The 287,244-nt window shown below is 44.8% G+C and overlaps 14 protein-coding genes across 38 annotated transcripts in view; 6 read left to right on the forward strand and 8 right to left on the reverse strand.

Annotated features, from left to right (window-relative positions):
- Positions 1-5,498: 5,498 nt before the first annotated feature.
- plppr2a (phospholipid phosphatase related 2a) lies at positions 5,499-149,275 on the reverse strand. 8 transcript variants are annotated; one of them, XM_035614040.2, is made up of 12 exons: positions 149,114-149,274; positions 77,607-77,742; positions 60,557-60,624; positions 58,461-58,559; positions 53,783-53,951; positions 49,147-49,268; positions 31,381-31,569; positions 13,353-13,473; positions 12,549-12,799; positions 10,775-10,951; positions 9,908-10,035; positions 5,499-8,860 (listed from the first exon to the last, which is right to left on the reverse strand). In XM_035614040.2, the coding sequence occupies exons 6-12, from the start codon at positions 49,213-49,215 to the stop codon at positions 8,752-8,754; spliced, it is 1,044 nt and encodes a 347-aa protein (XP_035469933.1). In that variant the 5' UTR covers positions 49,216-49,268; positions 53,783-53,951; positions 58,461-58,559; positions 60,557-60,624; positions 77,607-77,742; positions 149,114-149,274; the 3' UTR covers positions 5,499-8,751. The 8 variants fall into 8 exon arrangements, 7 of the variants coding, with proteins under 7 accessions (XP_035469933.1, XP_035469934.1, XP_035469935.1 ...); XM_035614041.2 differs by lacking the exon at positions 53,783-53,951 and having other exon boundaries at positions 149,114-149,275; XM_035614042.2 differs by lacking the exons at positions 53,783-53,951; positions 60,557-60,624 and having other exon boundaries at positions 149,114-149,275.
- LOC118288210 lies at positions 15,487-18,847 on the forward strand. 2 transcript variants are annotated; one of them, XM_047327890.1, is made up of 3 exons: positions 15,487-15,657; positions 15,764-16,184; positions 16,596-18,847. In XM_047327890.1, exons 2-3 carry the CDS (start codon positions 15,858-15,860, stop codon positions 16,980-16,982), a joined length of 714 nt encoding a protein of 237 aa, XP_047183846.1. In that variant the 5' UTR covers positions 15,487-15,657; positions 15,764-15,857; the 3' UTR covers positions 16,983-18,847. The 2 variants fall into 2 exon arrangements, with proteins under 2 accessions (XP_047183846.1, XP_035469941.2); XM_035614048.2 differs by having other exon boundaries at positions 15,487-16,184.
- Positions 77,094-86,155, forward strand: LOC118288207 (paralemmin-2-like). 3 transcript variants are annotated; one of them, XM_047327887.1, is made up of 8 exons: positions 77,094-77,300; positions 77,686-77,790; positions 79,933-80,037; positions 80,657-80,772; positions 81,229-81,370; positions 82,301-82,325; positions 83,488-83,568; positions 84,238-86,155. In XM_047327887.1, the coding sequence occupies exons 3-8, from the start codon at positions 80,023-80,025 to the stop codon at positions 85,095-85,097; spliced, it is 1,239 nt and encodes a 412-aa protein (XP_047183843.1). In that variant the 5' UTR covers positions 77,094-77,300; positions 77,686-77,790; positions 79,933-80,022; the 3' UTR covers positions 85,098-86,155. The 3 variants fall into 3 exon arrangements, with proteins under 3 accessions (XP_047183843.1, XP_047183844.1, XP_047183845.1); XM_047327888.1 differs by having other exon boundaries at positions 77,710-77,790; XM_047327889.1 differs by lacking the exons at positions 77,094-77,300; positions 79,933-80,037 and having other exon boundaries at positions 77,676-77,790.
- LOC118288211 lies at positions 87,113-94,768 on the forward strand. Its single transcript, XM_035614050.2, has 3 exons — positions 87,113-90,707; positions 92,943-93,028; positions 93,663-94,768. Exons 1-3 carry the CDS (start codon positions 88,262-88,264, stop codon positions 93,762-93,764), a joined length of 2,634 nt encoding a protein of 877 aa, XP_035469943.2. The 5' UTR covers positions 87,113-88,261; the 3' UTR covers positions 93,765-94,768.
- Positions 109,661-112,994, forward strand: nfil3-6 (nuclear factor, interleukin 3 regulated, member 6). Its single transcript, XM_035614038.2, has 2 exons — positions 109,661-109,978; positions 110,863-112,994. Exon 2 carries the CDS (start codon positions 110,982-110,984, stop codon positions 112,167-112,169), a length of 1,188 nt encoding a protein of 395 aa, XP_035469931.2. The 5' UTR covers positions 109,661-109,978; positions 110,863-110,981; the 3' UTR covers positions 112,170-112,994.
- LOC118288206 (nuclear factor interleukin-3-regulated protein-like) lies at positions 117,390-127,592 on the forward strand. 3 transcript variants are annotated; one of them, XM_035614030.2, is made up of 2 exons: positions 117,390-117,630; positions 123,357-127,592. In XM_035614030.2, exon 2 carries the CDS (start codon positions 123,573-123,575, stop codon positions 125,466-125,468), a length of 1,896 nt encoding a protein of 631 aa, XP_035469923.2. In that variant the 5' UTR covers positions 117,390-117,630; positions 123,357-123,572; the 3' UTR covers positions 125,469-127,592. The 3 variants fall into 3 exon arrangements, with proteins under 3 accessions (XP_035469923.2, XP_035469925.2, XP_035469924.2); XM_035614032.2 differs by lacking the exon at positions 117,390-117,630 and adding an exon at positions 118,175-118,733; XM_035614031.2 differs by lacking the exon at positions 117,390-117,630 and adding an exon at positions 118,175-118,728.
- Positions 149,276-151,378: 2,103 nt separating the features above from the next.
- LOC118289034 (ral guanine nucleotide dissociation stimulator-like 1) lies at positions 151,379-166,424 on the reverse strand. Its single transcript, XM_035615676.2, has 17 exons — positions 165,932-166,424; positions 162,557-162,846; positions 161,786-161,830; positions 161,442-161,641; positions 161,138-161,295; positions 160,799-161,047; positions 160,506-160,609; positions 160,090-160,174; positions 158,641-158,712; positions 158,007-158,093; positions 157,163-157,195; positions 156,670-156,791; positions 155,726-155,815; positions 155,293-155,422; positions 154,407-154,733; positions 153,333-153,447; positions 151,379-153,233 (listed from the first exon to the last, which is right to left on the reverse strand). The coding sequence occupies exons 1-17, from the start codon at positions 165,953-165,955 to the stop codon at positions 153,094-153,096; spliced, it is 2,271 nt and encodes a 756-aa protein (XP_035471569.2). The 5' UTR covers positions 165,956-166,424; the 3' UTR covers positions 151,379-153,093.
- A 5,070-nt stretch (positions 166,425-171,494) lies between these two features.
- LOC118289257 (choline transporter-like protein 2) lies at positions 171,495-191,989 on the reverse strand. Of its 6 annotated transcripts, none has more exons than XM_035616105.2 (23): positions 191,786-191,989; positions 183,002-183,050; positions 182,819-182,892; positions 182,636-182,720; positions 182,299-182,383; positions 181,644-181,757; positions 181,468-181,528; positions 181,225-181,348; positions 180,967-181,050; positions 180,699-180,811; positions 178,358-178,489; positions 178,158-178,257; positions 177,965-178,057; positions 176,904-176,988; positions 176,524-176,786; positions 176,339-176,433; positions 176,030-176,133; positions 175,820-175,893; positions 175,656-175,726; positions 175,325-175,413; positions 175,121-175,205; positions 174,186-174,370; positions 171,495-172,301 (listed from the first exon to the last, which is right to left on the reverse strand). In XM_035616105.2, the coding sequence occupies exons 1-22, from the start codon at positions 191,850-191,852 to the stop codon at positions 174,195-174,197; spliced, it is 2,223 nt and encodes a 740-aa protein (XP_035471998.2). In that variant the 5' UTR covers positions 191,853-191,989; the 3' UTR covers positions 171,495-172,301; positions 174,186-174,194. The 6 variants fall into 6 exon arrangements, with proteins under 6 accessions (XP_035471998.2, XP_035472000.2, XP_035471999.2 ...); XM_035616107.2 differs by lacking the exon at positions 191,786-191,989 and adding an exon at positions 189,094-189,279; XM_035616106.2 differs by lacking the exon at positions 191,786-191,989 and adding an exon at positions 184,709-185,038.
- A 67-nt stretch (positions 191,990-192,056) lies between these two features.
- On the forward strand, positions 192,057-198,171 carry gcdhb (glutaryl-CoA dehydrogenase b). Of its 2 annotated transcripts, none has more exons than XM_035616112.2 (12): positions 192,057-192,196; positions 192,485-192,601; positions 193,390-193,422; positions 193,533-193,673; positions 193,809-193,871; positions 194,114-194,284; positions 194,435-194,564; positions 195,599-195,815; positions 196,264-196,367; positions 196,604-196,729; positions 197,154-197,314; positions 197,488-198,171. In XM_035616112.2, exons 2-12 carry the CDS (start codon positions 192,499-192,501, stop codon positions 197,559-197,561), a joined length of 1,323 nt encoding a protein of 440 aa, XP_035472005.1. In that variant the 5' UTR covers positions 192,057-192,196; positions 192,485-192,498; the 3' UTR covers positions 197,562-198,171. The 2 variants fall into 2 exon arrangements, with proteins under 2 accessions (XP_035472005.1, XP_035472006.1); XM_035616113.2 differs by lacking the exon at positions 192,057-192,196 and adding an exon at positions 192,225-192,394.
- A 5,752-nt stretch (positions 198,172-203,923) lies between these two features.
- farsa (phenylalanyl-tRNA synthetase subunit alpha) lies at positions 203,924-210,872 on the reverse strand. The gene is made up of 13 exons (XM_035616111.2): positions 210,686-210,872; positions 210,319-210,456; positions 208,934-209,032; positions 208,717-208,835; positions 207,487-207,579; positions 206,573-206,701; positions 206,378-206,493; positions 206,212-206,296; positions 206,036-206,135; positions 205,627-205,795; positions 205,383-205,460; positions 204,948-205,062; positions 203,924-204,313 (listed from the first exon to the last, which is right to left on the reverse strand). Exons 1-13 carry the CDS (start codon positions 210,830-210,832, stop codon positions 204,208-204,210), a joined length of 1,494 nt encoding a protein of 497 aa, XP_035472004.2. The 5' UTR covers positions 210,833-210,872; the 3' UTR covers positions 203,924-204,207.
- Positions 210,873-211,401: 529 nt separating this feature from the next.
- ilf3b (interleukin enhancer binding factor 3b) lies at positions 211,402-224,905 on the reverse strand. 3 transcript variants are annotated; one of them, XM_035616102.2, is made up of 18 exons: positions 224,755-224,905; positions 223,011-223,087; positions 221,689-221,912; positions 221,381-221,555; positions 220,432-220,579; positions 218,945-219,036; positions 217,690-217,785; positions 217,296-217,407; positions 217,103-217,200; positions 216,793-216,904; positions 216,552-216,665; positions 216,130-216,335; positions 215,847-216,020; positions 215,467-215,748; positions 214,625-214,754; positions 214,469-214,516; positions 212,544-212,963; positions 211,402-212,215 (listed from the first exon to the last, which is right to left on the reverse strand). In XM_035616102.2, the coding sequence occupies exons 2-18, from the start codon at positions 223,011-223,013 to the stop codon at positions 212,061-212,063; spliced, it is 2,589 nt and encodes an 862-aa protein (XP_035471995.2). In that variant the 5' UTR covers positions 223,014-223,087; positions 224,755-224,905; the 3' UTR covers positions 211,402-212,060. The 3 variants fall into 3 exon arrangements, with proteins under 3 accessions (XP_035471995.2, XP_035471997.2, XP_035471996.2); XM_035616103.2 differs by lacking the exons at positions 211,402-212,215; positions 212,544-212,963 and adding an exon at positions 213,103-213,995 and having other exon boundaries at positions 224,755-224,904; XM_035616104.2 differs by lacking the exons at positions 218,945-219,036; positions 221,381-221,555; positions 221,689-221,912; positions 223,011-223,087; positions 224,755-224,905.
- Positions 224,906-226,828: 1,923 nt separating this feature from the next.
- On the reverse strand, positions 226,829-231,554 carry LOC118289260 (prostaglandin E2 receptor EP1 subtype-like). Of its 2 annotated transcripts, XM_035616114.2 has the most exons (4): positions 231,156-231,554; positions 230,368-230,462; positions 229,004-229,917; positions 226,829-227,890 (listed from the first exon to the last, which is right to left on the reverse strand). In XM_035616114.2, exons 1-4 carry the CDS (start codon positions 231,173-231,175, stop codon positions 227,615-227,617), a joined length of 1,305 nt encoding a protein of 434 aa, XP_035472007.1. In that variant the 5' UTR covers positions 231,176-231,554; the 3' UTR covers positions 226,829-227,614. The 2 variants fall into 2 exon arrangements, with proteins under 2 accessions (XP_035472007.1, XP_035472008.1); XM_035616115.2 differs by lacking the exon at positions 230,368-230,462 and having other exon boundaries at positions 231,156-231,550.
- A 32,642-nt stretch (positions 231,555-264,196) lies between these two features.
- On the reverse strand, positions 264,197-284,702 carry wizb (WIZ zinc finger b). 4 transcript variants are annotated; one of them, XM_047327971.1, is made up of 17 exons: positions 284,231-284,702; positions 283,508-283,669; positions 283,203-283,410; positions 282,790-282,865; positions 281,785-281,918; positions 280,009-281,673; positions 277,231-277,683; positions 275,843-276,226; positions 273,526-273,672; positions 272,532-273,089; positions 272,005-272,457; positions 271,382-271,888; positions 270,656-271,225; positions 270,347-270,558; positions 268,124-268,376; positions 267,542-267,707; positions 264,197-267,101 (listed from the first exon to the last, which is right to left on the reverse strand). In XM_047327971.1, exons 2-17 carry the CDS (start codon positions 283,595-283,597, stop codon positions 266,714-266,716), a joined length of 6,264 nt encoding a protein of 2,087 aa, XP_047183927.1. In that variant the 5' UTR covers positions 283,598-283,669; positions 284,231-284,702; the 3' UTR covers positions 264,197-266,713. The 4 variants fall into 4 exon arrangements, with proteins under 4 accessions (XP_047183927.1, XP_047183926.1, XP_047183928.1 ...); XM_047327970.1 differs by having other exon boundaries at positions 283,508-283,672; positions 284,231-284,701; XM_047327972.1 differs by lacking the exons at positions 283,508-283,669; positions 284,231-284,702 and having other exon boundaries at positions 282,790-282,863; positions 283,203-283,323.
- Positions 284,703-287,084: 2,382 nt separating this feature from the next.
- The window catches only part of pglyrp6 (peptidoglycan recognition protein 6), a 3,609-nt gene continuing 3,449 nt past the window's right edge, over positions 287,085-287,244 (reverse strand). The window contains exon 5 of the mRNA XM_035615130.2: positions 287,085-287,235. Within this exon, the coding sequence (XP_035471023.2) occupies positions 287,221-287,235 (15 nt within the window). The 3' untranslated portion in view covers positions 287,085-287,220. The remainder of the gene's footprint in view (positions 287,236-287,244) is intronic.

The following is a 287,244-nucleotide window of genomic DNA, read 5'->3' on the forward strand; positions in this document are numbered from 1 at the left end:
TGCACTCCCTTCTCCTCTCTCAGTCACTTTCCAGTCTTTTCTACTCCATCCCTCCATCCATCCGGGACCCTCCTTTACACCTGACCCCCTGCACACTTATCACTGCACCCGTTGCCCTGTGCAGCTCCCTCTGCATCTGCTCCATGTGCAGGCGGGGAGCGGGGAGCTGGCCGAGTAATGGCTGTAGGAACAGCCTTAATAGCATTACAGCTGCCATAAGGGGTAGGAGGGGGTGTGTGTGTGTGTGTGTGTGTGTGTGTGTGTGTGTGTGTGTGGGGGGGGGGGGGGGGGGGGGGTGGTAGCAGCTACCCTATGTATGAAGGGTGAGGGTTGGTGGGGGAATCTAGAGGGGTGGGTGCTGTGAAGGAGGAAGAGGGGGGGGGGTAAGGAGGAGGGGCAGGTGCATCACTAATGGCTTTTTAAAAAGGTTACAGCATGTCGCTCCCTCTTCATAATGGGGCCCTGGCTGTGCTGGAAATGCAATTTCCGGCGAAAGATAATGCAAGGAGTGAAGGGCTGTGTGGATGGGGGGGGGGGGGGGGGGGGGGGGGGGGGGGGGGGTTTGAGAAGGTAGGATGGGCGGGCGGTGTGTGTACCTTGCGCTTATGTTCAAGTGAAAGAGAGAGAGAGAGAGAGAGAGAGAGACAGACAGATAGAAAGAGGGAACGAAGCCTCCGGTGAGGGAAGAGAAGAGGGGTGGAAGGAGAGAGTACAGGCGTGAAAAAACTGTGGGTGGTGGTGAATGTGTGTGTGTGTGTGTGTGTGTGTGTGTGTGTGTGTGTGTGTTACAGACTTTCTTGGATGCTCAGATAAAGCAGAAGAGACAGCGAGAGCATGAGGAAGGTGTACAGGTGAAGGCAATGCAGTCCTATATATATTCAGTATATATATATGCAGTATATATATATATATATACTGCATATATATATATAGATATCTATATATATCTATATATATCTATATATATATATAGATATCTATACTATATATATAAGCTGGAGGAGATACAGGGGCTATCTGCCTGCGCGTGTGTGAGCGCATCAATAGTTAATGAAGACATTATCTGAGGACACTGCAGCCCGTGTATCTAAACAAACATTATCCTTCAACCCTTCAACATCCTGCATGGTTGGTTAAAGTCAAGTATACTCATTAACCCCGCTCCACCGCTGGATATGAGTCTCGGCGTCGCCTGATTGAATCTTCCCTCTTTCCAATGGGTATCTGTAATTGCTAGTCATGTTTTCCGGGGGACAATTGGAGTGTATACATTATGTCCCCTGTCAGAGTTGCACACTTTGCCCCGGCGCCATAGTAATACTTTCAATTTATTTCACACCCTTTGCACACAACACAAAAATCAATAGCTCGCGCTTTACGCGTAATTTCATTGTGTCGGCCGCTAGTTCTGCCTGAACAATTATAATCTAACCAAATTAATATTGAGCCGACATCTGGCGCCGGCGCGCACGTGTGATTGTACAAGTGACGAGTGTGTGTCCGTCGTGTAAGGAGGAAGGAGGCTGAGCTCTGCCGAGTGGAAACACAAGAAGTTGCTCTACCCCTTCCTCTGTATCTTATATTCTGTACAAATTCAATCCCAGTAGCACACCTACACCCCGCCCCCCCCCCACCGCCACCCCACCTCTACGCCTCTGTCTCTCGCCGCATGACTCATCCATCTTGTCTCCCCTCCACTTAACCATGATGATGACATGTGCCGCTTCCTTCAGCGGAGCAGCTCAGCGGACTGCGGCCCACCCCCGAACTGTCAGGGGGAACTGATGTTCCCCAAACCCACGGCAAGCTGCTTCTTTAGAAACAAGTCCCGTACCTGGGCAGACGGAGGGTGGGCATTTGAGATTCGGGTGGGAATGCCCCCATTGTCTGGTTCTTATAGATTTTCTGTGGTCCCCCCCCCCCCCCCTCTAACCCTTTCCTCCTCATCTGCCACCTGCTCACAAGCACTGCTGTGAAAAAAAAGTCACCATATATACAAAACTGAGAATATAAATCAAGGCTTAAAATCATATTTCAGGTGGAAGATGAATTAAACTTTGGCAAAAGATGTGATCTTCTTATAATCTCTTATATTACTGAGAGACAGAAGGTGTGAGCTGTGAATACGACAGGATTTCCATTCTAGCGCTGTACATACTGTATGAAATTCACAGTTATATATATCTTCTTTCATTTGAATTTAATTCTAATTGAGAAAACATTCATTTGAATGAAAATGCCGTCTCTGGCTGCACTTTTTAATTATACAGCTTTTAAATGATAAAATCTTGTAATGGGGTATTAAATATGCAGTTGAAGGTATATGTGTTGGAACCCGCCGGACCAGGGCCTTCCTGTGTGTTTCCTGCGGTACTTCGACTTCCTCCCAGGGTCCGTAGACATGCGGGTCATATTATTATCTGGAGACCAGCCCCCGCCCCTGCAAAGAGAAGTGGTGATGAATAATGGAATGGTTCCATACATGATCTTGCGCTGAGGACTGAGGTGGGAGGTCCCATGGCGAAAAAAATCGGACATCCTGAAGACGACGCGTGGGAATGATGTTCTTGAACGGGCGAACTGTAACTTTGTCGTAACCCAACATCGTTTCGCTGCTCATCTTACTTCCAAACAAGTACTACACGTCTTCACTGGCAGCGCTACGAGAGAAAAGGCTTCTATTCTATCCTATTCAATCGATGTAGCACAATCAGAGGTAACGTAATACCCCTTAAGTCAGTGTGTAAATACTCCAAAGTAGATACTGTGAACTAGGCGTGACCTCGTAAAACAATGTAGCATCATTTTATTTGCGGCCTGTGAGATATCCACGGCTGGACGAGCCCGCTGTGTCGGAGAGGCCTGTTGCTAATGCTCATGCTGGTAGATCTAAAATGAACGAGTTAAGAAAAGACATAAGAATAAGCCTGATGAGGAATACTAAGAGCTTTTATTCTTGATTTTTATCCCAACCAACATTTTAGAAATCCTCAGGTACCAAAACCTGAGGATAATGTTCCATGTTTTGTTTTTTGGGAATTGCAGGTGCATCTCTCCGCAGTCAGGGGGAATTGAGCTTGGCTGCGATTTGGCCTCAGCCGAACCGTAGGGTTTCTTGGATCAATCGTCGCGGTGTAATTCATTGATTGTGTGTTTTTGGGGTTGGGTTGAGTCCAACTCCAGCATGAAGGGGGCGGGTGCGGATGGCGCCCCGACGTACAAGCGAATCTCTCCATCATCCGCCACATTCAGGGAAACGCATCTCATCACGTCTCATCAGCGTACACGGGTGCAGATCTTCTCATCAGACGCCCCTTTTTTTCTTTTCTTCTTAATCGCTCCTTTCGATTCGTGACGCGGCTTGAGAGAAATCCCTTTGTGTAAGATGTCTGACGAGATGAACGCTGCGTTGGAATTGGCTCCCGTTGGACCCCTTCACAACATACACGCGTCTATGATGTACATTGCCATCTTGTGGATTCAACCTGCAAACACAGAATCTCTCGAGAGTTACATGCGCTGTAGGGAAATTCCTTAGTGGAATATATTAGGGCTGAGCATGAGCGGTGGCCTTTATCTTCATTTCACGTGGTTGTGGACACACTGGGTTCCTCCAAGCACAAGTCACCTGTATTACTCGTATTCCTAATTCCTTATCATCCATACACCCAATGATGAAACTAACTGCGACATCAGACATTTAGTTTATCTGAACATGCCGATACATCAGGTTCCCCACTTCTGTTCTTACACGATGGACCAAGAGAGCAGCAGATTCCTCCAGTGCGTGTGTGTTGGGTGGCAACACACCGGACCACATGATGGCAGCGCCGAGCCTGTTTTTTTTACGCCAAAAACAATCAGTCTCCTCAACTTGCCCGGACTGCGTCGCTTGTGGAGGGTCAGAATAGTGAGCATGAATATTGAGAGCTCACCAGTCATGCCATAGAGAACAGCCAGAGGAGTCGGCCTGAAAGAGTTAACCCAGATGATGTTAAAGTGTAGGACCAGTGTCTTTTTTCAGATCGATCCGCTCGATGGGATTAAAAGCGAGGATATCTTGTCCTGCGCTGCATCAACTCTGAAGATGTCAAATTCGTCCGCCACCTTCACAGCCTGTCAATGTGAAGCCGAATCTCCGGAGTGGCCCTTTAAGTCACTCAACGGAACAGGTAATGAATCAGCCAATCACGTGGCAGCAGTGCGACGTACAAAGCCTTGCAGACGCAGCTCGCGAGCTTCAGTTGCTCACATCTAACATTAGCACGAAAGAATCTCAGTGACTTTGACCGGGGGCCAGAAGGACTTGGGACTTTCAGCCTCCAACGCTTTTACACATCCGGTGAGTGGCAGGTCCGTGAAGCGGCTGGTTAATGAGAGCGACCAGACGGGCGGGAGCTGTCAGAAAAGGTAACCGCTCCTTATCACCGTGGTGGGCAGGAAAGCTTTCTCAGGGTGAACGACGCGTTGGCAATCATGGGCCCCAACAGCAGATAATCATGTCAGGTATTCTACTCCTCTCAGCCAAGAACAGGAACCTGAGGCCGGACAGTGGACACGGACAACGCGGGGCAGTTGAGACAACCTGTCTGCTGGTGCTGGTCTAATGGTGTGGTGAATCATTTCTTGACACACTTTGGGCCCCTTTATACGAATCTCTGATGGTTTCTATACCGCAGAACATTTACAGTACTGCTTCCACCATGAGGCGGCACCATGTCACAAAGCAAAAGTCCTCTTGAATTTGGTTTCATGAACATGTCACGACGGTTCAGTGAACCTCAGTCAAACCAGTGGTCCGCAATCAACTTGTGGCTTGTGATCCTCTAAGATGGTCTGGTTGAAGTCTATGCGTTCTGAGCCTGTCCAAAGAGTTAATTTCTCAAATTGTCTCTCTTTTAAATTACTTTTGATACCCAAACAGGAAAACATAGCCAGTGTTAAACGAATGTGATTGTGAAAAGACAAAAACTATCTGGAATCTCTGAAAAATGTTTTGGGGATTGCTCGTTATTGTTGGATCTTGAAATCTGGTATATCATTGGGAGAAAACATTTAAAACTTTTTAGAATTAATATTATATTTACAGTATATGAAGCACAACCTTTTTTTAAAGGTAAAAAAAAAAAAAAAAGCAATGCAACAGAGGCCAAAATATAACTTTTAGTCCTTGCCTTGTTGGTCAGGCTCCAAAGATCCATCCTGCAGCTCCCTTAATGTAATCAAAAACATTTTCCATTATCTAAAGTTGTCAAAGGTGTATTTAAAATGTCAAGAGCGTTCAATAAAACTCTCACCAAACGCTCAGACGAAGGACATCAGACGCAAGTCGGGAACTCGATGATTAGAAATTGTTGCTTCTCCGTGTCATAAGAGCAGAAAGAACACAGACACAGACAGACACGTACTGTGCACCTGCGTGTACACAGGCCTACAGACAGAGCGCACACACAAGCAATGTGCACACTGTGACAAACCAAACTGACACAGACAGAATGTCTTATTGCAATATCCATTTTATTGTTCTCGTCACACTAATCTTTACAAAAACAGAGGGGTTTTGCTGCATCCAAGGATCAAAGGAATCGTGTTTTTCTCTCTCTCTCAAGAGTCGGAGATCTGAAGGAGACCGGTGCTGAGAATTCACACGTCAGTCGACTGCAGGCGGGTTCGTTCTTTGATTCCAAACACAAGTCACCTGAAGACTTTACCGGCGGGTAAAGCTGCGGCGTCGACACCCGAACCAGAAGAGAGCATGTTCCCGCCTGAAGAGAGTCTGGCCCATTCCCGGAGGCCGTTTTGCTCATAGTGTTTTAAATTCGTTTGGATCCCGTTCATGCATCTCTTGCGCTGAAGCAGTTCTCACGCCCCCTGAACACCGACTCGTGAGGAGATGCTGAGATTTTGAAATGACGAGAAGCGTGCACATTTTGGATCGCCTGTCTGTCGCTGTTTTGAAAGGTGGACATGTTTTCCATTGAGACGGTTTTAAGGCTCGTCTGCTTCACTGGGACATTAGAGACTATTGTAGAAGGCAGAGATGGAACAAAAGAGATGTCATGCTGCAAAGATCAGGAGTCTAATTCACAACTTTGTAGGTATGCGATACAAATACCTGTCTACCTTTTCATTTCGTATTGAAAAGGTAGACAGCTTCCTGGTTCATACGAGCAAAGTGCCAAAAGATGATACGTTGTTTTTGCGCACAGTCGTTGTAATCCTTACAGACGTAGCCCACATATGGTCCAACATGAGCTCACAGAGCCAAACGTAAAAGTTAGTGTGGCCAACATTAGGTAAACGAACAAAAATAGCAGCATTAAGTCATTTTTTTCCACCTTTTGCTATATGGGTTCAGCAGAGGAAGATATATATTTATCCAACAATGGTATATCATACCATTATAGAGTTGTCATGGATAACGTGTTAGTGTTAATGTTAGTTAACTGTCTTATAAAGGAATCATCTTCTAGACATGTGGGACTCCACAGATTTCAAATCACACAGGTGATGCATTTTAGCACTTTTCAGCTCCCTGTTTTGGTTTTTAGGGCCTGATTCCAGCGGAAACAAAACTTTGATCAACCCGCAGTTTGCTACTACCAGGCAGAAAACGGACAAAGTCAGCTGATACACTGCAAACACGTTGGAGGGTTCGGCTAAAGAGCCAGATCAGCATTTCAGTCGGCGTCTCCATTGTAAGCAACGCAACTGAATGCAAATAAAGGCTAATGTTGCTCTGCAGGCTACCTGCTGGGTGTGACGACAGGCCTCTTTCAGCCAACACATGAGCCACGACGACTTAATATTAATAAGAGAATAATATGTCAAATGTTGTTTTCACAGCTCGTCCCGCTGCTTTGCCTCAATGTAATGATTTCGTTAGTGTGCCTCATGCCAGCTCTGGTGACCATTAAATTTGACCCTGACTGAATGACCATAAACGTATCCCTGGATCTGACAACAAAGAGGGGGGGTGGCTGCTTTTATGGCCTTTATTTGTGCTTACATGAGAATTAAAAAAAAGGAAGTTTAAAAAGTTTTGAACACACAGTATCTGAAGTGGGAGCAAGCGGCTCTCCCAGCTACAACCTTGGTCCTAGTGGGCAAGTTCTAACGGAGCCAGTGTTGGATCAGCACCTTCACACACACTGTTCTCTTTCATCACAATAAATACACGGTGCTCCCAATCCATACCCTTGAGTGTTGGTGATGCTGGAGTAAAAATCACGCTCTCGATACAAAAAGGCCTATGTACAATATCATACAGGCGAGTTTCATCGTTAGAAAGTGGAATTGGGGGGAAGGGACGTACAGAAACAAGTAGGGAAGGGGATGTGAGTGTGATTGTGTGTGCTTTTACACGTGTGCTCTCGTGTGTGTGTGTGTGTGTGTGTGTGTGTGTGTGTGTGTGTCGTCCAGCAGAGGGAAACATTTCACAGTACAGTGATAGTCAAGATACCAACTCCACAGAGAGGAGAAAACAGGAGTTGTGATGAGGTGAGACGAAGGGGGTGGGGCAGTATAAACGTGGATTGGAGGGAGTGTGCAAATCAAAATCAGCAAAACTGTCACGCCGCGTAGCGCTTATGCAAACCACATACTTGTATGTACATGTCAATAAATGAATCTATTCATAAAACACCAGAAATGAATCACAATAAATACATAACTATAGTAAATCTCTTCCAGATTAGGTAAAGAAAGAAATCCCAGTTCGGGGGCGAGTGATGCTGTTCCATAGAGAAATAAAACAACGACAACAACAACAACAACAACAGGGGGAAAAAAAGACTGTCGGCATCACAGAAAGTTTTCAATGAAGGCTGCTTGTCTCGGGAGAATACGACAAACTAAAACATTTGCTCCTGAATGTGACGGACTGCATTTGGCTCACTGTTGTGCCACCTGCAGTCAGGAGCTTGGCTTGGTCTTATCAAATGCATTTGCGGTTCACGTCAGGTTTTGGCGAAGCTGCGTCCGTCTGAGAGACAACATGGAGAGGATGGAGAGGAGAGCCAAATGAAGATGTCGATACTTCCCTTTTGCTTTTGTCTGGTGCATCTGCTGAGATATGAAATGAATCCTTTGATCTGAGAGTGCGCCGCATGTGGAGCTGACTGGGACACTGCTACTCAGACTGCGGCGCGCGTGTGCGCGTGCGTGCGGGAATGGGCCGGGATAAGAAGAGGGGGTGAGAAAAATGTGTTTGTTTGTATGGCTTACTAAATGGATGTTTTCACGGATAAATCTCAGCAGCACACATATCCTTCAGGGGGTTTCTTTGGTCCAACAAGGCAGCCTCCTGACAGCAACACATCAAAGCTGTGTCCTGGGAGTCGGACGGGGGGCTTCACCCTCACACTGAGCGCTCAGCGTGTGCCTCCTTCCAACGGGTGTTAACTCATTCATACAGTTGTGGGAGAGAAAAAAAACAGTACGACGTGTTTTTTTCCGTTTAGAGCACACCGCTGAAGATGAGAGTGAGCTTCACATGACAAAGTTTATACAAAAAAAGTCGACGAATATTCAAAAAGAAAAAAGAAAATCATGTACCTGACTGTACTGAATGTTCAGCGTTTTATTTTACTGGGTGTCCAGTGAAAGAGAGAGTCTTTGAAAATGTTTGCCTATCGGTTCCCCGGGGTGTGTCAGGAGAGGTCTAGACCTGCGTGGAATAGGAGCGGTGCAGCGTCGCGTACCGCCCGGCCGGGTGGGCGGCGCAGTGTGGCGAGTGCTGCTCCGGCTGGTCTAGACTTCGCTGGAAATTGAGCGAGATGGTATGAGGACATCGGGAGTGGCGGGGAACCGATAGGGCTGATGGTCATGTGATCTCAGAGAACGAAGATCCCCGCGGAGTCTGCAGGGGAAAGAGAGGAGTGAGGAAGAGAGAGGACGGGGCAGGGAGAGAGAGAGAGAAGGAAGGAGAGAGGGCGAAGGAAAAGAGAAAAGTGAAGAAAAAGAATAATCATCCCACGCAATGCACGGGATGAGGGGCGAGGAAGAGGAGGAGAACAGAAATAAGGCAACGGATGATGGAGGTAGTGAGGAGGTGACAGCCCCAAAAGGTTCAAAGTTGTTCAGAATGGTTGGACGTAGGTGTTGTAAAGTGTGGAGGAGGAGGAGAGTGCAGGATGCTGCAGGAGAGTGAGGAACAAGGGAGCAGATTGAGAGGAGAGAGTCAAGGTGGGAGACAGAGGAAAACAGGCAGTCAGGTGAGGGTTAGTGACAGAGACAGACCACAGCGGACGCAAGACATTTTCCTCAGTACTTGGACTTGTACTACACTGCTGCTCCACCCCTGAGAGGATCTCTTTAGAAAGTGCAGGCACCGTAGAAGAGAGAAGGTAACCTGAGGGGACCTCCACAATCACCATGACTTTTTACTTTTACTTCGCCTCGGCTGAATTCATCGTTTCTTCCTCCGGGCGACCGCTTTGCATTCGACCCGAACGGCACATTACACCTCGAGTGTGTCAGCGAAACTGCTGACTCGCCTCAAAGAGATAAGTGACTCTCTTAGATCCCAAACAAGGAAATGTGCAACACTGTAGGGTTTTGAGGAGTAGGGTGGTGCCTCTTTCTAAAGCTAACACCGGAATTTGTTCAATCCTCTGGTTGAAATCTCAACCGCAGCTCATTTCACACCAGTGGAACAAATGTCTGCAGCGATCTTGTCAGCCTTTTAACGCGGCGTGCGTGCGCGCGTCAAAGATTTGAAGGGTCGACTCGGGTGATCTTGCCGGGACCGGGCGTGCAGGTGGGGGCTTGTAGCATGCATGTCTGTGGATTTGTTCATTTGAGGGGGGGAACAAGTGGGACAGTGGATTATCTCCGCCCCTGTGTGGGTGAGCGCGGCCGTGCGCCTCACACCCACCCCCTGCCCCTTACCTGAGGACCACTTAACTTTTCGAGTGGACTCTCCACACAGGGAAGCGTCACCATGGGCATGCCCAGCACAGAGTCGGGCCGTTGGGGTCGTGCTGGGGTGAGTCTGGGCAGCAACTGCTGGAAGTTGTTAATCACGCAGGTCACCTGGAGAGACGAGGACAAAAAAAAAATTAAGTAAGAGAGAAAGCTGAGAGCTGAAACTATATTGGCGATAACAGGTTATGTCAGAAAAAAAGTCCTGTTCAGACCAGAGAGTTCATCAGAGATTAGTTCAGTGGTGGAGAACTTTCTTCCTATCGAGGGCAACTTTCAATTTTTACAGCCATATTGCATTATTGAACACGTACATCGCACTATCATCTCTGCTGTAATGCGATGGCTGCACCTGCTGCACTTTGGTGAGGCATCTGATATCAGATGATGATGCTGCTGCTGCTGCTTCTCTCCTCAGCTGGTTTTGGCCTTTGTTATAGCACCATGCATGGCTTGTAAAGACAGTAACTCCTCCCTGGTATCAAACTCAGCAGTGATCCCACACACAACATACATAGCTGGGCAGTGATTGAACGCCCTGGGATGGTTCTCTGAGACAAGCTGACACCCCAGCCATTTTCACTTTGTCCGGTTTCCAGCAGCTCTGCGAACGGCTCCTTCACAAATTCTCCACTTTCCTTCACCCTGCCCCTCCTGACCTGACAGGCATGCAGCCAGAAGGGACCACTCCAATGGACATGCTAGTCTACAACTGTATGTTTTCATCAAAGGAAAAAAAAAGAAAGAATTGTATACGGCCCAGAGACCGGAGGTTCCCTGCCCCTGGTCTAGGCTAATGTTCTGGGCTTTTCTTTTTATCGAAGCCTTCAGAGGGCTCGTCTCTCCTCACCAAGAACACGGCGATGGCCCCCCCGGTGAAGAATCCCGCCAGGACGTCGGCCCAGTGGTTGCGGTACTCAGCCACCCTCACCACGCCCACCAGCATGGCCAGACAGAGCAGGGTGAGGCTGATGGTGGGCTTGGTCAGCCGCGTGCCCTTGGTCTTGAACACCAGCGTCACGTACATCTGCAGAGAGGCAAAGGGGGGGGGGGGGGCACGCACAGAAGGGTACAACAAACACGGAAATCCACACAAGTATGCACCATTAGAACCTGACGAGGCTATTTGAACAAAATTAAAGAAAAATAAAGAAATATAGGTGATGTGTAGGAATCAGAATGTCTTCCTCTTACTGTACTGGATGGTTTGAGATCAACAAGACTATCTACACACAGGACAGCCGATCCACAAATCCATTTTTCTTTTGTACAAAATCCGTGGTGAAATTGGTGTTCAGTGGTGCAATTGCTTATAAAATATAATGCAAGATGCAGGAGGAGGTGGAGGTGGACTGATGCCCAAAACCCAAGGTTGGCGAAGCAACCACACAAAATGAAAACATATTTGAAAGTCAGTACTTAACCTGACGCTTTATGTCTCAAATAACCGATAATTGCCAATCAATCACGTTATAGTTTACATTCATGTTTGTCCAGAATAGTTAGGAAATTAAAAAAGGTGAATTTATCATAATTAGCAAATTAATTCCTGAGTTATGGCCAAAAATGTGTTATGTGGGGACAGTGACCTTTGCCACCAAAATCGGATCAGTTCATCCGAAGACTCTTTTGGACATTCGGCTACGTATAATGAAATCCCCTGCTGCTCGCTAGCTCGAGGCAGCTAACGTCTTGGTACAAATAAACATGGGCTGAAAAAACACTCCGGCCGGTCACATTTGCATGAATTATACCAATGAAAATCTGGCTTGCGTTCCGCCTGAACACACCTGAAGAGTTTCATTTTACTCATGATTCATTAATCCCTGGGAGCTGAGAAGATTTCCCACCAGTGACCACGCCTATAGCTGCTGGATTTAAACTAATCCGAATGAGAAGGGGATAATATGTGGGGCTCCAAGAATGGCTGTGAGACAGATATTCAGCCCCAAATCCGTTATCTACAGTATAAAGGGGACTAAAAAACTCTCAATCCTCTTTGGGGGAAAATGAACACACTTGTAGTACACTGTAAAGGAAAAGCCATTTTGGAAAGCACACTTAAGAGTATTCGCTTTCTTAGCGTTGGATTAGAAAATCCTGCTGTTATGTCTGTATGGTAAATATGACTCTACACCCAGCAGCTTAGAGCAAAAACTGGAACTGGGTGAAACAGCTACAGTAGCCTGCGTCTGTCAAAAGTAGGAGTATCTGCATGTTTGACACTCTACGTCTTGTTCAGTTTCTTTTGGTCTGTGTGAATTATTAACCTAACTAGAGATGATTTTCTTACCTGCTAGCCCCTCTCTTTTTCTAGTTATGGTACTAAACTAAGCCGAATGCTGGTGGTAGCTCCATATTTACCGTACAGGCATGAGAGTGGTATCAATCTTCTTATCTAACTTTCAGTAAGAAAGCAAAGGGTATTTCTCAAAATGTTGAATTGCTCCTTTACACTGGTTGCTTTTCAGCAAGAAAAAAGCTCAATAAGTCAATCTCATAGGGTAAATTAAAAGTGAAACAAGCACAAAAAAAAGATCCTGAGAGGAGAAGTATGCAGGGTTTCAGTTGGCAGCATGCACTTACTGAAGCCCAAAGCACTCGTCCATCACGCTCCAACCTACCACTGTGTACACTGCCGAGAAGACGCTGAGCGCTGCGTCCTTCGACGGGAAAGATTTGCGCGCGGACATGACAGTCAGAGGGTTGCCCGTGCAGGCGCGTCGCTCGGTGATGTACTGCATGGTGGACTGGCAGCCTAGCGCCGTGTAGTTCGGCCGGCATGCAGACAGGAAGTGAGGCGTCTGGTTTCCTGTCACTACCTGGCCGGCATTGGCGAAGATGGTGGTGGTGAACAGGCCGAAGGCATAGACACCTGAGTTGGATACGGATATGAAGGAGATTTGGGTAGTGGGTGGGACAATTGAGGGGGAAGGTGGCAGAGAAGTGGTATAAAATCAAATAAAAAGGCAGAGTTAGAATTAGAAATAAAGTTGACACAGATCAAGCGATGAATAAAAAAGCACATTACATGTTTAAAACAGAAGAGACATCTAAACGTGTAACAGCACTGTGAGAAGTTTTCCCTCTTAAAACAATTGGAGCGGAAGACTCAGTCTCATCTCGATTCAGCTTATGCAGATTTTTGCGGGCTGCTTTATATTCATAAGTGATCTTTCTGCCATGATCCTGAATATCTTAAATCAAAGATTATACAGCGGTTTGTTATCCAATTAACAGCTACATGTTCAAGCTCTGGCTGAGGAACTCAGGTTCTTACAAGGCCAACCTTATTCTTCTGTGTTGTTTTGAGCTTGTATATTTTGTCTGTCATTTTCCTGACAAAAGCACACACACAGCGATGCCCTGTCACGGGTCTGCAAAGAGCAGCGAGGCTGTTTGTGTGTGACACAAAGCAGCGCGCTCACCTAGGAAGCGTATAATGCGCCTCAGGAGGGGGTTGAAGTAGCAGCAGTCTGCCGTGACAATGGTCTTCTCCTGGGTTCCCTCCGCCTTGGTGAAGAAGGCACACAGCTCGCCGACAAGAATCTGTGCACATGAAGTGAAACCAGGGCTAAATACAAACAATACATGGCATATCTGGTCGAATTAATTGATTGTATCATATCGCGGCTGTAGATGGAGAATATGCTCCCACAAAACATAAACAGACCTATCATAACAGAGAAGCTAGGCATCCAGCGGTTTAATTAATGACAGATGTAAACGCAGCAACAACACGGTACACTAGTCGCAATGTGTTAGACTTCCCAGTTGTTAACCACATCTGTTATTTCAACCATTTTGTCTTTCTTTCTTCTTCTGTATTTTCAACTGTGACTCCACCACTTAAGGTCAAGACTTAATTATCTTAACTTAAACTGGATTGATTGACATTTAAATTTTTACAGACATCCGTGGCCCCCAGACGATGAATCCTACTGACTTTGGTGATTCCCCGGACCTCTAATGCCACTACGAGATGGTTTTGAATAAAATGTCTCAACAACCGCCATGACATTTTGTACACATTCATGTTGCCCTGAGGATGAACTGTAATGAATTGTTGTGCGACTCCTGTCCAACATGCAGCGCATTCAGTGCAGCAGCCCAGGCACGCACAAGAACTCGCACGGGTAATAGTGTTTTTTTTTTCTTTTTCTTCCTCCCCGCAATTGAATACTGTGGCTTAAAGTGAAAAATAACCAACTGAACCACAGAAGAGTGAGAGGAAGATATCACATGATGCCAGAGTAACTCGCACACAGTAAACTTAAATGTTGTTCTTACACAATGTGGCAGCACAAAAACTTAAAAACAATAACTTATGACTTCGCACACAAATGAGTTTAAAGCAATATGTTGTCATGTATGAAAATACCCCCCATATTGACACTATGGACTACTTGATTACTATGAGCAAATTATTGAACCTTTCATTCAATGGGCCCTCTTTCCCCAGACTTTCTGCAGAGGTGTATGCATCAGTAAAGATGTTACTGAGTCAGAGTAAATGAAGATGGAACAACATAGAGTGAATATCCCCTATAAGTAATAATGCAGTTGTGGCCTCAAACTTCTAGCAATGCAAAGCGCAACATTTGAACAAGCGTCACATTTCTGCGATTGAATTGACCGCAGTAAACGGTTGTCATGGGTGTTAAGCCGATCTTCTGCTATTCTACGTGTACAGTATATCGTACATGGCTATTGCTCCATGTTAAGACTGGTTAGTGTATGGTAAGTGTTGTGAGATAGGCTGCTTGGGTTGAAGAGTTACTGTAAAATAACAGCTATATACACTATTTGTGGTACATAGGGGCACGTGTCTATGTTCCCTCAGCCCTCTTTCCTCACCCTAGCCCTAACCTAGGGCCTAATTTTGATGCAGGGGAAATTTAATTGAATTAAGTGGACACAGGGATGACCCCCTACATAGCTGTTAATGTACGGTTTTGGTACGTGTACCACCTGTGGTATGTGGGCTCCCTTTGGTGGTAGGCAGATCACGTTGCTGTGCACAACTGTGAAGGCAACAAAGTAAGCATGGGTAGCATTAAAATTATGAATGGCTCAACATAAACACGGCAATCGTGGCTCAGAGCAGACACTATTAGGGAGACAGCGAATTAGGAGGAGAATATTTCAAGCAGCCCTCTAGAAACTGAAGTGGACGAAAGTGAACCGAGCACCAGTGCTGGCGGCTACTTCAGCAGTTTCCACAGCAACGGCTAGCAGCAAATGGCGCAAAACAGTGAGGAAATATGACTCGAGCTACATCCAATTTAGAACGCCTATGCTACTTATAATGGTGGTACTTGGAGAGTCAAAAAACTTTTGAGGAGGTACATGGTGTAAACAGATGGGGGACCACTGATCTATATATTTCAGTTTTTCACCATTTGTTTCACGACATCTTTTTTAACAGTGCGGTCTCTTCTTTGATCTGCACATCTGGCTCTGTCCAAATGTGACATCACGATGACATCACGATGACATCACTGACATCATATGCTTTGATGTGCTCTAGCCCAACCCCTGGTTTACACATGTATAGTTCACTTGACACATCTATCTAGTTCTACACTTCAACACTTGCTAGTCTTTCAGCTTGATTCCGAGAGCATCTCAGCATTCACATCTCATTTTCTGCAAGGACTACACTCTCTATTATTTATTTTGAGCTGAGAAACGTGAGCAGGAATATGAGTGATGAGGGACCCTTATCCGACGGCAAGTGCTCTTCCTCTCAAGTCGAGTGCAAAGTCACCTTTGCCGGCCTTGACAGTCAGGAGAGCTCGTGAAAAATGCCTGCTGTCTTGTGCTGTCATTTCCGCAGAAACGCCGACCCCCAGCCCCGTCTGACGAAGAAACCAGCGGGATCAGAGGTATTGAGGAAGAGGATTAAGTCGTTTTTACGTCAGCCGGACCACATGAGGCGACGAATGGCACACGCAACTCCACAGCTGACACAGGACAAGGCTGCCCACTCGACAGACGAGAAAAAAGTGTCGCTGGTGGCGGCCTCGAGTGATGAGCCCCAGGAGGCCACAGGGCCCAAGGCTCGGGGCCGTGCTCCAACCAAAAAGATGGCAACAAGTGACGAGGCGAAGGAGCCAGAGCTGACTGGAAACTCTGGCCCCGTCAACACGGCGCTGGAGGCGGAGTCTGACGATGCCTCCGACTTCATCAAGAAGACCTCCGAGACCCCCTCTCACTCCCCCCACTCCACAGCTCAGAGACGTTCTCCAACCAAAAAGGTCTTTTTTTTCCTCCGGTCAGTCTCATGAGTCTCACTTTGCTGCTCTCACTACAGGTTTTCTTCTTCTTTTGGTTAAAGGGCAGTAGCGTTAAAGGTGCATTCTAGCTACTCGAGCATAGAAGGTGGTGTTTATCCATTTGATTGATTATTTAATATGTATTATTGTCAGTTTGATTTACCCTTTAACTTTTCTCCATTTGTCTGTTTTCACCTCGGAAAGATGAAGACTCTTGATTTGTCATGTTTTTTATCCATGAACAGTCCTGTTCATGGATAAAATCGGAACTAGAAACAGGAACAGTCCTGTTCATGGATAAGTTTTTACGAGGCCCTGTTCAATATTAGTAAAAACAATTCCAATACAGAAGGATTGGCTGAAGTATTCACTTCCTCCTCTTCTTCCTGTCAGGTTCGGTTCTGTGATAATGTGGAGGTGTTCTTCATCTGCTTTGGTGAGGAGGATCGACGGGGCCCCTGGATGCAGATGGCCCTGGACCGCGGCAGATTCCTGGAACGCTGCCAGGAGGTGGAGAAGAGCATTTCCTACTGCCTGCAGCCGCAGCACCGCAGCCTGATGCAGGAAACAGCTGAAAACAGTGAACCCAGCAGCAGCCAATCAGGGTCCAGTAACAATGACTACGACCGTCTAAAAAGCGAGGGGTCGTCTGATCTGTCTGACTCAACCGAAGTGCCACTGGGGATGGCTCCGAGTGAAAAGCAGCAGGAGGTGGAGCCGACTGCAAGCTGTGTACCCGTCAACATGGAGAAGGAAGAGTCGTACACCAATCGGCCATAACATTATGACCACTGACAGTGGAAGGGAATAACATTGATTATCTTGTTACAATGGCACCAGTCAGTGGGTGGGATACATTAGGCTGCAAGAAAATATCAAAAGCCTTGCCATTCCTGTACAATTGTTCAAAAACACCTGTCCAAGACATATCCAAAATAAATTGAATGCTGCTCTTGGTCTTTTTTGAAAGGTAACACTCTGAAGTTGTATCCCAAACAGTCAGAGTCACTGTAAGTGCATACTCGCATTGAGTCACCTAAGCTGGAACACACTGAATTTCAAGGATCTGTTTTATCGCCTGAATATGTTTTGTAATCAAATGCCTTCAGAATACTGTAGCTGGGACCTATTAGCTGGCAAACACAATGAGACCACATCATAAAGCCTTACCTAGTCCCAGTTCAAATTGGATAAGAATGCTGGAAAAAAAAATATATTTTACACGTTTTTCCAAGGGTATGTCCAGGCACTCTCCAAAAGTGGCCGTTTGGAGACTCTAAAAGGACGCACGGTAACCACAAAAATGTTTTTTTTTCTTTCTTTCTCACAGTGCAGATGAATCTAATAGACAGACATCTTAATCACCTATTATTGTGGACTCCTTGGGTTGTGGTGGGATAGTGATGAAAACTCAGTCCTGTCTGAAAGTTTCTGGGATCCAAAAAATAGCAGCCATTGTTACTGGGTGCTCACAGTTAATGGTTTTCTTTGTGTGGAGCATCAGGCTTGTGGCAGAGGTTTCGGTCGGGTGTCTGAGTTCAGAGTCGGAGACGCGGCGCCTCTCCAGGCTGATGATCCCATAATGAACTGTGACTGTGACTCTCATCTGTTAGTGAGAATACGGCACTCAGAGAAGCTGGCACCGACTAAAACGAGCCAGGACAGAGATATGCTTAGTCTTAAAGCAGTCCGGACAATCGCCATGCTCTGCTGTGACAGAAGTGGGACCCACTTTAACGCTGAGCGCGTTCCACAAGCCCATCAACCTCGCTCTTCCTCTTTCCAAATCTAACATAATCCCCCCATTTGTCCCCCAAAGTGACAATTTCTTGAGCCCCGCTGTCTGAGGAGGGGAAGCAATAGGAACTGAGAGAAACTACAGAGTGAAAGGAAGCCAGTGCAGGAGAGAGACAAAGAGAGATTAAGCACAATCATGAGCGTGTTTCCGTTAAGTCCCGAGCTTTCAAGCACTTCCAAGCGGGTCCCCGCCAAGTCAAATGAGTTGATAACATGCATGGGCCCCGTCAGTGCAGCTGTCCTGTGAAGTGCATGCCCAGCCGAGTGCTTTCTTCCATTAGTGAAGCGCGGCGCTGGTGGGTGTTCCATGGCAACCCCTCAAAACACCAACACGAGCATGAAATCAAAGCCGAGGGGGTTTAATCAGCGGCTTCAAATACGAGATGTTAGGGGCACAGTCACACTGTGGGCAGCCAGTTATGGGGCAATTAAAAAAAATCACGGTGGCCGTTTCTATGGGGACTGCTGGTCTGGAGGGTTTGAGCATGTGTCTACCACAAAGTGTAGGATAATGGCAGTGTGGTGTCATTCATGGACAAGTGCTCTTGAACACAGCGGGCGGCTGTAAAGCAGTGGGCGGCAGGGCTTTTTAGAAGCACCTACAGTACTACTGCCCCACAAGGCCTTTTAGTGGGATTAATCTGTGTGTCTGTGATGCCACTCTTCTGAGTCGCTAGTAAAGTCTCTCTAAACAGTGTTCTCCCATTGTTCCAACACCATTATCAACATGACTGAGAAAATTGATATGTTCATACTGGCTGTTTTCAGTAGTTACCTTCAGACACCGCTGTTTACTTTGTGACAACCTGAGCAGTTTAATAAAAATTAAAAAAAAATGTTAAAAGCGATTTCTTTCACTAGTGACTTTTAGAATAGCAACATGACTGATCGGTCATGAGCTACATCATCTAACTGATACAGGCTTTTCTGTTAATCACAGTCAGATCAGAGTGAATGCTGTCAAAAGGCGTAGCTGAAGTTGATACGCATCTTCGTTACTGTTTGCACGGTTTATTTTTCTAAATTTTTTAGAGGACCACTTGACTCATGGATCTGATTTATTCACCGGATGGCAGGTAGACGAAAAACCAAGCAACTGCCAGCCAATATAATATATCTCCTTCTGGTGTCGCATTAACATCGCACTAACATCACATTAAGTTAATAAGGTATTTGTCATGGTCCGCTCGGACCAAGACCCTCTTGTGGAACTCTTGAAAGACTTTGTGTTTTCCTTGTGGATTATGCTTTGACTTACCAAGTCCTTGTGTCTCTGTTTAAACTTAAGTTAGCTTTTGTGAAACCCTTGTGTTTTGTTCGTCTTAAGTTTGGTATTTCTTGTGCTATATTGTAATTCATTCCCTGTGCTCCTGTGTCTGGTTTTCTGTTCCTTAAGTTTTCCTGTGTTTCCCTGTGATTGTCTGCACCTTAGTAGAGTTTTTGGATTTTCTGAGTTTTGGATTTTGTTCATGTTTCTCTTAAAAGACTGCTTTTTGTCACTTTTTATTAAAGACTCTCTTCATTTGGGCGTTTCCTTCGGTTGGCTTACTCCTCACCACTTTTCTATAAATGAATGTTCAGCAGACCGGTGGCAAGTGTTAGATTGTTTGTTGTTTGCCTACGATCATAGCCGGGGGATGGGTTCAGAAAGGCCAATCAAAGGCAGAGTAGGGGCTGGGGTCTCCATGGAATACGCCTGTCTGGAAAATGTATCAAAACTATCCAACCAAAACAGACCAATTCATTAACACTGATTTGCTTGATTGATGATTTGATGGTTCGGGTCTAATAGTGTAAAAGAGTGTGGTATCAATTACACACGCAGTGACGTTGATTTTCCTACATTTTTAAAAGGAAACAATTTGTATAAGAAATCACAGCTAAACGCAATGAGTTATTTCCGCTCACCCTCTTGTTTTGAAGCGAGAAACAGGCTTTATTTGTTGGCACAGCTTCAGTCTCGTATTTTTTAAACGCTGATCATTTATTTAGCTGGACAAACTTTTTTTCGGAGTTTTAAGTCGCGAGTTGAGTTTTTAGTCTCAACAACTGTGATTGGCGAGGGTTGCTGGGAATGAAGATCTCCAGATGCTTCTCTGGGAACAACTGCACAAACTCACAGAACCATCGCTCCCTCCCCGCCCGCCCTTCCCTCTGCCCTCGGAGATGAGAGTCGGGGGGTTTGTAAAAAAATGTGAGAGCAGGAGTATACGACAGGGAAATTGGTGAGGAACGGTATGGGGAAGGTAGAAAGGTGACTGGGTTGGCGCAATACTGCGGGGTATGAACTATTCATGCACTGGTGGCATTTTGTGAATAAATGTAGCACGTTATTTTTTCACCAACATTTTAAAATGATCTCTGTCCGCGGCAGTGGGATGTTCTGGAGCTCCATGCTCCGGCCCCGCTGACGAGGTTGTCACCGCAAGTTTAGGGGCAAGCGCACTATAATTCCTTGAAATGAAAACTGCTAATCCAGTCTACGCAGAGACGATGTAGACGCATGCAGGAACATGTCACTCCAGGAGAAACAATGATGTTGGAGATAATGCTGTGTCATAGCACGATGAGCTTCCTGAGCGGGGGGAGAGAACAAACGTGAGTTCAGACAGGGACAAAAGTATTACATGAGTACTTACGTGCATGATTTATGTGAGGAACAAGAGAGGAGTAAAGGAATGAAACATTAATGCAGACACGAGACATGATTAACTGCGCAAACAGCGTCACGAGTACAGGGCCTGTTTTCTTTTTTCTTCTTCTTCTTCTTTTGTGCCACAAGGATGCTGGAGGATTCTGCTCCCTGGGTGTAAGTAATCGGTTCTCGATTCGTGTCCACGAGTATTAGTCAAATGTGAGCGTGCGTCCAGACCCTTTTTATGAACACGTGTCCATTAGAGGGCAACGAGCGGGAACGTTTCACTCAGAGCGATGACGTAAACACAGTTGATCGCGGCGATGGCAACTGCGGTGCCGATTAGGGGAATGACGAGAGCAAGAGCGATTAGAGGAACTCTATTAATGGGGAAGAATAGACATCAATAAAGGACGTTAGATAAATGAATATGTGTATTATTTCCAAGTCATTTTTTTGCATTTATGATTTTATGAATAATGGTGGGACAGTGGACGTGCACATTCTGAAGCTGAGGAAAATAAATGATACCCAGCATCACCAGGGTTTCCTGTATACCATATCTGAAGGACCGGGACAGGAGAGAATGCAGAAGATACACAGACTGTCACGTGATCCTCACGTGGCGGTGATGTCGATAAAAGCTCTGAGGGACACGGCGAGCATCGTGGAGTCTGAGCAAGTGGCACGGCAGCGAGATGCAGATTGCATCCATTAGTCCTCCACTTCTGCAAATAGCAACTGCCTGTTCAGCTCGTGTTAGTGATAAAATAATGTGTGTGGGGGGTGGGCGGGTGGGTGGGTGGGGGGCTGATGGAAATACAATGTATCCTAGACTCTTGAGTCATTGCATAAATTGGACTGATGTTGTAACGAACTCTGAGCTCTCTTGAGCGGTTCATCATTTACTTGTGATTGTGCAGATGCGAGGTCCCACAGCCAATGATAGCATGGGTTAGAATATAAATGATGAAATACATAATAAATAATTATTTCTCAGAAACATTAAATATTCATGACTGAATATAAATTTAAAAAAATAATATATATATAAATAGTAGATATCCTTAAGTGATATTTATGAAGAGTTTAACACTAAAAACCTGAGCTGATCTGCGTCATCGGGAAAGCGTGTGTTTGGTCTCATCAGATCCGAGTGACGGTAGCCCAGGAAAAATAAGCAAAACAACTACACAACTGTCAGGAGCTGCGTGGGAGAAGCGTGCCGGCATCAGCTTTGTTGTTTGGGGCTGTTACAGCTTCTCGATCACATTTAACAAAGAGGACGTGCCGATGGAGGCGGTCTGATGAGATAACATCTGAATAAAGTAAAGCAGTTTTTAATTTCCACCATCAGAGTTTCCGTCCGAAATCACTCCCCGTCTCTCAACAGTCTTATGTAATGAATGCTAAACTATAAAAGGGCAAAACCTTCTGCAGAAACCCTTTGTGGCATCTAAACTAATGAAAGTACGGCCACACAGACCGACTCCAGACCCATGTCTGTGAAGCACAGCTCTGCGGCCGCGAGGACCTAATGTGTCTGACAAGGCTGGGAAAAAGTTGCTTGAGTGTAAAGCACAAAGAGACGCCTGGCTGTCGCTGGCATCCCATTATCTGTCGTCATCTGCGGTGACCTCGATCTCCGCAGTGCAGTGCATGTGTGAGATCTTGGCTAATGGACGGTGCGAACGGCCCTGCACCTGTCCGAGTGCATCACCGTCGCTGTTACTCACATGTGGCTCTCACCAGGTTCCTGACTGTGCGGACACGGGCGCTAAACAGGAGGCTGTCAGCCCGGGACGCCGACAGGGGATACAGACAGAATGAAGACAACAACATGTGTTTCCATCCACTGACACGATGAGTGATGACTGATTTTATTCCTTCTTTTAATTAAAGAGTACGGTTCATTCAAGGGTGGATGGCCACACGGCGCTTGAATGCAAATAGATTAGCAATGGTTACAGGCCACTGCACACAAGGCTTACTCCCTCCACGAAAGTGGAGGAATGTGCAAAACGCGTGCACATGGGCACACATCGCAAAATCACATACGCACACAAGCAACGCCCTTGTTCCATTAGGCGAAGTGTAACTGCACATCGTCACAACCTTCGGCCTGCTCAAAATTAGACAACTGTAAAACACTACAGAGCAAAGGATTCATTCCATCTCGCAAACGCAAAAAGAACTCTTCGTCATTGTGTTGCAGCTTCACTAATTCCTCTCCTTCTTACAACGTTCCTTGTGTTTTCCCGCCAGAAGGAAAAGTAGGTTATGTATTCTTTGCCTTTTCTCCTCCATTTTTATCCGATTCAATTTCATGCCCCCGTTTTTTCCGAATGCGCTCTGTTACGTCGTTCCTCAGGAACGACGTAACAGAGCCTATATGCATCTGTGGGACGGCTCGCTGTTTGATGTCTCACTGTGTATCTGTCCTTCTGGTTTTCCTTCCCCCCTTGTCTTATCCCATTTATCATCAGAGGGAAGTGCCTGGATGGGTCTCTGCTGACAAAAATTCATTGAACGCATTGTGATCCTTAAATAAAAAACAAGCCATATCTCTAATTATATTAATGGTCGTCATTTGTTTCTGCAACCGACACTGAGTCAGTCCTCCATTGCGGCACAGGATTCAAATTGCCTTTGCGACCACGAGCGGCTCAGCGTGAAATGATGCGGCGTGTAATCCGGCGATATGATCATTTCATCACACGATATCAACCCCCTCACTGTTGTGCACGGCCCAGAAATAATCTGGCACATAAACACGAGAAGGACCACATTGGCCATTTTTACACTTCCATCTTTCGACAGATTAAACATACAAGACATTAAGAGTTCATCTCCATGTGTGGCAGTTAAAGTGAAGAGTTTCCAAGACCCCACGGCTGCCAGGCAGCTACATAATGATTTCACAGACAGGAGAACTGGCTCCCGTGGGAAAAAGAATCTTCCAAAATGTTGAATTAATGCTGTGATCAATAACCAACAAAGGCCTCCATCCACAAACCAGGAGCGCATTCAACAGGAGATTTGAGTGCAAAATAAATTCGCCCGATGTAACCACTTAACGTCCAAGAACAATGCTCCCGTGATTTAAACAGAGACCGACGCGACAGATGCAGCGAAACGGCAAGGCACAGTAACCCCAGGCCAGGACTAAAAATACAACACGGCTGTGATATAACCACTTAGAGCTGACTTATTAAAACTGATAAGATGAAAGTAGCAGATAGCATATTTTGTGCTGGAGCCTTTTCTGAGCGGGTTGCGGCCCTGCGTGCGCGGAGCAGAGAATGTTTTACGCTGGCGCTGTTGATTTGCTATCTCACAAATTAAACTAAACAACTTCGGTTGTTGTCGAGTGTACCCGTCCCGTTCACGCCATGCGGTAACTCTCCCTAACCCCTTTGGGGATGCGGTCACAGTTGGAAATCCTTCTTTGTTCATTCATCTTTTGCTCGATAATTCAATTCAATTCAATTTTATTTGTATAGCGCCATATCACAACATACATTGTCTCAAGGCACTTTACATAGTGAGGTCAATATTACAATATTACAGGGAAAACCCAACAAATCCCACATAATAATAATTCTGATAATTGTTTGTGAAATGGAATAATTGATGGAGTGGATGCTGAATCAGGAAGACGGAAACTGTGGTCTTAAGCAGAAGTATATATTTTAAGAGCTAAATACTGCGGAGACTTCTGGTTCGCTACACAGATCAACAGGTTCACAGTGTTCGGCGTCCCAAGATAGTCTGCCCAGCCCCGGTCTCTGTATTGTGTTTAGGTCAGAGTAATGTTGTCATCTCACCGCGACTATGACACCTCGAGAGAGACTTCAGCCGCTCTCCGATTGTTTTGACTTGCAAGAGATAAGATGGCCTTGCTTGGTGCCTGAGAACCAAGAGTTTCTCAGGGAGGATAGACAAAATTCCACGACAGTTTGCACAGGGCTTGTGTGTCCAGTAACCACACGGAAACATGCAAGAACAGAGGGTGGTAAACAGGGGCTGCACGCCCTACGGTCAGGGCCGATTGGGCACTGGCATTCTTCAGGGATCTGGGAGGTGCTGAGTGAGGGAATGGCAGTCCACCGCCCTCGCAGGACCCCCCGAGGCGTGTCTCCAGCTCTGCCTGACTGAAAAATTTGATCGAAAGCTCAGAAGCAGTACACGACAAAAAACTGCTCAGTCTAATCTCATTTTGGGGAATGGGTGACTTCTGCCAGACCCACTGGAAAGACAACAGCAAAGCACGAACACACTCCCCTCTGTGTCTTTCCATCGCTCCCTCGCTCTGTTCGGTGCACCGCCAGTGAAGTTGATGCAACAACAGCCCTGGGGCTCAACACTACATGGAGCAGGCGGCTCACTACGGAGAGAGTGGAAGAGAGGAAGTGGTGAAAGGTTGGGAGAGGAAAGAGGAGAGGAGTCTGTTTGATGGTGCAAAAAACCAAAAATGGTACAGGTGTTGCGAATCCTCCGCCGGCATTGGTGGGGTGATTATCACGACGAGCAGTGAGATGTGTTCCAGGCAGAATGGGAACGGTGCAGACTGTGGTGAATTAGACTTTCATATATCAGCTACATCAGCTGCACAGATAGGTGGAGCAGATAGAGCCTTTTTTAATGTGCAGGGAGGAAAACAACATGTACCTCTTCCCTCCATGAATAGAATCCCTCTCATCGGTCTCTCTTCAGGGGTTTTTCTCTCTGAGCTGTGATTGCATCCTTCTCCATACGCATACATTTTATTTTAACCTCTTATTAACAGCACTTCTCCTCTTATCATATTTTTCCCTAAGGCTACATCCATATTACTAAGTCTTCATTTTAGAAGTCATCGCTGCCACTACGTTTTACGCCCGCCGCCCACACTACTCCGGAAGTTTTTCGGTGGCGCCTGAAACGGAGAAGTCGGGAAACGCTGCTCGCCAAAGTTTTAGTTAAAAAACATTTCCGGGGCTGAGTTGCTGTATGGACGGGCAAAATAACAGAGAGGTTCGGAAACAATGACGCAGTCGCCTGCATTCGCCTCTATTCGTTTCTTATCGGTCCCAGCTCTTACTTTTCATTATTCCTGTCTCTCGCGTGTAGTATTTTCTGTAACTAAGTAACCAACCGACAATGTGCTTCCTGTTTACACTGGTTCGCACATGCTCGGCGTATGTGAACGGTCACTTGTACAATTGTACGATGTGCGTTTTCAGATGCGTTAGTGTACATAGGGATTGATACTGACACAGAGCTAAATCACTGGTGTGGACGGAAATGGTCATACAGCTTCATCTTCTCCGTTTCCCTGACCTGGCCATCGCAGGTTAACGAACAGAGGTGAGGAAGCCTTCACCGAGACCCCACGGCAGCCAGTGTCACAGCAAACGATGCCCCCCCCCCCGCCATCTGTCTCATTAACCTGGGTTAGCAGCACACTGGCCTGGATTGTGTGTAATGTCTGTGGAGGTCTGTGTGTAAGAAAATTAAAGGGTAGATATGGCATGCAGCACGGGAAAGAGAAGATGGACAGCACAGAATCGAGTGTGAGAGAGGCGCACGCACGCACGCACGCACGCACGCACGCACACGCACACACACACACACACACACACACACACACACACACAAAGGCATTGATCCATGTCTGTGCAACTGTGCATGAAGGCGAGAGTTTTCTTTTGGGGCTGGTGTGAGGTCACGGTTTCTTCTGGGTCAGGCACAGTGCAGTTTCAATGCGGGTCCGCTGACATTAGTGGCGGGGACGCGAGGGGAGGACACGCTGCAGCTCGGAGGTTGAAGATGGGCCCCGCACACAAACAACTTACACACATGAACACTGTGGATTACTTGAGGGTCATCGTCACATTACTGACACTTACTAACGAGCTGATTATTGCTCAAGGCTAATTACAGAGTAGCCACGGTTCGCTCGAGATGTTGTTTTTCTACTGAGTAAATGCCCTCGTATACCCAACCATGCAATAGACCCTTACCTTCAAACTCACAGTGTAATGTCACACAGCGTAAATCAACAGTGTTGAGGTCACACCAGGAAACCGAAACAGCAAAATTCATCTGCTTGGTGCCGCGAAGAAACTGCACCTACACTTTACACCTTTAGAGTTCCCAAGTTGAAACTAACAGTTTCGTGGGATCAGGGCTGTCAGGTTGTGAGAAATGAAAACTGGTGAGTCAATCATTATTACAGTATTCAAGGTAAGTAAATGAATATGTTGTACTTGATGGTCAGTATAGGAGTATGAGAGTTTTTCACAGTTTGGATACGACCTGCCCTTGAATCTAATATGGACTTCACCTGGAATTTAACTCTATTAAAGCTTCTTATAAACTTAGACTTCTCCTATTTATTAAGTTTTCATCTCTTTCTTGCTGCGTTACTTCAGTCACACAGAAGTGATAAAAGAGGAACAGAGGAACAGAATTTTTTTCTTCCTGTCGGCTGGGGAGCCGATGAGTCAATAGTTCGCTGTTCACATGTCACGCGTTGATTGGGAGGTGAGACAAATACAGGTGTGAGGAAAGGCCAGATATAGCACGTTAAGAGTTTGAAAAGGTACAAGAGGTGTTGATGAGGTGTTCTGAGGCAACCTCAGAAGAGAGGAACAGAGACGAGAGGTGCATGAAGGCAGAAAAAGGACACTGTGTGAGGAATGACAAAAAGTCCTAAGAGGAATCTAACGCTAAGTGTGTATATTTTTTGGAGAATCTGCAGAAACAGCAGTCATATAGGTCAGTCTTCTACAAAAATCAAACTATGATTATGAAAATGTGTAACTCTCTATGATGGTTCCGGTAAGTTTGCAGCCTTGTGATGGTAAGGATTGACTAGAGATCCTGCACAAGACAGACGTATATTTCCGCAAATAATAAAAATCCAAGTGATGCCTGCACATTTGACACCTGACCATAAAATAATCACACACTAAACGGACATTTAAGTTGACCTTCATGTCTCTCTGTGTCTTACCACCCAGTCATAAATGACTCACAAGATTGTCTTTTATAAAAGAGTCCGATGAAAACAATGAAAGCAAGTCCGCGTTTTTAATCAAACTACAGCTGATAAAACCACCCGTCAGTTGGCTTTGAAAAGAGTTAAGTAAGTAAATGTCTACTGACTGAACTAACTAGGAATGTTATACACATGCAGTGATATATGATATGAGCGTTTTATGTTTTTGAAAAGCGACCCATATCCATATGAAAATATACTTCATGTGACTAACAGACTGAGGTGGGAGGACGTCAGGTCTCTCAACATCATTGTTTTTTCTTGTGCTGAAACTTCTAAGAGCGACTGATGATATTAATTCGAATTTTGAACCCCTGCTGGCAGCTGACCGGGAGTTAGAGAGCCCTCTGTCGGCTCGGGCGCTGACCCAAATACATGACAATTCATAACAAGCATTCTAATCTGCGGCTGTACGACAGCAGTAATGTGACGCCATTTCAGTGCATATGTGATTCAGTGCTATTAAGACGGACCTAAAATTAAAAAGCCACTCCTTCAGTGGTTGCTTGGCAACAAAAAAAACACGATTGATCCAAAACTCTGACTTGAAAACCATATAAGAGGTCACAATTTCTTTTTGAAGATGACTCCACTTTTGTGCTGTATGGCCACAGGCGCGTGAAGCTCCTCTGGAAACCAGCGGTCGAACAGCAAAGCTCACGCTCACCAGACTGGTTCTATCCCAGGGAGTTACACACACACACACACACACACACATATACACACACCGACACCTCTGTTGGCACAAGCGCGGACACACTCGCTGGTGGACGTAAAGTGCCCTGACCCAGATCAAAAAAGTGCCCCACAGCCATTTATCCCCCTCGCCAGGGCAGCTTTGGAAGTCTGCCTGGTTTGGACCAGTCAGTGTGGCTCGGCGATAAATGAGTGCAACTGACACATACATCAGCAGTGGTGGACTATAAAAGTGACGGCAAGCCAACTGTGACAAACTATACATTAACCTTAATCTTATATTTCATTTCAACTTGAGCTTGAGGTGGAGAGAAAAGAAATACCCACCCCCAACTAATCTCAAGAAAATATGTGTATGGCTGACGTGATACAATAAAATCAGCCATTCCATATTTTTTTTTAAGAAAAGAGCAGCGAAATAAACCAACAAGCTCTCCACATCAAATGACATTATTTGTCCCTGTCCTGTTGGACAGGCGCCTGTATTGACAACGTGAAATCATTCCTCATTGTATTCACATTTACCCAATTGGCTGATGGTTTTTATCTAAGATGACTTTAAAGACAACATTAAAGCTTCAGTTAGGGAGCTTGATGGAAGAACTAAGTGCTAAATCTGTTCAATAAGACAAATTGTAAGAGATAAGGTACAGAAGTGCAATGAAAGTGCTTGTTAGGCATGTTGGGGGTGTTAAAAGTGATAGGGGAGGAGGTGATCTTGAAGGAGAGGAGTCTTTAAGAGGTTCCTCGAAGATAACAAGGGCGGCCCCTGCTCTGATAGCATTTGATAGCTGCACCATCTGGGGAACAACAAACAAGAACAGTCTAGACCGGGATGGCTATATATGCCAGACAACGCAGTGGCCGAGAAGGAGCACAAACCTGTATGATTAACTTCAAGTAGGTTCTCGGGACAAACATCAGCGACTTAAATTCGATTCTTGCCCTGTTAGGCTGCTCAAAAGCCTAATGTGCCGACGCATTCTCGACCATGTGTATGGGGTTTTACTGCACATGGAAGCAGGCCCGCCAGAAGGGCATTGCAGTAGTCGAGGTGAGAGATCGCTGTGAGCTGTACCAAGAAGTCGTGGCATACCTAGTCAGGTAAGCCCAGGGGTTCATTTGTTGTGTAGTTCAAAGTGGGGCGACCAGGAGACAAGTGCCACATGGCCATCAAACATGACACCCAGGTTTCTCATGACCTTGGTTGGGGTCATTTGTGTTGCCTTCCAAACCTGCTCATATATATCAGTTTTATGATGTTGACTATGTATATATATATAGTATGGTTGGACGCTGGTTTAGGCTCAAAAAGGACTTGGTTAGGCTAAAATAAAACGCTTTATTTAAGGTTGGGAAAAGCTGAAAATAACTTCTTCAGTAAAAGGTTAGGGGACCATGGTCGCCATGGTTACGATATAAACAGCTGGTTACGGTTGGGTTTAGGGTTGGAAAGACACGGTGGATTTGTCCACCACAACCTCCGCCCAACACAGCTCTGATTGCTCTGTAATAACGTCACCTGACTTCCTGCTTTGCTCAGGTCATATTCAACCAGATCAAATGTCACAGTGACAAACTTGCTTTTTTTAACAATAAATCTCACAAGGGAGAATTAAAATAAAATCAAGCCTCCCCAACTGTGCTCTGCATCTGAGACTGCCCTCCCTTCAACCAAAAGAAATATGAACCCTCCCAGTTTTCATATAAATCAATACACTTGGACGTACACTGAACAAAACAAAAATTATCAATATACTTTCAGTGATTTGGATCTATTGAATTATTACACATGTACATTGTTTTGTTTCATTTTTAGGTGTAAACGCAGCCAAGCCATACTATAACTTAACAATATAACATTCTAATAACCTAGAACCAATCAACTGCTGCATTCAAACCGGATTAATGTCCATTTGAGCTTCTGTAAAACATTCCATTCTTTTCTGTGCATGTAATCTGGACAGGTTATTTGTCTGCTTTGTATTGTGGCTGTAGTCTGGCTCCAGCTACTTCTCTGGTGTTGTTCATTGTGTTGTTCATTGTGGTCTGCTGGGGGTGTCAGCTGTTCAGGTTTGTGTCGGTGCTCAGACTCAGTGCCAGGTGTTATGCATTTCACGCTCGCTGCCTTCCAGGCCACTCGGGGCTCAACAGCTGACACCACACACACACACACACACACACACACACACACACACACACACACACACACACACACACACACACACACACACACACACACACACACACACACACACACACACACACACGCACACACACACACACACACACACACACACACACACACACACACACACACACAGACACACACACGCACACGCACACACACACACGGAGACAGAAAACAATAGACCCCCTCCAAATTGCCTGCCTTTGTGCTCATTGCTTCTTCTCACCTATCATCTCTAGTTTATCTTTTCAGGCGGCATCTGCTGGCTGCTCCGTCTTGACTCCAACTCCTGCACTATTTGCTTTCTCTATTGTTTGTCTCTTTGACTTCTCCTCCGTCTGCCTCTATTTCTCCCCTTCTCTCTTTCTCTAATGACCCATCTGCCTGTTGCCATTACCTCTCTGCGAGGTCCTAGTTGAGTCTCTGTTTCTTTTCTTTACAAACACACACACATGCACACACACACACACACACACCTGCCCGTCAAGAGAGGAGGGGGTTACCTCTGTGCAGTTTACGAACCAGTGGTGCAGTCACACACACACCAGAGATGATTCATCGTTACACCGCACAAACTAACAAATCGGAAGATGAGGGAGCGACAACCTCAGATGTAGACAACAATTCAAACACATCACATCAGCTCGCTGAATTACTTTCTATGAAAGCCCTTTCATTTTTACTCATTCTATTTTTTTTAAGCATGTACATACACACACCTACTTATACTCTTTTTTTTTTTTTTTTTACCTCACCTTAAAAGTACCTCCCGCTATCTCTTGACCTTCACTCCCACACTTATAGTTACTCTTACCGTGAGCGTGGGGATGGCACTGACAAGCGAGTAGATGAGCACCGGCGGGATCTTGCTGGTGTCGTCTGGACCGGGGTAGGGCTTAGAGAAGGTCTTGTCGTAGCAGAAGAAGCCCTGAATGTGCACCGGGAAGGTGTCCGTGTACTCGAAGTAGTAAGCCAGCAGCACCGTCCCAGCCATGATCACCAGCTGGAAATAGAACATTATCCCACCGTTAGGAAGCCGGAGGACGGGAGGTGGAGGTGAGGCAGAGGAGGAGGGAGAGGTGGAGGTGGAGGAGAGGAAGAGGGGAGAATCACGTCCCTACTCCCCTTAGCCACGGGGAGATGCATAGGAATTACGGAGCAAGAGCCAGACAGAGCGAGATGTTCCGTGTTTGGAACAAGACAGAGGGAGAGAGGGAGAGAGGGAGAGAGAGAGAGAGAGAAAAAAAAAAAGCAAGAGGGAGAATGATAACAAGACAAGAAAGACAAAAGACAAAAGATAATCTGCAGGAGGAGGCTTTTCACTTCAGGAGATGAACAATGAAGAGAATAAAAAAGGGTTTCACGGCACCACAAACAGCAAAAACAAAGAATTGCATAGGGAGCGAGAGAGAGAGAGAGAGAGAGAGAGAGAGAGAGAGAGAGAGAGAGAGAGAGAGGGGGCGGGGGCGGGAGGGAGGCAGGTGGGAGGGAGAGAGGGGTAGCAGCTTTTATGCTGCTGGCACTCAGTTGAGCTGTGGGTGTATTTGTGGATACCGTGTGTGTGTGTGTGTGTCTGTGTGTGTGTGTGTGTGTGCGTGTGTGTTCGGTAAGAGCACAGGGAGAGACACCATCCGCTGACGCCTCAGATAAAAAGTTATATCCCTAAAATACTTCCGATAACTTCCACACACTTATGTTGTGATGACAAATGGAATGAAGAAGTGATCACTTCATAAAACGGTTGGTGTGAAATATGGCGCCGTTGTATGCCACCAGAATAATTACACATTTTTACATATTTTTCACAGTGTTCATTCAGGAAATTATCAATCAAAAAAAAAAGGTCATGAATGCACATCCAACATTTCTTACTGATGACGCCTCACTGCCATGGAAGCATTCAACAAGACTGGCAGCAAAAGACTGTGTGTGCTGATCGGGAGTCAAGGCCAAGCCAATTAGATCGTCTGCTGCTGTCGTCTGGGTTTGGACAGCATTTTTAGGTAGCTCATATACATACACGCACACAAGAAAGCAAGCTTCTCATAGAACACAGACAACCTATTAAAACTTTTTTAAAAAAAGCATCTTTGACTGGGTTTATCAGACCCTCCTGAGCGCAAAACAGCATCCGTCTTCTGAACAGAAACAGTGAAGCAGTGGCCAGTGAAACCAAAACAACAAGCTGAAAGACCCTATAAGGCTACATCCACATTACTATGTTTTCCTTTTAATCACTGTAACTACGTTTATGCCTGGCGTCCACACTTCCGAAGTTTTTGAGCTGCTATAACGAAGAAATTCAGAAATGCTGCTCGCCCCTTGTAGTTTCAAAAGTCCAGGGCTGCGTTGTAGTATGTTCGGGCAAAGAAAACGAGATGCTTGTATGTTCTTTAACTAAGTAACCAACTGCAGAGTAGAAAAATTGCTTCCTGTTGCACTGGTACTCACATGCTCAGTGCATGTGAATAGTCATGTGATATATGTTTTCATGGTGTGTTAGTATGGACAGATATTAATACCGATACGGAGCAAAAACGCTCATCTCTGCCAGAGATCGTTTCACCTCTGAAACGATCGGCTATACCCTAAAAACGTAACTCCACGCATATCCATAGGATCAATGCACATGGCAGCAAAGGTACTGTATGTAAAAAAAAACAAGTACTAAAACACATGGTTCGGTGTCTCTAATTGTATCGGCCTTCCTCTGCGTCTCCTCGAAGGGAGATGTGTTTTGCTTATCTGCGGTTGTCAAGGTGGAAACATGGACGAGAAATAGATCTTTTAATATTTTGTATTTTTGGTGCTTCCACATTAAAGCGTTTGTCAAGATCTGACATTTACGGCGGGGTTGTGTTAATATTGCACTCTCTGACCAGGAAGCGTACTACTAACAATGCTTGTAACTGTGTTTGTGTGTGTATCTGAATGTTGGATGTGGGGGGAGCGGGGGTGTTGCACACATGTTGCACACACACTTACACACACCTGACAGGAGCTCTTCAGTGGGTTTACATGGGGTGAGAGGGAGTGTTTGATGTGGATGACTCATGAAGCCTTACCTTGTTTTTCATTTTGATAACGTGGCAGCGCGCCCCCCCCTGACTCATACGTGCGACTATTATTCACAAGGCCGCCTTGAAAATCTGCAGCATTCTCATGGTTCAGCTCGCCTCCCTAATTTCTACGGAGAACCATGAAATGGACAAAAAACAAAGAAATTCAAGCGTGTGTTTGTGGAGTTTGCCCTCGAGCTCCTGCACATCCGCAGTCCAGGGTTCACGTTGGTGAACTTTGACCTTTTGGGATGTTGGCTTTTTCTCAGCACCTTATTTTAGATGAATGTATGCTAAACGATACTAAAAAAGCAGCACAAGTTCAAATGTCACTGTACTAGAAGATGGTGTGTATTTATTCAGTTATAGAAGAACCTGTTAAGTGGGTGACAGCGGCTTATTCACACTGACAACTTCCTGCCCTCCATTTAGCACTGCATCACACCCTCCTTCCCACTTTTTCTTTCTTTTCCTCATAAAAAAAGAGCTGCCATTAATTTAAAGGCGACAAATTATGCAAAAATCCCTTTTTCAGTGTTTGTGCACATACATGTGGGTACCTGTGGTGCCTGCCACCACCCTGTGGTTTTTTGTGTGGGCTGGCTAAACCCTACAGCCTTAAGCTCTGAAGGACTGGTACAGATTTCTGTCCCACTGTAATGTCATAGTTGGGACTCTTTTGGGGTAACCTCACCGACAATCTGAGAATCTTCACTTTTCTGGTTAAGGGGCGTGACATTTCCTGCATGTTTTGAAATCGGTTGACCAATCACAACAGACTGGGCCAGTTGGTAAATCAGAGCAGACTGTGATTTATCAGGAGGCGGCACTAAAAGAAATCCAGGCGTTTCAGACAGAGGGTGAAAAGAGGAGCTGCAGGAATGGGCAGTATGGGAACACTGAGGCCTTTTCTGAGCATTAGAGCATGTAAACCTTTTCAAGTGGTCACCCAAAGTAAAAGTATGAACCTGAATATGAGCATAATATGTCACCTTTGAAGAAAAACCTCAGAGAAAAGATCTCATCTTACTCTGACCTATCTTGGCGTGGCGATGGAAGGGCGGATCAATGGCAAAAGAAGAGCCGTGGCTTGTCAAGATGAAAGGTCACAATAAAACAGGTCAGGTCGGGAGCTCTCACAGGGAGACACGAGAGAGTGCGTTCCTCTATTCTCCACCTTCTGGCGACGTCATCCATCTCCCCCTGAGCCTGCCTTCACATCACTGCTTTGAAAATACACTATACGCCTGTGAGATTATCAAGCCATTACCCCACTTTGCCTCATTACGCGCCGACATAAACCCCGACTCAATTATTCCAGGTGTCAGGATATTTTGAACAGGCCTCAGTTCCTTCCAGATAGTGTGGTTAAGTGAGAGTCACGCAGGAAATGAGTTTCTCATTGATTCCTGTGAGGCGGAACAAAAGGTGCTCGTCAGAGATAAAAGAGCGTATCTGGTCCTCATGACTGATCTTTTATGAAAGAAAATTCAATGGACAGTAATTACGTGCATGTACTTCAAACTAAATTGCTACTTTTCACGTTTATTCTACAACAGTTACCCTTGTATGACAAGTTACAATTAATCATTTAAAAATGTTCATCATATTACATGATCAGAATATACAGTAAGCTCACAGATATCATATTTTCTGCACGCAAGATAAAAAAAATGCTTTTTCTTGAGTTGGAGCTGTTTTTAGTGGGTCTAGATCCTATGATACAGACTTAATTATTCCAATTTTACTCAGAGAAATGCTTTTTTTTGTCATCGCAATGGATAAATAGACCCATGGTGCATATGTATTCCAGACAATAATTTCCACTAAGTTTGTGAGAATTAACTTCTGTCCTCTGGAGATAAATAATGGTGAATTGGAGTAAAGCCTGTCAACTCTAAATACAAAACGTTACTTAGGACACAAATTTGCACTTAAAAAAGCAGATCAAGTGATAAATACATGTAAATACATGTACCACTGGTAGTTACATGATACCGGAGTTGGGAAACATATACATTTTATAGAATATATCGCCATGTGACTGTGACCCTCTAGTTCCAATCCATCCAATAGCTGTTTTTTTTAAGAAGAAGTGAAAGTGGAGGCATGTATACTTTAAAGCCCTCTTTCCCCTGTGAGGACAGTTGCCATCTATTGCCAATCACCAAAATCACTTTGATTCGTCCTCTGGGGACCATGGATATCTTAACCAAAGTTCATGAATATCCAGCATATATGGTTGTTGAGATATTAGAGTCTGAACCAAAGTGGTGGACCAATACACTGACTAACTGAGCCGAGCCGAGCCATGCCAGTAATGTTGCTAAAAACCATGGTGAACAATTTTACAGAGCCAGTTTAGGGATTTTATTATGATATTACCATATCATAATGTGCTACAACAGCCTACATATGAGGATTTCCAGCATGTGCTTCATATCCGATGTTAACATCTTACACCAGGGGATGTGATGGATCCAGGTAATGAGATACAATCACCTCCCAAATACAAAGTCTTTGTATAAACGGCTTAATGCTGATGTGTGAACTTGAAGAACTGGTCAGTACGGGACAAAGTCCACCAACGGCAACAAACAGCCACCTGCTTTAAAACAAATGGCAAATACATTTTATGGCTTTTTACACTGATGTACATTTTACTGCTGAATAACTGCGCTGCTGAATTACCGATGTAAAGTGGAGCATCACAAATTGCTGAGTGTTACTGTTTGTGTCCCATCCCATTACCACCGAGTCTCCAGTGCCCCGCTTAGTTTGGTGCGAACATAAAGTAAAAAAAACAGCGAGCCACAGCTCTGTGATACAGATACTGTACTCACGACCTCACAGTAGACAGACCAAGTGAAGAACATTTACCTCAAGATGCACATTATCTCTGTCTGAAAGGTCACGGTATTGAGCAGCCACTCACCCTCTGGGCTCCATCACTTTCCCATCCGCACTATGGGATGAGACTCTGCCCTTTTCTCAGATAGCTATTCTGGTTTTACCTGACATCTGTATGTATGACAGTAGAAATGTCACTGCGTGTTTCTCTTGATCCATGCACCTTTGAAGAGAGCACCGCTCAAAGTGCCAGCCTCCCCTCCTCTTCCTTTCCCCCCAAATTTCCCTGCCTGTATCTGTCATTTATGATTTCTCACTCATCCCCCTAACATTTGTTCCACTTCCTCCCACCATACACAATTTTTCTGTCTTTCTACTCTGCTGAAAGTTTTGAAATGACACACTGGACCCAGTCAGCCCTCGGCGAGGACAGACAACAGCACTGACATCAAGATGACTGACAACCAAGCACAGATATACAGAAAGCATTTTGTTAACGCTCTGGGAACGAGAGCCAGGAACAGCAACAGCCGACGACGTGTGAAAGACCCACCGCAGTGAGCTCAGAGTCGCTCTTGAAAAAGCACTCTCTCCCTCCCTTCCTCCCTTAACCTGGATAAAATAAAATACCATGCCATCATAATTTCTTTCTTGGCACACAGGGATTGACAACTTTACAGTGTTAGCCATATTTGATGAGCTGTATTCATACTTTATTAATGTGGAGGCTGCTTTTTGTAATAATGAATGTGTATCTAAATATAGAGCAGCGTCTATAAGAGAGTGTTATAACTGCACTTGTACAGCAGAGAGGTTGAGATATTAGCCTGTGTGCTTTTTGGCCCTTTGCAGTCCGATTCAGTTTTAAAAAGACATTAACAACAACTTGATCCTCCCTGTGGCAACGTTGGTGAGTTTATTTTGACAGCAAAACCTGCGCTACTAGAAGAGCCAGAGGACCACCAAAGTTGTGAGGATACATCCTCTGGGCACCAAGAATATCGAAACCAAATGTCATGACTGTCCATCCGACACCATCCAATACTTGTCCGAGACAAAAAGTGTCAACTTCACAGTGGTGCTGGTGAAAACGTCAAGGGATCACCAGATTCAGAGGGATCAATCCTGTGGGGAAAATCGAATGAAATGCCAATCTGTCCCAAAAGTTGGTGAGATATTTCAGTCTAAGAGAGAATGGGGGGCTCCGAACAATTAACCAACTTTGCCAAAATGCCGTTAAGGAAAGGAGGATGACGCCAGATTACCTGGATCTGAGCTCCAGAAGCTCTGGATCATAGTCTTTCCCCAATGAAATGCATGTATTTCATCAGCCCCCCCAGCGGGTCTTGTCTTTCAATCCCCTACAACATAGGTGCCACGATGTTATATGGAAAAAAAACTCACCTAAGTGGTGAAAGGTATTAATCAATAGCACCACAAGATGAATGCCTTACTGCAAGCAGCCAAATAAAGTTGAAAAAGTAAAGATTCATTCACACTAAATTGTAGCATTATTCACCTTTCGAAAAATAGACCACAGGATGTTTAACAGTCACGAGGCTGTGACAAGGGTCACGATGTCTGTCGTTCTGTCCTATTCTCTTTCTCGCTCGTTTTCTCCGGAGGTCCGCTCGTGTCCCTGGACGCTGTTAAAGGCGTGTTGCCTGAAAGAGCAGTTTTGTGTTTCACGGACGGAGGATTTAGAGCAGAAGTACGACGAGGCACAGGGGTCCACCGTCAGACACGTGCTCTCCATTAAGAGGCCTGCCGTCAAACGCACGCTACACTGCACCTGGCCAGCATGACAGGAGTCCTGGAGGAGGAGGAGGAGGAGGAGGAGGAGGAGGAAGCCCAGAGGAGGCAGGGGGCAGGAGGGAACTGAAAAAGAATGAAAGAAGGGAGGGGGTTTCAAAAGGGGAGGGTAGCGGGAGTAAATAAGACATGAGAAAGCAAAGAGGAAATAAAGGGAGGTGATGAAGAAGAGGCAAGGACAGAGGTAATTGTGTAAAAGGTAAAAGAAGAGCGAAGGGGGAACAGGTGCAAAGCTCTGGGGTAGCAGGCGAAAAACTTTACCACCTCCTCTCCTCTGTTCCAGTTTAGTCCTCCTCCTGTCCTCTTTTTCTCGATAGTTATATCTACACAGGCCCCCGCCTCTCTCCATCCTTCACAGACATTCACGTTGACAGCAGCAAAGGCGATGACTGTGATTCAGCTTGTAGAAATGTTGAACAAGAAAATAAAGTACAATAAGCTCTGTCACTGTCGGGAGCTTCAATTGTGTCTGTGCAAGTTTAAATATGTGTGTGTGTGTGTGTGTGTGTGTGTGTGTGTGTGTGCGTGTGTGTGTGTCTGCTATTTACCGCTAAAAATATATCGTTAACAATGTAAAAACAATGTGATCACGCAAAATTATAACTGGAATCATCAGCTTGTCTTGGTTTTAAGGTTTGAAGCCACAGCAGGCACTATCTGCTCAGCTCTGAAGGAGACAGACACAATTCACAACTCACTGGAGTACATACAGTAGTGGAGCATTTAGTCGGATATTAAGAGCCATGATCATTTTCCTCCAGGAGTGGGTGGAGACCAAAAACAGAACTAAAAAAAGAGTAAATATTGGAATTTTGTTCACCAGGTGCCCAAACAATGACTCAAAATGAATGCTAATGTTGCTCCATGACTACTGGATATATGAATACAAACTGTAACTGTTTGTTCACAAGTTCATCTTATTCATGTTAAAAGGTTATGATATAATAAGACCGTGTACACAACTTGTTTCTGTTCCTAAGGAGGCCAAAACCCAAACAAACTGTTGTTGTGGGTTTATTGCAGTTCTTTCAAATATATTAATCAAATTAATTTGGGTGTAATACAATTTGCTTGTTAGACCCTCAAGCTTAAGTGTAAAAACAACTAGTGACACAACATAATCCTGTGTAAAGCCATATTGTGTTGTTTGTGCTCGTCCAATCTTTATGCCAAGCTAAGCTAATCGGCTGCTGGCTGTTACTGTGTGGTAGCTAAATTAAAAACAGCAAATAAGTGTAGATCCCAATAAAGATTGTAGATTGCAATATTCAGATGCATTTCAGACGGGTCTGACAAACAATGTTGTACCGTATCATAAACTACACACAAGGGTTGGGATTCAATAATCTATTTTGTTGTTTAGTCTTTGTTTTGGAGGACATTGCTATGAACTACATATGATGTGAAGTATGTGAAGGGTATATGCATGTACACATGTATGCTAAACATGACAATAATCCCCAGGAATATAGTTATTCTGTGTCAAAGCAGCGACACTACATGCCTTTACAAACTGCACATTACAAAAATTGAATCACTGGTGTATCTAGATTCCTCTGTATTCCAGAGAAGCCTTTTTTAGATCATTGAAGACCGTTGAAGACTGTGACCTTGTGTGGTTTCATGGTGAGTTGGCAGCTGCTCCCATAACGAGGTTTAAAGCCAAAATCCACCTACCTACCGACACATTGGCAGTGAAAGCACCATCCCCACCCACACACACGCAGTACTCCCACTACCACGGTCCCACATTCTATTTCCTTCGAGTCTCTCCCTTACCCTCCATTTAACAAAAGAAATGTCCCGCCATGCAAACTGGATGATTTCTATCATCCCCACGCGGGTTATTTTTCTGTGAACGGGGGAACTGACGGGCGGACAGCGCTAATTACAGCTCCGCAGCGGGCGTCGGAATAGCTCAGTGGTCTGTCCTGATCTCTAATCTGTCATTCTAAATATAAGAGAGGCTCCCCGTTGAGACTGGGGCTGAGAAGAATTTGAAAAAAAATGAAAATGCACAAACCCAATTCTTGGAGCAGATGCAGCCGTAGTGACACAAAGACTGTTCCGTTAGTCATGTTTTCATATGAATTTCTAAAGGTCTGTTTACACGGTAAAAATTGAAACAGGATTTTCACGCCGTTCAGTCGGCGAACAGAAACAGGCAGTACCACGACCAGCTGGTCAGAAGTAGGATAAACGGTTTTGTTAAACCTGGCTCAATGCTCTACTTCCTTAAAGGTCACGTCCTGTGCCCTCCTACGACTAATGTAACTGGACAGAGAATTTTAATCCCCCCCCCCCCCCCCCCCCCCCCCCATTTCTACACAACTGTAGTTAATTCGATGAACCATGTCTGATACATTTCCCATGTGTATTTTGATACAGCTCTAGATCCAGGTGTGGATTAAAGTTAAAACTATATATACAGTAACTATATATAATATACTATAATACCAAAGTAAAACTATTAGAACAGCTAATGATTCAGCAGCCTCTACCAATCCATCCCTACATTGCTTGTGAGAAGGCCTTTTTTTTTTTTATCTCAGCATGATTCAGATGATGGAATTGATTCTATTTGTGTAATACATTTTTTTCATATGAAATAACAGAGATAATGCTATTGCATGTGGCTTTTGCTCAGCACCCATACTATTTAAGCTTTTGAAGCCATGTGAATCTGTAAAAAGGGGATATTTGATTGATGTACAAAGGAAACAAACACGCCCTTCTTCGAAAAAACGATTTGATGTCTGCCGTTTCTTTATTCATTTCTTCTCTACGGCTCTTTCAAATGTGCGCCATCGCTCTCTCTATTGACGTCTTGCTCAAATGATGACAAACGGCTACATTAAAACAATAATGTTTGGAGCTGGCTTTTGCTGCCAATCTATACGACAAGTATCCTGACAGAGCGGAACATGATAAATAGGCCTAGGAAGCTGAATAAATGGTTTCCGCGCGAAAATGACCCTGAGAGGTCTGTCAGTGGTTTGTGAGAGAATAAAAAGATTCTTTTATTGACTAGAAACCTAAAGATAAAGTGCTTAGGGGATTGGGGGGGAAAAATTGTGTGGGAACGGGAGTTGGAATAAGGAAGCGGTGGAGCCAATGGTGCATTCACAGGACTGTTGGAGTCCCAGCAGCAGGGGAAATAAAAGAGGGGAAAAAACCGGGGGAAAGAAGATGTGTTCAGGGAGCGCGAGAGGGGAGATGAAGGGAGCAGGGTCAGACGGGGTGAGTGAATGAAAAGGGGAAAAGGAAGAGGGTGGCTGGCAGTGGAGAGCGGTTTCCTTTGAGAGTTCTGGCCTTCATTTTCTCTGAGTGAGCATGTGTTTATGAGCAGGCGAGGTGAAAACAGACACGGAGGAAGCAGGCGGGGGGGTGAGAGTGGGAGCTTTTGTGCCATGTTCATGTGAAAAGGCGCTGAAGGGAGAGGAGAGTCCAATGGGAACCAGAAAAAAAGAGATGAGAGGAGTGTTGCTTTTAATCATCTTCCAGTCCAGTCCTGCTTTCCCCAACAAAAACCCCCCAGACACACGCCTCATTTTCCTCTACTTTCATTTTGTGCCAGTCGGCGTGTATTCTGCTTTGCAATGGTCTTTCCAACGCATAACACAGTATTATAATAATGAAACAACCAAAAACACAGTCGGGGATCTGTCCCTTCTGCATGTCTTGGACGCGGTCAGAAAGACAGCCCCTGCAGTGCACACAGCGCCACGGTGGGAAACCCCGGTGCGTGAACACTATACAGCGACTACACTGCAGCAAAACAGCTATTACTGGCACCACTGCCTGCCCCCGAGCCCCAAACCCCTTTGTCCGCCAAGTCGTACAGTGTGCGATCGGTGTATTGTGAACAAGTAATGTGAGAGGAGCGGCCAGAGTACCGGTTGGGTTTACTTCATGATCATGATGATTATGATGATGAATTTGCAGCTAAAAAACCCCCACAATAGATGGAGTTGGCCAACACAGAGCTGCTTCAAAGGATGAATCTGTGTTTTGTTTTTCCTTAACTCTCAACAAATTCTATATAAAAAAAACTAAATAATCCTAATAAGTGTTCGCTCTGTGCGAACGAGCCACACTGTGACGAGGAACCTGAAGCCTCCGCCACTCATTCCCTCTCAGAACACGAATGAATCCGCAGCAAATGCAGCACAACCGAGTGATGCAGTTGTCCGTGGGTCCAAGCGCCGCCTTCTCCTCACACGTCGCCATTTGACCCCTTATTAATATACCTAAAAAAGCGCGTTGCTGAGCTTCACAGAGTCACATCTGCTCGTGTTCCATCCACTGCGATGTGATTTGCGTGATCGCACCTCAGAGACGCTACAGTACATGCGCATGTGCTCTGGCTTCCATGCTTGCCTCTGTGCAAATTACTCTGATATCTCTTTGAGAACGTTTGTGTGTCTACCACAACATCTGTTTGTTCAGCCTACTGTGCTTGTGTGTGTGTGTGTGTGTGTGTGCGTGCGTGATTGACCGTGTGCAAAGGGCTGTTTGTTGGCTACACCGGGGAGACTTCCTGTGACAGATGTGATGCTACCAGGGTGTTACCACCCATTAAACACACACGGGCCTATTTATAGAGACAGGGGAGGCTCCCACAGACGCGCCGGTGACCTCCCGGTCTGATGTCTGCACGCCGCTCATGTGTTAATGAGGCTTTGTGAGGCCGCGTGTGCACGCGATTATATACACATTCACACACTCACACTCAGAGACCTTGTACCTTCTTTTTTTTTCTCCAGACATGTCAAAGTTAAATCAAGTGAGGAAAATAAGCGATGAATAAAAACTTGAGTGATGGTTTGGTTTCCAGACTCCCGACTGATAGAGGTGTAGCGTGAGGGGCGTTCAGCGGTGTTACAGCAGTGCCCTCTGCTGGAGACATTTCAACAACTCCTCTCCATGATTGTGCTCTATATCCTAAATTTTATCAGAGTCACAGGCACACAAAATTCGTGCTGTACAGACACATCTTGAATTCTGTAAAAATGGCACAGGACCACTGAGAGAAACGCTTGCAGATTTCACCATTTTCCAAACACACGGGGGGAAGAAAATCACAGACATCTTTTCAGTATCCTGTGTTCCTACAGTATCAGTGATGTACTGCATCAATCCACAGATCTTATGTTATCAATATGTACCTCAGGGGAGAGGAGGATTTAAATGCTGGCTGCCTATATGTGGTTTCATTTAGGTAATGGCAGTGGAAGAGATCACACCCACACTAAACCGACCGAGAGCAAATCATAAGTGATAACTGCAACACGAGACAGTCGGTGCTCGGAGACATCATAAAGCTCACTGCAGATTTGTGATGGGAAAAAAAGAAATTGGAGATGTATCCGCCGCCTCATGGAAACGCTTTTAAATGCTCAGCCCGGCGTTAAACATTTAAGTTTCATCTAAAGGGACTGTATGAATATTATTGCCGTGGGAATCTTGTTTTTCATTTCACAGAAAAAAAAGCGTGGCCAGCCAAAGTGATCCTTTTTTGAGAAACCTCCCTTTGAAAAGAAGTGCAACAGCCACTCCACAGTGTCTCAACATAAATTATTAATGGTAATCACAACAAAACGGCAAAAAATGCAGCCACTCTTTTAAGTAACACGATGCACAACACAACCCGAGTCTTGTGGCCTGACGCGTTGGACGTGTTTACTTCACACACTCCTGAGTGCAGCATTGAGTAAAGCTGATTTATGTGCTGCATCATTTCCTGTGAATCACTCGCGCGTGATTCTAGCGAGAGAACTGCGGACTAAGCAATGAAAAATAGGATACAGGGATGTGATTTTGTAGGGTGAACACTTTTAATGGCTTTTGTCGAACAATAAATACCAAAAAACATGGTTTGATTCCGTGAAAAAAGGTGATAATGTGTCTTTGGACAAGACCCCAGAATGACAATGAGGTGTATGATAGAGAAGCACTGTACGAATGGGTGGATGTGACTCGTAGTGTTAAGTGAGAAGACTAGAAAACATCTACTGTATAAAAAAGTCCAAATATTTGACTGTAAGGACTTTTCAGTTCTTGAGTTGAATGAATAAGAAATTTGTGCGTATTTGTCTTGAAAGACATATAATACAAGGACTTTATAAATGTGCCCTTCAGTCCCAAACATTTTTCATACGGTTTCTAATATGTTAGTGACATAAAGGCACACAAATTTTGGAATCATGACGGTGAGACGATATTTAACCACAGGTCAAAAGGTCACATCACACAGCTCCCCGTCAGTCACACAATGATGGCGGCAAACTATGCAGAGATCTGTGATAGAGGGGCTGTAAAAAGTGTTTACAGTGGTGGAACGGGGCTTTATGTTCCCCCCTCCACTGGTCTGGATAAGTGTCTGATCGGAGACTCTTCACGACAGAAAGCTGCCTCCTGCAATACACTTCTCCTCCGAAGCGCACGGTAGATTAGCTCTGAACAGAAATTACTTTTAAACTGCCAATTTGCCAGCGTGTCCCCGAGATGGCATTGAACAAATGCATCTATTTAAGGGCGAAGAAAAAAAGTATACGGAAATATATCGACACTATGTAGATAAAATGTGCCGCAGCAAGAGGGTTAGGGTTACAGATTTCATGTCGTATCACCAGACGTAGATGTTTAGATGTACTTTAGATTTGTACATATTCGGGAAAAAAAAAACCACAGGGATGAGAACTGGCCGAGAATCATATTTGATAGGGCAAAATGGAGGGGATAGAGGAGACACGCACGGAACAAGATGGCTGAGTGGGTTGCACTGATAGTAAAAGGTTGTGACTTGTGATTAGTGTGGCGAGGATGAAAGGAGTCAGAAGAAAGAGAGCGGTGATGGAGAATGAGTCTGGCTGATTGGTTTCCATGGCAACTGCTGATGAGGTGTGGGGCTCAATAAAAGAGCAGGTCCTGCTGCCTTAGTGTGGATCACCGTCACGTCACTCACACACAGACACACACACACACGGGGGTGGTTGATGGGCAATACCACACCTCATCACAGGACAACAATGAATCAGCTCTGCCATTCAGTCGCCTACGTTTAAAGGAATAGTTTGACATTTTGTGGAACATGCATATACTACTTTGAAAGTGACAGGCTAGTTGTTTCCACCTGTTTGAACTATGTACACTATTACAAACGGAAAAAAAAGTGGTATCCATCTTAGGCAAGAACACAAAGAAGCTCATCCCCCAAATTGTCAAAACTATTCCTTTGATTTATTCTGCATCACTTTCCCTTCTATCGTTGGTCAGTGAGTGGCTGATCAGAATTACCTCCTGGCCACGAAGCCCATTTCTCATAGTATTCATTTATTAATAGTTCAGTGGCATTGCTCTGCACAGCTGACAGAACAGAGACTGGGGTTACTCAGAATGCTGCAGACAGTGAGTCACTTATTAGTTTTTTAATTTTTTTGAAAAGACACCCTGACCCGAATAAATTACACAGTCGCATGTCCATCGCAGGTTAGACTGACCGGCTTTCTAACAGTCAATAATGACAGCTTGATTCAAACAGCGGAGTAGCTCGGCAGTCTAACACCGTCAATGCACAGCGAGAAGCTCCAGGGTTTTGAGTCTCGGATTGAAGGGAGACGAACTGGTATCCTTTTCTCTGGATTGCCATGGGTGGCGCAATTGTTTGCGGGCTGCAAAAAACTGGCCGACCTATCCAGGGACTTATTCCATGTAGTCAGGTGTTGGATGTAAAGCAGTGTGCGTGCTCAGCAAACCTTTTCCTGGAGCAGCAGCAGAACCAGTTAAAGAGAAGAAAAAAAAGGACCAAATGCACAAAAACATCAGAGAAGCAGCTAGACGGATTCAGTTGCCTGCCTGTACAGTATTTCACGCCGTCTTCTCAGCCGAGAGGCGAAAATCTGTCATTTCCACCTCGTCGGTCTGTGATGATTTTATCTCCCAGTAGCACATCGCTGCTTCGGAGAGAAAACCTCTTTTTTGTTATTGAGTACAACGAGAAACTATATTCTTCCATTGCCATCATAGTACTTGACGTACAGGAGGTGAGTCAATGGAAATAATACTGTACAATGGAGGCGCCATGCCTAATACGTAGGTAATCGTCTATTATCATACACCAGATTGAAGATTTAGAAAACCATTGATGCTCTACAATTAATATTACACATTTGCAAAGGAGCAAAAGAGAGAGAGAGAGAGAGAGACAGAGAGGGAGAACAGACTATGATGTTGCTCTCTGCTTAGCAACAGCATCAGTGATGAGATCGACTCCTCCTAACCCAGTTCACACTGTGACTCAGCGCCCCGATTTCAAACTTGCATCAACACGACTGTCATCGCCAGATTAGATCTTAATGCAGAACGTTACAACCGTCTTCACTGGGCATTGAAGCATGTTCTGCCCGTCGGCAGCAAATTAGATCGCCTGCTTCTGTTATCACGAAAACCAACTATGTTTTTAATGAAAATACCATTTGCAGGGGTTATTGAATCGTCAGCGATACACTTTCTCTAGATTCCATGCACGAAAGAAAAATTCATGTGGTGAATCGACAAGCAGAAGCAAACCTGGATCGCTGTCCTCCACAGGTAACAGCTGCTGGCATCTGCTCTCTGGCCCTGATCGGTACTGTAAGCTGGGCTTTTCCGTCCAAGTTCAAAGAGATAGAAACATTCTCCCCATCTGTTCCACACACAAACTGTTCCGCGCGCGCGCGCACACACACACACACACACACACACACACACACACACACACACACACACACACACACACACACACACACACACACACACACACACACACACACACACACACACACACACACACACACACACACTCACACACACACACACACACACACACACACACACACACACACACACACACACACACACACACACACACACACACACACACACACACACACACACACACACACGTAGCAAGGGAATTGACTGAGACCTGAGAGCCGATGTGTGGGAGGCATATGGCGGAGTGGCCTAATGGAGAGCTTTTACAGTACATTACAACCAAAGGGACCAGAGTTTCACAGACAGGTTGTGGGTTTGAGTGTCTATTGCATCCTGGTCCTGGTCTTTTGGGACCAGGCAGACACAGAGGTACAGTACAGTACAGTACAGGAGGCGGACAGGGAAGACCTCTTCTGGTGAAGAGCAAGCTCAAATAAACCATCACTTCTCAGTTTATGATGCATTTTCTCGCAGCCAATCAATGTTTTTCTAGATTAGAAAGAATTGAGACGATTGCACCAACCCAACACACCCCATCTCACAAAAAATATTGATAGTACAACATGCAATATGTTTCATATCAATGGATGCATTTTTTTAACTGTAATTTGAGTTGGTTTTTGTGTGACTCCATGACTGACTTGTAAGATTTCGAGATATACTTCTAATAACCGGGGGCTCTTGTGGGATGTTAAGAGGAAGTATGACGCTGCTAAAAGTATGCTGACTCTGCAATCATCAGTTCTTGTTTGCAGTGTGCACATAGATCAACATACAACTGTCACTGCATTACATAAATACTAAAGAAAAAAAAAACTAGGACGATCCTCGCAACGTTATGGACTTTTCTTTGCTATCTGCAATCATGACGCGTGAGGTGTAAGTCACAGTGAATTAAAATATACGTTTATTATTCCGTGTCCAAGAGGAACCGATGAATGTTGATGCAAATTGCAGCCGTTGTGTGCAGAAGGTTTGTGAGTACTCGATCTCACAACTGCGTCCATGTGTCACAGCTGCTGCTGCTGCTACTGCAAATGCTAACTGTGTTGGTTAATGGGTCAAACTACTGTATCTTCCCATCATTTTTAGGAACACCAACCTGCACCTTGTCCCTCTCATGCGACACAGTGTCTTTACCTCACAAAGGCATTGGGTACTCCAGCTGATGAGCTGATAGTCGGCTTACTTCTCCTTCTCAGGTGACAATTTTCTCCACATCCGTTGCAATTTGGCGAGGAAGCCCAGGGACTCCCCTTTGCCCTCCGTCATCTGTCTGACTGCTCTCATACTGTACATCCACATGGGACGAAGCTCTCTGTGTGTGTGTGTGTGTGTGTGTGTGTGTGTGTGTGTGTGTGTGTGTGTGTGTTTGTCTGCCACAGACAGTGACCTTTAGCATGATCTGTACAACACAGCTCCAAAGCCCAGAGCACAACTCCTAAAAAAAATACTCCACCCAGTCTGTGCTGTGACATCCACATCCACCTTTATGAATCATGCAGTTCAAAAAAATAAATCAAAATAGGTCAACTACATTCAACGCTCGGCCGAACAGCTGTAGCCACTTTGCGAAGCCCCAGCCGCCCCTGGTGCTGGAGAAGGCCGGGATGTGTGACACCAAGTGGGACTGTCAGCGACGGAGTAGTGTTTGCTGAGCCGTCCCAAACTCTTACCATTCAGGCTGAAATATTTACCACTGAGGCCGAGATTGTAGAGATGCGAGGAGGGAGAGAGTACAACAAGCTGTGGGTGTGGATAGAGAGTAGGATCTCAGAGCCACAAAGGTTTTTGTTTTTTTTCCAGCGCTGACACAAACCGGCAATTGCGGAGATAAATCACGAGTCGGAGTGAGAGCCCAGAGAATCAGGAAATAACCAGCAGAGATATGATCAAGACTCAGATCATAAGTCACTGTTACTTTACATTCAGTGGGACTGAGTGTCGAGGTTTCATCAACTGTAATGCTTGCTACAATTATGTATTCTTCAACAACCAATTCTTTCAAGTTTTGGTATCTGTTAGTTTTGTTCACAGACAACAGTGTCAGAGCAAAGGGAAGAAAATCGGAGCAATGTGTTAGATCGTTCAAGTTCCATTACCTCCACAAACAGGAAGCAGGGGACGATGGAGCTGCTGTTCTTCACGCCAGGCTTCTCCTCCACCGCCATCCCTCTTTCTTCTCCTCGGAGCGTCCCTCTTCGCAGCTCTCAGTCTCCTTATCCTGACAGACAGACAGAGAGAGAGAGAGAGAGAGAGGATCAGTCAGGTGGTCAGTTAGTGCACTTGCCAACCTGAGGTCAAGTCCAAAGTGTGAGATTAAGTGGAATCCAATCAGGACAAATGTGCTTGATGTATTATACACTAGCGCCGTCTGACAGCAAAACAAATAAATGAATTCTGCAAACTGTGTCACAGTCTACATCTCTTTCTGCTGTGCACAGTAGAGTCTCCATTCACTGTCACACACCGCACTATCAATCATGGTTTATGTCTGCCACATGTAATTGCATTACATTACATCACAGTTAATATTTCACAGGTGAAATTAACACTCGCCAGTCACGCCATTAAGTGACACAGTTCACGCACTTCTACTGTACTTGGCAAGCGAACTGGCAATATGCGAAAAAGCTTCGGAACATGCTACCACTAGGAGGCCACAGTGAGAGAGGCTGTGCAACCTTTCTGATTTACTACAAAAACACAATTAATGAGGACAAACATGAACTGAAAAATATTGTGCGGCAAATTTAAGTAAAATTTGGCTGATTGAAAAAATGTCAGAAGTCACGAATGAAAAATGCTTCCACCAAAATTTCTTCTGAAATTTGACCATTGTCACACTTTTTACACAAAAACTCATAAATCAACATTGACAGTGTAGTCTAACTTTTTACGGTTTTATCGTCTGTTTTACTCTCAATGTTACCACAATTTACCAAATGAACATCATGCTGTATTACAGTAGACTTGAAACGAGGGATTTTGACCATTAACTGCTCAGGAAAAACGCCCTCTGCTGGTGATTCCAGAGAATATCCCCGTAAGCCGGCGGGCTTAGCAAGCGGATATTTAATGCATAGACATGAGAGTGGTATCAACCAACATGTGTGTTTCCACTAGAAAACTAATGAATGTATTTTACAAAACATTAGACTGATTGTTTGAGCTGCAACATATTGTGTTTTTTGTTTTTGAACTCATAGAAAATAAGCATAGAAGAGAAAAATTGACAATTGAGAACCCACAGACTAAGGACCTAGAATTTTTACTACTGAGGACATGAACCAATGTTCCTCACAGTGAAGTGTCGGCAGTAGAAACTGTGTGATTCCATTTTCCCACACTGCAAACAGTGTCGGAAATGAGTAGGAGTGCTCAGATTTAAAGATGTTTGGCGGTTTTCATCTATGAAAAGGAGAGGAGAGGAGAGAAAAGACCTAAAAAGTGATTTTTTTTTTGGTTTGTTTCTCAGAAGTTGACAGGTTGACCTGTATTCTGCTGGTGAGAGGTGTGTTGTGTGCTGGAGAGCTTTTTTCCCTCCTAGTCACTTCTACGGTGGCGGAAGGAATGGGCCTGAGGGATGAATAAGGCATGAAGCCAAGCTCTTACCGTCCCTCAGAACAAGGCAATGTGCAGACCAAGCCTGCTTTTTACAGGACTCTGGGTGTATGTGTGTGCATCTCAGACCTTACCAAAATAAAAGTAGCCGCTGTCGGGGTGAACAAGCAGAAGCCTCGGGTAACGGAAACCAACGGTGGCAGAAAGAGAAAACGGAGATTGAGGGAGGGATCGTTCCCGTTCCTTTTTCCTCTAGAGGCTGATGGAAAGTGTCGCTTTGTGTCCCTCTCCCTTAGTGGGAGGCGGCACAAAGAGCCTCTCACAGTTCGGGCCACTGGCTGAGAAAGTACATGTATGAGTTGTGAGTTGGTGGTGACAGACCTCTCGAGGACGAGACTCTGCTTTGGGAAAGAAACCTCTCGGGTGGCAAGAGACGAGGCGTATAAGCTTCTGATGATTCTCATCTGTTAAGTGGGACACCAAGTCAGGGACGATTTCTACCAAAAGAATTGGAATTGCAAAAAAGCCGCGGTTACATTCCCCGGGGGTGTTGCGCCGACTTCTGAGCCGCCCCACGCATCATATGCAGTATGGGAATTTCTTTTCTCTGCAGCCTAATTATGATGAGAAATAAGTCCAGCACTCAGTGTGCAGGACATGGAGACAGAGCTAGAGAATATCTTGCTCTCATTAAAGTTACTGTCCTCGTTATCTTTTGAGCGGCGTTGAAATCAGTGTTGGTAAAGTTCAAATCCTTAGTTCGGATCGCGTTATCCGTTGTCGACTTCTGTATTAATCTCCTTTAACTGACTCCGGAGTCCCTCGAGTCCGACTCCAACGACTACACTTACACATCACTTGTAACTGTGTCCGCTTCTCAGCAACATTTTAATATCTGCCCACTGTCGGAGGAAAGGGAAAACTCTGGAGCAGAAAGTTCAGATAATGCACCCATTACCACGCTGGTTGCCATAAAAGGTGATTAAAAAAACGACAAAGAGGAGTGTACAACCAATCACTTTGGGATCTCTTATCGTGTTGCGGCCCTAAAACGCGGCCTCAACCACAGCTCCCAGAAGTCCTGTCCTCGAGGCTAAGTGGTTTACACACCATTCACCTCAGATCACTCCTGGAATCATGCTTCCCAGTGGATAACGTTAGAGAGTCAGCTGAGAGGACGCAAGAGCGCGTCATTAAGAAAATGATGAAGGTAGTGGAACTCGAAGCTAGTCAGTGAACACAAACTAAACAGATATCAACCCTACATCGAACCCTCAGTCAGACAGCAACTTGAATTTCAAATGAGCATCTCTGGAATTACTTGATGCTGAAAAATAAGTGACCAGCCATCTTTCTAACATCAGCCAGCCAGATCAAAAGACAATTTAGACGATGTTGTAGTTACTGAGACTCACCTTTCCACACTTTTGATAGAGAGAAAGTCTTAAATTGTTACTGGGATCACTAACTCTTCTAACAAATTTTCAATTGCAATCTGTGACACCGCGCCTTACGGTGAAAAAAAATGATCACAGCACCGTAACATGTTACTAAGTAATGTGTTCGTGGCCAACGCTGATAAAGCCGCGCAGATTTGTGTGCAGCTGTGTGTGTGTGTGTGTGTGAGTAATTATGCGGAAGGAAGAGGCCGTCCAGATGGTTTTGATCTGATTAGAGGGCTCCAAGTGAATAGGCACCTAATTTGATCATTTATCTATCAATCAGAGAGAATCCAACCAACCTGTCAGCAGAGACAGAGATGGGTGGACAGACAGGCAGACAGACATGTGCAGTGTACGGTGGCGTAACAAAGAAAGACAGAGCCTTAGAGTTAAGGAGACCCAGTCACACAACGAGACACACACACACACACACACACACACACACACAACAGGCCAATAAGAATAAAAATGTGGGAGAACTGAAATCAAAATGGTGGAGATGAGAAGCAAGGCGAGCGGCTGAGGGGAAAGTTGAACTAGCACCATCACACACACACACACGCGCGCACGCTCTGGAGAGCAGGACGTTTGAATCGCCTGCTGCTCCAGGGGCTCCAGTCAAAAGGGTAGAGACCCAGGCAGACATATGTCCTCTCCCCTGCCTCTGCAGTCCACAGCCCTGCCCCAGGATATACAGTACACACACACACGGGCGCGCAAACACACACACACACACACACACACACACACACACACACACACACACACACACACACACACACACACACACACACACACACACACACACACACACACACACACACACACACACACACACACACACACAAACACACACACACACACACACACTAATTGGGCACAACAATCTGGATCATGCTTGATTTTACAATCACTTCTGCCTTGCTACACAACGCTCTTGCATTCCACATATCCTTTTTATGCATAAATCCACATGGTGCAGCGGTAACATGAGAGAAGGTGCAGCAGCAGTGCAGCGTGAGAATGCTAACTGTCAGTCAGACAGAAAAACCCTCAATATCGTTCATTCGAATGCAGATGATTTCTATGTGAGGGGCACTGACGGAAACACCGTTTACGTCCAGCCAAGAGTTATCACTGTCAATGTGAGCAAAGCCCCCAATCCATTTGCTCTCGTGCTGCTTTTGTTTAGTGTGCGCATGTGTGTGTTCAGTATGATCATTGTCACTCAGATCCCCTTGCTTCATAGTCACACCTGTCATACTTCTCATTCAAACAAACACACACACACACACACACACACACGCACAAATCAGAACGACACACCTACCCTGACACCTGAGTTGAGTCACAGACAAACAACAAACATCCCACTAGTCTGACTATAAGGCAATCCCTCCCTACTATTAATAGAACGAAGTCAAGGAGGAGAGTAAAACCATAATAGGATTCGCCCAAGCGCTGGATAATTAGGGGCTTCTGTTTGGGGAATACCACGGCAAAACACAGAATACCACAGAGAGAGACACCCCACCACACACACACACACACCCACAGACACACTCCCAGACCTGGGGGTGGACGCACGTAACAGGAGATCCTCTGACATTGGAAGCACAACATGCAAAGCAGTGACGTCGGCAAAACACAACCGTGCTGTTGTGTCTGTTGAAAAATCCCAAGGAGAGGGGGCATCTGTCCATTCGCCCTTCCCCTCTCTCTTCCTCCTTACCTCGGATACCTTGTCGCCGAGCCGCCGGTTGCCGTGGCGCCAGATTCCTATGCGGTGGCCATGTCAGATCAGATGATGGCAAAGTGCTGCGAAAATCTCCCGGCACCCAGCTGTCCGTCTCTCCCCGCCACCCTTCCTCCTCTTCCTCTCTCCTCTCCCCTGCTGCCTCCTGGTCCACAGTGAAGCGTGAGAGAGCAGGCGAAGAGACGGCGGCAGCAGCAGCAGCGTCTCTGTCTCCAAATCTTCCACACATATACACACACTCACACTCACACACACACACACACACACACACACACAAACACACACACACACACACACTCACCCTCCTTTTAATTAGCTTGTTCCAACAAACAGCGATGACTAACAAATTAAGAGGCTGAAATCGCCTGCTGTGCAGCGTTTGGTCCAACGAGGAGACACAGAGGAGAGCGAGAGAGTGTGTGCAAGAACATGTGTGAGGGTGTAAGAGTGTTTCCGCGTGTGTGCGAGAGAGGGAGAGGGAGAGAGGGAGGGCAATACATTATGTGTGTCAGCTCATTTGTATTCAAAGCTGGTTTTCCCTCTCCATCCCTCCCCTTTGCTCCCTCTGTCCATCTCTCCCCTTATCTCCTTCCATCCCTCCCTCCCTCCCCACCTCACACCTCTCTCCCTTCACTCCCTTTCCTCCTCTGTGCGAATGGACGTGCAGGACATGCACCTGAACCCAAACATTAGAGAGAGAGAGATGGAGGGATGCTGCAGACTCAGGGAGACGACAGTAAGGGCTGCACACGTGCGCGGCTGCGCAGCTGTCTGCCTCCAGCTCGGCACCCTCTGGATGTGGGTTAATGATACGTGGCTATTGATCCAGTGCTCCTGGAGCACACGGGACATCGAGTCAGAGCTGGTCACCGAGTGAGAAGGAGAGAGAGATGTTGGCCACACATTTGGTGCAAGTGTGTGCCACGCACATAAGGCTACGTCAGTGTGCGAGAGGTGAAGGAAAGTTTGTTATGCGGAGAGAAGATGTAGCCGTGGGCCGTGAAAACATTATGACAGCCTGCCAAAACATCTCTGGCAAATCGGGTCATGACGAGATTCGGAGAAGAAAGAATTTAGCTACTAAGAAAACGCATGTCCGCTGGGTCTGGGGTCGAAAAAAAAACGTTGGTTGGGTCCGTCCACCCCTGAAATATCTCAACATCTATCACATCGGCAACAAGAATGTGCACAGACATTAATGGTGCCCAGAGGATGAATGGCTGCGATGCTCCCCTGACTTTCCCTCCACAACAGCACAATGATGTTGACATTTTTGATTTGGAGCCCTCAACAATATGGAATTTGAAACATGGATTTTGGGTCTCTCTCTGGATTAAATTGAATGACTTTTCATCTTGAAGAATCATCAGGTATAAATCTAGATTTGTTAATGACCTGCAAACCAAGTGACATTCCCATCAGCCTCGGCCGTACTAGCATGATAACACTTTGGACTAAGATGGTGAGCATGCACAGGAAACATTTCACCTGCAAAACCATATCATAGAGTGTTAGCTCGCTAAAGTGCCAACAGCATGGCTGAAATAGTTTGACAGTTTGATATACTGTATATATATATTCACTGGCAAAGAAATTATTCATCGAGAAACCTCCACTTATGTTGGGTTAAACAAACAAGATATCAATCAGTGGTATCTCCATATTTACTGCATATTTATCGATCTTCTAAACGTCTCTCGCCAAGAAAGAAAATGAATACATTTCCCTAATTTGTTCACAACAGAGATTGAAACTGGACGTGTGAACGCTGATCGACAAACCTGATCATTTGACCCTACATCACACGCAACCATACGTCGCTGGATGGGAGGAAAACTAACAAGAAAGAAATAACAACATTACTCATTTTAACATCTTTGCCCTCTCTTCATGAATATAGCATTACCTCAGACGTATTAATAGCCACTGGGCCGTTTTATGTTCACAAAGCCTCTGACCTATATTTTATGAGTGATAAAAAAAAAAGGAAATGAAAACCAATAAATGAAATTGTTTAATTATTGTAAAAAGCTTCAGGAGGGAAAAATAACCAAAAACTGAAATGGACAAATCCACATATCTGTAGAGAATCACAACAAATAATTAAGGATTTTTGGGGGGTTTGGATCTCTTCCTAAATAATCTGTCGAGGCAATTTATCACCATTCTCCGTCGTTGCCTCCAAATCAACACTTCGCCACCTCCCACTTCCCCCTCCTCCACTGCTGAGTGTGCTGCCCTGCCCCGCATGGGTCTCAGTGGGATTGTCACGGTGCAGATGAGATATGGCCCGAGCATCGTGGAAAATGAGAAATCTGCCTGTTATGGGGCCGTTATAGCTTACAGCACAGGAGGATGCCTGTCCCATGGGTCTACTCTCCTCCCCGGTCATATACCGTGCTCCATCTTTGTGTCCATCCCCCCCTCTACTGACTGTTGGAGCCTACAACGGAAAACCATCGGAACTCCAATCTCGACTGATGGGAAGGGAAAAGAGAGAACGAGGGATGGAGGACTGGTATCGAAGGAGATAGTTGTGTGAGAGAGAAGAAGAAGTTTCACAAATCTTGCTGAGCTGAGCTCGATGTGTTAATTTGTCGTTACTGCGGAAACCTTGCCTCTGCATACAGAGGCAAGCGGAGGGGAAAAAAACATTTGGTCAATGGGTCGTGAGTTATATGTGTGCATTAACACATTTACTCATTCATGCACATTGCAGAGACGTAACTCCGCGCTGTGTGTGTGTGTGTGTGTGTGTGTGTGTGTGTGTGTGTGTGTGCGCGCTGCATGCATGCATGAATACAAGCATCCACAGGAGCACTGCGGGAAGCCCTCCTGTACCTTTACTGCATACTGGCCCTGTGCGTGGCTCATTTAAATAATTCAGACGATCAATTCGGCGTCAACATCAGATGTGCAGTCATGCAAGACATTTGGCCCAATGTGATGAGTCTGCAGTCGAGACAGGAGCTGGAGGCACAAATAAAGGACTCGGAATACAATGCTTTACAAAGTGGCCCTTCATCCACCCCCCCCCCCCCACCCCCCGGTCAAATATGTCATTTGAATTCATTTCAGACAGGATGTTATTGAACACTAATCATGTAAAAAAAACTATAATGTTTCCATACAATTGTTTAGGTTGATTTGGTCAAGCTTGCCTTTTGACTGATGTCATTTCATGTATTTCGTTTAATCTCTTCGGAAACCAGTGTGTTACAATGACACCTGCAGCACATAGACAGGCCACTGGTTTTCCCAGTGTTTCCACTCTGATAACCAGCTGCTGAATTGTGCACAAGGGTGGTATCAAGGTTATGGTGTGTGATTGTTCCTTTGAATGAGAACTTTGCAAACCCTCCTCTGAAGTACGCAGCCATACACATATCATTCACATGAATGAATGAACGGTCCACGCTGCACGAACATACAATCTTAATGTCCAATTTCAAGCCCATCATATTGACACACCTTGAACAGCCCCCCACCCACTGCCACGAGTAATTCCCCCACAGCTCTCCTCACACAACCCCCCAGCGCGCTCGCACACACACACACACACACACACCCCCTGTATCATTATGCCACGGGCTCCAGCTTGGTCTACAGGGGCAGTTCATTAATCAGCCCGACAACAAAGAACCACATTCCTACACTACCCTTTCTCCTTTGTCTGCACCTCCCACTGGATCCTGCGCTAATTCTGTCACTTAAACAGCCGACAAAAGCTCTCATTTCTGGGGGGGTTTTCAAACCAGATCGTACACATCACGTCGCGTCTATTGCTCATTGTTGTGTTTACACTATAGTCTCGCAAAAATACTTTTTGTCAAGCAGGGGGATGCTTACCACCGATAGCAAACACAAAAACTACCGAATAATAATGCACCATAAAGTCGTAGTAGCCTTTGTTGGGTAATTTGTAAAAGTATCTACAGACAATAAATGGAAGTATAGTCAGAGTCACTCACGGACTTATTTTTTTTACCAGCCCAAGTGTCTGCGCAGAATATGTTACAGCTTCCTTGAGAGTCTTATTTACATCAAGTAAACAACCATTTTCTTCAGGAATCTGTTTTATCTCCCGTCTCAGAGGTTTGAGTCATCATCGAACTGTGCTGCGACTGAAGAAATGCCACAACAGACAAGACCATCAACATAACAGCATGTGGGCAAGGTTCTGCAAATATGAAGGGGGGGGGGGGGGGTACCTCAACAGCAGGTGTTCCCCTCTTTCACGGTGATTGGGAACTAAATTCCACCTCATATGATTTGATTTTACCGTGCTGTACTTGGCTATTATCACCCCCAACCCCCTTTGCACGGGATCGAGAGGAGTGGTCCCTTGTACGTGGGGGGCTCGCTGCAAGCCCCCTGGGGCACAGAGGGAAATGATGCATGTTATTGTGAACATGCCAGATGGGGTCCCGAAGCAGGGAACATGGAGGTATGAGCAGCAATCGGTCCATAATGAGATGTAAATGGTGCTGGTGATGGGGACAGGGGAGCTCATTTCAGTGGATGACGGTGCAAAGTAATGTAAGTGACAGGTTGTAAACCTGCGTCGAAATAGCCAACATTTAAGCAGCCAAAAGACATATTTTTGCATTTGGTGAATCCACAAATGATCACCTGACTGAATTGTTCCACTCACCTCTGCAGCGTTTTGGAGCATCCCTTCAGGATTTGCTTGCAGCACGTTGGCGTGGTGATCCGGGCAGTGTCGTGGTTCAGGCTCACCCACAGTCAGTATCTGTTTTCAAAGAAAAATAATAATATGATGATAAACATGCTGTACACTACCTATCCCGCACCAAACAGCAGAGTGACAAGGTGAGCAACGTGCTAGCAGTAGTGGAAAGAAGCTACTTGCATTTACTTAAATATTACATTTATATTTATATTCCACTATATATTTGCCTACACTAATTTCTCACTGTGAAGATTTTTCCTTTCTACACATTTTGCATACTGAAACTTTGAATAATATTATTATTGCACACTGTTGCACATTTAAATTCAGAACTATGTACAAATTGATCATTATCTCAACCAGCTATGATCAATTTATAAAGTCTTGAAAATGTATAATAATCATAAAAATAACAACTTTGTTCACAGAGCACATTTCAATACAGCCATTAATAAGTGGTTAGCAAAGAGGATAAATGCAATCAAGAATACAAAACATCAAAGATGACAAGCACGATAATCATTATTATTTAAAATCAAAGACAGCAAATGATATAATACAACAGGATTTAAATTCTAAACAGCTAGAAATAATGGCAAAGGACAAAAGAAACCTGAGAGATAGCTTATAACAATTAAATAAAACCTCAATCATTAATAGTAAGTTTTGAGAAATGATTTATGAGTACACACCATTGATACCATTGTGCATGATGCAGCTACTTTGAGTATGTGTCGCTGATAATACAGTACATTACCATGTAATACTGTGTTTAATATAGTAGTGTGTGGTGGTTCTATGAATGACTGACAGCTAGTGAGTAGAGAGCAACCCTATCCTGTGGTCTGAAAAAGTAGCTGCAGGCGTAAAAGCTTCATGTGCGGGTTTTTGTTGTGGTATTTATTGACTTCCATCGCTGCCCCCCCCCCCCCCCCCCCAAGTAGTCGGCCGGGTCTCGTTTCAGGATGTTTCAGTTTTCGTTTTATTAATGGCAGGAGAGTGCATCGCCAGACTCTGGTCACACACACACACACACACACACACACACACACACACACACACACACACACACACACACACACACACACACACACACACACACACACACACACACACACACACACACACACACACACACACACACACACACCCCCACAGGGTAAAGTCACACCCACCTCTCTCTCTGGATGTGAACTCAGTTTTTTTTCTTTTTTCGCAGGAGTCATTTCAAAAGGCCTAGTAACAGAGAGGGAGCTCATGTCAGTTGCCTTGACTTCCACCACTTGCAGGTTGTGAAAGGTAAGACACTTTATTCATTATTACGCATAACTGCTGAATTGCTTTTGTGTACTTTCTGACTACGTGATGTCACAGGGTACATCTCCTCCACTTTCACCGGCACGCACAAATAAGCCCAGACGCAGATCACTCTGCAGCCTGACGCATCTCGCAATTGAAACCTTTGGCCAAGTTTATTGTCTGAGCCTGGAGCAAAAAAGAATGCAGGAAGCAGCTGAGTTACTGTTGTAATACAAACAGCTTTGATAAAAGTGCAGTTTTTTTAAAATGTTAACTTTTTTGAAAGGAGAGGGGAAGCAAACAGCATGTCCTGTCAAAGATGATAACAATAACAAATTGGGGTAAATGTGCATTGCAAGAGATGGCGGTGCAAACAAAACGACAGTCTGCATCCAAAGGTAGCTGTTTTATATGCAGTCCAGACCGCAGAGTACATGTAAAAGTCATTCATGGGTGACTTACAGCGCATCCCCATCAGTGGACACAGATCCAACAACAAAGACATCAGGCAGTGGAGTTAATACGACCCAACTGTTAAGGAGACAGATTGCCCTGGGACACACTGTCTGTGTGCGAGTGTGTGTGTGTGTGTCGCCCGAAGTACAAGAGGCCCATTTAGCCTGGTGGCTTTTATTAAACGTGCTGGCTGCAGTCCAGGCTCACCACCACCGCCACCTATCAGCGTCACTGTCACCGTCCTCATTACTGCTGCCACCAATTTGTCCGCAGCTCTCTCTCGCTCTGGAAATGTGCCGTACCTGCTGCTGTCAGCTGTTCAGACAGTTTCCCCCTCTCTTGACGTCCTCTGTGCGATAATCCATCTGTCCTGTTTGGGATTATTAGGAAAGTAGATGTTGAGACACACAGGATCCTCTTTTTGTTTCAGTCACATTTGGTCATCTTCAAATTAATCTGCTATGCTTAATCTGAATATTGTAAATCTAATATCCACAAGATTATACTTGTAAATGCACAATATATGTGTATGTTTGTGTGTGTTAATTGTGGGTGATAATTGCTTAAAATATGTCATCTATATTTGGACAAAGACAATAATTAAAGACCTTATTAAAAATGTGCTAACAGCGTGGCACTACAAGATAAACAGAAATGTCTGCAGTTTGTGATCATCTACAAGAAAATTGACCTGATATCAGTCCAATGTGAATCATTTATTATCCATGTTTTGAATTTAATGCAAAATTAGAAACACTGGAGCCAGTGAACATTTTGAATGGGGCAGCAGGTCAAAGGGTCCGACGAGAGGGTCCTGATATTTTAGTCTACATCTCTCTGTCACAATATCAAGTTTTCCCTACAAGATTATCATGGCCAAAAGAATGCATGACAAAGATATTTATGCAAAAGTAATGTCAACTTTCATCTTTAATTTTGTCGTCTCTTTGTTGTTGTTGTTTTTGTTGGCAAATGAATTTGTCTCAAAATACAACAAAAAGCTATACTATATTGGAGTGTAAACTAGTTGCTGTGGCATGATGGAAAGAATTGAAAGGATTTTAGAGGCATTCAACAATTTACGCGATATTATCATGTGTGTATTATTAACATTATATCAATTACATTTTTTGAATATCCTGGTTATTGTAAAAAAACATATTGCGTCACCTCTACTCTGTATAATGCAATACAATTCAACACTACAGTACAGCCTCTAATATGACAAAAAGTTTAAATAGAATCTGAACATAGTAATGAGAAATAAACTGAATAAATGGTGGCAGACTAAAGTGTTGACTTGTCATAGTAGGAACAGCATGTGTTGCTAATAACATTAAAGATGATGGGTCCGTTCTATTTAAGAGTCCCAGTAAGTCCACGACACTGTGACAGAGATGTTGTTCTTCATTTATCTAACATTACATTTTACACCTGTGGACGTTGACTTGGCTCTGAGGATCAACATTTCACTATCAAGCCAAGAAACAGACCAATGCTTTTGCTAAAAACTTATATCATTTCTTGTCAGTCCAAACACCGTCCCAGTTCAGGATGACGGCAGCATTGCTTAATCACGAAACACAGGAAAATGTGTGCCTGCGATGGTAATATTTCTTTGCGGTAGTATAGACATTGGATGTGTGCTTGCTGTTGCGCCCGGCTGTTTTCATTTACAGTATGTGTTTCTGCATGTTTGAGCTGTGCGCAAGCATCAAAGAGAGAGACGGAGGGAAATCTGCAACATGCTGAGGGTCTGACTGTGTTACAACCATCCAGATTGGCGCCCAAGGCTTCTGAGACTTGCTATAAGACTCCCACATGCTGGAGCGGAGCGCCTCATTAGGTAGGACACGCAGCGGCAGGGGGCGGAGGATGACAGGATAACTGGGTGGGAGAGGGAGTGAGATGAAGGGAATAGTTCCTCACGCTCCTTCTGCACAGAATCTGTAAAAAAAATATATATATAGCTCTTGCAGTGTCACGACTTTACGCGGCCAGTTCAAAGTGTTGGTGACACAGAGGAGGGGTTTGTTGGGTTGTACTCCGGGTCGACATGAAATCAGGCGTCGTATTGAATGTGCTGCGAGGGCAATCAGACGGGCCAAAATGTCAAGTCCAGTGAGAGGCAGGGAGGTGATATTTGAAGGTAGTTTATCCAGACTCTTGTCAGCGTTTTATCATCAATGGATTTCATCACATTCACTACAAAATGAGGTTCCACATCCTTTCTTGCCCATGAATCTAAACATCTCACTAAAGTACCACAGTAATATAATTGTTTTCCCGATCATGTTCACATTGCCTGCATACTTTTTGTGCGCTTGTACGATTATAAAAGTGTATCCAGTATAGGGGACAGAAGAGGGCTAGATCATCCATGGCCTTCCTTGTGAACTTTTAGATTTTTCTATAATTGTGACACTCTCAAAGGATACTCTGTAAGTGTAGAGGAGATACACAGGGTTGCCATCACGCACATGTAAAGTAGGCAACTGCTTCCAATCTTCTCACTCCATTAAATGTGCTACTGTTATCAGTTGTCATCCGGCACAGATGTGGGACATACTCAGTAGGCTGTTATCATATGCCAGACCTTCAGTTTTATAGTCACAATAATAAACGAGGAGCATACAAGGATTAGGCAAATTTTTTTTTTTTAGATACTTAGTTAGGTTCTGGAAATAATCCTGATTTTGGTAACACTGATTAATGGTTTGATGCAGGAAACCATCATCAGTCACCGTTTGAAAGTCCCGTATTGTTGTCTTACCCCATCCACCCCAACTTCCTCCATGCATCTGTCTGGACTCTATTGCTCTCAAACAGTACGGCATCACCAACGTTTCCAGACTTTCTCTCCTGTCGTAGTTACTACAGCCACTAGAGGTCACCTCCTCTAAGTATAAAATGTATCTATAGGCCCTAAGAAGCTGGTGACCTATAGGGTTGTTTTTCTGGGGAGGACAATGTTGCTGTTTTTGTGGGAGAAATTTGAAAATATCAGGTACTTTTAGTCAAATGCTCGTTCATCAGCGGCAGCCTTGGTTCTTTACAAAAGTCGCTTCCGTCCACGTCGTGGTATAAACCCGCCCATCATCAGATAATCGGCTGTGATGGGACCGTCAAGTTTTCTGCCGGAGGGGAAATCACTTCCCAATGGAGGGGGATCCTCTCCGTCCTGCTTTGCTCTGACGTGTCGTTTCCTGGGTTGTGGAATCTAATCTAATCTTTCTCACACAGTTACGCCGATGGAACATCCAGTTTGGCCTTCAACATTTACTGTACCTAAGACCCCTCCCCTCTCCTATTTCTGTTGTGTCCCAGCTTAAGTTGCCAGGCTCTTGATGTCCATCACGCAGCTTTAAGTGGTTTTAAGAAGACGGGCTGTCAAGCTGGACAAAAAGACCTTTGAGTATTGCCGGGGCCCGCAGCACAGAGAGAGCTGTCAGTTTGCAATGGTGAATCAGCTTTGCAACATGATGGATGGGCACCACTGGGACGCAAACCCTCTGCCCTGATTTTATTGGTTTATTTGCAGATAACAAAGCTGTCATTTTTAAACTCATTACAGACCAACAAAGAACAGGTTTCACTGCCTCAGACAGTTGTCCTCTTTCTCCCAGCTGCTCATCACAGCCATACATCTACTTCCTTCTGTGTCTTTTTTCCCCTCTCTTTTTCTCTTTAATAATTTATGAGCCTGTCTGTCCCACGGAACCATTACTCTCTCATTAGCACCGCAGATATGGTCAGCGTGGGCCTCATAAATCAACATGTATTGAAAACACTGTCCAGTTATTCAGATGTTTTAATGCTCAATCAGAGCACACTCGGGCTCAGCGCTGAAGTCTAATACTGTAACCATGCTCACTGTGTTAAGGTTAGGCATAATATGGTAAAGTATTTATACTGGGATGCAATAGAGTACAATAAATAAATGCCATTATAATTACGCATGCAAGCGCGAACACACACACACACACACACACACTGAAAGAGAGCGAGATGTGTTGAAGAGAAGGGGAAAGAGCAGTGAATGAACAAACGGTGACAGTGTAGAGACTTCAGCTCTACCTCTGTTATCAGTCTGTCTTTTTAGCGAGGGAATAGTCGTGGTGTTCGTTACCTCATGGTGCCTACATGCCTTCCATGCGCCGAAACAGTCGCAAACGATTCTGATACGGTACTTCCTTCGCTAGACGGGGCGTCACTACTTTCACTGTCTTCTTGGCAGTACACTCTTCATGTAGCTGCCTGTGGTGCTTTTTCAAGCGCCGATGCAGGTTGGCGGTGTTGCCTCTGGAATCAAGGATAGGATTTTGTTGTTAAAGTTGCAGCTACCTTGAACCCATCCCACACCTCGCTCTACGTCCGCTGGTCCAAGCCAGAGACGAGCCCAAAGCCCCTTCACAGCTGCAGCTAGTGGGAGGATGACCAGGGAGAAGTGACCCGGTTCATACTGAAAGACCTACACCCCTTAACGGGTCCAATGGCCTTAGATAACAGTGTGTACATATAGGGTAGTGTTACTTTCTTCCTTTGACAGTCTGGAAACCAGTCCTATTACTGTAAGTCCTATTTGAAGAGACAAATATGTCAATATTACATCTATCTATGCGAAACAGGCTTCAAGACTCGACAATTTAAGACTTTCCGTAAGCTCCTTTAGTTCCTTAAGTGCAATTAGCACCGTATATTGACCTTCAGTAATGGTAATCCTTTTCTCATGCGGTGTGACCCCATTATATCCAACATGGCAGTTATGGCTGTCTCCCTTCTCTTCACACTCTTGGGGAGGAGATAGATACGGTATAAAGGGCAGAAGGAGGGAGGAAGGGCAGCCTCGAACATGGCATGGAGTAAATTTTAAAAAAGAAGAGTGGTATTGAACTCAAAGTTTGTCTTCGCCACACGATATATGTGGATTTAGCTCACGCAGCCAGCAGCAGTCTGATACATATGCCTTCACTGATTTGTATGTGTGTGTGTGTGTGTGTGTGTTTGTGTGTGCCCCCAGCACTCGTCTCGCTTTTGAATAAACAAGAATAAAGCAGTGCTGTACGGCTCAATCTGCAGTTGGAGTGGGAGGACAGATGGACAATGCTGCATAATTGCTCATAAAGTGTGTCTTGTCAATCAACTCCAGCGCACGTCGCATGTTCCCTGCTCGAAAGCTGGTTAAGTGCCAGCCGAGCCATGTCCCTCTGGCGACTTTGTGGGCGGAATCAATGTGCGCACATTTGGCGAAATCATACGTTTCCTTCGGAGGACGTGATTGTAACGTGTAGGCTGCAGCGGCTCTTTGATTTCCTGCACCAGGAGAGAAATATCCCATGGAGATGTGCGGTAAGCTTATAGCGCCTTAGCACAAAGATAAGCTCCATTCAGCATCAGGCAGAGGGAGCATGGACGATTAAAGCCTTGATGACTTTGAAAGCTCTACTTCTGTGCGAGGAAAGAAACATAAAGCTGTGTGCTGAAAGGGAAGGCTGTGTTGTACACAGTTGACTCTTTCTACAAGCTTTGAGTGAAAGTGCAGTTTAAGTGATTCGAGGGATCTGGGCGAAACCAGGCGTGGGACTTTCCTTGGGCTTTATTCTCTCTCTCTTCACATGACTGAAGATATTATTAATATTAAGGTGACTACAGTTTATTCTTCTCGTACTCCACCAAAACTCTGAAACATACTGTACTTTTTAATCTTATTTCCCTACAGAGTTCTCTAACATTTGACAGCTTTCCCTACTTTCAGGTAAGATTTTACTCGTAAAACATGATCAGCTCACCTGATGCAGTGTTCACGAAAAAACAACCCATACGATAGTAAACAGTTGCAAAATTAGAATGTCACTCACTCATTGTGTCAGTAAATGTAAAATATTTATAAATGGCCTCCCGTCATAAAGACTAAGCTGATCCTTTAAGTACATTTAGCTGAAAATGATACGATGCCCCAATAATCGAATAAGTGAGTCGATGATACAGAGAAGTTACTGTATGTTACATGTAGTTGTGTAGGTGTAGCTGTTGTCCTCATGGTAGAGCCTGCCGCTGGTTCTTTGAGTCTTAGCATGCAGCTTTATAAAAAGACGGGTCAGAGTTCAGTACAGATGTCAGCTAGGTGCCAAAATAACTTGACCGCGGTCCTAACTGAGTTACAGCTCAGTTATTTCTCACGCACATTAGCACAAACACGCAGCCGATATCAGATTACATTTGCTTTAATTGGCTTTTGTCATATTTCACACTGCTCATAGCTTGGCCTTGAAAAGATGAGTGGGGTGGGAACAAAATATCCCTCAGCTTTTTGATGTGCTGGTAGAGAAAGGTTTCCCTGCTGTGTTGTTTGTGTTCAAATTATAAATTGTGTTATACGGCACAAGTTTTCTTCCATATGGGAACTACTCTTAACCCCCTAACAGGTCATATTGATCTCATTTGTTATTTTAGCTTGATTGGATGGCAGTATGGTTTTAAACTAGTTAGGAGGACTGTTATATTACAGTGTTATATAAACTGTGAATTAATGGTAGCAAACCAAATATGAACCAAACAAAAAGTCTTAGAATATGCCAAATAAATTGTTCCCCAAGATGAATCCTATCATTTAGTTCTTATCACAAGCCTAACAGCCTAGACAGACACAGCATCTCCAAAGGTTAGAGCCACAAAGTTATATTTAAATGATCTGACCAGATCTGAAAGTCGTGTATTTTTGACCAACGGCACTAGCAGATACAGTATGTACAATTGTCTATGGCAAGGGAAATCTGCTATTCAGGCTTTCAAGGACTTCAGCTACACATCACTTTGACGGACATACAGGTCTCACAATCTTGAAGTCTCCTTTGATGGAAATATAAGGCATTTCTGCCTCTCACAGGTATATATATATCTCACAGGTAAATATATATATATATATATATATATATATATATATATATGAGTTGCATTGACATTCGAGCTTCAGTGGAAGGGCTTGTACAGCATTGTTTTATGTTTTGGTTGGGTCTTAATTTTTTCTTTAGTATGTACGGCAAGCCTGTACTGTAGCTATATGTTCTCGTAACTCTATGTAGTTTATGCCATAGTAAATGTCACTTTTTCAGCGTGTAAAGTCAGAGGAGGGGGGGCACCCTATCCTGAGTACAGCAATGACGAATTCCTCCTATAAAGTACAGCGCTTTATGAAAGTGTTGAATTTATCCGTTGTAGCTTTATAAGTGCATGCTCATTATGTTTAGATCGGTTCACTTACTGGACCATGTTTGATTTGCTGCGGTTGGCGTTTCACAGCAGAGAAGACATGAGAATGGAGTGCAACAGTGGCAACATTTAAATAATGGCCTGGCTGAGGTGATGCAGCGAGAGAGAGTGAACATGGCAGCATCCGTTATGACACCATCATTTTCAACACAGTGTCGTAACATGTTAAGTTTACCCCCACACACACACACAAACTAAAATCCTCGGTGTTCTCTAGTCCATAGTTCTGTTTTGTAAATCTAAATCATTATGAAAATGGGGTAGGCATGTGCTTAAACTGTTGACATATGAATACAGGTACGTGTTAGTTTTAGAAAAGGAACTCATTTGCTTTCTTGCTTAGAGTTATTCGAGAAGATTGATATATCTGTCTAGTAAATATGCCTGCCAAGACATCTGGCCCTCGGAAGGACGGATCGCTTCCTTCGACCCTGCCACAGCTCAGCATCGGCTGTGGTAGAATTGTGAGAGTCATTGGAGACAATGTATCTCTTCTCTTTCCGGCAGAACAGAGAGAGCATCGCAGCGTGTTCACCGTGGAGCGCCTTGCAACACAGCGTGCAACAGCCAGCAACAGCATCACCTCACTGATCCGTTGTTTGAAGAGAAGCGAGGGGTTAAACACTGAAGGCTGTACAGCGTAGCATGCACTCTGCTGGGAAGCACAGGCGTCCCTTCTCTCTAATTAACAAGTTCTTGACGGAGCGGCTCAAGGCAGCGGAGCACACAGCAGCCATCTGCGGCAGCCTCGTCTGCCGGCTCAGTGATACTGATTTGAGCCAATGATGTAGTAAGTCACACTGACATCTGGCTGCACGCGGGCCTCTGAAGGGAGCAGACACACACACACGAATGTGCCGCAAGACGACAACTCCGCAGAAATAAACGCATCTGACAGGAGAGGAAGACCTCGGAGGCTGCAGTAGAAAAACGGAACGCTCACATTAAACGAGACAGAGAGCGCTAATACCTGGATGAATATTGATGTGATGTAATGTGATATGATGCAAATGTAGAGACTAATGCAGTGGTTCTGAAGCTGGGGGGGGGGGGGGGGGGGGTAAAACTAAGTTGAATGAATATGATTTATGTAAGAAAACCAAACAAACAATAAGTTGTTGATGATTTTGTGCAGACCCCTGCCATTATTAATGGTTGATAAAAACTGAGGGTGGGGAGCGACCTGAGGGTTTTTCAGCTTCTGAAGTTGGAGGGGGCATCCCAAACAAAATTTGAAAACCACTGGATTAATCTATTTCAAGCCAGTGTTTGTGTGTCATCTTGGCAATATGTGGTCCTGACGACACAAGCTGTTTTCAGACATGAACACTTAAAATATCCGTAATTGGAGCAGGATATATTGCGGAGTTTGCCTTTCACGAGTGAGGGACGCAGCAGGAGATTGACCGAGTCAGACTCCAACAGGTCAACTTCCGGAAACGTTCTGTGGTGTCTGGGTAGGACATGCAAGAAAATGTTGCTATTTTCACTGCGGAGAGCAGTGACTTTTGATTATTGTCATCAACACGCCCACTCACTCGCTGTGAATCCTTCCAGAGATTCTCGCCGGAGCCACATTTGTAGACATGTATTCTCACATAGCCCCTTCTGAAGAAGTTCAGCAAATTTCTGAAAGCAGCTCTACTGTACTGGCAACTATCACAGAGGCAGTTTTGACTACTTAAGTAGGTGTTAAGGCCATATGTATGATGTCAGTCAGATTTTCACAATACCATCTCATCCGTGCAAGATGCGGTCACAAAACATCACATATTTTGAAGACAATACACTGTACTCTGTTTTTTCAGTTGTTTATATGAACTAGGTTGAAAGCAAAAGCTGCGCATCAGTCAATCACGCTGCCACGTGATTGACTGATGTATAACTGCATGAATAAGCAGATGTGCAGGTGTTCGTACTGAAGCGCTCAGTGAGCGTATCACTAGTGGCAGGAGATAGTTTAGCTCAGCGCTCGGCAGAAATTACCCTAAAATCATTTCAATATGTTCCTCCTTGTGCTAGTTTTTCTGAATCAATGAAAACCTACAAGGTGAAACGAGTCAATGTAATGTATTTTTACAGTGCTAGTTATGTAATGATAAAAACAGTGAATTTAGCTAGATTAGATTTACAACAGTATCAAAAGAATAATGTGTGTTTGAGTCCTTTTAACGCATAGTGCCCAAAGCTAGCTGGGGGGTAGGGTCAGGACCTGGCCTATGGATTATTTTTTTTCATCAAAGGTCAAGGTCACATATGGGATCAAAGTTTTAGAATAATGAACTAAAAGCACATATAGATACATATACAGCTGAAATAGTCTTTAAATCATGTACAGATTCTATTAATAAATATTTATAAATGTTATTCCACATAGATATGAATAGATGCACCACACATATGACCACAAAATACATACATCTTGCTCATCGGGTCCTACAATCTAATTTTGCAGTGGCATTATCGATGAATTATTATTTTGCTGTCCTGCATCCCTCTCGGAATTGTCTCGAAATTATAATAATTTCATAATTTTTGGTTTTTTTGTGGGTCAAAGACATCAGACCCCAAAGGCTTTTCCACAAATGTCCAAATACTACATTTGAGACATCTACTGTAGTTAAAGCTCAGCCATTTCATGTAGTGTTGATTATTTCATTTCAAACTGGATGTGCTGAAGCTTAGAGCCTGAAGAACACAGAATGTGTAACTGTCCTAATACTTGTGGTCTGGACCATGTATTCTGTAGACCAGCGAATCTCAAATGTCTGGCCCACGCTGACCCACTAACGCATCTGTCATAACACGTGCTCTACATCCTCATCCCACACCATACACTTGAGCGCCACCATCAGAAGACGTGCACGCTTTCTATGGTCCTTCGGTAAAACTGCCTGCAACATGACAAGTAAATCTCAGAAGATCAATAACTGTTGTATGAGTGGCGTTACTCCTGTCGGGAATGGAGCAGTGTGTGTGTGTGTGTGTGTGTGTGTGTGTGTGTGTGTGTGTGTGTGTGTGTGTACATTGGCTCTTGGCTTGGCATGCTAATTGGGGAACCCTGCTGCAGACTGTTTCCATCTAGACAGTACACAGAGATAGATGTAAATAGTGCATCTCTTGGTTGTAGACAAGAAAAGTAACTTATTTGTTGATAGTGACCTATTCTTACCTGTCAAAATTAAAAACAGCAGGTCACTCACCACCCACATGACCTAGTGTTCCATGGAAAATGAAAGCATCCACAAATGGGGCAGAATGGGACGTATGAACATTACAAAATATCCAAGAACCACTGAACTAGTGCCTCCGACAAGTCATTAACTATGAGTATCTAGTTACTATCAAGTCACTAGTTAACTATCACACATATCACATGAGATCCCGTTACATAGCAGAGAGCTCACATCCAATCGCATTCCTCCTGCTAGTTTCATAAAGTGGCTTTTATTTGCTTCGGCAATGTGGGTCAGACGGGATTGTGATTGGTGAGTGGTAACAGTATTTTTAAAAAAGATTTGAAACACCTAAAGACGAGTAGGCGTGGATAAGGGAGAAATCCCCCCTGGAGGAGCGGATGATGTGCTAATCAGCCAGAACTCACAAAGGAAAAGACTGAACCACAACGAAACAATTATAAATAATATAAACATCTGTCACCCAATGACCATAACCAGCTTATGATCTTTATATTTCGGAGTCAAAGTGAAGCTGCAAGTCTTATTTTTATCAGTGTTTTTTTCTTCTTTCTTCTTCATTTCGGTGCAGGTGTCCTGCATTTCAATATGTTGTATGAGTGCATGACACCTGCCTGTGAAATTACCGTCTCCTCTTTGTGCTTGTGCTGCTCTTAAAATTCTTACAAAGACGACCGTATTGTATTCTGTTCCCTCTTGAGGAGGAGGGGGTACTTTTTGTTATAATTGTACTTTTTAGAACTAGAGTCATACGGGCAGGTATTTATGCCTGAACTAACGGCGGCTCCTTCCAAGCACTTACGCAATCAAAAGCTTTCAATTCTCACCAGACTTGGACAGCGAGTCGTGTGCTAAAAGGAAGTGGCAGTGGGAAAAAGGCCATTTAGAACCTAAATATAACTTGCCTTTTACCAGGCCATATCCCTGTAAACAATATGGCCTACAGGAGAGAGTAGTAATATCGCTGTTTTTGTTACTGTATGATGCACAGAGCAATAACTTGTATTGAAGGTTCTGTGTGTAAGATTTAGTGTCAACTAGTGGTGAGGAGGTAGATCGCAACCATCTGAAAAGCCAGTGTTTAGTTTGTCCATTCTGGGCTACTGTAGAAATATAGCAGGTGCCATGGAAGGAGACCTGCTCCAAATGTAGATACGAATGAGTGTCTCATTATGAGGTAATGGAGACACAACAATTCTTAATTGCAAGTGATTATGCGCTAATCAAAAATGTATAATGAATATTATATCATATTTCTGCTGATAGATCCTGGTAAATCCAACACACTGGACCCATTAAATATCTGGAAGTCAACTTTTTTTAACCATTATGCAAAAAAGTTGGTCATGTCAACTTTAAAGGCAGCACAGTGGTCACAGAAGGAAGGTTCCCTTTCTGTGTGGAAACTGTTTTCCTCATGTATGCAGGGTTTTCTGCAGGTACTTGGGTCAATTGGAGACTTTACATTGTAAAAAACAAAAAAACTCCTCTGGAAATACTGCCATCAAACCATAAGAATATCGTGTCAGCCTGCTGAACCGCTGCAGCTCTCAATGTGAGTCATGTGCATGATGCTAAGAGACTTTCTGTTCTTTTGACCGTGGGAATTTCCCCTGGGCTATGAACCTCAGTGGAATTGCATTCCACATCTGTTTTGTCCTTTTTACACCCGAGACCTCTTCATCCTTGGACTATTAAGTCAGCGCCCTTCGCGTCATCGAGGCTGTTTGGCTACCGGGTTGTCTCGCTGTCTCTATGCGGTCAACCGAGGGGATGTGTACAAATCTGAAATGATTGACATCGATCATGTGAGCCCGTTTCCAGGGGGCTTCCGAGAGGACAATGGTGTCTGTGAAAACACTGGCGAAACGACCAATGAAACATCAACCATCCCTGTCGCCCAATTCTCATTTCTTTAACCTCCAAGCAACACAAATACAGTATCATATTCATATTCACTCACTCCAAGGCAGAGAGTTTTGTGACTGTGGCTGCTGTCATGAGGAGATAGCAGTTCCCTCGGGGTAGTCAGTGACCTTGTGCCTCTGTCACATATTCAAACGGACCGAAAACTCTCAGCAGCGCTGCTGCGTTAAAAAAAAAAGACAGGCGATGTTCCTCATTATTCCTCTTCCACGTCACCCAGACTCAGTACATGTCTCACCTGTGTGTTTCCTGTGATCTCTGCTGTACTTTGCTCTTTGTTTCTAATCACTTCGCTTTCAGCGACAAAGTCAGTGCGATGATGAAGTAACACGACTTTCAACAGTCGCCACTGCTCCCGCTGCTACCTCTGTAGCGGTTTCCTCCAATCTCCGCTTTGACTTGGGACTTGTACCTTTTATATTCCCCTACATATTTATGAGACAGAATATATAGACAGTATATATGTATATATATTTATTCGTTTTTCAAATGGATATATTTAGTGATATTTATTTTTATGAGGTTTACATCACAAGTTTCCAGGTTCAAAGTTGACCACTGACACAATAAAAGTGGGTACAAGAACCTGGGGTGAGGGCGTAATGTCCTTCCTATCTACTTTTTCCTTGACCTCAGTGGAAAACGTCATGGGGTCAAGGAAGGGTGTAAAGGAGGACTGATAGGAATTAGGACAAGCAGATAGCGCTGCTCAGAGAATCCGCCTCGACTTTCACTCTACTATGTCGTCATGCGACGGCGGATGTTGTTGACGTGCGCCTGCCGCGGTGAAACTACAAATTTCCGAACATGGACTACCAAAAAAACGCAGCGGCTCCATCAGCATGTTTCAGTGTTTTACCATGGTGTGACATCGGTTAAAAGTAACTTACATGATGACGTGCGTCTCTTCTGGGTCATATTCATACTCTACTTGTTCTACTTCTATTTCAGATTGAATCGTTTACGTCCGTGCATGGCTCGTCAAGTTAAATATCGCTGCCGCAATGAATTGTGGGGTGTTTGGATCTCCTTTCCTTTCGCAAAGGAAAGACCAGTGTACCCTATGCTAAAGGAAATAGGAAAGGAAGCATCGAAGCACTTTTCCTATGCATTTAGAGAATACAAACAGCTCTTATCATTGCTGCTGATCAAATACTTCCTGAGCCAATTTGACAATTCGATCTCACCCCCGGTTTTCACGTACAGTCTCTCTCTCACCTTCCCAGCGAGCAGCTACTGATTTTGGTCTTTGGTCGTCAGTTGCTTTACAGTTGTTTGCCTATGATGCACTTACAATATTTGCACACACCTTCACCCCCATGCACATCCTACACTACTGATTCTACGGCCAGACACCCTATGGACAAGTCTATTTTGGTTGTTTGAGTTTCTTAATCAAAATCCACACGTTAAACCATTTCAAAAGGGCTGCTTTGTCTTAAGAAGACACTGGTCAGAACGGCTGAGAACAACTACGACAATGCATTGTACTGATATTCATGTTACTGCAGTCACCTTCTGCATAAGACTGATAATGTATCACTGGGGTGCCCCTGACAGAAGTCAGAGTGATATCTATTCCATTATTATCATCTCCTCATGGCTGAAGTTATCATATAGCATCTCAAAAAAAAAAAAAAAAGAGCACCAATTTTTACTCAACACACCAGAGGTCAATCACCTAATTTTCAAACATGAAAAGAAGATGTGAAGTTAGCGCTCTCGAGCTGGGCGGCGCACTGACTCATCAGGCAACACTCGGGGGCCTTGAGCAGATACTCCCTTATCTCTGCTGAAATAACAAACAGTCATTAACAGTAAATTATTATACATCGCACAGGGGTTTTAAGCCTCCTCACTTCAAAGAGACAGTCCTCTGCAGTGACAGGGCTTTGATGTAACGCGCACGTAGGAAGTCCCGAGTCCGTCACAGGATTAGGAACCGAGCAGCACCACTTTATATAAAGCTCCTGTGCATATGGGAACGTCAGCAAAGAAAGTCAAATCGGGAAAAAAATACATATATATATATAGTATCATGGTTGAAAAAATGTTTATTAAAGCCCACATCCCTCTGACTGGTTTATTTCCAAGTGTAGTTTTCCTTGCTCATCTTTCTCTACTTTTTAACAATTCAAGTGTGAGAACAATAAATCCATGAAATCACCAAACAAAACCAAGGTCACAGGTGTGCATGGTTTCACCAGGTGGAGCTGTAGTGCACTTTACCGACTGGACTTTGTGGTTCAGAGTTCAGAGTGCAAGTTAAATGTGTGAGGAATGCGAGCATGGTCTATTTCAAGAAGCCACAGATGCTAACAGTTTAGCAAGCCAGCAGTCGTGTATCGTAATGCGGTAAAAGCAAAGGAATGACAAAGGCAAAGAGGAGCCAAAGTATTTCATTAAAATTGTAATATAAGAAACTTATTATCCACTGACAATCGAAATTATTTTGCTTTCATTTTGATAATGTCAGGAAAACGTGTCACATCTTGTGAACTTGGAAACTCGCTTAGAAAAATTCCGAGGTCCAAGGTCGTGAATTCAACACAAGGGGGGAGGGGGGCGGGGCGTTCATATGGACCCTTCTCGTAAACACGACCCCTTTGAAGGCAGCATGAGAAACAAATGACTTACAAGGGCTTCTAGATATTGCTCTGTGTTAGTGCTACTCCACGTCAGTGCGTCATTTGGCCCGATCAGGGTTTGCTAATCGATAGACATAAATGGTAGGTGCCCTTGACTAGTTTTCATCCTACACCTCAAACAGAAAATGTCTTGTTTCAGTTGATTCTCTCACCTCTTCAGCTGGTGTACCTCAAGGATCAATTATTGAGCCTGTTCTGCTCTCATTCCAGGTCACATCCTTAGTCACGGTAACATCTTCAATTCACTATAGTGCAGACGATACATCATATAGCGTTCAACAAACTTGCCATAGAGCTGCTCCGCTGGTGTGAGAGACTGGCTCTGGACAACTCACAGATTCCAATCAATACTGAAAAATGTATCCATGTTTTAATATTGTCACACATGGATGACTATAAGGCTTAAAGCTTGAGCCATGGCTCAGCTTCAGACTGTGCAGAGCTCTGCAGCCGGGCTCCTACCAAAGACTGAACACACAGATCTGCTGGGTTAGGTTTTTTTTAGCTTTAGTTTCAGAGTCCAGGTTAACGTCAAATGGGTGGTTTTGCTGTACTGGCACCTCTGGAACTGTCTCCTGGTTGGCGTATGATATTGTCTTACTTTTTAAATCCCATCAATAAACACTTTTATTTTATCTTGCTTTTTTGTCTGGCAGCTGGAGTCATTTGTCTCCACAATGAAGCTCAATTGTGCACTTTAATTCTTTGTGTGTTCATACATTTTTTCATGATTTTTCATGTACCCGTGCTGTTCCGATTGTGTTTTGTTGTGTCTTTTTACACCGTCACATTGTGCTACCATCTTGAAAATTGTTATTGTTGGCATTTTTTCGAAATGACTTTTTGTTATGTTCCCATTCGTTCCCTTCACTAGTCCCTGATTCATTAATGTGACAAGGCGAAATAATGTCACATGTTACAACTCTGCACGCTCTATATGGCACAGTACAAGAAAGAACGTAAACACAGTTGGGGAGTATGATTAAAATTTAATGGTGCGTGAGCATATACAGTATAGTATATACTATAGGTATATGCAGTGGGACTGTGGTCCGGCACAATAGTTCTGTCAGGTAATTACTGTCAGTTGCATCCATCATAGGTATAAAACTGGCACGACTCCCACCCATTTTAATCCACTACATTTTACCTGAACATATATAGCCATTTTGATGAACGCAGATGTATAGCTCTGGTGTCTTAAATTCTCTTGAAAACTTTCCTTTCTGTTTTAGATCCAAATCCTGGACGAAGCAGAGGAGTACCACCAAAACTGCGAGCCATAGCGGTGAGACCGTCTTTCTTCACTTTACTTTTTCCCTTTTACTGCCCACTTCAGTCACCTCCTGTCAAAACAATCTTTCTGCACCGACAATGTCACTCCAGTGGAACACTCACTTGATCTGCGCTGCCTTGAGGTGACCACGCAAAGAACATTCCCCCAGTTAACTTTCTGGCCAGTATTCACTGGTCTGTGAAATGAAAAGGTTTGAGGGCCAGAGTGGAGCCTGCTCGACCTCTCTCCAGTGTAGAAAGTCAGCCCAAACAAGAGTGACCCACTTCAGCGTAGACAGCAAAGGCCTGGAGTGGACCTCAGCATGTTTACAGCTTACATTAACTGTACGGATACGGCGTCAGCATGCGCACAATGTGCTGCGTCACTGAACTATTTCTCTCGGCATCCCTGCTCTCTGCCAGCTGTATCAGACACTTTAATCTGTCGGTCACGTCCCCTAAAAATACCCCACCCTCTCTCTCTCCCTCTCTGTCTGTCTCAGTTCTCTGCTTTCATACAGAAGACATCCTTGTCTCCAGGGAACATGACTGCAAAGGGGTGTTACCAAAGAATTATATTAAAAAGCGGGTGTAACCCACCGCCATAAGTGCAGTGCTCTTGGAATCGAGTTCTGTCTGGTGTTGGTAGAAGAAAATACAGCAGTTGCAGTTGTTTCAGTTCACGTTAACCTGCTTTTTTTGGGACTAATTCAAGTTTTTGCTGTTGAGAGGTAAGACTCTTTACAGAGTTTGTGAGGGGTATAGTGATAAAGTTTCTCTTTTTTTGTGTGCAGAAATGACTTGCTAGATATAGCATGATAATTCTCACAAGATTAATAACACAAGGACAGCGCAGTCTGTCACTTTCTGCAGCTGTAGCAGAGAAAGTGAGTAGAATAAGTACAGATTCATGGGGGGGAGGGGGGTATCTACTTCCCATGAAGTAGATACTGTAAAGCACAATCTTGCTTGATAAATTAACACCTAAATTCATCTCCACATCATGGGATACCAGGGTTTTCTCGCTTCCTAGTTACCTCTTTGATGACACACCTCAACAACTGAGACAGGAAAGACCAGGCAGCTCCGCGTTTTCACATCTTCTTTCTTTCAAAGGCATCCTTCTTGTCCCGTCACCAGGAGAGGCTTCGACAGCAGGAAGAAGAGGAGAAGCTGAGGAAGGAGACAGAGGAAGAGCGGCTGAAGACGGCCCAGAAAAAGGTCGGCATCAACCCTGGTTCAAGCAGTGTAAAATAATATTGCCAGCTGTCTTAATCTGTCTGTGTGCCATTTACTGTGGGTACAGTAGTGTTTGCAGTAAAATGTTTTATGGAGTGGAGAAATGGAAAGCATCTTTAATTTTTTCTGATGGTCTGAGTTAAATGACACCGAATACAATTTTGGAATAAAGCTTATCCGACCCATCTGGTTCACCAAACTTTTTAAACTAATAGTCTGATATTTGGAAAATGCTATATATAAATGCCAAATAAATATTTAGGTCCTTGCCGAGTTAGATGAGAAGATTAATTTTGTGTCTGTAAGCTAAATATGAAGATACAGTGCTTAGCTTAGCATAAAGCTAAGAAAAAATGAGATTCTGTATTTGGGAAATTTAAAATTTTGCTGCCTTTCGAGAAATAGGTGAGACGATTGACAGCAATAAAAAAATCCATACAAAAACCAAAATATGTAGTATAAAAACATGAAATTACCAGATTGTGTTGTCAGAGGCTTACTGTTTCTTATTTGCAGTCTTCATGCAAATCTTAGCCACAAGAGCTTTACCTGTAGCTTCATATTTACTGCACAGACATAATAGTGTTTTTAATCTTCTCATCTACAGTAACATTGTTCTAGAATCAGTATGTGTACCACCCAAATGTCAAACTATTCCTTTAACACGGAGAGAACTTCACATGTAAATGCAGTGGAAGATGAGGGCTGGGATGTACCCAAATTGTTTTCATTTTCGCCCCCACCCCTCCAGCTGCTCCATGTTAAAAATTGACTGTGTCCCACCCTCACTCAAGTCATATCTTTGACTGTTGCCAAGTTGAGCTGCACACCAGCTGACGTCTGGCTTTAAGTGTTCAGGGTGGGGTCACTTGGACTTCACTCCCAGTTACACATATGCAAGTTACTTTCAGTTATGAACTGGGCTGAAACCCCCAGGATCAGGGATTACTTGTTACTAGGTCAACCTGATTTATAGCATGACATACATTCAATTAAAAAGCTGACTCCTGTTCCTATGTGGAAAATCATAATTGAGAGACATTGCAAGAGTGTTGAAGACAGAAAAGAAGAAAAAAACACATAACTTTCATGTCTGATAGGGATTCTTTGCACTGAGTTGGTATGTATCCCATCAACTACTGTTCCTGCAGGACGCGCTCTTTTAAAAAATGAATGTGACAACCTATATTATCTATGCAAATACTATACCAGCGCTGCGTCACGCACACAGTAAAAGCCTCCCACACAAGAACTATCAACACAGTTCTGCTTTCTACAAGCACCCATTGCCTTGGGGCATGTGTGTGTGTTGCTTGTGGCAGGGACACACCATCCTGGCTGCAGTCGAATGAGTTTAGCCTGAAGATACAACATCGCCACTTCCATCTCTCTGACGGCTAAATGTGAGGCTCAATTAGTCAGATTCTCCCACGTAAACCCAAAGGAGATGCGGGTATTCTTTGTTTGTTTCCCCCCGGTAAAACACTTCCTACAGGTTACCCAGCTTTTGCCGATGACTTAGAAACACTACAGTTGGTAGTCTATACCTTTCAATGCATTATCGGGACAATACTGTACTTCTACTGTGCTACTGTATGGTTGTATCAGAATTGTGGGGGGTAAAAAGGCAAGTAACAAAGGAAGACACGCTGGTTGGTCAGAGGTTCATTCCACAGCGAGATAATGAGCCAATTAGCAGACAAGAACCAGACGGAGGCTTCACATGTTGGGGGATCAACTGGTCAAAAGGTGAAAGCAAAGCAACCTTCTAGTCGAACACATCTGTGGGAACTTTCTGATTTCCATGGCAAACAGAATATCACAACTTTGTTGGGTTGCTGAATAAGTTTTGAAAAAATCTGGTAAAACATTGCATGAGCATATTTCCCAAAATGTCAAGCTATTCATTTAGAGTCACACTTACAGAGAAGCTTCTCTGGTATTTAAGATAGGAGAACTGGGTTGGACCTTTAAGTGTTTTGGGGGAAAAAGGCATTGTCAGGTTTTAGGTTGTCCCTTCTGCTCAAGCCATAGCCTGGCATGAATGACAGATTGCATCTTCGCTCCAGGAGCAGGATGTGTGGTTGGCACAGAGCTGTGAATCCTTTTCACTATCACTCGCAGACAACAGCAGTCTGCTGGCCTTACCGCATCCTCACCAAGATCCAAAATGACAGCACCATTGGCCTTTGCTCGGTCGGTGGAGGAGTAAAAATGACACGGGGCCAGGTGGGTGGTCTTGATGTGCTGTTCCCCTGAATGACTGTTTCTGTTCAATGTTCAGACGGGCAGAAGATTTGGTATGTTGATGTGGTTATGTCTCTGTTTTCTGGTGCAGAATATGATGGTTAGTAGACTTGACATCTCGCTGGCTAACTTACCATGACTTATCATGACCAGGCCCTTTTCAACTAGCACTACTGTGAAGTATTCCGCCAGCAGAGTTCAGTGTAAAAGGGGCTCTGTCCTGCTCTTTGGTGAAGTTTACACTCCAGCAACGCCAGCCGGCATTACCCAAGATAGCATTACAATTTGGTTAGTGTTCATACTACATGTTACGCTGGCGTAGCCAGACTAAAACGCTCTCAGTTCATTTTCGATTTCTGGGTCCGGTCTACCAACGGACCCAGACCAAAATCCCTCCGCATGCAATTGGATAGACCTACAACCAGTGAGAGCAACGAATCATGTGACGTCTGTTGAGTGACGCGAAAATGTCAACACACTAGAGCAGAGAGAGAGCAGAAGCCAATTAGCGTTGAGATCCTCCCAACGTCACTGACGATCGCATCTGACAGAGAACAGGTCGATATCTTCGGTTTTACGTTTCTCTCATATTCTCATGCAGAGGAAGTACCTGAGGGACCAGTGGCTTAGTGAAGCGACCTCACCTTCCATCTTTACACGTGACAGCAGTTGGACCAGTTCACTGCAGCACAACAAAGCGGACGAGGACACAGCAGCGTGAGCCACATTTTACCAGCTTTATTCATACTTTGCAGCCTATGACCTATGACATTATAGATGATGGGGGAGAAGGGGGTGCAAGAACAGCTGTCGAATTATGTCTGTTTAATCTCCATTCTCATGATAGACTAAGAAATGTATACAAGTCCGGACATTGATTTTCTAAACAATATAAATATCTGCCATGTAACAGGGGGTACTGTATATTTGTCACCTCAGTGTTGAGCATCACAAGATCAACTAGGAGGCAGCTATGTTGTGATGGATTATTGCCTAGGACACACACACACACACATACAGTACTCGCACACACAATTCAGTTTTTCGTTTTTCTTGGTCCACTGCTCTGAATCATTGATGTTTTGAGCTCTAATCTGCATTTTTCTTTGTTGACAAATATAATGCCCTGTGCCAATGTGTGTGTGTGTGTGTGTTTGTGTGCGTGCGTTACAGGGAAAAAAACAAAAGTCAAAAGACGCCTCAGGACAAGGAGGAAGAAGCAGCTGATGCCAGAAAAGAGGAACAAGCTTCCCTAGAAGAAAACAAAGAGTCTGTCCACTGTGCAGCTACAGCCAGAACACACAACCCCTATCAGGTGAGACAGGCAGAAGTGTCTAAAGCAAATAAGGAAAGAAAAGCCAACACAGATAAGACAAACTCATAAACTGTATATAGCAAATTCTTCAGCATACAGTTTACAGCAGACAAGTTCATCCAACCATAACCTGGCTTTTTCGAGCAAAATGAGGATATTTGGATGCAGAGACGGCAGCTGATCTAAGATGCACAGTAAACAGCGCTATTGCCCCCCAGCAAAATTCTCCTTCAAAGCAGAACTTTTAAAAGAAATCTGAACTAATTCATTAATGAATATGAAATAAGGGTCAGAGGATGCAAATGGTTTGGCCTCTTCCCACGCCTCAGTGCTTCGGCAATGGTTAAATAAATGTTTGAACAAACGGAGAGTATTTTACTTGCCCTTACAACTGGGGATGTAAGTACCTCAAATTATGTACCATGAATAAAAAATACTCAACTGTGGCACCGCATAATTTCACTGTATAATTGATTTAAACAAGAGCTTTTCCCTAAATTGGGTGAATACTGAAATATATGAATATCATCTCACACAAATTTGATTATTTTTCACCACATCCAAAACTTAACTTGAATACAACATTTAATACAATTAACCATTGATTGTTTTAGGCTGCAGCCCATAAGGTTGTTGTTGTTTTTTTAACAAGCAACTGCATCACAGCATATGACTGCCACATTTTTCACTGGGTTCTTGAACTGTACTGTATTGTATACATTGGGCTCAGTCTAATGTTGGCAGCCAACAGCAGAACTGAAATGCTTGTTGGGAAAAAAATGGCGACAGTGAAATATTTACAGGCAGCGAACAAGCTGGAAGGGGGCGGGAGTCAAGGGTTGATATTTGCACACTCAGTCGTGACACAGTGTTTCAAGTGTCTGACCATGGAGGGCACTTAAAGAGATGATCTCTTTTCTTTACCCACAGGCTGCCACTGAGGAGGACGCGCGAGGTAAGAGGCCCAAGTCAGCCGCACTGCAGTCGTCACTAAACTTACCATCAGCCTCTATCTCCTCTTTGTCACTGTCATGACTGTGTCCTCTTAGAATCTATTCTGTCCTGACAGTTGATAATTTACCATAACTAAATCTTTGCCTGAAGAATAGGCACTTAAATAAGGGCGACAGAATGGAGCCACGTCTGAAAACAGCTCTACGTTGACTTAACAAAAACAGAAATCCTTACATTCTGTCTGACTGTCTCTGTTATGTAAGTTTATCCCAAACCTTTCCAGGCTTTCTCTACGTGGTGCACTAAGTTATAGAAAAAGTTTGGGCAGAAAACATTTGAGTCGTCTTCATCTTTTTTCAGTTTTTCCCCTTTCCTCTAGTGTGTTTTTATATATGTTTTGTATATGTTAAAACCGCAGGAAAGTGGAGCTCCTCTCCCAGACAAAAAACACTGCTCCTGTAACTCCTGAAATACCTCTGGTAAATTAATCGATGCTTCTGTAACATTGCGATATCACAATGTTACGGAGGTGCATAAGGTACGCCTAGCTGCTAGTCTGGCGCACGCCAAAACATAGCTTTGTAAGGCGAGAGCGAAGACAGACACTTCCTCCACGCCCTGAAAGCGGTTGACCACTCACAACAGAGTGGGCCAGCTGGCCAATTAGAGCCAACTGGGCTTTATCGGGAGGGGGGTCTTAAAGAGACAGGAGCTAAAACCAAGCGTTTCAGACGGAGCCTGAAAAGAGGAGCTGCAGGAATGGACAGTCTGAGGAAACTGATGTGTTTTCTGGACATTGGAGCATTCAAACCTTTTCAAGTAATAAACCCAAATTAAAATTATGAACCTGAATATGAGCATTATATGTCTCCTTTAAGTTCATGGCATGGATTTTTGTTTTTACTTTTTCAAGGAGAAAGTTGAAAATTTGTATTCACCCACTCGACAAGGAGCATATCATAACCCTTATAATCTATGGGTGTTGATACGGAGGGGGGTTAGCACTGGGGTATGTTAACAATGTAAAATTAGCAGTCTAAGATGAATTGAGAAGGACCCATTGGTCAGGCAGGTTTGCATTTCACTCATAAAGTGCATGCTAGTTAGCCTAACTTGCTAACATTTGGTGTGGGACCACTGGGACCATTTTTTTTCTTTTTCAGTGAACAAAGAGGCTGAGGATTACTGCTCCATTCAAATGGAAAAAAGGATGTTTCATGAGAGTGGCCAAGAAGGCCGATCAGGTGAGGCACAGGAAAAGACGGTTTTGTGACTTAACATGAATTTGTAGATATTTATTATATATACAGAGGTGGTGATTTCAGTTTTTCTGGCTCTGAATTTGATGGATTGAGTCCCCTGGTGTGCAGTTGACGTATTGTAACTCACACCTCTGTCTGACTGCCGCCCTGTTTAATTATATACAGTAGGCAGTGCTGGAGTGTACTCAAAATATTCAGCGTTGAAATAGGACTAAATAAACAGGAACTTAGGCAAACATATCTTCAGTTGTCTGCCATAGTCTCTCCATTCTTCTCTTGCAACTCATGACTCTTTTATTTAATGTCAGCCTTCAGGGTATGACTTAACAATGGGACTGAGGTGAACCGCCTCAGGACCTCAGTTTTATTTAACCCACTTTGTCATTTTGGTTTGCATTGTTAAAAATAAAAATAAAAAGCCGGTCGCATTTTACTCAGTTTCTGACCGAGCATCAACCTTTGTACATCTCACCTTTTACTTACGCGCAAGGCCTGTGATGCATTTAAGGACAGTTAGATTAAACAAAAGTAAGGACCTAGGTCTTGGACGGCAAATGACTTAAATATTTTGCAGTAATTTAGCTTTGAGAGCTGTCTTGCCTTCAGCATTTTATCTTAACTTCGAATTCTGCTCTGTCTGTTGTATTACAGTCCTGGGAATGTTAGCAGTGCAGGTCGAAAGAGACCCCAAGACTGGTGCCACTGTCGTCAGATCAGTGGCCCCCGTGTCCACACCGGCCGGCGCTGCGAGGGATAACACGGTCTTCGACGATGGCAGGAAGAGTATTCACACTGTCGGTGGGTCAGGGGGTCAACCGTCAACCGAAGAGCTCGGGCAGATCTTGAGCGTCATTGATGGGGTTGGGATGGAGGCGCTGCTGGATGAAGTCACAGTCATGCCAATCGAGGCCAACAATGTAGAAGCCAGCGGGCCTCTGAAGGAAAATCTGTCTCTTTCTACCCATCAGGCCACGTCCAATGGGAAAAATATTCTATTAGACAGCTCCAGAAGATACGACTTAGAGGCTGAGCTGAGCATAGAGGACAATGCTGTAAGTGTGGGGAATGAGAAGGATAAAAAAGACAACACAAGCATTATGGTAGTTAGAGACATGGTGGTAGATAACGTGGAGGTTCAAAGGTTGGAGGAAGGCCCAGTCACCCTTTTGTTCCTGGGATACACTGATGCCACACCTGACCCAGGTAGCGGCCAAGAGGGCGATGAAGGCATGATCACAGTGGAACGAGTAATTATCACAGAAGATGGAGAAGAATACGTCGTAGGACCTGAAACATCTGCCTCACCCCCATCAACATCTAACAAGGAGCCAGAGCAGGAGGCAGGGAAAGAGTCCCAGGAAGTATTTCAGGACATTCCCCTGGATGGAGCAAGGGTCAAAGTCCAGGATGAGGAAGGTGACAAGGGGCTGCATAAATCATCTTCACCCAGTGTAGCAGCGGCAGAAGGCACATCCCAGCACAAGACCTGCCAGTGCTGCTCTGTCATGTGAGAAGATGACTGAAGACAGAGACTAAGAGTTAATCGTAACATTTGTTGTGTTTTATACCATTGTGCCTTCGATTACTGCTGCTTCGATGACTGATACGAGAGCGTGTACCCCCACCTGGCATAGTCCTACAACGGTTTTGGCCCGGAGCACCGGACCACTTCACTTCGTCATGGAAAACTGGGCATTATGTGGTTGTAAGCCTTTGCAGCAGCTCTGTGGTACTTGTAAAATCCACTTCCTCCCCCTGGTGGACAAAGCTGAGAATTTCAACATGCACTCCTGCAGACACTGCAGATACTTGTGGCCTCTCTTTTTCTGTCTTGGGACACTTCCTGGCGGAGCGGGGGAAGCATATTCAGCCGTTTTTGCCAAGAATATTTCTAAGACTAATCATGGTCTGATTCATGGCAATTTAACATTCATTTTATTAGTTACATCTGTAACATCCGTTGATAATTAGATTTTTCCCCATGACTACACAGGGCTGTGGCTGCCACTGGGTTGTAGTTGAAATCCTTGATTTAGTTCAACATTTTGGGAAATACCCTCATCTGTTTTCTTACTTAGAGTGAGATGGGAAGTTTACTATCACTCTCTTGGTCTGTATGGTTACCAGCAACTGGATTTAGAAAAGAAATACCAGGCATTAAAGATGCAAAAGGGAGTACTTTGTGACTACTTTGATCAGAGCTGGCTTTTTTACATAGCTTCATACAGACAGGAAAGTGGTATCAATCCTCTCAAGTCCTTTCCAGACTGCTCAGGAGTTCATGAGTTTCTATTAACATATGACGACCGCAGCAGGGCATAGCCCGAATCGAATGTGTTCACAACAGCAGTAAAATTTCTGGAACATTCAGGCAAGGAGGAGGCGACTGCCCACTCGCTCGCCGTGAATCTTCCAGAGAATTTACTACTGTATTCTCACATGGGCTCATTTGGACATTTTCCTGAAATTTCAGCATTTCTATTGATTCTGGGAGTGTAAACTAATTTCCAGACTGTGGGCATCTATTTCCAAGTTATTTTGGCTACTTCAAATAAACACTTAAAAAAGACCCTGGTGTTTTCCTCTTAGGCACTCGCTCCACGGAATTGGATCTGAATGAATTTTCACTACAAACTTCTTGAGAAGCTCCTTTTAACTGCCTGAAAGTGCATCTTGCATAACTGGATCAAAGACCTACCTGCCAAGTGTTTCCCTCCGGTACGGGGAGATTTTTAACACCCTCCCGCATGAACGATTACAGGCGCTCTTAAAAGCAAAATATGAGCCGCTTGTGAAGGTTTGATCTGACCTCAGTGTTTCTACAAACCCTGGCTACGTCCTGGCAACTATCTGCTGAACTGTTTAATGATGGCTGTCACTGCAATCCAGAATACAACAGATTAATTACAGTGGATGTGAAAAGGAATATATGCTTATTAAACAGTATATCATGGTATGTCGTGTCTACTGTAATTTCTTTTACATAATTATTGAACTCACAATTTGATGTATAAACAGTAGTATACAGACAGTCCACTTCTTTTGCACTCATATGGGACTGGTTTTCACTATTTTTACGAAACTCAGAGCCCTTCTACAGCTCAGTGCGGAATAGTTATGACATCAAATTCTTATGTACAGACTTCTGAACACTCGACTCCATGTTGCAACAATGTCGCTGTGGGACCATTTGAACACTGTACTGCTCTTTTCACTGAAGAGGATTTTGTTTGTTCACATGACAAACAGGGCAGGAAGGTACAGCTGCTAAGTAGGTCAGCTGGATCATCAGCCGGCTCATTCATATTTCCATTGAGGTTATCACGCACAGAGGATGACTGCTGCGCAACAAGCAGGTGGGTGTCTTCCTTCATAACATTTCTGCTTTTATAGGTGAACCTTTTCTCTTTTGTGTCCTCTCCTGTCACACGGTCCTCTCTCTGATTGGACGGCATGTTGTAATTGTAGTGCTTTTTCTGGTAACAGCATGAAAACAGCTTGAGTAGCTCATGTAACAGTCATCAAATATGATGTGTTTGTTTAATATGTGTGAGAATGACAGTGTTAACACAGGCATGACTAGCCAACCAGACATTACCACATCTGCCCAAATACTGGGAAATAGAATAATGAAAACTGCGTGGATAACTCCACTTAACTAAAGTTTTTGAATAGTAAGGGAGGAGAAAATGTTCATTGAAAGGAGGCTGGAAATAACAGGTAAAGCTCATTAAGGCACATTACTATGTCCTGTTGCATAAAATGTATATTAATTATGATGGCGCTGCTGCTGTTGATAATCCTAAACTGCAGTGTGGCTGGGATTAAGCTCCTAAATGCAGGTGTAAATATAGACTGGTACATCTCAACCTGCAGCTCAGGGAACCAGATTATGTGGGGACAATATCTTCAATTAGGGAGAACGCATCTTGAAAAAGAATTCATTGACACTATATAGTAGATAATAGTACCCATGCTTTCTATGATTCACCACTGTAAATACACAATACACGTCTAGTTACAGCAACTGTTGATACTAGGCTGATCCCTAATATGCATTAACCAGATGAGTAAAGGATGTTATGCCCTGATACAATGATGGAAAACACATTATTTTTGACAAGCAAACTGGTGGGATGTCGAGTCTCTTTATCCAACCAGGCAGGCAGTTATTGTACACAGTGTGCTTGCCAAAACAGACAGAGGAAAGCCGATTACTCTCTCCCTTTGTCAGCAGAATTGAATGTGCTAGGTCACAGAAGGAGAAAAAAAGTCACCAAAACAACAGTGTATATATAACCTGCTCAGAAGAATAAGGAAAATGATGCCATCTACCGGGGCAGAAAGCAAAATTCCAGATTATTAATTTGACAGTTAATCTGGCCGTGACCTCAAAGTCACAGCATTAGTAGATATGATGAAATGTGAAATATTTCAATCTATTTCACTAAAGGCCTCATTTAAACAAGTTTCCCTTTGAGTTCATCACATGCACTCATTGGTTTATCATACAGATAATAATAATTAATAGAAGAAAGCAATTAAACTAGCCATAATGCTCAAAGGATTATGATATCAACCTGAGTAACATTTTCTTATGTGACTCATATTTAAATCCAAGACATGGAGAATTGAAGTGGAATAAGGGGGGAAAAAAGTGCTCATATTTGTCCCCATGGAAACAAAAGATCGCAGATCCGGCCCTCCAGGTTTGGTCTCCCAAGATGATGGTGGTTTGTGGATGAAGATGGACCCCAGCCCTGTGACAGACCACACAGAGACCCAATCGGTAACCTCTGGTGAAGATCCCCAAGATGAGACCAGAGTTATCCCCCCTGCCGACGCCATGATCACCAGGTACTACAGTGTAATGGATGACGAGGGCACAGATGTCTTCATCCCACCTCCTCCTCCTCCATCCTCTATTGCTCTTTTGTCTCCAGCAGAGGACAGCACAGGTGCAAAGATGAATAATTCCAGTGTGACCCATTCAACTGGGGCAACTGACGACACAGAGGCTAAAGCTAATCCCAGCGGCTTAGACTGGCATCATGGTGAAAAGCAGTTAATGGCAGCACAGAACAAGGTGGATGAAGTGATAGCAAGTACGGCACAGACTTCTGAGGAGTCTATGGACGCAGTATCTCTTTACAACGACAAGGACCAAACATCTACTGAGGGCACTGTTTGTCTGATGGAAACGTGCCATGATCTATCAGGAAGGCATCATCAGGATAACTCTACAAGAGATAAAGAATCAGATGAAGGTGGGGATATTGTAATTTGGAGGGAAACCGATGTGGATACAGACAAATATCCAAAGGATAAACCTTCAAAAATAGAGGAAACCTCTGAAAATGAGACATATGACAAAACAGAACCCGAGGATGTTAGTGGTCGTACTGAGACGGATTTAAAACAAGTGAAACCAAATGTTGACTGTGACAGAGTAGGAACAAATGCACCAACACTACCTGGTCTTTGTGTGAAAGATGATGATTTAGAGTCCAGTGGACCACCAGAGCTTTGCAAACACAACGAGACAGGATCCGCTACCAATCAGCGACAGGTACCAGAGTCTCCTGCAGAGGTGACCAATGAGGACCATGAAGAGCATGTTGACGCCAGATCTTTGAACTATAAACTGACAAAGAATGACTGGGTGAGGAAGGAGAGCGGCGAAGCAGAAGTACCCCAACACCTCGTCTTTGAAGGTTCTGAAGGGACAATGACAAAGGGAGAGCTGGGAGATGGAAGCAAGAGAATAGTTACAGATATCCAACAAGGAGAGCAACTGCTTCAACGTCTGCAGCTGGTGCAGCAACGACAGGATGTACATATGTCACAGCTGGCCCAAGAAACAAGAGGTAAGAAACTGGGTGTGTGTGAGACAGAAGTGGATGATTCAACCGCGAGAGGAGTGAATCTGACAGACAGAACCGAGGTGAAAGAGAGTAGAATTCCCACGGTTACGGATGAGGGAGTAAAGATGAACATGATGGAAAAGGAAAAGAATGAAGAGAATGAGAGTGAAGACAGTGAAAAAGCAAGTATGTCATTGTCCACAATACCTGAACAATCAAAGGACCAGAGAATTACCAGAACAGAATTTGATAATTCTGATGAGGATAAAAGTGACAGCTGGGTGCAGGAAGACTTGTCTCCTATCAACCCCCATGAAACCCCCCAAACTCCATTGCTGTCCGCCCAACACCGACTCTCAGCTGCTGGAACATCCATGGAGAGACAGATCCAAGAGGCAAACCAGGGTAGGCAAATTCTGCTGAGAGCTGGGGGCATCTTCAATCTTACCGATAATCCAGATGTGCTGGAGATTCCCTTTAAGACCGCCATCTCACTTGAGCCACTCCCCTCCCAGGTTGGCCAAGGCCAACGCAGTGATTGGCAGTTCTCTGAACAGAAGATGCAGAAGGAGATAAGTCAGGAGATTCAGAGAGAACTGGTGCTGGTGAACCAGGGGAAGATCCCAGGAGTGTATAGCAAAGGAGAGGTCCGCCAGTTAAAGGAGACAAAACTACTGTTCGAGGCTTTCCAGCAGGATAACACAGAAGGTCCAACGAGAATCAGGAAACTTCCAAGCACACTCATACGACATCCTCTTTATCCATCTGTACTGGAGCGCACACATAGCCTTGAGACGTTCTCCCTCAAAAGTTGCTCGCTTTCCAGAGCATATTCCCTTAGGCTGTACGAATCTGCAGCCGCTGAGGGGGAGGAAATTCCTGAAAAATCAAGATCAAAAAGCCCAACTGGAGGTGCACGAGACAAAACACGCTTATTCCCTTACCCAAAACAGGACAAGCATCCACGCCTGTGCAGAAGCATGGACTCCGTAAGCACTGATGCTTCCACATCAGCCGTGGAGAACAGGAGCAAATCAAGGGAGGGAAACGCAAGACAAGAGTCCCCGATCCTCCAACGAAACCCCTTCTTCAAGTTGCGCCCAGCCCGCTGTCTGCAGCCGGAGGTAGAGAAGGACATCCGCGAGGCCAAGGAAAGGGAGGAGGAGCTGCGCAGACAGAGGTGCACTCTGTACGGTGAGGACAGGCAGTGCAGTCAAGAGGAAGAAAAGTCACGGTTCACCAAGACGCATGTACCAGGTCAGTCTGCAAAGTCTCTGTGATATGTTCAAAGAGTGTATCAGTGGCGAGATGTAACTAAATACATTTACTCATGCAGCAGACTTGACTTGAGTACAATTCTGAGGTACAAGTACATGTACTAATTTATATTTCAACTACTCTACATTTCAAAGATAAATATCATTCGTTCACTCTGATACATTGAACTGACAGCTGTGTCAGTAACTTTACAGACTTGTAAAGTGCTGATGTGTTAAAGGTTAAACAATCCAGTAGTGTATATAATGCTGTCATGCTAATCTTTACTCATGCAGATGTCAGCCAACGACTTGCTGCGTTACTAATCATTTGTTTACAGTGTGACTGCATGCATCACGGAGGTAAATTTGATTAACTTAAACTATTTGCAAATCAAGACATTTGAGTGAAACCTAGTTCGATCAAGTGATTAAAAAAAAGGGACTGGAAGATATTAAAAGGTTTGTGAACTATTTCCATCAGGTCGATAATATGCCTCAAGTCAATACTATTATGCCTTCTAATATGCCTATTATCTCAGCCTTCTGACACTCAGTCTTATCACTTTAATGAATGCCTCTCTACATTAGCGTCACATAGTGTTATCCAACGAGTCTTATCGACAACTTAGTGTCAACCCTGTCACCAGCGGTTAAGGGCAAATCGCTCTTGCATCGGCCTGATCTGAGTCAGCACATGCCAGTGGGCTAAGTGACAACATGAAGGCTGCTGTCTGCGCTCCAGCTTCGACCAGGGGCAGGTTATAGTCTTGCATAAACATGAGGGGGCTTAGGACGATTGATAGGTCTCGTTGAACGGAACACAATGAGTCTTGTCTGCTGTGTGTGTGTGTGTGTGTGTGTGTGTGTGTGTGTGTGTGTGTGTGTGTGTGTGTGTCTGTATACCCCGCAGGACAGCTTGAAGACCTGAACAGACAGTGCACCCAGCCAGGGTGTTTGTCGTATAATGGCACCATGTTGGTATTTTCACTAGCTAGATAACGATGTGCGGGTGGACTCAAGGTGAAGATGACGAAGTTACATGTGACAGCAATTCAATGTGTCTAGGCTCAACAGAAGGGGACGACACATCCTTACGGTCAGATAAACTGCACTGTGTTATCCTAAAAGCGCATATAACCAAAATACACAGTGTTGTCTTCACAGAGGACATTTCAGCCCAGTGTTGACACTGAAAATACAATGATAAAGTCGAAATATACAGTAAATGGATTGACTCTTCAATGTTAATGACTTGTAATTTGAGTATATGAGAAATCAACGTGGAGACGGCGAGTTAAAAAGACTGATGCTAAAGATACACATCCCGGGCAAAAAGAAGAGAATACTCACAAACGACAGAGCAATAGAGAAGGCCGATGGACAACGGATAACAATGTTGTTTGCACCCAGTGTTGACAGCCGTCGAGGTTGGTTACATTAGGGTGTATATGACATGGCAGAGACAAGCACCCAGGTGTCTGCAGACAACAACGATATTTGCCAACGTGGCTATTTACACCCAGTTGAGTCACATGGTAGAAGTTCTGGCAGAAAGACGTGTTTATAAAGCAGCCTGGTGCATGGCGCTTATTAAATAGCGCATTGCATTCATTTAGGGAGCCCTGTATAAGGAGACAACTTTGTTCTGGTGTCACACTTTAGTCCAACTATTTTTACGTGCCACTAAGAGCCATTTATCCCAGACAAACAAAAGGGAAGGGTTGGTTAACATTACAAGGATTTTGGATGATTAGTCACCATTGTTTTTACGGTAAATGTAATCCATGTCAGATGACGAGTTTGAGTCTGGGGCTGCTGGAGTGTAGACTTTCCTAAATCCAATAGAAACTATTGTTATCGATTTAAGTCGATAACTTTAATCTACACTCAAACTAAGTAGCTCCAAGGGCCGACTCCTGGGAGCTACTTTGTCGACACAGTGGATGGGCTCGTCGTAAACAGTGCTTTTTTTAATCTCAATGCCTAACCCCGCAAAACAATATCATGGGAAATTACCAAACAGCTACTGTAACCTTGGAAGTAGCGCTCCGATTACATCTGTGGGTAGTTAGCCAGACATAACAATCGCAGCTCACCTGAGAGCAGACAAAAAAAACCACAGATTTAGTCGACTTAAATATGTGAAATGCTTAATTCTTAAAGGGATAACTGTTTTTCTTTATTTTTTTCCCTCCACACTACATCCTGCTCCTTTCTTCTTATTGTCCTTTAGATGCAAGACAACAGTCCAGGGGGAAATTGGAACGGGTCTGGCCTCCGCCCTCCAAGAAAGACCAGTTCAAATCTGAGCAGACACAGGTAATGTGTCTAATTGTGCGTGTGCGTGTCCAAAGTCTAATTACTTTATTTTTGTTTTCGTCACCTTTGAAATTGTTGTGTGCACAGCACTGCCGAGATCACAGTGTCGTGTTTGGCACAGCTTCGGTATCACTGAAAGGTTTCTGTTGTTGGCATCTTCCCAGAGGGTTGTCACCGTTATGTATTGCTTTGAAATTCATAAAAAAAAAAACGAATGAGTAGGCATTGTTGACCACACCAAAATGAATTTTAAATATGTTGTTATGATTGCGGCTTTCTGAACCCTAACAATCGGCATGGCTGGCTCCAAAGATGGTTGAAAAAAACAACACGACAGAGTGAACTATTGAGAAATTTAGATTAGTACAAGTGGTTCTGAAATTGATCTGAAGGACATAACATTCTTATACAATATATTTACATAATTGTTTTCTTCTTTATATATGATATATAGCCACATAAGGATATAGAAACATTTTTAAGTGTTATGATTACATACTACAGACTACAGTGTTTTGTGTGTTAACTACAGTTGACAGTCATTCCATTTCCATGAATTGAAATTCAGAGGCCGAAGAATTGGGAGCTAATCTCCCTCTCTAAATCCTTCTCTGTTCTCCGTCTAATCCCACAGCGGGAGCCAAAAGTTCACAGAGCAGGAGGTCAGAAAGCTCCTCTGTGGCAACGCTGGGAATCAGGCCAGATCAATGGGCAGCCGTCAAAGGAGAAGAACTGATGTCGTCTTCAACACCACACGTAAAATATCTACAATGCTAGAGCTGTACAAAAATGATTTAAAAATGGATCAATGGAAACAAAATGTGTGCAGTAGTTCATGCTAAAATTCTTTAACGCTGCTTTGTATTTATGGCAAATATTTTTTTTTGTCTCATTCACTAGTTTTATTCCGCTGACAAAATAAAGCAAAAGTCTCCTCAATCATTCTCCTCATATTTTCCATGTAGTTCCCATTACAGTCTCTCTGTGGGATTCTAAAGGAATGCAAATGTTGCAATGATGCCGTTTTCTCTCCCGTGAGTTCCCACTGCAGACTTCCAACTCTCTCTCAAGTCTTTGCTTTGCGTTTGAACCAAGACACGAGCTTTGTGGCAAAGTCAGATTTTTTGCACAGCGTAAAAAACTGTTCTGATTAGTCGTGACCAGATTGTGTAAAACCTAAACGAAGGAGGGGCGTCCACGGAAAATGAAGCCATCACAAAACATTCTGAACTCTCCAGAAGTGACCTGATATCATACTAGAGATGGAGTTTGGTTAGTAGGAGGCACGCAGCTTAGTCTGTCTGGGTACCATCTGTCAGCCCCGCTGACTCTGCCAGAGGAGGCAGGACGTTCACTCTGCCCTTCCTGGCTCAGACACGCTTGTTGACTGGCTGCAGTTCCCACCAGCCCACGAGCTGCAGCAAAGGGCCAAGGCTCTGTTATGACATTAGAAGATGGCTTCCACAAAACACATTGAATACAGATCCAAAATGCCAGATGTCAGTGTCTGCCTCGAGTTTAAAATTTCTCTGATGGGAATTTCTTGCCAGGTCATACAAACATCAAGTCAGTGCCTCGCCTTTTATTTGAATTACCGTCCCCCAAAACTGATATGGATCTCTGGATCACTGCAGACTGATGCACATGGTGTCAAAGCACTCCCGAGCGATCGAGGACGGGCTGCTGCTCTTCTCGTCGCTGGCGCGCAACGGCATTTACAAATTGACGCCACCTCTCAATTTGAGCGTTCAGAGTAAGACGTGCACCTTTAAATCTTTCCGCACCTCGCAGTGTGTCTCGTGATAAGACACCACCCTCATCCGGTCGCGATGACGACTAATCTAAAGGTGAGCAGCACAGTCAAAGGGCAACGTATTCCTTTAATCATTAGCAACATGACTGGTCAATGTTTCAAATGATGGGATAGTTTGTGGATGCCGTACAAGAAATGATCTGCATTTGTGCCTCATGTGATTCAGTCTTTCAATATATGTCTATGCAGTATATTTAAGCTAAATGGTACACGTCTACATGTGAATATAGGGGAGGAAGAAGTACTCACAAAATATCCCCAAAAATTAAGAAATAATGCTTAAAAATGTGTCTAGAGAAAAGTTTTCCACTCAACATTTACAGACTTTGGAGGACATTCGAATATTAATATCAGAGTGCATTGTGTTATGTTGTGTACACTTGATAATATTATAAGACTGATGTTATCGAATAGGCTTTGGAGGATTTTAGTCTGTGGTGGTGAGGAAAAATACATTTGATTTCTTCTTAAAATCCTAACCAATCTGAACTATTCATCCATCTGCTATAGATTTGAGTTTGTGACATTTACCAGTAGAGGGCAGTAGAGTCTTAAAAAACTAAGAGGAAGTATTTCAGGACAACAACGCTTAGTATAGAGTCCTTTGAGACGTGATAATGGGAATCACATTCAAACGAAGAATGAAAGCATTGCACGCTCCACTGTAAACATATGTGACTATTGGTATTTTCATGTAGACTTCAAAGTGTAGAAAATACTTATCTTAAAAAAGAAAGTAAAAGCAAAATCCTTTAACCTGAACATGTAACATAAGATCAGTTGATCATACATCTGCAGGTTTGTTCACATTTTTCTATTATACTGTTTATTATATTTAGTATCGATACAATACAAACAAGTCATTTCATTGGGATGGTCAACATTTGTTGAGAAAGAACAGCGATTATGTTACATCTGTAATTTGTCCAGTGACAAGTTACATACTTACAGAATCAGATTGTAGCGTTTTTCAAATCCTTTTCACGCCAAGACAAAAAAAAAAAGTTTCCCAAAAGCCCGTCTGCGTCATTTTCTGCAATGACACAGAGGCAGAGGTTTCTTCAGATGTTTTGGCTGCTGCTCTGAGTCATTCATGAGGGTTGTCATGTACAGAGTACATTGGGGCTGTGGTGTTCTTTAAAAAACTAAAAGTAACAAAACAAGCTCTCCCCCTACGAAAAGAAAAATGTCAATGAGTCTCTAGTATCTCTCAGTAATGTCGCCTTGCTCTTGAATCACTGGGATGAGGACCTTGTTTATGAGTGGAACATTCTGCGGAAGTATTAGAGAAGAAGATTGAGGAAGAAACAAATCTGTTCAGGATACATAATTCAAGGCCGCGTCATGTCTTGCCACATTTCTTGGAAACTCCCAAGTTCATTTTTCCGTTAATTAATTTAGTCCGACTGAGATAATCAGTGACAATATGCGGAGTTACAGCTTCTAGTCGGAGCAAGAGGGTTGAGGAAGAAATGTTAACACGGGGAGAATACAGAGACAAGGGGGCTAAATGGAGAGAGGACACTGCACTCAGTGCTATTATTTTACCGCCCCCTGCCCCGAGAGCACAGATACCAAGAGCTTTGTGAGTGGGTGCTGATGAGAGAGTGGACTGGCGACAGCGCTGACATCATCACTCCTTCAGCGCGGGGAGATGGGGCTCGAGACGGGTTCCGCAACAGCAGCAGCAACAGCAGCAGCAACAACAACAACCTGAACCCTAACGCAACGGACAGATGATGGATGACTCATTCCTTCCACCCACACGACTTCCTACCGTCAGGATTCGTCATCAAGGAACACTCTCTCTCTCTCTCTCTCTCTCTCTCTCTCTCTCTCTCTCTCTCTCTCTCTCTCTCTCTCTCTCTCTCTCTCTCTCTCTCTCTCTCTCTCTCTCTCTCTCTCTCTCTCTCTCTCTCTCTCTCTCTCTCTCTCTCTCTCTCTCTCTCTCTCTCTCTCTCTCTCTCTCTCTCTCTCTCTCTCTCTCTCTCTCTCTGCACTAAATTACTCCCTTCCGCATAATCCATTGAGCACCAAAGTCATGCTCAGGGAAAAGCTTTCGACATGCACTTCTAGGGATGTTCCAGCAGTTACTCCCCCAACCGGCCACAACAATCCACAGCCCTGAGCACCACATGCTGGAACTGATCAAATAGTTATAATATTTGAATTATATGCAATGGATACAACAGTGGAACGTTACTAATAAAAGGTGGAGATAAACAAAGTGATATATAATATATATATATATATATATATATATATATATATATATGCCACACAACTTTAAGTCAAGACAATTTGTTCGCTTCATTCCACTGAGACTACGAGAGCAAAAGACAAATTCCTTCCGATTTAGAGGCAACAGAAAGATTGAGTTCTCAAATATGATATATCACAGGAGAGGACAACATTTTTTTTATCGAGCCATGTAGTAGTAGTAGTTTAGGTTGTGTTTTAGTCCCAATGCTAAACAAACAACAATCATCATCAGAAACTAAAAGATGTTACCATTCAGATGATGTGTCATGATACATACATGCTCTTCTATTATCATCTTTTTCTTCATTTGGTTTTCCAAATAAACTCCGTTATTAGTGTGTGGCATAATCCAGTCCAAAAAAAAGACAACGCAAACATACTTGGTACATGACGGGCGGTGTTGACGAAGGCGTACTTGAGTTCACTGAACGGGTGAGTTACATCATCTGAAGAAATACTCTCCCCGATGTGTGTTTACATAAAGCGTTCCATATACGTCACCTGATTTTCTCATTCCGCGGACGACATGTTCTGGCTGTTTCGTTTGCCAGAGCTTCTCCTTCAACAGTTGATGTGAAGTGAATGAATGAATAAACACTGGGTAGAGCGAGAGCGTGAGGTAAGGACGGAGTAAATGGACCTCAGACTGCGCTGCTAAGTTGAACCATTGTCCTCCACAAACCCTTCCATTCGTCTTCGATCCCCCCTCCTCCTCCTCCTCCCCCTCCATCCCGCTCTCCCTTTTTGCACAATGAAAACTCCATTGTCCAATTCCATGATCCCACATTACAACACTACACAATAATAGAGCACAACAAGTTGTCACCCATTGTCTCTTTGCCTCTGGTTTTCTATTTTCAGTATATCTAGATTAAGCTGTTGTCGTCTCTTACTTTCTTGGAAAACACAAGGATTTTCTCCTGAAAGTTCTCGGAATTTGATAAATGCACACACACACACAAATCTTACTCAGGCAGCATACAAAGGTTTGTGCTGAACTTGCAGCAACGATGTGGGACACACAACAAAAATCAAAAATAATGTGCAACAAATAGTTTGAGTGAAATCTTACTCCGGGCAAACCATTAACCTTTGTGACAGAAATCACAGGTGATTATACATATATGAACACATATTTCTGTGAATAAGTTCTTTTAAAAATATTACACACTGTAGATTTAACTAAACAGCAGCAGTTAGCCCGGCTCCGTCGGAAGAAATAAACACTTTATAGCCAAAAGGTTGAACTCTTCCTTTAAAAGAGTACAGTAAGCATTGCACTGGTACTAATAAGGGTAAATATCGCTTTGGTAGAGGTAGGATTACAGTAACACTCTTTTGATGATTAATCTGAGCAGAAAAGGAAGCTTGAAGTTGTTGAGCCGAAATTGTTACAACTAGGATTCTGTGAACGGACACAAACCTATAAATACACTGTACACACCTGTCACTGGCCAACGCGCTCAAAATAAGTGACCATACTTTTCTCTTTAAAAAGAAAAGGCAATAAAAGAAAAACAGCGCTTCAAAGAAAGCTGGGGTGGAAAAAATCCTCCTGACTGGGCCAGACCTCCGTAACCACACGCTACTCTGTAATTCGGACTTTTCCAAAAGCAATACCAGTGCTTGCACCAAAATCTACTTAGACAACGTTGCACTGATGATTTTAGAAAGTCCTCCTGCGAGGGCATTGCTACATGTAATTAGAAACGCTGCGCTCCTGATTTAGTAACCAGGGCGGCAGAGTGAAGGACAGACATGACTTTTTCGCTGTTACAGTCAAACTCCAGGCGCTGCCTGAATCACAGCTTGTAGCAGTTTGAATAAACATTATTTACATAATCATGTGGGGAAATATCAAACTGCCGTGGTTTTGCTTTAGGCCGAGCGTCCAGGTCAGCGGTTGGGCAGGGTGATCTGAGGCTGCGCGGATACAGCCGGTCACCCCGGGATAAAGCCCTCGAACAAATTTGATTCTAATCTTTTACATTGCTCCTCCACCTCCGGGCCCCGCTGGCCCAAGCGGTTGGCTCCGAGCTTCAGGGGAGCAGCTCACTCCGAGTTAAGCCCCTTCAGCCAACTATTCAAAAAAGCTCTTTTTGCATGGTCTGAACTGCCTCCCCGTTCTATTTTCAGGATTCCAAAAGAATGACAGTATTCTCGCTCGACTCTCCGAGACAAAAATCCTTTGGATCCACTGTGCGGAGCACAGCTGGGATTGGGATGCAGTCTACATGAAGATCACACCCTCGGTGAATGTTGAAACCGAAAGTGGAAGCCTCCCATGAGGACAACCTCTCCGAGGGGCTGTCAGTGTGCTGCGAGCTGTGCTGGGAATCAGAGCCGATAACAGAAATATTTTTCCTGGAAACTTTCCCAACAAACTGGTTGTAAACTGTAGACAGGCACATTCGTTGGAGGTTTCTCCTTCGCCTCAAAGGAACAGAATCTCATTTACTAATGTCTTTGTTGTAGAAAAGATTCATTGTTTAATGGGATTAAGTCTTATGAGCAAGTGCACATAACAAGTTACATGAATTAGAAAAAGGAGAAGCATAGTTTTTGTATTAGGATGAAGGGGAAGATTTATTAAAGAATAAAAAATAAAAAAGATCTAAGGTCAGGAAAAGGTTTTCCCCTCGGTTTTTAGGACTGACCTAACCTACATGTCCTAAGCAGAAAGTTTCATAAACGTCAGTTTAATGATAATGAGCAGAGCTGTAATAGAATTTATTGATTACAAATTGGTCCTCCACATAAACTGCCTGACAAACCCACCTGAGTGCTTTACAACCTCTGCCATTGCCTTCATATGCTCCACTGTGTTCACAGTCATGTTTTCAGGAGACGCTGCCTTGTGCAAAAAGCGATTTCAGGAAGCACAACCTAACTTGGTCACAGGAGCCCGAGCACTCATGCAACAAGATCCACTTTGTTGCGAAAGGTTAAGCCTTGCCTCATAACAAATGTAATAAATTCTTTTATGACTGCGGCAGCTTGATGGTGCAAGCGAAAGAAGCAGGAAGACATCGGTGAACCCCGCGGGGAATAGCTGCATCGGCTCAGGTCCAAAATCACTTCAGTGAAAGTTGTTGCAGAAGATTCTCCAGAAGACGCTGTACTCCAACATTACATTCACAGAACGAGAATTTTATCATGCAGAAGATTCTCCAGAAGACGCTGTACTCCAACATTACATTCACAGAACGAGAATTTTATCATGCAGAAGATTCTCCAGAAGACGCTGTACTCCAACATTACATTCACAGAACGAGAATTTTATCATGCAAGAGTTTGATCAAAAAGAATGAGTACTCTTGTTCAATAGATACTTTTTTTTTTTTTTACAACCCGGAAGGTATGTTTCGGAACTATATTACAAATGAAAGGCCTGTTCACAACTAACACATCCATTGTTTCTTTCCCCCCAGTGAGGAGGACGCTCCTGGACGCCATCAGAGTTCAGGCCAACGCTGACCCGATCTCACATTTCCCACTTAATAGGGTCCACACTGCAATGCAAGGACATAAACATGATGATATGATCTTATTGCCCTGCACGTCTGCTATATCCTCGCAAAGCATAATCATACCATAACAGAGTATGCATTTAGGGTGTCTATAGGACCACTGACATGATCTACAGCTCATATACATTGAAAAATAATTAATGATCATATGGTGGGAATGATGTCATCATGTCGCCCCACATGAACTCATTAAATTAAATCATCAGACTTTTGTAACCAATAAAATTAAAGACACCATCTACAACTTATTTAGATGATGGGTGCTACACAATTTCAAGTCGTCTCTGAGTACATTCCATAATTTAACTCCCAAAACTGAAACATCTATTTTACATTGGTTCTCATTTGACATGATTCATACAATACAATACCAATACATTTTGGATGAACCTCTCTCAATATCAACTATAAAACTATCTTCAACCTCAATTTTTTTTTAAGCTAATGGCCTTTTGTTTGAAAAATGTGTCGAATCTGCATCGTGCTTTTTCTACTGGCAGTTACCGTTCGCACAGACAACAATCACCTGCATCCCTTTTGATACTGTATGTAACGGACGATCATGAGCGCTGAAGGGATACAGATCTCAGTTGCAGATTTCAAATGGGATTTATTGACACGCACCCTCGAATGACAAAGGGGTGGCGTGATCTGTTCATAACGTCTGATGCATTTGTTCACATCCCTACTGTCTCCCTGTAAAAATGTTGCTGCGAGTGGTATTGTGACAAAGTGCAACTCATCATTTTGGAACTTCTACAGAAAGCCAAGAAAAACAGAAGCAAAACGTGAGTATACCATGTGAGTTGCAGGGGGCCCACTGAAGGATTAAACGCACAAAGCATGCGTATAGTATAAGGGGAGGTAGCAACATTGTTTCTCATGTCGATTGTCTACTTACACTGTAATCTGTGTGACAAGGCTTAGAGGGGTTGTACTACGCTGTGTACGCTCTGTGGCGTCACGTCAAAGGGTTTTAGAGAGTGGGGAGATTATCAAACAAACAAGTTATGACTCATGACCAAACAATGACTTTAATATCTGCTCATAATCATGCGGCAAGGTGAAACCAGCTGTATTAATAGTCGGGTAATAGGAACTGAGTGCCGAGCGGTGTGGCGAAGGCTCAACTTCAACGACATCGAAGGACCCCTGCCAGGGCTGCCCCGGGTGAACCGGAGCGCTCAGGACACTGTGCCACTGTCACGCCGCAGGGGAACAAGGTGGAAACTGGGGCATCTATATCTGTACCACCCTCCGATTATGAACAGATTATGCAACCGCACAGCGTGCTTTACATAACCAGCTTTACATAACATCCGTGCACTCCCTCTGTGTACACCCTTTGTTCCGAAATCAAATAATTGAATTGCCCCGACCCCCTTTCAGCCGTGCCATCTGCCTGGCACCTAATCGACCGCGTTATGCGCCTCTGTCACCTACAGCTCGTATATTTGTAACTTTGTGGTGAAGGGGAGGCTCATGTCTCTGTTCACGAACATTCAGCCACATTATGATGTGGAAGTAAACCAGTGTGAATGAGATCGATGGCGTATTTTTACATGTAATTTATTATTGGATGTAAACCTAGGTTTTTTCTAATTGCCCAGTAGTGCTGATAAGATATTTACCATAAACTTTGAAGACATACATTTTTATACATAAATAGATATAATACATAAACAATTAAAGACCAAACAGTTACACACACATAGGTGGCTTTTATTTTAATATCTGACCATGTGCTCTTTGCTGTCTGGAAGAAATCAGCATGTAACTAATACTGTCACAGTTACATACTCATACAATATATACTGTATGCATAAAAGGCTATAGCTTATCATCACATCTTACTCATACCCAACAGGTTGGGTGAAAAATGTTGTGGTACTCAAGAACCGTACATTCTGTAGCTGTACTTAGGAGCCATTAAATCAAAAATAAAGGAGTGGCTTGAATGTTTACCATTATGCAATATTTTTATGGATATGTATTTTAACATATTTTCGGAGGAATGTATAATGTCAAGGGTAATGACATGGAAAAAAGGAAGAAAAATGTCCTGTAAAGGATCTTGTTTTTGTGTTATTTGAAGCATACAGAAAAACAACGTGGACGCATCCGGCTTAACAGTGTTGTGATCGCACTGACTTCTGGGTAAAAACAGGAGGAAACATAACAAACTTCTCATCGTGATGATGTCACACGGCTTCTCTCTCTCTTTACTCTTCCGGACCAAATCTTGACCCTGGTGTCCGTCATGATGACAGATCTGAGGAGACGTTTGGATGCGAGAGAGAAAACCCCTCCAGTAACTTCACATCTGCGTGATTAAAATGTATTTTTAAATGTCCCCGTTTGCCCAGTTGTGTGCATGTTGTGCAGATCCTTCCTGTTGTTTTGCGATTAATCCCTCGACGCTCTCCAGAGACACGTCCCCTCCGATACATGCAATTTGTTTTATGAGAATTTCATAAGCAGCCCCCCACCCCACCTCACCTCGCCCCTCCCAACTCCCCAAACGGACCAGAAGTGGTTGCTTTGGAAACAGTGTGACGTGTTTTTTTCGCAGCCTAAGAATAGAAGCATGAGGAGGGGGGGAGCAGGTCTGAGGGGCTCTTGGCTTCAGCCTCACACTCAGTCTGAGTGCCTTTCCGAATGCTTTCCTCCGATGTGTGTCAGAGGCCAGCCAGCGCTCAAACGATGCTGAAACGTCTGTCCGATCACGGAGCGGCCAGCGAGGTCTGGGCTGACACAGTGACGGCATCGCCTGCAGAGTGTGGTCATGACCGATGCAGTGAGCTGAGGGGCGACTGAAACGCTCGGTGGGGCAGCGTGTACAGACCGACAGCAGATCATCAATAAACATATATCCCTCATGCGCGCAGACACACTCGCCCTGCTTGTTATGAAACAACCCACCCCCCACCCCCCAAGTCAAACAAACTGAGTCATAGCCTATTTATAGATACCGCAATACATCTCTCATGTGCCTGAGCCTCGGATAGGCGCTGCGGCGCAGCTGCGGTGATTCATAACATGGGCACAGTTCTCTTTTTAGCTGCATTTTTCTTAGTCACCAGCCAAACCAAAAATGAATTACCACAACAGCTACATTTTTCAGGTATGCATGTGGAAACATCCGTACATAATGGAGTATCATGTCTGTGGACTAGGAAGCCGGAGAGAAAACCTATGCGGACACGGGAAGAACATGCAGACTCCGCAAAGAAAGGCCCACCTTACCGCTCTGTGTATAAATGTGTTGCTTACACCGCCTAATAAATAACCACTTCATATCTTGATTGTTTAATAATGAAGGGTAGAAAAAAACCCACACGACACAGCCAGGCTAGCTGTTTTCCCCTCATTCTCTACTACTAAAGCAAGTCAAGCCAACCAGCTGCCGGTGCATCCCCATCATGTTTACTGTCCAGACGAGGCAAGCGCTCACAAATCTCGTTTGTTGAATCAGTGGAGAGAGGGAAAATGACACACTGGGTCTTTGCAGTGCCAGGCACGGTCACCGGGGGCCGGTCAGCCATGTTGTTTCGGTGCGGACCGTACAAACAGGAACCGAGGTGTTAAGAGTTACTGAGCTTTAGAGGTGCTGGTTGGTGTAACCATTGGACGGAGCCAAACTGTGATTAGGTAAACATCAATAAATCACTAAATCATACTTAATTTATAAAGCCTTCAATCACAAGCACACATACGAAGCAAAGGGTTTAATAGAAGACTTAAAAAAATGCTGGCTCAAGAATATATAAAGTAATATAAATAACGAATAAACATGTACAGGCACAAGAGAAAAAAAAACTCCATGTGTGTTTGCTAATATCTAATATTACTGACAATGTGAGCGCGGCTCCTCATATCTTTCATAATACCGGTGGACTGGGGCTGATTGTTATCACATTAGATAACGTTACATGGCAGGCGAAAATGAGGCCAAGCTGACGCATAGATTTTGACGATACACTGTGCTGCTGCTGCTGCTGCAGCACACTGTGTCACTGCAGAGGGATTTACGAAAGTAAATATGAACAAAATGTTTATTTAAGATAACATCATGCTGCATTGAAAACTCAGAGGAAGCAAGGACGCCGCAAAGGAGGCGCAGTGGAGCGTGGGGATATAGAGTCGGAATATATGACAAAAAGGTTTGTGGAAACCAAATAAAACGCAAGCTGGAGAAAAGGATCCGAGGATGTGTTGCTGAGGTGACACTGTTGTGACCTCCTTCCGGCAGCAGCTAACTGTGTCAGCGGAGTGACGGCCACCTCCCCGTCCCCGTCCTCCTCTCCGGACTCCCCCTGTGGTCTGGTTCAGAGTGTATTTCAAGCTCGTGCCGGAGGGGAACTTTACGTAACACGCCTTTACCCGTCAACTTCGGCTAACACCTAGCTGTTTGTCTGTCTGACTCGCAGTGGCTCTTTTTGTGAAGCCGGTCAGCTGGTGTAAACAGTCCTGTCGCTCGTCTCGTCTCTGCCACCTACTTGGCGCACACAGGAGGGCACAGATATTTATATCCATCCTGCTGCCCAGATATGATCCGCCCGGGAGCTGATGAATTATGAAGAAAGCCAGGACGTAAAATATGAGACTGTCTGGGGCTGTGCCATCACATGTGAAAGCCATTTTACGTAGATGTTCATGTTGGAAACAGTTGTGTGTACTGCTCGGCCGCCAGGAAACTATATGTTTTATAACCTCTAACATTCATACATTTACTGCTACGAAAACAAATAATCCAAAAACCAAAGAATTATACTATTACCGCTGATAGGGGAAATGTACATGAGCTGTAATATAATGTTAAGACTCAGACAAAGAGCCAGTTTTGCACACAAAATAATTACTCCTTGACGATCAGAACTGTTACAGATTAATTATATATGAGATATCATTTTTCATCACTAGAAACTCTACTAGCGTATACGTACAGTATGTATTGAATTGTAATTGTAGGTCGGTTCTGTGTGTGCATAGAAAGAAATCTGGGTTTTCATTTTCCTGTAAATCGAAACCAAACAAATGGTGCAGACCGCACCACGCAACACTGTGTGCAGTTTGTAAACATCACTCCCCGACACGTTGAGAGACGTGCTAGCGACAGACGTACACCTCGTGGTTTTTGGCCCAGTGGTTACCCCGTCGTTCCGTCATACCGAGTGGAGTAAAATCACAACAACAAAAAGCTATACTGAAAAAACATAATCCAGGAATGTGTTGTATGTACAGGCAACAGTGCCTGTACATACAACATTTACCCATGAAGCCAGTCTAGGAAAAAAGTCATAGCAGTTTTTACATTTTAAATCACTTTGTCTTTAAGTGTTGTGTTACAAACTGAATTTGACTCTGAACTTGGAGATGTCATCTTTCATCATCATCGTTTAACTATTCTCCTATAAATGCTGTCCTTTATTTTGTGTGTAACGTTCAGGCGTGATCGACAGCTCACATTGTGACCGTTGATATTCTCCAGCTCCCTCGAGAGCCGAGATGTTTTTCCAGCGGAGACCACATGCTCTGTTTTCAGGGGTCGCCTGCCCCTCTTTCCCTGCGAGTCGACGCTCACAAGGTGAGCTGTTCCATAAGAGCCCCCGCGAGAATGTCAAGAATTCAGCTCGAACTTGTCGAACTCATGTGGTTCCTTCTAACTATGTTGTTTTCCTACCAAGTCAGTTGACTGCAACACAGTCCTCGCTGACATGCTGATACCCGGTATTGGGTAACACCACTCGGAGCAGAAAAACAAAACTGCCAAGGCAATGATATGTGTGTACAGATAAAAAAGAATAAGAGCGACCCCAGATGCCGCTTTAGCTGGATTTGACTCCACTCTTTTTGTGAACATCTTACACATAGACGTCCTTTTGTGCAACACGCCAACGCAACCTTAGGCAAAACCACTTTCTTAAGTAGATGTGTTACATACACATATTTCATAAGCTGAACTGTTAACCAGATGGATGGTGTAACTCACTTCCTGTTGCATAAGTCAAACTTATTTTTGTGCAATTGTACTTGTATAAAATGAAAACAGATCTATCTATTCAACACCAGAAATAACAATCATCTCATTAAACCCTCTATTGGTGTATATATTTTTAAAATGTTGCTGACTTCCTTTTCATTCTTCCAGTGCCTCCAAAGACTCGGTTATAGAGAAGTAATTGATGATTTAAAATGAAAAGCAACCTCCACAGAGAAATATCGCTCCGCTGTAATTCAATGAAGAAGAGTCTACAGAATCTCAATAGTAAAAGCTTCAACTTATGGACAAAGTTGTGGGAGAGTATTTATAGTTATTTGCTATAACAGAGAGGGTCTTTTCTAAGGTTAATTAAATCTGCACTTTCACAGTCTCATCCACGTTTTCACTCGCTGCGATTCAGTGTTCGTCATTATTTTTACAAAGCGATCTCATGGCACTTTGACGACCTACCGGTTACAAAGCCACCTCTCCACTAATGTGATTTGGCAATCAATAATTTCCGAGTGTGCCTGGAGGCAGTGGTCTGGCCCGGCAGATTAGCCGATGTCACATGATTTCATGTACTTCAAGCAGCTGTCTAGATAGAGGGACTGTGTGGGTGCAGACAATGTTCTATACGTTCAGTAAGTGGAAATGTGATAAGATCAGATAAGCATCAGTCACAACACAAACCGGATTCACATTATTTTGAGCACAAAACTGAAAAAGTGGAATTTTGCGAGACAAACTATACGTGCACACAGCAATATGTCAGAAATAACATCTGTGGTCGCAGTGATTTTAAAGGACTTATTCAGGACTGTCCTTTCACTACATTTTTTAACATCGTGATTGATGAATATTTTCAGGAAGCATGACTAACTCTAATATGTTCTGGTGAAGGCCGTTGTAATGCTACTGACAGTTAATGAATAGTAAAGGAAGACGTAGACATTTTTGGGAAATGCACTTATTTGCATTCTTGCTGAGAGTTAGATGGGAAGATTGACACTACTCTATGGTCTGAGTTACAAAATCAGACGGAAAAAAGCATATAATTAAACTTCCCTATAACTTTTTTTTAATAAAAACTGAATTGTCAGTAGCATTTCACCGACATTGGCAAGCAGCTTCTGTCATCACCGCTAACAACCCATTACGAGTTAAATAATGGAATCAAAAGGCGGGGAGCATGTTGTCTATTGCGCAACAGTTTTGTGGAAAATTACACATGAACGTTAGAGCCTCTACTGTACTGAGCCTGTAGAGGCACCGGCCTCGGTATCTATCAGAAAGCAAAGGTGGCCAAACAGTGAGGGGCAAAGGGGTCCGGAGTGTATCTCCCGGTCGACCTGAACACGTTTGCTCAGGGGGTTTACATTATGTGATATGATACAGTGCATGCAGTTCGTTTGCCTCCTGCATTGCACACAAACTGCACTGCAAAGTGTTTACCGTTCAGGTCAGCTGAGGCTTTCTGGCTGAAGCCCTCGCCCACGTACAGTCTTGGTGCTATCAAAGGGGGCTGCTGAGGACCAGTCACACATAGGGGTAACGAGTAGTCAGATGTTACGTAACGCACGGGATACTACAGTGATAAAGATGTGGACCGACCGTCGACATCTGCAACCATCAAAGGGCCGTCGAAACCAACACGCAGGTTTTAAAACGTGTTGTTTGGTTAAAATCGTGGTGATGTACTATCTGTTATTTGCTGTGAAATGTATATGCATGTATGTGTGTGTGTGTGTGTGTGTGTGTGTGTGTGTGTGACACATTACATAATTTTGCAGGGGTTGCAGACTGCCGCAGTAGCAACCCAGACAGCAGCGGTCTGGCCTCGCTGAATCTCTGTGTTACCTTCAGGGCCCTCTTTAAGAGTCCTGCACTTCCCTAACGATTTCCCAGAAAGGATCCGATCACTGCACAAATTTCCTAAAAACCTGCTGGTTACATACATGACCAGATTAACTTGCCCCACTGCTCTCCGTGCAGTATATTGTCGCCACTCAAGTTCCCATTAAGTCCTGTGCCACAAGTAATTGTATGGTGGAATATTAGTCTGTGTTAATTTGATTAAATATATATATTTTTTTAATAAATCAATTAAGCTCATCTAACATTTTAGTAATGTTATAAATGTTTTAGTATTTACCTGTGATTCTATTAGTCTGTTGTTGTTTATTGCTCTGTATCTATGTCTGGTCAGTTTTTACTGTTGCATCTATTTGTTTTTTTATCATGTGTACATGTAAGGTGTCCTTGGGTGTCATGAAAGGTTCCCATAAATAAAATGTATTTTCATTAACTAATTCAAATGCCGTTTTCACCCCTTTTTTATTAAACCAAACAGGAACATATTTCATGTTTTGTATGTTATATGAGCCGTGTATGAACAAGGGTATGTCCCAGCCAGACAACTGTACAATATGTTATCCTACAAGATGATATGATAAGTTTGGTACCTCCGTGTTAAAGTTAACAAAATGTGCTAATATAACTGCAACGGCAGAGATCCTATGAGACAAATTAGCTATTAGAGAGGGCTGCGGCCAAATACAGTTGACGCCAATCACAGTAAAAGGGGAGAGCCTGTTGTGTTTAATCGTGTTTTTTTTCTGAGTCAAACAACCGAGTGCAACCGAGGTAACACGCCATTGTTCAGCGGCTTCTGAAACAGGTCACGCAGCGGCCTCGAGCTCTTAAACAGTTCTCATAGAGTTCGTGAAGCCATTGGGTCTAAAGCTGTCTTGAGAGCGGTTTATCTGATCGAGTCCAGGCTCTGCCGGGTTGCACACTCTCTTCAGGCTAACTTGACTTTTGTTTTGTGTTTTGTGTTTTAGTTCTGTAAATCTCCTGATCAGGACTTTAAGGCTAAGCACATGTGAACCACTACAGGTGAAAGCGCCTCGTTGCACCTGGGAGAGGCATTATCTAACAGGTATCCTGTCGGGGAGGGCGGGGCTACGGAGGTCAGATGGCGCTGGGGATGATGATGATGATGATGATGAACAGCGATGTTGTGAAAGCGGATAGGAGCTTCTCTTTGGATTGTAAAGGGGGGGTCACAGAGGGGGAGGAGGCGCTCTCAGGCAACAAAAAAAAAAAAAAAACACATCCCAAACCCCCGCTGGTTCAAGCGAGGATAGGGACCGTCCCGGGCTGAACCCGACGTTACAAATAGGAGCCGCCCGCAATCCAAGTGGAGCAGAGAGCAGCGTGCGCCACAGCGGTCACGACGCGGAGCGAGAGCGCGCAGCGGAGCGGACCTGTGCCACCGGACCTGTGCCACGACGCACACGAGACGCGCCGCAGCGGGGAGAGACACACAGAGAGAGAGAACAGCCGATCGTTCTTCTGAGGTAACCATTCTATTCACTTCTCCTCGTGTCAGAACATTGGTTTTTAAAATGTGGTATCCCTCTTTTCAACCGCGGAGATCCGTGCGCTAAATATACAGTACCGACATTGGCGGCGATGGATGACGGCATTGGCATTGTTGTATAACTTTAACATTTCAAAACGTTGACTTATTTTTAACTTGAGTTTCTTTAGGAGGTTTTGGTTTTTCTTAGACTGATGCTCCGGAGTATGGGGGGGGGGGGGGGGGGTGTCACATTCTGTTTTACTCCCAACAACAATCCATTCGCTCGTGGAGACAAATAAAAAAAAAAGTTCCTCTTTAATTGTACATGCATAAAGTAGATTATACCAAGACAGAAGTGGCAACTTTACGTCGGTCAAAATAAATGAGTACGTCGATTGTCCGTAAATCTGAAATGTGAGTGATGCCGAGTGGAGATCGGGTCAGCTCTGACACAGTGACCAGTCTGTCAGACATGATGACATAAGTGGAAAATAAAACACAACAAAAGTCAGACCGGATAAATGATTTAAATGGGCTTAAAACAGAACAGGAAACAACCAAAAACATTGACCCATAAATGGGGGGTTTTAAGGTCCCAAACTACACTAAAACCAGATATAGGTCACGGTCGTAACAGGTTAAGGCCTCACAGTGACAGACTGAGTCCTTCTTGTTTTTAAAGGAGGCAGCTGTGAGCGTCACACTCACGCCAACAGTCTTGTTCGGCCGATTTATATTAAGAGGACACCTTGTCCCACATTCGAGCATTCCAAGTCCCACGGTTTAATCGGGGAGATGTAATGGCCTTACATAATACTGTGTTGTAATGGTCCTTGCATAACCACTAAATCCTCCCTCTCCTTTACATCTGATCACTAGGTGGCACTAGTGCTGCATCCTCTCCTCCCAGAGATCCCGAGTGCAGTGAGCACCACGCAGCGGTTCCCTCCAGTCTCAGCAGACACGAACAGCTCGTTCAGGCGCCTGTGGCAGACAGGATGTTTGAGGAGGAGTCCCAGCAATTGAGGGGGCAGCAGGATGCGCCTGTGCTCCAGGCACTGGAGCCGGTGACTCCGGGCGGAGGGGGAGGAGGGCGAGACGGGCCTCAGTCCTTCACAGACGAAGCGGTGTCTATCCTGACCTCCAGCAGCCTTTTGGCCCGCTCCCTCCTGGGCCGCAGCTCCGCCGTCAAGCGCAAAGAGAGCCCCGCGTCCAGCATCCGGCGCAAGCGCGAGTTCATCCCCATCGACAAGAAGGATGAGGGCTACTGGGACAAGAGGAGGAAGAACAACGAGGCGGCGAAGCGGTCGCGGGAAAAGCGCCGCGTGAATGACATTGTCCTGGAGGGTCGGGTCCTGGCCCTGCTGGAGGAGAACGCTCGTCTCAGGGCAGAGCTCCTGGCCCTGAAGTTCCGCTTTGGCCTGGTCAAAGACCCCTCCAACGCTCCCATTCTGCCCCTCACCACAGCTTCTCAGCACAACGCTCATACCTTGACTCCTCACTATTATATCCACGTAGGGGACGAAGGCCCCCCCAGCTCCTCAGCCTCACACCCCAACAACCAGACCGGCCAGCTGAGCACCCGGGGCTCCAGAGATGCAGGCCACACATCAGAGGACTCCGGATTCTCTACGCCAGGTGGGTCCAGTGTGGGAAGCCCCATCTTCTTTGAAGACCGGCTGAGCGATCATGGGAAGTTATCACCACACAGGGCAGAGGAGTTGGCCTATGATCTCCACCACTCCCCCGCTGATGTCCACCACACAGCGGGACTCACCGGAGGGAAGCTGGACCACGCCGAGGCGATGATAAACCTGCCTCACAAGCTGCGGTTCAAGACGCCGGGGAGTTGCGACGTGACCGATCCCACGCCGTCCGCAGCGGGACGGGAAGGTCCGAGAGAGACCGCCAAAGGACTGATCTCGGGTGAAACGGGAGTAGGGCCCTGCGCGGGCCCCTGGCTCCAGCAGCTGGAGGGGGACGAGGGCCGGAGGGGGCCACAGTCCCCCCAGTGCCCAGCCTCTGCTGCCGGCTACGGCCTCCAGCCTCCGCTCGTGCAGGGACCAACGGAGGTCCAGCATGGGCACGATAACAGGCACCTGAAGTGTCAGCTCAACTCTCTCAGCGAGGAGGTGGCTCAGCTGAAGAAGCTGTTCACGCAGCAGCTCATGGGAAAAGTCAACTGAGGACCAAGTCTGGTGGGGCCAGGCCGAGTTTGCAAAATGACTGTTAAGAGCATTGACATTCAGCACAAAGAGAGGACCACGCAGATATCTAAGAGCACTGGTTGAAAGTCAACTTTCAAGTCTAACAATGTGTTGTTGTTATTTCATATATTGTATTATATTGTAATAAATGTCTTTAAACATTCATCTCATAACCTGCTGTCTAACAACTACTTGGTCGGTGTGGCTCAGATCAGATGGGGAGTCTTATCTTATCTATGTGGTGTTAAATGTATTACAGTACAACTGTGCTTCAACTCAATACACTGTGACAACTGAAAACACACAACACAAAGCTGTTTACATCACATCATTACAACACAAGCCTAAGGAACACAGCCTATCTTTACTTAGAGACAACAGACTGTGGCGATTGGAAATATTAATTAAATACAAATGGAAATTGAAACTGATTAGAGATCAGCGGGTTGCCGACACGCAATGACGGAGGAAATGTGTGAAGCTTTGTAATTAAGAGTGGTGTGATTCACTGCTGCTCAAACAGCAGTGACAGACAGAAACCACACAGACATGAAGTTATTAGACGTCAGAACGTCCGTTAGTCTTGAAAAAAAGGTTTCTAAGGCTTGTTTTATCGTCACTTTTTATGTGCACTGCATTATGTCACCTCCAAAGAGTGTTTGATTTTTCATGCCGGTAGGTGTAACATGCTGTTTTGTGGTGTTTCACATCACCCTTGTGGGTCTCTTGTCATCTGTGCCGAGGTGACGACTCTTGCCTCGCTCTACATTTTCATATTGATAATAAATAAATCTGACAGATTCAGCATGGCGTGGCGGTGAGTTGATGATTACCTGAGAAAAACCTTGAGGGGGGGGGGGGGGGTGTCACCGATTCTACAAGTGAAGTCCGGTTTAGCCGTCACAACCAGGGAGAAACTGTGGCACTGCAAAAACAACCCTGATGATGTCATTGTGATATCATCGGGGCGTTATCTCAGCTTGGGGCTTTAGAAGAGCGGCCGCTACCAACGTGAACAGTGGAGGTGGAATGGTTATCTCCACATTTATGACGCAGGAAGGTCCAATGAAAGCTGCTTCTGAGTTACATTATGGGAATTGTAGGGGTTTCTTGGAGATTGACCTATATATATACATATGTATAAGGATTTAAAAGTCAGAATTAAAAAGCAACTGCAGATTTGATTTTTACCATATAACTTTTTGAATATGACAAACTTTTTTTGAAACGGTACCATAGCCAGCATACATTACTGTTTATAGCATCAAGCAACCAAACCAAATTGCTCATTTTAGCATAGCTGCAAGTTCTCTGATAACGGATAATGTGTTGGGTGAATTTGAGAATAAGTGAGAAGAAAACAAGAGATGGGGTGAGGTTTGACTTGACAAAGTGCTGACAAATGCAGGCGGTGAGTAACGCGCTTGGCGGGTGTCTCTCCCCTCTCTCGCCTCCTGCAGGAGGCCAGACAGTCTGACAACCACACAGTCAGAGACGGAGACAGTGGGTGTTGCCTGAATTTTACTCATCCGTTCTATTAAAGACCTTCGAAACACAGAGAAAGAGCTTTAATGAGAGCAGCTGGAGAGGAAGGACGGAGAGCGTCAAATCCACAGGGTGATAGTCCCATGTAAAGGTTTGTGTGGTTGTTTTCCAATGTGTGACCATTTCAATTTCAGTACAATAATGTACAGTTAGGTAAAAATCAGTAAATCAGTTGTTGTTTTTGTATCATGCTGCTTTGTCGTCAGCAGGGGGCAGCAAAGACAACACTTTAAGCGTGGCCACCCAAGCTGCACTGTCCCCCTTTCACCGTGTACCACAAGATACACATACTATGCAATGGATCATTGTGATTTTTATTGTTCGTGCAGGTTAGCAAGGTTAGCAAGTTAGTTGGCATGGAGACAAGATATAATGCATCTAACAAACTGTGCGCATGTATTTTTTGGTTGTTTGTATCCGGGAGAAACACAAAGAGGCTGGTGCTCAAGTATGAAAAGGTCAATTGAATTTAGAGAAACTAAATATCTAGCACAATAAATATGTCATCATTTCAGGTCATTATAATTTTGATGCGGGAAATTCTCCAGAAGATTATTAGGCTCGACATGATTAGTCCAGAGATGCTCTCATGTGCTTATGCATCAAATTGTTTATTATAGCTTTTTCTATCTGTTAAATGAAGCTCAGACAAAAAGAGATATGTACTGTAATTACACTACCTGATTGGAAGGCTTTAATTAAAAAAATATATAAACCCTGACCTTGCTTGTAATTCTCACCAAAGCAGAGGATACATATTTTGCAAGCAAGTATAACAGGAGCAGCATAAAGGTAACAAGAGGCAAGGCGGCGGCTGCAGGTGTAGAGCTGAGCGAAGAGGGGAGCCTGACTTAATGAGGCTACTGCAACATGCTGCCATTACACTACCGTCCACATCCATGCACCCATTAAAAAAAAACCTGCAACCCCCTTTCTCCCCCCACTCGGTTCCCCCCTTTTTCTTCCAGTGAAAGGATAAAGCCTGTTGCTAGGCAGGCAGTGCGCCAGTTGCCATGGGAACGCTTGCAGACATAGCTGGAAGGTGGGGGGTGGGGGAGGTGGGGATGTTGGGTAGGGTGGGGATAAGGATGGGGTGCAAAAAGAGAGGGAGTGATGCGGAGACAGAGAGTGAGAGTGTGTGTGTGTGTGTCTTTTTATGGGGGGAGGGGGATCCAAGTTCACGGCCAATGCCTCTGCTCCTTCAGTGCTGTTTGTGTCCTCCAGCTAAAGGGGGGAAACAAAGAGATGTGAAGGAATGGGATCCATTTTTATTTCACACTCAAACACATTCGGGGGTTACCCTCCGATGATGTGGTGTCAGGATATAGTTAAATGGACTCTGAATGAATGGCAGTGACAGTAATAAAAAGAAAAAAAAGAGAAGATTTAGCCGCTGCACAAATCTGGACTGATGTGTATAAAAAGAACAATTCAAAAAGATGACGAAATCAAGAATGGAGGGGGGTGGGGGACCGTTGTGCAGTGTATTCAACAAACTAGAGCATGGACGAACACAAGAACACATAATTACAACACCCATGAGGGACACAAAACTATCCGATTACACAGAATAATTGTTGCAATTCATTCAGCTTGAAGCATCACAAATGTCAGCGCTATAAGCTGAAGTGTGGAAAATGCTCACAGTTTTCATTCAACACAAACCCTCACTTACACACACCCTTATTTCCCCCACTGCCATGCAAAAGATACAACAGCCTGGAAGATTAACGGAGATAACAAACACATCGTCAGCAGAGGACAGACAGCCTTCGAGGCATACACTCAGTCAGGCAGTGTGTTCTTCCTGTATGAACTGCTCTGTGGATAATGCACGGCGCAGTACATTTGCTGGGACACTGAGCAGACCTCAACCGCCACCGTGCCCGGAGCAGGATGCGGGGACATGGCCATATCTGACACGCAGACAGTCGCTATTATCTACATTGTCAATGTCTGCGTGCAAGTGCATTGGATGTACTGCCTCCTTCCTCTACAAGTAAATGGGAGCCGCCTGAAAACTTTTTTAAAGACATAATCACGAATGCATTTGTTGACGCCCTCCTACAGGGCGAATCTCTTTCTGATCCAGTTCCCTGCATGCCAGCGAGATGGATGTCCACCCGACGCTTCGTGCCTCCCGGCATGACTCACACACACAAACACGTTTGTGCTTGTGATCAAGATGAATCAAAATATTGCACCTCGGTTGCATTTCTGTCCAGAGGAGCTCGTTTAAACAAGCTTAATTAACACAGTGTGACAGAAGTACAGTTGTTGCTTGTACTCATTGCAAATAATACAATATAGCACCATGTTACCGCGAGCGCCGGCCCAGCTTCTGAACGTCTGCGTCACAACATCTGAAAACACAGTGAGTGTTTTCCTGCAGGGGTGGGCGTAATGTATTGATCCAAAAACCCTGAGTTAGTCCATTAGTGCATTGGAACTAAAGGGTCACTCTGGACCACATGGTCCCTAGAGATGTTTTCCAGGAATGAAATTGAATTTTAAAACAATTACACATGAAGCAATTTAGCCATAACAGTTACAAGGGGATTTAAAATAAACCACCAGTCTTCCAATTGTCTTTGTCCCCACGTGACCCCTAAGTTGGTTATGACACATTAGAAAACGCAACGGTTGGCTGCGGGTCGATTTACAGCTCGACTGGAAAAAGCAACATGCGCACCCAGGTGATTATGGTGCGTGTATGTGTGCTTATCAGTATCCCATCTCTGGGAATAATGAGGGAGGGGGGGACTCTGAGGTCTGAGCTGAGAACACTTGTTGTGTGAGGGGCTCGCAAGTCTCTGGCAGAAGTTTGGAAACCCCTGCATAAGGCAGAACCCCCCCCCCCCCCCCCCCCCCTTCCCGGGTTAGGGTTAGGGATCCAAAGTGTCGTGTCCACCAGCTAGAATGTGAATCAAAATAATTTACCAATTGAGTAGTGTAACTTAAGTACATTTACTGTTACTTGTTTAATTGTTAATAAATTAGTATTCGGTCTTCATGCTAAGCTAAGCTGCAGCCTTGTATTTATTCGCAGTCAGTGAGAGTGCACAGACGAGCATGTGCGAGGAAGATCCACACACTGATGCCATGGCGGTGGTTCTAATCCAACTCTTAGCGAGGGAAGTGAATGAGGGTCCCCCCCCCCCCCCCCCCCCCAATCCCAAACTATTGATTTATCTTAAAGTCATTTGGAGAGCAGAGGAAACAAACACACAGAGAAGTCAGAGGCTGGATTCGGATGGAGTCTGCACGGCCGAGGCTGCACGTATGGGAAATGAGGCTCTTCTTCACATCCCTCGGCTCACTGCTTGTTTTTCGACCGCCCTGCTGCTTTTATTATCACTTCTTCTTCTTATGTCGTAACCTATTCATGGTTATCGTTGGCCTTCATCTGACTGAGCCTGGTCCCTCCCCCCTCTCTGCCGCCCCCTGCGTCTCGCTCCGCCCGCCACAGGATTTGAAGGCTAGGAGAGAGGGAGGGAGGGGGCAGAGCCGAGAGAGAGAGAAACTAAAAAACGTGACTAGGCACCCAAAGCGTCCTGTTATGCAACAACTGACCTACTAACATACATTTAGAGACTCGGAGAGAGAGAGGAGGAACCAGGAGAGGGAGGGAGGGAGGGAGGGAGATGCACAGAGAGAGAGAGAGAGAGAGAGAGAGGGAGGAATTGGAGCAAACATGACATGAGGCGCGCACTGGAAACACTCGCATATACCTGCACTAATCACAGAGCTGCTGTTTAGTGAGTGACGGTCAGTGAGCGCACGCGTCTGTGACCGACTCTGTGATACACAGGGAGAGAGAGAGCAAAGAGGATTGTTGGACACGAACATGACGACCCGGACCTTCTGTGGATTCTGTCAGCTTTAAAAGAAAAGGGTAAGTTTGCCCTCTTGTTATTGTTATTATAATGAATAATATAATTATAATCATATCTGATAGGGGATGGCCATGAATATACTAAATACCTGCTGTTTAAATATATTTTCTTCTGTCATTCTGGAGAGGAGCTCACACAAGTGTTTTTGTTTTGGTGCATTTTTCTCAATGTCAAGGCAAAGCGCATGGTTTTCTCCCTCGACAGACTGGTGGGTCTGTGTGAGGTTGTGTGTGTGTGTGTGTGTGTGTGTGTGTGAGAGAGAGAGAGAGAGAGAGAAAGAGAAGGGGGGGGTTAACCAGAGGTTATGGAATTCCTTTGGGGGGGGGGGGATTTAAAAAGAAAAAAGGGGTGAGGTGGAAACGCACGGAGGCGAATGTGGTTTTGGAGTGGTGCCACGGTTGTAATGAGGCTGGGTCAACGCATCCGCGCTGTTGGACCATAACCCCCCAGTGATATTATATCACAGATTTGTTGTTGTGGTGCTTTCCGGTGGGGGGGGCGGGTTTTGTCTGGTTTATCCCAGCCTCAGCTTAGTTGTTCACCTGCTTTTGCAGCATGTGTTGTTCTAAATTGAATGTGCAGGTATATGCCCTGTTGTAATTATTATTAGTTGTAGCAGCAATGACATAATAATAATAATAATATAATCATCATCATAATACATTGAGAAAATACTCTATGTAATTTTTAGTGGTCAGGTTTTTAATTCGCAGGCACTCCTTTTTTTTCTAGGTTAGTAGGCAACATGCAGACAAGTGGAAAAATCCCATGCAAACTCCGAGGGCACACTTCTGCGCGTCACGTGTAGCAGCTCTTTGTAAAGGTTAACGCGGCTGTGCAGCCCTCGGCTGCGTTAACCCTTTCGCAGACGCGCCAGTCTGCGCACAGGAGCACAACACAAGGCACAAGGCGCAGAGCGCAGAGCGCAGCGAACGACGACAGGAGCGTCCTCCCGTGCCGGACACTTCTTTGGGACGGTCCGTCAGACTCGTGCATCTCTCTCTCTCTCTCGCTGGTGTTGAACCTCAGAATAGAAAGGATGGAGAATGGTGGCGTTCACGGGCTCCGCCGGTGAGGGCAGCCGCCGCCGCCGCGAGGTGAGGTGCGCATCAGGAACATCTGGATCAGACGTGGGTCAGACGTGTGTGACTGTGGGTTGCCGGTCAGCCCTGTTCACTGTGTCTTGTGTATTCTGGTTTGAAGGGTGGTTTTCGGGGGGTGGGTCGCGTGTATACTGTGGGACGGCGGGTGAATTTCAGGGCACAATTTTGGATCCTCGGATGACTGAGGGGGTCCGATTAAATATGCACGATGGCGATTTGTCAGACAGCGCAACAAAGGAGGCACGCGGGGCAACACATTGCTCACAATGTGTTGCTCATTGTGAATGATAAGTGATCGCTTTCTTTCTTTTTTCCCTTTCTTTCTCTTTTGGGCGCTTTGTGCCAACGCCGCATGACACAAAGGAGACGATTTGACAACACTACATTACGGCCTGAAATTGAACTTGAGCGGCCGTAACGCGGAGTGGTGGGAATGTTGTCATAACTCGCATACATTTTTGTGATATACATATATTTTTTCCTTTTTTGGGGGGGGGGGGGGGTGGACTCATCCTGGCTTTTTTTTCCATACCGGCTTTTGTGGTCTTTACACAGCACGTGGGTCTCCACCTCCTCCTCCTTCCCTTGCAGCTTTCCTTCAATGGCATGTTTTAATGCATCACGTGCAACAACAGTTTACATCCGTAGGATTCACCACACACAGGGGCAGCGTAAAGACATCCACTTCAGATGATGCTCTTGTTTAAAGTGTCAGGACAGCGTGTCTCCCCTCGTTTTACGCATCGAATAAGTTGTGGATGGCGCATCCCTATGCAGCCCACAGGACTCGCTGGGGAGGTTATGGAGGTTGCATAATAAATGAATTAAATAATTAAAATGGATTAAAGAAACGGGGGGGGGGGGGGGGGGATTATGCAATCGGCGGAAACCCATAGTCTGTGGCTTGTGCAGCGCCGCGCACACTGGGTCTGTGTGCCAGCGATGAATGTAGGTCACATTAGGCCCGTGGGAGGAGGGAGGGGGGGGGGGGGGGGGTTGGGCTGGAAAAGCAGAAGCAAAAACTCCACCAAAAATACATACTCGCCCGCCATAACAAAGAAACCAGGCAACGCATGCGGGAACAATGAGATGCCTAGTTTCAAGCCTGTGTGACATCACTGTCGTGGACAACTGCTCTGTGGTCGTTCAAGGTCTGATTGAAGTCCTGCTCTATAGCGACTAAATAAAAACCTGGGGGGGGGGGGGGGGGGTTCGTGGAGCGGTTTCCATCCTGTCCCACTTTGTGGCCTCTCGACTTACTCGGGGTTTCCTGGCGCATGTAAGACGAGAGAAGATGAGGGCCGTGCTTTGTTATTGCGCTGCGGTTTTGCAGCCAGCCCAGAGGCGAATTACAGCATTTAGTAGGCCAAGGCAGCACATGTGACTGGTGCAACACATGGACTGAGTCACTCTCTCTCTCTCCCCTTTCCAGGGAGAGAGGGGTGATGTGGCTGTGTGTTCATGGAACAAGGATCTAGCTCAGATAGGACTCAGCCTTGCCGGCATGACACCCCCCCCCCCTTACCCCTTTTTCCTTTTTCATGGGAAGCGAGTCGATTCTCAGATTTGGAATTCAAGCAGACCCCACCCATGACCCCTCCAACATTGCACCACGTGCCATATATTGCATTCTTCCCAGGAGGAAAAAAGGAGGGGGCAACAGTTTCATCATTCTCCTTTTCTCTGAAGCACGCCCACCCCTTCCCCCTTTACTTTAGACGTGCTCCCATTTCCTGAAATGCTCCGCAGGAACACGTGCCGGGGGTTTTTGAACTCAGTCCACTGTTTCCAGAGCTCGCCGCCACATTTAGACTTGCGGCCGCGCGAGCGAGTGCGACTCGGGATTCTTTGGCGTTGCGATCATTCCACAAGTGCCACAGAGGCCCTGGTGATGACACGTGAAGACTATATGATGAACTGGAAACAGTAATCTAGGTCAAGGCAAAGTGCGCGGAGGAGTGGGGCTGCAACACACACTGGCAGGTTAGCTCGCTTTCAGCAGGGCGTGTTTTGTGCATTTGGACTGGAAAATGGGGATGTTTTTTTTCCCCCAGCAGGGATATATTTCGCAGTGTTTCTGTTGCTCGTGGCGCTCAGCATCTCGGGGATGCTGGGTGCTCCAAGCACCTGTGTGATTCGGACTCATTCACATGGTTGAACGCCGAGGGGTGCAACAGAGGGAGAGACAGACAAGTGCTGTGGGTTAATTAAACATGAGAGTCTGCTCATGTGTCGAGAGGAGAGATATGCAATATATGCACTCGCTGACGTCAGTCACCCTGGTTCTGTGACAAACCCTTGTATTCTTACCATCTACCCTTGGCCATGTCAAGCCACTGGTTCAGAGCGAGGGAGACAAAGTCTGATATGACTGGCTGCCTCTTCTGTTTCCCCCCCTTGGTGTTGCTACGGGCGACACATTCCTCCCATTGATGCAATACCAACATTGTCGCAATTGCCGGCGGCTTCCGCCCCAACAGCATAATCTCATCTCCATTCCTCTTCTTTGTTTTTAGCTCCCCCCTCAATCGATTCCCTCACCTTCATCTTTATTTAGACAATGCCTTGATTTTCCACGCCTCTCCCTTCCAATTTGTCCTCCCATCTCTATTTAGTCTTTTTTTTTATCCTCCACCTCTCTGTCCCTTTTGTCTTGCTGCTTCACCTCTTCACAGCTCGGCTGACCTATATTCCAGCGAGCCGTACAGTAGGAGGCAGCTCGACTTGTGTTTTCAGAGAGCAGCCAGTCCACAGTTTCTGGGTCAGTGGGACACGCTGAGAAAAAGTCTCTCAGTACCTCATTCTTTCCCTCTCGTGCCCGACAAGCCACATGTCAGAGGCTCCCGGGGATAACCTTAAAACATTCAGAGGGGAATTTTTTTTTTTTTTTAGACAGTAGCTTCTTTGATTTCTAAAAAAGATGGTGGCTATACAGTGAAGATTAGGATTCTTTGGAGAGAAGTTGAAAAGAAATTAAAAAGTCATTTGTCCTACATACTCTGATTGTCCATGTCTGAATTTTAGAGCCAATAAACATTCATTATTTTCCCCGAATCTGGGTTGAAACCCATTTTCATTGGGGAGATACGCCAGCAGTTATGTAATGACGTCAGATTATGGGGAAGAGTAGAACAGGACCGGTGAAAACTCCCTTTCTAGACTATGAGATTACAAATTCAGATATTTAGATGCATACTGTTTATGCAGTTTAACCCAGGAGGGCGGATGTTGAGTAACACTCATTTACTGGCACCAGTTAAATCAGATGGAATCTTCTCTTGCTTTAGCAATGTGGATACATTTAAATATATTAAGATGATCAATACATATGCGAAGAGATACTTTTGTAACCATTTGTCCCCATATGATGAACTTTAAATACTTGAGTGTTTGATACTAGGCAAACCAACATAGCCATCCCTAGATAGAGCTGCTGACACGACAAAACACACAACAGAGCAAAGCTTTGCTTTTCTGCTTGATTCTGCTCGAATAGCAGCAACATCTCACTGGTTTTGTCTGGCAGCACACCTGTTCAGCTCATTATACGGGGTTCCCTGCTGCTTTTGAGCTCGCAGGCGCACATTGCCATAGTTATGAGATTGTGGGACCACCCTCGTGTTTTACCCAAATGCTATCGAACCATGTTATTCATGCCCGCCTCCCGCCTCCCTTCTTTCCAGGGGCCCTTGACCTACATATATATATATAAATGCCCCACCTCCCCGCTGCCCCCACACCTCAGAATCTCTCGATCCGGTCTCGGCCTCTTTATCCTTGACCTGCACTGGCTGCCGCCTTTGTCTGCCTTATCTGCTCACCCTGCATCATTGATTTGGCACGGAGTTATTTTGGCGATCAATGCTGCCACATTCCTCTGAGGATGAAAACACACAAGGGGCAGCACTTTTTGAACAGTGTTTGTAGCTGGGGTTTCTTAAAAGGAGAGCAAAGGGCTGTCCCTCATGGAGGTTTTGGTGTGAAATGTTCAAAAATGTATTCAGGGAGCCCCACCAGCCCTGGATCGGACTCACCCTTTGCTATGTCTGGTCCAAATACTCAGACAATCCAAAGTAGCTAATCTCTATACACTCTCATTTCTGGCTCTCAGTATAAATCGGACTAATGCTATTTCTGTGGTGTTACACTTTGTGCACTTGGCTCAATTGTCATTTCTTATTACAAGTCTGTTATTTCCCCCTTCAGATGCCTCAAATCTGTGAGCTCAGATATTATATTATATAAAACAGCAGCCTTGCAACGAACTCAGTGCTCATATTACATCACAAAAGTCAACATCAACATGCCAGGCAACGGGGTCAGGGGTCAGAGGCTGCAGACAGAGTATATCAATAGTGGGGGCAAGAGGTCAGACAGCGAGGTCTAGTGATCCTTCATTGGTTGTCAGGAGCGACAGTCAGTAAAAGCTAGACATGTCAAAACAGCAGAAGAAGGCGGTACAGATCTAGAAATGTGTCTTTGATCACTACGCATGTGAAAGGAAAAACATCATTAAGGGATTACTTAAAAGACGGATTTAAATCCGATATGAAAATGCACAATGGAGCAGGGGCAGTCCACATGAATTAACATATTCTTTTTTTCTGTTCTGATCTCCGCAGCCTTTCATCGTGCAGTCAACTGCAAAGAGAAGAGAGAAAGGCATAGGGAGAGCGAGGCTCCCCAGGAGACGGACACGCTGAGGTAGACAGGACGACCTACATCCTGCTGTTTGTGTGGAGATCTAGGACGCTAGTCCCGCCTCCACTTGACCTTGAAAACTGGTTCTTTCCGCTGTCACTCAAGCACCAGCTCAAACTGGCTGCCACAAAACAAGAATGGAAAATCTGACTTCAGCACTTAAGACATTAAACAAGAACTCAGGGAATAACCATAACTGCCTTGAGACCTACAGCAGTTATGAAGAGTCTCTTCCCTCTGTCCAAGGGTCTCCAGCTCGCATGGGACGCCTCATCAAACCCAAACTCAGTATGAGCGGCAGGCGAAAGCGTGAGTTTATTTCTGATGAGAAGAAGGACGCCTGCTACTGGGAGAAACGTCGCAAGAACAACGAGGCTGCCAAGCGTTCCAGGGAGAAGCGGCGTCTCAATGACATGGTTTTGGAGAACCGTGTCATTGCACTGAATGATGAGAATGTGAGGCTCAGGACAGAGCTGCTCCAGCTGAAGCTGCGCTTCGGCCTTATAAGCACTGCTTCATATATCGAAAAGAGCCAGCAGATTGGTGGGGGCAACAACGCAGGAAACGGAGGCTCCTCCTCCTCCTCCTCCTCCTCTACTCAGTACTACTCCAGTGGTTACTCCAGCGGTTCTCAGGTGATGATGAACTCTGACTCTTCAGAAACAGAGCAATCAGGACGCAGCGAGGGCCACAGGCAGCTGGTGAAATACTCCCCACGCGGGTCCCTCTCTGACATGTCCGACGCCTCCTCCAGGGACAGCCCCGAGCCAATGCCCTTTGAGATCAAACAGGAAGGTGACCGGCTGGAGATGGACATTGCCGATGGCACCACGACCCAGATCATGTTCAACATCCACCGCGGCCTGGCCTCTGTACCCACTCACCACCAGATCCAACAGCATTCTCAGGAGATGGAGGCTGCATACCACAGCCAACAAAGACAAGAGCAGCAGCAGCAGCAACTCCACCTTCACCAACAACAGCAACCCCATCAGGAGCCTGTTGCCACCATCAACACTGTAAGCCAGCCTGCCCCTCACCCACCTTCTGCCCAGAGGAGCGTTATTCTGTATGGCTCCAGCAGTGCCTCCTACCCTGTGGACACCCTAACAAGGCCCCGGGACATGGATCTGCTGGAAGCTCAGAAGCAGAGCAGTGGCGGCAGCCAGACAAGTGTCAGTCGACTGCCCCAGTCCATTACAGGGAGCCCTGCAGAGACGTTGGCCGAGGTGACAAAACAGCTGGAGAGGAAGACATTAGACTCCCCTTCATATGAGCTCTCAGAAAGCCACAATGAGGCTGGAGAGATACAGGTGTACAGAGTTTGCCCACTTCCCCAGAAGCACCAGCAGGAGACAGATTCGTCTGCAGAGCTCCTCCACCAACAAGCGGAGGAGGTCAATCAATCCCACCTGTACCACCATCTCCAGCAGTCTCAAAATTTATACCTCAGTGCCCACGACGAGGAGCCACCTGTGCTCACGTACGAAGGCGGGCCCAGGAATGAGGTTTACTACCGAGGCCAATCAAGCTCCTCGAGCAAGGACACCTCATCCAGTGATGGAGATCCCCGCAGCTCTGACAAAGACGCCTCCACAGATGATGAAGAGTCCCCCTCCTCCTCCTGCTCAGACATGGGCAGCTACCACAATCGACACCTTACCAGCCTCCACCACCCTGCCTCACCTCTGCCCGCCTCCCAGGGCTGTGCTCAGGCCCAGGGCCGGGATCACCAGGGAGAGGTGAAGGGCACAGCATTGCCCCACAAACTCAGACTCAAACACCGGGCCATGAGCACTGGGAGCTGCAGCGGCAGTGGTGGCAACTGTTCTGGCCATGAGTCCCCAACCACACCTCCCTCTGCCACACCACCCCCTCTGCCCCAGCATCCCTACATTGCCCTGACTCTGCCACAGGACATTAAGCGAGAGAGCCCAGGTGGGGCCTGTAAGCAGGCGCCATCAGGGCAGGGGGCCAGGAAGGAGAGTGGGAAAAAGGAGACAGGTGGTCGGCGACACAAGAGGAGAGATTAAGTGACATTCACTTTTCGGACTTGTAATAAAAGACACAATTTCTTCTGTAGGAATTACCCTGCCATCATGCCTTTGCCCTATAATCAAATCCCCTCCTTATGCCCTTGGGACAGAAGCATAGGCTTTTCCACTCCCCTACCCCCAAATGTCACCAAAAAGGCAGGACATCTTGTAGGGCTGTATTATATTTGTATATATTGTACAGATTTGTCATTTCTTACATCCTCTCCATACTTACAAAGCACTTTTGTTTATGCGATGAGAGGAGGAATGGAACTGCCTGCTTTTCTACTTTTGTCATCCAACAATTTATATAGCAGAGTACATCAGCAAAAGCACATTTTAATCACTTACAAACAAGAATGTGGGAACACTAAATGTTTTGAGCTTTACCAGTACTACAAATTTGATATTTCATACCTTTCTGTAGACGAACATACACGTGTATGGCTTTCTGCCTTAAATAAAATCAAATGCAAACGTACAATGGGGACATTCCCCTCGACCAAAGAAGCACCAACACCACCAACACTACAAATATGAAGTTCCATACCTCTTCCCAGACCCTACCTCTACCAACCCTTACTCTCCCCGACCATCTCCATTATTTCACAAAAGATCGCCATCGCCTTTATTTTTTAAGCACTTGGTTTGTATATTACTGTGATATATGAATATATGTATCTATTATAAATATATATTTTACAAAGAAATTTGAATACAAATTCAACGAAACAAAAAAATGCAACAGACCTGCAATGGCAAAATAGGATTTTGAAAGTGACCATCCGAATATGAATCACAATCACTGTACAACTACATTGTCTACTGTTGCTACAGGACCCGTTCAAATTAAAATGCCTCTCCTCTTTGATTGTTAAGCTTTAGCATTAATCATTTTTTAATGCCCTGTTTACACAGAAATGGCCGTCCAGTCTGGGGCGCCAACAGCACTGAATGGAGAACATGTTGTGTCCTGAGGCAAGAGCCTCATTAAAATGTTTGGATTTCTTAACCTTTAACCAGCCTTTAAATATTCGGTGGAATTCACCAGCTGCAGGCTATGAGCCTCGAGTTTCTTTGAGCTTTATCAACCATATCTTCTTCTTCTTGTTACCATTTACTGGCCCAGTGTATTTATTTCCCTCTTCTCCACACTCCCATCACTGTAGAAAAGCCCACAGGAACATAGACGGAGAATGTGTACAGACCTTTTTTGATGCAGTACATACTGTAGCCTTGAGTGTGAACAATAATGTAGGCACGGGATGCTTGGAATTAAGTCTCATTCATGGAAACACACTACAGTGCACTGAGTTCTGAACAAGTTCCCCTTGTGTAGACACCTATGAAGAGAGCCCTCCAAACGTATTGTGCATTTACTGGCAGGAACTTCGGTTTAGTAGTGTGACCAAGCTTTACAAAGCTCATACAGGACATTGTGGGGGAAAAAAGCCAATGTATTACCTAATTTGTCCAACCCTCCGATTAGAGCCATTGTTTAAAATGTCAAAAAGAATCTGAGCTTGAATTGATGAAGACTTTACTTCTTTCCCACGTGCCTCCATTATTGATTTCAGGGTGTATTCATCCCTGTCTCGTGATAGTTTTGCTGCGGGCAGTGATGGATTGCCTGCACTGGATCCCAGTTTTAAGAAGTCTATGTACCACGTTTGGCTTTTTGGTGCTTGTGTATAAATGTAAAGTTCCCCCCGCCCTTGAACAACACTGTAATGGTTTATTTCATTGGTTTTATATCCTCTTTTTTTTCGTCAAGTAGTTGTTCCATTTTCCTCGATCTTGTGTCTTTCCTCCTATTGTCTGTGATGACATGTATTTGCCTCATCCCTCCCCCGCCTTTTTTCAGTGTGTATTAATCAGTAATGTTTGTGGTTTTGCTGATGGTTTTATGAAAAGGACGAGGACGAAAGAAAAGAAAAAAAGAATCAGGCAAGGATAGTGTGGTGTTTAGAGATGGTGGTTGGTCTGGTGGGTCATTACCATTGCTTCCTTTTGACATGAATACGTATGTAAAGACACTAATGTTCACTGTGGAAGATGGGAGCATTTCAAGATGGAAAAACAAAATAAAAAGAATGTTGTCCTATCGACAAATCATGAAAAGCGCCTGTCTTTCTCCTTTTTCCCCGCTGCATCATGCACACAAAATCAAATATTATATTATTATTATGAAATATCGACCGACTTCTAGCGGACATAGCAGGACCGACACTGAAGTGAGCAGCCAGTTCTAGCTGCCGAGGACTTTTGGTTTTAAACAGCAGTGAGTGTCAACACAGCAAACTGCCTGTAGGCAGCACATACAGGCTTGCCAGCCTGATTCATCATCCGTGCAATATTTGATGATGATCATGAAACTTAAAGCCATATGCACCAGTTTGATAATCCATTACTCACTGATCAACATAAGAGATTGATAGATCATCAGCGACCAAACAGAAGACATAAGGTCAACACAGCACTCGAGCCATACTTGTTTTCTATTTTATGTTCTGAAGAAACAGTTTCATATGGTCGGCACTATTACATAAAGATTATTGCGAGTCTTAGACCTTCATCACCTTTACATATATATATTTTATTTGCTCAAAAACGTCAGACGAAGGTGAAGCCCGACAGGCACGCCCTGTTTCTTTCTTTTGTGTTTGCCATTCCCCACGGGCAACTCGCTTTTTTTGGCATCAGAGGCTAATCTGCAATGAGAGAGGAGTTGCAAGCTGACACACTGACACACTTTGCCCGGTGGGGCCAGCAAAACTCCCTGGCAAGCTGGTCTGATGTAACACTGGCCTACATCTACCAACAGACATGAAAAGGCCATGAAGTGTTGCATTTACATTATAGGCAGAAACCCTCTGTAAATACTGAAAAGACTGAGCAGTATTTAAAAAAAGGTCTCGGGCTCGAACATGACCCCATTCGGCAGAGAGACGGTGGCTTACAAATGGCTCTGCCTCGCTGAAATCCTGGATGTTTACGGCAGAGGAGCAGCACCAGCAGGACTGAACAGTGTGTATCTTTACCCGAGAGAGTCAGCGCTGTGCGATGTGCAGGACAAAGCCGGGGCAGAGCCAGTCTGAGCCGCTGGCTGCTGCAGCCAGCTCATCTGTCCCGCTGACCTCCCCCGGGCCAGGACCCACCACATTCTTTGTACTAACAAATAAAAAAGGCTGCTGTGTTATCAAATCCAAACCCAGACTCATGAGCTATGGTGACACAGTTTACAGCTTGTATGTGAATAGTAAGTTAGATAAATAGCTGACATTGGTTCTCAATAACAAGTCATATATTGCCAGCTCAACTAGATTCAACATTTTTCCTTTAAATGCAAAAAGATGTCGAAATTATATTACAGTGCATGTGCATAATGTGAGTTAATGGTTTTATCACACAACTGGTCCTTAAAACGATATCAATTATCCAGTAAACACAGTGTCTTCTAAATATTTTTATTTTTGTCCCTTCGTCTTGCTCCTTCTTATAAAGCAGAATGGGGTCATGTTCATAACAACATAAAGGGCAAAGGGAGGAGCAGTGCAGCGGAGGGAAAGGGCGGGGGGGGGGGGTTTAACCCAGTGCTCTAACTTGATCTAAGCCTGCAAACAAAGCAGCTCTTTGAGGCTGACACATCAATGCCCTTCACAATGCTCTCAGTCACACACACACACACACACTCACACAAGCAAGCAAACACATGCATGCACACAGACACATACCAATGCACATTCCCCAACACACACACACACTCGCACGTATTAAGAGCGGTCCCCAAAGGATTTTGAATTTTGCGGAGTTGTTCTGCAAACATGGAGTTCCTCACACCAAGGTGACACTCCCTGCAAAGAACAGCAAAAGCTCCGGCAGCATTTTTGCTACGTCCCCTGTTTTGACTTGAACGGCTGCTGCACTGGTGCTTGCATAAACAGGACGGGGGGGGGGGAGGGGGAGTAGGTCAGTGTGCATGCGCGGCAAGAGAGGAAAAGGAGAACTAAAGAGAAGCGGGGGGGGGGGGGGTGCAGAGGGATGGATCGATGAAGGTTGTGGCTCCATCCATATCTCTCTTGTTTGTGTCTGGTGGCAGAGGGTCGGGGACCCCAGGACTGCAGAGGGTGGTGACGCCAGCAGGTCAGATTCAGGTAACGCGACTGAATTCCCCACCCCCCCACGTCTGTCTACTGCAAAGTGCAGCCGCTAACACAAAACTCACATTAGCTCTGTGTGTCAACTACATACAGTGGCATCTCCTTAGTTACCTGAACTGCATGCACATAAAGAACAGACTGCACAAACAAAAGCGATAATTTGCCACAAACCTATAAGAGGTATTCTGAAGCTTCTTAGCAAACACACCTGTGCATACAGAGGTGCACGAGTTACGCAGTGTGTGAATCGTGCAAGGTCATGAGGTGCAAGGGTTCGCCACGCCGCTGTTGATGTGACCTACTTTGCGATCACACACACACCTGCAGGCACAATTCGAAACCTCAGTGTTGGACACAGGAAGTTCTAATTACAGGGGTCTGCTATAAGCACACAACTTAACCAATATTGTCATTATGAAATAAACAGGTGGAAGCATAATGGATGGTTAAAAATGTTTAAAAAATGTATGCGTCTGGAAAGGTTAAAAGTAAAAACGAGCAGTAAGAAACATGAGTGAGGTCATGGTTTGAGAAAACTCAGAGTTCTCTCTGCTTATATTTATATACACAGATAGATATATTGAGTAGCAGTGGAAATGTGGTGGATGACACATTAAATGCTCTGAACAGTTGTTCAAACCGGTCTGAAGTGGCTGGCCGAGTGAAAAGAGCTGGGACAGGGAGTGGCCTGGCCCCGATTTAGCATTGAGCCCACTGTAGCCTCCCCCCCACTGTCTTCATCAAACTCTTCTTGGTGTGTGTACACACACACACAGACACACACACACACACACACACACAACCTTGTTGGCCAAGCAGCTTCAAGTGCAAGCCAACAAGTGTGACCGGGATGTGAGAGATGTACAGTACGTGGTACAGGCGTGTCGTATGAAAATACCACAGACTTTGATTTACTGCTGCTCAACAGGTCGACGACAGATTGGTGTTGATAAAACAAGAGCAAAAAAACAAGAGCAAAAAAACACGAGCGATTTCCAAAGGTGAGAGAGAGTGTGTGTGTGTGTGTGTGTGTGTGTGTGTGTAACGCCGTGTGAAAAGTGGGAGCAGCCGGAGAAAAGAAAATAACAAAACAAGTAAGTTAATCCTCCACCACTGATCCACTTATCACTATATTCATATGACCCCATTTATTCTCCAGGCCTGATGTGTGCTGATGCTGGTGGTGTTGGTGGTGGTGGGGGGCTGGTGGGGGGTTACTTCTCACCAGCTACAACTGCAGTGCAGTGGGATCCCCACTACTCATCCCCCCCCTTCAGCATAGCAGAGAGTAAATGCAGCAGTGAACACGGTGCTGACTGGCACACAGCTGCCGAACCTGGGGCGGGGTTTTTTCATCTGCAATGCCAGGTTGTGCCAGCTCACATCAGAGTGCCAGAGAGAAGAGTTCATGGGGGGAAGAAAAACAGGTGATTCCGCAATAACCCGAGAGAAGCAGCTCCGTGGCGGTGGTGCTGTCGGCGAGGAGACAGAATGAATGATGACGGAGGCCCAGAGGGCACGGAAAGAGAGAGGGGAGGGAAAACAAAGAGTCGGCTGTGTCATTCACCCCACGGGCTTCCTTCCTGTAGGACCACAAGGCCATCGACTAACTGCAGCCAGAGGGGAAAAGAAGAAAAAAAACTGAAAAATCTGCTCCGCTCTAGCCCCACCCAAACATACACACACAAATAGCAACCCCCCCCCCCCACCTGCACCACCCTGCAAAAACAGTTGCTTAACTCAAGAAGTGATGTAAGAGACGGAGGCGACAAAAATACCACAAATCCTGTTGTTTGTGCATTCATCGCCGCTTTGCCGCAAACCCCCCCCCCCCGTAGATGCCTACGCCCAACCGGTCTCTTTCTCAGGTGTGCTGGATTACAGCATGGAGACCAGGGGATGGAGCATTACGGCGTGAACGACGACGTTGTTCTATTACACGACTATTACACACTGAGCCCCGGTGCTGCACCGATATCATTGGTGATGATTTTTTTCATTCACTGTTTGACCTCAGTCTTTTGCCACTGTTTCAGCGAACCACAAATATTTACACTGCTCAGTGTTTCCCATACATCGATGTTACGATACGTTATTGACATCGACCACCACATTATGATTCTCTTTACTATTTCAAATGAGTTCAGAATCTCATTTCATTGAAGGTGCACAGTGCATTGATTCACTCGGCTCCTCCTGGGCTCCTCCTGGGCCCCTCTCACTCACTCACTCCCTCCCTCCCTCTCTCTCTCTCTTGACACAAACCACCTGCCAATTCAACGATTTAACGTCGAGCACCTTAAATAAAAGTATTATTAAAAAAGTATAAAAACCAGAGCTTAACGTTTCATAATCTTTATTTTGCCATAAAGGTACAAAGGCCAATTGAGTACCTGAAGAAAAAAAAAGAAATTTGTTTATGTAGTGTGAAATTGCAAAACTCTGCTTCATAAAACAATATCAATGTTGACATTATGCCTGAGCCAAGTGTGCTGCTGCTGCTGCTGCTGCTGCGGCAGCGGGAGGAAGAGAACAGACGCATAGAGCAAAGGGTCATAAATGAAACGAGCTAACCCCGTGTAAATATTGACTTCATGGCTATCTAAAGGGTTTGAGACCCACCGTGATGAGCCTTTTACTGGTAATGTGTAATAAGTGTTACAGTGCCATGGAAGCGCACTGAGGTACATGCAAACAGGAAACGCGCGTGTGTTGTTATCAAAAGGCAGTATGGAAAAACACAAGGCTTTGACTGTGTTCAAATCTTACACGTCAGTTGTGGTACTTGTAGGTGTTATGTAGTTTGTCTACTATGAAAACACTGATGGTACACACTTCAAGCCACCATGTGTTGTGGTGTAAGGTTGGGCAGGTATTACACAATACGACTGTACGCAACCTACTGCCTGTAGTTAAAGTTGAGTAACATACGGCTGCTTGTGTTACTGTGGGATGCAGAGTGTGTGGAATGTTTGCTTTTATTTCAGAGGGCTCAGTCGCAGGGCCCACACAGGAGTGTGTGTGTGTGTGTGTGTGTGTGTGTGTGTGTGTGTGTGTGTGTGTGTGTGTGTGTGTGTGTGTGTGTGTGTGTGTGTACCTAAGGGGAGGGCTCATTCACTGCAAATTTCCCTCACTTGACCTGCCTCTGTTTTCGTTTTCAGTTCCCCATCTCTGGCAAAAAATTAGGTCAGCAGTCACGTGCTGTGCTTCAGCCAGAGGAGCAACAAGAAAACAGACTAACATTCTTCACCTTTTTTCAAATCTGGGAATTTTCAAGTGCGATACAAAATCAAAACCGTCAAAACCATGTTACATGTGAACTTTCTGAGGCCAAATTTCTCCTCAAAAAAAACAATTTGTTTTTCCAATCCCAACCCCATGGAAACAGCTGCTGGCCATGCGTAATGTTTACTCTGGACTCTGGAAAGGCTCCAGTCTCCGTGTCCTTGTGGAAAGTCAAAATCACAGGTGTCGCCGGTGTGCACGTGTGCAGCAGGCACTGGGAGGGGGCAAAGATAGATCCGATAGTTTCTGAATGATGCATATCTGCGAACGGGCTCTCTCTTTCCTGGAAGGAGCTGCACAAACAAAAGCAACAAAAATAGAAGAGTAAAAAGAAAACATCACATGCATGGCCCACATTTGTAGATTTACAACACATGCTGTGAAGGATGGATGACAGTGTAATGTAAATAATAAAGCCGATTCAGATGCTTTTGCTGACACTTGGATTCATAAAAGAACTCGGCATAATATTCTGTGACTTTTAATCAAAACATTTCAGAAATGGAAGTTGCCTGTATGAGTTATGACAACGTTTAGAGAGAAAAAAAGATCACATTGGCTTGTTATGTCTACCTGCGTTAGACAGAACACTGCGTTACGGAAGGGACACTTGAAAATATTGATTACAACATAGTTGTTTTGGTTTCAAACAGCAATTTTGAACCACCATGAGTAGTGTATTGATCAATAATGTCAGTAAATATTAGAATATATTATTAAATATCAATAATTGCCTCCTAATGACAGAGTCAGCTCAGACGGAAGGGATTATTATGAACAGCGTCGATATTTAGAATCTAACTCTAGTCTGACCTTGTCTCTCCCTTTCGAGAAGAAACCAATTAATGTTCACATTTCTTTCTTTGGCCATTTATTTGACAGTTTACAGTCTAGACAGAGACATGACATAAGGGCTGAGGGAGAGAGAGAAAGGGACATGACGGGCAAGGGAGGTCACCTGACCAGGGACAGGACTTGGATGCTGCAGACATGCGTTAGGGCCACCGGGCTTCCTTTATTCACACTTCTTAAATTGAATCAGCAAACTATGGTGAAATTGATTATAACGTGAATGTAGCCCATGTCCCCTGTTCATATTTGATATCTCATCTCTGACTTCAACCCCACAAGGCAAAACACTGTAAAGCTTGGCACAGCAGGAAGTGCTGAAAGAAGCTTTAATAGCAAAGGCATTGATAGACCAAGTGCACCGCCATGATCTGAACAATGGTCTCCTCATATACACATGCAGTCACGGTTCACATCTCTTTTACCTGTAAGCAGGATGGTTGAGCATCACTCAACAGCATTTGTCTGGCTGCATTAAAGGATTCATCTCTGAGAATTTCGGTGTGAGGGCAACAGGCACCGTTTTACATGTATAAAATATAAACCATCTCCAGTGAACCCTGCACCCCAGTTACTACAGACTGAAATGAAGCCTGTGAAAGGTGAACGTACTGTAAGAAACACCGCCACATTAAGTCCTCACTTAAACCTGTTACGAGCTTCCATCTGGTGTAATCGGACATGTTTGGCTGCCTGACAGACACAGTTTGAACCAAAAATAGGCATCAGTCAATCGGATAGGGTTGTTGACGTTCTGGTAGCGCCAGAGCCGGTGCACTTGCAGCAGCAGCAGGGCCGCAAAATGTAGGTCAGCCCCTCCTACTTTCTTTAACACGGCCCCGCCTTCGGTCTCACCCTTCCAACGGAAAAAAAAAAGTTTGCGAGCAGCACGGCCTCGAGTGAACCCACGCATAGCAAAGCACCCTATGGCAGAGCAGCTGAGGCTGTGGAGTATCAGAGGGGGTAAAAAAGGTGCAGCGGGGGCAGTTGATCAGGGGCAAAGAGGAGCTCCAGCAAAGGAGGGCATGCTAAAAATTCACATTTGGCCTCCTAACTCCTAACGGCCTCCTGGCGAACCCCCCCCCCCCATCTCCCTTTTTTCCTCTTAGGTTTCCGAGGAAATCTCCACTGTGCTCCAAGAAACCCGACCATATACAGCAGCCAGTGGAATCACAAACCCACAGAGTAAACTCTCGTCACGTGTCTTCGGCTGGCTGGGATTCTGGCTCAACGGCGGACGGCAGGAATGTCTCTGCGGTTGACTCCTCTCAGGAGCGGCCGTTATCCGTCAGCACGTTCAGTTCGTCCATACAGCGCCGCGGCTGTTTGTCTCTGGGGCAGACACAAGGCCACCTTTTAAGGAGTGTAAAAACAGACGTGGAGTCCAAAAAAGCGAGAGGGGGGGTTGTATTTTTTTTCCCCTCAGACAGGAATGTGACCATTGACTCACTTTGGGGCCTCCCAGCAGCAGCTGAGTGAACGGGTGTGTGTGGGTGACAACGGCCTTCCGTTATGTGTGCTGTTCAGGGGCAGTGTGCCGCACACTCAGGGAAGTACAGTTTCTCTCCATCACACCACTGTCAGACTGACAACATGAGCGAGAAGCTAAACAATAAGTTAGGCATCAACGGCTGCGCAGTATGATTTATATATATTATATATATTTATATATATCATTTCTTCACCCCATTCAATTAATTCCAAGATGACACGGTTTCTTTCTTTGGGACAGCAGGCCACATCGGGCAGATTCAGAGGCTGATGTAACACAAACAACGATCGCAACCCAATACCAGCGCGGCACTATAACCAGCATGAATCACATACTGGGAGCAGAGACAGAAGTGTTGCCAACAGCATGCGGGGCGTCGGCATTCGCCTCGGCTCTCAGGGGGGAAAAGGAGATACCGCCGAAAGGGAGCGGAGATAAACCCTCCGAGAAGGGGTCTCGCGGTGAGATAACCCAAGTACGATCGGAAAGCAGAGACGCTCAAATGCATTCAGTTGCCTGTTACACAACGCAGGACATAAAGAACCTTTTGTGTTGCACTGACTGCACAGAAAGGCGCTATCTAATCCAGCGTGGCCTTTGCATTGAAATGAGACAAATGGAACAGGAATTCAAGGAGCTTGTTTACATTCTGTGTGTGAAAGGGGTTATATTTCTTGGCAAACAGGAAGACTCCTGTCGCATTACACGCTTCTTACAATGTCTTATTCAGATATTATTCATAGATAACACAGGGACCACACACACGCGCGCGCACACGCACGCACACACACACACACACTGCTGCCCCGTTGACATACATTTGTTGTTCACGTTTTCAGTTTCCTTATCTCACGTTGTTGTCAATCACACACACACACGCGCGCACACGCCAACAGCTCCAGAGTGTGTCACTGTGTAACTGATGCCCCTATACACAAAGCCAGCGAACCTAGTGCCTCGACCAGTTCAATCCAGTTTTGTCACAGAGAGCAAACAAGCCTCAGGTGAGTGAGACCTGAGAGGAACGTGCAGGCAGAGAACTTGTATATGATTGTTTCTGGGCTCGGGTGTCAGAAAAAAAGAAAAACAAAGAAAAGACGTTTCCTAACAGGGTCAGAGGTCAAAACCACACTGGAAAAAAACCATCACTCACGCCACGCTGGGAGACACAGCGGACAACTAAAGGAGACAGGGTGGAGATTTTTCTACTTGTCCCGTAACCTCATGGTGGTTTGATCAGCCATATTGAAGGTCGGGTTACAGGACAGGTTCAAATTCAATCGTCAAGGAGAAGTTCAACCGTCATTAACTCTTTGTATACTCTGTTGACTAAGTCGGGTGTGGTCCCATCCATGAGTACTCGTACTCACCACAGTTACATCTCATCCTGCCGGGGGACTTGAACATATGTACCAAATTTAGAAAGGTGAAGTCATTTTACCAGTTGATCTATAATAAATGTTACGAGAATCATTCAGTTACATCTTCAGGCATCTATAGAGCCACATCATGAGTTACCATGGCTGGAAATTATGAAGACGTGAAAGAAAACTTTATCTAAATGTAAAGGGTTAAAAGATATATATCATAAGCTATGTTTCTAAGGTTTTATAAGCCATATCGTAATGTCAAAAGAGGTTATTATATGGTTACAGTTGGAGAGGACAGGGAAGTGGAACATCGAGCAGGGACGTTGGGCTCTGTCCTTTACTATAGTGGGATCCATAAGAACAAGCAATGGATGCGGGTGCAGAGTTTGTGTTAGGGTGCGGTCGAATTGTTATATTTGCCAAGGAAGTTTCCTTAATCCTGAAATGACCCGGAAGTATTTCCTCAGCAGCCATGATGAGAGCTTTTCGGGTTCTCTTAAATTTTTAGGAAAGATGCTTCAATGCTTCCTTTCCTATCTCCTTTAACATAGGGTACACTGGACCTCCTATGCGAAAAGGAAAGGAGAAATAGACCCCCCACAATTCATTGCGGCAGCAATATTTAATGTGACGCGCCATGCACGAACGTAAACGATTCAATCCGAAATGACGCAAGTCATCATGTAAGTTACTGTTACATATGAAACATTTACATCTGATGTCACACAGTGGTTAAACACACTGAAACATGCTGATGGAGGCTCTGCATTTTTTGTAGTCCATCTTCAGAAATTGTAGTTTCACCACGGCAGACGCACGTCAATAACATCCGCCGTCACATAATGACGTAGTATAGTGTAAGTGGCAGTGGCATTGGCTTGGCCCTGCGGCAGCGGGATTCCTCACAAGCCTCCATGTGCATCTGCTCCTCTGTGCCAGCCCGACACAAGCTGTCCGACAACGACTGGCCTTGAATCTCTGTCGCGCGTCTCTTCTGCTCACCGTGGTCACGTGCTCCTCTTCTTCATTTCGCCCACTCTCACCTGTGTTCCCTCACAGACTGCAGTGCATTAGAGAAGCAGCAGCTGAGGAATGAGCGATGTGTCCACCGAGGGAACTCACAGAGGAAATTAAAAGGGAATTAATCGGAATAATAGCTAGAGAAAATTAATCAACACTTCAAAGGGCGGTCAGCTTATACTCAATAGGGCTGTAACTGCAATAATCAGGGCCAACTGCAGTGTGTGTTTGTGTGTGTGTGTGTGTGTGTGTGTGTGTGTGTGTTAATTATTTCATTGAAGTCAAGAACACCTATGAGTTACATTAGTCAGCATGTTTTCCAATGACATCATGCTCTTTGGTGAACTAATGTACACATATGGTTTATATGAATCTAAAAGAATAAAAGTAAAAGGTGCTGTAAGATACACGCTCTGAAATCCACTAAACCTTGAAGCACAGATGTGAGTCACTGTTGCGCAAGAGAAATGATGGCGCAAGGACTTCTTGTGAAATACATCGAAAATATCTTGTAATATCTTGTTTGGTAATGTTGTGGAACTTTTATGCAAACAGATTTCACAGCTTGAACACAAATAAGCAGGAGAAATGTCATATGATACGTCACGTCACTGGATTCGTTTTATCATCTCGGACATTAACATTAACACTCAGTAATACAGAGTTGAACAATATAAGATAACCAAGAAAGAAGATTATCATCATCATGATAATCATGATAATGGTTTTATGACACCAAACTACAGCTAACAAACACACACACACACACACACACACACACACACACACACACACACACACACACACACACACACACACACACACACACACACACACACACACACACACACACACACACACACACACACACACACACACACACACACACACACACACACGCACTAGACACTAATGAAACTAACCAAATTACATATAATCAAATACTAGTTGATTCAATGAACTCAAAGATTTTGCAGTGCACTGCATATATTTCACATCTATAGTTCATCTCCACATTTTTTCTACGTTTCACCAATAAGGCTAGGGGGACAATCTAATTGATTATTATCGGAAAGTCATCTACAACAATTGCAATATACAGTGAATCATTATTTGATCAACCCGAAGACTATTTCCATCGATGTATTTATGACCCTAGGGCTCTTACTTCCTCCGGCCAAATTCGTATACTAAAGTGGGGGAAAATTACAGTTGTTACAAAAGCAGAGGACGTGTCTCAGGGTTCAATCTTCTCCACAGCTAGAACACAATCTGGAAAATGTCATGTAGTTCATCTCTATATTATGTTGCACATCACAAAACATTATGGGCTTCAGGCTCAGATGCTCTTACACCTAAAATATTCGATCAAATGCCTGTGACTTTGGATCCCAGCTCGATGAACCGGTCTCTTTCCCTCGGACATGCAAGCAGACTTCTACCACCCAAGAAGCACTGCAGCGGATACTTTGGTTCAGCTCAGTAACTCAGACTTCAGAATTAATTCCTTTTTCTTCTGTCTGCATGTCAAGTCAATCTTTGTCACACTTTTTCACCGAGGGCTTGGCCAACAATGGAAACTGGTTTCATGTGTTGTCTTTGTAACAACATGTAGGACACTGGGCGCACACGCCAACGCTTTGTACGGTTAAGAAACAATAACAACGTGATAATAACTGCTACAAGTACTTTTAATGATTCCGTAAAATAGCTTTTTTCCTTTACCAGGTTGGACAACAGTTTCATGGCAAGGGGAAGTTTTCAATGTTTGATGCCTCCGCAGGCCCTAACAAGTAAAATATCGTCCCCTTAACCCCATTTGCACTTCACTTCATGAAGAAGTTGGATATAGCGATCAGAAAGTTAGCAGATAAACAAAACAAACCGGCATGCAATCAATGACATTGAAGTCATTTTCTATCATTAATATTGATCAAATGTATTAAATTACTGAATTTAAAACTTCTCTTTGGATAGAGGGAGGTTGACCTGTGAGTGACTGTGTCCATGTCAACACTGACTGAGGACTGCTGTGGGCTGCACTGGCTGGCAGCACATTTTTGAACCATAACATTCATAAATGATTATGGATAATACCAAAGCCATTATGGGCAATTCTCGCCTGGCAATGCCCCGGGCCAGTTATTTCAGGCTAACCGGAGCAGGCTCTTATCTAAATGAATGGGCAGAGAGCCACTACTGCACTGTCAATGGTTATGGGATCATAAAAACTACATGTATAGAATTGCCAGTCAAATCTGAAATGATTTATTTTTAATCTGCTTTAAATTAGATTAAATTACAGTTTATTTGGGGAGGGTTTTACACAAAGGTAATACCTGTTAAAAACCAGGGGCCTGCATATGTGTTATACAAACGCCATGTTTGGGGTTACGGACAAATTATCTCTGTGGTTTGTCGAACATCTGTGCTAATAACTATGATCGTCCATTACCAAGTGTTATTAATCTACCAATGACGTGACTGGGCTTTGCAAGACAAAACCACCGGAACATATCCTTCTAGATCAAACTGTTCCTTACTATAGTCAAGTAGTGTGAGTAGCAGCAGGCGTACGGCCAACTGCCAAGGACACACACACACACACACACACACACACACACACACACACACACACACACACACACACACACACACACACACACACACACACACACACACACACACACACACACACACACACACACACACACACACACACACAGACACAGACTGACGCAAACATATGATAGAGCTACAGTATGTATTCACTGCCACTTATCATAAGGACATTGCTTAGCTACACACTTTAACTGTCAGTTTCACTGTTACTAACTTTGTTGATTAGTTACCAACGATAACCAAGGTGTATGTTATAAGGAAACAGGAAGGAACGGTTGAACCAACACTGTCCTGTTATTACAAACCTGACTGAGGCAATGTGGACTAAATATCATGACTGTATTACCCTCATATCAATACATCATTAACTATTTTTATTGTTTTATTACATGTGATGGTTTTCAATAAACATACTGTCCTTGGTTTTTTATCAATAAGATTGGACTCACTCTGCTCTGTGAGTTTTGTTAATTATGAACAAATGAATCATTGTATGGACTCACCCATCCCCACCCACCCACACACACACACACACACACACACACACACACACACACACACACACACATTCTTACGGTCCTGTAAGCTTCTGGGAACGAAACACAGAATCTGTGTGTGCTTGCTTGAGTGCCACGTGAGTTGTCGGTTAAGTAGGTCAGTCAGTAAGTCAGCAGTGGCAGGGAAGGAGTGCACAAACACAGGCTCCCTCCATTACCTCATACAGTGGATTAGTGTCAACAGGCCCATCCATCTGTCTAGAGACGTCTTGGTTCAAGTGTCTGTAAGGAGAGCACCGGGTGCTCCAGTTCCTGTCCCGCTGTTTGCCCCACTAAAATCACACAAAACCTGTAAGCAGTGCACACAACATCAACAAGTGTGCTCCCACACATATACCAGGACACACACACACACAAAGAATGTGGTGTACAGCACACAGAGTCAGGCCAGTAAAGCTTACACCTGTAGCCATTATTGCTGAATGGTGTGAACAGCCAGTGTGACAAAAGGAGCACTTCCTGTTTCTGGGATAGTGTCAGAGGACAAACTGAAGCGAGAGGCGACAACAACAAGAGAGCAGCAGCGTGACTTCCTGCAATAACCTCATAAACAAGGCTTCAGGGGTGTGCTGACAGCTGACAAACAAATACCAAGGGAGTGTCCAATTGAATTAAGCCAGCAAAACAATACACGTTCTGATTTAAACGGGGATATTGTTATTTTCATAACCTAGGAGGTTGATGGGCTACAATAATCTGCCCTTCAGATTTCAGGATTACTGCTAAAATAAATAGTATTTGTATTATTTAAATCTATTTCTGACCACCCTGGAGAAGAAGAAACATCAACAAAAAATAATCACTTTTTGGTTAACATTCCTATTTACACATTTGAATATTTACTCTCTTTTAGTTCCGTTTTTGGTCTCCCCCAACGCCAGAGGGAAACATATGCATCTTTAGCTGCCAAATGCTCCAGTGTGTGCACCAGCTAGTTACTAATGATATCTGTACAGATAGCGAGTAGTGGCACTTTTACCTGGAGCAGTCAAAAACACGAGCTGAACATGCCATCAGGCATATTAAACCAGAGAGGAACTACAACTCTCTGAGGGTTCGTCACTACGAACAAACCCTTTCACATACAAGAAGTCATGTGATCTGGGGTCAATATAAAAACATCAGTTACAGCTGTTTTAAAATTATGCTTTGAAAACTACTGTAATAAGGCTGGAAATTGGGATTTGTGAAATTGGTGAAATACCCAAGAGACCCTCTACAGTCTTGCTCAAGTTGCCTTTATTATGAAACTATGACAAGAGTTATTATGACAACATTACTCCAGTCACGCTCATAACAGTTTTGAATCCATTTTGTTTTTCCTTGAAAAAAAAAACACTTTCCAAGAGAAGATCCAACTAATTGTCTAAGAAATCATCTACTAAAGTTCATCAGTTATAAGCCAATAATAAGAACCGTGTTTGAGTTTCCAGGGCGTGAAGATTTATTTCAATATATATATATATATCAATCGGACACTTCCCTCTATAAAAAGAGCTGAAGTGGGTAAGGTAATTTAAATCCTTTATTAGCATTTTTAATGGGTTATCTATGTTTATAAATACAAATAGAAATGGGATTATTCAAAACCTGGTAAGCCTAAATCTGTTCTTGAAAAACATTCAGGAAATGTTAACCATTGCAAAATGTTGTATATCTGCAAGAGGCAGGTTGTTAATCTTTAATTGTGTGTACACTGCCTTGATATTTACTGCTTTGAACAAAAACACATCAATTACATAACTTGCATAAAATTAGTGTTCAGGTTTCAAACGAGTAGATGTGCCGACATGTTTAGTAAGTGCCTTGCTGAGGCACTAAGATTTCCGCGACGATGTTTATGCAACGTTGCATTGCGCAGGTGGGTCAATGGTTGTCAGGAAAATGCTGTCGAATGCTCAGGGGTTCACTGAGCTAAAAGACAAAAAAAGGTCACAAGATAAGAAAAGAGATAACAGAAGGGAAAAAAAATTCACCGCAATCCATTTCATGTGCACTTCCATAAAGAAGTGCACATGAAAGTCAAAGAGTTTAGGGACTGATAGGCTGAGTGGAAAGAAGGAAGTAGAGAGGTAGAAGTGGGCCATACAGTAAGTGTACATAGTGACATGGGAGTCAGTTTACAGTAAGGGCCTCCCTGCTCCTCCCCGCCACTCAAACCCTTCCTCCTCTAATCCAAACACCTGGAGGGAGGGAGGAGGGGGGCGGACAGCAGGTCCCATGTGAGTGGTAGCTCACATGCAGTCAGCGCACAACGTGTTACAGTAACACCTTCACCGGGGCCAATGCGGGCAGTTATGTAAGGCACACATATACAACCACACTGAGCCAGGGCCGTGGAATGGGACGGGGTGATCGGGTTGGCAGGTGGGCATGGCCAGGAAGGAGGGAATTCACAGCATCAGCTGTTGTTTGTGTTTGCTTGTTCACTGCCCCGCATGCTGTGTTCAAGCGCGCCGCCCGCCATAAGCTCCATCGTTGTTAACGCAGCAAGTTCGCTGCCAGAGCGACATAATGCGTAGCTCATATTCAACAGATTTATTTGCAAGTGTTACGCGAGTGGCTGTGACAAAACCCAAAGTGTGATGACAAGAACTGAACACAAATTGGAGTGTGTACAAGGAGCCCTGAAAAATCATTTCAAAAAAATTACTTTTGCCTGGGTTTCACGGCGTGCGCCATAGTTAAGAGGTCTGGAAGTGCCCGTGTCCTGCCGCTCAACTACCGCGCGTGAAGGTGCAGGACACGCGGAGGCAGACGAACAGGAAATAGACGACACAACAGGCTGCGTTCCTTTTTGTAAAAGCACTTCTGCCGGTGAGAAACAGCAGGTTAAGCTGGGATTTCACTCACAGTATGTGTGTCACCGAACCTGTAACAACAGGTTTTTTTCAGACCCGGTCATAATGCTTGGTGATGACAATCAACAATGCGCCAGTTCGTTAGTTCAAACACGCCACCGTGTGAGCGACCTTCAGCCTCAGCTGGGAGCAAATAAATGATAGAAAAGCAAAACTAGTCTTCGTCACAGCCCGGGAGCCCTAATAGCTGCTGAACATGTTGTGTTTTACACAGGGAAAATAGCTACTTATGGGATGCATGTGAGCCGGGAAAGACGCTTTCCAAATCTGATTTGACCTCCCGTTCTCACTCACCCACTTTCTAAGTAGCCCTCGTGCTTCCAAAAGCAAAAAGAAAAACAAACCTTCTGGGATTCGTTGCAGAGAATGGTTTTGTTTTTCAGCTCTTAAGCAACTCCTGCACAGACAGCTCCTTATTAATAGCAGCTGCAGCATGCGGGCAGTTGGGACATGTTTACATTAAGCTCCAGCAGGACTCTGCCGTGAGTTGCAAAACTGAGGGGATTAAAAACCTTCTCCAGCAAAAGGGTGAATTCATACTTCATCTGGACAGAAAGCAGCAAAAACATTCAACAGCATGAAAAAAAGAAAGATTCTAAAAAAAAAAAAGGCGGGCAGGTGAATAATGTGAAATGGAAAAGTGGAAAGAACCTCTGTTGCTTTTTCCGCTTGTTGCTTTTTCTAGAGAAACTAGATTATCGACATGTACTTGAATGAGGAAAAAATTATGTTTGCCAATCTCCATGAAGCGACAGGCAGAGCTGAGGAAATGGGTGGGTTCTTGGTGGAAAAAAAAAAAACTATGGCTCAGAGGAAAGTGGAGGAGAGGGAGATGAAGGGGGTCGGACGGCACGTGAAGGCAGAGAGTGTGTTGTCTCAGGGCCATGTGCTTGGGCCGGGCGTGTGAGTGACTGGAGCGGTTTACGTCAGCGGATGACTCACACCGGAGTAGGCTAGCTATATGCCCTCCATTCACATACACACACACACATATCTACATACACACAGATCCATCCACGGAGGTCGTGCGCGCAACTGTGCCAACGGTCTAGAAATAGACAAGCACACGCAGTAACATTACATACAATACATTTAGCTCACGCTGGCAAAGAAACACTTCACCCCACAATAATACGAGCCAGGAAAGGCATGAAGCTCTCAGGGCGTGAGGAGAAATGTAAAGGTCTCTTCTCAGACACAAGTCGAACAGGTCGCCACAGAGTCTACTGATCTAAAAACTGCTGCTCTTCTAACACAATCTCATTGACTCTTTTGCACGTACGTCAGAACACCGTCTCAAAAATGAAAATGACCTAGGTAAAGTACAATATACAGCGGAGTGTAGAATATGACTGGATGATAGAATATTATTTTTATTGGAGTGTGTTCGACATAACGGGGGCGGCCCACATGGGCTGACAAGTGTGTGTGTGTGTGTGTGTGTGTGTGTGTGTGTGTGTGTGTGTGTGTGTGTGTGTGTGTGTGTGTGTGTAATGACATTATATACATATCCAGTTTCATAATTTTGTATGTATACATAAGCACACATAAACATATGTGCGTCTACGTATATGTATGTATAAATAGATTTAGATGCACACATTCATACATATATATATATATATATATATATACACACACGCACACAATTATACATATGCATATATACATATATATATATATATCACAAATATACAATTATGAACAGATAGATGGATAGATGATAGATTCATGACAATACTTTTGTTTCCTTTAGTATTTCTTCTGACCGTTGTCTTTTACAGTTTTTATAAAGTAGAGACTTAACGACAGAAACACCACAAGGCACTCTATCACTTCCTGCTTTTCTCGAACAACCCCAGATCCCTGTGGTTTAATCCAATAGAAGAGATTTAAACTGTTGTGTCAAAGTATTGTAGCAAAAATCTTTACAAAGCTTAACCTCATTTAGAAAAGCTCTAAAGTCCTCCTGGCCAAGTCTGACGGGACTCTTACTCCGGTTTTACAGGAAAGATTATCATCAACTCAATATTTTCTAAATCTGAGAGTAGGACCAATGAAACACAAACCTACTATGGGTATCACCGGGATCTGAATTTTATCTTTCTCCACTTTTAATTTGCCATTTCCTACACATCATCTCTACATAATCTACATAGAGAAAAATAGCCATGTTCACTTTTCAAACAACAGGGGCTCAATAGAGCATTTTCACAGCTTTCATACGGTTTCCTATTGATACAAAAATTAAAAAGCTTGAAGCTAATATGATCATGATTTATACTGTCCAAAGCCCCTTTTGTAGATGGGTTAAAGGCCTGACGAGAAAAGTTCCAGAACCACATTATAGTCCCATAAATTCATAGATCACGTGATTCAAATCTTCTAACATTAACAATGTCATCTCGATACGTGAGACTCCAGTGTGCGTTTCTCCGTGGCAGCGCCAGTAGCAGCTGGGAGAAGGTTAACAATCCTGATCGACAGCCCACACTCGTTTTACGGAGGTGAGGGATCGAGAGCCACGAATAACTCATGTGGGCATAAGATATCTATGTATGTGAGCGCAAACGTGTATGCAATCGCGCAAATGTCTCTCCGGGGGTAAGAGGGGAGTCATATTTAGCCTTTCATGCATATTCGCCTTGAGCGTGTGCGCGTATGGCGCAGCCAATCGACACCCTGCCAAGAATATATCTAGAGGTTCATTAGTGCAAAACAGGCACGACTGTCACTCATAGTGAGTCAGTGTTTGTATATACCGTCTGTCCATGTGACTGACACACACACACACACACACACACACACACACACACACACACACACACACACACACACACACACACACACACACACACACACACACACACACACACACACACACACACACACACACACACACACACACGTATACTTATAGGGTCAGTAGGTGCACCCCCCCCATCCTGCTTCCTCTTCTGAGAATGGAGAACAAGCTTGTGTTTATCAACAGTGTGCAAAGTGGGCACATGCTAACAGGTCTTCCAAATGCCTTTGTTACAGCTATTACAGCCACTGGAACATGTGTAACAGCTATGTGGATTGTGAAAACATGGCACTAACTCGTTGACCTCAACCCACATGCATCTCACACACACACACACACACTCACGCCTCTTTTCTTCTGGTCAGAGCTGCAAAAACAGCGGAATTGTGTGTCGTGACAAACACTTTCACCAGGTTCCACACTCTCACAGCTTCTAGTTTCTGTGGTTATGAAACAAACAAACAAACAAACAAAAAACACAAAGGGCATTTTCAAAAGGTGAGAACATGTCTGTGAACTTCATCCTGATAGAGATTAACGTTCATGTTCACCTCAAATGTAACAGCTAGCACCTCTGCATGTGAAACCATCGATTAATCGATTAACTGTTGCAGCTCTGATTATTAAGTTGATTTCCAATGTCACCACTAGATGCCACTAAATGCTACAGTCTTTATTATTACATTTAGGTGGAAAACAAAATGCTTAATAGGCGTGAGATCTGTGTGGAAAATAACAGAAATAGCCTTGAACAGAAACGTCCCGTGACGTCCTCATACACCAAGGGGTCAACATCCGTGAAGACCATCGATTTTATTGACAGCTTAACTCCACGCCTCATCGGTCTTCATCAGAGACCTGCTACCACGCCGATCTCCTGGACCCGATCCAGATAAGACCTTGAATGTCTCCTCTGGCTCTTACAAGGCTGATAAATATCATTGTGGGATCACGAGCAGCGTCGATATTATGTACACACTTCCTCGGTGGCATGTGAGTACACGCAGCCAAACTCGCAGGCGAGGCGGGGCCGGAAATCACACGTATACATAATACATGAGAGAGTATTAGATGAGGGGCCGTGTCCTGTTTCTCCTCCAGAACTGCTGACCTGAGCATCCTCCACAACACACAAACACACACACACAGGGTGAGGCAAGTCCTCATCTAATGATTCCAAACGCGCTCTGCTGAGCGAGCGTCCACTGCAGCCAAGTGCACTGAGTGGGAAGATGGGTCAGCAGCACTCAGCAGAGGACAGGCTCTTTTCAGGTCCCGGTTCTGAAATTCCTTGACTGCTATGATCCTGTCATCCGAAAAGCAGCCGTGTGTAGATATTATTCGCCTCTATATTTCAAAGAGACTTAGGTTGTATGATGATCATGATGGCATGAGGGTTTTGAGTTAATGCCACTGTTATTATACACACAATCATACACTGCCAAACACACCCAGGAACCAGATATGCTCACACTCTGACAAGTTGAATGTCCCCCCGGTCTGGCGTCTCCACGTAGCTGCACTCTATACTGACAAGGAGCTCGCCATTGGCTGAGCACGCAGCTCTCTGACTCCATCTAGTGGCGACTTTAATAAACAAAGTTTATCTGAGGTCAGTGTAGTAAATGAGGAGAACCATCTCTGCCACTTTTCTTTTTTCATTCAACTCGGGTGTGCTGACTGATCAGACTTCAGAAGTGTAGTCTTCTCCTGTGTGTACAGCAGAGTGTAGAATATGACTGGATGATAGAATATTATTTTTATTGGAGTGTGTTAGACATAACGGGGGCGGCCCACATGGGCTGACAAGTGTGTGTGTGTGTGTGTGTGTGTGTGTGTGTGTGTGTGTGTGTGTGTGTGTGTGTGGCTGGAGGACATGGTCAGGACATGACATCTATTCTATGAGGGAGAAATGAATATGCCAACATGAGACAAACAGGATTTGTTTGCTGAAGTAAGAGGCTCAGGACAGTAACAAGGCTTTTCACTCTGCACCACACACTGGTGCCTGTAGAGGTCAGTGATGTCAAGGGAAAAGGTGGGGATATAAGACAAAGTACTTTGGAAATAAAATCCCACAGAATAAAAAACATTGCATCCATAAATGTAAATTCACAAAAGCCAAAAGACCTTTCTTTGTTGTGTACAAATGATGCACTACGTAGATTGAACTGTGACACGGTCCATTTCAAAAACAAACTAAAACTGTACACTCCCCTTAGAATGTTCCTTGGCTTTTTTAAATCTATTATACGTATATTATATTATCTATTATACGTTTGTCTTGTGTCTTGTGTTTCGGTACTCTTGTCGTCTCAAACACACTGTTGGTCATCTGTATGTGGACTTGCTATAATAATAAAAAAAAACTAGTTATTAATTTGAGTAATTGAAATTAATCAAAGGGAAAAACTAAACGTAAAAATTGGAGAAAAAAAACCCTGAGATGTATAAATCTGCTCAACCACAACAGAGGCGATTTACTGTCAACATGTCAACTCATGTTCTCGAAAACGTTTAGATCAGAGGTGAGGGACCCTTTCTGTCAGGGGTCATTTAAACTTTCCATAACAACCTTTGAGGGCAACACTAGATTATTGAGCACATATTTCACACTGACCTCTGACGTGACGGCTGGAACCTTCATCGGGCGAGGTGTCTGACCTCACATGATGATGATGAAGGCGCTGATGATGCTGATGATGACGGTGCTGATGATGATGATGCTGATGAAGGCGCTGATGATGAAGGCGCTGATGATGATGATGATGAAGGTGCTAATGATGATGAAGGCGCTGATGATGCTGATGATGAAGGTGCTGATGATGATGATGCTGATGAAGGCGCTGATGATGAAGGTGCTGATGCTGATGATGAAGGCGCTGATGATGTTGATGCTGATGATGAAGGCGCTGATGATGATGCTAATGATGAAGGCGGTTATGATGATGATGATGATACATGGTATCAAACTTGGCAGTGATTCCACACAGAAAAAATGTCCAGTGGGTCTGTTGTTTCATAGCAGGCCAGAGAGACTCAAACTGGAAATGTCTTTTATATCTTATATCTTTATATCACTGTCTTTTTTTGCATCATGTGCCACTTCAGTAAACTGCTCTGCGACGGTTCTTTGAGTCAAACTCCAAGCAGCCCCACGGCGGACAAACAAAAAGTCCTCTTCACACGTTCTGCCTCTGAATGGGGCGTTAGCTTCGTAGCTATTAGCTAATTCACAACAAGACACTGCGCTGAATTGGCCGGTGTCGCGCCATTGTCTCTTTCAGACAGTCTCGAAGAAGCTGCTTGTCGGGCACTGAAGAGCGTTAAACTAACTGAGGGCGGTGGTCCACAGGCGTGTCCTCGACGTTTGTCCATTTGCTCTTAAAAGTGCGACTTCCGCAGCCACTCCTCTTTTCCTGGCGGCCGCCATGTTGCTTGTTAGCGACGTACGGCACAGGTGTGTGTGTGTGTGTGTGTGTGTGTGTGTGCGCGTGCGCGTGTGGGTTTCCTTCACCCTGACCGTGACCTGGCAGGCAAAGGGCCGGAGACGACTACTTAGAATTAAAGGGCGCACATTAGTCATTCATGTTTTATGTTGTTGTTGTTGTTGTTGTCTGTGTTTAGGGGGAAAAAAATAGTGGCCGTCATGAGAGTTTTCCCTGTATTCTGAATTGCTTTTTTGTATCAATGAATTGTTTTTTGGGGGCATATAGGGCCCAGGGGCCAGACTTTCCCTAACCCTAGCCCAATAGCCATTAATCTCTATGGTACCTGTCTGCTGTTGGCTCCTCCTGCCACTCTTCCACTGTGACGTTCAAGCACAGACAGTCCTCCATGTGTTCAAGCTCTTTCTTGTCAGCAGGAGTCCTTGTTGCAATGGCAGCTTCCAGCTTTCTCTAAAGGTTTTCAACAGGATTAGGACTAATTTTCCGTCCCTCTTTTCCCTTTCAGCCGTTCTTTTGTGCAACTGGGTGTGTGCGCTTTTTATCATTACGTTCATTTTGCTGTCCAAAGCCACTTACATTGATTTCTCTTTTTTGGAGTCATATCAGAGGTACTGTAGGCAGGCAGCATTAAGGGGCCTCGCCCAAGGGCGCCCACTTACAGCCACGCCCTGACCTGGTATCGAACTCCTGACCTTCTGTACCAAAGTCAGCGGTGTAACCCACCATATCACCTGCAGCTGCTTTGTACCGTTGACTCGCTGAAAGACCTGAGGGCCTTCACCTCAAAGCATTGCAAGTGCGTTATGACTGTGAATCAAATTGATAACATAATGAATTGAGACTACTTTGTAGCCTTTGGGATTGTTGTTTTTTGACAATGGCATTTCTGATGCTCTCGGGTATCTAGTCTTCACCACTGCGAAAGAGAAACCGTTTTATGCTGTGACACCTCATTCAGGTTCATTCAGGTCATGTGAACTCAGAGCTCAGGTGAGAATTATGTTTTTAATCTAAATTCACCAAAAGGGTGGGTCTCATTATAGCCTGCGAATATTTTAGGTTTGTTCAATTTCACTATTACTAAAGTTGTTGTTTTTTTTAAAGTTCTGTAACTGTGGACCTCTCATTTAAATATTCTGTTCATACAAAATTGGTTGATTTGCATTTTTTTAAAGGAGATTCATGGGTGCCCATAACTTGTATGCTGTCTTGCATATGAAAGAAAGAAAAAAATCCCCATTGTTCAACAAATAAACAAAAAAAATAGGGATGAAGGAGAAGAAAAAACAACACATTCTTGCCCCACAAACACTATTTCCCCAGATTACATTAACATTGACATTGTTAAGCTTGAAAACATAGAAAACTTCTAAATCATTCATAAAGGAAACACTTTATTCATGACAATTTGGCTCACTAGCAGGAAAAAAAGCAGATCAATAGCAACATTTCTTTATTAGAAGGTTGTCAACGCTGGGTGAAAATGCATTTCAAATCAGATTTTTTTTTTCCAGACAGTTTATTCATTTTGTTTTATAACCGTAACATTTATCTTCATTAAAAATGAAAAGATTGAACAATTACCAGTTTTTATAAGCAAAGATATTGTTTAGGGGATATTGCACCGTGTCAGGAGGAGAAAGCTTCTGGTGAAGTGTTTACTCTGCGGGAGCTGGAGGCGTGAAGAGGACAGCTATGTGCCCTTGAGCAAGGCTTTCGACTCCCAGATTGCTCCAAGGGGACTTGAGAGATAAAACCTTTGTGTCCTGTTCATTATATAACTCTTCCTCTTTGACTCTCTGGCGTAAGAAAATATGATCTCACTACACTGTTACTGTCAATAGATGTCAGTGAAACCATCACATATAAATTCATCATTAGGCGTTTAAGTCAAGCCATTTAAGACCCAGTTACATCCAGGCTTGAGCCACATTGTTAAATACAATCAAGATATTTAAAATAAAAAATACATTTTAAATATTCTCAGTAATAATCAGAAAATAAGATGTCCAACAGATCACAAAATAAAAGCATTTGAAAAGTAGTTTCTAATAAAAAGGATTTTCCAACCAATCAGAAGATGAGTTAAAGCCTAGTGAGTCATCTCAACGTGTCAATCAAATAAAGGTGCACAGTGGAACCAAAGTGAAAAAATAAATACATAACATTAAAAAAAATTTAAACTCTTTGTCACAGCACTATCACTAAAAGCATTACACAACAGTTCACCCTTATTGTCCTTTCATTCAGATACAGTACAAATTTGCCGTTTACATCACCTGGTCCATCGAATCACTGCTGCTGCCATGGTTACCATGGAGTTCAGGAATGCCAACTTTCCAGTCGGGGCTGCGAGCCGAGCCACGCGCGATAAACATCATGGCAAACATCACGGCGGAGCCGGGCCGAAACTCCCCCCCGGGGAACACAGTGATCCCTGGTGAGCACGTCTCATACACCCTCTCCCCGGATGGCACTGGCACAGCAGGGTGTCTCATCTCGATGGCAGACAACCCGCTGCGGGGGCCCCCGGGAGTTCGATACCGTCTGTGCACCTGCTCGCGCAACATCTGACCCCGATTCCCTTCTCCGACACAGACAGGCTATTAATGGCGTCCAGCTGTGTGTGGGGGGAAATGTTCCGGTCACGTCTCGACGTGGCGTGTACAAATAGGCCATCGATGTCGGTCATGCGTCGCTCTCTGGGGGAGCGGGTTTCTGTGCGCACCTTCATATCAACAGTTATTGAAAGTGACATGTAGCAGCAGAGTCAGAGGATATCTATCACCAACGCACCTCTGGGGAAGAGGAAAGGAATGAGGGTTTTTTTTTGTGTTTTTCTTTACTTTTTTGGTTTAATGGTAGGATTCACACCCTGTTTTCCCTACAGGAAATAAAAGAAAGTCCGATCAGGGGTTAGTCTTATTTTTTTTTGTTAAGCTTCATCAGTTCCTGCTGCATTCCTCTTCTTAAAGTGCTTTTGCATTATCTCGTTAAAAAAGTCACATTTTCACGTCTTCAGTGAAAACTGCCCATCTCTGAGAATGTTCTTACAGTATCCTCTAGAAAAAGTGTTACAAAATTTAAGACTACTCTCCAGAAAGCACACTTGCATGTTCTCCCAGCTGGAAAAATGTGTAGACCCGCCGCGCTACTTTGTGTACCGCCCCAGGCTCGACGTGGCCCTCAGTGGTTTCTTCTGCCCTTTGGGGAACTGCCGCAAAACAAAGTCAAAGTTTGCCGTTGTGGACATGGCATAGAAGACGTTGGCTTTGTCCGGGATGAGCAACTCTGAAAACAGAAGACAACAAGAGTAAGTGCCCAAAGGGCCGTTTTATTTCTGCATTATTTTCACGACAAGAGTATTTTCCAAGTCAATTCTGTTCTGACCTCTCTCCTGGGAGATGACCTGCGTCAGCGTGAACTCCTGCCAATTCATGTGCCCGAGGTGATGTTTTTCCAGTGCCCTCTGAATCACCTGAGCAGTTTTGTCCTGGCTGGTTAACTATGAAGGACAAAAAAAATCATAAGTGCTGTAAAACACACCTAAAGGAAGAGGGAGGTCACAACATCGTGCTTAACTATAGCGCATTAACTGGTTCCGCTATTAAATGTTAAAGTGTAGCATAGCAGTGGGAGAAGTATTTACTGCACATTCTTATATTAAAGTATGCTTCCACTCAAAAATGGATTTTGCAAGTTGGATGTTATAACTTCACGATGCAGAATGATGAGCAAACTATGTGCAGAGCTTGTTTTTTATTTATTTATCTATTCCTATATTTATTATTAGGAATGTTTTACAGGCATTCGCTGAGTTTATGATCCAATGTGCAAGTTTCAGGAGAGCGATGTGGAAACCCGAAGCCACCAGACCACAAACCCTGACTTTATAGTGGAGTAGGAGATTTCCATCTCCAAAGAGTTGTACTTTGGAGATGAAAAATATCTGTATATTCATATATTATGGATTTTCGCACAAGGCAGAAGCAGGAAATGTATTTTAAATTTCTTAACTTTTGTAGAAAAATATTTACTACTACTACTTTGCTTGTATACTTTAGTATTGTGATATATAGTAAAATATCACAATACTAAAGTATTGTGATATATTAATATATATCACAATATAATTATTAATAATCATAAAGTATTATTTAAAAAATAAATTGTAACCAGGAAAGGCCCAATAGAGGCCCATCTCTTTTCAAGGGAGATATGACCAAGACAGGCCACAGTTAATGCTGTAGTTAGTCGAGGTGGAGGTCATTTTAATTACTTTATATATCATTGTTAAGTTTAATAAATCATACTTTCATTTTAGCTTAACACGCAAATCATTTAGTAACTCATTCTTTTACCTGACATTTTCAAATTACATCTTATAAATATACATTTTTAAATGTGGGAGGAAAAGTGGTTCAGACCAAATATATTGAAATCAGTTGTGGAGGATGAACTCACCAGGATGCTTTTGTACATGTTGCCGTTGTAGTGGGACAGGTCGACGCTCACCCGGACTATGCACGAGTCAGCCAGCTGGCGGTTGTACACGGGCAGGGACATCAGGGACACGGAACGCTTGTGGTGCGAGGCCGGACCGGGCTTCGGCCGAGCGCCGCCGCACGACGAGGCCGGGGGCTGGAGGTCCGTCCGCCGGTAGGAGGAGGAGCTACAGGGAGTGGGGCAGTCTGGAGAGGAAGCCGCGGACGAGCAGGGGGAGGAAGAGGACGAGGAGGACGAGGACGAGGAGAAAGCCTCGGAAACATTGTTGCATGAGCTGTGGAAGGACTGCAGAGAAGAGGAAAGGGAGATTAGAGATAAGAGCAAATTGATCAGTGCCACGGGGAATATGGTCAGAAATTTGTAATGTTTTAAAAACTGATTGTTCTACAGGGAACAACGAAGCTATTGAGACACAGCAGCAGCGAGAATCGAGAGAGATCGGGATTTCAACTGACATGCTCAGTTATAATCCCACTGGTTGAGCTAGCTCACGATAGTTTCAATAACCCTTCAAAAATAATTTCTTGTGAAGGGAGATTATGTAATTTTCCCAGTTATTAAAATCCATTCAGTGTAATTTACTTCTCATCAGAATTGCCTCAGGTTTTTCTTTCGGCTCCTTGAAACGGCGACTATTGTTTGTGTCGTGTAAATAGTGGCTGTTGTGCCGAGCACAGAGACCCCTTCAGATGAATGCACAGCATGACGACGCTTTCAACAAAGACACCACTGTTCGCGTCATATAGGACAGAAAACAAGGCTATGAGACGATTAGGGAAGACGCGTAAACCTCACACACACACACACACACACACACACAACACACACACAAACAGCCGTTCACCTGCAGTCTGATGGAACAGGCCGAGTGTGGGGAGGAGAGGTCCTCCATCTCAGATCCACTGGATCCAGACGACGAGACGCTGATCTGGTCGGCGCGGAGCTTCTTGGATCCTTCGCTCACTGTCAGGAGACTAGAGGACAAAGATTTCACTTGAGCTTGGTTCATAGAAGCCAGACAAAAATCCCTCTATGATGACAATAAAGCTGTTCCATATAATTGTATGATATCATAGAATATATTTCTCCCTCATACTGTGGATCAGCTCTCTAAACATTTTATTCCTTTCCTTAGAAATGGCAAAACAAAACATGTTACCTAACAGTGTTTGCACCAAACGTGACCTCAGCGTTTAAGTCACGTGTGCATAGAACAAGGTGCGCTCGAGCGTGTGTTTAAATATCCAAATCAGACAAGAGCACAACACAACACTCACCTGGAGAGTTTCTTTGTGAGTGTGCGCTGGCTCCAGAGAGTCGGTGAACACAGATCCACCGGAGGCTCCAGCTGTCTCGACAGTTCATAGCTGTAACACAACAGACATGAACGCTGAAAAAAAAACCCTCTGGGACAGATTGTCTTGTCTTAGATTTTGCACTTGTTAAGGAATCGTCAGTAGTGGAGGCACCAAAGGAGATAATGCACATATATCTTTTGCCCAGTCAGGTGGTCAACAGTTCGGTTATTTCAGATTTATTACATTGCTTTTGTGCAATGCACTTTTTAAAAAAAAATCTTTTACCAGAAATCGACTATGGAGCCCCAAAGTGTTCAGTATTTAAAATAAATAACTTTACCAAGCACCACAAAAAAAGAGAAGACCTAACTGGCTAAATTTGCTGACAGCAGTTGCGGTAGAAATACCATTATGAAATTTAAACAATTTAAAATGGGAATTTGGGACAAAAAATATACATAATGATACACAACGAAATCTAATGCTACTTTGTTATGAAAATTAAATGAAAGCAATAGTAACATTTAATAATAACACACTGAGATGTATTAGTTTCAGAAATGCAGAAGCTAATTATTTGGTTATTTTTGCCATAAGGTTAATATTGGACCCAGCAGCTGGTGTTAAATCATACGGCAAAGATTTCATGAACTGCTTGATTTTCAAAGCGATGCTGCTTTGCCAGAGTTTAGTCAGTTAGTGTTTTGATTTCTTTTTCATCATAACAACCTCTTTATGACAACACTGAAACTCTGACTGCACTAGAGCCATGCCTCGACTGATAAGTGATTCACTGACCAGATGCCATATATCAGTGGGGCGTGACATTTATTTACCAGATTATGTAACCAGAATTCTTTTATTGGGCTTTGAAACGGGGTTTCCTATACCGGGGGGAAAACAAACACCTTTCGCCATCTCACCTCTCCTGGTCAGTGAGCAGCATGTATCCCCGCAGCCAGGCAGCGACTCTGGGGTGATGGGGCAGGTTGTACTGCGAACAGGACGCCTGCAGCACACGGATCTGTGACAGGACCTCAAACTCCTGCAGAGAGAGAGAGAGAGAAACGTCTGTCCATAAACAGAGCGACACACAGACTGCACGCCGTCCTGATTCCTCTGTGGATACATAACCTGCCAAAGAGCAACAAGGCGAGACTTTGAACAGTTACAAAGCTGTTGTAAAATGTTCCTTGAAGATATATGCACATGTCATGTTCTAAAAAGAAAAACAAGTATCAATATGTTCAACCCGCTCTGTTTACTTTGACAGTGCAAACACGAGGTACACACCCGACCACACAAGCATGCAGTGCTGAGAGAACATTATCTGTACACCTTTGTTTATGTCTACTGTGGAAAATGAGAATAAAAAAAGGGAATATATTTAAGATGACTCAAAGAGGTTCCACTCACCCTGCGCCTCTTCTCAAGGTTTATGAGCCCACCCTGTCAAAAGAGTAGATTGTACATTATTTATTTATTACATTTTTCAATGATTAAATGGATCAAAAATGAACAAACACATCACAGTAACACTTTATCATAACATCCCCAATTTAGTAATTTATAATATGGTATAAAACAGTTGTAATAAAATATTGACATAGGCACAACTTCATATTGTACACAAATGGTCAATGTCACATAACTTATTTGACTATTCATTCTAGTTTTTACCATCTCTCCACGTTCTGTGCTCTCTGTTTTTATTCAATGTGTGTTTTTATGTGTGCACCATAGAGTAGCAATTTAAATTTGGTTGTATGTACTCACAATGACAATAAAGTCAATTCTGGTCAGTCATTAACTGTTCGCACACCAGCCACAGAAGCTGATGGACACATTTTTCGACGCGACAAAAGAAGCTGAAAGCCTTAATCGTCCGTTTTTCTTATTTTTGGTCTTATATAGGCATGTAATTTCAGTGAAATGAAATGCATTTGCAGTGGCCACAACACTGAGATTTTTAAAAACAGAGTGACAGCACTCTGGGTTGGTGGAGTGAGTGGACTGGGCAGAGCTGCCTGCACAGCCAGAGCAACAGCAAACCATATCAAGCAAACTGGTGAAATAGCCACGGACATTTTCAGTGATTATCCTAAATCCAGAGTGCAGGCATTTGAATGTTTCTATGTAAAGCCGTCTGTGAAATGTACTGCTTCTTTAGTTCAAATAAATTGATCAGATAGTGTTATAGTATGATGAGATATTTCAAAAAGTCAGTCAAACATAATACAGGGGAGGTTACATTTTGTACCTCCACGGTGTCGGGCAGAGCCGTGTCCAGCATGGTGAGGACGGTCAGATAGGTGCCCAGGTAAGGAACCACTCCGCTGGACGTACTCTGCAAAGATACGATGTATAAGCACACTGCTCGTTACACATACAGCCTCATAAGTGTCACCCCAGTTCCATTGTCAGTGGATCTGTTACCATCCAGCTTTAGTTCTTTTTTTCCTTTCTTTTTTTAAACTCCATGTTGCAATTGGACAACACTCACACAGAGCATGGCCCAGTGAGCGGCGCTGTGGGTTTATGTTACAGCCCAGAAGAATGTGCATATGACTCATAAACGACCCCGGTCTAGTCTATTATTACTATCCTATAATCCTTGTGATCTGAGGCTATTTGAAACTTGTTCAGCACCGAGCAAAGGCTAAAGATAGGTTTGGGTGTCTGCCGTGTCTCGGATCCTCCACCCACACGCTGAGGTAAAATCGGCTCTCTCGTGGGTTTTATAAGAGTTTTAGAATATGAAGAGGATGACATTTAATGTGGCTAGAAGATGAACGTTTGCTGCTAAGTGTTTCGGTATAACTAGACCCACTGGGCCTCATGTCATGTCTCCACAACATCTTGACTCTCTTCTCATCCAGAGCGGCAGGACTTACCATCTGTCTGCGGATCGGACACCGCTTGAATATCTTTGGAGAAATGTTACCCACGGTCGCTTGGCCTCCGTCCTGTCCAAGAGAACAGACAGAGCTATATTCAGGATATAGGACACATACATTGGCAGCTTATCAAAAACAAGTGATTAAAAAAGAACTAACCTACACCTGCATGCATGCATGCATGTATTTGTTCATAGACGCACACATAAGCACACAAGATGGCTTTGAGTGAAGCCTGTTGGAGAAATGTAAAGTGGCCTATGAAAGCAAATGTTTCAAAGTTTATTACATATTAACTTGGACATCCTGTTTAATAGTTATCCTGTGACAGAGAGGTTGGCCACCTCCCTGCCTCTTGAGTGTTTATATGTAATATCTTTCAGTCAACATCATTAGGTATATGTATGATTTATTGTGTTTACATAGTAAAAACTGCCTTTGTAAAAAGGCAGTGCCTGAATACAACTACAATAGAGAATGAAAAGGAGGGGAAAAAAACAAGATGGAGGTGATTTCTAAAGAAAATCCCTATGAACTTTTTTTTCGTGGAACAGCAGATTCTAGTGGAAGTTGCTTGGTTGTTGTGCACAGAGAGTTCTGGTGAACTATTGACTAAGTCCTTTCACTATAACAAGACACAAGACGCCTGTGACGCAGTCGCCTAAAGAAGGCTGCATAAAAGAAAAAAGGGAACACAATGTGCCGGAGGCCTCGAGTTTCCCATTAACACACCGTCAATATTAACTGAAAAATGAACCATTTTAATAATTGAAGGAGAAAATCCATATACAGGAGGGTTGTTTTTTTTCTCTCTTGATAATGTTCTCTGAAGTTCTTATCCCCATTCTTTTCATGGTCACAGCATTTTGATTATTAAAGACGGAATCTAGACATTTACTGTAACTTCAGATGAAATGGCAACATGCTGAAACATACACTGCTTGTATTAATAATGCGATTAGCCTTCATTTCATATTAAGGTTGGCTTTTTTTTCTCGGACTGAAAGCACATGTAGATGTAGCAGGTTGACTTGCTTGCGCTGGTAAACATTAACCCTTGTGTCAAAGATGAACCATATGGATTTCATAATGGAAATTGAAAGGAATCTTATCATTCACTTTTGTCAGGTATACACAGTACTTGTTTATCTCAGCTGGTTCGGCATCACCACCTAACATTATTTTAGATAGACAATTTTAGAGCTGCTACAGTCAATCGATTAATCGAATAGTAATTGACTGTAAATTAATCAGCAACTTTTTTTGGTAATCGATTAATTGGTCAAGTCGTTTTTATGAAGAAAAAAAAACGTAAAAATTCACTGGTTCAAATACAGGTCGTTTTTGACTCGCTTTTAAATGGGAGGTTCATGACCTTTGCGTGTAAAGGTGAACACTGTCAACAGTGAAGTAAATGTAGGTTGTTGGGGTGTTGTTTTTTCTCACCTCCCCCAGGAGCTCTTTGTTGGTGAGAACACAGTTCTCATCAGGGAAAGTCTCGCAGAGGTTATCGAACGTGGCCATGCTATCTCTGCAAAGAGAACAGAAACCATTAGCATGTAAATGTGCAGCTCATTTGATACAAATTTAGATAACACACACTGCGTAAAGAGGACAAAAATGAAGTTAAGCTTCAGTGTGTCCTTGACATTATAATAGCTTACTACAATGTATGTGACCTGACAGAAAATGGGTCACACAAAGGCCAGACATTTGCTGACTTGCTCTGTCAGTGACATTTAATTGCACTGGATGAGGGGTCAATGCCCTCATTCAAGAGCAATTATGTAGGACACAATATAATAAATGCAACCATAGAGAAGGAAAAAAAGACCTTAGAAGTGGCCATAAGCCAACCTTACCTGCTGACAACAGCCCAGGTCTTTCTCAGCCTGTAAACGGCATTCGACTGAAGGGCCGACAGGATCGCCTTCAGAGAGGAGAAGTTCTTCAGCCGACGACAGTCCTGCAGAGGAAACTATTTGCATTAGCTGGATTCACTTAATGTCAAATCAAATATTCCAGTAATGCTTTTGTGTCGATGATTGTTCTCTTTAAACAAACGCTGAGTTAATGGGGTTCTCCTGAAGTTTGGGACCGGGAGACAGATTCTAAATGCAGCGTAGTGTTTCGTCACTCCGGCTCTTTGACTAACCTGAGCCACTCTGATCCACTTCTCGATGATGCGGGCCCTTTGCGCAGGAGTAGTGGGAGGCCGGCAGGAGGAAGTTGGACTGGAGGTTGGGTCTGCAGGCTGGCAGAGCAGGGACATGATGACCTGGTTGGTGACGGCATTGAACTGTGCGATGGTGGCTCGGATGGTGGGAGACATGTTTTCCTTCTTGTCCCTTTGTGACCACACACAGCCCAGACACTGGTACGGCACCACTTTGACAAACAGAGCCTGGAAACAAAACCAATCATCAGCCTTTCATCAACAATGTAAAGCAGCTGACATGAGTAAATGTGGAACATAATATATCCTCTCACGTACAGAATCCGTTTGGGTGAGCTGTTCGGCGATGGCTGCAGCGGAGAAATCCATGACACCGCCTGGTTCCGCAAGGTTTTCACATCCTGAATCCTCGTCACCCGATCCCTCCTCCCCTTGTTCCAGATTTGCCAGGGCAGAGCTGACACTCGTCTCCGTTTCTGAACAGACACAAAGAGTGGGAATCATGTGAGCATGTGTCTTTTTGCAGGAGGGTTTTTCACATTGCTGACAGCTATGATGACGGTTTGGCGTGTGGACAAGAAGGCTTCATCACTTTTGGTCACGTTATGTGGTGGAGGATCACCTTCTTTCTGGAACCTCTTGAGAAGCGCCTCGGCTTGCCCGGCCAATGAGCAGAAGTTGGGTTGGCTGTGCATATTGACGTGCACCGCAGAGCTGATCCTCAGGTGATCCAACAGCAGCCTGAGTGCCAGGTGCATGGGAGGATCCCTGAAGTCCTCACTGTACTCTTCCAACCATATCTGGACAAAGGCCAGCAGAGGACTGGGAAGGCAGTAAAAGAGTCATTACATTTTAACTATATTTCAGCCACAGCACAGCAAAAATGAACCAGCTAAGGGGTTCAAGTCAAGTCCAACTGAACTGTTGTTTGTATTAAGGGATTTTGAATTAAAGTCGTCCACCTACCTCCTGTAGCATTCAACGTTGTCCAGGTCTGAGGCAGCGCTATCTCTGTAACAATGAAAACAGCTCAGAAAAACCACAGTGCACTCGGCGGCACCCTCAAGGCTACCTTTTGTACATATTCTTTTAATTATTATTTTTCCCCTGCCCTGCAGCTATCCCAACCCTGAACTCAAGTCATGCCAACCACAACCTAAAACCACTCCGTGCATAATTATTGTTGTTGTAGGCTTCTGGATAATGAGCACCTGCCAGGTACTACATTATTACATCAAAGCAGGGAGGAGAGGATCGCTTTGTCAGGGAAACGATGTATGAAAAAAGACCCTGACACAACATGGTGACATTGGATATGAATGAGAGCCCACGAAGCTTAGCCAGAATCAGGCACAATGAAAGATGATTTTGCGCTGGTGGATCTTTGTCATGAATCAAAGGGGCTGACCTTCCTCATTAGGGGAAGAAAATCAGGGCGGCTAAGCCAGAATGTTAATGAGTGAATGTGAGGTATACAGTAAGGCCTTAGAGGTGCTTGCAAGCAGATGTTGTTGCTTTTGGACAGAGCCGAGCTAGTTGTTTCCATCTGTTGCCAGTCTTCATATTGACCAAAGCAAACCCGCGGCAAGCCGTAGCTTCATATTTACTGTACAGGCATGAGAGTATCAATCCTCTCTCACTCTGGAAAGGAAGTGAGCAATTTACAGCTGTAAAAAAACTATTATTTTGAGAAGAGAAAACAAACAAAACCGGACATACAGTAAGGTGGTAGCCTACCTCTGAAAGAGCAGCTCTATGAGCTTTGAGGTACTGGTGAATGTTCTGTATGTGGAGAGGAGGATCTTGCTGTACTCCTGCTCCTGGTAGCTGGGGTCGAGGAGATGATTCACCAGCAGGACCAGGGTGGCGGCCTTCAGTCGCCGCACCTTGCAGGTCCGGTACTGGACAAAGGCGGCAGAGGGATTTGTGTCACTGGCGCTTGGGGCGGCGGGGGCGGGCTCCCGACGCAGGGTGACCCCGTAGACTGCACCGTCCTCAAACTCCTCACCCCACTCCTGCACTGGGTTCTGGTGATGGAAAATAATGTTTTAATGAAATAAGGGTTTTATATCGACACTCGGGGTGGCTGCCATTCAATGCGTGTCTGGCAAATATACAGGTACGTGTCGCATACACAAATACATATCTAGTCGTGTTACTGGTCACAACATTGGGGTCGGAGGTTGAGCCACAAGGAGGTAAAAATAGCAGCAAGCCTTCATGGTCAAACCCTCAGGTGAACCAACACACACGCAAACAAGTGACACAACACCGCTGAGACGCACGCTAATCCCCTATGAACTACTACGTAATGTTTGCTTATACTCATAACCATCATAATTCCTGCAACGACCGCACAAACAGGCCAGTGCGCAATAATAACAATTATCAGATGTTCATCCACAAGCTGGTTTCATCCTTCCTTTCATCCTTTTCACAGTTTCCCAGTAAGACGAAATTTCCTGGAACTTTGTAGGTACACGTGAAAGTTTATGGGCAAAATACAGGATTATCTAAAGGTTAGCACCTCAAAGCCGAACACCATAACAAATCCAAAATGTCAGCAGTCTCGTGTCACGGTTTCATTCAAACACGCCGGTTCCATTTCGCATTCACACAAGTGGTCGGATCTTGTTTGATCTCAATGAGAGCCATCCGCAAGGGTTTTAGCAATAGCTCCTCCCGACCGCTCAGCAGCACTGGATGCGACATGCAAAAGAGGAACAGGGTCTGTTGGCTGTGAATACTAAGCACCTTGTTCAGTCTTTGCTGCCCCGAGAACAGGATTATCATAGCAGCATAATGAGAGAGCAGCTGTGTCTTCAAAAAGGGTCTGGTCGAGGGGGAACCACACAACAATATGTGGTCTGTGTTTTTATGTGTTCATTTCACTGCCAACGTATGGCGTCTATTCAAGTCAAAAAGCCATTTTCTTTACTTTCCATTGAACAGATTTTCTGCAGTGATTTGGTATTTTACTTCCACAAATTATTCAAAAAAAGAAGAAATTGAGGTCAACATACCCTGACTTTTTGTTTTCTAGTGTCATGCGTTTCCCATAATTCATCTTTATCATATTTTTCAAAATGTACGCCCCAGTTTGCAATACTAGTTGCTAATGTTTTGTTTTGTTTTTTACTTCTCCAAGCCCAATGACTCTGACAACCTCACAATGAGCAACAACTGTGTTCACAAGCTGAGCAGAACATCACGCCAAGTGAACTCAACTTCACGTGCAAAATCAGTGGAAGTGCCCCTTTAATTCTGTCACATTATAACCCCAGGTGTCAGTAAGAGCTCTTGCATGACTGGTGTCTAAATCCATTTGGTTTACATGCAAATGTTACACAAAAAATGTGTCCTGCGCTTTTAGATCCGAGCCAATCTGTTCAAATACACAGTTGCATTTCAACAATAAGTATTTTTAAAGTTAATGTTTTGTGTAAAGGGGGGGGATGAAAGAAACGGTGTGTTGCGTCTCACAACAATCATTTTAAAATCAGATATCTACTTTAGAGGACCTGCGTCCTCCAATGTGTCAATGGTAATTTAAATGTCATAACGGCTTGTGTGAACCAGTACCACACAAAACCTATTGTCCCTTTCAGAAACAAGAATCGTTTGTTTGCCACACAGACAGGAAACTGTGCCTCGTGTCCCACTCCGTGTCGGCGACGTGGTGGTGGCACTAAGCACAGCCGACAGCCGGGTCTGAATCAGAAACACTACGATGTTGTTGGTGTAGTTTCTGGCCACAAAAGTGGCAGGTAGGGCCGAATGATTACACAAATTATGATCAAAGTCATAATATAGCCAATAGTGCAATATCCAAATTGAAGGAGCTGTGATCACTTTTGGATGAAAGTCAAATGTGTCACAATAACTGAAGGACTGTGGTTCTAAAGAGATGCAGAGCAGATCAGGGAGCAGCAAGAAGCAAGAGGACTGCTCCGTCCTAACTGACAGCAACTTAAACACAGGGAAGAGGACACAGTCATAGTCAACATACTTGAACTTATGAGACATCAGTTTACGTCTCTCACTCACGTGTTGAACATTTCACATTTGAGTCAGACAGCTGAGCATCTAATTTTTGGAAGGTCAGGTTACATTTCCAACTGTTGTTCTGAAACTATTTCTCAGAGGACTCGTTGGACAATATTCTTGATTGGGAAGGAGAAGAATACTAAATTCCCTTGCAAAAGAATAGGGCCTTCGCCAGCCTCCTGCTGGTCAGCGCTTGGGCCGCAAAAAATAATTATCAGTGAGATAAGTATATATATAGATTAGGGCTGCAACTAACGATTATTTTCATAATCAATTAATCTGTTGCAGCTCTAATATAGATGCCAACTTTCCTAATCTAATCATTTCAAATAAAACTGCTCTAAAGGGGCAATGACATGTTTTTCCATTTTGAGTCAAACATTTATATTGTGCAACAGAACCAATTGGGATTTTTGAAATACCTTGGAAACAGCATTAGGCACTGGCCTGGTTTTTTTTTTCTTCTTCCAAAGATTGCATGGTAATTATTTTTCAGAGATATTTAAATATGATGCTCAGCTATGTGACATGAAGAGGAGGCACTAACTGTAGCCTGTCTTCAAATCAAACAGCCTGTGGACGGTAGAGTCCAACAGGTTACTGTACATTTAGTTTATAATAATAATAATAATAATAATAATAATAACAATAATAACTATTTTATTTATATAGCACCTTTTAGAAGTAGCTTCACAGAGTGCTTTCACAAAAACATACAAATGACAGACAATTACAATCAGCATTCCAGCAATAATACGGTTTTCAGGTCATATTTGTATAACAAAAAAAATAAAAGATATGAAAAGACGACATAACATAAAAGCAAGTCCATAGAAATTGGTCTTTAAAAGTTTACAGGGAGTTCTTCTTTTCGTTTTAGGGAATTAATAAATGAAGGAGTTAACTGCAACGGGCAAATAAGTGGGACTGTGAGGACCAGTGATGCCATGAATCAGAATAAAAGCACCGTTTATTCCCAAATGTGTCAGTGCCGAGAGCAATCGCCTCGTCTCTGTGGTAATCCATACACCACGAACACACAGAAAAAAATCATATCACACTCACCATTGTCAACTCCCATTTTCCCATGTCGTCTGCTCGGACTAAGGACCGCGGCTTTCCATCTCGACGGGAACTGTTGGACTGACCGAAAACAAAAACAACTTCCACTCTGGAAGTCTACGGCTGCATCATGGTTTAATATTTAAATACAAATCTTTTTTTTAAATCGTCTTAATTCACAGCTCCATTAACGCGCCTGTGTTAACATCACCAAGACGAGGTGTGACCCGCTACATGTTGTGCCTGTGTAGAAAATAGTGTCGGTGTGTGTGTGTGTCGGAGCGAGAACAGCTGAGCTGTTCCGACTTGTTCCGTCCGTGTGCGCACCGATACCCGCCGGAAGGTTCCGTCCCCTGTGTGACCGAGCACCGAGCACCGAGGGGGGCGGGCAACCTGCCTGAAACTCACCGAGCTCCGCGGTGGGAGGCGACTGGAAAGTGTCGAATGTAGGAGGAGTGAGAGGAGGCGTGTGTGTGTGTGTGTGAGAGTGTGTGTGTGCGTGCGTGCGTGTGCGCGTGCGTGTGTGTCCCCTCCCTCCTGTCCGCAGCCAGCTGTTAGCATGGTGTATTTTTTTTTAGCTTAGCTTAGCTTAGCTTAGCTTAGCACAAAGACTGAGAGCAGGGGGGAACTGCTAGCCTGGCTCTGTCCAAACGTGTAGCAAAGTGTGTCTCTGTAGCTCACTGCCTATATGGACCTACTGTACGTGTCTGAAATAAAGACTAATAATACTAAGTAACTCCGTTTCAAAGCCTACAGTGTAAACATTACATTTACATTTCCCTCATGTTGAGATTGAATAAATGCAGTTTATAATCTTGTTTCGTACTTAAAGAACAACATTTGTCAAAGGCAGCGATATTTAAAGGGGAAGTAAGTGATTCTTAAAGGGATAGCTCAGTGTTTTTGAAGTGGGGTTGTAGGAGTTACTTATGCATAGCAAAATGAAGGGGAAAAAAAGTAGTGAAAAAATACATCCTTAAGCGTACACTTGAAGGGATATTTATTTTTATAGGTAACGCTTTAAAATGTGGCGAAAAAGATGTGTTTTCGGTGGTCCCCTCTGCAACAGTGGGACTCAGACTTTGGTTACATCCACTTCTCCTCCAAACTATGTAAGATGACATCGCTGATCACCATCTCCAAAAGGTAACATATTTACTATGCATAAGTAACTCATACAACCCCTCTTCAAGATCACTGAACTATCCCTTTAGGCGATTCACATTTTTGTTGAAATCAGTGAATATTTCCCCAAGGCTGTCCATTCCGTGTATGTGTGGTGGTGGTGGGGGGGGGGGGGGGGGGTTAATCGAAAAAGAAACGAAATGGTGTGGAAAATGTTAAACTGTAATCTGAAATATTCGAGCAGGGCAGAATTAGGTTAACATCGCCTGAATTAGATAGCATTTGGGTGGTAGTCTGATCTTCTGTTTACTACAGACCTGCTTGGAAATATTCCTCGTCAACACGATCCACTGTTGCCAATACTTATTCAACCCCACTGAAGCTAAGCTTGATTGAAATGAATGGATGGCTTGTACTTTTAATAAACACTATTTTATTGTGCGCCGGCAACTTCACAATCTGACCTACATGGCTCTGGCTTTTTCCAAGAATGTTAAATCATGCTTCGAGCTCTTCAACGAAAGACTGCCGTCTTTTCCCGTGGGTGGCGTTTTGCCCCGCGTCATCCTCACAGCTCATGTGCCGCACGCTCCTCCTCTTCTCTTGCAAAATTGAATGGACAGCTAAATAAAGATAGATGCATTGTATGGATGACAGAAAATAACTTATAAATACTGCTGACTTACACCAAATGTTTTGGGTTACGTGTAATGTGCATCATGCACCATAAGGGTCATATAAAAATCTTTTGTCGTCACCAAAGCAACAACACAAGTGACGTTCGCTCATGTTTCGTCTTTATCTTCAAATCTTGGCCCAGGTTTATTTTCCATTTTCACATTTACGCCACTGCTTTGGCCTCTCTGACGCTCCTTTTGGGTGTGGCTCTTCCCCCAAGCACCTTTCATTGTTGATAGCAATGGCATTATAGTTTTTTGTCCGGACTTTAAACACAAATGTGACACCATATACAGTATGAGCCCCACCTACCCCTGCCGTTAACATATCATCTCTTTTGTTTTGATACATTCTGAATAGAAAGGATTCACCCAGTCTGATTCTAGCTTTTCAGAAGCTTTTGTATTTAAAGAAGTTTCCCATCCATTTTCAGCCCCCTGTAATTTGAACATTTTCCAGTCAAGTTGAAAAAACACTTTCAGGCATCATATGAACAAGACTTTCCAGCCACACCAGCAACTCTGTACTTAGGCAACAGTGCAGAGCAAAAATACTAATGTCAGCATACCAACATGCTGATGTTCAGAAACTACGATGTTTACCTCGTTTGCCATCTCAGATGAGCGTGCTGCTGCGTTGACAGTTAATAATTAGCTCCAACCAAAACAGTAGTTTGTCATGAACCAACATTTGGGACAAATTGAAATGCTGACATGGTGCAGGAGGAAAAGTTATAAGCTCGTGAAAGTTATTTAAATGTTGAGGGGAACATGAATGTCTGTAAAAAAAAAAAATCGATCTAATAGTTGAAATATTTCAGTTTGGACAAGCATTACGAAAAAAACTGCCCACATTCAAAAACGCTACACCTACTGTACACGTGAAGGTATGTCACTGCTGAACACACTCAGTCCCACCTTCGCATGCCGAGAGCTCTTCACATTTTTCGAGGCTCATGAGCAGCAAACCAAAACTGAGTGCTTTCATGTCAGGGTTTCGGGACAAAGAGAATTCAATTCAACTCAATTTTATTTGTATAGCGCCAGATCACAACATACATTGTCTCAAGGCACTTTACATCGTGAGGTCAATATTACAATGTTACAGGGAAAACCCAACAAATCCCACAATGAGCAAAGCACTTGGCGACCGTGGAGGAGAGAAAGCATTTAAGACTCTGGCACCCCCAGTTTGATCCACGATACGGGCGGTAACAGAGTCCAGGCACCGGAGTGATATCTGACACGATGTGTCGCCAGAGGACAAAAAAAGTGTTGGCCTGAGTCCACGCTCCCGTCAGAAAGAAATAAAAAGGAAATATCTCAAACAGTTCAGGGAGGTCAGCAGCCATTTGGTCCCTGGATTCAGGAATGAAAAGACTTCAGATGAAGGCTGATGCACCACTGCAAGTGGTGAGGAATGCAGACGGACAGTTTTTTTTTTTATCTACACAGAGCAGGAGACAAATGCCTTTTACAACACACAGCATTCATGAGCCTCGTGACTGGGAACATAAAAGTTTGATTTCATTGATCATAAACTTATCGCTTCAGCACAGTTTGATTCACTCTAAGTAGCCAGATACGAAGAGTGTCAGAGCTAAAAGGAGATTGAACACTGGAAAAAAACATTCAAAAGATATGAACCCAGGCCGCCTTTCTGTCGGACATCTATAGTACAGTTTGGTTTGATTCACAGAGCCTCAGTGTTGTGGAATGCTTTGCCATCTCATATTTTAAATTTGGAACCTGCACATTTTAAGAAATATGTTAAAGGTTTGGTTTTATGCCCCAAACAGTATAAACATATTTTCTGTACTTGTGTGTATTAATTTCAGTGTTAGATTATCTTTTGTTTTTTAATATTATGGTCTTAACTAGCAGTTGCATTGGAGAGTGCCCAAAAAAGCCGTTCTACAGGGTATATGTGCAGCTCTCCATCATATTTATATCTGTGTATGTATATAAATATATATATTTCTCTTATATATGTGTAAATCAATTGATATCAAAAAATTTAATCAACATTAATGCTTGTGTCTGTCATTGCCTGCTGGATGTGTCAGCCAGCAAACTGTTGGCTGACATCGTCACTTTATCAACGCATGTGAAACGCTTTTGGTCACAGGCCATTATCCAGGCACTAACGTCAAAATGTCCGATCGATGTTAGCTCATGTCCCAAATACAGTACAATACAGGAAACTATCTTGATGATGCTGGTCTTTGCAGATGTTGTGGGTCGAGGGTTTCCTTTGGATTTCTCACACAAAAGAAAAGTGGCGGGACACGCCCCAGACCTTCCCCGACCTCGCAAAACTTTAGTTTGACGCAAAAAATGCTTACAATGCAAACACGCTGAGGTTTCACCCAAAGGCCGATTCACTCTTTTTGGTTTTGTTTTCGAAGGTTGCCACAGTGGCACACATCAAAGTGCATACCAGTCACTCTCAAGAGCTCCGCCGCTCCGGCCAGTGACTCAGCCATGGAGACTGGAATGAGAGAAAAACCCTCCAGGGACAAGCCTTGTTAATCACACAGGACCTCTGACGCAAAAGTGCTAAGAAAACCCCATCCTTGTGTTATTCCAGTTTGGCCGCAAACACGATTAAATGAAATTTATATTCCCATGGCAACGGTGACGATGCTAATGAGTCGTGCTTGCAATCCGCCAATGTGTTGATGTCTGATACAGCAAAAATCTATCTATAAAAAAAGAGTGTGTATTGTCACACAAGTCAATGATAAAGAAATCTCTTCATTGTGATTCCAAAGTGTTGGAGTTTTGTTTTTTTTAAATTCACAAAAGGTCTTGGTGTTGCAGCCTGACCTTTCTCCGCCGGTTCATGCATGTGGCTGGTGGTGTGCCAGCCTCGTTGCAGTGATTCGGAGTATGTCGGGGTATGTGTGTCACTGCTGACATCTGATATGCTGCTGCTGCTGCTGCTGCTCTTCTGCTGGGGGATTGGTGGCACGAATGTTGCGTCCACCCTTTTTCGAGACTTATCGTTATCATTAAGTACAGATTTTTGACTGTGCAACTCAAACCTCACATGTAAAAAAAATGAACATTTACACACAGTCCAAGTGGCTTTGTGTGTTTCTGAACACTGGCAACCCAGTGAAACAGCTAGTCAAGATACAGCGTCTCCATCACGTTTGACTAGAGACAAAGTGACAGTGGCGTCCACAACCCGTCACAAGTCATGCACTGCTTTTTGATGAGGTGCTGATATGACACAGAAATGTGATCATAATCATAAACTCCTGTGACTGTCAGGCTACACTTACACAAGCAGAGATATGAACTTCTTCTGCATGACTAACTGACCTATTTTAGTTTATGCACTCCATCTCATGGTCAGAGGTAGAACAGCAGGCAGTACATTGTGTTAGGAGTTGTGTGCGTCCTTGGAAAGTGTGTATTACAGGTATGTCAAGGTAGAGGAGAGCACGCCATCAGCATTTCAGGACAAATTCATGCCACCAAATATCTGTAGATCTGAACTATACTGGGGACGGCTTGGAATGCTTGATAAGGGAAAAAAATTAAATTCCCCATCAGCACACAAGACTAAAACCATGTACGTCAGGGCCATCGTGGATCAACCAATCGCCATGCTGAAGCAGTGGAGGATGTGGATGACTGTGCATGTTTGTGAAGCCGAATCAGCAAAAGTTACGGTTCACGCCAGCAGCAGGCAGCGGACAGCTACGAGAGCAAGGACACAACTAGTAGTTCAGAAGAGAAACGGTCTCACACAATTATGTACAAAACTATGTTTTTATTCCAAAAACATTCTTAATCCAACTTCGAAAACATGACATAAGAACCAAAGTATAACCCTTTTCATCAGTTGCAATATAAAGTTGGCTTTTTTGTCTCTATATGGTTGCTGATAAAAAAGATAAGGCCTTGACTACAATATGCCTGACTGGCAGGGTAATGGCTTTGGTAGCAATAAGATTATTTATTTATTATATTATTACACATTATGAATGAAAAGCACATTAAAGCACATTTTAAACAAGAAAAAAAACACCCTAACATATAGATAACTTTTATATAGCAACTTCAAGTAACACAAAATATTTAAAAAAGGAAGCCATGCTCATATTAAGTTGTATGTTTGAATAAAAAAATTTGTAAAACATACTAAAATTGTTTTTGGATGTTAAAGGTGCTCAAAAAGCTCCACAATGTTAAAATCTACACAGAAAGGAAGACGTGGGAATGCGAGCCCCTCTTTAGATCCTGATGGGGCGACACACTGGACTGATTTTTCTAACACATTTGGTATAAAAACAACTATGGCTGACCGCACAGATTGTCACCTGTAGACTTCCTGGTGATCGATGGCGTTAGGGGGTTCCTGTCCAGCCCATTCCCACTGAAACCAGACCACAGTCACTTTTAGCCCACAGTCCTACCTCGCTCAGGCTCACACCATTTAGTGGACGTGCTCTACTGAGCCGGCTGGGTCTTGTTCTTCTTATTCAGGACTTTGCGGAGGCTCTCGGGCATCAGGTAGGGCCTCTCCGGGCTGCCGTCGTTCCTCTCAAGATCCTCCACTGGAATGAGATTGAATATAAAACTGCGTTGAACCAAGATCATTAGAGCCACAGTTAATCTGAAGAAGGGCAAAGTTAAATTGGCTTGTGTCGGGTTGAGTAGAAAAACAGGGGCATCTATTGTAGCAACAACGTGCATCTATTTAAGCTTAAACACTTGTTTTACACAATGAAGACTTGTTGCTTCAAATACAGTTTATTCAACCAGCTGCGCTGCCCACAGTCCTCTGTAAAAACTGACCTAAATGCCTCTCTGCACGGCTTTATATTAAAAAACTTCAACATAATAGAACTAGCTTTAAGAAAAAAAGCATTCATTTATACAGATACAAATCTGTTATGGCTTTGTGTGAACAGAAAAGTGCATTGATAGTACAGCATATTGCCCAAGTAGCACTGATGATCGTGTCGTTCTGTTCGCATAAACTGTAAACAATCAGGTACCTTAAAATTTTTCAATCACAGACAAGCATTAACACTGTAACTTAGGCACATGAACGGCTTCAAGTTTCAACTCGCCAAGCGGCAGTGGGATAATAATGCGTTTTTTTTTAAATATCAGGTGACCTCAGATTGTACAAATAATGTCAAATTATTCAGTTAAGCAGTTTTACCCATCCCATTTAAGACCAACGTCACCGACTACACACATTCAAAAAGCACCATATCATGAGAAGATGAAGAAAGACCTGGATGTCAGCGAGGGAAAGTTTCTAAAACAACGTCAATCTTATCACCTACAACAGGAGACCATCAATTCATCACGTCAATCATGCAGCGAATTACGTTTGTGTTATAATCCCATGCGCTCATTCCAACAGACGAGATGCTAAGCCCTTTTATCAGCTGTAACTAGTTTTCTGCTTAAGCTTACGTTAGTTTCTTTCGTCTTTTAAAAAATGAAAGTCCTGTAAAGGGATCTTAAACATGCACCTCATGGATCAGAATTATCTCATTAGCAGTTTGGCAGTTTAGTTTACAAACTTATATAATAAAAATGGTAACATTTGTGCTCCATTGATGGAAATAATAGAAGTGTGTATTTTTTAAACAATATGTTACTTTCCACAATTAAAGAGAAAGGGCTTTTAGAATGAGGACTAACCAATTTGTTTGACAAACTTATTGTTACCGCGGATTTGGCGAGTGTTGTCAGAGTCTTAACCTTGTGAAATCGAATAAAGAGGACTGGGCTGCTGATGTTTGCCTAAACTCTGATAGCATCCAGACAAGGCTTCTACATAAAGAGGAAACACTACACGGTGGCAAATTTGATAATAATATTAGCCTTGACAGTGAGTCTACTACTGTAGGAATAAACTACTTAGCTGGACATGCTAATGATTGCATCTAGTTAGAGAAAATGACACATTGCAGGGTCCATGCATTAAACTGTTGCACCGTTGTTTTAAATTTTGCTACTACTACAGCCACATGCAGCACTTTAACATCTTCAGAAACCCAAAGCCTGCCAGGCCTGCAAGACCCCGCTATGGTTGCTGATCTAGGATTGGACAATCGCTGCCTGGGTGAGGGATTTAGTGAATGGTCAATTAAAAAAGAAAATCTCATTTCCAACGTTCCAGTCAGTTGTGACTAAAAGCAGTCAGTCTTTCATTCACATCAACACAGAGGGTTGAATCCAGTTGCGTGAGTGTAGTCAGGCAAAAACACGGAACCTCTGCCACTCTAAGGCATCTTTTTCCATAGTAGCACCACAATCGGCCTCTGGGACCAATGGGTTAAGTGCAAACAAGAAGTTCCCAACGGGCAACAACACAGTGCCACCTCCTTCATATTACAGCAGTCTTCAAATATAGCAGGGTTTTTTTTTAAGTGCTGGATTTTCTTGTGCTCGTAATTCAGTGTAAAATCTTTCCCTACAACACTCCTCTAAGACACGTCCTCCTCTTTAGTCTGCTGTTGTTTCGACTGGACGTCTTCATCGTCTTGTTGCAGAGAGGACGAAGGCGGGTCCTCGGCCTTGTTCTTCCACAGAATCTCGTGAAGAGTTGACGACATGTAATAAGGCCTTGCGGCCGAACCGTCATTGCGCTCCAGGTCTTCGCCTTTGTGTGTGTGTGTGTGTGTGTGTGTGTGTGTGTGTGTGTGTGTGTGTGTGTGTGTGTGTGTGTGTGTGTGTGTGTGTGTGTGTGTGTGTGTGTGTGTGTGTGTGTGTGTGTGTGTGTGTGTGTGTGTGTGTGTGTGTGTGCACGTATTTGTATGGGTGAATGATGGAACAGTAAAATTAGTATAGAAAGGGGCCGGTAGGAAGGGGAGAAGAATTGTGGCAAGTGAGAAAAAAGGAAGGGAGAGACAAAAACAGAAGAAACGTCAAAAGGCAAGCAAGCAAAGGCACCACAAGCACTTGAGATTTAAAAAAGATGCAGCTTGACACCAAGGTTATTTTGAAATAGTGGTGAAATGTTGACACACCATATTCATGCAATTTAGAATTAGTGATAGCCCAACACCAAAGGCAAAGTAAGAGTTTGAAGAGAGAAGAGCTTTGATCAGTTGATTATAAAGCTTGGCATTTTGCAATGAATGATATTATATTAGTCAAAGTCCTTTCTTCGACGCACCTCATCTGTCATGTCTCCGCCAGCTGCTCAGGGCCTGCGTTCTTTTATTTTGACATTTCATATTCATTTCCTGTTTTATTGTGCATTTCTCACATCTCATGGTTTTACAGCGTTGTTTCGGACACATGCTTTTGATTCCTAAACCTTGTGTGCTGTTCTTGCCAGTGTAAAGTCCATCAGATAATCTATATAAGTTCACATGGATGTCGAGATAACCGAGGAGGTGTTACTTACAGAAACAGAGGAACAGAGTGTCCACACACATGGCGTACACACTGAAGAATCCGTTGGCGATGAGGTACGAGCCAATCACCACCGTCTGAGGACAGGAACCATACATACATTTCACTTAAAACACTTGTAAAGCAACTTTAACTTTGATCAGAATCCAAAAAAGCTGGGGCAACAGAATGGGAACAGGAGGATCACGGCACTCACCAGGATGGGTACCCAGTAATAGTGGAGATTGGGAGCTGTATTCTCAAATGCCTTCACTCTGCCAGAGAAGAAAAAGAAGGCAAAGACCCCTGCGGACACAAGACCAAAGAAAACTCTAAATGTGCATAATTCACCCACTGTACAGTTTCATAGTACATTAATACTGTATTTCTGACACCACAGCAGCTGTATATGTACAAAAGCCTCTATGTTGCACTGATTGACTTTGAATGAGTTCATTATGATGGTATGTACAGATTATGAGATAAATACTATAAATTACAAAAGCATTTGAAGGCCTTAAGAATAAGGATTAAATAAACAGACTCACCCACGAGCCCAACAATGAGCAATTTGCCCAAAAACAGAAGGAAATCTGTCACTTTGTCCAAGACAGCCACCCTGGGGGATTTAAAAAAAAGAATAATTTTAACCTTTGCAAAAAAAGAATTTTTTACATTTTATGTAAATGTTTTGTATATCATTTACCCTCACCTGATCATGTTTCTCATGAGGAGGAAGAAGGCATCTCTGGCGGCGGTGCAAAAGTTTTTGCCATAAATTGCCACCTAGAGGCAAAATGCACTAATTACATCAAAATGCTTCCAAATAATAAACAACAGTGGGCCTCAAATGTGATGATGCCAGGGGTTGGCGGAGTTGAATGGAATAAAAAAAAATTAAAAAAAAGGAAACCACACACACCATAATGTAGGCATTTCTGTTGAGGAACTTGATGCATTTCTCCAGACACCAGAAGCAGCACTTCAGACAGCACAGCAGGAACTTGGTGAACTTGTTGTGGGCTCCTGTGAACGATTCCATGAAAAGTGAACAAGTTTGAAAACCCAAATATGCATTAGAAATTGAAATCAATAAATAAACAACTAGAGGGAGAAACTGTCCAATCAAACTAAAGCAGTTTTCCAACACTGACATCTTTATAGCCACTAACTCAAACCGGTCTTGACTAGACATCTACATATTAGATTGTGATCCACTAAAGTAACAAACCCTTGAGCTTGTGGTCCAGATACTCCAGCAGAACCCTGATGATCTGAATTATGGACAGAATGAGGGAGCCGAACGCCAGACTTCCTGTGTGATACCTACAACAAGACAAAGAAAACCTGCTGTTGGAACACAGGACAATCGCAAGAGATGTGAAATGTACCAACGTACTTGCTCCACGCACACACCTGAGAGACCTCCCGAGGGAAGAAAACACTGGGAAGGCGGGCATGTCGCCGGGCTTGTTGAAGGCCCAGTAGTACGAGGAGAAAGCCCCGGCCAGCGTCATCTGTCCCAGAGCGATGACGAAGTTAGCGCACCAGAAGAAGAGGAAGACGTTGTAGAACTGCAGGGCGATCAGGTACTTGTGGTAAACCGTTTCTCCTCCGTAGAACGCAAAGAGGCACTGGGAGTCAGGGCACTGCGCTTTCATAGGACTGGTCGAGTAGTTCTGAGCACAGAAACGGGTTGGATGGAGAGATTGTCTACACACAGATTCCATGTAAACATACACTTAAAGGATTTATCAGTTTTCCAACACTAACTCTTGAGAAATAGGAAAACTTACAGCAGGCTCACAAACGTTTCTGGAGTATTCACACGCCGTCTCGTTGAAAATTTTGTAGATGGGCTCATTTGAGGTAGACAGGAAACTGATCAGTTCGGTCAAGGATCACGACCATCAGGCTTACAACAAATGCCAACTTCAATCAAGATCGTATGTACTGTCATCACATCACATTGAGTTTTGCAGATGCTTTGAACCAAAGCAACTCAAATATTTTCCAACCCAGACTGCTCGAGTGTTTCGTCTCCTCGTGTCCAAACCCCAACATTAATTGCCGACCCACTTCACACATGCTCCAGCAGTTTCACACACTTGCATATAGGAGCTGCTCACTGCAAAACTACGGCTGAATCCAAATGTCTGGACCTCATTGTAACTGAACAGGCACATTCCCAGGAAAGTCTGGAAAAGCCAAGGCCTTTCCACAGTCCACCAAGTCCAGAAGGGGTTTCAACTTTCCACTTGGGTTGCAGACCTCATCTGACATTGATTGGAAGTTTACAGTTGCACTCTTATTTCACAGCAATACAGATGTGACCATGTAAAGCACAGGAATAATATTAACAGTAATTTAATGTGCAACTTTATGTGCAAGGTAGTGAGATTTCACAGTGCACATCTAGAAGACGAAGGGGCATAATAATTTGGATTTGACCAATATCCTCTTACACATTATATTTTCAGGCCCTGAGGGTTTGATGTCACTATAGCATTGGTAGTGTTGAGCAGCAGACTGTACAGATCTTTCATAGATCATCAATGTTTGTACTGCAAAAGTCTCAGAAGTCCGAAAGTCCAGAGAGTGGACGTTTGGGTTTGGCCTAATTCTCCAGTTTTGCCATGTCCGACCGTAACAACATGTTGCATCATAGTTCAAGTTGTTACTTCTGAACTTATGATCTTAACTTAACAGGAACACAGCATTATTTCCTCGAGATGCGATCACTCCACTTTACCCGCTTGTGGTTAAATGCTCATGAGCAGCTCCAGCTGTGTTGCCAGGTTTCTGACTGTCTGAGCCTCGAATAATAAGATTGACGGACTGAAACTTGAAAGGATACACGGCAGTAACTGCCCAGTAGGCGATAACTATGGCCAGGAGGAAGAAGGTGAAGAGTGGGTAGAGAAGGGAACACATCACGTGCCCAATGGCTCTGTAAACACAACGACAGCGTCACGGGTGGTTAAACACATCCAGGTACTTTGAAATATATTTTTGGTTACTTCCTGTGCGTCATTAATGTGAAGTCTGACCTGCTGGCTTCTTTGATGAGAGCAATGGCAATGAGAATCCTTTTCCTGAGGAAGATGAGCAGGAGGATGATGATGACATCCACGATGGCCAGGATAATCACTAAGCGAGAGGAGTGGCAGAGAGGGGAGATCGTATAAGCGCCCCCATTTTAAATTAATCTTGCATGTTAATAGGTGAAATATCTGTGCTGTGTACTGACTGAAGGCCAGCCAGGTCTGTCTGATCTGCAGGTAGACTGAGAAGTCCGTCTGGAAGCCCAGGTCCTGTAGAGTCACGTTAGCCCCTGGCTCTCCCTTCAGGGCAGCGTACTCCATGTAGCAATGGAAGATACCTGAGCACCAACGACAAACACTGCATCTTTAGACACTGGAATGGTAAGCAACTGGATAAAAAAACTAAACAGAATCAGTATGTGTGTGAAACATAGCAGAGACAAAATTTGGGATGAAAAAATAAAGTCAAAAACTTTTTTCAAAAATGTAATTGGGCAGGAAATATCAGGGGTGTAGCTTCTGGGCAGGACAGAATCCAGGCATCTGTCCCAGAGAGCAGGTTTACAGAAACTCTGAGTCGAAGGAAAGTCTTGGTTTTCCATTCCAGAAAAGACGATCTAGTGCGGTTACAGCTGCAGCCAGCTTTACCCTGTGAATGTTAACCTGCTCACTGGAGGAGAGAAAGAGTTTCTCTCTTCAGGTTGCCTCACGAAGTTTCATTTCCTTATCAATAATGTGATACCTTAATATTTATTTTACGTAACACCAACTCTGCCCTCAAATTCGAAATCATTCCTGATGGTGGATTCACTCTCAGCTCAGAACAAATGTTCTGAGGTTTTCATTAAACAATCACAGTACTGCAAAATATTTCATGATCTCTGTTTAAACTATTTTTTTTTTAAGTATGAACCTTAGGACACACATCAAGGAAAAATAATCTCATATTCATGGTCTGATCAGACATTGCTTTCACATTAATCATATTGAGTAAATGGGATTAGAGCATTTGAAGACTGCGGTTTATAAACTGGACTAAATGGAGATGAAAGGTTTTTATGAATATAGAATTCACCATGTAGTTATAACATTCACTGAAGTAAAATTATTAAATGTAGTTAACCCAAGAACAAGGCTGAAAGCATTTAAAGATGGGATCTAAAAAAAAAGAAATTCACTTCAGAGTAATAATTAAGAGCTCTGCATATGAGGATTACATGGGTTAAAAAGAAAACCTTGGTTCTATCAATATTTTGTTATCTGATCTTCAACTGCAGTGTGTTTTGTATGACACTCACTGAGATTCCTCCACTTAATGAGATGCTGTACACTTTAAATGTTTGTTTTTTTAAGCTGGAAACTTAATGATATGACAGTTTGAAACATTAATGGTGGGTTTAATAGCATCTTTCTTACCAAATGTTTAAAAAATTGGCATATCATGGGTTGAAACATTGGCTCATAATGCCACCCAGTGTTTCAAGCAGTCTTACATAGAGCTAACCGTTTGAGGAATCTCAACATCATGAAATTTATATATTAACGCCCTCGAATCAAATATGGGTGGGTTCATTATCAGATTGGGGAAATTGTGTTTATAGATAAACTGTGGACCGTTCATATTCCAGGGGCTCCGCCAGCACACACACCTGTATAAAGGACCTTATGTGCAGGGATGGCAGTGTGACACTCTTGAACTGTTGGTCAGTTTAAGTTACTTTAGGACTTATTTGAACATTCCCATACAATAGCCTTCAGTTACCACTGAGAGACTGCCCCCCCCCCCCTTTCACTTGCATTGTCTCGGCCCCGGTTTTGGGCGTCACTGTGGCTGGAGCCCACTGACACGTCTCGGGAGCACCATGGTCCTCCACCACATATCTTAGCACCACAAGATTTCCCTGCCCTTTATTTATCGGTTACTGTAGTATCTGAGCTCCATTGATGACGACTTATACCATGCACACGCAGGATAAGCACATTTTAAGTAGGGAGTGGCGTTTGCACTGGCAACATGACAAAATCAAGATATTTTTAAATGTGCTGTTGTTGCACACTATTCTCTCACAACACAAAGAAATGGATGAGCTGCTTACAGCTGAAGAAAACAAAGAAACACAGGAACATCTCAAAAAAGCCTACTGTTTTTGAAAAAAATAATTTGCGTCTCTTTGTGGTTTATTTAACAGTGGCATTATGAAGTCACAGTTTGCTTGAAGTCCGGCTGTGCAAGTATTGGATCGCCCTGTGGATTTCAACTAACTAACGGCTTTGGCTGCTAGTATAGTGGAGTGAAATCAACAGTGATTGTGGAAAAATGATGTGAAGTGAGGGACTAAAAACCTGAGACTTTAAAGTTCATGACTGGCAGTATACAGTGGTATAGTCCAGAATCAGCGTGTAGTAAGGAAACATACTCGTCCTGTCGGTAAACAAAGACTTAAGTTTCCCATCTCAGCGTTTTCCAACTGCTTTCAGGAACAGGCCTGTTGAGGGCTGAACAATATATTCTAAGGTGAGCATGACAATGGGTGCTTTTGCTCTCACCATATCCTATCACCAGTATCACCAGCACAATCATGACCCAGACCATGATCCCAGCCAGGAAGCGCAGGAGGACGATGAAGAGCAGGCTGGTGAGCATAGCAATTACCAGCCCTCTGCAGGGAGAGAGAGAGTTGAGGGTGTGTGAGAAGGGAAGGGAGGCACAGAGGGCGAGAGTGAGCTGTGAAACCAGTCGCTGTTCATGCTGCACAAACAAACCTGGATCAAAGTGAACAAGGAGAAGATTTACGAAAGCCAGTTTATGTCTTACATGAGAATCCAGTACCAGGACTGGGTGTAATCCTCAAAGATCTTCATGACCACCTGACGAGCCTCAATGACCACAGTGGCATTCCTGTGGAGAGATTCCTGAGTGTTTGTATTCAAGCATCGTGGAATTTCCTCTTAGGCAACATTCGTCAAATCTAATGTGGCAGGCCCAAGGACAGGCCCGGGACAGGCCAACGCTTGTTTCAAGCAGTGACACTCAAAAGTAAGTATGTCACAACAACGCCAGAGATGTGCTCACTTTACTCCAGCGACAAGGTCCTTGGCGTCTAACATTTTCCCGGTTCCATCATCAAAGTGAGAGTTGTTTCCCACAGTTATCACGCCTCCTTTCTGGCCCAATGCTGGGAAACACCTGCGTGTGACTGGACGACAAGTGGAAGAAATTTAAAGATAGACTAGTTTGAGCAGGAGACCATGTGTCCTTTTTTCAGTAAAATGACATAAAATGTATTAACAATGTGTTTTGGAAGATCCAACTTACAGGGCTTGCTGGGGGTCAGCATGGCAGGACAGAGGCCTAACTTAAGGATTTCTGGTATACCCTGAAACACAGTGTTTCCAAAACAGATAAGGTTTGTGGACAGTCAAAACTCTTGAGGCCATGCAGAGTGACGTTGGAAAGGAAGTCTAAACTCAGCAACACGGCTTCACACTCACCATAGTGTTGGTCACGCCTTCCTTGCAGAAGTTCTTGTAGTAGTCAAAGTCCTTTTTGTTGGTGTAGGCTTTGACTAAGGTCAGGAACTTTTCGGGGCACTTCTCCACACACATCTAAACAGGAGGCAGCAAGATGCAGTCACATCAACTTCAGGTGGTTATGATTTTAGGTACTGAATGCAGCACAGTAAAGAGTTGAATAATTTGGTCGTGGTGAAAGAAAGAAAACAAAGGCAGGAGTCCCAATTCCATCAAAATAAAATACAAATTCTAAGCAGGTTGTGAGCATGCAGTGTATTCCAAGTGGGAACGAAAACTCAAAAACAGCCAGTGCTCCGACTGAAAAACACTGGATGTCTGAGTCTGCTGTTGATGGACACTATTATCCCACAGTGCAGTGTACACAGGAAATGCAGAAGCGATTGACAGCTATTAAAAACTAAAACAAGTTTTTGTTGAGGTAAGAAAGAAAATAAAGAAAGACTGATATCTGTTTTGCCTCCCACTTTGACTATGGCACACTGGCACAAATATTATATCACTCCCTTTTACGTTTTATAGAACGAAACAGATGGTATGTGGTAATGAGGTTGGATACAGCAATAGTTTTATATGATCAGAGGAGAAAATGATGAGAGAAGAGTGGAGGTCAGACCTGTGTGGTCGGACACTGGAACTCCAGCAGCACCATGGGGCTGGCACACTTCATGATGTTGAAGTAGAACAATTGTGGCTTGTTCCTGTTGGGCAGAGAAAAACAAAACACACACAGAACAGTGCATGAAGGGTGTTAAAGCAGTATCTGTGCGTCGTGCTTCCTTTGTGCTTTGGCTGTCTCGCCTCCATCAGGGTGATGTTTGAGGTCGTTCCTGGTGTCGTCCTGTTCAATCCACTGGCCAATCGTTTTTGACCAAACACATTTCTCCTAATGCTATTTTTTGTAAACAGTATCTGTTGGAATAATTTCAACTATACTAGAAAAAGATACTCACTCAAGTGGGGTGCCAGCCTGTCCACAGAACTGGCCTCGACTGTCGGTGGGATAGATCACCTTTCGGGGGTCACCCTGGGACCAGGCTGGGAGCCCAAAAACAGAAAGGAAAAGCTCACCAGAGGTTGTGGTTGTTTTGGGGCTATTTTTTTTTATTTGTAGGTAGGCTGGGTAGGTTACTTACCGAGTATTCCCACTGCAATATAACCTATTATGGCAAGAATGAAGAGGATGCAGCACACGATGTCTGTGCAGCCTCTAAGAAAGGAGAGAGAGCAGAAGGTTGGAGGGTTAAAAGAAACTCTGTGCTAATTTACACACAGTGAAAACCAGGGTTAAAAAAATAAAAATCACATCTCTATCTCACCTGTTCTGGATCGGGCCCTTGAAGGCTGCGTCATACTTCCTGGGCTCGCCTGCATGAAAGAAAGAGGTGCATTTATCACTCTTAGCACTGTGACTATTGAAAACATGGCTTGCAGGTGAGTGTCAGAAAAGCAGAAAGGCACCATGAACCCAAACTTGACGTTTTAAAAAGGGAGAGATGATTTAAATTTAAGGAACGTTAGCCCCCCCCCTCCCTTTTCCTCCCATTCTCCTGTCAAATGACTTTTCCCTCCAGACAGACACGCCTGGCAACCCAACAAATTCCTCCCTGGTGACTAAGCAGAAGAAAACCCATGTGAAAGGCAGAGCCACCACAACTTGTACAGCCAATAGACGGGGTGTGAATAATTTATTGCAGTAACTTTATTGCGACAAGCAAATAATGCCATGTCAGTATGGATTCATTCCAAAAACCCAAGAAATCTTTATAAAGAGGTCAAATTTTAATTTCATGCCAAGAACAGCCACTGTCAAGCTTGGCTAAATAATTCGTTTGGTTGGGATTTCTTCCAAATTCATTAAGAAAATAAAATGTTTTAATTATCCTTAAAACATCTAGCACTTAGCTACAAGGTTGAACTCTCAGGACTGAGATACCGGAGACATCAGGAGTGCCTGCTCTGCCTTCTCAGACCTTTAAATCTGTTGAATCATTACCATCGGTCTTCCGACCATTACTGCAGCATGTACATGTGCATGTGTAACATTTTATTATTGGATCCGGTCTCCTTAGGAGGTCGTCTTGGTGTTGTATTTTAATGCATTTCTATGTCGTTGTAAAAGGGTATGAATGGCCTTGTATCAAAATCGTGCCATGTCCACAAACTTGCCCTAAGAGTCTATTCAGGACTACGATATTCTCTGTGGCGTCTTTGCATATCAATTATGTATGTGGTGAGCGGGATAATGCTGCAGCAAGCATTTATCAGATGAGCTCTTTGAGGTCACAGCTTCCTGTTAGAGAGAGAGAGCACCATCTTTGTATTTCAAATACGTAAGCCTGTGTCTGTATTGTGGGCCTGAGGTGCCATCAACCGTTTAAATATTAATGCCAACTGGGCTTTTCCAGTGACGATGAATATAAACAAATATCATTTACAGACTCGTCAAAAAGTCAAGTGAAGCCTTGCAGCTGCAGGAATCAGTGACAGGCCAAATTAAGCATTTATACGGTTTGAGAAGGAAAAGCCTGGTGGTTATCTACACAACACAGGAACATTTGATCAAGAAAAACACTTATAAAAGAGCTGCCTGCTCACACACACACACACACACACACACACACACACACACACACACACACACACACACACACACACACACACACACACACACACACACACACACACACACACACACACACACACACACACACACACACACACACACACACACACACACACACACACACACACACACACACCTGTACAATCAAACAATGCCAGCAGTAGCAGGTTCCGCACGCACGCACGCACACACACAAACAGTGTTGACATGCTGATACTGCTGCTCCAGTTTCACTCACAGCTACTTACACAAATCATGACACAACCCAGTAAAAAAAGAAAGGTGTACAGATCGACCAGTAAAGCACGAGCAGTTCGACTTGTCCTTGATGAAGGCATAATGAAAAAAATAAATAAAAGATGCAAATTAATATAAAAGTGAAGCAAAGAAAAGCCGTTACCATTCTTCCCATAGTATTGTCCATCCTCAGGCATCTTGAAATTCCTTTCTGGGTCAAAATGTTGAAATGTACAGAGAAGCCTTTGAACTCTTTCCACAGTTCCCCCGGTTTCTATTCTATTCACCTCTTCCTCCCGCTCCGCTGGTCTAAAAGAGATGCGGGTGTAATGGAGGGGAAACCAGTCCAACCTGTCCCTGAACGGCTGTGTGCCCGAGCAGCCAGCAAAGCTCCACCTCAGCTCACCTCACACTTCCCCCCTCCGTCTTTATGCTGACACAAACTGCCTGTTTCCAATCTGTGCTCCACCTGTGCGTCTCCCTCCCTCGCTCCCCTCCCACCCTTTTCTGTGAGGTTCTTCCACTTAGAGACTGGAGTCTCCAAACAGCCATCGAAACAGCCAAGAAGAGTCGTGTACAGGGAGAGACATCGGAAAGGAAGGACGGGGGCGGTTGTTGTTGTTGTGTGTGCGTGCGGTGGAAAAGTTGTGTGGCTGCTATGAAAAACATGTGTTCGGAGAAAACAAGGAGGAAGTGCGCCTCCGGTGGCGTTTTGCATAGCTGCCGTGGAGGGGGACAGGTAAGATTCAGGTGTGCAGGATATTTGTGGCAACAAATGTCATCACTGGCATGAAGTGAGAGCCCACAGTATTAATAGGTTGGAGGGAAAAAAAGATTAATTTTGTAATGTAATCTAACTGCCATGTGGAGCAGATTAAGTAGGATCCACGCTGATCTCGTCCACTCAGAGCGTTCTCTCCCATCTTGTGGGGACATGGCAGTATTGCACTGAGAGCAACAACAACAAAAATCTCTCCAGCTCCCATTTTTGGACCAGTCTCTGTTCTGTAGTCCACAGAGGAGCTACATGCCAATTTCTCTTTTTTCATTTTCTTTTTACAGACGCTGACAGGAACAGAACATTTATCTGGGATGACTGAGAGTTTCCATCCATTTTATTCTTGCTTCAGGGCCAATGTTGCTGTGCACAGGAATTCCCATCACAAGCACTGGTTTAGCTGTAATTTCCAAAACAAAAAGCTTTTTCTTTTCTTTTTTTTTCACAGAGGGACACGGTGAAAGAGGACGGCAATAGTTTGTAGGGAATTTAGTTTTTTTGTTGGATGGCAAAGACATCACATCACCACAACAATGGCTCTTGCTTCCGTCAATTGTCCTTTCTCTGATGTTACAGGTCGTGTTGAAACTTTCCGTTTCCAGCGAAACAAAGTCAAACGTGAAACTGAAACCAAATGTAACATCTTGAATGGTGTTTCCCACTCAGGTACAGTGTTTATTTTGGACATTGTCTCTTGTGTCCTGACATTCCTGAATGTATCTGCTTCATTATTTTTTTACCACCACAACCTTTTTCACAGCAGACATTTTTGACATGTTACGGTATAACACCCCCGTAAGAAATAACATTGTAGCCTTGCCCCTTCGCACATAATTAATTAATTTAAAGAAACTTAAGTATCCAGGGTGAGTTTTATTGAAAAATCTTTTTATTTACACTTCTGTCTAAAGACCAGATATACTGATTCGTCACAGCAGACTAATTCATTTGTGACACCAATGTGTGACAGGTCAGGATGTCTGCTGCAGTGAAAAAAGGATTGAAAAGTACCCTTCACAAACTTGACCAGGATGTGAAGAGTACTTTGACTTACTAAGTTCTGTAAAAGGTATTCTTTTTAGTGATGAAATAGAGGGATTTTTTAGGCTGTTTGGGTTAATCACATCCTTTCAAACTCAGAAAAGCACCGTGCTACGAGAAGCTTAACTGCGAAAGTACAGCAAGTTAAAAAAAACTACAAGACTATATCCAAAGGGACTGTTATATTACAGTCACTTAAATATCCTGTAGAGGTTACAGCGTGTGCTCCCTCCCTGCGTGTCTCCCCCATGTCTTTCATTACAGTAAGAGGGCGTGGAGTGTTCCAAGTCCAGTTCACATCTATTTATAGTGTTTTCAAGGAAATGACACTCTAATCACACACAAGTCTATGAAAAAACTGATCAGAGTTTTCTTCAACATCCAAAGTTATATCACACAAATGAGTGTGAAAAGTTTTTTCTGTCCCATAATATCTGGATGCAATATTTTCTAACAACAGCAGGAATACTGAGCTTGGTGCGTTATCTGGGGAAAATTTACTTTATCGAAACCCTGATCTCTTATTGCCTCGCTCCTTCTTCCACGTCTGACAAACTTCTAACACAAGACAGAAGACTATTTACTCACAGCGGCGAACAGGAAGCAAACACAGTGAGATTTTCTGGATTAGATATTGTGTTTTTATGACCAAATGACTACAAAGCAGCTGTAGTTAGTCATAGTAAACAAAAGTCGCAGTTTAAGTTCCACGAGAGAAATGTTTCTCAGGGGTGAAGAGCCAGTGAGATCAGCCAAGATCAGAGGACCCGGCTACTGACTGGAGTTCTGGGGTGGTCCTGCTTCCACATCCGACCTCTCCCTGGGCCCAAACTCATTTTCCCTGACCTTAATAACCAATCCCTCTCCTCGCACTCGCTCTCTACGCGCCTTTGTTTCTCAGGACTGCAGGCAAGTTGGCAGCACACCGCTAGACAGTGAGCGGGGAGTCACATGGTCCTGCTTGGGCTGTTAGGGGTCACAGTAAAGTGGAAACGGGTGGCGGTAATGACGGCGATGTCTTCGGCTGTTTGTTTAGAAGTATACGGAGGGAGTAACTGCACCGTGCAGTCACTGAACCCAAAAACAGCTACAAAAAGTGTAGCTCCGAGAAGCTTTTAACAAACGCGAGGCTCGGCATCGGGTTTCAAACCACGCTCCTAAACAGGGCTTATAATTATGCCTGATCTCCACCAGTGCATGGCTGCATGGCTGCACGGCTGCCTCTCGTCCTGTCATTGAGGTTTCTTCATTTATCGCAGCCCTGAAATTACTCCAACATGCAAAAGCGGGGCAGATCCTACACTTTACTCCGAACTGGCTCTCCCTGTGGCCTTGTTCAGAGTTTCGCTCTTGCCCTCTTCTTTTTTTCTTTTAGCTGCTTTGCCTCGAGTCTCAAAATGCACTAGAGAGATACTCGTGCGTTTGCTGCACCAGCTGTTTTCCAGTGGGCTCTCGCCTCCATACGACTGCGAATTCCCTGCCCAGTCACCACCATCTCGTCCCCAAGCGTGTCTAAATGCAGTCACGTCGCTCCTCTGCTTCTTCCACATTTGTCATCTTACTCTGTGTAAGACTTTCCCAAGTATTTGGGTTGTTACAAACGCACAAACACTCAGTGATTGACGCAGTGATTCCTTTTTTTTTTCTTTGTTCGTGAAGGGCTCTGGAAATGTTAGTCAATTATCCATCATGTGGCAGGCAGAGTGGAGCGGGGCCGTGTGCAGAGGAGAGGAGGAAAACAATACATTGAAGCCCCATCGTGGAAAACCAGCAGACGGAGGAACATCTTAAGCTCCGCGACAGAGATATCTGGGTCAGGGTGAACCCTGCAAAACACGTTGCTTGCAGAACAGGGAGAATTAGGAAAAAAAAATATCACCATTTATTTTGCTATTGCACACAAACGATGAGGGTTTATTTTGACACAAAACGAGGCCTATCACGCTCGCACCATGCCCCGCGCACACGCGCGATTTGTCTCGATTGTGTGTGAATCATTTATTGCTGATTTTGTCATCAGGACGAAGGCCTGCTCGGAACACGCGCAGTGCATCTCGAGCGGCTGTGTCGGGGTGTGACACTGTACAAACACTTTTATAACAGGGTATACTGGGGCGGTAAGGAGGGGCATATAGTCTCCAAACCGCAAAGAATGAACTCTGGGTGGGGGCACAGCCACAGAAGAGAGAGTGTGTAAACCGAGATTAGATTTTGGATAAAACACAGACTGTGTGTGTGTGTGTGTGTGTGTGATATCTCTCCTGTGTGTGACAGTGTACCAAGAGACACTGAAGACCCCCCTCTTCGCACGCGTGTGGCATTCTCTTGATGAGCTGAGCTCTATACATAGAGGCGCTTGATTTGACCCCGCCGGTCTAAAGGAATGTGGCAGCAACTGGACAACTGGACAACTGGGATGACTGTTGTTGTTGTTGTTGTTGTTGTTGGTGTACACCCTGGCAACACGCGAGCCACCATCTTGCCCACTTGCCCAAAACAGGACAGAACTAAACTAGACAAAAACAAATGCTCACTGTGACCGCGGGTGAAGAAGTTCACTCACTATTCAGAGAGACACGCTCCATGTTCATATTCAGACAAAGTCCACTGGTAAAAACAATGTATATTAAGAGCGAAAGTTCAAGTTGCGGCAACGCAGACTGTCTCCAGGGACTGTGTCCAGGGACTGTCTCCAGGGACTGTCTCCAGGGCAGGACTTCAATAATTACCATATGTCGGTTTCTCCTCCGGCTCCATGGTTTTCTCGACCGGACCGCCGCTGCTCGCACGAGGGGATGGGGACGGGGACGGGGGCGGCTACAGCATGTCCTCGGCGCCGGCGGAGGGTTCACGGTGGCCGGGGCTTCTGTCAGTCAGTGTGTGCGAGCACTTGGTTAGAAAGTCCACCCCTCCAAAAAAAAAAAAAAAAAAAATCTGCACCGCGCAGCTAACGTTTAAAGGGAGAGTCGTCGCGGACCAGTGGCGGCGCGGCGCACCGCGATTGACAGGGCCGCTCGGCCAATCACCGAGAGAGGGGCGGGGGGTTTGCTGCTGCTGCTGCTGCTGCTGCTGCTGGAGACCGGCCTCATTTTCTGGGACCGTTAACTGATGATGGAGCTTTAACAACAGTCCAATATACAGTGGTGACGGAACAAATGCAGTTCACTTCAATTGCTAATTCATTCAAATCTGTGTCTGTGTCGTCAGCCGAGAATGCGATGACGTAGCATATATTTCATTGGCCGGAAGAAAATGCAAGACAACATTAATTATAAAAAAGCAAATCTTTTCATTCATAATTCAGCTTTCAGACCTAACACCGCCTGGACCGACTCTCATCTCTGAGTCACGGCAGGTGCTCATGCGGCTGCAGAGGGTTGACAATATGCTGTGGGTTGAGAATGCAGCTGCATTTACACTTGCAGTTCAGAGCAGGTCAGAGTGGTCTCAGTGGGTCCCTGAGCACCTCCAGAGGCGGGGTTAAATAACCGGATCACAAGTTGTCCTTGTGTGTCTTGGGTGCATTTACACCTGTGCTTTTCTTGTGGCCAGGCACTGTCCGACTGCAATCTGATCCACCAAAACCATGTTAATGCTAAGTGTGAATCGGTAATAGTGTTTTTAGCAGATTGCCTGTGCGACGGGCTTGTGGCTGGGCGTTTGAAAGATGTGAATATTTAAAAAGCAGGGAGTGTCTAACAAAAGAATATATTTAGTCGCAGAGGACGTGAGGTTTTTAAGGCTAGACCCACATTTGAGACGAGATGTCAGGGAGGGTATCGCAGGCGGCTCATAGAGGAGCTATATTAAATCAGTAAATCTCTGCGGTGCTTCTTGAACATGTAGGCAACAATGTTGTAGCTGGTATAAATGCCAATACTTTTAGCTATTTAGCTATAACATGTCATATGTTGACTCATATCTGCCAGGTAACTATATAATCAATACTGCAAGCAGTGATATGCGGGCCCTTGCATACGTGCACGTCCGGGTCGTAAGTCGGGATGTGTTGCGGATATCACTTCCTGTGTCCGTGTACATCATGCGCGGAGTACACCCATGTCAATTTCATGTAAATGAGATGAGGTTTTTCCCCACAAGTCTGACTTCTTGTTGTCAGTAGGTGGCGCTATGGCCATGGCTCAATGTTGACATGTAGCTGTGTTGAGGTGACTGTTATCATGTTATCAAGAAATGTGGTAAAGATGTGACCACTTGGAGTGTAGTTATGGCAGTGTGATGTTTCATGTTTCAGATCGGGCCATGTACCTTTGATGTACCTTTGATTAGGAGCAACATCCCGTTTCAGGGCAAAGGACGGAAAATCGCCACGTCTTCGCAACGTCTGCCCCTTGTCCATGAAGGCAACATGTAGGCAACATGTTGTAGCTGCATGGTATAGATGCCAATAATTCTAGCTGTAGCTGTAACTGGTTATATAATGACTCAAAGTAACTATATAATAACTAATAGTAGAATAAAGTTATTTGTGACGGAGAAGATAACTGTGACCTATCGAAATGTGTCCTGTAGCTGCAACTGAATTTGCCAGCTTCAGTAGGCTAGGAGACTTTTTAGAGTCACAATATTATAAAAAAAATCCAGACCTGATCAAATTGAAAATATACATAATATATAATATAAACCAATGATGGAGGTATTCAGATCCTTTATCAAAGAATAAGCAGCATCCCACCGCATTACTACAAAAGATCTCAAATTCAAACATTAAACGTACACGTATTTTATAAAAGTACTATATCTCAACCATTATATTGGATTATCATTATTGAGGTGAAAAGTCATAAAGTAGCATTCTAATGTTATGATTGGCCATAGGGTTGTTGGGCAGTTTAATTCACTATATTTAACAGTGCATCATATGATATATATTACTCTTTGTAAGTTTTTGAATCGAAGTTCATATTGTAACTGTGTCTGATAAATGAAGCAGTGAAAAAAAATACAATATTGTACTCTAAAATGTAACGCACTAGAAGTAGCATAAAATTAAAATATGTTCAACAATTAGAAGCTCCTTGGAATACTACAGGGCAGAACGGCAGTAAGTGAACAAATATTTTCACCACTTATACAAATAACTTTCACCACTTAAAATAATCATCCATTTTTTAAGTTTATTAAAAGGAGATTCCACCATTAGACTGACTTTACATAGTCAAACCAAATTAAAGCCTCACTTTATAATTAATAAGTGAATAAAAACAACAACAGATTTGGCCTCTTCCGAGCTTTGGAGGGAAAGTCACCTTTATAGAACTAACAAAGTTGACTCGTTATTGAGTAGCTCTGGTAATGAAGCCTCATCATCCAGCAGACAGGAGTGCTATTATGAAAACAATGCGTGTACTTATTGTGTGTACAATCTGGACGCTGTGATCTAGTGGGGTTTTTACTTACTGCCTTCCTTCCATTGAGCCGGGTAAGTTTTACTATGGGTCCAACGCGAACGTCGGTCCCCCTCCATCGGTCACTCCCCCAGCTAATGAGCCAATCGGGTTCCTTCACAGTGGCGGAAGTGGTAGTTGGCCCACAAACCAAATCAATAGTTATTTTTTATTGTTTGCGGCTCAGATTTCGTGTGCACTGTCTTCACGCGGAGAGAAACTTTTCCTTTTTTTAAAATTCTGCACAAGAACCGACCCACTGTTTAATGATGACGCCACGGCTTGGAGCTTTGATCTGTGGAGGACTGTACGTGATGACGTCAGGCTGCGTTTCCAGCGTCGCCACGACGTCAACGTGAGAAAGGCGAAAGAAAAACAAAAAAAAGGGACAACCGAGCGAGGACTCTCGAGACACACAACACAGGTAAGAGCCCCTTCACACGGCCGCCGCTGTGGTCCCAATTGCTGCGAGCGACCAGCGAGCGACGCACGGAGGTCACGGAGCGCATTCACATTCACAGGCGCTCGGGAATTATGCCGTTCACGTGTCGTTCCTGCGTTACAATCGCGAGCTAGCGCCGTTAGCTCGTAGCCGCGGCGGAGTTGCTCAACGGGCTCCCAGGTGCGCTGCGCCGTCTGCTCTGATGACGTCACGTGAGCATTATGAAAGTGGTTGCCTCGACACGTCACTTGCAAAGTCTCTTTTTTCCAGACTAGTCTTCCGTCATGGCACTGAGAAGCGCCGCGTGCCGCCTCTTGGTCAACCCTCGGAGATGTGTCCTCGCCTCGGCCTCCAGAGCACAGGCGACTGCGCCGTCGGTCAAATGGGGTGAGCACAATGACAACCGTACAGCACAGCAGGTGTCGTGCCATAAAAGTGATCGTCGGCCCAGACACTTGAATTGAAATAAAGAAATGATCTATTTGCAATTATCCACAAGACTCTGTATTATTTTACAACATGCCTTAGAATGTAACCTACCAGTGTTAATATCTTTAAGGCAGTTTCTGGTGGCCGATCACGTTTTGGCAAGACACTGTCTTTTTTTAAAGGGACAGTTCGCCACACACAGAGCCATCTGTCCATAGCAAACAAATTTAAGTTTGGACCATTGAGCTGCAGCACAAAAACAATGTGGTTAGTAACATTGTTGTTATGAGCATACAAAAAAAACACAATCTTTTTGTTCTGCTGAAGCATGTTCATGAGCTGTATCTCAAACTATTCACACCAAGATATTCCAAGTAGTTGCATATATTTTCAAAGCTAAACTAAGTGTAAAACGGTCTTGGCTACAGCTGATGTCTCCTATGTTAAATCCACGGCGAAGTTCTGTCACTTTCTTTTTTTGTTGTTGAGGCTTTTGTTCTTCACTTCAAGAATCATAAGGAAATATGTTGTGGCATTAATGATCAAGCTTCATGTGTAATCATCTTTTTTAAACTCAAGGAGGTGTAACTAAATGTACCTCAGACTTAGTGCTGTAACTCAAAATAACATTTTGAAAAACAGAGTTTTGTCTTTTTACCCTGAGTTGTATATTTTAATTTAAAGGTTGGGTGACAAATGAAATCCCTACATTTCATGCACAATTTTTCTGATTTGTATTTTCACAGATGCAAGGAAGACCGAGCAGAAGTCTAAAGCACGTAGGTGTCGATAAGAACTGTTGATCCTTGATAACATTTCGGAAACTGAAGCTCTGCCCGAAACGTATTATGTGTTTTTGGAATTGTGTTCATTCTAAATGTCTTGACAGCTAAAGTCCAGTTTAACTGGCGCGATGCCCTGGAGCTGGAGGGCCTGCTGACTGAGGAGGAGGTCATGATTAGGGACTCCTTCCGCACATACTGCCAAGAGAAACTCATGCCTCGCATCCTGATTGCAAACAGGAATGAAGGTGGGAAACTCAGAGGATAAGTCTCTTTTATATATCCTACCGCTTAGCCGTTTGTTAAAATGCTTTTAGTTGAAATAAAGAAAGGCAACTCCTGTAAAGTGCCCAGATGTAACAGTTGTGTCATTTTTCCTTCAGTGTTCCACAGAGAAATTGTGTCCGAGATGGGAGAGATGGGCGTCCTGGGCCCAACCATTAAAGGTCAGTCCGATCAAGTGGACTTGATTCGACGTAAACTGTTCACTTAGTCGCTGCATTTATGTACACATTTGTTAGATGTCGTGAATAGAACGGACAGCAGATGTGTGTTCATTCTGGCATTTTCTAGTATTGTACAACAGCCAAATTTCTCTCTGTGTGAAATGGACTTTGGTCATCTGTTCACTCGACCTGTATTTGTATTTGTTTTTGAGAAATCTCCTCTTCCCGCATTTGACGTAAAGGTTACGGCTGTGCCGGGACAAGCTACGTAGCCTACGGTTTGATTGCCAGAGAAGTGGAGCGCGTGGACAGCGGCTACCGCTCGGTCATGAGCGTGCAGTCATCTCTGGTCATGCACCCCATTTATGCCTATGGCACAGAGGAGCAGAAACAGAAGTACCTGCCCAGGCTGGGTAAGATGAGAAAACAGCAACAACTGAAAAGGTTTATGGTTCCGATTTAGTTTTTAATTCTGTTCTGATGTGTGACTGAGCTCCTGGTTGTATCCTGAGTGAGTTATCCATGTGTTGTAACAAACCCCTCTGTGTAACTCTCACTCCCAGCCCGCGGAGAGATACTAGGTTGCTTCGGCTTGACGGAGCCCAACCATGGCAGTGACCCCAGCGGCATGGAAACCAGAGCCAAATACAACCCGACCAGTCGCACCTACTCCCTCACTGGCTCAAAGACCTGGTGAATAATGTCCTGTATATGTGGAAAATAACAGCATTCTTGAGAAAATGTCTCAGTACATAGCATCTCATCGGAGTTGTTCAGATTCCACTGATATAAATATGCTGAACAAAACAACAGGAACACGCGTCAGCAATACCGTTCATCAGCGCCCAAAACGGCAGCTTCCGGAATGATAAGAACCTTCATAGAGGCAGCATTTATCACAAGATTGTATTAGTTTTACCTGGGTGTACCACACCTGTACATATATTATAGCAATGTGATATTTTTGTTTCATCTGTTGACTCGCACTCAGGACTGTAGGTCCTTGAATCCTTGAAATCTTGACTTTTGATAAAAGGCATGTAGGATTATAAAATAGGTATTAGTTATATATATATATTTGGAGCCCAGATGACCACAACAGCAACACTAGAGAACACAGTGTTCTTAATCATAATTTAGTTGAATTCTGTCCCATAATGTCTGTAGTCATCTGGACAACAAGGACACGGTTACATAAAGTATCTGATTGTAAGGTCAGGTTTATTTACAGCCAGTTGTTCTGACTGGATCTGGTCCGAAAGAGTAAATGATCTGGAACAACATCACGGTGCACAACAAACATCAGTGACCTTTCAGTGAGCGGAGTCATTCACCATTCTTCACCTGATATAATGTTAGTGATAGAATTTCTGTTTTTCAAGTTCAAGGGTTTGAATGCGGCACCAGACTCGACATGTCATCAGTTGTCCACATGGTGGAGCTCCTCACAGATTAAACAGACACTTACTAGGGTGTATGTTTGATGATTTGAGGAGTGTACTCATTCTATTATCGATGAGTTTTATAACTTTTTAAAAATCAAAGTATAATATTCTGAAGGTTGAAGGAAAAAGCTGTTAAAATAATATAATAATAATAATTACTTTTACTAGCATACAAGTGTCCACCATCACACTGCATTGTTACAGTATGTCACTGGTCTTAATTAAGTAAAAGTCCTACAGTGAGGTTTGTCCCTAACATTCCCTTCATACCTCCATCTTCAGGATCACCAACTCTCCAGTGGCAGACGTAGCTGTGGTCTGGGCCAAGACTGATGATGGGAAGGTGCGCGGCTTCATCTTGGAGCGCGGCATGAAGGGCTTGTCCACACCCAAGATCGAGGGGAAGTTCTCCCTGAGAGCCTCCGCCACCGGCATGATCGTCATGGACGAGGTTGAGGTTCCCGAGGAGAACCTGCTGCCTAAAATCTCTGGCCTTGGGGTGAGTGGAAGTAAACAGTGACTGTAGCTATGTTCCAATTCAGGGACCGCCTCCTTTGAAGGATGCAGTCTACAAGTCCGAAACCAAAATGAGATGGTCTGGTCTACGGTGGATCCTTAGTTTCCCGGTAATGGTAGGACGCATTTGTCTGCTGCGTTTGAAGGTTCTTTCGTAATGACGATTCGCGTTGTTGTGACGCAAATCGGTCTTGTAGCCTCCGAAGAAGGCGGCCCCTGTATTGGGACACATCTTGTTATTGATGCAGTAATGTGTTTCTGGACGATACTCCGTCATTGAACATTTTGTTCTACTATATTCACAATATGCTTATATCACACTCGTTTCTAATGGGTTTTTAGCTTAATGTGAAATGACACGGTAAACTTAACACTAATTATACACCACTCACAAGAATAATTGCTCATCCCACCACTTCTGTTTCCTGCAGGGTCCTTTCGGCTGCTTGAACAACGCCCGGTACGGTATCGCATGGGGTGCTCTTGGTGCGGCAGAGTTCTGTTTCCATGCGGCGCGTCAGTACACACTCGACAGGTCAGATGTAACACATGAAAATTGTCTTTGCACGAGTGTCTTGAGCTCCATTAACTAATTAATTTAGTCCTGTCTGTTTACTTATTGCAATATAATTCCACTTCATTCCACCAAATGTTCAACAGAATGAAGAATAGCTTTGTTCAGTTTGGCCAGAAATGTTCATGATATTTAGTGGTTTTGATAATTAATTAATAAAAATGAGGGTAACAGTGTTGTTTTTTTCTCTAAACCAGAATCCAGTTTGGCGTGCCACTGGCGAGGAATCAGCTGATGCAGAAGAAAATGGCCGACATGCTGACAGAGATAACAATCGGCCTCCAGTCGTGCCTGCAGCTGGGAAGACTCATCGATGAGAAAAAGTAACGTTATCGTCCGACTGAGGTGCATTAGATGGGATGTGACGTGGTATGATCACTCTGACCTCCCTCTGTCAGGTTGAAAGATTTCACTATTGATGCTTTTCAGCATTATCCTCAAACTGTACATGTCATGAAACTTGAAAAATGTAGGCGTTGCCAAATGATTGGACTGAACCTGACCGAGGTAGTCGTCATTTGGGCGGTCCCATACATTCTGAGAAGATCCACAGTGTCAGATGAAATATTTCATTAGACATTTGCCACTGTCTCATTTTTTAATTATTTAATGATAAGATCATTGTATTGAGTTTTGAATAATTTATCAGTATTATCGGCTCATCCCATCAGTGTACAATGTACAACCTACCACATTAGACACAGATAAACACACAACCCTGTACACTCCACGTTGTTTTTTCTACAGAGCGGCCCCAGAGATGATATCCATGCTCAAGAGGAACAGCTGCGGTAAAGCCCTAGACATTGCCAGACAGGCCAGAGACATGCTGGGAGGAAACGGCATCGCAGACGAGTACCACATAATCCGGCATGTCATGAACCTGGAGGCCGTCAACACATACGAAGGTGAATAGGAGATTCTTTTTAACAAGACACATTTTTGATGCTCATTTAGCTAAATCTGAACACTTAAATGAGGGAATGTTTGAATCCCTATCAATCACCACTAGGTTGTGCTCGTGTTCCACCCGTTCGGCTTTGTTTTGACATCTTGTTGTCTGTCCTCTGTTTGTGCTCAGGCACTCATGATATCCACGCCCTGATCCTGGGCAGAGCCATTACAGGACTGCAGTCCTTCACCGTGGACAAGTAGAGCAGATCCCTCCCGCCAACACGACTCTGCAACATCAACTCTGTAACAAGACGCAAGCGGTTTTTGGTTTGATTTGATGACGTGTCGTCTGTGTAATGGCATTGTTTGGTGTCTCTCAGGTTTGTGAAATACATATACACGAGTGCTTTATTTTGAGCGGAAGAGTCGTAAAAGTCCGTCACTGAGCTTGTGAGCTGTTGCGAAGTGTAATTATATAGGTTTTTAACTTAAAGAGAGTTTATTTTTCTACTCTCATCCACAACAGTGTTTTTCATGCTTCCTTTGTCCCAATTGTGTAGAAAAAGTCAAAGGAACTTTGTGGACTTTCACTGTAGTGAAGTATGTATAGTTCGACTGAGGTCAAGATCAGGATTTGCTGCTGGTTGCTGATGTGTGCAAAGTTAATATTGTAATTATGAAAAAAGGCATAAATTCACACAACTGAATTGCCTGGTCAGTTTGTGATTTGATCCAATAATGGTTTATCTTGAAGTGACAGTGGGGTTTGCCATGTGGGATTACTTGTAGAACTTGACTGGCTCTAACAGTAAGATGTCATAACAAAGTTATTTTAGTGTGTCAGGTAATAAAGTAAGTTGGATAAGCCTCACCTGTCTAGCTGGCTGTTAATTTCATCTGGATTATATCACAGATAAAAAGATCATGATTCACGAGGAGTAAAACTTAAGGATTCTTCAGCTTCAGCTTTCAGCCGCCATGTCGCAGGCGGCTGAGGATTTTACTGCTAATCCTCCTTTCGCTCTCTGATATTCATACCAACTCACGACATCATCATGAGTTCAGGAGAGATGAGAATCAAAGCTTTAAATACAAAAAAAACCTAAAAGCATAAAAGTCTATGTTTACAAGGCATTTTGTACATTTTTTGATATTCTGCACAAGGCCAAAGGGTCAATAAGTTTAGAGGGGATACACTCTGTTGGAACTATTCATATTTGAAATATGACAAAATAAAAAAATCGGTGGGAAACAGCCTGGTTCCGATGTGAGATGAAATAGATTGTTGAAAGAACAAATTAATTCTGCCTCACTCACATCCTCTCATCCACACACCAGCAGCAGCAGCTACGGCAGTCTATAACACACAGATAATTAGGATATACTCACCATGATCATCCGGATCATAACCCCAAGCGAGTAAGAAGTGCCGTCAAAATGATGAGATTTAACTTTTTATGCATTCAACAGGGACCAACACGCTGCACCAAAGTACGAGCTTATGATTTATTCTGTTTTTTTGTTCCGCTGCCTCCGTTGGACAGGATATGGTTCATCTTCAATTGTGAATTTGGAGCTCAAATTGAGTTATAGCTTCAGTAGAAGTTGAGCTTCAAACTGTTTCTTTGGTTTAAGATGAACAAATACTTTAGACCTACGTGTTCGATATGTCCACATCCACAATGCAAAGGACATGGTGTCAATTGGCTTGGGGAACTGGAAGGTACAATCCCAGTTGGGGGCACGTCATTAGTGGGACATGTTCAATGGGATATGTATTGATTCAGGAGGGTGTTAATGTCCAAGAAACCACACGGCATCAACCAACAAAGACGAGGAAGGACACTTCTAAGACCGTAAGACATGCACACCTACGGTCCGTAGAGTCTCCAACGAACCTAACCCCAGTCTGCATGTCTCTGGACTGTGGGAGGAGGCCGGAGAACCACGGAGAGAGAACCCACGCAGACACGGAGGAGAATACGCAAACTCCACACAGAAAGGGTCTGGTTGGTTTTCGAGAAAAAAAGGGATTTGGACCGAGGACCTCCTTGCTGTGTGCACACCGCCACACCACCGTGCTGCCCTTAACGAATACATATAGTCCGTAAATAACTGGGCTTCATAGATATGTACAGTGTGCTTTAGTGAGATAATATAAACATAATTCTTGGTTTGTTTACAAGAAAATGCCACAGTGCACCTTTAAACCAGGTGCTGCTATTCATTTTTTTTATTTTAAGGGTCTAAAAGGTTAAAAACAGTCAATGTGTGTGTTGTGTTACATGCAGGTAGTCATCTCCTACATGTGGGATGTAATAATTATGATTATTAATGAATTGTGTTATACCTGAGGTTTGGAGGCCGTGCAGTGGGACTGCATCATCATGACGTCATGCCCCCCTCCTCACCTCACACCAGGTGAACCCCGGAGGAAGAAGCAGAAGTGGGATCAGCGGTGACTTCTCGGAAACTCGGAGGGAATTAAGGGGCAGAGGAGAGCGACGGCGGGCTTGTAAAGCCCGTGTTGAGCCGAGGGACGGTGAGAGGTGAGGGGAGAGAGGAGGAGCAGCAGGGTGGAGGCTGTGGGAGGAGGAGGAAGGGAGGGACCTGATAGAGGCGGAGAAGTGAGGGCGTTTCACTTCAGCACCGCGGACAGAGGAGGAGGAGGTGGAGCAGCTCGTGGTGAGCGCCTGGCTGCAGCCACTCATTCAAACAAGATTCATCCTCCACACTCACATCGTGGTGAGTTTTTTAGCTGCTACATAAGTTTGGGAGTTAAATGCAAGTTCTATGTTATTATTATTTATCGTTATATTTTTATTCTAACATGTTTCTTCTGTTTCTTTGCAGGATTTTCCAAGAATTGGACTTGATTCCCTCCCCACTACTCCAAGAAGAAGAGTCGCCCTCACATCTGGAGCATGGTCCACTTGTGAGTGAAGTAGAGGTGCGGTAGAGGTCACAGAGGTCAATTGGAACAACAAGTCCCTGATCATGAACGGCTACAATTTCACCGACCTCAACTCCAGCGGCGGAGTGCAGGCTTACCCGTACTCCGCGTCCGTGGACGACCCACTGTACCGGCAGTACAAGCCCGTGGTGAAGGACCTGATCCCGCTGCCCAAGGCGGTGGTCTACCTGCTCATGGCGGCCCTCGTGGTGGTCGGAGTCGCCTACGCCATCGTGGGACATCTCATCAAGGACCTGGCCATCGACATAGCAGGTGAGCTTTATTACTTTTATGACATAAATGTAGAATTACAATAAAAGTTCTGTTATTATTATTGTTCTCATCTCTTGTACATGGATTCAAATGAGACAGAGACGTTGCACACTTGTATAATGAAATAATCATAATAATTATGCAAATCATCGTCAACACGTGGAGTTCACATGATTTGATGGAATCACTCATCTAAAGGCATCGTCCACTCACCTCGTATCATTTATCTAACCCTTGACCCGTGCCTCCCTCGTTCAGAATGCGTGTTGGGTCCGACCGGCGACGAAGACGTGGAGAAAGAGAACAACGCGCAGCGCGTGGCCAGCCACCCTCCCCCCGCACACCCGTTCGCCCACAACGCCTTCCACGTGTGGGACCAGGACAACGTGGTCATCTCGCTGCCCCCCGACGGGAGCCCCCAGGCCAGCCCGCTGCTGATGGCCGCCATCCCCTACATCCCCTCCTTCTTCCCGCACTCCCACAGCCCCACCAGCCACAGCTCGCTGGTGTTCTCCGGCAGCCCGGGGCCGAACAGGGACACCGGCAGCCCAGGGGAGTTCTGACGTCCCGACGGGGACTGTGATCGTGAACCTGCCTTGAAGTGAGACGTGCGCCGATGCGACCTCGGATGTCAAACAAAGACAATCCACAAGGACATGCATTTGTGATCTGTGTGTCTAGAAGCTGTCGCCTCATCTCGTCTCATGTTCCCCCTCCTGTGCTGGCAGACACACAGTAACACTGGGAAACCAGCAGCCATAACTACTGTACACTGTGTCCTGTCTCACATCGTATCTCAGAATCATCCAAAGTGTCTCAAGACTTTTTGTCCCCATCTCTCACACGTCATATCAGCAGGACAAGTCGAAGCAAACGCCACGAGGACAGACGGGATTAGTGAGGAGGACCTCTGGGCATTGTCAGAGAGAAGCTGTGTGTCGTGGAGACCTGCTGCTCGTTTCTTTGTGGATGAAATAAGTGTTTTTAAAAGCAAAGTGCATAGGAACAGTGGAACTGTGTTCTGCGCGAGTGACTAGTGTGTGTGTGTGTGTACGAGCGGGATGAGATTGAAAGATCGTCCCATCTGTCGCACCAATATAATCCACCTGTGCAACAGCAGATTAGGTAGAAAGTCAGCCAGCGACGAGAGATCACAGGGGTTTTTTTGTCGTTGTTGTTGCTGTTATGTCAGTAGCACGTTTGTTGATCTGTACTTTGAGTTCTGAGGAAAAGAAGAAGAAAAAAAGAGAAGGTGGAGGAGAAGCTGCTACCAAGCCTGTGGAACCAACCACCGCCCTCGCGTACTTGAGTAAAACGTTATTTGAAGACACCATAGGGATCAGCTTAAGAGGAAGACTTAACGGAGTTCCAGCAATTCAACATGTACACAACGTAATCCTGCAGCCCTTCAACAGTCGCAGGTGTCACACGCACCCACGGACCCCCCCCCCACCTCTGGTATTCCGAGCCCGTCAGCGCAGCTTATGGCACATAAGTACAAGTGGAATCCCGGGAAAGTGAGCCAATTTGTTATTTAATGCCAGCTCTCGGCAGATTCTATTCCCGCACCTCAACTTCAACTCAGTGGCTCATTTTGCATGCGCGCTGTGGCTGCGTTTAAATCTTATTTTGGTATATTTCGATGAAATTTTACAGCTCCTGGTAAGGGATTTCTCAACCACGTGAAATTCAGACAGTAAACACTTGACTTTTTTTTGGAAAGACCAAACGTTTTTATAGACTGAGGTGAAAAATATTCTGGGGAATTTGAATCCATATAGTTGCAGACTGAACCAATGAAGCCCTCATTTCTATTAACCAATCGCATGATCAGTTGTTGAAGGGCTGAGTGAGTTCAAGCGCTAGACTTTCCTTGAATTTGTGAAATGAGGAAAATGTCACGCCGCTTGTATTTAATATTAAACGTATAGTATCGAGTTTGTGTTTTAAGATGAGGACTTGCGGATACAGAGATTGCTGCAAGGAAGTCATATTTAAATGGATGCTGCAGGATTAAATTAGAATAATATTCAACTTTCGAACGTGTAAAGCTTCATCATCCCAGGACACAAAGCAGCGTTTACATGTTAACTGAACAAACTAGTGACACCAGGAGCTGCACCAAGGCCCAACAGCCGCCTTAAATCCAATCAAGTTGCACAGACTAATAGATATCAGTCTCCTAAATATGACTGTTTTCATCAACATCCAGACATTATTCAGATATAAAATTCCTGGTTCTGCGCCTTTATCTGGATCTGCACCAAGACTTAATAGGTTCTTTCTTGGGACCATGTCCAATCCGTTCACCAAGTTCCATGGAAATGCTGCTCAGTGGTTTTTGAGAAACAAACTGACAGGGCACAGGGGTGAAACGTGATGAGCGTGTGAGGAAGACGGCTGGTTGTCTAAGAAGTGATGAAGGGCAAATGTAATCTCCCAGCTCTTTGGAATTACAGACCACATCCAAACATTTCATTGGCCTCTTTCTTCTGGCTATGAAAAATGTCCAGTAATCTACATTTGGAAAATTAAAGATCTTCATCAACACATTATGACCTTGGAATTGTGCTTTTGTATCTGCTATCTGGGGGTTTTAAAGATTCAAAAGGTTCAAAGGTTTTACAGTTTTTGCATTCTAGACGACAATTGATTCAGCGTGAGATAACGGGCACAATAAAGATATTAACAGTTTAGAATTGATTACATTCTGGAAATGTCGTCATCTGAAAGTTCCGAATGACAAAAGCCTTACAAGTAGTTCTGACCAGTAGTTCTTTTTCCACAATTACTGACTTACTAACTTAAACTTCTTTCCTTTTTTGTGAAATAAAAGTGCATTCATATATTATTTTTGTCAATGTCTGTTTTCTGCAAGTGATGGATTTACTTCCACTAAAAATCCACTAAATATGTAATGTTGCCCGGGGTCCCCAAACTTTTGACAGTGCTTTTTTGTTGTTGCTCTTCTGTGGTATTACATTTTTAACGCTGACCTAGATTCCGGTAACATTGGCATCAGATGACTAAAATGTTCTGGAGCTAGAATAATGGTTTCATCTCAGATTCATTAATATTAACATATTTGCCTTTACTGCCGTCACAGTAACTTTAAGTTTCAACAAATAACATTAATTCTTGCCAATAAACATCACTAACAACAATAATTAACACTTCTTTAAATGGTACCTAATTATAGAAACTTCACTGACACAACTTGATTTTGTCATTCACAGTCTCTGATATAAATAATAGTTTGAAGTTTTTAAATTTATCATTGAAATCATTACAAAAACCTTCACAAAATCCAAAAATAGTATCATGTGAATATCTAGTTGTTTTTTTAAAGTCGCATATTTACTAAGATTACATTATGTCAAGAAACACAAAAGTCAGATTGTATTTGGAAAAAAACTTCATTTTGTGTTTGTCATAATCCAAAAGTTGTGTATTTCCCTGTACAAGAAGGTTGAGGCTGTCGTGACTTGATGTATGTAACAAAGTCTAGAATCACACTGGTGTGAGAATCGAGTTCATACGGAGGCTGAGGCCGTCTGCCTGATGGATTAAGAATAACTGGTGAAGGTGAAGTGAGAGTCAGACATTAAAATGTTACATGATGAAAGTCTGTCCATATTAAAAATATGAATGTTAATGAGAGTTGTAAAGGTTGGGTGAAACTCAGGAGTCCAGGCGACATATGGGGCCGTCGTAGACCATCTGCAGGTTCACCTTGTGTCCCACCAGTTCCCTGATGTTGTTGATGCCGTATTTAATCATGGTGGGCCTGCGGGACAGAGGAGGGGGAGACTCGGTGAGCAGCAGCTCTGCTTCAACATAGTCTGTTTGTGAGCGTGTGTGTTGTGACTATTTGACCGGTCAGAGCAAAGACAACAGGGGTTTGGGAGGAGGAGTAGGAGGGGGGGATACTGAGCCTTTCCCCTTCACTGTGACAGTTAAAACTCAGAAATAACTTGATTTAAATGCAAAGAATCGTACAATCAGTAGTAGTGCGACTACCAAATGACACACTGTGAAATTAATTTTTGAATAAAATATGTAAACATGAAGTTCAGACTTTTGGAATTAAGTAAAACTAGGAAAAAACACAGCAACAATGAACACGCTTTATGATACAACATGAAAAATTGTCATAACTCTTGTAAATAGTCAAACAAATCACGTGTAGATCGGAATAGTGCTCCACAGACATTGAACCTGAATATCTGAAATGCGGCTCAGACTGATGAAGTCTTATAGACCGACAGAATCAAAATCTAAATAAATATAAACAGATATGCCCAAATTTTCAAAAGCCATGTCGTCTTCACGGTGACCGCATTAAAACAAAAATCATGTCAGCTATGATCTCCTGAAGCTGCAGAGAGACTGCACACAGTTTGTATCCTCGGTTTGCTCACCTCTCCAGAGACAGCCCCCAGGCGATCACCGACACGTCCTCGGGAAGACCCATGGGCAGCAGCATCTCCGGCCTGAAGACCCCAGAGTTTCCAACTTCCACCCACTTTTTCAGGCCTGTGTGAACAGAAGGAAATGAGACGCACAAAAAGCAACCAGTCGAACTCCTTTTCTATCAAACGCAGTTAGATACAGCTAGTGCTTCGTACGGTTAGGAGGAATTATTAACGGAACAACAGAGATACAAGTTCATCAGGAAGGACATGTCCCAATTTCTTGACGACAGCTTGTGTGAAAATCATTCAGTGAATTTAGTTTTAGCCACGACTATCTGAAGAGGCACCTTGATAATAATATCAAAACTCAGATCCAGGTTTTACGTCACGTTTTGAGAAAACACTGGAATATGCAGACAGAAAAGAATGAACTGATCATACCTTCATGGTAGCTGAACACCTCCATGCTGGGCTCTGTGTACGGGTTGTAGGCAGGCTTGAAGCGCAGCTTGGTAATTCCTGGAAAACGAAACAAATAAAAATACTTGTTGATAACCATCATGCTTTTGGTGAAACAGCTTGCAACTTTCTGCTTCTGTGTATTTGTATATTTCGTGTATGGGTCCATATATAAGCACAAATAGCTCAGGGCCACTGTGGTTTTTAGCTCTTTACACATGCTGACCCAGTTTGGTGAAGAACTGATGCAGGATGCCCATGAGGTCTCCCAGCGTGAGGCCGTAGTCGGCCACCACTCCCTCTATCTGGTGGAACTCGGCCAGGTGGGTGGCGTCCAGAGTCTCGTTCCTGAAAACCCGGTCGATGGAGAAATACTTGACGGGGGTGAACTTCTCCTGGCGGGTGAGAGGGGGAGAGCGGCCTCGCGGTTAACAACACAAGCGATTAGTGAACATCTCGATCCAGCCGCCGCTCTTTCCAGGAAGGCTTTGTGGCGAGGTTTGGAACCCGGCCATGGGGATTCGCTCCCTTTAAGCCAAAGAGGGGTGCTTAATCACGTCACAAGCGCAAGAGAACCCAGACTAACAGGCTGAGGGAACTTCCCCAGGGGGGTGTGCGCCGTCTGCGCGACTCACCTGCTGCGCGAGTTTGTACAACATGCGTGCGCTGACGGCCGTGGTGTGAGTGCGGAGGATGTTCTTTTGCGCCTCCTCGATCTTCCAGTCGTATTTGTACCTGAAACAGCAGAAAGTCAGATCATACTGGTCGGTGGGATCTGCAGAGATGACATGCGAGGGTGTGTATGCGTTACCCTTGTGAACCAAAGCCTCCCTCTGAGTGGACCTTCTTCACCCGCTCCAGGTAGTCCTGAGGGAACTCATGGGCGAGTGCTGGGTCTGAAATAAATGATCAACACGGGGAGAAATTTAGGACACTGACATCGACACAAACACGCGCACAAACAGCCTCTGTCTTACCAGACAAGAAGAAGGTGTCGTGCTGGTCACGGGCCGGGTGCTGCTGCGGCTGGAACAGGGAGTCAAAGTTCCAGAAGGAGCTTTCTATAAAGTTGTTGGTCGGCATCTCTGTGAAGCTACAGAAAAAAAAAAGAAAGTTAAGGAAAGTTGTTTTTAAGGATGTGGCTTGTTTCACTGCCGTCTACGGCCACTCACCCCATCTCCAGGAAGATCTGTCTGAACTGTGTGCGAACCTTCATGAGCGGGTGCAGGTGGCCGCAGTCGGGGGCGACGCCCATGGCATCGAAGTTGTAGGGTTTAAACTTCTTCTGTTTCCAGCTGCCACTGCGACGCCACGCGAGGAAGAGTGAAGAGGAGAAGTTACGGGAGGAGGAGGGGGGGAGAGTGGAAAAAGGAAGGTCTGCAGCTCTGACAGTCTCCTCACATCTCTCTAGTACATTTGGTTTTCACATAATCTGGTAATATTACTTAACAATTCACCTAAAAACTATTTGAGCGTGTATTAAATGCAGCCATCAAATCTAGGGTGCTGTCAATTTGAATTTTGGGACAACATCTGGACACTGCTCTTAACTAAATCCCCTGTGCTCTATGATTTCATGCTCATGTTAATACCTCGTTCTTCAGCGTGGACACGGTATAAGCTGCATTTTGAGCATGTCCATTATTTCAGTGCCTAAAACAGGATCTCAAAGTGTATCACTGAGACAGAATACATTTATTTAAATGTGTATTCAAAGAAAAGAAAATAAGGCTTGATTTCAGATGTTTAAAAAAATCTGACATTAGCAGCTGTTAGTTTTCGTGATGGGCAACAGGGAGAGAATAATCATGTTTAACAGTCTCAAGACTTTTAAGGACCTTAAAGTTAATGAACATTTTCCAGGATCAACTGGACCATGTGTGCCAACACGCCGGTTGGAATGAATTAGATCACATTGTTTTGTCCTGCCCTGCCTTTAGGACAAAGTCCTCGTCTTTGGACCCGTCCCCTTTCTAAGGGCAGAGGTTTCTCTGTGTCCCCTTGTCTGACACCCTGCACAAGGCCACTGACGGGCCGACGAGGGCAAACGGGACACGTGTGCGTTTTAGCGGAGAGTTGGACTCACTTGGCGACCATCTCAGGCGTGAGCTCCGTCTCCTGTTTGGTGATGGTGGTGCTGAACGAGCTCCCCTTGGTGATCCAGTACGTCTTCACGGTCCTGAATGTAAGAGACAAAAATGACTTTAGGTTCCCTTAAAGACACAGAGTGCGGCTCAATGCTAGGATTGAACATAACCAAATTAAACAATACATTTAGATTAGTTCAAGATTTCACAATTACTGTTGACACCGTGTAAGAGATGTCGATTCAACTCTGCTGTAGTAATTTTGTTTTGTAAATTGTGTGATATTGTGGTGTTTAACATTTTGTGCATGTAAACATACTAAAGACACTAAATCAGTTTCCAGAAAACAACAACACTACAAAGTACAGAGCCCTTAAGTGTTTCAAAATCAACAAACTACTGAAGAAATGTATCCACTAAATCTAAAAACGATAATGAAAAATAATCGCTAGTGTCAGCCGTCATTATTTTATTTTCTCTAGATTGGACGTAGCATTATAATTGGGTGCCCAAAATTGTAATTTACTATGGAGAGGTTACATATCCGCTTGGTAGAAGTGTTGTAGGATTAAAACATTAGTGATCTGACGTGTATGTGAAGACGCCTTTTAAAAGAAATCTTATTCTTAATCACTTTTTCGTCAAATCCACTTGTGAATATAGGCCAGATTATTTAACCATTAAGCAGATTTGAAGACTGAAAAAAGTATGTGACGTATCCGGTGACTTAGTAAAACTCACTACAGTCTTGGTTGATCGTATTTAGTGGTCAAAATAATTCTCTGATAAGATCCTCTGAGGAGTTGGGATTCTGGGAATCTGTAGTCTGGCGAACAGTTTATAGGAGATTTCTCTCTGACTAAGAGGATTTTAGAGAATATGTACCTTGGATCCAATCCAGAGAATATTTCAGTCATCTACCACGAAAATGTAAAAGCAGTTATCTAGGCTTCTTGATTAGTTCTACCTTTATTTAATGAATAATGATTACAAATCTACTTCGAGTACTTGGATATCACAGCAGATTTTAACTTCATGGTTAAACCCTATTTAGTCTATATTTGAATATTAGTTGCTGAATCTGGGAGGAGACTTGAAAAAAGACTTCTAAAAATTGTTAAGACTGAGCCTCTACTAATTTTCAATTAAAATCACACTCCTGCTGAGCATCAAGAGAGCGTCTACTGCCACCTACTGGCAGACAGAGATACACAGCGTCTGGGACTCACACTTCACAGAGCAGTTTCCTCTTCTTCAGTTCGTTCCTCTCCTTCTCCTCCAGCTGCGACGTGTTGCCTTTCTGTACCAGGAGCAGCCTCCCTCTGACCTGGTCCTCTATGCTCTCCGCCTGACCACACAAATACACAACACGTAAGACAACTTGCCGATGGTAATTTAGAGTATCAGAGGGAGAGGACAGCAGGTTTGTCATGAAGAAACACGTACCGTCCTGAATATCCTCGGGCCGCCCTCGTGTGCCTTGTCCACTCGGATCCACTTGTTGGACATGGCCTTGCTGAAGCCGATCTTCCCAAAGGACAGTTTCTAGACGGGGGGGTGGGGGGGACAAATGCAACACGTTCACCAACATCCCCTTGCAACTTCAAACTTTGAACTTAAAATCAGACTTTAATCATTAGTCATTAACAATGTGGAAAATCAGAAACATCAATAAATAACCGAGCATCTCTCGCTTCATTTGATCATTTGAGCGAGTGATCGTTGAAAGCGTATGGTCTTTAGCTGTGATGAATCACAAAGTGAGAAAGTTCTGTTCACGTGTTCTTATCTAGTGGATGTCCAATGTTCAAGTAATTGTTCACTTGACACATTAAATCAAGTCTTCACTTCCCAGCATGCACTGTATTTGGGTTAAAATTTTCAACAGAGCCTTTGTTTTTAAAGAAAGTTATGATGAGATAAGCATCTTTTATTTATTTTTTTACACTGTCACACTTCACCCGTAGATTTTAAAACGATAATCCACTAATTCCCGTTTAGATGTGCCTGTAAACTGTAGTGATCAGTCACTGTGGTGAATGTGTCTTCTCTACAAGAGAAAACATCAGCAAATCAGGTCTGACAACTTTTCACAACATATAGCTGAAACTGTCGTTTGCTCGGTTTGAATTCTCAAATTTTTGAGTCGCTTATCAGTTGCTAGAAGTCACAACTGGAAGTTTGATAAACCGAATGTAGAAGTTAGTAAAGTTAACTGAATTCAACTAACTGGCCCTTACATTGAGGACACTCATTTGAGTTTGTGTATCGCTCAGCATCAGTACAAAATACTACAGATTAAAGTCAGTTTATTTAATCCATGCAGTAGATTGATCTGAGCAGAATTCTCTCATGGTCAGTACATGTTCAAATCTCACACACACACACACACACACACACACACACACACACACACACACACACACACACACACACACACACACACACACACACACACACACACACACACACACACACACACACACACACACACACACACACACACACACACACACACACACACACACGCACACACGCACACACACGCACACACACACACGCACACACACGCACACACACGCACACACACACACACGCACACACGCACACACGCACACACACGCAGTTTAGAGGGGTCAAGTCAACTAAAAGCTTGGGGAAAGACAGCGAACGCAACAGGTGCATTCATGACGTGATAACTGTGGCGGGATTTTAATTATTTTTTTCGCAAAGTGTTTAAGACATTTGGAAGCCACGTTCAGAGCTGCTATCGTTCACATGTGTTTGTGATGTGTTCACTGACACTTCCCGTCCCCCTGAACGCGTCTCACCATGAGCTCGCTCTGTGCGAGACCCTCCGGCGGGATGGAGCCGAAGACCCGGGCTTCGTGGCTGCCGTGCTCGGCTATCTCCGTGCCCTCCCCCGACAGCTCCCAGTGCTTTGATGAGCGCTGCTCGGCAGAGATCATCTGGAGACGAAGAAGAAACACGGGTGTCACCTATCAGTTGTGAATATTCATCTCGACCCGCTCAGTGGACTGACTGGACTCTATCACGCTTTAAAGTGTGTCATCGCAGCAGTGACCGACACTCGTCGAGCATTTAAACTCAACACCTCCTTATTGCATCAGTCAATCAATGAACTGTGTTGACGGCGACAGACGGGACTTCCGCTGCCACTCGGCCCGGGACACTCACGTCGCCGACGGCCTGCAGACTCTTCACGGCCCCGACGACGACCTGGTGGTCCACGCCGAGGCTGGTCGCCACCTCCAGGCTGTCCACGCCGTCGTCCGCCTTCTCAATCCGCCGGAGGAGCGTCTCCACCGCACCGGTGTCCGCCATGCTGGAGCCCTGTGAAGAGGAGCAGAGAGAGGAAGTGACGTCTATTTGTCCTACTTCTGTTCTTCTTCTTCTTCGGATTAGGTGGTTGTCATTCAAAAGATAGTTGTGTTACCGCCATCTACTGGACTGGGCTGTGGTTACGTGACTGTAAACTGCAAAATACTAACAAAAAACGAAACAAATCGTCGCTTTTATATAAGTATTTTTCACATTCAAGATCATTAAAATTGTCTTGAATTATTTTTCATGGCATACAGAACGGCATTCTCTATGAATTCAAATGTTGGGACTTCAAATGACATTTTATTTGTATCAATTGATACATTTATTTTTATTCCTGAATTTATTTAAGCATTTTTTTGACTCTTGTATGAAAGGTAATTACCCTTTTTTATTATCAAGAAGAGCCTTTTCTTTTCCTTCATAAAATATATTTATTGTGGCCATATATTGTATTTTCAGTGACCCGTCTAATGGGGCACAATTTCTCATTAATGATCATTAACTAACCACTTGGTGTCACTTCATGATATCAGTGGAACAAATCCTTGAAACCCTTAAGACCTCTATTCAAAATAAAAATCATTTATTAATACACACCATTATACATTAACAAGAACAAATCCCACCCAATCAAAAAGCTACATTGGACAGAAATGTGGATTTTACATCAGAATTTAAATGTATATTTTCCAGTAATCTCCAAAAAACATTTATTAAAATAACTACATCACGTTAGGGAAAAACAAAAACAAAAACCTGCCAAAATTACACGCATTGAAGAAAAGCCCAAACATTGAGTCTGTGATTTGTTACAAAAAGTACAATAACCTTTGTAGTTACAAACTACAAGATTTTACTAATTGAGAATAAATGAGAAAAAAAAAATGTTTTCCACACAACTGTTGAGAAGAAAGGAAACCAAGCCAGAGCTAGTGAGTGAGTAACTTCTAACATCAGCCTTGGGAATGAGAGATGAGGATGAGGACTGGTAGCAGATTAAAAAATTAAATAAAGTTATAGTAACAACCTAAAAACACAAGACAACGCACTGACCAGACCACCGAAACAGACCATTAAATTCAGCCACAACTCGGGTCTGACGTCTCAGTTTGTCCCCACGTGTAGCACAGGAGAAGCGAACATGGAGAAGGCAGAGAGCACAGGCAAGCTTTCAATCACTTTCTTTGGAGAGGACTTCAGACACTGAAGCTTGGAGTGATACAGTCTATCTGTACTGGTAATTCATGCTGCCGTCTCCTCTGCCGTAACCCGCTGGGCTGTGGTACTGAGAGTGGTTGTTGCCAAAGCCCTGGTTGTTGTTGTTGTTGTTACCGCCCCCTCCTCCTGCCTGTGAGTTGTAACTGGACTGGTTGTTGAAACCTACAAGGAGAGAGTGAGGTCATTTAACATTGGTTGGTATAGGCATATTGATTCCACTATGACAAAAAAATGACCAGATGACCTGATGTTAGAAATAATGTGCACTTAAAGGCATATCCAGTTCACAGCTTATATATAAAGTAAGATAAATATATGTATAATTAAGAGTTTTCATGATATAACAAGTGATATGTTGTAATGACAAAACACTTTTTTTTTATTGACAAAAACCTTGTAATAACCATGAAAAATCTTTAATATTCTCACAACCTTCTTTATTTTTAGTTAATATCTAGAAACTCCCTTAAAGAAAAATTCCCTAACTCACCTTCATAACTGTAGTCTTGGCTACCTCCGGCGCCCCCGGTCACCTGGCTCGGGTAGGCAGTGCTGTACATGTATCCACCTGTTGCCCCCTGGTTCTGGTTGAAACTCTTCTTTCCCTGGCCGTAACCCTGAGCATACTGGTTGTAAGTGGTCTGCCCTGGGGGGCTGCTGGACTGGTAGCCCCCTGCAGATCCACTGTTTGTCCCAGGAGGACCTGGGAAGGGCGACTTCCCTCCCTTGTGCATGGGGGGCTTCTTTTTTGGGGCTTTGGCAGCGGGAGTGGCAGTGTAGCTCCCGTCATTCTGGTAGTACGACCCATAAGAACCCTGTGCGGCTGCTGGCGAGGCGCTGGCGGGAGGGCCACCCGGCGAGCTGCTCGATGCCCCAGTTCCTCCATTTGTGCCTCCATTGTTGTAGTAATCTGGGAAATAACAGCATGGCACAGTTTTCAAACATAAGAACATGTAACATGTTTCATCAACTGCAGCTTTTATAGTGGCACATTCTTGTCTTTCACTTTTGCAGATTTAATTAAATCAGACCCCGAAGTAAGACAGGCGTGAATGGTGACATTTATTTAAAAAAACAAACAACCAAAAAACATAAAAAAGCTTGACCAAGAAGTCTCCCATCCCAAACATACATCAGATTTTCCATTTCAGTCAATCTTGACCTAGTGCCAACAGTTCATCAGTGTCCAATGCTGCGACACAGCGGCAACCACATACTGCCAAAGTAAGAGCATCATGCGTTCAGTGTAGCTATGACTAAACAGTGTTGCTGAGAAAACAAGGAGACATCAAAGTTCATATTACCAACTGTGGCCTTTTTTTTTTTTTTTTTTAAAAAGCAAGACTGAAAATTAAAAAATCCACTGAATGAATGGAAGTGACAAAGGCATCGCAATGACAAAAACAATTAAGATTTTCTCAGTTTCTTCGTCAAAGTCATAGAGTGTGGAGGACGAGGGGTTGAGAGCAGGCGGCCGCCATCCTGACAGACATCCAGAGGGGCAACGCGTTGTCCAGCTCCCACGGGCTTTCACTTGACCGTGATCCAGACACAGATCCCCGTCCCAGGTCTGACACACGTGGAGACAATCAAAAATACTTCATCAGCCCTGCGGCCGAGGGGAGATCCAGGTGTTCGGGTGCGTCCACATCCAGAGGTGATTTGTGGCTACATGCATGCAGTGGCAAGATCGTCTCCCGGAGGTTTCAGAACAACGACAAGTGGAATCGGCGAGACGGGGCGGAGAGAGGTGGTTGTCACTTTAATCCCCTGGGTTTTGCGGACTTGGTGGTGAAGGGAGTTCATGATTGCTGCTTCAACATTATTGTGTGTTTTGTCCATTTTTATCCTCTCTACAACGACAGTTTTTTTTGTTTTATAAGACTGGGGAAGATCTATGTCGCAAACTCGTGGTAGCCATAGCAGTCTGAGACAAAGTCACCTAAAGAGTGAGACAGGGCAGAGAAGGGGAAAAAAAATATCAAAATTAGATTGGTGTATTTTTTTCCTGCCATAAACGTGGCAGTTGAAAGACTAATTTAGTCAGATTACGTTTAAACTGAGTTATTGGGGTTTTTTGTTTTTAGATTTCTCTGCTCCTGTCACACTCGGGTAGGTCAGTCCTCAGAACAGGCTGCCAGAAGGACGGGAAGAGGTTCTCATAAGAGGGCTTTGTCAAAAAACAGATTCAATCCTGTGGCTTAAAGCAGAGAAATGTAAAAAAAAAATTGTATATTACTACCATATTAAAAAAGGCCTTTTATTTATTTTTCCTTTGGCTAGAAACTGTTTTCCACATTACGTTACATTCTCTGTTCACGGTGTTAAAACAGGTGAGAAGTGATAATTTCTCACAAGGCCAAAGAGCAGGTATCAAGTCACACCAGGGTTATTAAAGATAAAATGAATACTCACTGTATCCGGAGTTAGCGTTGTTCCCATAACCATATGTTCCAAAGCAACCTGAAAAGGACAACACTAAATTAATACGCTGATTCAACACCATCGGTCGTGTTAATCATCTCTACCGGCACAAACAACATGTCTGTGTCGGCAAAAGTGGGCTTTTACCTCCTTGGCTGTAGCCTCCTCCGTTGTTGAAGCCCCTGCCCCTTCCACGGCCTCGTCCCCCTCTCCCTCTTCCTCTGGGCAGGGCCACGTCTCCGACTCCAGCTCCCACCATACCAAAACCTGGCGTGTGCTGAAGAGGAAAGACACGTTTTATTGAGGTGCGTCTACTGCTGAGAATGAGGTAACTGATGCAGAGTACATACAAATACATATCTATGGTGTGTACAAGTCCCATTGTGACCTTTGTCATGGTGATTAGGTTTATTTAACATGTTTTCGCCCTGGAACATGGCTGCAACTATAGCTTTTTTATGTGCCTTTCTCAGCAACTCCAAGTCTCCTCCATTAAGATTATTATCAAAGGTCAAATTGAAAATTAAACCTGCGCCACTTACTGTGTAATAAAACCTTTATTGTGGAAACAATGTATATTGTTTACGTTTCTAGACAGACATTTTCCACAGCAGTGGTCGTCTGACGTCAGGGTCAGCATAGTAGAGAGACAAGCTGTTAACGATAGAACTAAACATTTCTTTTTAAACTCAGCATGTTAATGTGGGACTTGAATCACAACAGAGAAACTGATGTGTTGAGTCACATCAGTTGATGGATGCTGATATCACTAATGTCAAAACGCAGCTGTGGACCACATTGACCCCTCGACTTGAAATATTCCAAACTATTTCTACGTTTCCACACACAGGACCAATCAAATTACAGTACTCACATTGCTAGTACACTATATTTTTGATGAAACAAGTACACAAGTCAAAAACACAAACCAAGGTTAAATGTACTGAACATAAAAAAAATAATTAGATTCTGTTTGGCTGGATGCTTACCATGGGGGGTCCCTTTTTCTTTTTAGCAGCCTCGGCCATAGAGCCTTCAGGGAAGAGCCGCTCCAACGCAGCCAGGGCAGCGTAAGCCTTGGCCACCTTCTTGTTGGACCCCGTGCCCTGGAACTTCTGACCGTCAATTTCCACCTCCATGACAAAGCGTTTGTCGTGGCTGCCGCCAGTCTCCGAGATGAGCTCGTACTTGAGTCCGCGGCGCTTCTCGTTCAGTTCCATTACGGGGTTCTTGCCGTGTTTCGTCAGGATTGGTCCCTGTTGGCGAGCAGTCTGAGAGGGAAAGGGGAGATGGTAAAATAACCGAATTTGGGATTTGTGGGGAGAAACCCCAACCGCCGCCTGCTAACACAAAGAGAGTAGCGTTATACCTCGGCAGCATCAGCGGTATCTGCAGTGGCTGCTGCAGCAGCCGTGGGCGTTTCAGTGGGCGTTATTACTGGTTTCACGTCTTCCACTTTCACAGTTATTTCCGCCTCCTCTGCTTTTATCTGATCCGCAGTCTTTAGTTCCACACCCGTAGGCAGACCCATGTGCTGCAGGACCTGAAATTGTCCACAAAGATTCACTGCTGTTCAATGACAATGAAATGTACAAAAAAAAAAAAGGGGGCTCTGAGGCAAAATCTTCCTGAAAATCTTCTGCTGTGCTCACCTTTACAGCTACGTGCAGCTTGGCAGTGCGTTTGGATGGACCAGAGGCCTCAAAGTTCGTTCCGTCCACTTCTACAGACATGGTGAAGACGGGGACGTGAACTGGGCCAGTCTGCGATATGAGCTTGTACTGGAGACCTGGCTTCAGCTGATTGAGCCTCATCAGAGCGTTCATGGCCTGGGGAGGCTCAGCCTTGTCCTCTGGAGCTGATAGAGAGGACAGAATCAGGGCATTACACCACCCATAACACCGGCATGGCACGAAGTACATTACATTTATGAAGGGCTGCATGTAATCATTATTTTGTATTATTTTAATCCGTTGATAGGCCAGATTAAGGTTCATCTCGATGAGGTAATGATTGATAATTGTGATTATTTTGAGTAAGTTTTGACAAACACAAGAGCCAAAGGTGTACTTACATTTCTTCTGTAGTTTTTTCTTCTTCTTATTGGGACTCTTGTCGTCAGTTCCCTCCTCTTCCTCAATGGGCCTTTTCATTGGTGGAGCATACGCCGTGCTGGGTGGGATTTGCACTGAAACACACATGCAAATAAATTACGCAAGAAACACACAATTTTTACCTACACCATAAATATCAAAACTAAATCAACACACTCATCAGACTGTTGAGGTCTTTTTAAATAAGTCATCTGTGTTTACCTGTGTAATCAATAGGAGTCTCACTACGAGGCTTCTTGGGCATCTTGGAGGGAAGGGGATCCATTCCCAGCACTTTGTGAAGCTGTCCAAAAGCTGACAGCCTTAAGGCATGCTGGATAGAACAGACGGCGTGAATTTCACATTTACTCACACAGTACCGTACACACACACACACACACACACACACACACACACACACACACACACACACACACACACACACACACACACACACACACACACACACACACACACACACACACACACACACACACACACACACACACACACACACACACACACAACTCACTTGTGCGCTTGCTGTGATGTCTTCTCGCTGCTGCTGGTCCAAGTGACCAATAGCATCTGTGGAATCCTTCTCGCATGGGTCGCAGATTCCAGCACCATCTGCAACATGAAGAAATCACAGATTTGGATTAGCTTTAATAGTGCAATTAATACAAAATGAAATATACTTTGGAGGACAGACTCAAGATACATACCTGCCATGAGGATTCCCGAAGCCAGACACTCTAAGACTCTCCGCAGAGCTTCTCCTGCCCCCATGGGCCGGTTCCCTGTACCAATGGCTTTCTCACAGATCAGCTCAAGAGGCTACGCAACGGGGGAGAGAGGGAGACTTTGTTCAGGGAAGCTATTTTTAAGCTTGGCTACTAACAGGAGAGATTCTAGGTCACAGCGTTAGATAGTATCCCTGTAATTCAACAACCACAATGGCGGAAAAAGGGGATGAGATATGTGAAAGCCAATAAGGAAGGATTTGATCAGTATAAAAAAACTTCCCCTACATATATATCTGTTCTCAGAATGCACAATTGGCAGAGATCAAAAATACGTTTTGTTTGTTGATGCTGCACAGAGGAACCTTAGACTCACCCAACCACGAAGCGGAGCCCATGTGGGGACACGGGCGCACAGGTCTCTTAGGATCCGGATGACAATGACGCAGGAGCGCAGTCCATTAGCTCTGGCCTGGGAACACAACAAGCAGGGAGAGGGGGGGGGGGGAAGGGCACGGGGTGGACAAGAAGTCTGAGTCAAAGAGGAAGACCATGTGGGGCAAAATGCAAGATAAACATCCGAGTAAATGGGAATAAATAAAAATGAAGCCACACAGACTAAAACAGCTTAGCTTTGTCATTATGGAAATGTTGAGAGACACAAAAATGCTTGATCACTCTTTTTGGGTGACCCTTCTTTATGACCATTCATATTTATAGCTGTAAATCAATAGCCAAGATGGTTGATGGTGTAGTTATCAGACATGAAACATTTGTTTGTGTGGATTAATAGAAACACATGTATCACTTAAAATTAAGAGGAAAGGAGTTATTTAAGTCAACTCAAACTTAAGACCAACTTTAATGTGAGAACCAAGCGAACTACTCAAGAGAGGACGCGCTGATGAGTGGCGTCACTGAAAGGGGTAATGGTTAGGTCAGTGGTTTTTAAAAGAAATTTTAAAAAACAAGGTGCAATATTCCTGTTGATTTGGTGGCACACAGTAATAAAAACAGCCAGAGAGCAAGAAAAGTTGAGGCAAGTTACTCTACAAAAACAAGCTGCAAAGATGTAACATAAGATTGTTATAGTGCGAAAGATGAAGATGACAGGCCACGATACTATGAGTTATTAGCAACATGGATCACTACCAAAAAAAACTTCAAGAATGCAGAAGCAAAAGGTGCTCTGAACAACTTGCATAAAATGTGAAAACAACAACAACCCACTCTCACCAAGGCTAAGAGTATAGAAATATTGCACCTGGACACCTGGTGGATTAGTCCCGGATTTTTTGTTTGCTGATTGGGTTAAGCAGCTCTGAGGGAGGCTAATGAACTCGGCGACTAAAAAGCAGCAATGAGCGTCTTTTTAAAATGACACTGCTGAGTAGAACCTGTTAAGTGATAAAAGCGACTCTACCACAATGTAATGACAAAGGTTTCCTAAGAAACAAAACATCCAGATCATCGAGTATTACTACAGGAAGAACACTTCAAGAGGAGTACAAAAAAAGAAGGAAAAAAACAACACATGGAACGCCCAAATAAATGACAAAAAGGAACGTACAGCATAGAACCAAACTCAAAACTACTTCTGTTTTAGAGACAAATAAAGACAAGATCCAAACCTGGAACCACTTAGCGTGGCGGAGAGACGCCAAGGCAGTTAGGCATTTCTGCCTGTCCAGAACATCCGGGGGATCGTTGACTGAAAGCGATTCTATTGGCAGGTGGAATAAGAAGACAAGGTACAGTTTGACCAAGGGGAGTTCTGTCAGCCGGCCAGGGGGAACACAGGCAGCCTTTCCAAACCACAGGCAGGAGGGGAGAGGGGAGGGGGACGCCTCCACTGGAGAACCGTCAAACGCTCTCAACCTCCCAGTTAATATGGTCTTGCACGGCCCGGCACACAGGTTTTAATCTTAAGCCCACTAGATCCACAGTATCGTGAATGTGGGTTATAATTTTACTTAGTAAAAATAAAAATCTTTAACAAAATCCCTAAAATAATGCATAAAAAAATAATTATTGTATCAAATGGGAGGTTGTCTCCATGGTTACTTCAACTGAAATGGACGCTTCAGTGCTTTAAAAAAAGGGTGTGCTTTTCTTTTCTGGCGCTAAAAGGAGGTAGAGCCCCTCCCCTTTGCCCCTGTATACTGGGTACACTGCACTTTGCCCCTTCCGAGACAGAGAGCGGCCAGTTGGTCAAAGGTCCAGCGTCCCTAAAAATTGACAAACTAGAAGGCTTGACAGAGAGAATCAGAATTGGAACCACAGGCAGAAGTTATCAGATGCACAAAAAGTGGGTATCAAAACAAGTCCACACTGCAGCAAAACTGATGGCTTAAAAGGAAAAAAAAGACCCAAACTGGGCATCACTGTTAGCTACAGGGCTACAGATAAGGTCATGGGTCGACACCTGAGATCCTCGCTACTGCTGAGATCTCTCACACAATATCAGCCACTGGAAATCATACTATGACCAGTACTTTTATGTCTTTTATGTCTATAACTACCCAACAAACTGGTCCCAGTTTTGAGAGCGGCTGGTTGTAAATGCAGAATCGAGTGTCCCTTGTCGTTATCTGTAAGCCTGAGCCTCCCCTGCTAAGGAACATCAGAGACATTCAATAGGCCACTGCTGGGTCTCGCAACCAAGGACAGTTTCACCATACGTGTTGCTACTCATTTTTGCTGCAATGCAAACCGTTCACCATCAATGATAAAACACATGCAAACAAAGTGGTCTCGCTTTTGTTTGTTTTTTGTATTTGTTTAAATTCTCAGTAAGCCTTCATTTCATTGGTGACCCTGATCATCAGGGGGAAGACGAGCCATGTCTTCAGCAGTCAGTAAATTTCCTGCCCTGTACTGTATATTGGGCCATCAAAAATGTACTATTACATCACATGGAACTACGAGAGTGGCTAGAGAGCTATAAGCATAGCAAAGTTTCATTATGTGACGGTGCATGTCTGGTCCCCTAGCTCCATTGAAGGCCCAATAAACAATATCTGTCTAGTCTGGTTGACTCCCTGGCCTCCCTACTGGAGGCAAGGCGCCACTAAAAAGAAAAACCCAACAACACAAAGGTCCCTGGGTAGGAGCTTACCTCCGGCGGCAGCCCTCTCGACATCCTCACGAACCAAAGGGGAAGTCAAGTTAATGGTGAGGGTGAGAGGGGGCTCCTTGGTGTTCTTGATGACGATACTCGCCTCATGGATGTTCTGGGTCACAACGTATTTGTCTTCTATGATCAGCTGTGAAAGAGCAAAGAAGTGTGTTGAGGGTCAGACTGATGCATTCACTTGTCATTGGGTCCAGACACACGCAGTCGAACTATCAGTAAGCAACCATTGTCATGGCAGGAGAAATAGAAATATCTCCCTCACAATGTTGAGTACAGAACTAAAACAGCAGATTCTTTTCTCATGTCAAAACATGCAGCCAGGGATCAGCTGTGATGTGATCATCTTTTGAAAGCTATAATGGGGTTTGTTTGTTTTTAACTTTTGTGTGTGTTATCTTTTATAGACAACTTTAGTTGTAGTTGTATGGTCTCCTGTGTTCTTAATCTTTGTCTTTCCTGGGAGAGATGCGGCTATATCTTGTCCCATCTCAGAGGAGCTCTGTTTTGTTAGGGACAGATCAGTGTTACAGCTCTTTAATGGTTCATTTTGAGTTATGTTATGTGGTCGTGTAGTCAACACATAGCCAGAACTAGACATATGGTGACTGTACAATACAAATTCATCAAAACTTGCCAATTTCAGCATGTAGGTTGTTGTTTGTTTCCTGTAGCAAAGGGGATTTTGAAAACAGTAAAAGGTCAGCAAGCAGTGGTGGGGGTTGGTGCCACCTGACATGGGCAACAATAGCAGGTTTATACCCACTGTTTGCATCTGATGAGTCAGACTAGTGATCATGTGGAAAAAATAGGATATTGGACAATATATTGTTCATACTCTTTGGTATCAGCCATAAAAATCCAGCACATTTTGGGCTCAAAGGAAAATCTCATCGTATCATATTACACTGAACTAGCTTAGCTATGCTCTCACCTTGAGCTGTGCAACAAGGTTTTCAGACACTTTCTTCAGCAGACTGATGGTGGGCTTGTCCTTACAGAGGAGCACCAGCTCCAGGTCCAGGTCCCCCTTCAGGAGCAGCCCCTTGGCAACCAGGCCCACCCTCATGACACCACGCAGAGAGCGAGTGGCCTGATCTCTGTGCTCACTTCCAAGAGTAAACAACAGGTACAGTGGAAAAGAACAAAAAGAGTCAGACACGGTAAGAGAAAGGATTCATCAATGTCTTTCTAACAGACCCTTTATTCACTAACCGAACATGAGAAATGACATCTCCTCACCTTTCCTTATCGGTGTCTGTGCCATCAGAGTCGGACTTCGAAACTCCCTTCTCTTGTTTATCCAACCAGTCAGAGACGGCCTTGAGGGCCCGCTCTGTGTAAGACACCATGTTCTGTACGCTTTCCAGTTCTTCCTGAGTCGGGTAGATAGCAGAGTGTTTTGCCATGACGTGGCGGTCATCATTCATGAAGACGCGCATGGAGCGGTGGCGCATTGGGGGAGGCTGGTGGCAAAAAGAGGCAAGATCGTGAATACGGGAGAAATGGGAATGTCGTTCCTGCTGTGGCACCGTTATCAGTGACTGATTTTACATCAACTCATACCACAAATTAACATCAATGTAGAGTGAGTTATCCTGGGAGAATTTAACAACAGTAAGTTTCCAATAGATTTATTTTCAGGGCCCAGTGGTACTCACAAACAAAACAAATTTAAATCTCGAGGTGCACAGAGCAGAAAAACGTTGGGCTCTCACAAACACAAACACAGGGTGTGCGCTCATGTAAAACAGAGTCCAGGTGACAGGTACATAAGAGCATGAAAGAGAGAACAATGCACACACAATTACAGGTGTTGGTCTGCCTGCCTGAAAGGACGGTAAAAAACTTTCTGATGTGTTTGTATTCATTTTAATTGTGTTGTTTTTCACTTGCTATAAAAAATGATAATGGCCTGACAGGGTTCTCGTTGGCCGGGCAGTATTACAGAACAAACCCTAAGATCCTTTCTAAAAATACAACAGAGGTGTGTCTTACAAAGCAGGATTACCAAGTCATCTGGACAACTGGACGAAATAAAAGATGCTATTTAAACTTCAGTACATTCAGTAGATTTGAAAATGTTCCAGGTTTTATTCAGAACAGCAATTCGTCTGACTTCGTTAATCCTTCTTCATGATGCGTCTATGAAGATTAAAAGGTTCTACTGTATTAAACTCAAAGGCCTACCTTCTCTGTCACTCGTTTGTCTTTGATTAATTAACAGTGCTGAGTAACAAGGCCTCTTGCCTCTGCCAATCTTCTAACACTAGTGATTACACAAGGCAAACGTATGCACGCGCAGCCAAAGCCAATTTAGAGGAGAGCTGTGATGTTGAAGTGGAAGCAGCATGTGCCCCTAAAGCCCCAGACAGACTGGAAGGACAAAACGCTGGCACCGGGTCTGTGCCTTCAATTATATGTGACACAGTTATTTGTCCTGTTCCCAGTGATATTTCACAGAAAAGGGCCAGAGTGCTCTGGCAACCTGCCCGTCGTCGGACAGATAAACACAATAGAGAACGTCACTTCAAATAAAGTTTAAAATTAATTGAAATAATTACCATTGCTGCTTTGTTCAATGAACGGTGGTGTTGGAATTGGTCTTCTTTGCAGCAGTTGACAATGTTGCAGTCCGTCTCTATGGGGGGGAAATCAGAAATGTTATTAAGATTTAAATTGACTATGTATAGCATGTTCCAAGTTTGGACATGTTAGGTTCACATGCGACATTGATGGGATGCCTTTGCTTGGTGAACAGGTCAAGGTCACGGGACAAATATCGCTATGCTAGGAGAAAGTTATACCTCATGGGTGATGGATATATGTCTGGGGAAACTAGTCAAACCATATATGGAATAGGCTAAATTTAGTCCCTTTCACGCTGGCCAAAAATTCTGTTTAACCCCGCTTACACCCAGTGTTTTCTGCAGTTTGAAAACATTAAATCGGCATTCAGACCCGGGTCAAATGACTCTGCAATAGAGCCAGGTAATAGTCGGCTTCACCTCCGATCGGCATTGATGTGAATATCACGGCCGAGTGAACGCACGATGATGGACACAATGAAGGCCCGTCTCCTCCGTCTCCTCCGGCATTACAATGTGTCGGAAGTAAATACAAGAATAGTTCAAAGTAAGATCAAGGTCGAAATCGGGTTAAACTTGAAAACTGCGGGAGCTGCACAAAGAAAGACAGTAGACATAGGATTTGTTAACTAGGTGTTTCTCTGACACTTGGCACTGAACAGGGTGAAAGCCTTCCTGCTCAGTCACCGCAGGCTGATGTTCTGTCATATGTGAAAATAAAGCTGCCACCAGCTGCAGCGACAGAAGAAGGTTGTTGGCACAGCACCACATCGCCTCCGGGACTAACTGCAGCCCTACTGTCACAGGCAGAGATGGGATTCGTGGTGGTGACTCAGGCTTTGAGCACATGACCAATTCATGTGCACGACACAAAGACGCTCATTTTGCAGGCGGACAACGGGGGGCACGATGTGAACATGTTGTTTTAACCGAGCGCAGTGAAAGAGACGAGGGCAGTGCAGCGACGCTGGGAACCAGATCCATCTCCAAATAGGCGACACGGTCCCATCGCCTTTGAACGATCGTCCCGTCGCAGCCCAGTGGCAAATGAGGGGAACCTCGAACGAGCGTGTGCATCACCCCGGAGTTAGATGTTGTGCAGTCAACAAGTGACTGAAGCGTGGGACCACACCAACAGGTTTGTGTCGCCGCCAAAAAGACCCCCACATGCTAATGGTTCACCTGTTAGGCCTACACCAACACCTTTTATGTCAGGAGGGAGAGCGGGGTTTTAAAAGTAAGCACCGTAACAGTGCCGGGACCCAGACCCCCGCAGCAATTTAAAAAAAAAAACAGACGCCATTTTAATTCGGCGCAGAACCTGACAGGCGACGGCAGCTAGCGAACAACCCCCCAACAATCAACTGGTCACCCATCGCTGAAAGCGGGGCCATGCCGCGGTACGCAACCGAAAACAACACCAACGTGTTATTTCTAACAGCAGTATAAAGATTGTAAATGTACACACTGGGACGTTGCCTGTCCGACGGCAAAATGGTCGAGGAGACCCGAGACCCCATTGAATGTCCAGCCACGGCTAGCTGCTAGCACGTAGCGGGTTAGCTTAGCCAAACAAAGCCAAACAGGCTCGTGAAGCACACGGGTAGCCCCGCGAGAACACACGTCAGGCTTTCTTATTGTCCCTGGTTTAATTCTAACCACCCAATACCAAACTCTGCGCACGTTGAGCACTGGCATTCTATATAGGTTTGATACTCACAGTCGTAGTTTCGGACGGTGCCGCACGGTACCTCCCGTTCTCGGCTGCAGGGAGGAGTGCAAATGGAAACCTTTGTGGAAACCCCCAGGATCCGAAAAGGATGATGCTGATTGGATGGCAGTTGCATGTGACTGTTTTCCTATTGGCTACGATTTCTTAGGGTCTCGAGTCGGGGGCGTGGCATGTGGTGGTGGCGTTGGACTTAGTTCTTACCCGCAACAGCTGTCCCAGATGTTCTCCTGTGAAGTCTGTTCAGAGAAATGAATCACAACCATTACTCTGTTGTAACGATCGGGTTTTTTTTCTTCTTCCCTGCTCACTGGGACCGTGAAGAGGGAATGTTTAGCAAGGTCGCCTTATCGAAATACGTGTAAACGACTAACAGCTTGCCCGGGGGTCTTGGAAGTCATGGGGCCGGGAGCACATGCTGCTAGGTTAAGATGACCTGTGGTGTAGATCATATCTAGCAGCGACCATGAGAGAGAGACGGGTAGTTGAGATAGAGATAGACGATTTCCCACTTTGTCTGTTAGATAGACACTTGGTTCCGAGAAGGTTACATAATTATTATTATTATACTTTCTGGCCCCCTTGCATCTTTTGTTTTTGTTTATTCTTTTGAATTTACTTGCAAAATGATTATTATTCTTTTTGTCTCCATGGACAATTGTCTGCACTGCCTTTTTATTCAATTTCTACATGCCGTCATACATATTTTTAAACAGTGAGATTTATCACCATCCCTAATTAGATGACGGTCAAATCTATCTAAGCAGATGTGTGAGAAGTACGTCTAAAATAATAAATGTATCTAACACTGTAGTGGTTGCCCATCTCGAAAAATCTTCTTTCTTTGTCTGTATGAAACTGGCCAGAAATCTGGGTGTTGTCCAATTTGAGATGTTAATTTTGCTCCAGAATCCTCTGCAGTAAAGCGGCTCCTGGTGGTGTAAGAATCACGCAGATCTGGCCATGTTAAAAAGCAACAGTTGAAACCATTTGGGAAATATTTTCTGTGTGGAAGAATTTCTCTCCTTTCCTCTTGGCGAGAGTGCAAAGATGAGTTTGTTAGTTCGCCTATGCAAGGTCATCTTATCTTTGGCAGGCCCGGGACAGTCACTGGTTAGCAGAAGGCCGTCTCGGTGCGTCATAGTCGCAGAATTTGGGTTATGGTTGAAAGATATCTAGCGAGACTCACTCCCATATAGAACATACTCAGAAAGAGACAGAGGGTTACAATGGAGATTCTGTCTGTGAGATGACGACGCGTGATTCTGAGAGAGATAAATTCAGATCACCACGGAGACCAGAGATTGGTGGGTTTTTGGGACGCCATGCACCGACCACTTGTTGATCCGTGTGACGAACCAGCAATCTCCTCAATATAGGGCTCCTTGTTATAAATACTTCTGCTCAAGACATCCATGGTCTCCGTCTTCCTGAGTCAGCGTGCACTCCGTCAGTTTTATTCCATTACATACTGTATTTTGCCTTCTTGCTCCACCTAACAGCACCTCATTCAGTCATTAACACGCTACACTGTGTCTTGTTTGTTTAACCTGTAAAAGACAGGAAAGTAATAATGACATACTGTGTTATTATGAAGGGGATCTACCAACTGTATATCCAACCCACAAATAGTCTGGGATATTATCCCTCGTAAATTTTCAACTTGATGTTTTTATAGTTGGGTTTTGGATTGAATAAAAAATGTTTTAATTGGTTTTTGAAGAATTTTATTACATTTGGAAAAAGACAGGTTAGCTGTTTCCCCTTGTTTCCAGTCTTTTATAGGCTATTGGCTTGTGCTTGCTTTTTATTTACTGTACAGTCATATGAGGCTTATCTTGTTATATATCTCACTGCAAGAAAGCAAATCAGTGTAGTTTCTTAACTGTTGGACATTGAATCTAAATACAAACGCTACCTGTTCACTGCTTCCTATGTAATTGAACCCCACTTTATAAACATGTCTTTACCATTCACTCAGCCTTAGCTATACTCTGCTGAATATAAACATCAACCTTACTGAGACAAATACCAGTTCGCCATCAACTATAAACCAGAATGAGAATGAAACATTAACACAAAACATTTATTATGTAATCTTACATTCACCTTTTTTAATTAGCTTTTTAGTTTCACTTCAGTCCCCAGACATTCAGGAGAAATACTGTGGCAGCATTCAAAAACACACAACAAAGATACACACACACTCGCATATCACAGCTTCACACTTGACACACACGCATGTACACACACACACACACACACACACACACAGACGCACACACGCACACACGTTTTTCACATCTTCAAGCTGAGGTAAGAGCACAGCCTTTTCTTTTGCTCTCTAGTGTGAGCAATCAGTCATTGAGCATCTAGTCACTGACTTCTACATTGTGTCATTGAAGAAAACAAAAAGTACATTTACGGACAAATACGTTTGACAGGAGATGTTTGCCGTAAGACGCGATACAGTCTTTACTCATCGCACTGCTTCCCACGTTTATATTTACATCTGCTCTCATAGAGGGCAGGCTGCCGTGCAAACATGTCCACTATACGAGCCATGTTGCATTATGATACACACATCATTAGCAGTTTATAATAAGTTGGGGCGTTTTTCCCTTTGGTAGCGTAACACTGACTCGTTTCCAATTTTGAACCACTTTATACATACTGTACAAACAAAGGTGGCCTCATTCCCACATGCAGAGAAAGCGATCTCTGTTCCATCTGGGATTTTTTAAGACTGGAAGCTGCCAGGTTCAGTCCTGATCCAGGTGGCAAGTGACCGAGCATCCCCTTCAACAGAGAGAGAGAGAGAGAGAGATGCCATTTTCCCTTTCTGCCGCCCTTAAATCTTATTAGCGCTGTTTTTCTCCGAGTTCTGAAAGGAGCTGACATCCCAGCGGGTGGAGCGAAAAGTGCTTCCCTTGAAACTGGCCTGCTTTTTGGTGATGCGGTAGATCTTCCTGAGGATGGCCCGGCGTAGCAGGATGTAGACCCAAGGGTCCAGGATCTGGTTACAGGTTGCCATCCTGACGCCCGTCACCATCAGCCCCCTGTACGTGTCTCGGTCGCTGCTCAGGGAGCCACTGTAGGAGCGCGTGGCTGACATCACTCCAAAGATCTTTAAAAAAAGGCAACAGCTTTAGTTTAATCATGTACCCTTCTAATACACACAAAGCAAAATAATAAAAAATAAGATATTGATATTGGGCTGGGTGTTTTGGTTGGTCTAAAACTTGACAGCATTATGTCTTTTTCCAGCTCACACCCTGAAGAGTCTGTGGCACTCTCTGTAGTGTAACATGATTATGAGTCAGAACAGTTATGATCCAATAATAGACACGGATGGCATCATATTTATAATGCTTCCTAGTTACTTAGCAAATCATATTGCTATTTATTTCCTGAGTGTTCAAAATAATATTTGACAAACATTCACAACACTTTAACAGCTAGTTTTGCTTGTCTGTTGTGCTATAAAACATGTCCATTTGATGATCAGTAAAAAATTGTGTTATCCTCGGATTCAATATTTCACCTACATGTACAAAATGAAACGCGGAATAACAAGACTTTTCCAACCTTAGATATACTTTTGGGCAATTACCATGGCAGACAATGTTGCTGTAATGCAAAGCCCCTTTTAGTTTTTACCATTCAACATTGGAACAGTTAATAATGATACAAACAGTTTATGAAGGGCTACTTAGCATTTTGTCCAATGGTAATCAAATTTTATCTGTAAAACCTTACCCAAGTTCCCTTATTAACACGCAGTAAACCGCTAAAGTACTGGCCGGTCGAAGGATGGTGGAGATATTTTAGCTTCATCTGTTTTGAGTGAGCAAATATTTCAGTCAATAAAACCTGCACGAACATGAATAATCTTTGTCTTGTTTGAAGAGAGCACAGTACTGCATTCCTGTGCCTTACATAGAGTTTTAGGAATTACACTTTTATTTCATACGCTTTAAATGGAATACATTAATTCTGTCCTTAATAACAGTATATTATTTATGATGGTATATTGACAAGTTTATCTACATTTTAAACATAAATCATAGATCATATGATATTAAGAGTAGCCTCGTGATTGCCTGACATTTGGAATATTTTCCTTTTCTCCATATGGCACTGATCCATGATTTTTTTTTATAAACAAGACCCAAATCAAATACCTTAAAATATGCCTTTTTTAATGTGGACAAAAAAAAGTTCTTGAAACCAAACTCACCAGCAGAGGGCTCCAGCAGATGCAGGATGTGACCATAATGCCAACCAGCTGCACCACCATCTCCGTGTCATGAGACCTGGCGGAGCGGCGTTGGGAGCACGACCTCTTCTTTAACCGGGCTCTCACTAGTGTGATCCCGCTGATGGTGTTGCACACAAAGGCCGCGGCCAGAGAGCTCAACGCCAGCCCAGAGAACAGCATCACGAAGGCCAGATCCGTGGCTTTAGTGTCCTCCATCACCCTGATGAAGCACCACGTCCATGGGTACTGATAGGTGTAGGCACCCAGGCTGAAGAAGGGCAGGAGGGCCACGCACAGAGCCAGTAGCCAGATGAGGGTCAGTGCCATTTTCGTCCGCGCCGTGGTCACCAGACGTGCGTGCAGCAGAGGCCTTGTGACGCCCAAGCAACGCTCGGCAGCCATGGCACAACCCAGGAAAAGTGGGCACAGGCCGAAGAACACCATGCATCCTCCCAGGAAGAGACAAGAGGCATCGGGGTCGCCCCTGGAGCTGGAGGCAGCATCAGGCGTGGACCCAGAGCCCGCAGAGTATATTCTCAGCACGAGGGCCCCGGGGATGACATGTCCAGCCAGGTCCGTGGCCACCAGGGAGCTGGCAAAGAGCAGGAACGTGGCCTTGGACCGGCGACGGAAGCGGTTGTAGGCCTTGGCGAGGATGATCAGGGCCACCACGTTGAACAGGATGCCCAGAGTCATGGTGAGGCCCGCGGCGGTGGGGTTGCTCGGGGGCAGGGTGGCGTTGCGCGCCACGGCCTCCACCTCAGGCTCCTGCACCATGGCGGTGTGGTTGGAGGGGGGGAAGGAGGCAATGATACCCGAGGAGTTGTAGCGCTGCATCGCCAGCATCGCTACCCGGCTCTGGGCCTGATGTGGTTCGTCTGGCTGAGAAGATACTGAGGGGGAAAGGAGACCGGATCAGCAAAAACAGACGGAAAACAGACTGTATGTTTGTATTTTATATTTCACTCTTTATTTTTATTTTTCATTTTGAGAAAGAGACACTTTCCACTGAATGACTGGCAGCTCTGTGTCCACTGAGGGATTAGGGCTGTCATATTTTAACATCACCCAAGATTCATAGTGCGGTGACATTATAACTAATGTACAAGGTAACTTTTTAGCCAAAACTTTAAATACGCGCCCCCTCCCCCCCTTATTCTTGCTGTCTCTCTCTTCCTCCGAATAATTTCTGTACAGTCCTGAACAGGTTTTAAACATATGATATGAACATGATTTTGTTTTTGTAATGTTGTCGTCTCTTAGGGTGAGGAAGTCTCCTCAGAACAACGCAGCTCATCTTTACAGAGAAAATTATTAGCTCTGAGCACTATCTGAGGTCTCACATTTTTTCTCTTTCTCTCTTGACACGAGGCATCTTGGGAGAGTCTGAACAAGTTCTGGCAGTTTCTGTTGACAGCGAACACTGCCGCACACATTCCTTCAAAAAAAAAACATGCAGTTACCAAGATGCTGTCACCACATTAAACCATTAAAATTAAAATCCATGCAGCGGGAAGATCACAACGAGTCGTAGAGGCGTATAGGGACCCACACACTAAATTTAAACTTCCATTATTAGAAGACCTTGGTGATCAACATCAGGGGAGAGACCTTTAAAACATGCACATTTTATAAAAGTTGCTAGAAAATATGAATTCATATCTAGGGTGACTTTTAAATTGCATTCAGAATTGATCATATACTGTAACAGTGTTTAATGTTTTCCTTTTCTTCTCACCATGCCCTGATTTGAATCTTTACCCATACAATTGTTCTTTTTTGTATCTTAAATATTGATGGCAATTTTTTTTACTTACAGTTACTTATATTTATTAAAATGTATTGCTGTGTACACCTTCCATGTAAGAGCATAGCATCTCACTAAACATATAATGAGGATAGTACATGATGATACTGTACACGCGTGACAATGGCAGCCATGGCATCATCTCTGTAAACGCACACATTTTAAAGGAGCATTTCCCCTATTAACTATCACGCTCCTGTCATCGATATGACAGCTGTTTGTCTTCCTTTTTCCCCCTTTTTTTTTTGGTTGTCAAACGTTTAAATGTGGATGTTACTCCAAGAAATGCTACTCCCCAAAATGAAATGAGGGCATCCAACCCACCTTTGGAATAGGACATCCATGTAGATGATCGGGGCCGCCGTGGTTGTGACAGTTGACTGAAGCCATGGAACACGTGAGGGTCGTTCTGGATGTCCTGCTGCGTTGCACCAGAGTTGAGCAGTTGGCTTCACCTGAACCGTTTCCTCATTATGCAACACACACACACACACACACACACACACTCAGTGCAGAAGAACTCTCCTCTCGGTTGCGCAGCAGCCTTCCCGCCTGTCACGTTTGCGCAAGCATGTCCTCTGCCACCGCGTCTGCGAGCGCGCCGCGTTTTATACGCCGGAGCTGCACCGCGCGCACATTCCCTCTGGGTGTCCCGCTCGGTGGAAAACAACACAACTTCCAGGCAGCAGCACCAGCAGCAGAGGAGACAAAGTGAAAGGGAAGAATATGAATATTTAAAGAGATGCTGCCTTGTCCCCCCCCCCCCTAACCACCACTTGACTCCACCTCACCAATAGTCTTTAAATATTAAGCCAATCACAACAACGACCTGTGGTGTAAAACAAAGTGCAGACCTGCCCCGGGACTCCAGGAAAACGCCAATCCACAGATTTACACTTTTATGAGCAGTGATTAGGCTTTTCAACGAAAAATATGTATGACTTCATATATAATAGCAGCTTTGAGCAGGAGTTAAAAAGAGACTGATCAATGCCAGATTTGATTCTGATAGAAGTACAGTTTGAACCCCTGTATTAGATCAACTACTTCTGTTAATTGTTTCGAAAATTAAAACACTCATCTGCACAAAGGACCTCAAAGGACCTGTGGTCAGCTCCATCGATGCGAACCAGCTGTGCTCATGCCACTGCAGACATCTCTCCCTCTGTCTCTCTCCCAGTCTGCAACTGCAGCTGTGCATGCAAAAGGATTCCCCCCCCCCCCCCAGTGCTCCAGGGGAGACCCCACCAGGGGGCTGCTGCATGCTGCTGGTGCTTGGGACCTTTGTATGGATCATCTTAGTATAAAAGCAAACTTGCTCACTTCAAACTGGTAAAAAAGAATATCCCAAGATCTGTGATAATCTTACAGAAAGAATAAACAGATTACTGCCACATCGGATTCCCATCATCACCGTATCTTTGCCTTCATCTGAAATTCCTCCTGTTCTTGTTTCACTGTCACCATATGTCAAAAGAGCATAAAGTCATGTGGGGAAAAAAAAGATCCCGATATGTACACAATGCAGCTCTTTGTTCTTACACACACACATACACACACACAAACACCGCACCTGTGTGTTGAAACACAGTACAGGGCAGTAATGGAAGGACTGGCCCGTGTGTGCCATTTACTCATGATTTATATGTGTGCATGTGTGTGTGTGTGTGTGTGTGCGTGTGCCAGTGCAGTAAGTTTCATACAAATAAAAAACTCTTTTTGAAAGCACACATTCAAGTCCAAATTGTACATTGCTCTGTGCGAGTCTGTTCCCACACAGGCAAGTCACACAAAGCTCTCGCCAAAGAGTCGGCCAGAGGGCCTTTAGGGGGGCTGGTGGAGCCGCGGCGTTTATTAGCCGAGGTTAATGCATCCTTGTCCGGTTTGCTATGAAAACCCAGGGCCTGGATAAAATTAACACCTGATCTGGCAGAATGGTAGAACCCGCGGTGCTCACGAAAGGAGGAAAAAAAAGGGGGGCATCTGGGAATGTGATCTGCCGAGAAACACACACCATTAGGATTAAAAGGGAGGAAGTGGAATAGAAGGCAGGGCGCTCTGCAACAGAACAGAACCACTAAAAAACAAATGATGTGACATTTTAGAATGACACAACAACAGGAACCTTTTTTTTAATATAGTGACATGAAAAAGGTCAGAGGTGTCCAGGCTGCCCCTCCACTGTGTCCATGTTTGTCCCTTCCAGGATTCGATTTAAGAATTCAGATTTGACATAAATCTCTTTCGACTACTTTTAGACAGTGACGCTTTCCACAAAATCAAAAGCTACCATGTTCGGATCAAAGTGAAAGGTGAAAATATGCGATTCCCTCGGCAACGAAGAACTTTTTCCCGCGCCGAGTGTGTGTGTGTGTGTGTGTGTGTGTGTGTGTGCGCGCCACTGCCTGTGTGTGGACACAATCCTGGAAAGACGGTCGCCGTGCAGCTCACGCCAAATAGCTTCACAGCGTGGCGCGGCGGTTAACGTGCTCCTTTTGACGTCCCCATTCTTTCCCTCCGTTTCGTCGCTACACATGGATGCTATTTACTTGTGGGGCCGCGTTGATTGCTTTTTTTTAATGTGCACCAAAGGGACACGCCATAAAAACTGCGAACCGCACAGCAAAACAGCTGTAAATTTGTTTCTTTACGAGAAGGTTTTTTTGTGTGGTGTACACCGCGCCGGACAACGGCGTACGGTGCGGCGGTGCGACAAATGTTCCCCTAGTTCTCTGAAAACCGCTCTCACCCGGCGGGGACACCTCGAGAGCACAATCTTGTCTGGGGCTGAACTTCACATGCCTCGTGCCTTCATTGCACAGGAATCTGCACGCTGAATGGCACTGCCCTGGGCTCAGAGGCAAACTACCGGGCAACACCGTCCGTCGTGGAAAAGGCCACGTGCTCTGGCATGGGGTCACCGTGTTTGCCGCATTTTGTGGTTTCATTCAAAAGTCAGCGGCCCTCAGTTTCACACTTTCCACTTAGCCAACATGTCGCACCGCTTGTCTTGCGTAACGCACACACATTCACGGCCCGGTCAGACGCGGTCTTTCTGCAGTTCGTGTGTCACGCCCCTCTCTGGATTTCTGCGCGAGAAAAAACGGCCCCAAATCACTCGAGGATCTATTTGTCGTAAACCCCATAATTGCCATGCCTTGAGTGCAGACATTCTTGTGTTACTATATTGTTCAAGTGTCTGAGGGAAAGTGGATTTTGACAACACGGGTCAAAAGTTGATTGTTATTTCTTGTGCTGCAAAAATCATTTTGCCCAAAAATGATTTGTTTTCTCAGGCTCAGAGGGCCTGATTGTAACTATAGTATGCAATATAATAAAGTATAGTATATATATATAGTATTTACTATATACTTTATGGAAAGCAGAGTGAGATACATAAAGTAATGCTTTCAAATAACCCACTCCTTCCGACTACACAGTCCTGTGAAGGCTCACCCCGACATCTTCTCGACTGACCGCATCCAGTGAAAATACATGTCCGGCTCTCCTTCCTGGCAGTGTGGCTGTGGGCCCTTGGAAGGGGACAGGAGAGAAGAGGCGTGAAGACGAGGAGCATTTTTGTTTTTTATCAGAAACCTCTGCAGAACTGCAGAACGACTTTGTGTATGGCCGAGCGGTGTGTCGTCATTTCTGTGGAACCAGCTCCTGATGCTTTCAAAACAACCTCGTCTCCGGCATCAAATACTTGACTTGTTTGTTAAAGTGCTGCACTGCTGATAACAGCATTACACCATTCCAACTCGTGTTCCAAAAATAACAGTTGCTTGCACATGAAGTTAAAGTGGAAACTGCCGGACATAACGAAATGTCTACTGTTCCAGCCACTCTTCCTTTTTGGACAAAGAGCTGCTAATCAATAAGTGAATATGTCTGTCCCAGAGTGACATGGGCACGAGCAGCAACCTTCGCGCATCCCCTTATGATTGACTTCAATTCATGAATCATCCAGCTTTACTGTGGAGGTAGATTCCTGCGAAGTCTGTCTCAACACCATTGGAGATGGGGACTCATTCAAGGGGGGCTGCCGTCTTGTGAGAAAAAAACAACCTTCTGAACATATGACTGTACAAGTGACCGGGAAACTGCAGCGCTCCTCGCGACAGGTTTGTCCCAGGAGCTTGGGAACAACTTACCGTCACAGATGCACGTGACATATGCCAGTGTAATATATACAGCATGTCACACAAACACACACACTGACACATTGACAAAAAAGGCCTTTAGTCACACAAGTGTACGTCGGCCTGCAGATGCTGGTTATGGATGACTTGTATGGGTCAATACATTCACCAAGCACTTTCTTTGGAACAACTGCTCATTCGTGCATTAGGCCAGTCAGTCATGTGGCAGCATTGCACTGGACTAAATGTTAGAGATTCAAGTCAGGAGGTTCAGATGTTCATATCAAACATCAGAAAGGCAACAACAGCCGGTCACCGAGAACTCAGGCCCTTCCCTGCAGCAGTGGAAGTAAATGAAGCCTTGAAAGCTAATGCGAACAATTCCTACAGGATCCTTTTGCTGATGACTTACATGTGTCCGTGCAAAAGGCAGCGCAGGTACAAATTGTGTTACTGCACCCTCTGATGCATTATTAGGACAATACTGTACGGCCAGAAGTGAAACTGTGTGCTGCTGTCTGAACGGTGAGAAAGAGGCGAGTAAGGAAGTAAAGGAAGCCGCGGGACTGGTTGTTAGGAGGTAACGAGATAATGACCCAAACATTAGAAGGGAAGAGCACCAGATGATTGATGAAGAGCAACACGGTCTCCAGACTGAACCCCCCCCCCCCGGAGCGGGTTTGGGATGAACTGGACCGAAGGGGAAAGCAAAGAAACTACCAGGGCGAAGCATTTAACTCGTGGAATCTGCTGGGACAAACTTTCTCAACAGTGTCCTTGTTTTTAAAATCCTCCAATTGTTCATTTGTTCTAATTCCAGAAACATCAAGATATAAATTTAAACAACAGCTGGGAAAATGCATGTGTTCTTCAACTTTTCACCACCACCGTATACTGTAAACGGGCGCACATGATTATGCACAAGCTTGTCCGCATGAAATGAATAATAAATAAATAAAATATTCATTATCAACAATGGATCCCGCGACTGTGTAATATGCTTTCAGGGACAAAGCTCAGACAAAACCACTGTACATTAAATGTTGAACAGAACCAGCAGTGGAGCATGTAGCAACTTAAGAGCCAGATATTTCCCCCCAGGAGCTGGTAGAGACCAAAAACTACTAAAACAAAAAGGGTGAACATGGTCTCACATTTATGTTCAGTGTCCAAATGAACACTTAGACACAAGAGAACACTTAGACACAAGAGAACACTTAGACACAAGAGAACACAAGACAAATTTAAAGTTGCACACGCTCTCACATCACCATCACAAGTTTTGATAGTTTCTTTGCAGTCACTTTAAATTGACAACACAACCTGTCACTTTTCGGTTAGTATCATCTTTTTTGTTTGACAATACACTGCACTCTAAACGAGGCGCGCACATTTGGTTTGCACTGATTTGTCTGTCTTTGTCTTTTGAGTTACCGTGTCTGCTGCGTCGTCATCCTTCCTGGTTTGGCCAAAAGATCCGACTGAGGGTGGGGTCGACTTAAATGCTCAGGCCCAGTAATTGGACCGGACCAAGAGCTGCAGTAGCATGGGGAGGGAGAGAGGGGGGGTTCTTTGTGTAGAGTTTTGATTTATGTCTATGTTAATTCCCCCTGTGGTTTCAAATTGCTCTCATCAGCCAGTGTATATTTCTCCCCCTTGGCTCATTTGCAAGGTCAGTTGTGAGTTAAGTCTTGTTTTCTTTGCAGCATTTTTGAGTTTCTTCATTTATACTCAGTTTTGCTTCGTTTTGGATTCCTTTGTATTTTTTGAAATGCTTTTTGGGTGAAACGAAAACCCATTTTGTGACTTCATCCCGGGTTCGTCTGTCCTTTGGCTGCCTGGTCCCTGACAGTGAGGTTAAAACACTTGATTTGTTGCTCTCTGTTTTATCCTCTTCTTTAACCCCTTGGTTTTCTTGTCATTGCATCGTGCACATTCAGACCCGTCAAAAACACGGCCCCTGTGCTGCTTCCCGTCCGCACTGTACAGTGCACTTGGCTCTTCCCAATACGACCTCCGCTGCTCGAATGAACAGTAGCCACTGAGCTGCTCGCATTATCATTCCTCTCTTTCACCGAGCGTGTCAAATGACTACACCACTTTCTTGACTCACCCGAGTGTGAAATGGAAACGGAAGCCACTCGTGTTGTATGAATGAAATGAAAACTCATAGTTTAGCGAATATGAATGTGAAACATGTATCTATATAGTGTGTGTATGTGTGCGTGTTTTGAAAAGGCCATTTACAGATAGAAAAAGATCTTGACACACAACTCCTTGTAATGCTGAAATTAATTTCACACTTCACACCTTATGGCAGTTATGAGAGAAATAATGTTGCTTGACGGATTTGGCTCATGGGAAATTAATCAATGTAATTTCTGTTGTCAATACGTGCTATTCAGAAACTGAGTTTTGAAAATACACGCCATCTGACAGAAAGGGAACCCGCGCTCATCAGCATTTTTCACTCTTTTCGCAGAGCGTTTCTCTTTCGGAGAGGAAACTCTGACTTCTCCTCCCCGTCCTAAAACACACTGACATGTGGCAAGCTGAAGCTATTTCAAACGTCACGGGTCGTATCCCATCCCCAGTCTCTTCCCTGGGCCGGGGCATACGTCTTATTCCCACTTGTCCTTGCCCATGACTGTCTTCATATTGTGCTAAATTGTCGGAGCTGGATGGTGTTTCGCTTACCTCAGTCTCTCCTCTGGCACGAGCGGAGGCTGACGAGGATAGAAAGGCCACTTTCAATTCCAAATGCTTTTTTCCCCCCTAATCAGTTGGTTCATAGGAAATCCTGACATGATTGGTTGGTTCATTGTGACATGAGGCTCAATAAATGTACCGGGCTCTTGTTTTTTGTTTTTTTTGCGAGGCATGTTTATTAGGATTTCTTGTGGTTATCGTGGTGTTTAATAACCTGAATAATTAAGCATGACCGAGGTGTGAGTGCAGTATATAAAATGAATTCCCTACCATCCTTAAATCTTATTAAACCTGATTCCAAAGCAGTTTCAGCCTAGCGCAACAAGCTGTAAACACAACACTTTTAACTTACTTGTCAACAGTTGCTTGTTAACACATTCAGCAGACACAGACTGACACAGCATTCTTCCGTTTTCAAGCTTCTGGTCACCTGGTGTGTGTTATTCTAATATTCACCTATTTTTTTCCTGCAGCTCTGTTTTTGGTCTCCACCAACTGCTGAGACAAATATCGTCTCTGTAGCGGCTTAAAAAGCTACACTTTGTCTACCAGCTAGCCGTTTGGTGTCAGGCAGGTGTTGTTCTTTGCGGAAAGTGGGGAGAGCGAACCGAAAGCATGAAGTTGTTGGTCCGAAAAATCCCCCAAAAAGAGCTGAAAGACACCAAACTGCTAGGCTGCTGAGGAGACCTGTAAAGTCGGATTATTTCCTATGCATTATTATTATTATTTTTCATATGCATACTGTGACTGAACCCTTTCACAGTCCACATAAAAATGCATTTGATCCATTGTTTATATATATTCATATATTGCAAGAAACAATTGTATCTCAATCAAGAGTATATCATTTCCAAAAAATGCCACGTTCTATCAAAAAGGGGAGAAAGGCTAATTAAAAAAGAAGTAATAGAAAATTTAATAGTTTATACATCTCCACTTCAAATGCTTTCTGCTTAAAATGCTGGCAGGTTTCACTCGGCTTGTGCTGTGAACGCTGAGGAGAGACCTTTAGGCAATCATGGGAAAACTTTCACTCAAGTGTAAAGTCCAAACTGTCTGTCCTGTGCAATTACAATTTTTTCTTCACCCTCAGTTTTTCCACATGGTAGTCGAGTCACTTGCTGGACTCCTGGTGTGCAGGGGCTTAGATCTTGCCAACACCAATCAAATGTAAGAGCGAAGCAGGCACGCGGAGCTGAGACTGGCAACCACAAGGAGCTGCCTTGACAGGCGGGGGGAAAGTTTGGTAATAAGCTCTAATTGGATTTGTTAGGCGGGTGTAATCCCAACAGGACGAGGTGTTAAATAACGTAGCACCCAAATATGCTCTGCGATACCCATGTTTTCGAGATCATCTGTGAAATCGGGTTACGGCTACATCCCTTCCTACTCTGACCCGGTCAGCTCCACTTCACCCATGTCGGATCTTTGCTTCAACGCTGAAAAGCGCTGCTTCAATACAAAGTCCCGCAAAGGGAATCGCAGTTTCTTTGGATCAAATTTGTCACGGAGCAGCGTTGGATCTACCGCCGCTTGGCGCGCGCATTCTGCCCTTTAAGTCATCTCAAATCATGTTTTCTGTCCTGCCTCGTTAAGGGGAAAAAAAACGGCAAAGTTTAATTGCTAATCCCTTTGCTGCTATAGAAAAAATGACAGCTGTGCGCTGGCGTCGGGCAAATCCAAACAAGTCCCGGTGGTCTGCTGCATCGGTGCGCTGCCGCACCGTCAGTGATCCATAGAGGGCTTTAGCAAAAACCCGCTCTGTGCGTCTGTCAACCGGATATACAGAACCGCTGCATGCATGTGGCCGACCTGACCTCGTAGTGGCTACCATACATAACCTCATCTGTCGGTTCCTTTGGGTTAATGTCGGGTTAATTGTGTTACAGCGCCACTTCTTTCAAAGCGTTCAACTGAATTGGGGGGACAGCTCCTCAGCGCTCGGGCCACTTCGGAGTCAGCGAGCCAAAGGTTTGAAGTGGCCCTTGTTTGTTTTTTACGACGGGAACACACTTTGCCTGTCCTGTACAGCGAACCACACCCAGTGAGGGGGGCCCACGGAGGCCCACAGACACGGCTTGTTAAACAGTACAAGTGCATGTTCTGCTTATCAACTCCGAAAATAGTTTTTGTTTTGAATAAACATCACTGCTAGGAAACGGCAAAATGAGAGCGGCCTCCTCTTTGCCCCACAGCATTACAATTAATGGGCGGTAGTTGTTAATTCATAGACTCCCTTTAACAACAACACATGCATTTACAGTTTGTAATATTATCCATCTGACTTTATGCCTATGTTTCGCAAGCAAATACAGCATGCGCTCTGCGTAAGACAGTCCCATTATTGTCTGTTTAAAAAAGTATTTCCAATGTTTTTGCGTTTGTATATATATATGGGCCAGTGTCCGCAAATATCATATATCCTGACAAGCATTTTCCAAAAAATCAGTGTTTTGGATTTTTTGAAACCTTTTCTTGCCATACCTCCTTGTTTTTTTTCCGCCCAGTTTCTGTTCATTTCAGAATGCTCTAAAAGCCAACTCATGGAGGTAGTTTTCAGGTCTATTTTCATGCTGCAAATTTGCCGCCTGGAGGTCAGGAGGAGCGCAATTCCCAAATGCGCAGCATGCTAGGGGACATCGGCCCGTCGGACGGATCATAATGCGCATGCAATTTCCCGGAGACAAAACGAAAACATTCGAACTAAACTGATTGTTCCTTCCCCCAAAAAGGTGCGTTCCATTTCATGTCCCGCACCACCTGAGCAAACCGCATCAGATCTGGATGAAGACGGAGGAGCAGATCTCGAGGAGTCTATACACGGCGGTTGTGTCAGCATTGTTCCGTGGAGGCAGACGGATGCTACTCCTTTGTTTTGTATGAGCAAAATATCACACCTTCGGTCTCAATAATCGTCACCCCATAACTCGAGCTAATGGAGCGAATTGTGCCTAATTATCTAGTTTACAGCACGTCTATAAATTCCCCCTTGTAGGCTCGACAGTGTTTACTGTCCCCGCACGACACATGAAATATGCCCTGAATTTCATGAACCGCTGTCTTCGAACCCCGACACCCGCAGACACCGAAGCTTTACCACCCAAATGCACTGTTTGGTGCCGGCGTCCTCGTTAAAGGGATCTATGACTACATGAGCTTTCTCGCCATCACACCTCATCACGCCGCATTCCCCCCCGAGGGCGGTCTGCCACAATAATGAGATGTACTCTAAAATATATATTTCTAATCATATATACAAATATTTCCAGTTTCTTTGTTGGACGTTCGTCAACCTATACCTCACTGTAAACTTGGTTGGACTGTATTTATTCAGCACTTTTTCTATTTTCTCATGGACCACTCCAAATGCTACAAGTCACAGTCACACACACACACACACACACACATTCACACAGCGCTGCCGTTTACCACGCTTTTTCTGTCACATTCACACACATTCATACACTGCCAGAGGGGCCGTCAGAGGCACTTTAGGGTTGTAAGTGTCTTAACCAAGGACACGTCAGCATGCCGCCGACCTTCCGGTTTGTGGCCAAGTAATTCAAAGTCGTGACACAATTTATCATAATCATGACGCAAATTTAAAGATTTGACAATATGACCCTAGAAAAGACGGTGGTCATGGTTTTTAATTACTGTACCACGACACCACTGCACGTTTAAGTAGTCAACATCCTGACTCAGCTTTTCAGTTTTGAATCCTTCTGAACTCCAAGTCACTTGCCGTGACTGCAACATTTGAATGTGCCCCGTCAGAACGCGCCGCGTCTGGGAAAAGTTAACATTGCCTAGAACAAGCAAATTTGTGTGAAAAGAAAACAGGAACACTGGTGCTTCAATAAAACCGCACATCAATTCGGAGATGGGCGGCCTCGGTGCCAGTTCGCTCAACAGAAACACACTTTCTCACGGAATTTCTATAGGCAAACAGTAGCATCCCGGGCTGATTCGACTTCGCTGATGCCACCCTGTTTATTCTATAGGATTGTTGCTCGGTAGAAAGGCAAGGACGGCAGGTCCTCCGCTAAGTGCGCAGTGGAATGTCGCTGTGGGCGCCGCGCTCACTCACCTACCATAATGTTTGTGTATGAGCGGCTGCATGTCATGTTAATGGCCAGAAACTAATTTAAATGTCAGAGTGTGGCTTGAACTGGCTGTTTTGGTTCACAGACTCATGTCCAAACCTCTCATAAAGGCCTCATTCACAAAGTGCCAGCCAGAGAGTAATGGCCTCTCCCGCCTGTGGCCTCCTCGATTAAGACCAGATGCTGCGGATTCTTCCTTCGGCAGCGCGTCGGCCCAACACAGCTCTATCTGTTCCATCGGGTCGTCTTGTAGTCGAGCGTACAAAAACTTTGTGCATGTGAACATTCGTACGTCAACTTCCTTGGGTTATTTCAAAAACGACAACAACAACGGACGAGACCATTCCGGCTGCTGCAGGCCGCGGCGAAGACGAGAGTTGGAAGTGGCGGCAACTTGTGGAGGTTTGAAGTCCAACAGATGGAATATATATGCTTCCACCGGTCTCTCAGTTTGTTGCGCAACTCATAGTCATCTGCTCTTATCAAATTTGCCATACCTGCATAGCACATATGCAGGTTACAGTGACATGGCTGGAAAATGTTCCGCTGCTTTTTTTTTAATTCATGTGTCCTTGGACAATAAACGTATCCAAATCCAACGGAGCTGGACGCAGCCACTAACTCTAGTGCAGCGGCATCCAAGACCAGCAGCGGCTTCCAATACAAATGAAAAACACTTCACACTGAAAGTGCTGTATTGATTTTTGTTTCTTTCCTTTCAGTTCGCTCTTTTTCTAACCTGAAACTACACAGATAATGCCATATGAAATGCCTCTCCGTCCTGGAAATGTCCACATTATGACGGGGTGACTGTGGGGGATTGCAGTTACCCCAAATAAGCTTGGCACGTAACATGTTGAACCCAAAGGAACTCACAGACAGAATTGAAGAAGAATGGCCTAGAGACTGGGCTGGGTGGAAGTTCCAGACTAGGCCAGACTTGGGGACAAATACGGAGCGGGCCGGGAACGGGATGTCCGGCCGGGGTCCGTAGACACAACAGGGAGCCGGGCGAGGGGCACAGTGCAGGCACGCAAGCGAAGGTGAACCATGAAGCACAGGGCAAACAATAATCAGGCTCAATATTGTGGACATTGATCTTCAAAACTCCAGGGCTTGGCCACGGAGCGGTATCACATGGGTGAGCGGATGATCTGGAGAAGTGTGGAGCGAAGAGCTGGGGGCTCAGATACTGCAGGAGCTGAGTTATACGAAGCAGGTGTGCAGGTGATTTGGCGGGAGCACGGATCCAGAAGACTGTGCCCAGCACACACACACACACACACACACACACACGCAGACTAGGATAAGCAAGAAACATTTCAACGGGAAAACGGCAAAAAAAATTCAAGGGAGCGAGAGAGGGAAGCGAAGGTGATACCTGACAGGTTTGATCAATATCAATTCCGCACACGTTCGCTCTTGTACGTTGGACTTTTGGGAAGGCGAAAAAAATAAAGACACCACCGCCTTCCACGCTTCCACGTACATGTGGAGTCACTTAACGCATCGGATCAACATGTGGAGAACTCCAAAGATTGACAGGCAAGTTACGGCTGTTAAGAAGAAGCCTGCCAATTCCCTCAGAAGTTTTATCAACCCGAGTTTAGGCCAAAAGTCCAAAACTAAATAATTCAAGTCCTTCAAAATGTGTTTTGATTTTTATTTATCTTCTTCTATTTGCCAAAATTTTCAGACAGGGTGTGATCAGTAACTTTCAAAGATTATTTACCATCAGCAAAACTTTATCTCGCAAAAGATAAATGAACCAAATATATTAATGGATTGAGCTTGCACATAAACAAAGCACAACTCTGAAAGCACAATAAAGACACACAACCCTGCGAATACTGTTCACTAACTCAGATCTGTGGTCCTAAATCATTAGGTGACTGAATATGAGCTGCAATGCATATATTTGTGGATGACAGCTGATGTTACTATCACGGGAGTAATAATTTGTGAACTGTGAACACCAGTCTGTGCAGTTTCTATGGAAACAGGACAAACAGCTGCCGTCGCCTGCGATGTGAGCTCATTGCTCGGCCACACCAGGTCTCAGTTGTCACAAAGTGAAACAATAACACCATTGGAAGATGCGATCGCTCCTTGTTCCCTCTCACTTTCCCCTGAAGTGGGCAAAACACGGTTTGATTCGCGCTCGTGCTCGGCCCCGTATCGTTCATCCAAATCCTCCACCTGCAGCGGTTTCCTCTTGACCTCCGAACACGGCGGGGCCGTCCGCGGGAGAATACCCTTTTGTCTTGGGCGCCATGGTCCAGCCGGCACTTTGGGATAGGTCCCGGATGTCCCATTGGTGCCGACTTATTTGCAGAAGGCCAAGAGCTAAACAAAAAGGGCCGTGCCTACACAGGAAACACTCTTCAAAATGCAGATTATATAAAAAAACCAAGAGTGGAGGACATGCTCTTGTGTAAGCATCTGTTGACCCCCCCCCCCCCTCCAGAAAGCTCAGAGTCCTCGCTCACTCTTCGCCGTTCCAGTTTGGGATGCTGCTGCGAAGGAGGCTGCAGGGACTTGATTTGTCACACATGATGTTTTGAGTCTTTGAAACTGGCAGCACAGAAGTGGATGACAAACCGGAGCAGCACAGTGTGTGTGTGTGTTTGTGTGTGTGTGTGTGTGTGTGTGTAGCGCAGCACAGTTACTATAGGTGTCACGGCAAATAGCAAATGACACGACATGCACCCATGGATGAGAAACCTCACATGCTTCCCCTTGGCTCAGTTACAGGCTCGCGCTTTGGTGGTTTGAAGCTCCTGTGGTCTCTCCGCCTCGCACGGCCGTCCTTTAATATTCAGGTCCTACGGGTGATTAGCACATAGACAGGATGTAGTTCATCCTTATAACTGACCTCAAACAAATACAATCAAAGGTTTTTTTGCTACCATAGATTCATATTGCTTTCCACAAGACTTGTGTCTAAAATCTCTCCCTGTTTACTTGATTGTACATCACATTTAAATTCTGACGCTGTGTAAACGTAGTGCCCCTCATCTGGAGACCATTAAGAGTCCTCGGCAGTGCTCTCAGTCGTTGTTGGGATATTTCAGTCTAGACCGAAAAAATTATGGATCAACCAACAATGCTACCAGCGTGCGTGAAAAAAACATGATATCCCCTTGAAAGGCTAATATGCATATCCACGTGTGAAGAGCTTCGAGACACTTGGATTTCAGTTCGCCTTGCAGACGCGGGGGCTTTGGCCCGTTAAAAGAAACGCACGTAAAGTGATTCACTTTGTGCAGTACAGTGTGGACTTCCAGTGAAACAGACGGCATTAGCTGCCTCCAGAGGGAATTGGTTGTTGCCTCCAGATGTTTTGTCTTTTAGTGGCAAATAAGCATATCCACTCGTGTACCAACTGGCAAAGGGGCTGCGAATGAGCTCATTTGCACAATCCCTTTTAGATGAGGTAATACTCACTGATGCAGTCTGCCACATCAGCATGCACCAGAGGAAGTCGCCACCGCGATCGTTTTCGGGCTTTTTCGCCCTGGATGGCCGCGGCGAAATCCACGTGAAAGACGGGACGCGGACGAGCGCAGAATCAAATAGGCGGAGAGAGAAAAAATATTAAGGTAATGATTTTTTAACTGCGGGGCGTTTTCCAAAACATTGGGCCCTTGTTTTGAACTCAGACGGGGAGAAGTCAGAGAGACTGTAACCTGGAGGAGAAAAACACATTCAAAGGAACATCTAAATCAGTCCAACTGGGAGCATAAACATGACTTGACTTGAAAAAGACGGTGCGGAGGAATCCCTCACACTCGGGGGCTGTGGGAGGCAGATTTCCATCCATCTCGGTCTTAACACATTGGAATTTAAACAAAGTCGAATGCTGAACTTTGTTCCTGCAGGATTAAGCTCAGCCAGTTGTCTGAATCATGGACCGGTACCAGTCCCCCCCTTTTTTTTTCGAGCTGGACGTCCGGTTCCGTCATGATTTTGAACAGAGGTACTGTCACCGCTCTGGTTGCTCGACTGTCAACACGCTGAGTTACAGTCAAAGTTTTCACCACCTCCGCTTTCACTGACTAAAATATGTAGCCCCTAATTCAAGATTCATGTATTCTAATTGCATTATTGATTACGAATAAATAAAGCTGGTTATTGTGTATCTAAAACATATTGAGTCTATTAGAACTATTACATCCATTTCATTTATGTTTGACTGACAAATATGCATCACATTAAGTTCATTAGTTTGCTTTTGTTGAATCTGCGCCATCCAATTGGACGGAGATTTTATTAGCAGTTAAAATACATCAATCTTAAATTGGAGGCCCAGATATTTTATTGATTCGGTTCGTCTGTTTGTTTGTTGGTTTGTTAGCAGGATTACCAAAGAAGTTATGGATGGATTTGCATGACAATTTAATCAACGACAGGTCTCGGCCATTGTAACAGGAGATTTCATTTTGGGAGGGATCCAGGTCCGGATCTGTAGCGAGTTTGTTTTTTCGTTTGTTTGTTTTTGAAGGATTCTTCACCACTGTGAGATTGGGCAAAACTTTGAGTCGCATCTTCACAAATGTAGGTCAGGCGGAGATGGGGATGCCAGTTTTGAGGGAAACCGCATGTGGGTGGGGCACTGCTCGGTCTTGAGTGCTCATGGGGCGCTGTGTCAGCCTGGTGACCTGTCCAGGGTGTACCCGGCCTCTCAGCCAATGTGAGCTGGGATTGGCTCCCAGCCTTCCTCGCCTCCCCGCGCCCCTCAGGGGATAAGCGCTGTGGACAATGGAGGGACGAAAGGATTTTTCAGATAGAAATAGAACGTTCCTGATTTTTATAAAAGACACAATGAAGTACAGTCTGAAGTGATGTAACCTCATTTTAATGAAGCCAGGGGAAACAGGAAGGAGGCTCCAAACAATAGACATTATATGGGGACAATACACACTTCAGACACACACTGAAGTGCCGACTCCATGGACATCTTGTGCTGCACAATACCTCGCGTCTACTAACAGGACTCCCGGCGAGGGCCTCGCTCGTAGTTACGTACAGAGACAAATAAGGGAGGGTCGGAGTTGTCACTCAACGCCTCCGTCCTTTGGCCACCGCGGAGCCAGATCAGAGACACGTTGTCCATAGTCCCAAGCCAAGGATCACAGGGAGGTTAGACGTGCGTCGGGAGAAAGTAAAAAGGAAGACAAAGCAGTGTGTGTGTGTGTGTGAGAGAGAGAGAGAGAGAGAGAGAGAGCAGTGCACATCTTCAGTCGCCTCGAAGGCATTAATTGCGTTGCACTTGTTGCTCATGTGAAAAGAATGTGTCTAAAGATGAAAAGACGAAAAGCAGAGTGAGAAGTTCAAACCCCGAGGCGCTCCTTTCTCACCTCTTCACCGCCAGCCAATCATCTGAGGCCCGTTTCCACGGCGGACACGCCCCTCAACCTCTTTCTGACGTGAGGAAAGTACGGTGGGCGTTTTTCAGAAGCCGTGCGACCACCCAAGCCATTCTGAGGAAGCGGACCAAGCCGTTAAAGCCGTAGGAGGACAATCTTTCCACAGAACAGTGGAAAGATGCTAAAGGGGTCAGCATATAAACAAAACATACAAACATCTTTCCGAAACAGACAATCCAACGAGCACATAAATCTTTGCACAGAGACGGGCCGGTTGCGTGGAGGCGCGGAAGTAAGCTGGATCTCTTTCCACCCCTGGTGCATTGTGGCACCGGGTTTTTCAGAGAGAGAGAAAAAAGAACACGCGGAATTAAAGACACAACATCTGTTTCCGCCGTATCGATTTCTGTATTTTCTGTAGACGGCTCATTGCAAGTCGGACAATGTTATTGTTAACAAACGATCCAAGAGGTTTTCCATTGGAGTTAGAGAGGCAAGGGGCCTGTTTCTTTATGCTGCCATGTTGTGTCAAGGTCTAAACGGAATGAAATGTAAAGAAATCAGCTCTACTCTAAGATCAAAAGCTGCTCCACGGACAGTAATCAGTGGTTACATATATATATATATATATTGTTAATGATCTAAATGATGGGACGAGCTAGGTTGAGTAAGCAAAGCTCAGGAAGGTGCTGAGGATCACATGGTGTTGCGCATCGTACACGGACATGTGAAGCGTATGATCTCCGAGGCCCGAACATGACCGGTGGCACAGGTCTCACACACTGCAGAGTTTCATTACAGATGCCTGACTTCAGTCTTCAACAGTCTTTTCCTTTTCTGGTCAGGCTGCAGCCTCCCTGTTAATGCACACAGCTGTGAAGCCTCACCAAAGACTGCATCCTCCTCCTCCTCCTCCTCCTCCTCCTCCTCCTCCAGTTCATAAAAACTGTCATGACGTAAAAGGGCAAAGGCCTCTGCATCCCGCAAGACATTCTTATAGTCTGGGGGAGCAAGGATAGAGGCAAAATACTGAGTCACACATTTCCAGTTCGGCCAACTTTTGGGGTCGTTAGACGGCAAGGCTGCGGTCGAGGGGTCAAAAGAATTCTCCTTTCCTAACTACTATCCCTTAACCCCAATGAAAAATGTCATGAGGTCGAGGGACGATGTGGGGGGGAGTTCGGAAAAAGAGAACAAATGCACTGACACATAAAATCACACGGTAGCATGAAAGGAACATACAAGGAGAGAAAGTCAAGCCGTTAAGATTGCAATTCAAAATCAGAATCAACGAGTCAGAGTAAATGATATTGAGACATAAGTAACTTGGAGGCCTGGGCACTTTTTTTTACCTTTTCAATCTATTATTAAGGAAAGACGTCTCTATTTTCTGGGTAAATTGAAATGACATTTACAGTATATATATATATATATATATATGTGCTTGTTCTCAAACATGACTCATGAGTGGACAGATCTGAAGAAGAAATCCGTATTTATGGATCTGGAACTTAGACAATCATGTGAGGATTTCCATACGCGTTGGATCGTGTCACGAGAATAAAACAGCTGTTCCGTTTTATCTCCAGTACACTCACAAAGGTCTGCCCCGGTGATACTAGAATGCTGCGTAACTCAAAATGTTGCTGTCAAAATAAATTCGCTAACATCTTACTTCCCAAGCTTGCAGCACCTTACGTCCAGACCGAAATATCTCAATAACTATTGGCTATTTAACAAAGTCGTACCGATGCAAGCGCTTGACCAGTCGCAAGAAAGTCTCAGCTGCCAGTCGTGACCCCTCAGCCCCGTGTTTATAGCATCAGATAACTTATCAAAGCCAAATTTATCAAAATATTAACACCGAAAAAAACACTTGGGGAAAAATGTGTTTTTTAAGGCCCATGTCCCATCCACTAACATGGAGGAGATGGGGTTTACGATCATTTTGCCATTAGTGGCCTTGTGTTGTCTGAATAATCATCAAAATGAGTTCCTGAACGCCACCTCAAGTCCAAACAACAACTCGGGAAGTCGGCCAAAATGTCGGCAGACAAGTTGCTGACGTAAAACTGTGGCTTTCAATGTGAACTTGTCAAATATGTGACGTTTGCTGCCATGCCTTTCAGGCCTAATCCTCTATCTCCGTTATTCTGCAAATATTGGCCGGAGGTGTCAAGGTGTGGTTTAAACTCTCTAAACACATTAATACAACACATTTAGTTTACAGCGTCCATGTTTTTGCCAAAGCACATGAACACACCGAAGTCCAAACAACGACTTCACAACTCGGGGAAATGCGACCTTCTGAGGAGCATTTGACCCTCTGCACAACATGACCCACACCTTCTTGTACTGTACCTTTAAATTACAAAATTATTCACGGCTACACACTGTTGATATTCGATTTAACTTTGGATGAGGTGCGTTTACATGTTGAATACTTTTTGTATATTCTTCGAAAATACCTTCCCCTCTTTTGTTGCCATATTTGCTCTAGGATCTTGTCAGTTTGAATAAACAGCCCGGGGGAGTACTCATGCTTTACCGCTCATCAATGTGACTATGTAACTGCCCAATAATAGATAGTAAAATGTCAGCACGTTTCCCTTTGAAAAATTTATTGGCTACAGCATTTGAACACAGATGACAATGTTGCTTGTCGTAAAAGTTTAATGAGCGACTTGATTTACTTTTAAGCAGGATGCTCTGATGTTTAGCAGCTTTTGCGAGGACAGAGAAGGGTGTGACACATGTATGTGGCATTTTACAGCTGAACCCCCCCCCCCCAACATAAACAACCCCCAAAATATACCCTGTCATTTGCAGCGTCACTGCTGTTGCTATTCTTACGACTTACTTTTCTGTTGGATTGACCAGTCCTGTTCAAAGTCACAACTATGGCATGTTTCCCATTGCACTGTAGAAAGGATCCATTACAGAGCCATTAGTTTATGTAATTTGTTATTCCCAGCAATCCTCACAATCTCGCCTCTGTTCAGCCCTTCCACTCTCAGGGGACCGACCTGCAGGTCATGTAAGGACAAGCAAGGCAGGATGAGCGCAGCGTCTGGACCAAATCCCTTTTTTTTTTCTTTTTAGTGGCTACCCTATAACTTGTTGTCACAGCGACAGAATTCCACCCGCGATGAAAATGAAACCTCCTTTTGTCCCAGGAAAACACTGATTATATCCTGCGTTCCTGTGCAGGTCTGTGAAGGTGTTGAAATGATTTCCTTCGGAGGCCTCCAGTCAATGTTCGAACAGGGCCCGCGTCGGGTCGCCGTGCGCGGAGAGGGGAGCAGAGGAACCCCGAGAGCGTGACTCACCACTCTCACTGACAAAACATCTGGAAGCTGGAATCACATCTAAATAGAGTCCGATCAAACAACTTTTGAACGACATAGACGTTATGTCAACTCTCGGTGATGATGATGACGAGAAACGGTGCTCTCATAACTTTTGAATGCGGTGTTCGGCGCTGATCTAAAACAACCATCCACCCAATCACAAACGATTCCAAGCGTGATGACTAAACAGTCCCGCACATCAACAGTTTAATACGTGTAAGGCCATATCAGCTAATGAGCCTAAAAACACGTTGTGTTGCTCATTTCTCCGAAGGGATTGGACGTGGAGTTCGGAAGAACACGCAACAGAGGGGTTCAGACAACACAAGGAAAGTAATGACCATTTTAAAATGCGCAACTGTCATCACATAACTATTTAATGAAGCAGTAAATTGAACTTTAACCAAGCCGGATGGCGAACCCGGCCTCCACGTTATTTCCACCGGAGCTCCGCAACACCTGTGCTTTTATTTGACTCCGAAACGCGTGTCCACGAAGAACGCGGTTGGCTCCAGTTTAAAGCAACGCTTTAACTGCGCCGCTGATGACTTACAAAATCCAAGCACCAAAAAAGTTCACATGCAAAACACAAATAGGCAGTAAAAACAAATGGAGCCTGTGAGTGAGAAGAGGGGCCACTCGTCGGGGAATTAGTTAGAATCATATTTCTTTTAATGGTCACACACTGAGTGCTGTTTCTTCCAAAAACAGAGGAGTAAACACATTTCAGATTGCACAGTCACATGATATTGGATAGCATGAAATTGCACTAAATTGCTAACATTGTAATAATTATTCAGGGAGGGAAAATACACAGAGTGGACCATAGGAAGAGTGGATGGTAAATTAATACGTCCAGAGTTGTGTGGAAATGATTTTGCCGCTGGCGTGGTGTGTCTCACAGCCAGTAAAGAGAGCAAAGCCACAAATGCGCTGGTGAACGACAGACGGGGTTACAATCGAGACTGCGAGAGAGAGACCGAACAGAAAAAAAAAACACAAAATAGCCTGTAAACGAAACCTCAATTAAGTTTGAAAGACAATTGGACAAACTCCCAGACAAAAAACAAAAGGGTTCGCATGAGGTGAAAATAGGTGCAGAGGAGGAGGGAAGTGGTGCATTAGGACGTAAGGATAATCAAACTGAGTCAGTCCCTGGCTTCCGCAGAATAGGAATCCAATACACCTTCGGTTACACTTCTTTCTTCTTATACAGAGTAATAAATTGGGCCGCGTCTGATGTCTGGGGACACATTCACATATGGGGTAGTGTGGTGGTTATTCTCTCCTTGTGCACCTGGCATTCGCCCTTTTACCGCAGCACAGGCCTCAGTTCTTCACTCCCCTGGTTACAAAAGCCTGTCAGGTAACTTCCAGAGGGAGAGAGGAGAGCGACACAGTACTACAGTTGCCGCATGTCCACCGTGGCAAGCATCTCTGCCACCCTGGGTCACCAGACACACACACAGGGCAGCCGCTCACCGGCCTTTATTAAGGAAGACTTGAATTTCAAAACGCCCAGCAACTTAAATACTGTGTCACACACGTCTTCAATTTCTCTGGGTGCGGGTGGAATGTCCTCCATATCTACTATGCCTAACTGCTATTCCTTGACCTCAGTGGAAAACCTCATGAGGTCAAGGAAAGGTGTAAAGGAGGACTGATAGGGTCGAATTGTCAAATTGGCTCAGGAAGTTTATTTGATCAGCAGCAATGATGAGAGCCGTTCGGATTCTCTCAATACATAGGAAATTGGAGCTTCGATGCTTCCTTTCCTATCTCCTTTAGCATAGGGTACACTGGATCTTCCTCTGTGAGAGTAAGGAGATATAGACCCCCCACAATTCATTGCGGCAGCGATATCTAACGTGACGCGCTACGCACGGACGTAAACGATTCAATCCAAGAAGAAGTAGAAGAAGAAGAAGAAGAGTATCAGAGAATATGACTCGACTTTCACTATACTGCGTCATCACGGCGGATGTTATTGACGTGCGTCTGCCGTCGTGAAACTACAAATTTACGTAGATGAACTACAAAAAACGGAGCGGCTCCATTCGCATGTTTGAGTGTGTTTTACCACCGTGTGACATCAGATGTAAATTGTTCATATGTAACAGTAACTGACATGATGACGTGCGTCAGTTCTGGGTCATATTCATAATCTCCTACTTCTTCTTCTTCTTCTTCTACTTCGGATTGAATCGTTTACGTCCGTGCATGGCGCATCACGTTAAATATCGCTGCTGCAATGAATTGTGGGGCGTCTATTTCTCCTTACTCTCACAGAGGAAGATCTAGTGTACACTATGCTAAAGGAGATAGGAAAAGAAGCATTGACGCTCCTTTCCTCTGCATTTAGAGAATCCAAACAGCTCCTGTCATGGCTGCCGATCCAATACTTCCGGGTCACTTCAAGATTTAGGAAATTTCCTGAGCCAATTAGACAGTTCGACCTCACCCGCAGTCTCTCTCCTCCCTCCCTGCGGAAGCTGGGGGCAGGTGCTCTCCTGAGCCTCATCCAGTCCTCCACCCTCACACAAGGATGCTGTCCCCCTAGAATTGACGTCACAGCAATATGGCGGCGTAACGTGTAGTCCTATACATCATATTGTAGCTAAATACCTCGGCACCCTTTTAATCGTACACAATTTTGAGCTTGTGTGGTGTGTTATTGCAATGAGCAGGACATAAAATTACAGCATACGCAGTCTCACTGATGGTGCTGTGGTAGCCCATGTAGGTCATCAGTACATGCTTCTGGTGTTCAGAGGCTTGCCAGACATACATGAGTTTGCCCGCGGGCATCCATGTTTTCCTGAGCAGATGAACTGGAACGCCTTTAGATCGGAAGTTGGAAAAAAAGCGACGCTGAATGACATATACTGTGAGACAGCTTGTGCATCTCTGTGCCAATCGGAGTACTGCACCGCGTCCCCTCCTGACCCTTCGGGTCACCGTCGCCTACGTGAGAGGAGAAGTCTTTGCACGAGGTCGTATGCAGTTTACAGTGACAACTGTGACATACTAACCACATAAAATTATTATTACATTATGTTATATAAAACAAGAACCCTCTAAAGGTCTCCATGAGGCTTTGATTGTGACATATTCTGTTCTGAAAGAGTCCATGCCAGATCCTTGATTTACACTCAATCGTTCGTGTTTTCAATCAGTATGTTTTTCTGTTGGGACATTACAAGAGAAAAGGGGAGGATGAACCAATGTGTGTTCGGCAATTGCTGCCTCGGATGAAGAGATCGCCGGGGGAAGGCTGGAGTCTCGACTTCCCAGAACTTCAACAGACTATGACGCCGTGTTAACATTTCGCCCACAGGACCCCGGGACCTGCTGCCGAACTGTGGGGAATTCTACACAGTGGATTTTGAATGTAACCTGTAACAAAAATAGTACATTCTGCCCCATGGCCATGGAGGAAATGCCGGATTTGGTCGCTACTGTAACTAGACACGCTGCAGCACACATTGGAGCGGATGAACACAGTTTGTAATCCTTCCCTTGCTCTTTCGCTCTTGTCCTTTCGGTTCTTTGGGATGATTCAGGAAAACAGAACCCACCATCCAAACTTGCAGTCCCATGCGGGCCACTTTGGCAAGCTGAGAAATTCAGCCTGCCATTGGGGACACTCAATTATTCAAATCGTCTGTTGTAAACATCCATCCCGGTTTACGAACCAACTTCATTTTTTGAACTTTGACCGACTATACTGACAGCTGCTGAATCACGGTTTTCCTCTGGATTATCAGTTACATAACTGGGAGGACTCCGCTTCTTAATGCAGGGGATTCGGATAATGCTAAATGCACTGTACTTTATATAGTGCTCCTCTGGTTTTTATCGATCGTCCAAAGCACTTCACAGTGCAAGGCACGTTCACAGCACTTTCATATACACACAGCGCTTTTTCTATTACGCATCATTCAGACACTGCCTGCAGTTAGCGGGGTCTTGATCAAGGAACGTCAGCATACTGGAGGAGTCGGGGATCGAACCGTGAACCTTCTGTTTAGTGGACGACCCTCCTGAGCCACAGCCGCCCAGGCTGAGTAAATTATCAGACCTCTTGTGTTCTTGCCTCGTTAGACTTTGTTGCCATGTTCCCCGATCTCATCACATACGTTTAAGTAGTGCAATGCTATCATAGACTATAAATCTGAATTATTTCTTTAAAAAAAGGCTTGACTTTCAAGTAGTTTCTTATCAGTGGTCAAAGAGGCTCATCTAAACATTTGAGAGCATCACTTATTTCATGATGCACTCTATTCATCAGGAACTCTCGATCTTTTTGCTTCCTTGCAGCCCCGTGGTGGCTAATTAACATTTCACTGTATTTGCCGTGTGTCCACGGAGTGCCTCTGGGATAGCTCAGCTCCTTAATGCACCCTACACCCCAGAAAGCATCCAAACAGATCGATATTGGCCGGCAGAGCTGAGAGCTTCGTCTTTGACAAAAGGTCTGTAAATGACATGGGAAATAGCTCTCATCCCCCTCCTTTTGCCCACGCAGATGAAACTAGACGGGTCCCAGTTCGTCAGTGCAGAGTGGCTGTACGCTGCCGGCCTTGTGTACAACAGAGTGGACCAGTGACTCATGAAGAATAACAGATGAGATGTCGAGGAATATTGCTGAGAATGCCTCTATTTTTAGGAGATGAGCGCGGAAACCGCCGACACTGTTGTGGTCCCTTTTTTATGGACTCGGTCAAACAATAAACCTTCACAGAGCATTACATAATCACATTTGGGAAACGTTATGGCGTATGGATTGGTCGACAGGTCGGAGAACAACGGTGTCATCTCCCAATATCTGTTGGGATTTAGTTTTCAGGTATTTTCTTCTGTCTAATTTCACTAATTGTTGTATGTGTGTGTTTTGCCTGAAGCACTTATGTTTGTTAATTGTTTTACTAATCATTTGTATTTTTGTTCCTTCCACGTGCTTTGTGCCTTTTTCAATGTTTTCATATGTCGTACCCACAGGGCCACAGAAAAGTGGCAAAGTTTAATATAAACCTGGCAGCAAGGTAGGAGAAGTTAATAGAATGAACGTTCGGAGTTACTTCAGGTTCAGAATGAATTTCAACAGGGTCCAGAGACTCAACAGGAGAGGGTTTCCGACCACTTTACAGTTTCCTGAGTCCGGTTCCAGTTCGATTCTGAGTTGAGGCGAAGGCCGACAGGTGTCCAAACGTGAGTGAGAAAAAAGCAACAGAGGCTGACTGGGCGAGGCAGGCGTTGTTTGGCTGGAAGGTGAGCCCGGGCAAACAGGCGAGGCCAGAAAGTCTTGAGGGAAAACAACGAGTGGAGCAGCCGGGGCCTGAATATCACAAAGGGGAGCAACAGTCTGGCAGGTTTCTGACGAAAGAGCGGGTCTATGTATACTGCAGTGGGTGGTGGAGCGGGTTAGGAGATGAGACACAGGTGCGTGTGTGAATTGGCGGGACAGCAGGAATCTGGAAGCCACGCCCAGCCAGCAGCACACACACACACACACACACACACACACACAACACGCACACATGCATGACCAGGAATCAAACAAGGACAAGCGGGCACACACACACACACACACACACACACAGCAGCGAACCACAGGGCAGAGCACAAACACAGACCCAAAACAGGCAGAATCCATAATCCCAACAATAATAGATCATTTTACACAGTCATTCTGTTCCAAACAAAACGACGGAGGACGTCAATATCCAAGTTCCACCACGCTGCGTCATTACTGAACCGGCGCTACGGCGAGGCAGGAAATCTTGACCTTTCGTTACAGCATCCACATGAATCCAATCAGCGTCCTTTTTAAAATGCCAGAGCGCAGTGCCAAAATGCATGATCCCTGCGGATTGTATGAAACAATCGGATGATTGGGTTTGAAATTCTGCCCCTCGGTTCGATATCAGATGGTAATCAGCTCAGCAAACAGTCACGGTCAACACAATAAAACTCAGTGACAATGTAAGCGCTGCGAGTGAAACCCAGCTGGGTCGAAGAAGCAGCCGCAGAAAATCACGACCGAAGCTTCCGATCCCCAATCCAGAAAAAAGTCGCTTGGAATCGGGATGCAATCATAGGGATGTCCGACGCTGGCAATCCCAACTTCATCTACAGTACGTGCTGTAGGGGCTCGGGGCCACGTGGCGACTCAGAGCCACGAGGAGGCCACCGTCGCTCGACGGTCTCCGTGGAACAAGTGGCATTAACGGAGCCAGAAGAGCACAGGTGGTGAGATGCCGGCGCGCTTGTCTTCGTCATTCTGCCCAAGGGCTCAACGTTCACCTCTCCAGATGGTGGTTATTTACCTCAGCAACCAGGCAGAGACCCTTATTTATTTATGGGTTTATTTGTCGGACGCAATGCGGAAAAACTCTGTAACAAGGTCGCAGGGACTAGATACACGCATGTGCTGCGCGGAGGATTTCTGGCGGGGGCTAATTTGCAATCCGTGTCCCTGATTAGGATTTTTCTAACCTAACAAGGTCCCAATGTGGCTCGGCACGCAGAGTCGTTGGTCCACCGACCCGAAGGTCGGCGGGGTCGATCCCAGCTTCCGCCGGTCCACGTGCCGTTGTGTCCTTGGGCAAGACACTTGCCTCTGACGGCTCTTATGAATGTGACAGAAAAATGCGCGGTAAACAGCAGCGCTGTGTGAATGTGACTTTCCTTTAAGGCGCTTTGAGGGGTCTATATGACGAGAAAAAACGCTATTATACATACAGTCCATTTACCCTTTGCCACTGTGTGCCCCTGTTGCACCCTGACGGGCCTTGTGCCACGCCAGCATTGCGACAGTGAGCAGCGGGTTCAGAAAGTCATAAAAAATGCAAAGTAGTGATGAAACTTAATAGTCTGCAGTCCCGAAAATGTCAGATTTCAGCACAATCACTCTAAGTGAAGATAATTTCATTAATAAAGGCCCCAGATGCACGATCTATGAATCCAACCTACTTTTCTCCGTGACTCGTGAGAACCCATGTCCATTTCAATATTACATGTTATGCTCCCGTGTATCTGCCAAGAAGTCCATCCCCTTCCAGCGAAAATGAAAAGAGCCCGTACTCATTCTGTTACTCCTCAGAAACACACGGGAAGTTCAGCAAGAACTGTTATGACAGTCATTTCCGTCCCTCATCTCCTGGGAGCCTGCGACAACAACAAAAAAAATGAAAATAAAGGCACCTGCTCCCTGAGACTTGTCCCTGACCACAGACGAAACTGCACCCATGGGAAACGGGGCAAATTGAGAAAGCTGCCTGTGTGTGTACGTGTGTGTGTAAATTTAGGGTTGTGTTTTCTTATTCAAATCTGTTTAGGACTCAGAAATATCCATTATAAACACACGGACTCCACTGGGACGTCAAAGACTAACATTTCACAGTAGAGTGTTTCTCTGTGAACAAAATGGTGTTTTCAGCAGCAGTCACAGACGCAGCATGGAGCCACAATAAACAATGATCCCCCCCAACACTGAACACACACGGACAAAGAAGAGACTATCCATCACATATATTTGTAGATAAGCCTGGTAATGACTATTTTTTTTTTCTTTTTCTCTCATGGCTTTGGACGAAGACAGAACAGATATATAGCCAGAAGCGGTGATCTAGACGGGACGGGGAAGGTGGACTTTTTTTCGCCCGCCTCGGGGAGCTCTCAGTCTACAGGCATTCGGGCTAAACTGATTTTTTTTTTAAAAATAAAATAAAGGCCCGAAGGTTACATCTCAATGTGTGCTGGCCGGCCCACTCACATAGCTCCTGATGATGAACGATACCCTGGAGGTGTCACGAGGATGCTCAGCGCCAGACTACTAAGCCTCTTCTGCTCAGTTTCTCACTCTCCTTTGAGTCTGTCAAAATTAAAAGGTGACCGATCAGGCCCCAGCAGGGGGCGGGGGGGGGGGGACTGAAAATAGCTATCCTGCCTCTTCCCAGATTATGGTTTATTTGAAATAGCTTGACTCGGTGTCAGGCCCGGATGGTGGTGAACCTCTTGACTCCCCGGCAGTGAGTGCATTGTTCTACTTGCGCCGGGAACAGTGGAATCCTGCTCAAGAAATAGACAGGTCGCTGTTGTACGCCATTGGCCGCGCTACACTTTTGCAACAGTAAGAATGCATCTGTTTATTAATGAGCTTTTGGGCATTATTTATAACACCACATTCATAATGATGCAAAAAAATAATGATACCCTGGCCCCAGTTAGCGAATTTCTAACGCCAGCGCTCTAACATGCTTACAATGAGGCTCATGTGGATGTCATTACAGCAGATTTGCAGGAATTTGCACACAAAACCCCCAAGGCATTTTAACAAATCAACATTTTGACCTGGTGATGACATGAAAAGAGCATCAACGGCCAATGTCTTTGACTGACCCCACAGATGGACATTGCCATCCCTAAAGCTACGCAAATCATTTATAATAGTAGTAAATTGTGAAATAACCTTCCCACTTTTGGATTCTAACACAATTAGAGACATTACCCTTTTGTATTAACCCGATTGACTGTGTAGGCATAAATTTTTGATTACAGCCTACAATTCGGACACCTTATCCTGAACATGACCTTAGATTCACCCGGCACATCACATTCCACATTCCCACATATGCGCGCAACCTGTGGGGCTTTGGGCCTGTAAAATGCTTTGTGTGTTAGGATGCAGCCTTTTCAATGTGTTGCCAGGGAAATGTTTGGATTTTTTAATCCAATAAAATGACATTAAACATGGGTGGGTTACTTTTGAACCCGTGTCCCAGCTAAGTACACAGAAAGATGGGATACGTGAAGAAGATGGAAATGTTTTCTTCTTCTACCCCCATCGCGCCCACGGTGTCTTACATGTAAGTAGTACCCAACATGTGGTGGGCAAATGTCGATAGAATTAATAAATAAAATGACGTTTTCAGACGATACAATAAACTCAATGCAAATATATGAAAATTAAATCCAAGTCAAGTACTGTAGCACCAAATAAAACCAGTTTTGTTCATTACTTCTCTGACTGTTTTGCATCATCAGTATAAAACGTGTAAATATATTGTACGTGTCCAATACAAATATGCTTTGTATGAAAAACGAAATGTTAATTGACCCTAACATTATACGTTTGGGTCTTTATCCAGTTGTGTGAGGCTGATTCAGCAAAGGGTTCCAAAACTTAACTCCCCTGATCACATATGCTCTCATAAAAATCCCCAAAAGAATTTTGATTGCCTTATTATAAAATTCTTTATATATATATATATATATATATATATATATATTTTACTAAATTTTTTCGAAAAGTGATATTCATCTCAAATCAATGAGGACATTTTTCTTGACAATCCATCCAATAGCTGTTAGGAAATTTCAGTTACAAACCACCAATCTAAACCACATGGTGGCAGAAAAGTTTCCGGGATCGCCAGAGTCCTCGGGACCACAGAATGAATGTCCTTTCAAAGCACCCCATGGTTTTTCATATATTTCAGTCTGCACCAGAGTGGCGGAACGACATCGGAATGACTAAAGCTGTATTAGTGGAACCCTAGATAAGCAGTGTCTTGAGTCAATAGAGGGCTTTACGAGCAAAACCTTGCACCCTGCAGATTTGCCGGGGGGACGAGGTGGCCGGGCGCGAATGATGGAAATCGCCACGTATCCAGGGTTTTGCGCGAACACGGCGTCGGTGGAGGCTCAGGGTGGTCTGACCTGCTCTGGAGCAGCAGTCATCATCCATTCATCTGTCAGCGAGGCCCTCGTGTTGCTCCGAAGACGAGGCCTTCGCTGACGTGTCACACTGACGGATTTTCAACAAGTCAGACACATCTTATTAATAAACAAGCGCAGATTTATGTCTCCTTTATTTTTTCAAAAGACATGGGGAAAACTGCCGGGAGCTTGTAGATGTGTTCTCACTTGTATTTGTGTTTGTCTCACCAGCATGTCCACTTTGAAACGTTCCCCATACACTGAAGTTTCCTGCCCTTTGCTTAACTCTGCGCGATCTGCTCCTCTTTGGGTTTTTCGTGAGTGTTTTCGTGGGCGAACAATAGGTGCTCATGGGACATGCATGTGGCACCCCGGGGGTCCGCAGATCTAATCACCGAAGATGAGATATAAACTTTTCCTGTTCTTTCCTCTCAGTCCCCCTTCCAAATTAGCTTCTCCGAAGATTCGAACCAAATGTCAGGGAGAAAATGTGGAAGCATTAAGATGCAGGAGAGTGGAAAAGGGGGCCACAGTGTATCCGTGTGCATATGAACTTATTAAAATATTTGGATCCAGACACTTAATCCCCTTGATGTGGGTCGTTGCTGGCATGCGAGCGGACAACAGTTTACGCGTGGGATTAACTCGCACTCTCGCACCAAAAATGGACGTGAAAAGGACCCGGCTGTTAACCGTGGATTTACCCAGGAAGGCCGGCCACAATATTTTTCTTCACATTTGCTAAAAAAAAGTTTTCTTCTGAAGTACAAAAAATAAAAATTTTGAAAAAACACAAACAAAACCAGGCCTGGACTTTGCCTTCAGACAAGTCTGTTTTGGGTGTTTGTCTGTCTCCAGTTGCACTTTTAAAACCTCACTCATTTAACAGCTAAACAATTTAAGGATGCTCAGGATTTACAGTGACGCGTAGTCCAATGTGCTGTTAACTACTACAGGTAGGCTTACTCAGCAGTGGGGTGCTGTTTTATATACTTTACAGAGGCCTGGCATATTTTGCAAATTGCATGCGTCTTATAAAATTCTCTCTCCCTCCAGTCTTTAAACAGTTGTTTGGTGGAACACCAAGCTCTTCTCCCTGTATAATGATCTCCCACTTGCCCGTACAGGCCTTTGACTCGCTCAAGACTTGCCTGAGAGACTCGACGAGAGTAGGCCACGGACAAGCAGTGGAGATGAGAGAGAGAGAGAGAGAATCCCAAATTATTGGTCACGTTTCTAAATTATAAAGGCGTATAGGGCCTCGTAGGGTTCGAGAAAGAAAAAGAGTTATTGCATCATTAAAATCCCTATTTTAGGCGACTTAAAGTAGTGTATATGTTGGCTTGGTTGGATAAGTTGTCTCTGGTGATGCCTTTTTGTCAACTGTCGTGATTTATGTAGTCTCAAGAGAGACCAGTTGAGATTGTTTACAGCCAGACCCGGTGTGGGGTGAAAGTGCGGCGAGAAAAAAAAACCTGAGAAACGAGGGGGGGGGGGGAGAGAAAATAGGAGGAGGAAGAGAACGATTTGATTCCAAGAACCAAAGTAAATTCAATTAGAAAATGCAAAGTCAAGTGCAGTTTATTTTGGCAATAGTGCTCAGGCGTATTACCCTCCGTCAAATCATAACAAGTAGCAGATGAGAGCGCAGTGAGCGATCAATACAATCCACTGTACGCCGACGAATCAGAGGAAAAACCAACAGAAAGTGTCTTTGTGAGGAGACGCGTCAGCACAAGCTGCCCAGACACCGCTTCACTGCACCTTGGCATCGACTGCACAAGTGTCTGGACTTTATCGCAGGGATGGAACAACATTCTTCCCAAAAGATATTCCCCTCATTTGGCCTTTCGACGATGGTGGTGGAGAGCGCCGTCTAATGTCAGTCCAAAATCGCTCGTCTCTCGTAAATATGAATCAGATATGCAACACGGTTCTTGTGTAGGGGAAAGTAATACGTGAGAATGTGCATAGAACGCCGTGCTGCCTGCTGGGTATGTGATAGGAGAGTGGAGGGTTTGGAGGAAACAGCTGGGGCAAGTTACTCTGACACACTTTGATTAACATCGCGATGATCAGGAAGCTGTAGCTTTCGTCAGAAGATCCCCAGTGGTGCGGTTCTGCCAGCGGAGAATCTTCTGATAAGACCTCGAGCCTCCATTCCTCCCGCTTTTCGTGTAAATTCCTGAGTCGTATTGATTTCATTACGCGATGTTAATGTGGCTGCACTCTTGCACGGGACCTGAAGCTCTATGGATGAAATTGGGAAAGTAGGTGTTTTTACGCGTCACGCTGGTGCGCTTTCCACGCGTCGGCATACAATGTCGGATGTGAGCCCACGAATGCTTCATTGAAATGTGTATTTCACATTGCAGTGTGGACACACTACAACACAAATAATAACATGTCATCTTGTTTGACTCTGAACAACAACCTTTTTTTTTTATTATAGCATTCTGTGTGTAATCGGTTAAAGATGCGAGTTGGTTCAGTTGTATTTAACTTTTCTTAAATGGCAGCCTTGTTTTTATTTAGTTTGAAGCCAAAGTGCAGCCCAGGGATATTTGTGTGCTCTAGGTGTTTGTGCACTGGCAGGCGGTCAGATAACATCTAGTGCCGCCCCGGCATGGTGCAACAACTAATTATATACTGTGAGTGACCACTGTTCATTTACCCACGAGACATTTCTGTCCAAATAACACTGACCTCCCATTTGTCACCAGCAAAGTCGGGAATCGCTCTGGACGTTGGCGGCGAGGGTTGACGCAGGTGTCTCGAAGCTGCAGAGTGGAATTTTCGTTTTAAAATCAAGAAAAACCACAAAGACACTTTCCACATTACTCCCAATGAAAATATTTGCAGCTACATTACATTGAAGAGACGCGCGTTGAGGTTAGAACGAACCTTGTGTTTTTGGATGACACACAGTAAACTCTAAACTAAACCTAAGAGAGGAGGCTGCAGAATTGTTTTTTGGCACAGTATTTGCTAAGGTACACAACAGTGGTGCGTGGTACTTGGATGTTGCCGAAATAAACTTGTGTCTGTGGTCCCTCGGAGCCTCTTCCACCTTCCCCGTGCTGTTATTTTAGAGAGTTTCCCATCACTGGATGAACTGAGGGGAACCAAAGATTGTGATCCACAGATGTCCACTTGGATGAGTGCGGGAGCGGCACGTCCAAGTAAAACAAAGGACAAAGGACACTTTGGGTCCAGCACATTTTCAAACGCAGGAATCGGCTTTAGTTCAATCTGTAAAATTGATCCAAACATACTTTTTATAGAATTAAAGCCACTACGTGGACGCTATATATTGTCTGTCCATTGGCCTTTGACCTCAAATCAATGAAGCCTGAAGGTGGTGAGGTCACGGAGTCTGTTGCCAGTGGGCAGGTCTTCAAATATACTGTACATGCAACTCTGATGAGCCAATTTTGGAGAACTCTATAATTCTAATCAATAAGGTTATATCGATCAGAATTATTGCTTTGACTTGAAGACACTTCAGGGTTAATAAGAATCGGCCGTGGAAGTGGCATCTGGGTTTGGCAGTCTGTCCGTCAAGACGTCATGAACGAAAAGCAGCTACCGTCAACATTTCATGACTATTTGTATTAGTAAGTATACCGGTGATTTAGCACTAGTTGGCCTCCTGTATGACAGGGACACTGCTCCCCACATGGTCCCGTGGTATGGAAACCCTTACGTTTGGAATAAAGAAAATCATGAGGACGCCATCGGTGGACAGAGTGAACCCATGGTGAGTTGTGCAGTGTGGTTTAGCCCAACAACATTTTGGTCAATCTTGTTCCTAATTAAGTCAAACCATGGAACGTGAAGCTTGTATTGTAGCTCCCCCTAGTGGCGAACCACCATTTCAACCCAAGAGTTTGCACACAAAGCTGGGACCTACCGCCGACGGTCGTTCTCAGATCAGGGTACAACGAAAGGACACGACGCGGCGTCTGAAATTGAAATCACATTTATTGTTTGTTCTGGAGTTGATTCGCTTCAAACTTACCCCTTTGTGTACAGTACAGTTCTTCCCTCGACTGCATTTTTTTATCGTCGTCATCATTGTCATGTCATGTCATCACACTCATACACTCGCTCGCTCACACACGTACACACAAAGCGGCCGGTCACACCGGCTGAGGCTTTTCCAGGTAATCTTAAAAGGGGAACCTCCATGGCACCTGCCCCCTCGTTCACACCTCGCGCAGTCACACAGACCCGCAGCGTCCGCTACTCTGTGAATGCAGAGGGAGGGTCATATCTCGCCGCGCGAAGCGGTCGTCCCCTTTAAGGCCTGCTTCTTAGAGTCCTTTTGATACCAGGACGTGACAATCACATTACAATGTTTCCCTCACGTTCAGTCGCCTGCCAGCTCGCTGACCGGCAAGATTCTCACCAGCACCGAAGTTTCAGCTCGGAGAGACGAACGGATAGAAAATAAAAAATACTCTAAGATTCACCTTGCAGGACTGCAAATACAGAAATGCACAGAGCAATAAAAAAAGACAGATCAAAGTTGGAAATCAAATCACACCAGAGGAATTAAGATCACTTAATTTTTTTTTTTTTTTTAAACTACCTTGCTATTAGAACTGCAGATAGCTCTACTAGCGTCGACAGTTTCTTAAGTACATGTAGTTATATGGTATGTATCTATACTCCATAAAAGGGTTGGGGTATCGTTTGGATTGAACAGTCATGTTTCAAACACTGGAACAAACTCGAAAAAGTTCATCAGCCTACATGGACCCTCAAGTTATTGCTTCAGTTCTACGGCGATGCGAACACACTTTCTGAAGCAATGTAGAAAGACACGGAACGCAGACTTTCAAGCCCCCAGGAGCCCGAGGTCAGGTGCGCTCCTGTGTTTGGACTGCGGCCTGACCGCTCGTGAGAGTTTGACTGGTTGTGTTCGTGGTTAATTGGAATAATCTAACCCTACAGTAACAACACGAGTCCCATGAAGCGGCTCCGAGTCGCCCCGAGTCTTTCCCGACTAGGGCGGGAACCCGGCGGTGCGCGCAGATCGCCGCCGGTTCAGTCCATTGATAGGTGTGGAGCCTTGGGGAACCTCGATAGCTGTGCAGAGTTTCCTCCACCATCAGGTCCAATGTAAACAGCTGTTACAGAGGCAAGACAAGGAAGTAAACAGACTCTTTGGCACACCCTAACACGATGATGGATGCATACAAGTCCTGACCCACACTACACACAGACGGGCCCCGTAATTTAGTTCACTTTGAGCTAAGGGGGGAGGGGGCGTGTCTTCCTATCAAGCAATTTTACTTCGGTCGTTCTCTCTCAAGTGGGAAACAAATGCACATTGGCTATGTATGCACACAGACATAACAAACTAAGACACTCAGATTGCGCACGAGGGTAAAAGTGCAACGCTGACCTACTTTTGAACATTCCGAAGATCTACTTTAGCTTTAAAATGACCTAGCTTAACCACATTCAGATGCATAATAATAAATAAATAATAATTTGGGTTACACTGAAAATGGCAGGAAGGAAGGAAATGGCAACACTGCGAATGGAAAAAAACAAACTCGAAATGAGCGACGTCGAACCTTTTTCCATGGCCCCACTTCTCAAATCTCAAACATCAGAAAGCAACGCGACAGCAGCCCCGTGTGCTGCAAACAGCAAACCACGGAGTAGTTAACATCGTAAAAGGCAAAACTTCAATGGTCGAGTAACACGGGGCCATATGTTTGATTGTGTGCGAATGTGTGCATATATATTAATAGGTGCTTTAAGCTACATTCAAGCAAAAACATAAATGTATTTTGGGGAAAGAATTACATCATAAAGTTAAGTAGGGGACCTTCCCTTTTTGGGTGTGCTTCCGCATCTTGCTCCTTTAACCAATCAGAATCAGTCAAATTCCACCCATTTCAAATGGGCATTTCAGTAAGTGCTGCGTGACAATGTCAACGGTAAAAGTGCCTCTTTTTTTTTTTCTTTTTTTTTTAACACTTAGTGTTACCACATGTTTTAAAATCTCAACCACAAGATTGGGATGATTTCATCATTTAAATCTCCGGGGGTTGGGGTGGGGTGGAGAGGGGGGGGGCGCTGTAACGGACAGGGGAATTGAAGTTTGATTCACCCCTAAATCGGGAGGAGAGGTGCGGCAAACGGTCCAAATCAACACCGCGACATAAACAGGGAACGCAAAACATTAGTTCATCTCTCCTCATAACCTTGGACAGTTCCCACAATCCCCGGTGTGCAATAAAAGAGCCAGGAGAGCTTTGTTGCCATGGTAACGGGGACTTACAAACAGGCTAAAAAAGCTGCTTCAAAGGTGCTTGGGGCTCAGAGGGTTCTTTGGAGGGGAAAACACTCCCCCACAACAACGCTCTGTGAAGGCCAAAGGAAAACAAACTAAAAAAACAGATGGACGAAAAGAAAGTGTAGAAAGTCAGGAGAAAACAATGACAGTGAGCGATGAATTTGAGCTTACACCATCTGGGTAGGGGGGGGGATAGGAGTCGGAGTGAGGGTGGGCTGCTCCGCGGAGACCTTGGCGATCTCCGCGGCGGTGGCGGTGCGGGCACACTCAGCGGCAGGTGTTGAGGAGCGGCTGTTGGGTGCTGTGGTGCGGGTCGGAGCGGGGGCGAGGGCGAGGGCGAGGGCAGGTGCGGTCGAGGTGGTACTGGAGGTAGAGGCGGAGGCCGGGGCGGAGGCCTGCACCGGGGGCAGGTCATCAGACGGGGCAGGGGGTTCAGCGGGGGCCGCCTTGGGGGCGGCGGGCTTGTTGTAGTTCATCTTGAGGATGTGCTGCTGGAGGTGTCTGATCCAGTCCTCCTGCACCGACAAGGGGCCGTGGAACTCCACCTCGCAGAACCTGACGCCGGCAGAGGAGACACGCTTGAGGACGGGAACAAAAATACCACCGCTGTTAATCTGCAAATTAACTGCAGCTGCCATTGTGGCCCCGGCGAGGTTTTCACACAAAGAACTACGAATGCAATCTGATGCTGTTAGATTCAGGGCCTCCCTCAGGAGGAAACGATTCCGGTAAAACATTTGCGCTGCGGTTATATCAGAGCTTAAGCACTGTTGAATGAAAATCCCAAACGGCTCACTTTTCTCTATAAAGTGCATCAGCACTATAGCGTTCAGCAGGGGGTGTGGGTCGCGATCGCTGCTCGGGGATTAAAGGACTGTTTAAAAAAAAGTTTTGCCAGAATGTTCCATTTATGCAGCTGTCTCATTAATATCTAGTGCTGAGATCCCTGAACATTCAGTCTCGGGTTCTGGGAAAAACCCTGATCTCTCACTCACCGGCACTTCAGGGTGTAGAACTTGCCCACCAGTTTGACCAGCGGGTAGGAAGGTGGTTTGGGCACCAGAGCGGGGACCGTGCCTGTGCGGGGGGGCTTGGGAGGGCCGCTGTCTCTTTCCATTCCGTCTGGACATGACGGGTGCTTCAAGGGCCGTCGCTCGAAACCTTGGCGAGGGATGGAGGTGACAATGGAGGGGTTGGGCGCCGAGTGGAGACGCACCAAAACACTCAAACATTTAATTATGGACTTGCAAGGTCGATTTTGCATGAAATATCTTGGCTACATCACATGTAAAATGTAAAGGTTGGTATCTTTCACTACTATTCAAATAACAATTATAAACAATTATAATTAACTTAAAGCCAAACTGGTGTGAATAAATAAACTGTCACTGGAAATAAAGGATAACAAGCGGCTGTGGCTATAGTCGGAACATTTCAGTCATTTTCTCCAGTCTCGTTTTCAGACAGGTATACCTCCAAGAATTTCCGTAGTTTACGATTTCTGGAAAAATGGGCATATGACACATGCAGGCATGTGTACATGGCTGAGTGCGAACATAGGCCAAATGCTCCCTCACCTCTGGGCAGGCGGACGTTCAGCTCACTGCGCGCCACCTGTGCTTGAAGTGGGAGGCCGCCGGCGAGCCGCGAGGGACTGGGACTGCTGCCGCGGCCGGGCCTGATGGCAGAGGCCTGTGGACTGGTGCGAGTTTCAACGCCCTCCGCGCTCCTGGAGGAGCCCTGGCCGAACTCGCGGCTCGCTGGCCGCAGAAGGCTCACGGCCAAAGAAGACGACCACTGCGAGGAGGACGAGGAGGTGGAGGCGGCCTTCTGCGGTGAGACGGGGAGGGTGTGATGAGAGTGCGTTGACGCAGCCCGAGGGGGTCTGACTGATGAGCGACCGCGCGAGCTTTGAACTAACAAAGCCTAAAGACCAACAAGGTCAAATAATGTGTTAAAGCAAAATGCTCACTGATAAGGATGCTAATGGATTTGCTAAGGCCTTTTTCCCACACTAACAGCTGTGAAAGTTGTGAGAGGATGTCACAGACACATGAGAGGTGGTTTGATGTCAATAAATTCATAAATGAGTGAGCTATTGAAAATGCAAACCTTTCTTTTTTGTATTTAGTTCACACTCAAGTGTGAAAGACTAAATGGCTGTCATTCTGTATGATGACAGTGGTTTGACATTCCTATGTCCAAAAACAAAAAAGTGACATGCGCATTGGGCAGACCTCCAATGCCTTCCGCTCTCCACTGCATCGTCATCTTTTGTGATTTCGATTCTGTCAAATCTGTGAAACATCTCCCTGAATGAGGTCTCCAACATATCCCAAAAGTGGGACAGGTCGAGGTTTAGACGCGGATCTGGTGAGGATAACATGCACATTGGCCAGGATGTCACTGTCAAACCTAAATTATTATTTACAAGCTGTTCAACTGGCTGCGTATTACAGCTGCAACTCACCAAAACTAACACACAATGAATGTGAATGAATGATCATTATTTCACAATGAAATAATAATCGTTTTCCAGCATATGAAGTGTGAGTATTTCTAATTTTGACTGTGTTACATCATCATAAGCTGAATCTCTTTGGGCTTTGGTCTGTTGGTTGGGGAGAAAACAACTTTTGAAGACATACACAATGGGTTCTGCGCAACTGTGACTGATATTCTCGTTGCAGTCCAACAAATAACCACTTTGGTCATGAATTAATCTGCCAATTATTTTTCGCAAATTCATGTTTTTGCCCTTAAAATGTTGAAAGAATAGCAAAAGGAGAGCCAATCACACTTTTTTGAAAGCCAAGACGATATTTTCCAATAAACAATCCAGTCCAAAGCCATAAAAGTAGCACACACACCCTTTTCCCTGAGACACTGGTGCCTGGGATTTTCTGGCATGTTTGCTTGAAAAATTCTTACTTAGCTGTCTAAACAGTTGCAGATTAATTTATTTAAATGCACTAATCAAAAGATTGTCTATAAATGGATAAGTATATTTCCAAACATGCCATCATCCATTGCTTTAGCCTAAGATGTCTGGGTAAATGTCCAATACATGCAGCCTAGTTTTTTCCAGTATGAAAAAAATACTTAACAATATGATTACAAGGACATTTAAAAGGTAATCCGTTCTGTATGTGTGTCACATCACAGCTCAGGGAAAAGGTGTGACAGTGACGCAAATGCACCAGAAACTAATTCAGGAGGGAAATAAAGAAAAGGAGAAGAAGAAAAAAAAAATACACGTACATTTTTCTTCTATCAACAGCACACCATAATTTATCTGAAGATGAAACATAAGCTGCCAGGAACCCTGGTTACTATGGCAACTATCAAGTCAATAGCCGAGTTGTTCTGGCATCTGTACCGACAGTGCTTTTTTTCTTCTGCTGGGTGTAAAGACACAGGATCCACAGCGAGGCTCAAAGCTGTTAGACAACCCGTCTGAAGCTTTCCAAGGCACAAAATGTCTGTCGAGCCACCGGCTGAGGAGCGTTAGATCTCCAAACACGCCTATTCTGAGACAGGTGAGTGAGTGAGTGTCAGACATGTAGCACGGTGGTTTTTTTTCCCCCTTTTTATTGTATAGCTGCTCAAGTTCTTCCACTGATATTTTACCTTTTTTTTTCCTCTTAAGAGAAAAATTGCTACGAAACACTAGATTTCGCTGGAGTGTCACAGGCCGAAGAAACATCCGAGTTAATCCCGAGCGCTCGCCATGTTGAATAAATAAATAAACACTTGCACTGAGTTATTACCATAAAATGAATGAGCGAGTGAGCCCTCACCTTCTTGAGGGCAGAGCGGTTCCCCTGCATGTAGCTACGGTGCATCTCCAAAACCTTCTGTGGCCTGCTGCGCATCCACGCGCTGAGCGTCTCGATCGGGGATCCATTGACGCACCACTCGGTCACGCCGAACTGCCTCAGGTGGGCTCGCGCGTGGCTGGCCAGAGCCTTGCGGTTCTCGAAGTAGAACCCGCACAACTCGCAGCTGGGGTCTGGAAGACACGGGAGACGGGGGGGGGGGGGGGGGAATGAAGGGAGAATAATAATCACGAAAAAAACCAAAACTAAAACCCAAGAAGAACGACTCACCCCGGTGTCCATGCTTGTCCGGGGAGGGCTTTCTCTTGTAGGAGAAATCATGTGGCAAGGGCGAGAAGGGTTTAAGCTGATGCGATTTGGAAGTCTCCACCGACTGGGCCTCCTCTGACAGGGGCCTCTTCCCCAGTGGCGACATCCGGAAAAACTTCCCTGCAGGTGTGGAGGCAGATGGGCCCAGGGACCCCAGGCCCTGCTTGTGGAGTCTCGACCCCGACTGCAGCAAACTGAGGGGAGATTTACGGAATTTGGACGACTGGTAGCCGGAAAAACCCAAACCGTCTGAACTGCCGGCGCCCCCGGTGTTCTCCCATCGGGGGCTGTTGGCCCCCTGGCTCGACTCCTTCTTCACTCCCTGGTCCGAGGAGGCGCCGCCGCCGCCCCCTCTCTTGTGCATCACCTCCCTCAGGGTGTCGATGGGCGAGCCGTTGACGGACCATTCCGTGATGCCCATCTGGCGCAGGTGGGAGCGGGCGTGGCTGGAAAGGCCTTTGCGGTTTTCAAAGTATTCGCCGCAGAACTCACAGCGAATATCCCTCGTTGGCTCCACTTCATGGGCCATGGCTGAGGAGGGACCAGAGGGAAAAGTTGTGAACATACTTAACATTCAGACACAACGGCACAGGCGTACCGCACAAATCTTCTCATCGAGCAAGATTGTAAATTAGTGAATTCACCGAAAATGCCTTCTTTAATTTCTGAATAAGTAACTTAAATTACCCAAGTTGAGGGGGAACACATTGTCAGTGCTGCTCCAGCTACAGCTGAGAGGTTCAGTGGAGAAGCTCCCAGATCTCCCCACGGCTCCAGGCGTGGTGACCTCCAGCTGCACCGGCTCAGGCTTCATCTTGAGGATTAGGCCGCTGGAAGAGGTCGGTGGCGCCGAGCTCGATTTGGACACGGCGGGCTGCGGAGGACTGGAGGGGCGGGCAAAGGCGAAGGGCAGGCGACTGAGGAGAGTGGCTGAAGGAGAGGAGGAGGTTGACAGAGGGGAACGGGGGGGTCCCGGAGAGGACGGAGGCGGCGTTTTGCGAGGTTTTAGAGGAAGGGCGCAGGGCAGGCCCCGTCTGGCGATGATCTCCCTCAGGGTGTCAATCGGGGAACCGTTGACGGACCACTCAGTAATGCCCATCTGGCGCAGGTGGGAGCGGGCGTGGCTGGAGAGCCCTTTGCGATTCTCAAAATACTCCCCGCAGAACTCGCAGCCTATTTCCTTTGGAGGTTCACCTGAGAGTTTGATAGTTTGAAACAGAAAAGAGCTTTAGACCTTATCCGACAAATGCGCAAGGCCCCGCTTTATGTGGAGAATTTATCATTTTATACAAACAGGAGGCAGCACTTACTGTGTGGAAGGGCCATTAGCTCACCACTGCTCAGGCGGAAGAGCTGCATGGAAGAAGACTTGAGACGCTTGGCGGGCGGGCCGAGCAAAGGCGAGGCAGAGGAAGAGGTAGCTTTGGACGTCGACCCGCCTCCAGCCGTGGTCACCTTATAGAGGAGGGAGGACGGGGGGGAGGAGGAGAGGCTCAGCAGGGACTGCTTGGGAGAGGAGAGTGTGGCGGTGAGGCCTCGTGGATCTGCGTGGCCGTCAAGCTGCAACGCATTGGCTTTGTGCTTGAAGTCGTCGGTATCGATGAGCTGGTTCAGGAGATCGATGGGCGAGCCCTTGGATTCGGAGTACTCCACCCCAAAGTGCCGCAGGTGGGCCCGTGCGTGGCTCGATAAGCCTTTCCGCGTCTCGAACCAGGCACCGCAAAGCTGGCAAACAATGTCCTTGTTGGGGTCCACTTCCAGTGCTGCGCGTGAAGAAGAAATAAACAAATTAACAGCGTTCTCGGAGACAGACTCTGGTGAAGATAGAGACACTTACTGAGGTTGAGAGGAGCATCGTTCTCCTGCGGTGCCCAGAGGGGTTTGGTTGTTGTGACTGTGGCAGAGAAGTTAGAGGTCAAGCTTTTCATTCCCCCGGCCTTGTGCTCCGGCGAGCGCAAGGGGGAAGACACGGGCAGCAGGGAGGAGATGGGGGCTTTCCTCACGACTGAGGACGGGGAGCCCGAAAGATGCGGAGCTGGGGAGGCACCAGGAGAGGGTGCGGGCGTGGAGGACGACGAGGGCGGCGCCGCTTTCGCCGCTTTGGACAGGAGGGAGAGCGGGAGCGGTTTCTCGTCCAAGTCCATGTCTTCTAAATCCTCATCTCTCCGCGGGGCGGGAGCGGAGGGGTTCTTGGCCGAAAGGGGCCCCGGAAGAGGTGAGCCTATTTGGCCGTCCACACTGCGCTCCTTGGCAATTTGGTAGAGGAGGTCGATGGGCGCCCCGCTGCTCTCCGAGACACGGATGCCCAGCTGGCGCAGATGAGAGCGGGCGTGGCTGGACAGTCCCCGTCGGGTCCCAAACTGAGCTCCGCACACCTCGCACTTCAAGTTGCGGTCTGCGAAAGACACAAGAGCAGCTGATGAGACGTTTGAAGGCGATTTTTAAAATAACGGTCGCCTTTGACACTCTGTTAACGCAGCCTCGACACAAAGTTTGCAGAGCAACAGCAGGTGGCTCGGGTTCTTTTAGAGGCCACACATCTCCCGGAGGACGCGTGTCACCTCACTTACCCTTCCTGTCTACATCTTCACCCTGTCTGCAGGAACACCGGCGCAGTGTGAGAGGCGCTTTTTATTATCCCCCTAAATACATCCGTCTGCCTCTCAGGATTTCCCCGGGGACAACCCGTGTCTGGCGGAGTTTTGCCACGCCTCAGCGCTGACCCGAGGTCAGTTTTACAATTTCTCCAGCGACAGCTGCGATAAGGGGCTTCGCCGTAGCAAATCCAATCCCTTGTCAACACTCTGGGGTCAGCCACTTCTCCCGCTCACCCTTGGTGTCCGCGTCCTCCTCGGGAGAGAGGCCGTCCCTCTCCGCGCTGCACGGCCGCGTCCTCCCCGGGCTTGAGCTCACGCCGTCCGGAGCTGGGAGCTGCGGCTCCTCATCGTCGTCCTCCTCGGCTGCTTCCTCCTCGTCCCCTGAAACACACAAGCACGGAATCCGCCGATCAAAGTGGCTGCACGATAATAAATCACCTCAAATTAAACGAAGACGTCTGAAGGAATGCGCCTCACGCCTAGATTGGATTTCTGTCAGCATTTCTGAAGCATAGGAATTTTTTTTGGAAAGTACCTTGAGAATGAATGCAGACTCAGAGCAACAAAAATAAGGTCTCAGTCTCTGCAATAATAGCGCATCTCATAATTGTGACATCTTCTGTGAGGCAACATGCATGGAAACAATTGATGATCAGAAAAACCCTGTCGGAAAAAATCTAAGTGCTCGCCTCGCCGCTGCACGAGGCGAACGCGGCAGTCTCCCCTGCAGCCGGGCATTCCTGGGGACAAAAAGTGCCATTTTCTGCGACAAATCGTTAAATCAAAAAGAGACGTGGAGACAGACAATGCTTTTTTCTTTTTTTCCCCCCTTTCTCTCGTCTGGTGGGCGGCTCTGCGCTCGTCAGTTCATCTCTTGACTGTAAAGGAGCGGCGGTGTGACACCTCGGGGCGCAGCGTCATTACGCGGCGTAATGAGGACGGATGATGGATAATTACTGGGGGGTTTATAAAAGAAAAAAAGGGGGGATCAAAAGTGGCAACATCGCGAACTTGACTTTGTGAAACGACGAAGCAAGAGTTCCACAGTAAAAGTGACACTCGGATTGTAGGCTATACTTGCTTGATTCCGGAATGAGTTGGAATCAGATCGCGGACTATGCGACCGGGCCGGTTCGGTCCACAAAGTTGCCATGTGCCCCGGGCAATACCCCACTTGATAGTTCGTGGTCTGGGGGGGGGGCACGCGCCTCCATCAGAAGAAAAAAAAAATCAAAGCAAAAGTAAAATGGCGAGGATTGGGCAACTGGAGGTAATTTTTTTTTTTTTTTACAGATCCTGCAGCAGTGCAAATTCTGGACGACATGCCAGACGTGCACATAAAACACCCTCTCTCTCTCTCTCTCTGTCTCTCTCTCTCGGACGTGATGGAAACACAAACTGTGGCACAACGAGCTGGGGGAAAATAGCAGGGCAAATTTCGCACGCGCGTGCGAGACGAAGGGGGGGGGCGGGGGGGGGAGACAATAACACAGCCTCGGACATGCGTGTCACGGGGCTACCTGCACCTTCACGCGCTCCCGCACGGTAAAGAGTTGGGTTGTTTTTTTTCTTTCTTTCTTTAATGGCTGTTGTCTGGCCCCAGTGTGACAGAAGATGCGGCGGTGACGCGCGCACTGGGACGCCGCCGCGTGCGATCCGACGGGGCGCACGCGGCGCACGGGAAATGAGAGCGCGCCGTACTCACCGGTCCGCAGCCGCAGTGCATCGGACTCTCGGCGGCTGGAGCCGGACAGCTTTTCCGCTATTGTTTGGGTCTGCGGGGAGGTGGAAGCAGCCATTTTGCCCCCATATGCGCCGCCGAGCTAAGGCGTGACCAATCGAGTGGTAGGCGGAGGTTGGGATGAATGCACCGAGTGCCACATCTACCACGGGCATCAGGGACTGACTCTCTCTCTCTCTCTCTCTCTCTGTCTCTCTCTCTCTCACACACTCTCTTCAACACACATATATACACACACACACACCTCTATCTTAGTGAGGACACTGACAGAAAGAATAATATATTACCAGGCCCCTCCACCATCCCAACCAAATACCTAATCCTAACTCTTACCCTGACCCATACCCAATTCTGACCCCAAAACCAAAGTCTGAGCCCCTTACACACAAAATGACGACCGCTCCAAAATGTCCTTTTTTACTTGTGCAAAAATGTCCTCACTCGGTCAGGTCTAAGCCAAAGTGGCGCTCGCCCTGAAGAAAGAGGTACCAGCAAGCACTCTGTAATATCAGTAATAACAGAGTGTTGGCTGTAATAACAGTAATATCACCCAGATCACTCGGCCCCATTTTTTTTTCTCCCGCTCAGAGTGAAACAAACATGCATTTTCAAACAAGCACGAGCAACTTCATTATGTATTTGTAATAGTCTGAGTGGGTCTTGGTACCCTTTGCCAAGTTCAAACACCAACAACAGGGTCACCGCCAGGTAACAGCTATGAAAGACATAGCCGACCAACAGAAGGGCAACACACCAGTAAGCAAGTTCAGCGTGGCACAATACTACTTTTAAGGATGGATGAAAACTTACCATCAAACTCCTCCTTCCTCCAGTGTTGAGGAGACGCCGAGGGCACCGCACCAGAAATGGAAGCACTCAGCGGCCTTTCGCTCGTCTCCCCCTCGAGCTTTACTCGAGCGATTCCCTCCCCCTCCCCCTCCTCCTCGTCCTCCTCCCCTTCCTCATGTGGAGAGCAGAGGCTACGCGGGGGAGCCGTCGGGATGACAAGGTCGGGCCTGCTGGAGAACAACTCCCGCAGGATGTGGATCGGCGAGATGGTGACGTCCCAGTTGGTGATGCCAAAGTCGCGCAGGTGGGCCCGGGCATGGCTGGACAGGCCGGCGCGGGTGTCGAAGCCGGCGCTACAGAACTCGCAGTGCATCACACTGAATGTGTCCGGGTCAAAGTTGGCGACTGTGAGGAGGACGGGAAATATGAGAAGAAGTTAAGACATGTGACTGAGTGTGCCGTAAAGCTGTAGTTCCGGAACCATGTCGCTCTGGGACGGTTGGTTCACCAGTTTGGTATAGAATGAAAGATCTCAACAACTATTGGGTGAACTCTGTACAGACATTCGTTGTTCCCAGAGGATGACTCCTACTGACTTCGGTGATTCGATTACTTTTTCTCTGTCGCGCCACCAGCAGGTCGACATGTATGGTTTCTGATTGAAATGTCTTCGCAAATATTGGATGGATTGAGACAGAATTTGATAAATTCACATCCCCCTCAGAATGAATTGCCCTAACACTGATGATCCAAAACTCTTCCTCTATTGTCATGATCAGCTCGCAGTGACATTCACATCAGCCTCAGCTCAGTTTGTATTTCGTGAACAAACAAACTTAACACATGTGGTAAACATGATCATCATATCTGTTAAAAATCTACTTTCAAGAACCGTTAGCAGGAGCCGGATGGACCGCGCACGCTGCCATCATGCTAAGCATTATCATTTTAGCATGCTCATGTTAGCATTTAGCTGGAAGCACCAACAGCTTTTAGCATGACTGTAGTCTTTTCTTTTGTTATTTGAATATTTTTACACAGTAATGAAAGAAATTAACTTTCTGTAGCGGAAACATTTGCTCTCATTCACTGTCTCATTTTGTGACCCTTCAGATTCATTTTGTGTCCCTTGAGGGGGCACTGACCCGCAGGTTGGGAACCATTGCTTTATGTTTTAACAACCACTTCTAAAAGCAGGTGACAAGTGTTTCAAACATGTCAGCAAAGTTGCGGGATACTTTTCAGCTTGGACCGTGTTATTGTCACACACCCTAGATCAGGTTCATTATTCAAAGTATTATTTTAAAGCAAAGACAAATAAAATGGGGGCGCATCGTCTGCTAGGATAACAAAACCTGCCCAGACAATATCCGTGTAGCTTAAAGAAACACCTGCGACAAGCTGCTGACCTTTCTTCTTCTTCTTCTGATAGGAGAACTTCCTCTCAATCGCATTGACCTCCTCGGGGGAAATGAAGTGACGCACATTGTAGCTGACACCCACTCGGTTCAGGTGGCCTCTCACGTGATTGGCAAGCCCGATGCCATTGTGAAATCGATCGGGGCAGTAGGGGCATTTCCTCTCCACGCTCCGGAGCTCCTCGTCGTCCTCGTCGATCTCATCAATCTCTTCATCCAAGAGGCCCTCTGACAGGAAACGTCGCACGCGCTCCTCGTCACTGCCGCCGTTGTCGCCGCCGTCGTCGTCGTCGCTGTCGGTTTCGGCGGGAGCAGAGGTAACCCGGGTGCTCCTCCTCAGAATTAAAAGCTTTCCATCTCTCTCCACTTCCTGCTTGTCTTCATCCTTCTCACTCTTCTTAGGCGGGAGCGACAACGTAGGACTCTTCTGTGTTGCAAGGTCATCTACAAAGAAAAGACAAAAATCAATCTTGGACCAACCGACACATCCTACACAAACTGAACCAGTAGTAGAATAAATATTGTACGTGCATGTCAGGTTTTAGGTGAGAGCTCATGTAGAGCTTCTCTGTCGCACACGTAAAAGGTCACCTTGTGTCAACCATACTTACCATATCCAACACTTTAAAGAGTAGCCGTGATTTATTACAGCTTGCATTTTATTTTTGTAATTTCGACCATTAACCAGAATACCTATTTGCAATGATCACATTGTACATATTAAATTGATTGCTGGCATATGGGAACAAAGAAGTGTAATGGGACAAGAAGTATGACATTTTACTAAATGCAGTGTAAGTGTGACAGAGTTATATAAGATTCCACTTGTCATTGAATAGCAACCGATTCAAAGATGTTTTATTGACATTTTATTGTATTGTGATTGGTCAGTGGGCGTCTTCTCCGTAGATATATGCACTTGTACGTGACTGGGCTGTGCTAGTTCACGAGGAGCGTGCCATTGGTATGTTGGATCGCACCCAGTCATATGCACATTTTGATCATTTCTTTTAATATTATTTAATTTACTTGCCTTGATACATAAATGCTAGTGTAGAAAGTCGCGATGTAGCTATGCACACTGGAAGGCTTATTGTGTACGATGTACGGGAAGCATTTCGGTAACGCTACTTAGCTTAGCCTGCTAGCTAGCATAGCATGCTAGATTGCTAATTTATTTTTATTTATCTGTTATAGGATGACTGGGTGTGTGTGTGCTGTGTTCTCCTCGGCTGACCAGGACCGTTTATTTTTCTATTTACCAGGTACATAAGAATCCAACAGTAATTCAAAGGGTTACACGCTCGCGCAGAGCGAAACCCCACATGACTGTTAAGGAGCCGCAAGGTTTGGCTGAGCGTTGATGCACAAACAGGATCTACATGGAAGAGCCATCAGAGGGAAATCTGACCTGTGACCTCTTGACAACAGCAAAAAAAAATCATTGCCTGAAGTCTGCGAAGCAACATCTGGATAAACCAGCGGTTGAAAGTCTCCTGACAGACCGTTTGACATTTACTGTTTATCCAGAATTGACTGAGATTTAATGGAGTTCATTCTTTCCTCCCACTTCTTCACTTTATTTCCAAAACATCTCTGGCTTCTCCATATGTTTCAGAATGCAGATGTTTGAATTTTGGGATGAGGTTGCAGATAAGGTTTCCTTCTGACGACTCGTGGAACAGTGCACCACCACTCCCGTGTCGGCTGAACCTTCCTGCAGCTCCTTTGCTGTCCCCCCCAAACGGAGGGCCTTGCTTTGCCTTTCTTCCCAGCAGACGTGCAGAGTCCAAAACATGACTCGACTTCCACAATTCCCCTTATCTGCAATTTCCTATTGACATTTCACACGGTGGAATTTTCAAACTAGATGTTCTAGATGGTCCTCAGTTAGTTACTTACTGGAGAGGAGGTCAAAGTTGTTGTGTCACCACAAGGTTTGAAGAGTGAGAGGATTTACTCTGGAAATGTCATCAGCTGACGGTTCCAAGCAACAATGCTTGACCTGCCTTAAATGTCCTAATGAGTCAACAGGGTTTGAAGGTTCACCAGACTTCTATCACAATTAATGTTTGTTTTTTTTCCTCTATATTTTTTTCCAAAAACATGAATTTAAAAAACCTGTGCATTAACATTTAAGAAAAGGCTAATTTGTAATGTCTGTTTGCTGCAGGGGTTGTACGTGTTTTTCATTTAAATAAGAAAAATGTAAATCAACTTCATTTGTGACAGGCCCAAGACTACCCACAACTTTGCACATGACTTTATGGTAACACATCAAGATTTCCGCCAAAGATTTTCCGTTTATATAAACCATTGTTAAAATTCTTAAAGTTGTTTTTTTTTTTTCAAGGTTATGTCACAGAGGACAGTAAAGTTACCATGGAAACAGCTGCCTGCTGGGCCAGTGCTAAAGTGAGCGAACCAAAACACTTAAGCTGCGGGCAAGAAATCCAAACAATGAGATGCTAAAAACGTTCCATGGAGCCGGGGGTACTGCAGAGGAAGAGGGTCATTCTCTATGGGCCATTCCCTGCAAGTCACACCTTTTCTCATTATACATAGTCATCATTTGATCCACTGTTATAATATAAACACTGATTAATGCAGCTTTAATATTTTTCTTTGTGTGCATGGATAACAGAAACTGAGACTTGGGAAACAAGTCAATTTGCATAGAAACACCTTAAACTTGGTGACTTGGTCCCACCGCAGAGTTTAAAGTGTGGTCTTGTGCTACAGAGTGTTTGGTCTGACAGAGAACCTCACCTGTGCTGGATCGCGCTCTCATGCGTCGTCTCACTCCGCCAGGTGAGCTGGCCTCGTGTTCGGACACTTCGCTGTCAAGCTCTGTGCTGCGATACTCATCCTGTTCCCCTTCTTCTTCACTCCCGGGGAGCGGGTCGTCGTCCAGTCTGTGAGGAAACTGAGCCAGATCGGCCCAAGCCTTCCCTCTCCTGCTGAATCTCCGGTTCCCCACACACTTGAAGACCACCCGACTTGCTGCTGGGGCGCTGTCTGGTGCCGTGCCGTCCTCCGACGCACTGAGCCCCTGTTGGCCTTGGCTCTGGATCCCTTCATCGGGCAGGGATCCAGACCCGGAGAGGGGGTCGGAATTAAGGGCGGGTTTAGAAATTCCAGCAACCACATTAGACTTTGAACTCTGGCAGGTCCCATCATCCGGCGCCCCACTGATGGAGAACTGTCCGGAGTGAGCGAGTTTCTGGTGTTCCCTCAGTGCAGTTTCACTTGAGGTCTGGAAGGCACAATGACCGCAGGCCAGGCAAGTAGATGTTAGACATGACGGTGAACCGGGAGGCGGAGAGACGGCCTGGGGAGCGTTTCTTTTCCTGTTGTGGGTCTTTGAGTGATTAGCCAGTGCCTGGGAGGTTCTTGTGCTGAAGTTACACTTGGTGCAGACGAAGCGGCGGCGGTAGGCAGAGGCAGCTCGGGCATGAGCTGGGGATCGAACAGAATTCGGAAGAGCTGCATCCGGGTGGGTTTCCTGTGTTGAAACTGGGGCCGGGGATAGAGGCGGAGATGTGACTCCATGTGGGTCTGACGCTTTGCCGGGAATCAGGGCTGTATCGTGCATACCGACTGACTCTGAGCTCACGTCCTTCGCCACCTTACTGTCCAGTCTCTGAGTCTCGTTTTCATTCAGTTTCTCAATCTCCTCCAGGATCTTCAGACGGGACTCCTGGTGGCTTTTGTGGTGGTCTGCCAGCGCGAGTCGACTTGGCAGGTTCCATCCACACTCAGTACACCGAAAGCGGCCGGCCTTTCCTCCACGCCTGCCACCCCCGGAACCACTCTGACAGTGCTCGACCATGTGCTCCTGCAGGTGCACCTGCTTTTTGAAGTAAATGCTACATTCCACACAGGTGAAGATTTCTCCAGCTGGCTCGACCCCGCCCTCTTCCTCCCCGTCTCTTTTCGCTCCTCGCTGTCGGAACTTGAGCGGCTCCTCCTCCGCTCCCCCTCCGAAGCCGACTTGCTCAAAATCGTAGACCCCTCCACCTTGACCCAGCTGTGCCATCTCAGAGGAGGGGGATTTCGGGAGACTCACTCTTCCCGCCTGATGGCCCGACTCAGGCAATGTGCGCTTCAAGGTGCCAAGTCCAGAGAAAGGCCTGAGCAGCACCCTCTTCTTTCTGCACCGCTGGACGAATGTGCAATGAGCCCAAGGTGCAGGAGGGGGACTCTCGGGGTCCGAGTCCCCCGGGAAGGTGTACACATCTCTCTCAGACTCCTTGGTTTCCTTTCCCCTGGGCCTCTTCGCTCGCTCACCTCCCTCACGGTTGACCACTTCCTCCTCCTCCTCCTCCTCCTCCTCCTCCTCTTCCTCCATTTGGCAACAACCTCCCTTTGGTTTCATTTTGGACAGAAACAGCTCGGCTCCCTCAGATACATTCCAGACTTTGTTGTCTGCCACTGTGAAGAGAAAATAGAGGGATTATGAATGAAAGGAGCCTTACGAATAAACAAACAAAGGAGAGATACAAAGTGTGTAGGCGGATTTTGTTTCTTCCTTATGGCACTCACATTCTGCCAGGCCAAGCTGAGCCGTAGTCGACTCTTCTGTCTTTGTGCTCTCGTTGTCGTCGTCGCGCCCCTCCTCCATTTTACTATGTAAGTGCCGCAGTTTTTCAGGTTCTGGGTCATCTTCACTATCAAGTCTGGACAGCATTGGACGGAGGAGAAACAAAGCCATGCATTTGAATTTGGAACAAGCGAATGGTAATTTCACTGCATTATATTCATCGCAGATGAAAGTTTTTTATTCTCAGCGCCGATACGACAAGGAGGTCATGTCCTTGATCATTTTTTCAGGAAACTTAGTGCGTATTAGCAAACTGGGTGAAGCGTAGTTAGAAATATACACATGGTATGTTTCACACTGATTCCAGAATAGTGTAGGCACTGTCTATTTAAGTTTGCCTACTTGTAGGCCAACAAAAGAAACAACGTGCGAGTGTGTTTATTGTAGGCAGTCATTCATTGATCATCATTTCATGTGTCGGGAAATAAAAAAGTGACGCTTTTAGTTTAGTAGTTTAGTTAGTTGGATTCGATACTTTGACGTTTTGGAGAGCTCTCAAGAGCTGGATTAAAGGTTGACACCACTCTCGTGTCTGCCGTTTGTTCCTGAGTCAGCATCGATGAAGGAATTATTGTTGTAGGGTTTTATAACCCACTATTAGGCTTGATGCGGTACTACAGCACACAAACAAAGTGGAATTGGGTAGGGAGAGGGTGTAGGAGGCGGTTTTGGGGTGTATATGTAACTGCAAAACTGGTGCAGCGTTCAAATTCACACAAACAGCGGCAAGTGTGTTAATTACTGAATGTTAGATGTACTGGTAGACAGGTCTTATTGCCCTCGAGTTTCCAGAGCTTCCCCGTTTCCAGGCATTGTGCAACGGCTGTAGCTTCATATCTAACGGACACATGTGTGAGTGGTATCAATAACTCCAATCGAAATGTATTTACTCCCCCCCCTGCCAAAGTACAAGTCGCCAACTCTTCCCCCCTACACCTCCTCCTCACCTGAGTCGGGACGACGGGGATCCTGGGCTGTGAGCAGCCAGACCATGAGGGTTAGAAAAGTGCTGTAGCTCCTCCTCTGACACGCAACAGCGCACAAAACACACAAGCACAGACACAATCACTTCACGGCTCCACAGTTAAAAATCCACGTTCACAGAAACACTCCGGTTACATCGAGAGAGAGAGAGAGAGAGAGAGAGAGAGAGAGAAAGAGGGGGGGAGAGAGCGATGAGAGACTTCTGACTACAAGCGGACTGAATGACATTCAAAGCGATTGGAGGACAACAACGATACAGTAGGTGCACTGGCTGAGTTCAGTTCTACTTCTAGCTCTGCTGCAGATTGTCAACGCTGCTGTGCTGCTCCTGAGGAGCGTGCAACAGGTTTCCAGTAGATGTTGGACCATGTCTTACCATCATCTTGCGTTTCCCGCTCGGAGTCGGAGTCCCAGCTCAGGGAGGAGGGAAAGGCTGAGGACCTGAATCTCCTCTGTGCGTTCCTCCCCGGGTGTGCGCTGGGCTGCGTGCCCTCGGCCTGCGCCGAGGCCTCATCCCCGTCAGCGTGGCCCCACGGGCATTTGGCGGACATCAGCCCGTCTCCCACATTCGGAGAGCACGAGGACTACGGGCGAGAAAACAATTTTAAGGAAAAAGGAACAATCATAATCTTGCCGTCGCGCGACGGAGACGAGAGCGAGCGCGATCGTCGTGTCTCTCACCTGTAAGGTGCAGCTGAGGAAGGTTTGTGCTGAGTTGAAGGGCGGGGGCCCATAACTGGTCCCTGGGGTTAGCGGCCCCTCCGGCTCCATGGTCCCCCCCCCCAGAGAACAGGATGGAGTCCCACTGGTGACCAGCCTGCCTACATCGTGCAGCCTCCTCTTCTTCTGGAAAACACGAACACACACTTCAACCAAAATAAAAAGTTTTTTACTAGACTAATAGTTACAGACCACCTCTATATAGTCCCCCCCCCCCCAAAAAAACCATTCATCTGATTGCATTAAGAAGCAGAACGCATAACCAGACCGTCTGAAAGTATCAAATCTGCAGTCTGCCTGTTGTGTTGTTATTTTTTGGGGCCTGCCCTCAGTATTTTCTGCCAGCTGCAGTTTTTTCGTATTGTCTGACCTATTTTCACAACGCGTCTGCTCTTCAAAACGCACCGAGCGCTGCGTCCCCAAAAACCCGTTACATAAATAAGTGGCCTTTATATTCAGGGCCCATCTCCTCCCCTGCTGCCGGGGGGAATGTCCGGGTGCACCAAGGTGTCCCGGCGGGTATGGCCTCTTGTTGGCTCGGGGGAGGGGGGGGGACGCGTCCGTCACCGATCCAGTCGCTGTCAGGTGAAGTATAAGAACAGCGCGTACGCGCACGATGCGCCCTTTTCACACTCAAAACGCCCATGAAGTGCGCCCCCCCCCCCTCCCCGTGCAAATACTCACTGTGATCGGCCTGGTTGTGCGGATCGCAGGGGGGGTGGGGGGCGGTGGTGGTGGAGGACAGGGCTGGCTGGCTGCTCAGGCGGCGGTCGTCATGCTCGTCGGGACGGAGCTGGAGCTTTTCACGCCCCAGAGGCGACGCTGGCGGGGGGATTCCTCCGCTCCCATGGCGGGGGGGGGGAGGGGGCAACTTGCTCTCCTAGTCGCTGCTCGGGCGCCGCGCGCGGATCCCTCGGAGATGCCAGGCGGACGACTCCATGTTATTCGGCTCGCAGGCACGCCACGGCTGCGTGTGCGTAACGTCGACGGGGAGGGCGACGGCGAGAGTTTGGAGGTGAACCCACCGGGGGGCCCCGAGTTGATCCACTTGAACTTTTACTAGTGCTTATTTTCTTTCTCCAAATGAACACGACTAAAATCCTTATTTGTAATACGGCATGTGCTCATGTATGTTTTTTTAAATTTATTTTTTTTAAAGCTCGCTACTTTGACACTTCACATATCTTGAAGATATAAAATATATTTTTTAAAAATATAAAAGATTGAACAGTGTTCATACTGAGAACATTTACCAATATCAGACACTATTTCATGTATATATATACATATATTTTCAGGTACAGTGTTAGGTGTCATTTGTGCCTGCATAGATTCAGTTTGCAGTTTACATTTGGCCCACTTATTAAGCTCCAGTATAAAATAAAAAGTATTAAAAGCACGTTTCAGATTCACCCCCTCGCCGTGGGACATGTCTCACTGTCCGTTTGTCCGACAACATTCCCCGAAAAGCAGGAAATCAACAAACCGCTCGCCAATGGCGATAACGTGGTCATCTGGCTCCCTCTGCTGGCCGCAGGTGGGACCACGCGAGTGTGTGGTTACAGTAAGGCCAACTTTCAATTTCTCTTATCCTTGAAACTTAACTTTAAAAGAAATAAAGAAGAAAACGATATTGAGACTTTAGATCAGGGGAATTGAAATCACATTGCATTACATTCGTTTGGCAGACGCTTTTTGTCCACAGTGACTTATACAATAATTGCGTTCAACCACAAAAGTATTTATCAGATAGGCTCCATTTTTGTTTCAGTTTATTTATTTTTTATTTCCCCCTGCTTTAATGATTGAGACAGGGGCCGGCCTGAGGCATAAGTGAACTAAGTGGCAGCTTAGGGGCCCCATGGCCACCAGGCCAAATCAACTTCTGCTTAGGGCCCCATATTGAATTTATGCAAGGAATTTGAATCTATTTAAGGATAGCCCCTTGAGATGCAGCATCTAGTTTTCAAGTGATAGAGAATTTATACAAAAAATCATACAAGAGAAACAAGAATTAGATTACACATAAACGTTACAAATACAAACACATAAATACATCCAGCTCGCTCACCCTCTCCCGTACACACCCCCAATCCGCAAAAGTACATAACAATAATAACAATATAGCATCATAATAATAATCATCGTCATCATCGTAAATAAATGGAATGACAATGGTGATAATGATCGAATCAAAAGCATGAACATGATATTTTCAAATGTGAAAGTAAAGATGTCTCGAAGCAGTGAAAAGAGGGGACCAATCTCAGAGAGAGGGGCAGATTATTCCAGTCGGATGGAGCTTCGTGTTTGAATGACCTGCGACCAATTTCCTTGATGATTCTGGGAAACAGAAAAGAAGGAATGTTGCGCGTGTCTGAGGGGATATAAAAGAAGAGCATGGAACCGAAAGCTGTTGTAAAACAGGAAGGACAATTAAATGATATTGGCCAGGGCATATACCAGGGCACCATGAGTCACCATGTATGTACTACACTGTTTGTACAAAGACTTAGGGTGTGTGTGTGTGTGTGTGTGTGTGTGTGTCCTTAAGGACACTGACGTCATGTGTTCCTGTATTTTAATGTCATTGCTTTATTGTGAATTTGGGAGATTTGGCATCCTCCGAGTAAAAGTCGTCACATTGATTATTAAAAATCCAGAAAGTACATGTCTCATGTAAGAGGCCCTTTATTCAGTACTTTAGCAGAAGCCCCCTCTTGCAGTAATTACAGCTGCGAGTCTTCTCGTGTCTCTGCAAGCTTTGCACACCTGGATCCTGGGCAGTTTTTTTTATCCCATTCTTCCTGGCAGATCCTCTCAAGCTCTGGCAGCTTGGATGGGAAGAATCTGTGCATTTTCACATCTGTCCCCAGATGTTTTATGGGGAGGGGGGTTTAGTCTGGGCTTTGGCCGGGCCACTCGAGGACAGTCGGAGACTTGTCCCGAAGATGCGCCAGCGTTTCCTCGGCCGCGTGGTTGAGGTCATTGTCATGGTGAAAAGGTGAACCGTCGCCGCGGCCTCCGGAGCTGGCTTCTCCTCAGCGACCAGTCCTCCTGTCCCAGCAATGCTGGGACGGTGCCTGGTGTTGGCCAGGCACAGTGTTTGGAGTTCAGCCCAAGTGTTTGTCAAATCCGACCAGAGAAACTTTTTCCCTCATGCTCTTAACGCTCCGTGGAAAACTCCCAAGCGTGCCGTCATATGCCTTTTGCACAATGTGGCGTCTGTTAAGCAGCTCTACCGTAAAAGCCGGATTAATGGAACAATGTTGAGATGGTCGTCCTTCCAGAAGGTTCTCCCCTCCCCACAGAGGACTTCTGTTAGAGTGACCAAACTTTTCCCCCCGGTTTTATAATAAATCTTATTCTACAATGTATCGTAACGGTGCATCGTAACAAAAAGCCGTCAAATTAATATTGTGCCGTAAAATGAAATAGCATAAAATGGAAATAAATGAAGAACAAATACCTCAGATTTGAGCATCAGGAACAGTACTGTTCTTTTGCTGCCAACTCTTTTCACAGTAAGTACACAAGATTTATGCAACAAATTGTGTTTATTTAGTTCAAAGGGAAACTCATTCATAACAAAAAATTAAGTGATATGTATATAATGTATATGTTTTGTATGTGAAACTGGGTATCCGCTAATCTTCTTCTTGATGAGTAGATGATCATTTCTTGACCTCCTGAAATAA

This window comes from Scophthalmus maximus, chromosome 17, assembly GCF_022379125.1.
Source record: "Scophthalmus maximus strain ysfricsl-2021 chromosome 17, ASM2237912v1, whole genome shotgun sequence".
Lineage (NCBI taxonomy): Eukaryota > Metazoa > Chordata > Actinopteri > Pleuronectiformes > Scophthalmidae > Scophthalmus > Scophthalmus maximus.

Bases quoted from the DNA above. Each gene is read 5' to 3' on its own strand.
- LOC118288210 (XM_035614048.2), top strand. From the start codon at position 15,732: ATGCCTGCTGTCTTGTGCTGTCATTTCCGCAGAAACGCCGACCCCCAG. The intron at 16,185-16,595 runs GTCTTTTTTTTC...TCTTCCTGTCAG, and splicing joins GACGTTCTCCAACCAAAAAG to GTTCGGTTCTGTGATAATGT.
- plppr2a (XM_035614042.2), bottom strand. From the start codon at position 49,215: ATGGCGGTGGAGGAGAAGCCTGGCGTGAAGAACAGCAGCTCCATCGTC. The intron at 31,570-49,146 runs GTAATGGAACTT...TTCTATTTCCAG, and splicing joins CCTGCTTCCTGTTTGTGGAG to CTGGTGATCATGGCTGGGAC. The intron at 13,474-31,380 runs GTAAGAGTAACT...TCATGTGCACAG, and splicing joins GTGCCATCCCCACGCTCACG to ATTCTTGTCGGCGAGCTGTG.
- LOC118288207 (XM_047327887.1), top strand. The intron at 80,773-81,228 runs GTGAGCCACATT...CGTGCGTTACAG, and splicing joins GCGGACGAGGACACAGCAGC to GGAAAAAAACAAAAGTCAAA. The intron at 81,371-82,300 runs GTGAGACAGGCA...CTTTACCCACAG, and splicing joins GAACACACAACCCCTATCAG to GCTGCCACTGAGGAGGACGC.
- LOC118288211 (XM_035614050.2), top strand. From the start codon at position 88,262: ATGGAAACAAAAGATCGCAGATCCGGCCCTCCAGGTTTGGTCTCCCAA. The intron at 90,708-92,942 runs GTCAGTCTGCAA...ATTGTCCTTTAG, and splicing joins CACCAAGACGCATGTACCAG to ATGCAAGACAACAGTCCAGG. The intron at 93,029-93,662 runs GTAATGTGTCTA...CTAATCCCACAG, and splicing joins TCAAATCTGAGCAGACACAG to CGGGAGCCAAAAGTTCACAG.
- nfil3-6 (XM_035614038.2), top strand. From the start codon at position 110,982: ATGTTTGAGGAGGAGTCCCAGCAATTGAGGGGGCAGCAGGATGCGCCT.
- LOC118288206 (XM_035614030.2), top strand. From the start codon at position 123,573: ATGGAAAATCTGACTTCAGCACTTAAGACATTAAACAAGAACTCAGGG.
- LOC118289034 (XM_035615676.2), bottom strand. From the start codon at position 165,955: ATGGGAAAATGGGAGTTGACAATG. The intron at 158,094-158,640 runs GTAAGTCCTGCC...GTATCTTTGCAG, and splicing joins GTCCGATCCGCAGACAGATG to AGTACGTCCAGCGGAGTGGT. The intron at 156,792-157,162 runs GTGAGTGGAACC...CTCTCTCTGCAG, and splicing joins ACCTTGAGAAGAGGCGCAGG to GAGTTTGAGGTCCTGTCACA.
- LOC118289257 (XM_035616105.2), bottom strand. From the start codon at position 191,852: ATGGAGGGGGACCGACGTTCGCGTTGGACCCATAGTAAAACTTACCCG. The intron at 181,529-181,643 runs GTGAGTGTGAAG...ACTGTGTTTCAG, and splicing joins AAGGCGTGACCAACACTATG to GGTATACCAGAAATCCTTAA. The intron at 175,206-175,324 runs GTGAGTGCCGTG...TCCTGTCCTCAG, and splicing joins ATTACTGGGTACCCATCCTG to ACGGTGGTGATTGGCTCGTA.
- gcdhb (XM_035616112.2), top strand. From the start codon at position 192,499: ATGGCACTGAGAAGCGCCGCGTGCCGCCTCTTGGTCAACCCTCGGAGA. The intron at 193,423-193,532 runs GTAGGTGTCGAT...ATGTCTTGACAG, and splicing joins CGAGCAGAAGTCTAAAGCAC to CTAAAGTCCAGTTTAACTGG. The intron at 196,368-196,603 runs GTCAGATGTAAC...TCTCTAAACCAG, and splicing joins CGTCAGTACACACTCGACAG to AATCCAGTTTGGCGTGCCAC.
- farsa (XM_035616111.2), bottom strand. From the start codon at position 210,832: ATGGCGGACACCGGTGCGGTGGAGACGCTCCTCCGGCGGATTGAGAAG. The intron at 208,836-208,933 runs GTACGTGTTTCT...TTGTGTGGTCAG, and splicing joins GCCCGAGGATATTCAGGACG to GCGGAGAGCATAGAGGACCA. The intron at 206,136-206,211 runs GTAACGCATACA...CTGCTGTTTCAG, and splicing joins GGAGGCTTTGGTTCACAAGG to GTACAAATACGACTGGAAGA.
- ilf3b (XM_035616102.2), bottom strand. The intron at 217,408-217,689 runs GTGAGTCTAAGG...CCCGTTGCGTAG, and splicing joins GGGCTCCGCTTCGTGGTTGG to CCTCTTGAGCTGATCTGTGA. The intron at 216,666-216,792 runs GTAAACACAGAT...TGTGTGTTTCAG, and splicing joins GACTCCTATTGATTACACAG to TGCAAATCCCACCCAGCACG.
- LOC118289260 (XM_035616114.2), bottom strand. From the start codon at position 231,175: ATGGATGTCCTATTCCAAAG. The intron at 229,918-230,367 runs GTGAGACCTCAG...TTTCCCCCTCAG, and splicing joins AAGAGAGAAAGAGAAAAAAT to TATCTTCTCAGCCAGACGAA. The intron at 227,891-229,003 runs GTGAGTTTGGTT...CTTTTTTTAAAG, and splicing joins TCTGCTGGAGCCCTCTGCTG to ATCTTTGGAGTGATGTCAGC.
- wizb (XM_047327971.1), bottom strand. From the start codon at position 283,597: ATGGAGCCGGAGGGGCCGCTAACCCCAGGGACCAGTTATGGGCCCCCG. The intron at 282,866-283,202 runs GTAAGACATGGT...GTTGCGTGTCAG, and splicing joins GCGGGAAACGCAAGATGATG to AGGAGGAGCTACAGCACTTT. The intron at 281,674-281,784 runs GTGAGTGCCATA...TTCTCTTCACAG, and splicing joins TCAGCTTGGCCTGGCAGAAT to TGGCAGACAACAAAGTCTGG.